Raw genomic sequence first — 216,637 nt, 5'->3', positions numbered from 1 at the left:
AAAGTAATATTTTTTTATTATCTTAATGTGCAATTTTTAGGATGCACGGAAGTATGACATTTCTTCTTTAATTAATGTATTTCCAAAATCGAATTCTAACTAAATATTTATGGCAACAATTTTATTATATAAAATTTGGATTTTCAAAATTGTTAATTAACATGATCATGACATGTGTCAATTAATTTATTAAGATTGTGACATGTGTTAAAATATGTTACAATTCTCTTTTATAAGGAGTTAAAAAGATTTGCTCAAAAAAAAGGAGTTAAAAAGATTAAGAAAAATAAATTTATTATTACATTTTTCAGACACTAGAAAAGGAAAATTATTACAAAAAATAGTTTATTGTTATTTTTAGGAGTTTAGAAAAGGAAAATTACTATTACATAACCTTTTACAATTATATTTTTATGGTTCTTTTATAGTCTTTTAAAAATATTTGATAGTAAATTTAATTTTTGAAAATTCTATAAACAAAGAATAATTGTAAAAAGCTTTGAAAGTAATTTTTTTCTTTTTAAAATATTTTTATATTTTTCATCTTTAAAGATACTAAAGAAATATATTATAAGAAAAAATATTAATTTTTTAAAAACAAAATCTTAAATAAAAACGAATTATAAAATCCTACAAGTACAAAAAAATTATTTAATAAAAACCAAATAGAAAAACTAACTATAAAATAAGTGATATTCCTTTTTTAAAACCTAAGAAAATAAAAATGTAAAAGGACTCTTATTATTTTCATATAAATAACTAAATTTCCTTTTTAACAGATAAATGTATACAAAAATATAAACCAAAATAAATATTATTTTCACATATGTATTTAGGTTTAAGTTTCCACATATTATTTTCACAAAAAATAGCATTTACAAGAAAAATAGTATCTAAGTATTTTCTGTTAATTTCTGTAAACAACTCAATTTTTTATCATCCTTATTACATTTTATGATGCTAACACAATTTTTTTTTAATTATGATGTTTTTGTCGTATATACGTATGTGTGAATATGAGGAATATATATGTTTGTATGTATAAGACACAATATATAATTGACTAAACATAATTTTTTTATTGAAAATATATTAGTTGTATAAAAATCTTAAACAAAAACAAATTATAGTTAGAATTATTTTTTTTTAAAAAAAGTTAAAAGTAACGTATTTCTTATAAATAATTAAATTTTCTTTTTAATAGATAATTTTATGTTAAACAATTATAAACCAAAAATAACTTCAAATATTTCACGATATGATTGTCACATTTGTACAAAACAAAATGTGTATGTATTAATAAAAATCTATCATTATGTGAAAATAACTTTTTTTTCTTAAAATCTTAAATAAAAGAAATTTTAAAATAACTTTTTCCTCTTTTAATCTTAACCAAATAAGATTGTTTCATTTTAAATCCTGACCAAATTGAATTGTAAAAGTAATTTTTACTTTTAAAATTTAATGATAAATGTGATGCTGAAAATATTTAATTAAAAATATTAGTGATATTGAGAAAACTAATTTTGAAAAGAAAAACTTTTTTAAATAGTTAATATTTGCTGGAAATAATGATTTGATAGTGTTTTTATTTTCTAAATCCTAGAAAAAAAATTATAAAAAATTATGTAATTTTAATTTTCTTTTCCAACACCCTTAAACTGTAAAAAATATTTGATAGTTCTTTTCCTTAAAAAGAAAATCCTAAAGAAAAGAGATTTGTATCATATTTTTTAATTCCTAACCAAAAGAAAATTGTAAGAAGTTATTTGATAGTATATTTTAAGAGAAAATTTGATGATGAACATGATACCAAATTTATTTAATTAAAAATGAAGTGTAAAAAAGTATTGATATGAACTGTAAAAATCATAATTTTAAAATTATTGAATAGTAACTAGAAATAATTATTTTATAGCAATAAGATTTTTTTGAATGATGACCAAAAAAATATTTTTCTGAAATTCTAAACATAAGATAATTGTAAAAGTTTATATGATAATACTTTTCCTTTTCTAAAATCGTAAACAATAATATAAAAAAAAATTTCATAGTTTTTCTTTTTTTTTAATTGTAAATATAAATGAGATTTGCAAAATATATTTGTTTCCTTTTTAAAAAAATCCTAACAATAGTAAACATACCTATTTAATAGTATTTAAAAAAAAACAAATTTATGACAAGTAAATTTCTAAAGCTATTAAATTAACAAAAATCAAAACTTAGGATATTGGCGTGATTGGTATTTATGTGTTTGGTTATACGAAAATTAAACACACTTTTGATATATATATATATATATATATATTCTCATGTTTGCTCATAAAAATTTACTATTATTATTGTCACCGTACATATGTTTAGTCAAAAACAAATAAAGCTCATATTTTTATTTTTTTACTATGTAGTAGTTTATAATTCATTTTAATTAAAATGTTATTATGAAAATATATCATTAATAAGTAATGAATCAAGAAAATTATTTAACAACAGATTAGTTTAATAAAACATTAAATTATTACATAATAAAGTGTATAATGTTGTCATTGCTTCTTGGCCTTATTTAACTTCCAGATTCCTTTTTATTTCATTATAATTATTATTTCGGATTGGATCCGGTTTAAATTTTTACATTTGAATGTTTTTTCTAGCTCTAACAAATATTAACTGAAACTTATGTGTGAATAAGGGTTTTTAACTATAAAATAAATTTGACATAACATATGCAAAACAATTTTAAAACAATAATAAAATGATTTTTTAATATTTTTTATTAAATTAAAATATCAATTAAATTCCGTTGCAACGCACGGGTCCAAATCTAGTAATTAATAAACCTAGGTTTTTGTATTCTTTGTCTTTTCCTATTTATTTTATATATGTGTCTTTGGAAATAATTAATTTCATGTATAAATTTCATAATTAAATACATACATTATATGGTAACTATTTTACTAATTTCACATAATATATAGTATAAACAACAATTTTACTATTAATTATCATAAAATTTTAATCCATAAATAGTACATACAAAAAAAATTATTATATATTATCATAAAATTTTGATCCATAAGAAAAATAAAAAATACATTTGTTCCGGTATACATGTCATATTCTAAAAACGTTGATCATACAATTGATGGTTTACAGGATAAAATAAAATTACTCAATATAAACAAGAAAAACATTGTGTTTAAAAATGTCATATTTAATATTTATATGAACAGGTAAATTTTAAACTATATATCATAACTAATACAAATAAAAATTTATTTATAAAAAATAAAAATAAACATCCGCACGGACGCACGGGTAAAGCTCTAGTTTGACTTTAAAACTATATCACTGATCTTTCAATATCTCATTAATATTTTTGAACTTGGTATAATTTGAGATGGCACTGAAACTATGTATTATCATTATTTTATATGTATACTAATAAGATATAATAGCGTTCCAAAAAAAAGTAATAAGATATATTAAGAGATGTTAATGCAAACATTTAGAATAAAAAGACAAACATAAAATGAAACATAACCATCTTGTAATAAGAGATATATATGTAAGCTTTGTTGATAGAAGGAAAACATCAGCAAAGCTTTTCAGAATTCAAGTTCATTAATTTCATCATCTCGCCAATGCTTAGACCAGGGCAATCCCCGTTGCTCTTTGCAGAAGCTGCAACCTTGAGTACATGTGATAAATTTATCAAGCTTCTGAGACGCTGCTTGTACATAATTGTCAATAGGCAACGGGTCACCATACTAAGCCAAGTCTTTGCAATATGACAGATTAAGGGTCCGAGGTTTTGGAGGCCTGTGATTAGCAATAGTACTCCTGCAGTTTTGACGAAAGAGCATCACAAACTCAACCTCTTCAGATTCTTGAACTCACGATTAATTCCACTCACATACTCTATCCAACCCTAAAAGTATCTAAGTTTATATTAGTAAAGTTAGAAATTTTGGGCTAAATCCTTATGGGAATAAAGTTTGTTTGGGACTCGTTGGATCAGGTTTGGGCTAACCTAAAAACTAAAATAAACATTTTATCTAAATAGAGTTTTGTTTAAAGTTTTAAAATTTGAAATATTATTTATTCATTCTTTATTTATCAGATTTTAATAATATTGTATTTGTATTTTCGTTTGTAACAAATATTTTGACGATAAATATTCAAGTGTTAAATGAAAATTAAATTTTGTCGAAAATATAATCATGTGTTTTAAAAGTATAGATGGTTTTTAAGCAAAAAAAAAAATTGAATCTGCGTTGATTATTGCACTATGCTTTTAGGTTTAGGGTACATATAGTATTTTTATATTAGAGGAAAAAAATTTAGAAAAGGAAGTGCGAAATGAGATTCATGGTTTTTTTAATATCAGGAGGTTTGGGGCCGAAGTTCATATCCCTCTCTAACCCTTAAATCACAGCATGTTGTGCATGTTATATTAATTTCATCCCAGCGGTCATTCGAACTCGGAACCTCTGGCACAATGGTCATCGTAAGTTGGAACTGGGAACTGGAAAGTTGAGCTAATGACCTCTGGTAATGAAATTCATGTTATTAAAAGAACTACTTCAAAGCCTGTTCACATTGGAACGGGAAAGTCTTATACACAGTCTAACGGATAAAAATCAGAGACTCGTCCTTTTGTATCTTGTGCAATATGTTTTTCCAGATCACACCGTACAACATATAGAGAAAACGGAATGTTCATCGTCACATTAAGGAACGCAACCACTTTTGGTAGACTCGTCCAAAATATAGACAAAAAAGGGGCAAAACCAAAAATGAGGAAGACTTTCTGATACGTCATCTATTCTTCAAATACTCCATTTCAATCACGGCTAACTTTGGATTTCTTTCCAAATGTGTGATTAAAAAGTAAGTATACTTTGATGACATATGTAATCAAATCAATTTTTGTAAATCTTCCAACATATATAAAAATCACGATGCCACCGTTTCTTGCAAGAAAGTGAATCCCTTTGTTTAGATTTTACGGACAGTTCTCATCGAAATCAAAGGAGCAGTGAAAAAAGCGCAGTAACCACTATGTGTATGTAATCATCATATTATGCACTCGCATAAACAAACCTACATAGTACTATTGGTGGAAGTTTAGATCTTAAGAGCAGCTCAATTCTTATAAGTCAAGCAAACTCATGTGAGACGACCGTTCTTTTAGGATCTTTACCTTAAAGCATGGATCAAATTGACTCTTTAGTTTAAATCTAAGTACATGAATGCATTCACTCGCTCTTGTATACGCGTCTGCATTTATGTGGAGATATAATATATGGTTTTTTTCCATCTTGAACTTTCCTCCCTCGATTCATTTAACCCAATCAAGAAAAGAGGGCACAGAGTTGACCTTTCTTTAATATATATTCCAATTTATGACTGTACGAAGAGTATTTCTTTTATAAACTTAAATTTGTTATCTCTTTTTTATCTTTTAGTTAATCATACGTTGAGGTACACCATATCCTATTTATACATATGGTCAAATATGTTAAGGCAGACCATACCCTATCAACTTATAAGACAAATTTGCATTATTATATATTATATACAGTAAAGTCGGTTCTGATTTTGTTCTAGGTGAGAAACATTTAAGAAATTTCCAAGAAACACTGTCCACCCTTACATGAAATCTAAGTTGGTCTTTCCATAATAACTTTAACTTCTCGACAACCTATACATGCATGTGCGTATAATATTATAATGTTATATATAGTTTCCAGACCCTTTATCGAAACTGAAGTTATAAATGGTTGATTCTTTTTTAAGTCTTGTTCATTTGATTTTTAAGCAGAATAACAATCGTTTTCATAAGTTTTCATCAAATCCAAGAAAATAAGATCGGAGATCTCATGATGATGAGCAATCTAAAACTCGGGGTAGACGTGATCGGAGCACACAATCTCTTCCCAAAAGACGGTCAAGGAACCGCAAACGCTTTCGTTGAACTATACTTCGACGGTCAGAAGCACCGAACAACCATCAAAGATCGAGACTTAAACCCGGTTTGGAACGAGAGTTTTTTCTTCAACATCTCAGATCCTTCTCGACTACACTATCTCACTCTTGAAGCTCAAGCTTATAGCCACAACAGACCTACTAATGGACGCTTCTTCCTTGGTAAGGTATCTCTCCCAGGGACCTCTTTTGTCCCTCATTCTGATGCTGTTGTTCTTCACTTTCCCATGGAGAAACGTGGGATTTTCTCTCGTGTGAGAGGTGAGCTTGGTTTGAAAGTGTACATAACCGACGAAGCATCTTTGAAATCCTCTGCAACCACTCATCCAGATAACCTAGATCCGTCGCAACCAACAAGTACGTATTTACCTCCTTTTTTTTCTTTTTAAACATAGCTCTAATGATTTTTTTACTTTAAATATCTTAGCTTATTTGGGATTCTAAACCGAGTCAAAACCTAACAAAATTTATATAAAACTCGGTTCGTTTTTGTTTTGTTCTTTGATTACAGAAAAATGAAACTTCAAGTAATAATCAAACTTATAGTATTAGTTAACAAAATCAGATCTATTTATAATTTACATATTCATTAGGTTAATTTAGTTCAGTTGAGTTAAACAGATTTTTTTTTGTTTATTTAGATCCAGTTAAGTATATATAATAAATTCTGGTTTTTGTTTGATTTTGATCCGGTTAATTCGATCATACAGATACTTAAAACAATGATTGTTTGAGGAGTCCAAAGAAATAGTCTATTTTACTCATTTTTTTCTCTCTAATGTGTCAAGCATTTGCACCCTTTTGTCCTGTTTGAGTTATATATACTGACTTCTACGTATTATGATACTATTATCAATGTTTAGAACAACGGCTTTATTTACTTGGAAATTTTCTTTTATGACAGTTTCAGCATTGAAGGTAGAACATAGATCTGATAGACGTCATGTCTTTTACAATCTCCCAAATAACGCTCAAGAACATCAACAGCAACAACATCCACAAGGACCTAATCAACCTTCTTCTTCAGCCGCTGAACCGGATAATCACAATGAGCATCATCAGCATTACGTTCCAAAGCATCAAGCAGACGAGATGAGACCGGAACCAGCACCACCTTCAAAGCTAATCCATGCACATTCAATTGCTTCGGCTCAGCCTGCGGATTTTGCGTTAAAGGAAACAAGCCCGAATCTTGGTGGTGGAAGAGTCGTTGGTGGACGTGTAATACACAAAGACAAAACCGCTAGGAGTACTTATGATCTTGTCGAGAGAATGTATTTCCTCTATGTCCGCGTCGTCAAAGCTCGTGAGCTTCCTATAATGGATATAACAGGGAGTGTTGATCCTTTCGTCGAGGTAATTAATTTTGATACAAAAGTGTTTCCTATTAAAGTGTCAAAAAATACATTTGATACAAAAGTGTTTCCTGTTAAGTTTGAAATTAAAACCAACTGATTATAAGTAGATTGATCCCAAGTCTCTTATATATAAACTCCCATGTGGGAGAGTACATTCTCATATTTTCTTAAAATATTTTGTTTTCTAGGTGAAAGTAGGGAACTACAAAGGAATCACACGACATTTTGAGAAGAGACAGCATCCAGAATGGAACCAAGTATTTGCATTCGCGAAAGAGCGAATGCAAGCCTCGGTGTTGGAAGTGGTAGTTAAGGACAAAGATCTTTTGAAAGACGATTATGTCGGCTTTGTTCGGTTTGACATTAACGATATTCCTCTACGGGTGCCTCCGGACAGCCCTCTTGCTCCACAATGGTATAGGTTAGAGGACAAGAAAGGAGAAAAAATCAAAGGTGAGCTAATGCTCGCTGTTTGGATCGGTACACAAGCGGATGAAGCTTTCTCTGATGCTTGGCATTCAGATGCTGCAATGCCTGTTGATTGTTCTCCAGCTATCTCAGCAGTTCTACGTTCAAAGGTAACCTCAAAATTTTACTTTTGTTATGTTATAGTGTTTGTTTTTCATACGTTGATATGTATTAGCATGCAAAGGCAAATAAAATTTTTAGAAGTCCGTGGCTAAATATTAACTGAAGGCAATGTCAATGTACGCTCTATTTTCTCTGTTTTTACCAGTTTCTCCTAGTCAAGTCATAGACTTCAGGGTTAGTCTTATTTTTTATTCTTTTTGCATGCAATAAATTTGAAATTTTAACAAAATATATAATTTTACACTATTTTATGAATTTTGAAGAAATGTTTTGATTATTTTTGCTATCGTTTTGATTACGTATAGGTCTATCACGCACCTCGTCTATGGTACGTGCGTGTGAATGTAGTCGAGGCACAAGACTTAGTCCCGACAGAGAAACATAGGTTCCCGGATGTTTATGTCAAAGCGCAGCTAGGAAACCAAGTCATGAAGACAAGACCATGCCAAGCTCGAACCCTTGGTGCGGTATGGAATGAAGACTTTCTATTTGTTGCAGCAGAGCCGTTCGAAGACCATTTGGTTCTCACCGTGGAGGACCGGGTGGCTCCAGGAAAGGACGAGATACTAGGACGTACTTACATTCCTTTGAACACGGTAGAGAAGCGAGCTGATGACCATATGATACATTCGCGCTGGTAATGTTTCTAATGATTGATTACTCTCAAAATGAATATAATTAAGAAGGCATGATGATTTTATTGAAATGTGTGTTTCGTAGGTATAATCTGGAGAGACCGGTTATTGTAGATGTTGATCAGCTCAAGAGAGAAAAATTCTCTATGAGGATTCATCTCCGAGTTTGTCTTGAAGGAGGATACCATGTTTTGGACGAGTCTACACATTACAGCAGCGATCTACGCCCATCCGCAAGACCACTTTGGAGACAACCCATTGGAGTTCTCGAGCTCGGGATCTTAAACGCTGTTGGACTCCACCCAATGAAAACCAGAGAAGGCAGAGGAACTTCTGACACTTTCTGCGTTGCAAAATACGGACAAAAGTGGGTTAGAACAAGGACAATGGTGGATAACTTGTGTCCCAAGTATAATGAACAGTACACATGGGAGGTATTTGATCCAGCCACGGTTCTGACGGTTGGTGTATTCGATAACGGACAGCTCAGTGAAAAGGGAAACAGAGATGTGAAGATTGGGAAGATCCGTATTAGGTTGTCTACATTAGAGACTGGTCGGATCTACACACATTCTTATCCACTGCTCGTTCTTCACCCTAGTGGGGTTAAGAAGATGGGCGAGCTGCATATGGCCGTGAGGTTCACATGCGTCTCGTTCGCAAACATGCTTTATCAATACTCTAAACCGCTTCTGCCCAAAATGCATTACGTTAGGCCGTTCTCGGTTATGCAGCAAGACATGCTCAGGCACCAAGCGGTCAATATAGTGGCGGCCCGGCTAGGCAGAGCAGAGCCGCCACTACGAAAAGAGATCATTGAGTTTATGTCCGACACGGATTCTCATTTGTGGAGTATGCGTAAGAGCAAAGCTAACTTCTTCCGGATGATGACCGTTTTCTCCGGCGTTATAGCCGTCGGGAAATGGTTCTCCGATATTTGCTCGTGGAGAAACCCTATCACGACCGTTCTCGTCCATGTTCTGTTTCTGATGCTTGTGTGTCTCCCGGAGCTGATCCTCCCGACGATGTTTCTCTACATGTTTCTGATAGGACTCTGGAACTACCGGTTCAGACCGCGTTATCCACCGCACATGAACACGAAAATCTCTCAGGCCGAAGCGGTTCATGCAGACGAGCTCGATGAAGAGTTTGATACGTTCCCAACCACCAGAAACCCTGCCTTGGTGCGGTTAAGGTACGACCGTCTTAGAAGTGTTGCAGGGAGGATTCAGACCGTGATCGGAGATCTTGCAACGCAAGGAGAGCGTTTTCAAGCTCTTTTAAGCTGGAGAGATCCACGTGCGACCGCGATATATGTTATATTCTGCTTTCTTGCGGCAATGGTTTTCTTCATAACACCGATTCAGATTGTTGTTGCGTTGGCTGGTTTCTACATGATGAGGCATCCAAGGTTCCGGCACCGTCTTCCTTCTGTTCCAGTTAACTTCTTCCGTCGTTTGCCTGCTCGAACGGACAGTATGCTTTAAGCCTTTTAATTTCGTTTGATGTAATTTATGTTACTGTTGGACGATAATTTTATAAGTTTCTTATTGAAATACAATGTTTTTGTTCATTTGAGAAGCTTATAAACATTTGGATTTCAACTTATGGTTACGAGGGACTGACTTAAACGTAATAGAAACGTCTAAACTTTTTTTCATTATTTTATTATTTATATGAAACATATTATCCAAACTTTTTTTTATTTATGAATTTTATTTTGGTTTGAACATGCAGACTTTTGTATGTATGCTATTCACAAGCGTGTTTTCTTTTCCGCAGTAGCTACAATCATGAAGGGTATCGATGGTTCATTATTCCCAGTTTTGTTCTATACTAGAAGACAAAATGAATAGTCAAACGTTTATCTTATTGTTAAAGAGGTTGAGAATTTGTTTTTGTCTATGAACTTCTAGATTCCTCGAACAAACCATTCACTCTTGCAGACAGGTAACAAAAAACTATAAAATATATAATTTATACAATTCAGATTAAAAAGTAATACATATCCATTCTAAGGCCAATTGGTTGAGCTTTATGCCAAAATTTACTGTAAAATTTAATATATAAATTTTGATATAGGTATATCTAATTTAGATGTACAAGTTAAATGAAAAATAGAATTAAAAAGATATTTATATATATCGATATGTTTTGATTTTATTTTTCAAAATTATATAAAACATAATTGATAGTTTATATGATTGTAGATAGAAATTAAAGCTAAAGACATTTGTTAAACTCTAACTAATTATTTCCTATTCCTTTAATAGTAGATAGTAAATCATATTCTCTTTTGTTAATAAGTTTAAATAAATAAAAACTTGAACAAGTTTCAAAAAATTCATTTAAACTTTTATTGATAAAAGATAAAAATATTAAGCTTATATTAAAATAGATAGATAAAACTAAGGGCAATTGTCAATAATAGCACCTTTTGAAGTTTATGTCTCAAAAATAGCACTAGAAGGAGAAAATCACAAAAATGACATTCATTAAAGGGTAAAATATCCATAATACCCTTGGTTTAAAATTAAATAAACAAACAAAAATAAATAAAAATAAATAAAATAAAAATAAAAAAATGAAAAAAAGAAATTTTTTTTATAGTTTCAGATTATATATTTTCAGATTCGAAATTTTTATATTTTTTCTTTGAATTTTTTTTTTCAGAATTTTTTTTTTCAGAATTTTTTTTTTCAAATTTTCTTTTTATAATTTAAAAATACATTTTGAAACTGTTTTTAAAATTTTTATTTTTTACTTTAGTATTTATTTTTTATAAAATTTTAAACCCTAATTCCAAAACCCCACCCCTTAACTCTAAACCCTAAGGTTTGGATTAATTAACCCAAAGGGTATAAGTGTATATTTACCTCTTTAATGAAACCTATTTTTGTGACTTTGAGCCTTGAGTGCTACTTTGGAAACAAAAACTTGGTTTGGTGCTATCCTAGTCTTTTTCTCTAAAACTAACTTCATTACAATGTTTTAAACATGAATATCTAAGAAAAATAGTTCTCGGCCGACGATGGTGGGCTCCTTTAGCCACGTCGTCGGTCGGGTTTCTTCCTTTTTATTTCAGTTCTGTTTATCTTGTTTAGTTTCCGGTCCGGCATGCGGTATCGTTGGTTCTTCGGTACTGTATGTTTGGTTTTTCTGTTCCAGTATCGCACCGATCGTTTGGTGGATGACTGGCTTTGTTTCTGGGGCCGTGCCGTTTCTTCTTCGGTGGTGGTTGCCGGCTATCGAATCCTCGGAAGTGATCGAGCTGTATAACGTTTTTCGTTTTAGTGATTGGGTGGTCTGGGTTTGGATGAGATTTTGAGTTTATTTGATTGATGCTATACAAAGCTTAGGCGTATGTGTGGAAAGATGCTGAATCCGTAAAACTTCCAACACAGTCGTTGGATGTGGTTTTCGGTGGTTGTGGTCGTGTTCCCGGTTGACTCCGGAGTTAAAGTGATCTGTTTGTTCCGATAACGACTTTTAAGTTGGTGAAATCGATGGTGGCTCGCGTTTCCGGTGTGATTCCGGTGGTTTCCGGTGGCTTTTGGTTCAGTTGCAGCGACGATTCGCAGGTGGAAGAAGACGGTGATATTGTCTTTGCACGTGTCCCTCTTTTCTCTTGAGTTGAACACGTTGTTTTGCGTCATCTGTTTGTTAGTGGATATGGGTCTGTGTTTGGTTTTCTAGTGTTGTAGTTGGGTCTTGTTGGTAGGTCAGGATCCCTTTTCTTTTTGGGCTTTTGTTTGTAAAAAACCTTTGTTATATAAAATATCAGATTTCAGAGAAAAAAAAAAGTATCTAAGAAATAATTAACTATTATTATAAAATAAAAACAAATGAAAAAGTTAAAATAATAATATTTTTAATTAGAATTTATCTTTAGATAACTATGCTGACATGTTTGAAAATTATAGTATTGACGGCACAATGTGTACAATAATATTCCCTAATGCGTTGAAGTTAGAAAAAAATATCTCGTTAGCGTTCACACACAACTGATATGACGTAAGCACATACTCATTGGCTCCTACGTGTACCACCCATCCACCAACCACTGACATGGAGAAAGAAGCTGCTGAATAACAAATAAAAATAAATATATAATTTTATGTGAAAAGAATGTGCTGCTAGCTTAGCTATATAACAATCAATCATCGATCGATATCTCTGATCTCATTGAAACTCGATTCCTTTTCAGCTCTCATCAACGAATCCAATTCCTTCGCTTCCATTAACTAAAATTTCGAGATGGCTGCTGCTACTTCCTCCTCCCCAAAATCCGTCCATGATTTCACAGTCAAGGTTCAAAATCTCTCTCCCTACGGATTGATTGAAACTTGTTTTTCTGAATCAGAGTTTTGAAAGCTAAAAAAATATATATAATTTCTGTTTTGGGGATTTTTTCAGGACGCGAAGGGAAACGAAGTGGATCTAAGCATCTACAAGGGGAAGGTTCTGTTGATTGTCAACGTTGCTTCTCAGTGGTATTATGTTTTCCTAATTTTCATTTCTTTTGCAATTTTTTTTTTATATTATAATTTTAAATCTGAGTCAATTTCGATCAATGGTAATTAAGTAGTTTCTTTGGATCCTTTGTCTTTGGTGCAGTGGCTTGACCAATTCGAACTATACTGAGCTTGCGCAGCTCTATCAAAAGTACAAAGATCATGGTATACTTTCTTTGTGTGTTTTACTTGTTTCTTCACTGAACCATATTTGTATAAATGACAATTTGTGTGTTATAATGGTTTTTAGGGTTTGAGATCCTTGCGTTCCCTTGTAACCAGTTTGGGAATCAAGAACCTGGTTCTAACGAAGAGATTGTTCAGTTTGCTTGTACCCGTTTCAAGGCTGAGTACCCCATTTTCGACAAGGTATCAACCTTTTCTTTGTTCTTTGGGGTATTAACTCCTGGTTTTAGTTTGGATCAGTAAACTGAGTTATTGGTTTCAGTGTGTCAAAACGAGAGATCACTTACTCTGTCAAAATATTTAAGACAAGTTCTTCTTATGGTCTTTTTATTCTATGATTTATGTGTTTAGTGAACCATTTTCAGATCATATACTTGTTTGTTTCTTTTTAGATTTGTTTGTTCTCTTCTTGGACTTGACTTCTAGCTTCACACTATGTAATGCGCAGGTTGATGTGAACGGTGACAAGGCTGCTCCAATCTACAAGTTTCTGAAATCAAGCAAAGGCGGGCTTTTTGGGAGCGGCATCAAGTGGAACTTCTCCAAGTTCTTGGTTGACAAAGATGGAAATGTCGTGGACCGGTACGCTCCAACCACTTCTCCTCTCAGCATCGAGGTAAATGTCTCACATATAATAGTCTGTCCTGTACCTCTTGTTTGATTTGTAGAGACCCTAAAGTTTCTCTAATCGTTGTTCATTTGCCAATCCACAATTGCAGAAGGACCTGAAGAAACTGTTGGGAGTTACTGCTTAGGAACAACGAAGATGGCATTACTCATTTGTAGTCAAATAAAAAGTTCATCCTCTATATATTAATTGAGAAACATTTGAAAAGATGTAATTTTAATTTTATAATAATTAAAAAAGATCTTTTGTTTATATGTCAATCAATTAAGTAGTTAATTAGTTTTACGCGTCAGTTTTACATTAAAATTAAAAAATATGTTGGTCCAACTCGTTTTTTATATTTCACTAGAAACATTTAATACCAATTATATGATATTGACTAAAGCAAGGTGGTTATTTATTATATATTATTTTTTTAAATAAAACATACGAAATTACCTAAGGTGATTATAATATATATATATTAATTAGTGATTTTAAATAATAAAGATTCTATCATTTTTGTTTATTTTTTTTACTATTAAATAAATTAAACAATTACATTAATTATATATTAAAAATTTAGATTTTTTTTTGTATATGTAATATTTTGAATTTTTCAAAACGAGTATAATTGCTAAAACTGTTAAAAATTTTACATAAACTTTTATGATCAATTTTTATTTTTTTTCTAGAATAAGATACAATGATAAGAAAATTATATAAATAAATAATTTTATTTTAATAGGTGTTTATGTTAATATATATATATATATGTTTCATATTATTTAAATTTAATTATATATCATATACGATAGAGGAGATTGATTGTTTTGATTTATTTATTCTAAAATGATTGCGAATAAACGAGAACGGCCATTTGATTTATACGTGCAAGACAATTTATTACATAATAGTAACTGTTTTCTTAGTTATCTAATATATACTAATTATTTTATTATTTCATAATATCCAGAAAAATATAAAGTAAGTATTTATTCTGCACAAGGCGCATATCTTAATCTAAGTATGTATCTCTTTAATAATTTTGAATCTTTGCCGAAAATTGGATCAGTATATTAGCTTAAAGGTTGTTAGCTTAAAGGATACCTATTGTGTATGGTTTTGGCTACATTTGGTCAAGGTAATAACACTGAGTATTGTCTTTGAGGTTTTATAGCAATATGTACAGTTCGGTTTTGTTAGTTTTTACTTTATTAGTGTGAGGATTCTTTTGCAATGGTATAACTTAAGTGTTACAGAAAGCTATTATTTAATAAAATACTAAAGTTTGATCTACGCACCTGTCAATATTTGTTTAATAAAATAAATATATAAAAAATTTAATAACACAACATATAATGGTTGCACAAACATGCACTCATACGGGTATTTGTTCGTTTTTAATAAATATAATATTTATAATAGAACGATGGTTTTTAACTGTTTATAATCTATTGGTTACTTATATTATGGTTAAATATTAAACCAATCAAAATGATATATTATACAAGATATTCACCAACTAATATTTAACTACATTAACCATTTTCTGATGTATTTACCAATTAGTATGTTTGCCTATATTAATAAATTTATTTTAGAACTTTAAATATTTTGTATCAAGAAAAATGTACTTCTATTTTAATATGATAGACTAGAAATTGATCCGCGCACCTAGGAGTGTCAAAATGGGTCATGACCCATGGGTTGACCCAACCCAATTTGACCATTTAACCCAAATAAACTGTTTATTTTGGATCTAATGGGTTAATGAGTTAACAGGTTAATGGGTTAACAAGTTAATGGGTTTATTGGGTTGGGTCAACTCATGACCCATTTTGTTTTCAATTAAAAAAAACCATGAGTAAACTCAATTCTAAGGTTTGATAAAATTGGAAAATCATTTTTCCGCCAAAACTGCAAAAACGCATTTTTCCGCCAAAACCGCAAAAACCCATTTTCCCGCCAAAACCGCAAAAACGCATTTTCTCGCCAAAACCACAAAAACGTATTTTCCCGCCAAAACCGCAAAAACCCATTTTCCCGCCAAAATCGCAAGACGCATTTTCCCGCCAAAACCGCAAAAACATATTTTTCCGCCAAAACCGCAAAAACGCATTTTCCCGCCAAACCGTAAAAAACGTGTTTTCCCGCCAAAACCGCAAAAACACATTTTCCCGCCAAAACCACAAAAAACGCATTTTCCCGCCAAAACCGCAAAAACGCATTTTCCCGCCAAAACCGCAAAAACATATTTTCCCGCCAAAACCGCAAAAACGCATTTTCCCGCCAAACCGCAAAAAACGTGTTTTCCCGCCAAAACCGCAAAAACACAATTTTCCGCCAAAACCGCAAAAACACGTTTTTCACGCCAAAACTGGAAAAATTCACTTTCCCGCAAAAATACTATTTTTCGCCTAAATCACAAAAAACATTTTGTCATTTTGATCAACTTGGTCTTAACTTAAAAATAATTCATTATAAAAATATTAGGTTGATGGATCAACCATTAACCCATCTAACCTATTTAATTTAATGGGTCATGGGTCAATCCAACTCATTTATTAAATGGTTTGAGTTGACCCATGACCCATTAACAGTAAACCCATTTGGGTTTTGGATTGGGTTGGCCCATTTGACCCATTTTGACACCCCTACGCGCACCCGTACGAGTATTGGTTCTTTCATTTTTATACATTGATATTTATATTTCATAATTAATGTTATGTATTTTAGATTGGTCATAATCTAACTAATTTTATTCAAAATAAGTGGACCGAATAGGATAATATAATTATTTAGATATTTTTAGGTTCATATGCATCAGAACCGAACTCATCGAGACTCAGAAGGACTCAACTCAAAACTCACAGGTAAATTTATAATATTCAAGCATAGCTAATTTTTTTAAAAAAAGCAATACCCGAAGACAATAACTCGTACCTAAATAGATAGTCAATATTCATGCATAACTGATTTTATAAACTAATAAAAATAAATATTTCTATGTGTTTGGCTAAATTAAATGAAATAGAAATATTTTTTTCGTAAAATAATTATTTGCAGTGAAAATTAAGTGGCAATAAATGTAATTTTAAACTAAAATAAATTTTTTTAGTAAAACTAAAATGCAGTTATTTTACATTTTTGATTTTATAATTGGCACAAAGTTAATGTTGATTAACTAATAAATAAAAATCTTTATTATTATTATTTTGGTAATATAATTAATGATGTGATGTATTGGTAATATAATATAATAAATAAAATTGTTAAACTGATTGAAACATTGAAAGACAATTAATGTAATTATATTAATGAAATCACTAAAATGACCTTATATTTTTTTATACTGCTATTCATGTTTCTAAACAATTTATATTTATACTGTTATAAATGTTTTTAAACATTTATTATTTGTACTTCAGTTTAAATAATAGCGATATATATATTTTAAAACTTTTATATGAAAATTAACTTTCAATTCGATGTTATTTCATTCACATAGTCACAGTACTTCTTATCAATTTCTTTTGTTTATATCATTAAAGTAAGGGAAAATTTTATGTTTATCACTTTCAATGTACCACTTTTCTTATTTACCATCACCAAAGGGACATTTTCAAAAATATTTTTTTCATTAAGTGTCAAAAGACTCTTATATCCTTGTTATCTATACTGGGTGATTTTCCCGTGCTCATGCACGGGTATAAATATTTCTAAAGTAAATATATAATAATAATTTATTGACACTTACTTTTAATTTTAAATTAATTTATAATTTATATGCATCATTTATATTAATAATATTATATTGCTTTAATTATACATATGATTATATGTATGTTATATCTAATCGGTTTTGTTGTTTTTTAGTCAATTTAGTTATCATTTGGGTAAATTAGATTGCATATATGAATTCAACAGTAATATTTTTTATTCTACATATTAAAATTTTGATTATTTTTTATTTGCACTTAGGTGGTTGTTATCTTAGATATATAACTATATTTTATGAAGATTATGTATAACTTAAGATATATTGTGCTTAGAATGAAATAAAAATAAATAAACTAAAGTGTCTGATTCCAAATTACATAAATTAATATAACGAAACGATAATATTCTGAAGTCTCATGCATATATATAAATTTTACAAAAGAACTAAATGGTAACAGTTGGTTAATATTTTATTTTTATTTTTAATATGTTTTGAGTTGAGTTACATATATTCTTTCATATTCAAAATGAAGTATAATTATTTTTTATTATAATTAAGTCAAATGTGCATGTATTTTCATAATATTTATCAACTTATATGTTGATGTTTTTAAAAAAATATTAGAAAATAAAGCGATGATCAATATGAAGTTACATGCGTAAGTAGCTGATACATTTTTGAAAGCTTGTACACACATATCAATATTTAAAATAATTAAAAAAATTTAAAAATTCTAAATAACTTTATGCCTTTGATTTATTGAATGGAAACTAAAATTTATTTTAAATAATCTTTAAAATGAGAATTCAGATTTGCTGTGGTATTTTGATTATGGTACTATTAAGTTCCACAAACATAAAAATATAAAATTTAAAAGCATATTTAATATTAAGAAAAAATAACTTTAATAATGATAAAATATAATATATCTACCTCATTAAACTATTTTGTAACTGTTTGATCAAACAATGTTTATTTTAAAATTTTATTTTTAATTTTTTTAATATCTCTGAAAAATAAGCAGTAAAAATTATGATATTTAAAAATAATATTATATAAGTAAAATATAATTTATCGATATTTTTTTGATGTAATTGAAAGATATTATAGTCAACTAAATTTATGAAACTCTTAAAAATAAGCAGTAAAAAAATTGTGATTGTATTAAAAAATAGTATTATATAAGTAAAATATAATTTATTGATTTTTTTGCTGTAATTGAAAGATATTATAGTCAACTAAATTTATGAAAAATAAATAAAATATTTCAATATTACTAATTAGAAAATATTTTAGACAATTAAACATATATCAGTTTATCTTACTTAATTATTTTATGTAATTGTCTAAGAAAAAATATTGGTATATAAAAAAAAATTATTACTTTGATTTTTTTTGTATTGTGTAAATTATATTTTAAAAGAAATAATATTTGTGTTTCTAATATCAAGATTATCTGTGTAAATTGTATTCAATGAAATCACATTATATAGAAATTTATAATTTTATCTAAAAAAATATAGATATAAAGAGAGTATTTTATTAGTTGAAAGTTATATTTTATGTTATTTAAAAATATTTTTAAATGTAATATTACTATTTTGTGAACTTTCCTTTTTTTTAATAAATCATATTATATATACATATATTTTCCTTTTTCAATTCTTTTTTTTAACTTCATAAAAAATTTTCCTTTTTATTATATGTGTATATTTTTTGGAATTTTTTTAAAAGGAAGCTAAATAAAATAATAAATAATAGTATTTTAAATGTAAGTTAATTCATTAAGGGTATCAGTGTAATCAACCACCATGAGAACTAACGTGAGAGCGATACATAGAAAACTGACTTCTCAAATAATATTATAGAGATATATAATAAATCATTATTTAAATAAATAAAAAATAAATAAATAAAATAAATAAAAACTTAGATTTTTTTTTATGTTTTCGAATTATATTTTTTCAAATTCGAACTTTTTGAATTTTTTTTTTTGAAATTTTCTTTTTCGATTTTTTTTATATTTTTTGAAATTTATTTTTGAAAATCGAAAATTATGTTTGAAACTATTTTTTAAAATTTTTTTTATATTTTTAAGTATTTATTTATATATTTATTAGAATATTAAATTTCACATTCCAAAAACTCTACCCCACCCCTCAAATCTAAACCCTAAGTCTAGATTAGTTAACCCTAGGGTATAAGTGTCTTTTATCCTTCATTAAAAATGATGTTAAAAGTGTTTAGTGTAAATGAAATATGGTACTATGAATATGCTATTTGTGGTAATTTCCCTTAAAGTAACGGATCAGAATGGTTTGGCTTCTTTCCTAATTTATTAGCTCTGTTTACTGATAGAAAAATAATTCGTTTTCTTTAAACTACTCTTCCTACCCAAAACACCAAATAGATTATTTATTTTTAAACTACTCTTCCTACACAAAACACCAAAAAAGTAGCACCCCATCTGAACCCTATTACAGAAGCAATAGATTTTAGATAGAAGTATAGAACAACTACTTTAGGGAAAGTTCCTCTCTCTTAAAAACCTCTTCCTTCTCTCTAAACTTCCTTCTACCATCTTCTTCTGATTACCGACTCCGGCGCTATGGTAGTGCCGGAGTCGGGATTTTAATCTCTCATTTTCCTTAAGCGTTTACTCTGTGTTGTTGCATGTCGATTTCAGAAGTGATAATTGGTAGATCCAGTTCTGTTCAAGATCGGATCGGGTTTAAGCTTGCTTCGTGATGAAGGCTCGGGATCCGGGTTTTTCAACGGTGTGATGGTCAGTCTCCAACTCTGCATGTTCCTTCTCCTCATCGATGGTCTCTTTGGCTTCATGCTGTTTCGATCCTTCTTCTGTCTTGCTTCTCAAGACTGACTTTGGATGGTGTGAAGCGATCTGCTCCATGTCTTCAACATAGAGGTCTGATCGAGGCCTTGTCCTTAACTTGCTTCTCCTTGACGTAACCTTGTCGCATGTTTGACTTCTTCGGTTCCTTGTCGCATGTTGACTTAGTCAATGTCGGGTGAATTTTATAGAACTTCTGTTCTGTTCGCTGATTGAAGCTTTGGTTTCTTGCTTAAATCTGCTTGCGCTATTCACTATGGGAGGTATCAGTTTCAAGTTCTCTTCATCAAAGAGTCGATTGGAGTTTGGGTGTCTTGTTGCTTAGGAGCTTTCATCACTGCTTTCATCTATGTTTGCTAGCTTTTATCTATAGGTTTTTGCTCTTAATCGACATGTATTATGTTTCCAGGGATTGATCTTTATCCGCTGGCTTAAGACTCCGAGAGTTTGTTTAACTCGTCGGCTTTGGTTATCAGTTGTTGGCTTGACCTTCAGTTTGTTCTTATGTAAAAGATTCCAGTTAATGAATATAATCTTCCAGTGTTAAAAAAAAGAAGTATAGAACAACTACCCGGTGCTAGCCCCTAGTCATCATAACTATACTCTATTAAGAGAAATCATTACGGGGCTACGCGGCTACGCCCCTAGTCATTATAACTATGTGTGGGCGTTTGGGTACCTATTCAGGTTCGGTTCTGGTCTATTCGGGTTTCGGGTTTTCGGGATCAAAGATTTCAGCTCCACTCGGATATTTCTAAGCTTCGATTCGGGTTCGGTTCGGATCTTTGCGGGTTCGGTTCGAGTTTGGATAACTCATTTAAATTATTTTTAAAATGTTTGAATTCATTATATACTTTAAATTTCTTAAAATCTATAAACAAAATAATATATTTCATATAAATTTGAATAACATATGTCAAAATACATAAACTTAGCATATAAGTTGGTTTGGTTTGAATATATGGATAGAGAATCAATAGATGTTTCAAGTGTTTTTGGTGTTTTGAGTATATTATAGATATTTACTTTTGACTATTTGTATATATTTTCAAGTATTTTGGAAAATTTTAGAGTAGTTTATATATTTTGGATGTTTTTAATATACATTAAATCTAAAAATAATTCACATATTTAAGTATATTAATATATTTCTGATATATGCGGGTACCTAAAATATTTCAGTTCGGGTCGGGTTCGGTTTCGGTTCTCCAGATACCAAAATTTTGAACCCGTTCAAATATTTAGTTAATTTTGGTTTAGGTTTGATACTACTTTTTCGGATCGGACTCGGTTTGGTTCTTCGGATTCGGGTTTTTTGCTCAGACTTAATTATAACTATACTCTATTAAGAGAAATCATTAAAACTGTTAAGAGATGTTGTATGATAAAACAATCAAATATCAAAATTACACATTTTTGATGTAATAATAACTTTTATTGACTAGATATTACAATTTTAAGTAATTAAAGTTATATTGCAATTCCCAGTAAGTTTACTCCCAGCACTAATTTATGCGAAGACATACAAAGATCGATTTTCTATAAGAAATTGAGTTTTTTTTTTTTGCTTGCCAAATAATTAGTTAAATTTGATATTTTTTAGTGGAAATGGAAAGCAGTACAGAAAATGAAATTTTTTTGTTTTCCCAATTCAATTAATAAACGATCATAAAACTTACAAGAAGATCCCACAAACCCCATAAAAGCTCTCTGCCCTCTGCTCTCTATATACTAGGGTGTAGTATTAGATAGGCCTGCAAACCTGTATATAAGTTGACGTGTTTGGGTGAGAGCGTCTAACTATAGATGTAATAATCAGTTCTTCTTTTCTTTTAATGTACAGTGTTGTTATTTTCGTGATATGAGAAAATCCTAGTTTATGGGTTTTATTTAGAGTACTCTTTTGTTAATGGTGACATTGAAGTATTGAACAAAGATTTTTGATCTCATAAAAGTATAGTTCGTGGATTTTTCAGAAACATAATTTCGAACAACGCATTTAATACGGTACTTAAACTGAATTCAATTTGTAAACCAATTTTATTCGGTAACAGATTTCTATTTATTTATAATCCATTTTAATTTGGTTGTGAATAACTATTATTGGGTATACAGTATTATTTTTTGTTAGATACATGTAAAGATGGATTTATAATCATCTATCTATACTATTATTTGCGAAGTAAAATTTTGCAAATGAGCTCTCACGTTAAAAGTTAGAGCGGTTAATATCGTTTATATCCTTAATGAATAATTATATAAATTAGTCAAAAAATAAAAATAAATTTCAAATCTATCTGATTAAAAAAATGATTAATATTAATAATAAATCGCTCTCACGTTAAAAGTTAGAGCAGTTAAAATCGTTTATATCCTTAATGAATAATTATATAAATTAGTCAAAAAATAAAAACAAATTTCAAATCTATCTGATTAAAAAAATGATTAATATTAATAATAAATCTTTTATACCCTTAATGAATATATTATATAAATTAGTTGAAAATAAAAACAAATTTAAAATATATCTAATTAAATAAGTGATTAAAATTAATGATACTAAGAATTATCTAAAATATAAATAATTAAAAATAAATTTCTATTAATACTATTATATTTATATATTATATTAGATAATTGACTATAAATAAATATTTTGCAAAGGAGCTTTCACGTTAAAAGTTAGAGCGGTTAATATCGTTTATATCCTTAATGAATAATTATATAAATTAGTCAAACAATAAAAACAAATTTCAAATTGATGTTAGGAGTTTTCAAGGCTCCTAAGACAAATGTTGTAGTATAAAAGATTGTCGAACCAGTTCTGAGGGATATCAAAGCACCGAGAATACAAGTACTCACTTAATCTAAGTGCAACCAATGATTTAGATGGGTTTTAAGCTATGACTAAAACTAAAAAGCAATAACAGAATGATACTTTCTTAACTAAGGGAAAAGAGAACTCATGGGCATAGGGATTAGACCTTGGGTGATCAAGTATCGAACTAAGGATGGCAAATGATCAATCAAACTATCAACCTTAAGCCTAGACACAATTCTAAGCAAGCTCTATGTCTAGATGAATGCTCATTTGCTAACATATCTCAAACATCAAATGTCTTTGGTTGAATAATATGAAAGCAATCATTAATAACAAGTCTATTAGCTATCTTAGCATCTTTAACAACAAATGTCTTTGGCAAAGTATACTAAAAGCCTAGGAGAGTTGTCTCGGGCATTTCATCGAACACCTTTCGGGTGAGAAATGCCTAAGGATCAACAACTGAGTGGCCAACTCAGAAGATGCATTATGATTACTCTACTAGCAAGGAAATATGAATGATCTACACTAAAACATCCTAGCTCTAACCTAATCACCCTTAATCTCCCTAACCCATGAATTCAAAAGGTGATTACTCACTAATCTCCATGATTCCTCTTAAACCCATGTTGGATTTCAGATTAATCATGTAGAGAAATAGATAAGAAATCAACAAGAACACAAGAACATAACAATCAAAATCCAAGAGATGAACTTCTCCAGAGAGTTCTTGTGTATTTCTCAATAGATCAAAAGATAATCTGCCTTGGTGGCTACAAAAGATGTTTAAAACATAGGTTTTCCAAGTGCAAAACGTCCAAAATAAATTGCAAAAAGGTCCCTGAGAAATCATGATTTTCGGCAGCAAAATAACGCGGAGCGACTTGCAGGTGTCGCTCCGGGAAGTCGCTCCAGGGCCGATTTTTGGTGTCTCCGGGCGAGAGGTCGCGAGCGACTCTGGTGTGTCGCTCCAACGGGTCGCTCTGGATCGGGAGCGACCTTGGTAGGTCGCTCTGAGAGGTCGCTCCAGGGTCAACTAAGACTGTTCGGAGTAATTAGAACGCGAGCGACTTCATGGCGTCGCTTTAGGAAGGTCGCTCTGAGAAGTGGGACACAGCGACTTCGTGATGTCGCTCCGGGAGGTCGCTCCCATGCTCGGTTCGTCCAATGGTCACCTTTTCACCTCTTTTGAGCTCCAAATAACCTCATGTGGTACTCCAGTACCTAATATAGACTCATGTATGCAAAATGCAACCTAAACATGTCTAAATCATAATCTATATGATGAAAATGCTTATGAATGAATGGATAAAACAATGCAAATATGCAAGATATCAACTCCCCCAAACTTGTTCCTTTACTTGTCCACAAGTGAACTTTCTAGAACTCATAGGGAGAGAGGTTGAAGGTGGGAGCACATAGCCAAAAGAAACACAACTAGCACACTCTCTTATTACACTCTAGCTTCTCTAGGCCTATCTTAACTCTTTTTGTTCTTACACTCATCATCAAGCATCCACACATTCAAATCAACCAACTCTCACATTCATTAAGCACAAAACATTAGGTGAATTCTTGCAAATGGTCAGTTGGTCCAAGTAATTTGGTTGGGTAAGGGAAGGCTTTTATTCAAGTGATTCAAGAGATTCAAAACATATGATCTTTAAGGTGGTTTACTCTCGAAACAAGTAGCCTTGACATTGCACATAATATATCTAAGAAAGGGATCAACTCATGCATACAATGCTTAATCTCCATTGTTCTACCCTTTTCCCAAACATACAATTACACAATCATTCTCAAATGTCAAACCCAACTCACATCTCTCACCAAAAGATCCTAAGAACTTTAACTCATTCTCTTTGAAATCTACAAGGGATTTTTCAGAACCTCAAAATATTTCTTAGCTCCTAACAACTTTGCTAGCCCCTTTTTCTCTTTTTTTTTTCTTTTTCTTTTCTCTTTTTTTCGTTTTTTTTTTTTTTTTTTTTTTTTAGGTTGGGGGCCAAGACTTTCAAAACTTGAGCTAGAGGATTCTCTACTTATCCCAACAAAACAATTCACTTAAGCACAAAGAGTCTATTCTTTTTCTTTTTCATTTCTCCCAAATCATAATCACAACACTCACCCCCCACCTATAGCTAGACAATAGAGTGCCCAATCTAGCAAGAATGAAGATCAAGCATTGTCGTTCCCGATACTCTCAACATTATGCACATGTAAGACTTTCCGAAAAAGGCCTCACTCATCAAACAATGAAAGCTTAAAAGGAGGAAAAGGTTTTGGGAGTGGTCTACCACTAGAGTTTGTCAAAAAAGATCGGCATAAAAGATGTGACAACTCAAGTGTGTATAGCCATGACTCAGTACACAAGGGACCATGAGCAAGAAACATTAAGTTCGTTCAGTTCAAATAAGATTGTAGTTGGCTTCAAAGACTGAGTTTCAGCAATCAACAAGTTTCAGGAAGAGTTTTCAAGGCTCGAAACATACAAGTCTTTTTGAGAGGTGCAAAAGCTACTCAGGTGCAACGTAGTGTTCTTTACAAGGCATTTAAAATCATTGCTCCCAATGCAAGTGAATGCAACCTATATGCTCTAGACTCTCCTAGAAATGCAAATGATGCAAACTAAATGATTGTTTTTTTTTTTTTTAATATGCAAATAGGTATGCAATGCATGACTCAATGAAACAACATCAAAGCAAACATGATCAAATACTTGGTACCTCCCCCAAACTTGAGTTACACAGTCTCTGTGTTGTCAAGTAGAGAGAGATACCGAAAAGAAGACTAATATGCAAAAATGAAATGGTATATACAAGGGAGTGTGGTGGTTTACCTTCTATAGGGAATGAGTAGAGGGAGATGCTCCCTCCTCGTCGTCCTCAGGTGGTAACTCTTCAAGATGCTCATCAGTAGGAGTGGCCATCTCTTCAATGTAGAAGGCTTGCCCGAACACAGTTGGTTTCCTCATTTTCTCCTTGATGTCAAAGTGGAGGATGTTCTCTTTACCCAAATGGAGATCAATCGTGCCTTCCTTCACATTAACAATAGCTCCTGCTGTAGCTAAGAATGGTCTTCCTAGAATCAATGGGTCTTGAGCCTCCTCACCCATCTCAAGCACCACAAAATCTGTAGGTATCTCATACCTTCCAATCTTCACAGGGAGGTCCTCTAAGATGCCCACAGGATACTTCACTGAACGATCAGCTAACACCAGAGAGAGTCTACACTTCTTGTACTGAGTGAATCCAAGTTTCTTTGCAACAGACAAAGGCATCAAGCTGACACTAGCTCCCAAATCGCAGAGACTTTTCTCAAATACCATAGGTCCAAGAGCACAAGGTAGTGTGAAGCATCCTGGATCCTCTAATTTCTCTGGAACATCAAGCCTCTGGATGATGGCATTGCACTCATGGGTAAGAGTCATCATGCCGTCCATCTCCTTCTTCTTTGCAGCTACAACATCTTTCAGGAAATTGTTGTATTGAGGAATCAACATGAAAGCATCGATGATGGGCATTGCAACCTGAGCTTCACTCATTTGCTTCTCAAACAGAGCCTTGTACTTCTCTAGCAGCTGCTTCTTGAATCTACCAGGGAATGGAAGTTTGGGTTCATAGGGAGGAGGAACAAAAGAACTTTCACTTGCTGGAGTTACAACTTCACCATCTTTTACTGTCTTCTTCTCTTCCCCAACCTTTCCTTTACCTTTGGCTTCCACTATCTTCTCCAAGATCTCGTCATTGATCTTCTCATCAACAATCACCACTTCATCATCTATGTTGATGGCAACCCCCTCACCTAGTTTCTCAGCATCCTTGGTGAGGGTTCTAGGAGGTAACTGTTTACCACTCCTAAGGGTGATAGCTTTGGCCTCCTTGGGGTTTTGGTCAGACTTTCCAGGTAGAGATCCTTGCTGGCGATTCTGGTGAGTGTTCATGGAAGCAAACTGATTCTCTAAATTCCTGACTGTAGAAGCAAGGTGTGAGAATTTGTTGTTGAGCTCATTGTAGCTCCCATCAATCTTGGTATGAAGGTTCTTCAACTCATAACCAACATGCTTCTCACTTCTAGTCTGAGACTCCAAGATTTTTTTCAGTAAGGTATCAGTGCTGCTCTCTTGAGGAGCAGAGGAACCAGACGAGGGATTTTGCTGAGGCTGATAGCTGCCTTGCTGATTGTTCCGAGGCGATAACCACTCTGCTGGTTGTTGGAATAGGACTTCTGTTGGTAGTTGTTGTACTGAAAGTTGGGTTCTTTCTTGTACCAGCTACCATTGTTGTTGATGAAACACAGCTCTTCCTGACCTTCCAAACCCTCAACTTCATGGACAACAGCTGGTGTCTCTTGGCTTGGGTTGCCAACAAAGTGCAGCTGCTCTTGGGTAGCTTTATCAGCAAGGAGGATGTCTATCTTATCCTGTAGAGCTTTCAACTCCTTCCTCGTTTGCTTATCCTCAGTTCTACTGCTTCTGTCGTGGTCTCCACTGTAGACTGCATCACTCTTAACCATGTTGTCAACCAGCTCCTCTGCATCCTCCTCAGTTCTCCCCAAGAAGAACCCATTACTAGCTGTATCCAGTCTGGCTCTGTACTTAGGGAGAGCACCACGGTAGAATGTGCTCAGCAAGCTCTCCTTAGAGAAACCATGGTGTGGGCATTGAGCTTGGTAGCCCTTGAATCTCTCCCAGGCTTCACTGAAACCTTCCAAGCTTCTGTTGAAAGCTGGAGAATCTCGTTTCTCAGCTTAGCAGTTCTTGAAGTAGAGAAGAACTTCTCCAAGAATGCTTTCTTGCAGTCATCCCAAGTGATAATGGAGTCGCTGGGTAGAGACTTCTCCCACTGACGTGCCTTATCCCCCAAAGAGAAAGGGAATAGCTTGAGCTTTAAGGCATCTTCGGACACACCATTGGTTTTTGACAACCCACAGTAGCTGTCGAACCTGTCCAAGTGATCAAATGGATCCTCTAGAGCCAAGCCATGATACTTGTTGTTCTCGATCACGTTGAGGAGTCCTGATTGATCTCAAAGTTGTTGGCTGCCACAGCGGGTGCTCGGATTCCCAATCTATGACCATGAATGTTGGGGCGGTCGTAAGTGCCAATGGGTCGAGCTGCTCGCTGTTGGTTTGGTGGAACGTTGTTAGCTCCATTGGCGGCAGCATCATCCTGAGGTATGTCTCCCATATCAATATCCAATCTCTGCAAGTGAGCCTGTTGCTCTTCTTCTCTTCTCTTTCTAGCACACTCTCTCTCTAAAGCTCTAATGTCTGCAGCTCTTGGAACTAGGTTTGATGGACCCTGCTCCTCAAGTTCATACACCTGTAGATTAAAGGGAGGTGAAGAAAGAGAATCAGTAACAAAAGAAAATAAAAATGACTTAGTCTCAAGCAAGTGACTAAATCTCAATGTTTAAATCTACTCAGAATTTGGCAACGGCGCCAATTTGATGTTAGGAGTTTTCAAGGCTCCTAAGACAAATGTTGTAGTATAAAAGATTGTCGAACCAGTTCTGAGGGATATCAAAGCACCGAGAATACAAGTACTCACTTAATCTAAGTGCAACCAATGATTTAGATGGGTTTTAAGCTATGACTAAAACTAAAAAGCAATAACAGAATGATACTTTCTTACTAAGGGAAAAGAGAACTCATGGGCATAGGGATTAGACCTTGGGTGATCAAGTATCGAACTAAGGATGGCAAATGATCAATCAAACTATCAACCTTAAGCCTAGACACAATTCTAAGCAAGCTCTATGTCTAGATGAATGCTCATTTGCTAACATATCTCAAACATCAAATGTCTTTGGTTGAATAATATGAAAGCAATCATTACTAACAAGTCTATTAGCTATCTTAGCATCTTTAACAACAAATGTCTTTGGCAAAGTATACTAAAAGCCTAGGAGAGTTGTCTCGGGCATTTCATCGAACACCTTTCGGGTGAGAAATGCCTAAGGATCAACAACTGAGTGGCCAACTCAGAAGATGCATTATGATTACTCTACTAGCAAGGAAATATGAATGATCTACACTAAAACATCCTAGCTCTAACCTAATCACCCTTAATCTCCCTAACCCATGAATTCAAAAGGTGATTACTCACTAATCTCCATGATTCCTCTTAAACCCATATTGGATTTCAGATTAATCATGTAGAGAAATAGATAAGAAATCAACAAGAACACAAGAACATAACAATCAAAATCCAAGAGATGAACTTCTCCAGAGAGTTCTTGTGTATTTCTCAATAGATCAAAAGATAATCTGCCTTGGTGGCTACAAAAGATGTTTAAAACATAGGTTTTCCAAGTGCAAAACGTCCAAAATAAATTGCAAAAAGGTCCCTGAGAAATCATGATTTTCGGCAGCAAAATAACGCGGAGCGACTTGCAGGTGTCGCTCCGGGAAGTCGCTCCAGGGCCGATTTTTGGTGTCTCCGGGCGAGAGGTCGCGAGCGACTCTGGTGTGTCGCTCCAACGGGTCGCTCTGGATCGGGAGCGACCTTGGTAGGTCGCTCTGAGAGGTCGCTCCAGGGTCAACTAAGACTGTTCGGAGTAATTAGAACGCGAGCGACTTCATGGCGTCGCTTTAGGAAGGTCGCTCTGAGAAGTGGGACACAGCGACTTCGTGATGTCGCTCCGGGAGGTCGCTCCCATGCTCGGTTCGTCCAATGGTCACCTTTTCACCTCTTTTGAGCTCCAAATAACCTCATGTGGTACTCCAGTACCTAATATAGACTCATGTATGCAAAATGCAACCTAAACATGTCTAAATCATAATCTATATGATGAAAATGCTTATGAATGAATGGATAAAACAATGCAAATATGCAAGATATCACAAATCTATCTGATTAAAAAATGATTAATATTAATAATAAATCGCTCTCACGTTAAAAGTTAGAGCAGTTAATATCGTTTATATCCTTAATGAATAATTATATAAATTAGTCAAAAAATAAAAACGAATTTCAAATCTATCTGATTAAAAAATTGATTAATATTAATAATAAATCGTTTATACCCTTAATGAATACATTATATAAATTAGTTGAAAATAAAAATGAATTTAAAATATATCTAATTAAATAAGTGATTAAAATTAATGATACTAAGAATTATCTAAAATATAAATAATTAAAAACAAATTTCTATTAATACTATTATATTTATATATTATATTAGATAATTGACTATAAATAAATATAATAAAATTTTCAAAAATAAAACATGTTTTAAAACATAAGATAATTCTTAGATATATTTTGTTGTTATCTGAAAATAATATTTTAATATAAAATTTATAATTATATATAAAACAATTTATAATTAAATGCTAATCAAACAAATAAATATATTTTCTAAAATATATGTGAATGTTTTAAAATTTAACTCAACAATAGGAATATATATTTTTTGATAAACACTAATGAATATATTAATAATATTTTATTTATATGTTATATTTGTTAATTGACTGTAAGTAATAAAATTCTCAAAAATAAAATATATTTTTAAAACATAAGATAATTCTTAAATATGTTGTGTTTTTATCTGAAATAATATTTTTATCATAAAATATAATGTTTAATGTTTGATTTATCTTTTTAAAAACATAATTAATAATTTATTATGTTGGTTTTGATTTAATAGTTACTAGAGCTTGACCCGCGCATCCGCGCAGGTGTTAGTTTTTTGATAAATGAATATTTATTTGTATAAGTGATAATATATATTTTAAAATTTACCCGTTTAATTTTTTTTAATATGACATTTATAAACACAATAATTTTATAGTTTATATTGAGTAGTTTTATTTTATCATGTAAACCCTTAATTATATCATCCATTTATTTAAAATACGACCTGTAAAATCACACAAATGTATTTTTATTTTTTATGGATCAAAATTTTATGATTATATATAATAAAATTATTGTATAAACTGTTTTTATGGATCAAAATTTTATGATTATGTATAATGAAATTGTTGTATACTATTTATTATGTATATGTGGAATTAGTAAAATAATTACCGTATAATGTATGTAATTATGAAATGTATATATGGAATTAATTATTTTCAAATACACATATGTATAATAAAAAGGAAAAGACAAAAAATATTAAAAGTTAGGTTTATTAATTATTGTTGCCATGATTTTTTAGTTAGAATTTGATTTTGGAAATATATTAATTGAAGAGAAAAGACAAAAATCCTAAAAGATAGGTTAATTAATAACTTCAGTGGCATGCCATTGTAAATATAGTGGAAAACTAAGGGATAATCTAATTTTGTACTCCTATTTTAATAGATTAGATAAACAGATAAATATCTATACATATATTATGCCCGCATGTGCGGGTAGAACACCTTGTTTTGCATCCGATTTAATTTTTAATATCCAATTAAGACTCACACATACATATTACGTTATCCAAAATCTAAATCTTAACCCTAAATCTTAACCCAAAATCCAAACTTTAAATCCTAAACCCAAATTCTAAACTCAAATCCTAGACCTTAAATTTAAATTCTAAACCCAAACCTCATAACTTAAGTACGTTCTTTATTTTTATTAGAATACGGAGAGATGGAAAGGGAGAGCGAGATGTGATATATATATAGATAGCTACGTAGAATAGGGGTTTTTGTAGCATAGGGAAGTCATATTTGGAGAATCTATCTTATAGGTTGCTTTCGGGATATAAGGAAAGTGACCGATCACCTAAATAATCTTTCTATCCTGTAAATCAAATGCAATTGCCCTTCAATTATTCAACGATCATAAAACTTACTAGAAGATCCCACAAACCCCATAAAAGCTCTCTGCTCTCTCTCTCTTCTCACTCACTCTTCTTACACCGGGAAGAACAAAGTTGGTGAAGTCTCCGGCAGGGATAACTCAGCTTCACCGATGATCACATACATGCAAGATAATCCATCGATGTTTAGGCTTCGAGCTTCCAAGTTTCTACTACTCTCTGTTCTCATCTTGAGCCAGTTTCTATCTACTCAACTCCTTGCTCAAAGATCTAAATCTCCATGGCAGACACTCACTGGTACGTAAACTCCTCTATCTCTTCATCTCCTTCACTTTCTCAAAACAGAACCAAACGAAGTGAAAGTGGCTTTACTTGTCTCCCTTGTTGATTTTTTTTGGTTTGGGTAGGAGAGGCTCCTCTTGTCATTGCACGTGGTGGGTTTTCTGGGTTGTTTCCAGATTCAAGCGTAACTGCTTACAGTTTTGTGTCGGCTACAAGTGTTCCCGATGCTGTCTTGTGGTGTGATGTGCAACTTACAAAGGATGGAGTTGGGATTTGCTTCCCTGATGTGACCATGTACAAAGATTCTAACGTCCAAGATGCTTACCCTAAACGGAAAAACTCTTACCTTCTTAACGGAGTCCCTACTCAGGACTGGTTCACCATTGACTTCACCTCCAAGGATCTCAAAAGCGTGTTCTGTAAGTTTGGTGCATTGAAGGAACAAAATTTTCTTTGTATTTATTCTTATTACAAATCTATTTTTCAAACTGTGGCAGTGATCCGAGGGATATTATCACGTTCACCTGCATTCGATGACAACAGAAACGTTATTTCAACAGTTGAGAACATAGCTACACAGTTCAAACCTGCGGGGTTTTGGTTAAATGTTCAGGTAATTTTTATGACAGTATGCTGGTTGGCTTTTTGTTGTTGTTGTAATGAAATATATCTCAGATCACTCTAACACGGCTGCTTTTTTTTTCTCACTCAGCACGACGCGTTCTATGCGCAACACAATCTAAGCATGAGCGGATTTCTGCTATCAGTTTCCAAAACTGTGACCATCGACTACCTCTCTTCCCCTGAATTGAAGTTCTTCCGGGACATCGGTAGCCGGTTTGGTAAAACCGGGCCAAAGTTTGTGTTCAGGTTCCTTGAGAAAGATGACGTTGAGGTGTCAACTAATCAAACCTATGGATCTCTGATGACAAACTTAACATTCATCAAGACGTTTGCTTCAGGCGTTCTTGTTCCCAAGTCTTACATATGGCCGGTGGACAAAGACCAGTACTTGCTTCCCCATACAACATTTGTTCAAGATGCTCATAAAGCAGGGTTACAAGTATATGCCTCAGGCTTTGCAAATGATTTTGATTTGGCATATAACTATAGTTATGATCCATTGGCTGAGTACTTAGCTTTCATGGACAACGGAAACTTCTCTGTGGATGGTGTTGTATCTGATTTTCCATTAACCGCATCCTCGGCTGTTGGTAAGCAAAATGTCTTCTCCTATGTCACATCATCTACAAAGTGAAACCATTTATTTCTTTTTGGACTTTTTCTTATTCCTCAGACTGTTTCTCCCATCTTGGAAGTAACGCTTCTTCAACGCAAGGGGATTTTTTTGTTATATCGAAAAATGGAGCAAGTGGAGACTACCCTGGATGCTCTGACTTGGCCTATTCAAAGGCTATCGAAGACGGTGCTGATATCATAGATTGTGCGATTCAAATGTCATCAGACGGGATTCCTTTTTGCTTAAACTCAAGCAATCTTCTAGAGGGCACCAACGTTTTCCAAAGTCCTTTCATAAACCGCTCATCAACTGTTCCTGAGATCGCCCCACATGCTGGAATATACAGCTTTAGTCTGAGATGGAGTGAGATTAAGACACTGAGACGTATATAACTTACTTACCAAGTCTTGATTCTTGTTTTTTTTGTTTTGTTTTGTTTTGTTTCTTACATCATCTGTTTGCAGTTGCAATGACCCACCCCTACAGCTTGGGATTTAACTTGTTTAGGAACCCGAGAGAGAAAAGTTCAGAGAAGATTGTCCCACTCTATGACTTCCTGATCTTGGCGAATAAATCTAGCTCACTAGTTGGTGTGTTGATCAGCGTGGAGGTAGTATCACTTTAAAATTAATCTAACATTAGCAATGAATGTGATGTTCTTCTTAAGGACTATATATGTTTTGGTTTCATTCAGAATGTAGCATACCTAAGAGGGAAGCAAGGGATAGACGTTGTTAAAGAAGTTTTATACGCATTCAAAGAAGCCTGTTGCATCGACGCGACCAAACGGGTTATGATTCAGTCATCTAACAGCCCAGTCTTGGTTGACTTCAAGAAACAGAGCCCGTACGAGATAGTCTACCAAGTGGAAGAAAATGTTGGCGACATCGTCGACTCTGCGATCGAAGAGATCAAGAAGTTCGCTGACGCTGTTGTTGTCAGCAGACGATCGGTCTACTCGACCAGTAACTTCTTCCTCTCCGGACAGACTCATCTAGTGGAGAAGCTGCACAAGTTTAATCTTCCGGTTTACGTTAAAACGTTCCGGAACGAGTTTGTTTCTCAGCCTTGGGATTTCTTCTCTGATGCGACCGTTGAAATAAACACGTATGTTGCTGGAGCTGGTGTCAATGGAACCATCACTGAGTGCGAGATACAAAAGTAAGTTTGAAAATTTGAAAGAATGTCTGAAAACTCTGATATGATGTTTCAAAGTTTCTTTCTCAGGGAACCGGTGCTTGACCCGCAAAGACCACCCTCCTTACATGCCTCTGGTTAAGCCAGCTGGCCTCTTAGGATTCGTGAATCATGATTCTCCACACCCGGCTTTCACAGCTGATGATGTCACTGAACCACCACTACCTCCAGTCACATTTAGAACTCCACCCAACATCCCTGGACCCTTATCAACCGATGAAAAAGCTCCTAACAGTAAAACCAGGCTCACTCCACCTCTTCTTCTTCCTGCACTCGCTATGGCTCTCGCCTCTCTTCTACTTCTTTCATCACTATCGATCTTGTAATCCAACTTAAATCTCCATTTACCATTTATATATGAAAAGTCTTTTTAATATTTCTACCTTATCTACTGAAATACAAGTCAGCAATTGGCATAAAAATACATAATACGTTGAAATTTGCATAAAAGCAAGAATAGACAAGTAGTGCCAAAGCCCAATCCAATAACAGCATAGAATGATATCGACATCGTTGCCCCTATTGATCTGATCGCACAAGTTAAGAGTGGGAAGTTTATGAGGTGACTGACATAAATGTAACGATGATTTTATTCAATTTTCTTTACTTTCTATTTCTCCATCGTATTCATCCCTTTTTTATATCTTTCTTATTATGTGCTTCTTTTTCATTTATTCTACCATCGTCATGAGATCCATCATACATAATCAGTAGATAATAATATCTTTAACACTATAATTTCCGGTTTGTCTTACTGCCTCATTGAGATCCGCATCATCATGCAAGGATAATATGATAATTAACCAGTTAACATAAAAGTTTAATAACTAAATATTAGATTCTTAACATCTTACCCAAAACAAAACTAATATTAGACTAACCAGTATTTTATTTAATAACTATGTTTAAGAAATAAAATTAGTGAAAATTGTAGATGTGACCAGAGAACTGATATAGTACGTGAGAGAGACGTTTTATAGTATTATTTAATTTAGTGATATGAGTGTTAAATTATATGTATTGTAGCATAGCTATACTTTCACGTATCTGAATCATTTATAAGTTAATATCATTATTCATTGATTATTTCCATACTTTATCTGTTAGCTGATATTTAATTTTATATTTATCGACTATTTGATCAGCTGTTATTTTTTCATCGAAACAAAACTTAAATTATATTTATGTATGATAACATTTGTGACTAAAGAAATTATATATGGTGTATGAATTGCTGAACGTAACAATTTATGTGCTCGGCTAAACATAAAACTAAATTTAAGGTTTCAGTCCTACCTTGCTCTCGGAGGACCATCGTGATCACATTCTCAATGAGGCTCCGTTCGTAGGATCTTAAACCTTTCTTTAAGGCTGACTTTATGTTAGTTTCACATTTGTTATTGTTTCTATTTATTAGCAGGCTTGGACTTAATTATATAAACCCAAAAAATTGGGTTCTTTGGATTTAGTCCATCTGGAGTTTAATTGTTCTGAGCTTAAGCTTGTTTGGGTTTGGAACGGTCGAAAAACCCAAAATCTATACCTCAATTTATTTAAGAGAAATTGCATCTCATGTACAAAGATATCTGCATAATTTGTAGTTATGGAATTGAACCTTTTTTGCTGATGTGTTCTTTCATAATGGCCATCTTATCCATATAGTTCCTATAACACAACCTACACTGTTCAAAACCCCTGCACCTTTTACTACACGTGCGATTAAACTTATGAGGCGAGAGAGAGAGAGAGTTACTTCTTTATTCAATATTATCTCTATGGTTTCTCTCGTACCATTTCATCGCTCATTGTTCCAAAATTACTTCGTCTTCTCCGTCATAACCTTAGTTTCAAATTGTTTAAAGGCTCTAGTGATTCCGTATATATGTTTTTTCATGCCACTTTTATTCCGTTTATTTATTGCTTCTTCTTTCTAAAATCATTTGTTTTCTATCTATTGCTGCGTCTGAATGTAATTCATCGCCGTCAAGCTTATCCATTCATGGTGGTGCTTCACCTTCCACCTCTGTTTACGTCGAATTTGAGACCGTCGCGAGATTTACACATTTTACTCCTTCGTCGACCGATCTTTAGTCGCCTTGCTCTACCGACGTCGTCATGTTCAGAATCAAGCCTTTCCGTCGTGCTCATCCTTGTGGTCTCCATCAAGCTCCAGATCCGCCGAAGAGAAAGGTTGATCTATCCAATGGTGACTTTCTATGTTTTTGCAAGACATGTCCTTGACGTTCTGGTTATTTTCAATATGACCCCAAACATTTTATATTTATAGAAACATCCTCGCAAATCAACCCGGATTTTTTCAATCGTGCGATCTAGCCAAGTGGGTCATTCGATAGTTACATATTTGTTAGTACAAGCTATATGAGCACCAAATATAATAGACGGTTAGATATTATATTAGATGGGATGGATAACGTTGTTAGCAAGCTATGTGAACAGATAACAAATAATAATAATAGTAAATATTAGTGTATTATTGTTTTCGAGAATTTTCCAGTTTGTACTATTTTTAAAACGACATCTAATAAAAGTGTTTGTTGTACTTAAAAACCTTTATCCAGCCAAAAGTTATTTAAATCATAGGTAATATTAATTTTAGCTGAATATATGAAGGCTTGTACATCCAATAATCCATACACCTAACATTAATGTTAATTTCTTCTTTTTAAATGCACATTCTCTATAACAGTATTGTTGTACATACAGAATGGTTGTAACCAAACCCTTCATACTGAATCTACACCCGTCGCCCAATAAACATTTCATATGTTCCATAGAAAAGATTGCATTTCACATGTTAGATTGACCAACTAATATGAAAATATTATTCTAAAAATTTCTCATAAAAAATTTACACATAAATATCAAAATAGCTAATAAAAATTTACTATAAACAATCCTACAAAATTGTATCACACCCTGTTGACAACTAATATTGTTGTTAGCTGAAAATAGAATGTTTCATCTGGCCAAATTTTCTGAGTTATGAGTGTATATCTGATGGAAGTTTTTTACAAACATATTTAGGATCAAGTGTTTAGATGATTTGAGAGATTTTAGCCTATCTTTTCTACAACAAACATTTTAGAAGCCGGATAATAGGTTTGTTAGCAGAAAATATTATTATTATATGACTATTCTATATTTATCCTTGACAATATTTATTTTAAGTAATATTAGTTATATATAGTGTTTTGTATATTATTAAGCATCTATTTTAGTCATTTATGTTTTTAAATCTTTCATTTAGTTGTCATTGGGAGTTGCATATATACATTTTGCATACACATAGGTTTGGAGTACGTAACCAGAAGTTTTGGCTTTTGGGCAAAACAAAATGAGGAGATATCTTCACTATTGTAATGTAGGGGTCAAAACCGAAAATATGCAAAAGAGCAGAGACCAGTTTGCAAAAAAAGACAGAAATGGATCCTCAGCTGCGATAGCGAAAAGGTATATCGTACTCGTGTAATAGACTAATAGCCATAAGGTATCGTTGTTTAATGCTACTGTATTGGTCAGCCTTGGATGGATATAGTTAGACCAGCTCAGGCTACATGGATGTTTACACTTTTTGTATATATATATTAATTAATGATTACATGTAATAATTAGAAAACTCTCGCTCTATATATTCTTACGTGAAAAAAACAAGGAGTAGGGGCACCGTGGTGTTTCCGCAGTGTCTGGAGATAGACCTGATGTATGGGCTTTCGTTTTTTCCATCTCCGCAAAATATCAAATCTTTATGTAATTTCTGTGCAATTCGCTCTTTATTAAATTATTTAGCATTGTTGCTCATGTCTTGAACAAATATAAAATTGATGTTCATGTCTTAAACAAATGATAAGTACAGTGGTGTCAAAGTCTATTTAGTATTAGCGCACATGTCTTAAACAAATATTGAAGTCTTCTCCTAACAAGACATGTTGAAACACTAATTTGTAGACACATACTTGGTTAGAATGATTTACGATCTAGGTAATTCATTAATACTTATAAAACTTTTATTTTCTATTAATATTTATGTCAAAAATTTGATGTTTTATATTTTATATGTAGTTTTTGATTATGATAAGAATGTCGGGTCATGAAAAATATTCTGATCTTAATCCTACATTTTTTGTTGATTAGAGTTGAATTTTTTTTCTATTTGTTATTACTGTTTATTTGGTTTATTATGTAAAATTTATTTTAATTTTGGAAAACGCATGGAAGATTATTTAATTTTGGAATTAAATTTATTTCCCTTTTAAATTTTAATTTACTTATTTTTTTAAAGTTCAAAAAGCCTACAGTTTTAAGGCCGGATCGGGCTTTGAAATATTGGCTGATAAATTACGCGGCCCAGGCACCGGACTTAAATAACAATGGCTTTGTCAGTTTTGGGTCAGGCCGGACCGGCCCGGACTTTGTTTTTTAAGCAAAGCTGATACGTTTTGTTTAGACGTTAAAAAAAGGAACTAATCTGAACAAACAAAATTACTGACCAAAAGTCTTTTAGTAATCATTTTTTTTTTGGTAAAATTGTTTTAGTAATCATAGTTCTGTTTACATTACTCTTTGAGAAACTTTTGAAGAAACTGCTTCAACGGAGGTATTGAATCGGGCCCCCCTCTGCATCTGTCGCTCTTCAAGCATCTTTTTCTGGATTCAGCGGTGGGAAATCTCGGATCACAATCTTTACCTAGATAATGAATAGACTTTGGTTTCGCATCAATGCTGCTTATAAACACGCAGAGTACAATCAAACTTGTCAGGAACAGTAACTCTTTTTTCATCACGATTTTACTACTTTGGATTTTTATTTTTTGTTTGTTACGTTGTAGAAAGATTAGAAAAGCCAATTCATATATATAGAGCGAGATATCAGTTATTTTTTCATCTATATTATTAAAAGAGAAGTATCCATTAAAAAATACCCTAAGTTTTCTAACTTATTTACACTTCTATGCCACTGAGAATTAAATTAAACCATCTATTTTAATGCTTGTCTTTTCCAGTTAAATTAATGAATTTTCCTTAATCAAATTTAAACTTAATGTTTTAAAATGAATATACATATTTTAATATTTATCTTTTTCAGTTAAATTAATGAGTTTTCCTTAAGAGAAAAACTTGGGTTCACCAACCAATCAAAAAATCTTATATATTAAAACAGAAGTCACAACATTGATTCATGTGTGATTTTTAAAAAACTGGACCTAATGGACCTATTCATAGAAATTCATACTACATTATAATTCAGACTAATAATAAATAGAATTTTTAAAATATTTTAATCATAATATTTTTTTATATCTTTTCATTTTAAATATAAATATATTTATTTTAAAATCTAACAAATCTGTTTAAAAAGATTTTTACAAGATCTTCATTATCAAAATTATATTTAAATATTTTCACTAATTTCGAAATTAGTTTAAAATATTATTATACATTAATATATTCAGTTATTAAAATGAAAAATAAAAAATCTATAATATTTTATTTATTATATAATCATAATCAATCATATTAAAATAAAATTATTATATCGAGCTAAATATAATAAAATTGTATTATATTGATATATTTTACATTCGTAATTATAAAACATTTATGTTCAAAAATAAAATCTAATATGTTGGTAAGATGGGTTAACATTATAAAACTATATAATACTTGTATAAAAATTAACATGTATTTCTTTAAATTTAATAATATAAAATCTTTGTAACTACTTTAATCATAATATATTTTCATTTTAAATATAATATATATTATATATTATATTTTAAAATTTCTAATAAATCTTTGTAAAAATATTTAAACGATAACTTAATGTATTTTAAGTTATCGTTTAGAAATGAAAATAAATAAATTATATCCTATTTTTGTCTACTTTTATAGTCATGATCATGTTAAAATATAATTATTATACTAAAATAAATATGATAAAATTATATTCAATTGATAAATTTATAAATTTTATTTTCATAAATATAAATTATTTATTTAAAATATAATATGATGATAGAATGGTTTAAAATTAACAAACTATATAATACATGTGTAAAAATTAACATATCTTACACTTTTATATATACAATAATAAATTATTTAAAATGAATAAGCATAAAAATATTGGTAAAAAGAAATCAAGTTTTGAAATACGGGTCAGAATTTAGCATAAATTAAATACAAAATATTTTTTAAATATATTTTCTCATGAATATATTAATTTGCTTAATAAATAAATGCAAATACAATAAGATAAATATATAATAAGAAGTGGTAAATACATAAGGTTTAAGAAATTAATTAATTATAACATGTAAATTATAAAATTATTGTATTTGAAATAGTTATATAAATATTTAAGTATATGATTAACATTAAAAATATATACCACTTATGTTCTAAAACAATAATTTATGTATAGAAAAGTGAAAACAAACACCCGTGCGGATGCACGGGTCAAAATCTAGTAGTATATTAAATGCAAACATTTTCATAAATGGAAACAAAATATTTTGAATTTACTGCTTAAAATAAATAGATAAAAACAAATAAAAATATTAGTAGCTGCAAAAAAAATATTTCTTTTCTAAAAATTGTTAATGCCGTCCACCCCAAACCCTAAATCATAAACACTAAATCTAAACCCTAAACTCATAGGTCAATCTTAAACCCTTATCTAAATCATAAATCCTTATGTAAATCATAAATACTAAACCCTAAATTCATAACCCTAAACACTAAACCCTAAGCTTTTGGATAAACCCTAAATTTTTGGATACATTCTAAACCTTTGGGTAAACAACTTTTATTTTCTAAATTTTTACATTCTAAATTTTTGGATACATTCTGAATTTAGGGTTTATTTTCTAAAAGTTGTTTACCCAAAGGTTTAGAATGTATCCAAAAATTTAGGGTTTATCCAAAAGCTTAGGGTTTAGTGTTTAGGGTTATGAATTTAGGGTTTAGTATTTATGATTTACATAAGGATTTATGATTTAGATAAGGGTTTAGGGTTGACCTAAGAGTTTAGGGTTTAGATTTAGTGTTTATGATTTAGGGTTTGGGGTGGACGGCATTAACAATTTTGAGAAAAGAAATATTTTTTTTTTTGCAGCTACTAATATTTTATTTATTTTTATCTATTTATTGTAAGTAGTAAATTTAAAATATTTTGTTTTCTTTTATGAAAAAGACTGCATTTAATATATTATTTTTTGATTGGTTGGTGAACCCAAGTTTTTATCTTAAGGAAAACTCATTAATTTAACTGAAAAAGATAAACATTAAAATATGTATATTCATTTAAAAACATTAAGTCTAAATTTGATTAAGGAAAACTCATTAATTTAACTGGAAAAGACAAGCATTAAAATATGTAGTTTAATTTAATTCTCAGTGGTAGGGAAGTGTAAATAAGTTCGAAAATTTAGGGGTATTTTTTAAAGGGTACTTCTCTTTTAATAATATAGAGTTAGCTTTAAATATAAAGTCCAATTTTGGTTTTTGGTTGTCTATTATTAACTTCAGTTTTTATTTATTTAATAGAAAGCTAAATATTTATTTTGTAACGGAAAGCTAAATATTTATTTTTTAACAGAAACCTAAATTTTCGTGTTATGGTTTATGTTTTCTTAACATATGTTACGGTTTATGTTTCAGTTCAGTTTTTTTTCAGTATCAATTCAGTTTTTTTTTTTTTTGGTCAAAATCAATTCAGTTTTCTTTCTTTCAAAATATGCATTATGTTTGAAAAAAAATATCTGTGATTTGACAGTTCGTGGCTTTAAATTTTAGCTGGTTTTTAATACTAACTAGATCTCGACCCGCATAACCGTGCGGATTTCTTATTTCTATACTAAAATACTTTAGTTTATATAACAATATTTATTAATAACTTAATGTAATTTAGTGTTATATATTATGTAATTCTATAATAGCTGTTTACGTGGTTTATATATTATTACTATAAATTTTGTTTTTTTGTAACAAAAGTTATTTTGGAAACTTTATTATGTAACAATATTACTTTACATACTTTTTATTTAAAATTTAAAATTTAAAATTTAAAATATAAAATTTACATGAAAGCAAATTAAATTTATACATTAAGTTATTGTTTAAATATTACACAGATTTATTTGAATTTTTAAAATACAATATATAAATATATATTATATTTAAAATGAAAATATGTTATGATTAAAGTAGTTACAAAGATTTTATATTATTAACTTTAAAGAAATACATATTAATTTTTATATATGTATTATATAGGTTGATAATGTTAACCCATCTTACCAACATATTAGATTTTATTTTTGAACATAAATATTTTATAATTACGAAAATAAAATATATAAATATATAAATTTAATACAATTTTATTATATTTAGCTCAATATAATAATTTTAATTTAATATGATTGATTATGATTATATAATAGATAAAATATTATAAATTTTTTTATTTTTCATTTTATATAACTGAATATATTAATGTATAATAATATTTTAAACTAATTTCGAAATTAGTAAAAATATTTAAATATAATTTCAAAAATGAAGATCTTGTAAAAATCTTTTTAAACAGATTTGTTAGAATTTTAAAATAAATATATTTATATTTAAAATGAAAAGATATCAAAAGATACTATGATTAAAATATTTTAAAAATTATACTCCCTCTGTTGACTTTTCACATATATTAAGAAAACTCATTAAATATGCATTGTTTTTTGTGAATAACAATTTTCCATAACTTTAAACCAATAGCAATTCAATAAACACCATTAATTTTTTTGAAACTTACAATTTTTCATAAAATCATACATTGAAAAAGTAAAAAATGTATCTTTTTGAAACAACTTTTTTTTCCAGAACATACATCTTTTAGGAACGGAGGGAGTATTTATTATTAGTCTGAATTAAAATATAGTATGAGTTTCTATGAATAGGTCCATTAGGTCCATTTTTAAAAAAATCACACATGAATCAAGGTTGTGTCTTCTGTTTTAATATATAAGAAGTTATACTTTTGTTACGACCAATTTAGCCAGATTATCTCAAAGCAGTTTTAGTTTTTCTTTTCGCTAAACCTGAAAAGAAAACTAGTTGTGAAAAATAAATAAAAGTAATATGTAAGGTATAACATAGTAGTGTATAGTATTGCTTCAGTTTAGCAAATAAGAAAATATGTTAAATTTAGCATATATCCAGAAAACTTTTTAAATCAATATTTCTTTTTAAATCCAACCAAAATTTTGACAACATTCCCTTTATTAACAAATAATTTCGTGCAATACATAATATAATCTACAAATGACATAAATTTCAAAAACAATAGAGAGAATTCATAAGAATAGAAATGAGAAAAAAATATTTACACAATTTCTCATGTTTCATCCAAATCAGATCGACAAAACAAAAATAATGAATTTAACTATTTTTACCTTTTTAACCATCTTACACCATAAAGAATTATGAATTTTTTTTTAAAAAAAAATTAAGACCAAAGCCTATGATTAATACATTATAAAAATAAAAATTAAATATCAGTTTGGAAAAAAAAACATACAAGATATAAAGTATAAAATAAAAATGTAGTAAAATATATAAATTAGAGAAATTAGAGCACATGCACATACACAAATGAAATTAAGTGTATATAGACACATAAAAAAATTAAGCTAGAGTATTTTATATATTTGATGTAATATTACATTTCTTACCCCTAAGCATATCTCATCCATTTGATATTCCTCTTTCCTTTTGTTTTCTTCATCTTTTTTTTCTCTTTTTTTTTTCTTTCTTCTCCCTTTCTCAATCTTATTTGATATATATCTTTTGGATCAAATATAATTCAACTAAAAAATTATGTGAGTAAAAATGCACATATCTTTTTAATTTCATGCTTTATGTTGCAAATAGAAACACAAAGATCACCATTGATTGTGTCAAACATGATAGAACCCTGAGATGAAGTTTATAGTACACAAAGTCTATTCTTGGAAGTAATAATATTTTTGAGGTATATATTATAATTTTTACATTTATAATGACTTATAAAATAATGTTACTCTCTCTGTTTCTTAAAAAAATAGATGTTTTGGTGTTTTCACACATATTAAGAAAACACATTAATTTTGCATCTTTTTTTTGAAATTATCAAATTCCAATGCTTTTTAACCAATAGTGTTTCAATAAATCCAATTAATTTTATTGAAATTTATAATTTTTGTATAGAAAACATAAAAAATCTATCTTTGTGAAACAAATTTGCTTTCTAAAACTTCTATCTTAATGAAACATAGGGAGTATAATACTTAGTCACTTCATGTTTTGTGTTTTAGGTAGTTGTCTCAGTGTGAGATTATTTTATCTTTGGGTTGCTTATGGATTCTTCGTTTAGTATGTGTTTCTTGCTTCGGTATATCCATTGATGTTCCTTAATAAGAAAAGAAATGGGGAAAGTTTGTTAATTTGGTGAATATCTTGTAGTTTAAGGGCTAACTGCAACTAGATCTCTGTATATTTACTCTTGCAGTTGCATTTAACATGATTTTAGGACCTTTGGTGATTTGTAAAAGAGCATGCTTTTTGATATTCTAAAACAGTGTGTGAATAGGATGCTTTGGGACCGTATGTGAGTTGAAGAACACTAGAAGTGCATTGAGAAAACACGTCGAAGCTATGTGGATAATCAAAATAAACCTTTGATAATGTATACCATATAATTCAAGCACTATTTTTTAGCTTCTTTTGTAAGTGAATTATTCTTTCTGAGGGGTTTCATGAACTAGAATTTGTTTTGTGATTGCAGTTTATATGTTCTTTTAGATTCTCTTGAGAAGTCTATAAATGCACTCGTAAATGGTACTTTACGCTGGTTTGTGCTCAGATTGGCTTGCACTAGTAGAAAGTGCTTACCTGTTAACCATTTAAATGATAACAGTGATAATAGAATTATAATTATTTCACCTTACGGTCGTACAAAGTGTTGTGTTTGAAACTTTGAATGCAATGAAAAATTATATCTAAACCTAAATATACATCATAAACTAAATATTAAAATTTAAAGCTGATCATAACTTCACTCTCACTCTATAAATACTAATCAATAAACTCTAATCACTAAATCTTAAACCAAAAATTAGACCATAAACCCGAATATAAATCATAAACCCAAATATTAAAATCTAAAGCTGATCATAACTTCACTCTCACTCTCTAAATACTAAATCATAAACTCTAATTACTAAACCATAAACCAAAAATTAAACCCTAAAATCAAAAGTAAACCCTAAACCCAAATATCAAAATTTAATGTTGATCCTAATTTCATTTCTACCTTCTAAATACTAAACCCTAAATCCTAATCACTAAACCTTAAATCTAAATATAAATCCTAAACCCAAATAGAATGAAACAAAATAAATATTGTTAGATTCATGTTTATTATGGGCTTCCAATTTAAAATGAATTGGTAATTAATGTACTGCCCCTAACTCTTTATATATTACTTAATGTCCCTTAGAATTCCCTATGTGGGATATAAATCCCTAATACCCATCCTCGAGATGATAGCTTTTATCGGCCAGAAATCTCGGAACTTTAGGACATTTATACTCGGTCGAGCGAGTTTAACACAACCTTTATACCCGGTTGGAAGGATTAATCACGACCTGTATACCCGGTCGGAAGGATTAATTTTAATTTTTAACTAGAGCTTGACCCGCGCATCCGCGTAGGTGTTAGTTTTTTTTATAAATAAATATTTATTTGTATAAGTGATAATATATATTTTAAAATTGACCCGTTTAATTTTTTTTAATATGACATTTCTAAACACAATAATTTTATAGTTTATATTGAGTAGTTTTATTTTATCATGTAAACCCTTAATTGTATCATCCATTTATTTAGAATATGACATGTAAAGTCACACAAATGTATTTTTATTTTTATGGATCAAAATTTTATGATTATATATATAATAAAATTGTTGTATAAACTGTTTTTATGGATCAAAATTTTATGATTATGTATAATAAAATTGTTGTATACTATTTATTATGTATATGTGGAATTAGTAAAATAATTACCGTATAATGTATGTAATCACGAAATGCATATATGGAATTAATTATTTTCAAACATACATATGTATAATAAAAAAGGAAAAAGACAAATAATATTAAAAGTTAGGTTTATTAATTATTATTGCCATGAATTTTTAGTTATAAATTGATTTTGGAAATACATTAATTGAAGAGAAAAGACAAAAATCCTAAAAGATAGGTTAATTAATAACTTCAGTGGCATGACATTGTAAATATAGTGAAAAACTAAAGGATAATCTAATTTTGTACTCCTCTTTTAATAGATTAGATTTTAATTATGAGTTTAGGGTATTTAAGATCTGGGCTCTGATACCAAGTTAGATTCAAGTTTATTATGGGCTTCCAACTTAAAACCAATTGGTAATTAGTAGATTAGTCTTAATCCTTTATATATTACTTAATGTCCCTTAGAATTCTCGATGTAGGATATATATCCCTAATAAATATCATAGTACACATTTGTGAAATTATAAAATATCTATGATTTACAAATTTTTATTGATTATCATTTTAATAATGAACGCACAAGTACATCTTTAAAGTAAACAAGTCCATACACCACTAAAACAATGTCAATAAAAATTTGTCAAGTCTTATTTTGTTTATGAAAAAGTAAAAACAAATTAAAATTAATTGCCCAAGAAAGGAAAAAAAAAACATGACACTGATAACACAATTAGCAAACCCCTAAACATTGTTAGCAAAATTGTAAACCTTAAGGTGCAAACCCTAAACTCTGTGAACTTTAAATCCCAAACTCTAAACTCTAAATTTTAAGGGGTGAAACCTAGGGTTTAAGGTATATAATTTAGGGTTTACGGTTTAGCAAACGGTATTTAACAACATTATTTTTTTTCTTTTTTGACAATTAATATTATTTTTATTAATTTTTCAAAAATAGAAAATAACTTAACAAATTTTTATTAATTATTGTTTTAATAGTGAATGCACATGTTCATACATTTTTATTCTAAGAAGTGAGCAGTTTTAAAAGTTTTTTATGAATAGTATGTGCGGTCTGATAAAAATGAAAGTGAATTTTAAAAAAAAATCAGGATACAGAGAGATGGAGAGGGAGAGATGGAGAGGGAGAGCTAGATGTGATATATATGAGAGCTACGTAGGATAGGGGTTTTGTAGCATAGGAAAGTCATATTTGGACAATTTATGTTATAGGGTTACTTTCAGGATATAAGGAAAGTGACCGATCACCTAAATAATCTTTCTATCGTCAATTGCCCTTCAATTAATCAACGATCATAAAACTCACAAGAAGATCCCACAAACCCCATAAAAGCTCTCTGCTCTCTCTCTCTCTCGTCTCACTCTTCTCACACCGGGAAGAACAAAGTTGGTGAAGTCTCCGGCAGGGATAACTCAGCTTCACCGATGATCACATGCATGCAAGATAATCCATCGATGTTTAGACTTCGAGCTTCCAAGTTTCTACTACTCTCTGTTCTCATCTTGAGCCAGTTTCTATCTACTCAACTCCTTGCTCAAAGATCTAAATCTCCATGGCAGACACTCACTGGTACGTAAACCCCTTTATCTCTTCATCTCCTTCACTTTCTCAAAACAGAACCAAACGAAGTGAAAGTGGCTTTACTTATCTCCCTTGTTGATTTTTTGGTTTGGGTAGGAGAGGCTCCTCTTGTCATTGCACGTGGAGGGTTTTCTGGGTTGTTTCCAGATTCAAGCGTAACGGCTTACAGTTTTGTGTCGGCTACAAGTGTTCCCGATGCTGTCTTGTGGTGTGATGTGCAACTTACAAAGGATGGAGTTGGGATTTGCTTCCCTGATGTGACCATGTCTAAAGATTCTAACATCGAGTGTGCTTACCCTAAACGAAAAAACTCTTACCATCTTAACGGAGTCCCTACTCAGGACTGGTTCACCATTTGATTTCACCTCCAAGGATCTCAAAAGAGTGTCATGTAAGTTTGGTGCATTGAAGGAACAAAATTTTCTTTGTATTTATTCTTACAAATCTATTTTTCAAACTGTGGCAGTGATCCGAGGGATATTATCACGGTCACCGGCATTCAATGACAACAGAAACGTTATTTCAACAGTTGAGAACATAGCTACGCAGTTCAAACCTGCGGGGTTTTGGCTAAATGTTCAGGTAATTTTTATTACAGTATGCTTCTTGTTGTAATGAAATATATATCTCAGATCACTCTAACACAGGCTGCTTTTTTTTTCTCACTCAGCACGACGCGTTCTATGCGCAACACAATCTAAGCATGAGCGGATTTCTGCTATCAGTTTCCAAAACTGTGACCATCGACTACCTCTCTTCCTCTGAATTGAAGTTCTTCCGGGACATCGGTAGCCGGTTTGGTAAAACCGGGCCAAAGTTTGTGTTCAGGTTCCTTGAGAAAGATGACGTTGAGGTGTTCTTGGTTGAATTCAAGACGTTTGCTTCAGGCGTTCTTGGTTGACTTCAAGACGTTTGCTTCAGGCGTTCTTGGTTGACTTCAAGAAACAGAGCCCATACGAGACAGTATACCAAGTGGAAGAAACACTCGGCGACATCTTCGACTCTGCGATCGAAGACATTAAGAAGTTGGCTGACGCTGTTGTTGTCAGTAGACTATCGGTCTACTTGGTCAGCGCTAGCTTCTTCCTCACCGGACAGGCTAAACTTCTGCAGCTTCTCCACTAGATTAGTCTGTCCGGTGATGAAGAAGCTAGCGCTGACCGAGTAGACCGATAGTCTGCTGACAACAACAGCCAACTTCTTAATGTCTTCGATTGCAGAGTCGAAGATGTAGTCGAGTGTTTCTTTCACTTGGTATACTGTCTCGTATGGGCTCTGTTTCTTGAAGTCAACCAAGATCAGCCTCCGTGTTTTTAAATGCAAGGACGGAGTAGCTTAGATACTCAAATCACTCATATCTATTCTTGTTGGAACTATTTTTTGAGCATTATGAAAAATGTATTCATATGCTAAAAATAGAGTTAGTGTGAATGAGAAATAGAAGTTTATAGTGGGTTGATTATAAATTTTAAAATGACATTTGTAAGAATGTCTCACATTGAAAATACAAGGAGAAAATCCTTTATATTTAAAATGGAGAAATCACAACAAAGCTCAAAGCTTTAATATACTTAGTGTAACACCCCAAAACTAGCCCAATTAAATTATTTTTTTTTAAAAAGCTAATGGGTTCTCTACAGCCCAACTAGAAAACCCTAGGGTTTTCCCTTTCCTCACCTTATAAAAGCAAGCCTCCACCCCTTAGTCTCCCATCAGAAATTTAGAAGCGAAGCCCTGCAGAGAATTCCCGGAGATCAGAAGCCCTAGCCGTCGACTCCCTCTCTCTTCCCCGCGCCGCCTCTCTCCTCCTTCTCTCTCTTCGCCGCATCTCTTCTCTCTCTCTCTCTCTCTCTCTCTCTCTCTCTCTCTCTCTCTCTCTCTCTCTCTCTCGCCGCGCCTCCTTCTCTCTCTCTCGGCCGCGTCTCTCTCTCCTCGCCGTGAACAGCCGCGAGTGGTGGTGGTGGCCGCGTGGTGTCATAGATCTCAGATCCCGTTTCTCTTACCCCTATTCTCAGATCCAGATCCAGATTTAGGCTAAGGTGAGGTGTTCTATCCAGATCTGTTCTATGTTCTTTTATATTGTTGAATGGGTTGCTAGGATTGATTAGATCCTGTTTGTTGTTAGGATGATAGATCATATTGCATCAGGACTCTCATACTGATTAAGAACTTTACACGAACTGGTTTAATGATGATTGTGGATTGAGTGATTGGTTGATTGAAGATCTGTTGTTTGTGATTGAGAGCTAGGATGTTAGAAAGAAATGAACGTAAGGTCTTAAGAGAACTGTTAACCGGCCTGGTTAGATGAATGATAGGATATCCATGACTGATTGTTAAATGAATTGAGTGTGACACCGAGAACGGGTGGCGTCTAAAACGGAAAGTAAGAAAGAGTCTAAGGGTTAAGGAAAAAGGAAATGAAAGGAAAAAGGAAAGTTAAATGATTGAAATACGAACCACCGAGGAACTGGTGGGGAGTATGGGAAATGAATAGAAATGGAATACGAACCACCAAGGGACTGGTGGGGAGTATGGGAAACGCGGCGGCCGTAGCGTTCAAAAACGGCAGGTTAAGAATAGAGGCGCCAGTAAGATTGAGTCACGCCGAGTCTTGGCGGGAAGGGGCCGTAATACACTGCAAAGGGTATAGACTACATCCAAGGGAACCGGATGCCGAGTGTACCAGGGCAGGCGGCTCCACAGGAACGCAGCAAGAAAAGGGGAGGGTTGGTCCGCTTGAGCTGTGTAGGTCCTAGAGTTATAGGATGAATGGAGTCTTAAATATTAAACCGAAATGTGTGAATTGAGCGATGACTGAGTTCATTGCATTGCTTGTTTCGTGAAATAAAACTTTAATAGTTAGTTAAGAAATGGGTGTTGTGACTAGTCGGTTCTCGTTTCGCATTGAGCGGTATAAAAGCTCATGGGGGAGACTGGTCTAGAATCACTTCACTGAGTATTCATACTCACCCCTCTTTTTCCCTCTCACTTTTGCAGAACTGTATGTGGAAATGTCGATGGTAAGAAAAGAAACGCACCTGAAACTCATGGGACCAGAAACGGGACACACGGAGATGTCGGGAAGGTAGACATGTGTGTCCTAAACCCCGCACCCAGGAACCCCGGTTGGAAATGGGGAAGGGGCGGGTGTTTCACTTAGTATATTGTGAAGAGGAGATGTCCGTATCGAACCTAAGGCTTTGAACTTCGGATTTGGTAAATTGCCCAGTTGATCAAAGAGTTATTTTTGGATTCACCCCCTAGGTAGGTTCACCAACTAATAAAATTTAGTTATTTTAAATTCGATATCTTTTAAAAAAAGAAACAAAACATTATCAAATTAGATTTACACAAGGTGAGGTGGATAAGGAGATGGGAAGAGATACAGCGAAGAAGAAAACTGCGTGAGAATAGAAGGGATAATGAAAATTAGGTTTACACAGGTGAACAAATGTGTTTTTTAAGTTCGGTTAACCGTTCGTTTTATTAAACCGAACCGAAATAACCGAGAACCAAATGCAATTAAATTTGCCAATCGGTTTTGTATCTTTAACTTAATTCAAACCAAAATACTTAAATGTCGGTTCGGTTTATAATCCCAGGCCTATGCACAATCAAAAGAATTATTATGATAATAATTCAGTCTCCATGTTATGGTTGTACGTTAGAAAACGTATGGATTATGGGCTATATAAGAAAGCCATAATCATCTCATTTCATACACAACAATACCAAAAGAAAAATCATATCCTCTTACATTGAAATTGAATAGTCATGTTAGTATTTTTTTTTTGAGTCTAAGAATACAACACAAAATTAGGTTTGATAGATTTTGTTTTTCGGTGATAGTAGACAGAAAAAATGTTACAGTTATATCCTGGGAATCTGAACGATATGAAACCGTCACACTGCATGGCATTTAAAAATTTTAAAAAAAAAGATTAACCATCTCAACTCTGCAGTTCTTCTTTATTCTTATATTTCGGTATTGTAATTTTAATTCATATTCTTATTATTTTGTACAAGACTTATTCTTGGGTTCACCCCCTAGGTGAATCTGTAGGTTCACCAACCAATAGGATTGTGTCATTTTAGATTTAATATATTTAAAAAAGGAAACAAAATATTATCGAATCATATTATATTTTTAAAATAAAAATTGTATTAATCACAATAAGAAGATTTTTTAATCGCAAAAAAAAAAAGAATTTGTTTTTCAAAAATATTTTTAACGCTGCCAACAAATATTAAACCATAAACCCTACACTTTTAGGTAAACCCAAACTCTTGAATAAATCATAAATCTTAAAGTTTAAGATTTGATCCAAGAGTTTCGGATTTATCCAAGGGTTTAGGGTTTATACCCAAGAGTTTAGGGTTTACCCAAGGGTTTAGGGTTTAGGATTAGGATTTAGGGTTTAGTGTTTTGTTGATTGTGTTAAAAATATTTTCTTTTTAAATTCAAGAATTTAAAATTTATCAAAGGGTTTAGGGTTTACCAAAGGGTTTAGGGTTTAGATTTAGAGTTTAGTGTTTTGTTTATGGTATTAATTTTTTTTTTGAAAACTTTTTTTTGCAACTATTATTATTTTTATTTATTTATACTTTTTTTAATTTTAAAAACGTAATATAATTTGACAATATTTTGTTTCTTTTTTAAAAAAATATTAGATTTGAAATAACTAAATCTTATTGGTTGGTGAATCTATAGGTTCACCCTAGGGAGTGAACCCAAGAATAACTCTTTTTACAAAGACTTATTCTTAGGTCCACCCCCTAGGGTGAACCTCTAGGTTCACCAACCAATAGGATTGTTTTATTTTATATTCAATATCTTTTAAAAAAGGAAACAAAATATTGTCAAATTATATTATGTTTTTAAAATTAAAAGATAAAAAAATAGTAATAATTACAAAAAAAATATTTTACGTCGTCAGCATAACATTAAACCCTAAACCCTAAATTCTAATCCCTAAACTCTTAATCCTAAACCCTAAACTCTAGGATAAATCCTAAACTCTAGGATAAATCCTAAACTCTAAATCAAAATCACTATACACTAAAACATTCAAGCGTATAGGGTTTAGGGTTTTAGGATTTTAGAGTTTTAGTGTTTTTTATTTAGAGTTTAGGATTTATCCAAGGGTTTAGGGTTTACCCAAGGGTTTAGGGTTTACCCAAGGGTTTAGGGTTTAGGATTTAGGGTTTAGGGATTAAGATTTAGGGTTTAGTGTTTTGTTGAGAACATTAAAAATATATTTTTTTTTAATTTTTTTTTCTGTAACTATTATCTTTTTTTACTTTTTTTATTTTGAAAACATAATATAATTTGAGAATATTTTGTTTCCTTTTTTAAAAGATATCAAATTTGAAATAATGAAATCCTATTGGTTGGTGAACCTAGAGGTTCACCCTAGGGGGTGAACCCAAGAATGACTCAAGAATGACTCTTTACAAAGACTTATTCTTAGGTCCACCCCCTAGGGTGAACCTCTAGGTTCACCAACCAATAGGATTGTTTTATTTTATATTCAATATCTTTTAAAAAATGAAACAAAATATTGTCAAATTATATTATGTTTTTAAAATTAAAAGATAAAAAAATAGTAATAATTACAAAAAAAATATTTTACGTCGTCAGCATAACATTAAACCCTAAACCCTAAATTCTAATCCCTAAACTCTTAATCCTAAACCCTAAACTCTAGGATAAATCCTAAACTCTAGGATAAATCCTAAACTCTAAATCAAAATCACTATACACTAAAACATTCAAGCGTTTAGGGTTTAGGGTTTTAGGATTTTAGAGTTTTAGTGTTTTTTATTTAGAGTTTAGGATTTATCCAAGGGTTTAGGGTTTACCTAAGGGTTTAGGGTTTACCCAAGGGTTTAGGGTTTAGGATTTAGGGTTTAGGGATTAAGATTTAGGGTTTAGTGTTTTGTTGAGAACATTAAAAATATATTTTTTTTTAATTTTTTTTTCTGTAACTATTATCTTTTTTTACATTTTTTATTTTGAAAACATAATATAATTTGAGAATATTTTGTTTCCTTTTTTAAAAGATATCAAATTTGAAATAATGAAATCTTATTGGTTGGTGAACCCAAGAATGACTCTTTACAAAGACTTATTCTTAGGTCCACCCCCTAGGGTGAACCTCTAGGTTCACCAACCAATAGGATTGTTTTATTTTATATTCAATATCTTTTAAAAAAGGAAACAAAATATTGTCAAATTATATTATGTTTTTAAAATTAAAAGATAAAAAAATAGTAATAATTACAAAAAAAATATTTTACGTCGTCAGCATAACATTAAACCCTAAACCCTAAATTCTAATCCCTAAACTCTTAATCCTAAACCCTAAACTCTAGGATAAATCCTAAACTCTAGGATAAATCCTAAACTCTAAATCAAAATCACTATACACTAAAACATTCAAGCGTATAGGGTTTAGGGTTTTAGGATTTTAGAGTTTTAGTGTTTTTTATTTAGAGTTTAGGATTTATCCAAGGGTTTAGGGTTTACCCAAGGGTTTAGGGTTTACCCAAGGGTTTAGGGTTTAGGATTTAGGGTTTAGGGATTAAGATTTAGGGTTTAGTGTTTTGTTGAGAACATTAAAAATATATTTTTTTTTAATTTTTTTTTCTGTAACTATTATCTTTTTTTACTTTTTTTATTTTGAAAACATAATATAATTTGAGAATATTTTGTTTCCTTTTTTAAAAGATATCAAATTTGAAATAATGAAATCCTATTGGTTGGTGAACCTAGAGGTTCACCCTAGGGGGTGAACCCAAGAATGACTCAAGAATGACTCTTTACAAAGACTTATTCTTAGGTCCACCCCCTAGGGTGAACCTCTAGGTTCACCAACCAATAGGATTGTTTTATTTTATATTCAATATCTTTTAAAAAATGAAACAAAATATTGTCAAATTATATTATGTTTTTAAAATTAAAAGATAAAAAAATAGTAATAATTACAAAAAAAATATTTTACGTCGTCAGCATAACATTAAACCCTAAACCCTAAATTCTAATCCCTAAACTCTTAATCCTAAACCCTAAACTCTAGGATAAATCCTAAACTCTAGGATAAATCCTAAACTCTAAATCAAAATCACTATACACTAAAACATTCAAGCGTTTAGGGTTTAGGGTTTTAGGATTTTAGAGTTTTAGTGTTTTTTATTTAGAGTTTAGGATTTATCCAAGGGTTTAGGGTTTACCTAAGGGTTTAGGGTTTACCCAAGGGTTTAGGGTTTAGGATTTAGGGTTTAGGGATTAAGATTTAGGGTTTAGTGTTTTGTTGAGAACATTAAAAATATATTTTTTTTTAATTTTTTTTTCTGTAACTATTATCTTTTTTTACATTTTTTATTTTGAAAACATAATATAATTTGAGAATATTTTGTTTCCTTTTTTAAAAGATATCAAATTTGAAATAATGAAATCTTATTGGTTGGTGAACCCAAGAATGACTCTTTACAAAGACTTATTCTTAGGTCCACCCCCTAGGGTGAACCTCTAGGTTCACCAACCAATAGGATTGTTTTATTTTATATTCAATATCTTTTAAAAAAGGAAACAAAATATTGTCAAATTATATTATGTTTTTAAAATTAAAAGATAAAAAAATAGTAATAATTACAAAAAAAATATTTTACGTCGTCAGCATAACATTAAACCCTAAACCCTAAATTCTAATCCCTAAACTCTTAATCCTAAACCCTAAACTCTAGGATAAATCCTAAACTCTAGGATAAATCCTAAACTCTAAATCAAAATCACTATACACTAAAACATTCAAGCGTTTAGGGTTTAGGGTTTTAGGATTTTAGAGTTTTAGTGTTTTTTATTTAGAGTTTAGGATTTATCCAAGGGTTTAGGGTTTACCCAAGGGTTTAGGGTTTACCCAAGGGTTTAGGGTTTAGGATTTAGGGTTTAGGGATTAAGATTTAGGGTTTAGTGTTTTGTTGAGAACATTAAAAATATATTTTTTTTTAATTTTTTTTTCTGTAACTATTATCTTTTTTTACTTTTTTTATTTTGAAAACATAATATAATTTGAGAATATTTTGTTTCCCTTTTTAAAAGATATCAAATTTGAAATAATGAAATCCTATTGGTTGGTGAACCTAGAGGTTCACCCTAGGGGGTGAACCCAAGAATGACTCTTTTACAAATATCAGTTAATAGGATAGTAAAATAAGGTTCCTACGATTCCAATCCTTATCGGCCATTATCCGATTGGATATTCTGAAATGTTCCCAACGTCCTATTATCTAGTATCTACTTTAGACCACAAATAAACATGTCTATCCAAATTACAAATTGATTCATATGCTCATGTAGCACAGCACTACTTAAAGCAAATGAGATAATAATACTCTAGAAACGGCGAAAGCTACTACCTGACGTTGAACAAGACCCATAAACAACTTCTCCGAAACAACCCCATTTCTATATTCTTCTACTGTCTTTATAAAGTCTTTTTGGTTCTTACAAGTATCAGATGTCTGACTGGATGTAAACCATAGTTTAAATTCTCGGTAGACTTTATTCTGCAAGAGAAACAAAGTCATCAACGAGAAAATATAAATAATAAGAAATATTGGTCAAACAAGTTAATTACAACCATTCATATTATAAGAATTTATCATGGAAGAAGAAAAATAATGAGAGTTCTAACAAACTTTCGCTGAAACTTCATGTAAATCTTTAACTTAAAATCAACTAATCCCATCAATATTTAATATATATTTCAAAGGAAGAAAAAACATACAAATTAATCAATTTCTCTTCAATTATTATTGTGACACTCAAAGTTGATGAAAGAACATAAAGATCACGTAGTGGTGTCGATCACCTACGGACCATCGTCGGAGGGTTCAGTAACGGCGTCGCCAATCTCTCATCAGGCCCCGTCAGTTCCGACGCCGTCTTCATTGGCATACTCCGTAACGCCATCAGCATCGAGGTTCAGCTCACGGCGAGCGTCGGCTCATGTTTCCGGTTTGGTTCTCCGGTTTATAACTTTAGTTCTATGTTTTGTCGCTGCTCTTTCATTGGCAGTGAATGTTCATCGGCCTTCACAGAGACATCGGTCTCAGAGCTCCTCGAGTTTCGCTTCATATCCTGAACTATTGTAAGAACCTTTTACCAAAAAAAAAAACTATTGTAAGAACCTCATATTCTTTTCAATATTTATTACTATTATTTTATATAGTATGATGTTTTGTATTTTACTTCCATGTAAGTTTCCAGACTTTTATCTATTAAAAAAAAATTATATTATATTTATTAACTGTTATTTCACATTCAGTACTACTAATTAACTGGCAATTTTATTTATTATTTTTAGTATATGCGTTGAATAGTTTAAATATATATGAAGTGAATGCAAATTGATTGTTAGTATCTATAAGTATATGAAGCTAAATATTATCCGATAATATGTTATAAATGTTTTTGGTACATAATATGTAATAAACTTTGACGAGTCGGATAATTTGGATGTATGACATGAAAATGGTTTAAAGATAGACTAATTGCAGTAAATAAAAATAACCATACCTTAGCCTATTTGCAAAAGATGACGATGGCATTTTATAAGCTATACTTGTCTAGTTTATCACTGTATTTTTTTATTAAAAACATGATTTTTAGTGTACTTTTAATAAAAAAATTATATAATCTTTTTGGTTTTAAAATATTATTACATATTTTACACTTCTCTGCGTGATTTTGTTTTGTACCTAATTTATAAAGTAGTAAAAAGTTGTAATAAAAGAAACAATATATATATATGTATATATATAGGTATTGCTTTGGCGTAGCAGTGACAGGACTCGTGTATACATCTCTACAAACATTCAAAGGAGTGTGTGATATTACTCACAGAGGAATTCTAATCTCTGAGCCTCTCTCGGATTACATCAGTTTCATTCTTGATCAGGTACTCTTTTCAGTATTATTGGCTAGTTAGATCCATATATATAAAAGTGCTACATATAAAAGAATTGTATGTATATAGAGACTCAATAGTAAACACTTTAAAAAATTGGGATAATTTTTTTTTGTGAAACTTAATCAGGTTATATGTTACCTACTAGTATCATCTTCTTCCTTGGCAATTGCGTGGATCCAACATGCAAACAGCGATTCGGTCAAAACACTTAGAAATAACTCCATTGTTTCAGCTTCCATGGCCTTCTCTGCTTTTTTGGTTTTGGCACTCTCGAGCCTCTTGTCTGGGTATAAGCTTTGCAAGAGATTTATGTGGTAATTAAGTCTTGTAAAGGATGTTTATATTCAAAATACTGTTTAATCTAAATAAGTAACATAATGACCAATTATTGCAATAGTTACGTGTTAATTTGCACATGCATGACCATTTTAATTTGTCTTCCTCGTACTTTTGTCAAAATTGTCACTAATTGGTAAAGGGTCCTTTAATATGCACAAAAGGGGGTTTTCATAGTGTGGCAAAATCCAAGGCAGCTTCAGCAACTCTTATCTAACAATTGATACCAAGAGCATGTGTATTTGAGTCACCAACAACATCTATCAACATACCCACCCTAAGTCGATCATCATACCAGGACAAAGTCGAAAAATATTACATTATATACTTGAAAACTGTAATAGATTAGTAAACTGCAAACCCCCCTACTTATATCATGTTTATATGTCCAAAAAAATGTGCTTGAACAACATAGTAGTGTACCTACGAAACTCTCATTAGTGAACGGGAAGAAGAGAAAGAACACAAAATCTAGCTATGAACATATGTTTTTAACAAATCACACATTCTACAGATCCCCAAAGTCTGTCCATCATTCTTCAATGTACAAAGCACACTCCAGACCCAAAAAAAGAAGCATCCAAAAGCAGTTAAATCGATCCTCCACTGTCTACGAGGCATAATGAAAAGGTGTACATGTTTTGGCAATGGAAAACTTAAGTTAAAATTTTTTAACTTAAAATGATTACACGAAGCAGATTGCGCTGTTGATAAAGATTCAAAGAAATCAACTTTAGTATTTGTGACTAACGTTGCAGGGAGAACTCTTTCCTGTCAATCAAAGTTACAAAATTGTGTTAGTCTTATCCACAACTGAAGTAGAGTACATCACAGCTACCAAAGCATGCAAGATGTTATGGAAGAACTTCTTGCTCGAGTTAGGAGTAAAGCAAGACAAGTATATTATGCTATGTGATAATTAGAGCCTTTCACTTAGCAAATGACTCAAACTTGCACTCTCGCTCAAAGCACATAGATATCTGAAATCATTGAATCTGAAGAGTTCTTGAAGATAAGCTCTTATGTCTCAACAATGTATACAATGAAGAAAACTGGTCTAACATTATGACAAAGTAGTACCAACCAAGAAGTTTGAAGATTGTTGTCGAGGCACCGGAATGGTGAGAGTTTTGGGCTAAGTCGGGAAAAGGGAGATTTGTTGAAGAATCCCTCATTAGCCCAACAACAAATATATGCATAATCAAGTCTTAATCTAAAAGTCCAAGAAGAAAAAAATATCTAGATAATCTTGTGAATAAGGATGAGAAAGTATTCTACAACTAGCTTATAGTTGCTTTTCACTAGTAAAAATAGGGGTGTTTGTAACTCTTGTAATCATCAATCAAAAACAAAAAAAAAAGGAAAAAGAAAAAGAAAAAGAAAAATTCATTAAGAAAGAGTTCTAAAAAATTTTAATGAGAGTCTCTCCGAATACAAAGTTTTTGTAGAGAATCTATTTTCTAATATATGAAAAGTATCTTAAACATTAGTTGTCTACTTCTCATCTTAGGTGCACAAATAAATATTATTAGGTAGATTTCCCAACAATGACTTGGAGACGAGTTTTGGGAGAACCAATATTTATCAATTCTATGTTCAAGGGTTAAGAGAGGGTCACTTAATTGACATTGTGAACATCTTGACTCACCTTTAGCCTTTAATCTTTCTAGTTTCATTTTTGTTTAGCTGGTGTGTTTTTAGTATTCGACTGTTGTTTCATTTATTATTTATCTGTTATATCTTGCTTAACATGAATAGACATTCTATATGAATCCAAAAATCTGAACTAAAATTGGTTTAATTGTCCAAAAATATTTGAACCCAATCCTGACCAAAATTTTAAGATATATATAAGTGTTTAGATGGATTTAAATCTCTAAAATCTAAGAAATTGGATCCAATGATAACAGACAAGAATTCGAGCCAAATATTGAACGTCCATGTTTGATTAGTGAAAAAGTTTAGTTGAATGCGGTATTTATTGGGACATTTGCTAAAACCAACCCAAATATTCAAGTCAAATATAAAAGTGTACCTCACTTTCAGTCAAATGCAAAACCAACCTAAAGGGGTAGTGAAAGTACTATTTAACCCTTATGACCAAACAAAAAACAGAAATGTATTTTACGTTTTTATCCTTTGGAAGTCTACACGTAAAAAACGAAGTCTACAAATGTTTAGACTTTCTAAGAAGTCTACCTTATAGACTTAGTTTGTAGTCTACACTCTAATTTGATCTAAAATTTTAATTTTGAAAATGTATAAAAATAATTATAGTGATATTTTTAACTAATCATCAATATAATGGATAATATGAACTAAATAAATTAAAATTTCATATAATTGAACAATTTTCAAGAATATATACTAATTTGGTTATCATGTGTTAGACAATGTTTATAGTTTACAAACAAAAGGTTATAACATGTTATGTCTTTTAGTGGTTGATTTCATAGGGTTAGATTTTAGATTTTGTTTTTTTTTTTGTTTTATTAACTTAAATCTGCATATTAATGTTTAGTAGTTTATATTTTGTATAATTGGGACTTTTTGATTATCAAGCAAAACATTTAGGGTTTGATATTTGGGGTTTAGGGTTTCGTAGACCTACAAAAAAAGTCTATTTAGCTGGAGACGTCCTTTTCAGTCTATTTTATTGGTGTTTACATAAAATCTTTTTATTTTAAATTAAATTTACATATTTATGAATAAGAATGTTAAATCATATATTAATAAATATTTAAAATAAATAAAAAAATTTAGTAAGTTATCTTTTTAATTTTCGCAAATAATAAAGGGAAAGAAAAAAATCGTTGTAGACTTACAAAGAAGTCCACACATCAAATTTAACCTAACCGGATTTAACCAATATAATATTAACCAAATCGAATTTAAACCAAACCTCTTTTAACCTAACCAGAAAAGTTACCCAGAATATAAATACGATTTGTTAAGCTTTTTGGGGTAAAAAAAACCCTAATCCCCGCCGTTCTCTCTCTCATGCGATTTTCAGGGAGATTTCTGGCGAACTCTAGCCACACCGTTTCCGCCGCTTAAACTAGTCGTTGTCCACTCCGTCGCTCTGGTAAGTTAAATGTCTTCGGCTTGTCTTCGGCTTCGTCCGCTCCGTTGCTAGAAGTAACCACCTTTACCTTTTTCTTTTTCAGATCTGAGCCGGCGACTTCCAAATCTCTGCTTCCTGTCAGTCTCACGGCTTCTACTCTAGCGAGCGAACAAACTGTGTTTCATCTTTCCAGGGAACGAACGGTACTTCATCTCTCTATGTCTTCTCTCGTTTAACTAATAACCTAACTAGTTGACTTATATTCCTGTAACCTCTCTCTTAGTTTGTTAACTAACCTATTAGTTTCTTCTCTAATCCATTTTCTGCTTCCGGTCAGTCTACTTTAAGGTACACATCATTGTTGATATGTAGACATATTTTTTGAATTGTTGTACACTGTTTTTGGCTTCCGTCGAAGGATGACAAATTTAGTTTGGTTAGATGGTTTCATATTCTCGATTTATGATAGAGTTTGGGTTATTAATTTAGTTTGAATGGTTAATTCTCGTGTAGACTTCATTTTGATTTGTAGACTTCTCGGATAGACTTCATCTTGTATTGTAGACTTCTCGGGTAGACTTCATCTTGCATTGTAGACTTCTCGTGTAGACTTCATTCTGAATTGTAGACTTCTCGCATAGAATTCATTTTGAATTGTAGACTTCTTTTATTCGTTTGTAAACTTCTCTTGTGTAATTTTTTGTTTGTGCTTTTTTGCTGCAGGTTTCAAAATGGATAAACTTGATTTCCCACAAAGGCTGTATAGTGTAGGCCAGGAACCTTTTCCGAATAAAAGCATTGCCTACTACAGCAATGACAGCAAGCTCTTCCCTGCTCTTAAAGAAGCACTCGAGGCAGATGAATGGGAGGAGCTCAAGAACTCGAGAGTAGGAGTGTTCTTAAGTTCCACGAAATGAAGTTTGGATGGGCTTCAAGGCTGGTGCACTATATACTGTGTTTTCAGCTTGACTGCAAGAAGAAGTTTGAGTTGTGGAGTCTCGTAGGTGTTGAACCATTGAGGTTTTCTCTGCATGAATTTGAAGAGATAACTGGCCTGAACTGCGAGTATGTGAAGAATCTCGAGAATCCGTTGGTTGAGGTAACGGCTGACATGAAAGCATTTTGGGCGCAGATGGGAGTGAATTTCGACCGGGGGCCAAGTATTGATGAATTAACTGCAGCGTGTCAGATGTGCAGAACATGTCTCGAGATGATCGGCTGCGTTTAGGGTATCTAGCCATCTACGCTGGCTTCATCGAAGCAAGAAGAACCTCGTCACCCACACGGGCTAGCCTGGCTAGGTTAGTGATGGATCTAGATGCTTTTGAAGATTATCCGTGGGGAAGAGTAGCCTTTAAATTCTTGATGGAGTCGGTGAAGGGTGTAGACTTGACAAAGACGTATGCTATTGAAGGCTTTGTTCAGGTTCTTCAAGTCTGGGTCTACTGCTGTCTCCCTGAATTCGGAGCTGGGTATGGTCTCCCTATAGAAGGTTCTCCGACCCCACCTCTACTTGCCTTCTTAGGTGCCAAAGGCCAGAGAAGACTCCAGGAGAATATCTTGAAACAGGTATGCTTCTTATGTTTATATATGCATTAATTTGATATAAAGTGGTTTTATACTAACTTAATAGTTTTATCTTCTGCAGACTAGACTAAGAACTTTGCTATGAAGGATTACTCTGAAATGTTCCCTCGCTGGGATGGTGAGCTGGAAGATGAGAAGGCTGATAACATAGTGAAGGCAATGTTTTCTTCAGGCTGGGCGTGGGAACAAAGTCACTGGCCTCTTGTCGGAACAAAACTGTGGACAAATGTGAAGGTGGAGATCCATCCGATGAAGACAGAAGCTGGTCAGATGATGCGAAGCTTGAAGACAGTGTCCCCTTCTCGCACAGAGTCTGATGCAGAATCACGCAAAAAGGCTCGTGAGTCCCCTGGCCTGGATGTGGAGACCATGAAAGGAGAAATAGTTCGTTGGCTAACTGGCCTGACTTCTAATATGGTTGAGGGGCTGAGCAGATGCGAGAACACTCTGAAGACACAATCCCACATGATTGAGGGCCTTACAACTCAAGTGGGAGCTGTTGAGAAGATGGTGCGTGAAGGTTGGAAAGAAGACCACACCAAAGCTGGTTCATCTACTGATGTACCTGAGGCAAACAAATCTGATGGAGACAAAGCTAAGAAGGACAGCGCTGAAGGAAGCAAAGGTGATGAAAGCAAAGGTGAGGAAAGCAGAGCCGAGGAAAGTAGAGCCGAGGAAAGCAAAGCTGCGGAAACAGCTCCCAAAGGAATGACAACAAGAGCCAAAGCTAGAGACACCCAAGCCACTGTGGTTAGTACCAAAACATCTCCCAAACCACTCAATCCGAAAAGAGGAAAAAAATCAGTGAAAAAGAAGTAACTTGTTTGCATTTGCATTTGGATTTGGAACGGTGGAACCTTTTTCATGTTGTGCGGAACCTTGGAATATTAGCCCTTTTTCATGTTGTTTTGGAACCTTGGAATATTAGCTTGTTTGGTTTGAAAAACGTGTGCATTTGTATGTTCTCTTTTGGTTTGTATAAAATTTGTGGCTGTTATTAATGTGTTATTTCTACTGAAAACAAATGCAGAGTGAGAGCGAAAATGAGAATGGAGGCATAAGTGTGGTTGTAGTAGATAAAGAACAATCACACATTGATTATGGTTCTGTGAAAAAACTGAAACAAGTTGGTAAACTGAGAGCTGCTCGCATTGTGGCCCGTGCTAAGAGTGAGCGGCAACGTAGGCTTGCTGCAACTCAGCAGTCTCCTTTTGATGGAAACAGCACGGCAAAGGTTATTATACCTAACCAGCCGAAGCAAGGCCAGGGATATAACCCATTTGCTAATCCTGATCGCCAAAAGCTCTCTGCTCTTCTTAATTGGGTGAAACTTGACCCGTAAGTCATCTATTTCCTAAATTAATTGCTCTTTATATAAAGACTTTGTAGTGTTTTATTTATTTAATTTGATTATTCACAGCAAATGGCGACAGAAGGTCAAAGGTTCATCAAGTGATTGGTTCTACATACTACTAACTCCTAAAAAATGGTTGATTGACACGGTATGTAGACTTCTCTCTCATGTAGACTTCTCTCGCATGTAGATGTCTCTGATGTAGAAGTCTCTAATGTTGTAACTGCAGCACATGGATGCTGGCATTAATCTTTTAAGGCTCCGATACACAAAGCACCCTGAATGGTTTAGGTCGGACAGAATTTGCATGTTGGATGCTGTATTTACTCAAATGTGGACAGCAAAGTACTCAGAGTTTCTGGCCTCTCCTGCCAATCCTGACGGCTCAGGTAAACTACTCCCTCCTGGCGCCTTAGACTACTACACAGGCGAGGAACCAGCGTATAGCAGATCAAATAAGACATGGGCACTGGAGATTCATGATATATATGCACCATTATTGGTCAAGAACGATCATTGGGTAGCTTGCTGGATATCAATCCCGAGGAGACGCATAGTCATTTGGGATAGTGATCTTGCTTACGCTACGGATGCAGAAATTGCTAAGGCCGTGAAGCCTATTGCACACATGCTGCCGTACATGCTGCGTATGTTATCTACCGGTGCGGAGAGGGAGTTGTACACGGTTGATTTCACACATGAGCGTGAATCCGGGGTGCCACAAAACAAACAAAGTGGTGACTGTGGAGTGTATTGCTTGAAGTATATAGAATGTCATGCACTTGGCATGCCATTCCCACCTCATGAGCTGTGTGATAAGAAGATCAAGACAATCAGGTCTCAGATGGCGAGTGAGATATTTGATGAGACCAGGATAAACAGCACAGAGAAACGTGATTACAAGCATCTCGGTGTCTATGAATAAGGTTAATCCACTTCTTTGGGTATAATTGAGGGAATGTATGAAGTTTTTTGGTGACTTTCCTCATCGGATATATGTAGGTTGATGTAGTAGTCTTTTGTACCAGACTATTGTATTGTGCTGTGAGTAACATGCTGATGTAGCACACTTTTGTTTGTAACAAACTTATGTAATTTGCTTGCAGCAGACTTACGTATTAGTCTTCTTTTACAGAAGACTTTTACAGAAGTCTGCTACTTGACTACTATCTAGACATCGTCTTTTTATCAGTATATTAGTCTTTCTTAGCTCATATTCGACGAAAAATACAAATTCGAGACAACTCAGAGACTTACGTATTAGTCTTCTTTTCAAAAAGACTATAAAAGAAGTCTGCGGTAAGTAAAAGAAGACTATAAAAGAAGTCTGCGTTCTGTAAAAGAAGACTACAAAAGAAGTCTGCGTTCTGTAACAGAAGACTAACACATTAAGACATAAGACATAAGACAACATCCAAAGCAATAAGACAACTGATAAGTTTCACACATCACATAAGACATAAGACAACATCCAAATCAATAAGACAACATCCAAAGCAACAATACAACTAATAAGTTACACACAAGACATAAGACAACATCTAAAGCAATAAGACAGACAACACCAGTTTAACCTGGACAGTTATGACGAGTGTGACCCGGTTGTTTGCACTGGGAGCAAGTATAATCCTTGTGCAGTTTTCGCGGTTGGTTTCCCCTCATCCTGGAAATTTCTAGCCAAGACTGCCACCTCGACTTCTTTTGCCTACCCCTTCCACGCTTGACCTCTGGAGGAAGACATTTACGTGCCTTATCAGCTCCTTCTTCATTAGCAGGTGTTGTGTCATCAGTGTTAGGAGCTTCTTCTTCATTGGCAGGTGATGTGTCATCAGTGTTGGGAGCTTCCAAAACGTCACTTTTGGGATATATATTTGCCGCGTATGCTGCATAAAGATAATTCTTTGAATAGGATGGGCATACAAGCGTAGAGACATGAATATTTGCATCTTTTGCAGCTGCAATGGCATGTGAACAAGGTATCTTCTCAATATCAAACACACCACATTGACACCTCCGAAGTTCCAAGTCAACAACACAATCTCGATGTCCTCCTCTCACAACAAATCGCCAACCATCAATACGCTCCACATTCATCATATCTGCATACTCTTCACGAATAGCCAACAAGTTTTCGACTCCCCGACTATGATGTGAAGTGAGACTCAAAGCATCTTCTCTCCTTTTAAAGAACCACCTTCCTAGCTTCTCGCGGATAAATTCAAGAAGGAATGAGATTGGGAATCCTTTGGCTGGCTTAAGTGCAGAGTTGATGGATTCTGCGATGTTGCTAGTCTTTATGTTGTATCTGTCACCTTGAAAGTGAACTTGTGACCATAAAGAGACGTCAGCATTCTCCAAATATGTTGCAAGGCTTGGGTTTATACTCCGTATCTCATCCATGTAGCGGTTAAAATCGAAAAGCGTATGTGCATAAGCAGCGCCTTTGACCAAGTACAACATGTGCTTTCCCTTGAACTTTTGGACTATGTTCTGTTGTAGATGATAATAGCATATTCCTCGCCCTGCCCAAGGAAAAACCTTCTCACACGCCTTCTTAATGGAACCGTGCCTGTCAGAAACTATCACCAAAGCATACTGATCTGAAACACATCTCCGCAATTGGGTAAAAAACCATTCCCATGACTCATCATTCTCCGCATCTACAATCGCAAAAGCTAACGGAAAAATCTGAAAATTACCATCTTGGACAGCAGCAAGTAGCATAACTCCTTCATACTTTCCACATAGATGAGTCTCATCCACCACAATAACCCTCCTAAGATAGTTAAAACCAGCTATCGAAGTTGCAAAAGATAGGAATAGATACTTAAATCTGTTTTCACCATCTTTCACAAGACATGTGACAGTTCCCGGATTCGATATCTCGATCTGACGCAAATAAGAAGGCAGATTCTCATATCTATCTTCTGTTGTTCCTCTCACCAAATCTTGCGCAGATAACAAAGCTCTATACGAAGTGTTGTAATCAAGCTTCATACCAAACATGTTCCTCATCGCGTCTTTGATATGCTTTGGTGTAAGCCCATCTATGATCCCAACCCGTTCTATAAATAGTCTTGCAACATATTTCGGAGTAAAATGTTTTCGTTGAGCCATTCGATCCGCCACTGAACATGTATGAGTTTTTGAATATTTTGTCACCCAAAATGTCTTTGGCCCATGCTTCACACTCGCTCTAAGCTTCCAACCACATCCTTGAACACGACACTTAGCCACATACAGAGTTTTCGTTGTCTTATATGCTGAGAATGTAAATTTATATTCCACAGCCACCGACTTCAGCTTTGAAACAAGCTCATCCTTACTAGCAAAACTCTGACCGACATATATATTGTCCTTTAAGGACAACGATCTTCCTTCCCCACCAGAGAACTGTGCTTTATAACCATCATAAAGCGTTTCATTTGCATCCTCGTCAGAATCCTCATCTTTCACTTTCCCGTAATCATTGTAGTTTACACCATCGTCAACATCAACAGCAACAGTTGCTTGAACATCATCAGCAGTTGCTTGAACATCATCAGCATCATTACTATCTTCATCCCACTCTGAATCAGTATCTTGACTAGTATCTTCATCAGCAAAATTACTATCATCACCATCAGACACATCCGCATCATCATCAACTCCAGCTTCTACTTGGCTCTGGCTTGATACACAAAGGCGTACAAAGTGTGTCTTGGCCAACTCGATCAAGTTCCGCACTTGTCTATCATTCGTGACATGCATAGGAGGAGTATCCGGAGCCATTTGCTATAGAATGACGTCTGGTAAGGAATATGTTAGCTCCACCTTCTCGATTTTCTTGTCCAGACCATAATCTTCTTGTGCCATTTCATGAAGTTCACCATGTGTACAACCATCTGGCACAAGAAACATTCTCCCTCCTTTCCGATTATTGACCACAAACTCCCACAAAGAGCCTTTCACCATCCATTCTCCATATACAACATGTATCTGAGCCATATCCTGCAAAAAAAAAATACAGGTTTACATAATCAGCAAAGAAATATTTCATGTTTCATAAAACTATAAACGAAGACTTACAAATACGTCTACAATTATTAGCTAACAACATTGTCAAATCAAATGAATTGTACCTTCATAATTATAAAAAAAATTCTTTTCAAAATCACCCAAACCCATTAGGATTAACTAACACACTGTTTCAAACAAAAAAAACTAGAAAAAACTTAATGAATAATACACAAATTTGCATTTTTATAGATTTTTCTACGCAGACTTAATATTCCGTCTCTGACAATTTAGACGTTCGTTTCAGTTTACAGACGTAGACTGTGAAATAGGTCTACGATTTGGGTTGGTTTTTGCAATTGACCATTTCACGGGTTGCTTTCTATAGTTGAAAAAAAAGTTGTGATTTTGTTCATGTAGACTTTCATTTCAGTCTACAATTTAAAAAGGTTAGTTTTTGCAATTGACCAGAATTCATCCAAAATTTGACTTTTAGAACTAGAATTCATATGCAGTCTACATGTTTGAATTTTTTTGAAAGAGGTTAGTTTTGCAATTGACCAAGTTTGACTTCCAATCACTAGATCGAAATGAATGTCTACGTGTGTGTAGACTTTTTTGAAGTCTACTTTCAAATCCGACGGGTTGGTTTTGCATTTGACCAAAATAAAAAGATAGACTTTATACGCAGTCTACGATTTTTTTTCTAAGATAAGAAGACTACATATGAAGTCTACAATTTAATAAATTTTTTACTGCTTTTTAAACTTTTTGGTCAAACACAAAACTAACCTATTCCACGAAGTCAAAGTTTTGGTCAAATGCAAAACTGACATTTTATAGACTTTGTTGGCAGTCTACACGTTATAGACTTCCGTTGAAGTCTATTTTGAAAAGTCAAAAGTTCAGTCAAATGAAAAACTAACCTCTTTTAAGTAGACGTCTGAGTAAGTCTACCGAAAGTTTTATTTTTGTTGTCAAAGGTAAAGACAGAGACTACTGGGGAAGTCTGCGTTAGAAAAAAAATTTGTCTGGTCAATTGCAAAACTAACTCGTGTGTTGACAAATAGACTGCATCGTAAGTCTCCACGGAGGCGTAGACATACAAAACAGTCTACCGTCGCGACACAGATCTGAAAAAGAACGAAAACCATGTAAATAGTTACCTTTTTCCTGTGTAAAGCTCGTTTCCAACCTTTTCACCCGTCCAAACTCCAAGTATGAGTAAAAAGAAGCATCTTTAACGATTCACTAATGAAGAAACTCGAAAATATGAAGTTTGTGGTTTTGAAAATGAGAGTTATGAGAGTTTTTTAGATGGAAATGTTGAAGAGATGAGAGGAAATGAAGTTTTTTGGGTTAGAATGAGAAAAAAAGTGGTTGAAAATTGAATTCTAGAGCTTTAGAGCTCAAAAATGGTGGTTCATGGTGGTTGAAAAAATTGATGATGATGGCATTTTTGTAAATAAGAAGAAATGGTTAGGATGTATTTGGTTTTTTGCTAATTTCGAAATTAATAAAAAAATAAATAAAAATGGCAATTTTGTGAATAATTCAAAAACATAAGGATAGTATGGAAATTTTATTGATGAATAGTATGGACAAAAAAAAGGGTTGGTTTTGGATTTGACTTGAAAATATGGGTTGGTTTTGAAAAACACCCGTATTTATTACTCACTTGGACGTGTCAGTTCTGCATTTCCACATGTCGAGGTCAAACAAACTCATATCGAATGAATATAGAGGGATGTAATCATTTCATTTTAAAAATAGAATAAAAAGTTAACATCCCTATATATTCTTTTTTTGTTTTTTATCAACATTTTAATTTTATTAAGAAAGCCAAGAGATTACATATTGTTGTGAATTATGTCTAGCATTCTTGGCTAATACATTAACACTACTGATTAAAGATCGGTTGGCAATATCACCCAACACGATCGCACACGGTCACAATTCACCCAACACGATCAGTAGGGTCGGGATATCTCCGGCGCGCATATGAACCAACTCAACAAAAAAGGAAATGATACCCGGGGAGGCATCTGAGAATGGCTCGTGTCTTTTGGGGATGTGATTGGGAAAAAAGCCATTGGGGCGAAGCCTGCTTGACCAACGGGAGAAGCCAACTCCGTCCCCGTTGGGTTTTCCAACGAAACAAAGCATTATCATTCGGAAAGCCGTTGCTCGCTCCCGCCAAGTGTTGAACAGAGCTAGCTACGATAAAACATGTTCTTCCAAGATTCCTTTGCATTTTTCGTGGACGAACTACTAGTTATGGCCTTTACTTGATAGGACTCCTTTCCCGTCCGTCTTGACCGGGAAAAAGGGATTAAAAACCTTGCTAACTTTGTTCACAACTCTCTCCACCTCTTAGCTGTGCTTCAGTTTTTCGAGTCAAAGTTCTACTCCAACTACTGCTTTTTCTACTGCAGCTAATTAAATGAACATTGTACGAGGGAATTTATACAAACAGTCAAAATTGATATCAAACCAATCCTTAACCGGGAGAAGCCAATTCTGCTCCTCCAACTTCGCTGAAGAAGCTAGTCCGGTCAGAACCACACGTGCAGGTTTTCATGCATGTAGTTCGTCTGTGATAACTTCTTCGAATTTGTGTGAACTAGTAGTCCGATCACTAAGTGGGGATGCTCCCTCCAGCATGAGCGAACATTTTCTCCACCATGATGGGAGTATTAATAATTTTCCTTTCTGGTCTCTGAATTCAAAAATGGAATTATAGAATTATCTCTTAAAATTGCACGGACCTTTTATACACTATCTCCCTGTGGCTTTTTTGTCTAATACAATTACGAATAAATCAAACTAAACTCTGTAATAGAGTTATTATATTTTAAAATAAAATATAGAAGAAAAATATTGTTTGATTAGAGATGTTCTTATTTTGAAGCCTAAATCCATTTCAAAAATTATTTTCGATGCCTAATATAGATGCCCCAAATTAAATTAAATAACTATTTCAACTAAACAAGTCGGTTCAACATTTCAACTAAAAAATTAAAAACATATATAAATGGTTAGAAACAAAATTAAATGTTAGCTGCTAGAACTAAAAGTGTTTGTATTTTCATCAATATTACATTCTAGTATTTATTCATACATTATTTTCTGTAACTAGAAGTTAAACAAAAGGTTGCCACAAAAAAAAGGTTAAATGTTTATGGTGATAATTACAAGGAAATTCGCTAGTTAATATGTTGTCGTACCAATTTTTGGCAAATATTTATTTTCTTTCTAAAGTTTGAACTTGAAATTTGAACATATAATCATATTTTTACGTTATTCACATGGATCAAGATCTTTCGATTTAGTTCACTGAGTCAGAATGAGTTTGTATAAGTTAAAGACAAAAAAAATCACATCTTTATACAAAACACCATACTAGTGCTAAATCTAAGGTTTTATTTATTTATTCAATAAAATTTATTCGAATTTATATAGAATTCCAGCATTTAAAATATTCTGAACGACATCTGATTAAGTAAAATATTTGCATCTAAAAATATTAAAATAGCAACATAATTTACAGACGACCAATAACACATGACTTTATCTAATTAAAAATCAGTTATTCAATATAATAATAAATACTTGAATTTAATATTGATGAAAATACAAACACTTTTAATTTACAAGAGACGTGAAAAAATTCTCAACCTATTGTAGACTTTTGAATCATTCATTTTTTCTCTTGGCCTTATATCACTTTTCTTGTAAGAATATATAAAATACCAATACTATAGAGAAACTTAAAGAGAACATATATAATCATTCATTCATTTTTTCTCTTGGCCTTAGTTTGCATGATAGAAAATGGAGTTCTTTGTTCATGTAACATCACAAAAAAAAAGACAAGAGAGTCAAATAAGGATATTAAACTCGACTCCGAAACTTATTCCACTAACATTAACTATAGAATATGTTATCACTTTAGCAGTATCGTATTTAACGTTTCGTGGAATGAAAAGGTCATAAAGAAAATTGAAGAAACTTCTGGAAAGAGAGAGAGAGGAGGCCACATACGCTCTTTCTTCTCGCACATTCCTATACTCTTTCTTTCTTGTGGACCCCCTTCACTACGTTAATTACTATACTACCCTTTTCTTCCTCCATCTCATTTCTATTTTTTAATTTTTTTTTCTTTCTTTCCTTCTGGAACTTCCGATCTGTTGTCTCGCTCTCATATCTCTCTCTCTCTCTTTCTTATCAATCCGTATATATGCCCGAACCTTCTAGAACTTATAAAGACAAGAACTCTCCGCAATCTCTCTCTCTCTCTCACATGTTTGAGATTCGTCACGGACTCTGTCTGGATTGTATCAATCTCCTTGTTGGTTGGTGAAAATAGATTTGTCTTTCTTTCCCAGAGTGTTTAATGTGTCTGAATCTATTTCATTTGTTCACAATCTAATCTTCAATTTGCGCATTGGGAGAGGTCTGAACCGAGGAAAAAGTTCAGCTTCTGTGCGGATCTAAAACTCATGCCGGGCGAACAAACCGGAGAAACTCCAACGGCTGCCGGAGTTGGCGGCGGAGGAGGTGGTTGTAGCGCCGGGAACAGCGGCGGAAGCAGTGGATGTGGCCCTGTCGGTGGAGGAGATTCACAGAGGTCTATTCCGACGCCGTTTCTAACTAAAACGTACCAGCTCGTTGACGATCCGGTTTACGACGATCTGATCTCGTGGAACGACGACGGATCAACGTTCATCGTGTGGAGACCAGCTGAGTTCGCCAGAGATCTTCTTCCTAAATACTTCAAACACAACAACTTCTCCAGTTTTGTCCGTCAGCTCAACACTTACGTGAGTTACTATTTTCTTACCATTTTTTGTTTTGTTTTGTCTGAATCTTGCTATCGGTTTAGATAGTGATTCTGTTTTTTTTGGTTTAATTCGGTTTAGGGGTTTCGAAAAGTAGTTCCGGATCGTTGGGAGTTTTCTAACGATTGTTTCCGGAGAGGCGAGAAGATCCTCCTACGTGATATCCAACGCCGGAAAATCTCTCAGCCTGCCATGGCCGCCGCTGCTGCAGCAGCTGCCGCGGCAGCTATTACCGTTCCTGCCGCTGTTCCGGCCGTACCCCACGCTGTCTCTCCGTCCAACTCTGGAGAAGAACAGGTGATTTCGTCTAACTCATCACCTGCTGCTGCAGCGGCTGCTTCAGGAGGAGGAGGACAGGTTGGTGTCGTTCTTCAGAGGACGACGAGCTGCACCACCGCGCCGGAGCTGGTTGAAGAGAACGAAAGGCTGAGGAAGGAGAATGTACAGTTGAGTCAAGAGCTGACGAAGCTCAAAGGGTTGTACTCGAACATCTACACGCTCATGTCGAACTTCACGTCCGGTCAAACTGATTGTGCACCAGAAGGGAGAGCTTTGGATCTAATGCCTGAGAGGATGGGTGAAGATATGGCAACGGCTTCCGGAGTAGAGACAGGGATTGGTCTGAAGCTAGATGAGGATCTGACGCCGAGGCTGTTCGGGGTTTCAATTGGGTCAAAGCGAGCTAGGAGAGACGAGGTGGAGGAAGAGGATGATGAGAGACGAGAAGGGAGTAACCAAGAGGGAGGAGAGCAAGGCTCTGATGTTAAGTCAGAGCCTATGGAGGAGGATAACTCTGATGAGCATAATGGGCCATGGCTTGAACTCGGTAACTGAAAGAAAGTTTCCATTGAATAGACAAAGCTATTGAGCTGACACGAGCAGAAAACGGAAGCAGTGTGAACAAAGACTGAATGTTTCACAGTTTATGAGAAGAAAGATTCATTTGTTTTAGGTACAAAAAACGCAGATCCTACTACCATCCTGAGTTGTTCCTGATCTCTGATGTTGCGTCTTGAATCTTCTTCTTGAAGGAACTGAAACTACTCTGGCTCGTCTGGCTCCAGCGGGTGGATGTGCTTCTCACGATTTCAGACAAGACAGGGAGATTCGATGTTGGATCTTCATACTCTGCACAAAACCAGTGTTTCTTTTTAGTTTAATGTCAATGTTTGTTGTAGAATCATTACGTTCTTTTAGATCAGAACAACTGTAGTCTACTTGTATGATGATGATGATGAAAATTGTTATTTATAAATGCTAATAAAAGATGGTTCAAGTCATGTCCTGTTTCACGGTCTTTACCTGATGACATAGGAAACTCGTATTGTCGCTTTAAAAATTTGGAGGCGGTTCGGTCTTTCTTGTGGCAAAGAACTCTGACTAGTGTCTGTGCGTCCTCCAAGCGCCGTTGCTCTGAACTCACTCCCATGTCAATCAGCTCGCTCGCAGTCATTAGCATCTGTATCAGCATTTCACTCTGCCACCGAAAGATGTTAGTAGGGAAAATAACTAACTAACTAGTTCTGAAAGTGAAAGAAAGATATATATACCTCTAAAGAGTACAAGTCGAGGATCTCTTTAGCCTGCTTTGCTTCTTGTTCAACTAGGGAACGAGGAAGACCTTCTCCATCAGCGATGAAGAACTCCTACCAGAATGCATGGCAAAGGTCAGTGAACTTCCCATATTCATGAATAGATAGATACCTAATTCCAGCATAATAGTACAGAACTTCAAAAAATAGGAATGCACACTACTAACCTTCAAAATACTGAGATCTTCTTCCATCAAAGGGATATCTGAATCCGAAAATGCACGTGTTGGACCTCCATCAAGTAGTACTCGAACATAAGCTTCCTGTGTAAGAGAAGCATATGGTCTTAGTAAGTTGGAAGTTTTCTTACTTGTACAAATATGTGAAAAGGTTCAAGAAGTGTTGTTACCAACGCGGATCTGCAGATGCTTAAAACCACCATGTCTCGTGAGTCTTCGTAACTCAAGCTGCATACGTTGTCAAGCACCTGTGCAAATGCATTTGTCAATGTAAGTTCATGCTTAGTAGAAAGGGGTGAACCAGAGAAAGAGATGAATTTTTTGTTTACGGTATCAATGTGAGGGAGTAATCTTTCCAAGCGGGCGCCTTCGACCGTGCCATTGTACAACTGTACTAGGAACATATCTCTCAGATCCCAGAATATCACTCTTGCCCCTATTAACAGAGTACCAATCAATTCAGAAAGCAAGCAAGATAAACTGAGTTCTTTGTCCTCTTTAACGCAAACTCTTAAAGTGATAAGATCCACTAAACATCACTGTCATCTTCAGGTGATACCAGTAAAGAAGAAATGTGTACGTATGGCTCATTCATGTGTATCTTAGATAATGGCAGATAAGTTTCTAACACATCTTATTTGTACGTCTGCAAGATAGTATAAAAATGTTATTCTATCGTCTTTGTGAGTAAGAAGATTATTCAATCAGACAATTAGAATTCTGACGCTCAAGGTTGCAGGGAACTGGTTCAGTTTGGACACTTTTTCAGTTTATCTCAAAATCCAAAGTCCTGCAGATGAACATGATGAGACTTTCTATAAGCTTACCAATTAGGTCACGGGTTTTAGTTATGCAATTGGCATTGGTTTCCCTGAGGCTGTCATAGGTGGTAGCAAAGAGTTCATCAACAGCTTCACTATGCGTCAATGAATTCTCCTCTTCTGCTTCGTCAGTCTCGATCTCTATCATACAAATCAAATGGATCCACCAATGCACATTTCAACACCCGGCAACAACCAAAAAGAAGACAAAAAGTTCCAGTCCCTGACGGATGAGCTTACTTGATCTCTTGACAAGAGAGGATCGGACAAGTGTCAAAGATTTCCTTATGCCATCTTCTGTTGCACTGATTTGTTTCTGAATATACTGGTTTCATCAACACAGAACAGACAAAGAAAAAGTCGTTTTGTTTAGTTTCACAGAGAAAAAAAAAATACAAAGGTTTTAGCTTGTAAAGAGAAACTTACGCAGAGTGTATTCAATCTTATGCAGAGTTTCGGTATTGTCAGTTCATCCAATTTCGTAACCATTTTATTATCTGGCTCTGCAAACTCGAGCGACTTTCTCTTCATTGCCGGCATAACACCCTCTGTGAATCGAGTCAAAGGAGGGGCTGCCGGATATAGAAGCTTCTTGTCAACTGCAGACACACGCTTACTGTTACTATTGAAACCGTTAGGCTGTTATATGTATATATACTCAAATGTTAGGCTCAAGCAATCCCCAAAACAAAGAAACACCACATAAATATTCTACATGTTGCAAGTACTACCAGACACATAAAAGCCTGGTCAAGCATGTGTCTCTGGATTCTGACATCACTTAAAAGAGTTTTACAATAAAAATTCCATGGTACAAGACTCGGTAACAACTCTATGAAGATGTGGAGTTGGTCAGTACCTAGTTGATCGTAAATTCTCTGAAGATAAGTATCCAAGCTATGGTAAATTATCGAGAGAAGAGCTTGAAGATGTGTGATATCAACGGGCAGATGTAAACCAAACAGCTGAGACACAGTCTGCAAAGAAAGTGAAATGAGAAACTAAAAATTGAAAATAAATAATGCAGTGCTAACAATAAATGTAGACAGAATCATACTACCAGTAAAGCAAGTACTTAAACAAAACCAACATGTAATTCCAGAGGCAACGCAAACTCGTTTTATATGTATGAGGCTGCTCTTAAGCTACTACAGTTAGCACACTATTCCTCATAATGGATGTCATGAGAATATAAATATACCTCTTCTATGATCCTGAATATTTCAACGATTGATGGAGCATGTCTTTGATGAACTGATACAGGCTCCCACTCCTGCTTATAGAAAAATCATTATAATTTTTCAGCACTGACCAGATGAGGTTTAAGTGATCTATTAAATAAGTTCCCCTATGACCAAACATTAAAGTCTATCAACTGTCAACCGCTTAAACATGTAAATATTATGCGAAGAATATATAACCTCAATTTCAAAAGCTCGCCTAGTCCATTGCAAGATATGATCATGTTGAGATATAAGCCAGTCCAGCATTACTGGTTTGACAGCCTTTTCTATCTGCACACAAACCATAAAACTGAGAACTGATATAGTTATGTTCTGAAACTCAATTCATACAAGAGCTATCTTTTTAGTAACCTCGTAATTCTTCAACTTGTGAAGGTAAGGTTTGTGCAACTTGGATTTTCTATGACAATCGTACAGTTGAGTTAACGCTTCCTCTAACATATAAGCAGCAGGAACTACTTTCCTAACATCACCAGAGAGGGATGAAACGCCTTCTAGAAAAGGCGTCTGTTCCAGTAAAAAAAAGATCAATTATAAATACATATACCAGAGACAAATTATAAACTCTTTAAGTACTGAAATGCTTAGAGACAAACCAGTCTTTCTCCATAAAACCGATGCAGCAGCATGGCCGAGATCATCATACATTCAGGTAACCATTTGGAAAAAACTGGGACAAACTCATTGATCTCTGCCTTTGCAATGACACTCAGTTCATTTGCAAGCAGAGCTAGAGCATGCGTGCGCTCACCATGAGATTTCACATACGCAAAATGTGCAGCCTGGGAGGGGAAAAAATATCGATTTAAGAATATGCATACATGATATAACTGAGTGATAAAACACAATATAGCAATAGGAGATAACCAAGATAAAGGCTCACCCTGGCACATGCACCTTTTATAGAACTCTGAACATAGGACTGTATCTTATCACCAACATCATCACTCAGTGTGTCTAGCTTGATAAGCTGCAAGAGAAATTAATATCGTATCAACAATGATCACTGGAGCATTCCTCCACATCACAAGCCCACACTAGATAATGCATTTATTCTTTCTACACCCAGCTAAAAATGATTTTCATTACAACCTAACACTTAATGCATAAAACGTATAGTTATGCCAAAAAAATGTCTAGACATGGCTAGTTAATTGTACTGCAGAAAAGCACATGAAGTTACGCAAATGTGAATATCAAAATGAAAAAGGTAATTAAAACTGCAAGTAAGGGCCCAGTAAGGAGAATTATGCATGCAGCACTTTTCTAAGACATGTGAGCTTCAACTGGATATAAATAATTTGGAAAAGGCAAAAGAAAAGGTTGTTGAAAAATGGAAATGGATGTAGTAGCAAACAGAAGAAATGCCAACCTCAGTTCTCATACAGTCAGCTGGAGGAAGTCCAACCGTTGATGCCAAGCTGACAAGCATTCCAAAATCACGAGGTTTCTGAGGAGACAGAGAAGATCAAGAAACTTATACAAGAGAGATGGATACAGGTATTTCATTTGAGAAAATAGGAAGTAGCAAAAATAAATCCAGCGATCTTGATTACCAGGAAAAATAGCAACTTACACGCTAACCAGATAATACATATAAGAGTCTTAGCCAGAAAATTTGAAAAGAATAGGCAAAATTATGTACATATTCAGACGTTATAACAGATCGAGAACTGACCTTACCAAAGTGTAGATGGTAGTCCTGAAGTTTGTCATCACACCAAGCACTAGCTGAAGTGAAAATTGCCTTGGAGACACTTAAGTGTATGTCAGCTCCAATGGTTTGCCTCGAACATACCAGACGACTTAAATAAAGATCTTCCTTCGGGTTGCCCTCTTCAGTAACTTTCTGTAACTCCTGAATTGCGCTTCCTAGAAGAGAAGGTTCACCTGTGCTCACAAACTTCACAGAAATGGAGTAAATGTTGTGGCTCCCTTAAACTCTCGTCTGGTATAAATTATAAATGCAACATTCATTTCATGCAACGGCAGCGAGAATCAAACAGCAAAAAGAACCCATCCATATATGTAAAGGCAGATGACTAAACAATAAGTAAACCAATTGACGTAAAGGCATACCTGTTGAAAGAGAACCCATCCATATATTGCATTATGTAGGTTCTCCGTTATGCCCAATGTCGACCAAATTGATTTCATATGGAAAAGCATTGATGAGGCATCCTGATATGCATTTGAAGTGAGCCACAAATTTGCGTGTGACAAATGATAAGATTTAAAAAACAAGAAGAAAATCTACCTCTATAAGTTGACCCTCGTCAAGAACATCAAATACGCCAAACAACAATTTCTCATAGAGTCTAATGTTTAAGTGATATATAGCAGTCCAGTAATAAGTTTCTTCTTCAATTCCACATCGCCCTGGTAGTGATGACAACTTTGATGCCACATGCCTTATAGAAGATAGAACATCAATCCGCAATGAAGAAGACATTACAACGTCCCATTCCTATGCAGCCAAAATAGTTTTAGATTCAAGAAAGATAAGTCTGTTAAGTCATTTCACAAGCTGAGAATTTTCTGGCTATGAAACACATAAACCTCAAATATAGTACTCACCTTTGATTCTCTAATCGTTGCAAGGCATTTTCTCAAAGTTGCTCGTTCATTTTTCTCCAGGCCACGTGATAAACAGAGAGCTTCTTCTAGTAGGTTAGCCTATGTTTACAGTAGAAAAAAACACTTAATTTAATGGCTGAAACAAGCACTCTTTCATTGTCTTTCCAAGATACTGAGTGCACAGAACAGCAGGGTGATGAAGAAGTGAATTCAATATGCAAGGGACACAAAACCACAAAAGCAGCATCTGCCTAGTAAACATGTTACGTTTGAACTTTAACTTAGTCTAACTTTAGGTATTTGTTTCTAAAAGAGCAATAAGAAAAACATTCCATCGCACAGAACCAGGATGAATGACAACTACACTTGCATGATATTATAGTATATCAATATCAAACCCAAAAACAAGAAATATATGTAACATTCAAGCAGTTTCATAGGGAGATATGAAGCTAATGATCACCTGTCTAGTCTTCCACTTGATGTAGAGTTTTTCATTAGGAAAATCTGATTTGAATATACCAACCAAAAGCCCCAATGCTAACTGTGGAAGATCAATTTGTTCACCTGTCTTCAATTGAGCCAATTGTACCAGATTTCTTCGTATGCATGTATCCATCTTTGATGAAATCTATTAAAGCAATAACAAACACTGATTAAAACATGCTCTACAGTAGCACATGTGATCTAAGTATCTAACTTAAGTACATTTGAGAAATGGAGTTGCTAATTCTCAGTTAGATTAAAAAGTTTCTTTGTATAACCAGAAGACGTTCTCTACTACAACTACGTCAGATAACTACTGGTTCCCTAGGACGTATCATTTTTAAATATATTAATTATATAGCTTGCCTGCATCTGGACACGGATCATGTTGATGACCTCTGAGTGAGCATTAGAGGTCTGAGGCTGTAGCTGTGGTTTCTCCTTTCTCTTCAAACTTAACAAAAGCTTTGAGCCTTTTTCAATCTTTCTTCTCTGAGTAGGATATGCATCAGCACTGTTCATGACAAGCCCATAAGAACGTGCAGAAGAAAGAAAAACAACACAGATCGATCCGCAAAATAGATGGAGGTCTAAACCGAATATACATATATGAAGGAATAAAGAAAAGAGAGCAAGTACCTCGAAAGCAACATAGACGCAATCATCAATTCATAAGCAGCTTCTCGCAAATCATCATCCGATAACCCTTCAAAATTCCTAACACCATGTATCAGTTCACTCAAAAGATGGAAACTAACTTAAATCAAGATTCAAAAGGAAACGCTAAGACAGAATGTCAAATGAAATACCTGTTCTCAAGGGTGGCAAGCCGAGTGGGATGATCTTGATAGGCTTCATGGGTTTGATGTCAGGTGTTTCCTCTTTAAATATGTAGTTGTCTATAGGTGAAGGAGTATTAGAAGAATCAATGTGACCATTGTTGCTGGAGTTTTCCATGTTAACCGGTTGGGGAGGTAAACGACGAGGAGGAGAACCTGCTGCATCTGGACTCGATACAAGAAAATAGGAATCTCTAGACTCAGAGTGCATCTGCAAATAATCACTTTAAACGGTTACTACCAACAAAAGGCATTGGTGTTTTACATCAACAGTTTAAGCCACATGAATCATCACAGATCTACCTACAAATAATGATACAATCTATTTGACAGTGTTTACTAGTCAAACTAGGTAGATGTCATTTAGAATGCAGTTTTTATTAGCTCAAAGAGGAATTTAAAGAAACCAAACAAGGAATAATCAAGCTAGTTACCGTAACGGGGTATGAGGACTCAAAATTGTATTTCTTTGTGGCCTTGGAGACATCAACGACACCACCTGTGGAGTGTTTCAGCAACAGGTTATATATATAAATGGATGATTCAGATGGTTGCTGTTAAAAGAAAGCTTTCCTCATTACCCTAACTGCTTAGAACCCATATCAACAAAAAAAGTCCACAAATAAATTATCTATTTCGCTAAAGAACTAAGAACAATACGGGACAAGCTTAACTCATCTAACCATTTTTGAAAACAGACACTAACTATAGATGTGTTATGTCCTCAGTGAAAGAAAAAAAAAATTATATGTTTGAAATTTTCTTCAGAACATGTAAGCTGACCTGATTTCACGCAATCCAAGACGTAATCGGCGCTGAGAGCATCCAAATCAGCTGGAGAGAGAGAAGTAGATGAGGAACCAGAAGGGGAACGGAGCTCCTTTACCAAACCCGAAGACATAAGAAACTCCATGAGCTTGCGTCGATCGTTCCTGTAACGCTCCAGCAGAGAGTTCATCCTCGCACTCAAAAACGAAAACAAATCGGCTCTTAGATCTTGAAATAGATGAAGGGAGGCTTCTTTTAGCGAACTTGGGTGTCCTCCTCTCCCATGGAATGGAAATCAAAGAAGAAAGAGGAGCTTCGGGAGGTTTTGGGGGTGCGGAGGGGAGGCGCGGAAAAGCACGCACGAGTAGTAATGGTCAGAATTGACTAAAACGTCCTTACACAAAGATTCTTTTCATATTTTATTTTTTACCCATCTTTCTGACTTTTGTTTTGGCAACTCCATTAATGCTGCTTTAGAAAAATTCAAATTTAACATAACGACGACACACTTCTTTGACCAACAACGACGTCGTTTAGCTTGCAATTGCAAGTTTTTTGTTTCCATGTTCAGTAACGGCGTGACGCAGCCGTTTGTTTTGTGACCGCTTCCCCATATAAAATTTTGATTTTTTTTTTATTTATTTAATAGAAACCAGAAACACAAAGTTTATGTTTCACACCAAAGTAAAAAACAGGTCCAAGGATGAATTCACATGTTTCTCACTAGTTCAATGTAATACACAATACATTGATCTACAATTCTAACTGCACAAACACTTAAACACGCACCAGAGTTTTTACATTTTACCTGAAAACTTTCTGGTATTGATATCCCACGAATGATCAACTAGACTTCGTTTTCATTCTTCAAGATGTTGAACTTGCAAAGCGGGCAACGAGAGTTTATGTGAAGCCATTTGTCGATGCAAGTGCAATGAAAGTGATGGTTACAAGGTAGCTCTCTTAGTTCAACTCCGTCTTCATATTCACACAAACATATGCAGCATTCCTGCATAAGAATCACAAGAAAGCAACGCCTTCTCAATCTAAACACTTTTTGAGACATTGTTTATATCACAGGAAAATGGCTATTATCAGGAGGAGTACCGCGTCTTCTGAAGTAAGCGAGCGTTCGATAGGTGAATCTGTTCCACACTCCGTCATTATTCCTCGATTTGTAGTTTCGCCAGGGAGCTTTTCATCGTTGCTAATCTTTCTATATCTGAATTTCGGCATTTGATCTATGTCCTTCTTCGATGCTCCCTCCTGTTTTGCACCAGTTCGGAGTTGGGTTTACTGATCTTCTTTGGATGAAAGAACGAGGGATCTAAACTATATGATTGTTATGGGAATGAAAGTAGAAGAGAGATAACCTCGTCGGCAACGGCATATAAGATTGCAATTATACATGGAAGGCAGCAGCAAACAGCCAGACCCACAACACAAGCCAGTGCAACACAGAATACAACAAAGAAAACATCGAAACCAAGAAATATGATACACAGCCTGCAAGTTAAAAAAAAACACACCAGAGTTACAAATTCAAACAAACAATCCCCAAAAGATAAAACTTTCAAAGAAAAAAAAAGACAATACCAATAGAGCTGAGGAGAATCACTAGATAATGTTTGGCCTCCAGCAGATACCCAGTAGAATCCGATTACCCACCAGATGAACGAGAACATTGTGTTGGCTGATTCAAGATGCTTAGCAGAATTACTGCGACCATTAAACATCAACTATCAACAAGGGTCATATAGGAACGAAAGGAAACTCAAACTAACAATAAAGAAGGACTAGGCCATCTCTGAGACTCTCTGACACAAGATCAGGCATGGACTTCTAAACATTACAAGAACATAAGCTGATATCATTATTCACCTAAAAGGAAGGTAAACAAAGTTGCATTTTGATTTACAGATACTATAAGCATCAACTAACATTAACCTAGAAGCCAAGATTCCGCATTGATCAAAAAGAGTCGTATGGGAACGAAAGAACACTCAAACTAACAACAAAGAAGGATCAAAATCGCCTAAACTATCTCTGAGACTGACACAAGATCAGTTCCAACCATGTTCTACATCAAGTATGAATTTCTAAACATTACAAGAACATAAGCTGTTATCAATATCTTCTAGCCTAAATGTTGACACGGCACAAGAGAAGTTGCATTTTGATCCACAGATACTATAAGCATCAACTAACGTTAACCTAGAAACCAAGATTCTACACTGATCAATGTACATACAGTTGCTTCCCTGCATATAACCTACAAACGCCGTAACTTCCACATCAAATGAAGCACAAGTCTAACTTAAACGTGGACACAGCACAAGGGAAGCTGCATTTTGATCCACATGTACAATAAGCATCAACTAACATCAACCTAGAAACCAAGATTCCACAATTGCTTTTATATTATATAACCAAGAAACTCTGCTGCTTCAAGATCAAATCTGATCCAAAGCTGTTGAAAGACGAAAATCGTTACCTAGTGCTTCCTGTATCCTCCAATTGAGATAACGAAACGTACTGCTGCGTCGAAGAAGGAGACGAAGAAGCTGACGATCCATGGCGCGTGTCACTCCTCCGCCGACACCTCCTCCTCCTGTACTCAACGCAGACGCACGCCATGTGAAGCCCGCACTGAACACCGTAACCAACCACCCAAACTCTCAACGGCACATTGGGCCGTTCGTCGCGGCTGAGGATCAGAACAGCGACGCCGATCGCCACAAAGGCGAGATTCCAGAGAATGTCGAGGAACACCACGGGCTTCGAATACGCCCAATCGCTCTGCCTCTCTTCCAATTGCTCCGCTGCGGTTTCTCTGACCATCACCGACGGCTCTCGCATCATCCTCCGGCTTCCAGCGTGGCGGAGGAACCTCGCTGCCTCTCTGAGGCCTTGGCGCCTAGCGGATCGTTGAATTCCGTTCTCTCCGTCGACGCTCGCGGCTCTCGAGACGCCGGAAGGGAGTAACGGCGTCGTGTCGATGATTCCGTCAGAATTGGCCCTACCGACGCGAGAAGAAGGCGGAGAGGCCGCAGAATCCGGTCCCGTCGTCGTCGCTGACATTTGAATAGCTTTCTTGATTTCCTCAGTTCGATCGCGATTTGCTCCAAAAGGTTTTGGAGTTTTGGACGTACAAAAATTTCCAGAAAGGTTAGAGAGAGAGAGAGATAAAAGAGAAACAAACAATAACGTGAGGAAAATTCAGAAATATTTTCACATTTAGTCCCTACACTCTCTTCACTTGTTTTGTAGTCCCTGGCTAAACAAAAAAAACTCGAATTCGAAAAAAAAAACGAACCGAATCCAATAAAAGGTAATGTGAAAACTCGAACCAAACTTGGTTAACTCTGAATGAATTTAAAATTTTGGTATTTAGAAAACTAAAACTGAACCCCATCCAATTATTTTATATTTAATATAGAGAAAGATATACAAAAAAAAGTTATATATATAAGATCTTTTGAAATTGTCCAAAATACTTACTTGAAAATATTTATAAATAGCAATGTTTTTAAACCCGATCCGGACACTGAACCGGACAACTTACTGGATTGCTGGGTCACAGGATCGACAGCGGATGAACCGCGGGTTAATAAATGAATTAATTTTATTATATAATAATATATAAGCTATGTAAATAAAAATATAGAAACTAAAGTTTAATATTTTGTACATATTTTTTAAAAACATAAAATAATAGTTTGGATATGTATATATTTTATGTTTAAAAACATTTAGAAAATACTTAACTTTAGTTTTTATATTTTTATTTTCATTTGACATACAAAATATCCAAAAATAGTTTAAACTATTTAAAATTTTCTGTATCAAGGTAAGATGTATGACATCTAAAAAAATGAAGATATAAAATTTATAAATATTTAAATGTCTAATGTGAATAATAAATTAAACTTCAAATCCCCCTATACATTAAAAGAGAAGTCACTTTAGTGATTTTTGCTGAGGTGGCACTCATATAGAGCTTCGCAGGAAAAACGTTATAATTCTATTGGCTGGATTTTTTGAATTTTTCTTTTTCATTTATTTTAATCAATCACTTATGTAGACAAGCCCAAAACTATTGTTGATTTCGTTAAGTCCATATATAGCTAGGGGATAATAATTATCGATTTAGTTTAGCCTTGGGTACCCGTTCGGGTTCGGATCGAGTATTTCGGATTTTCGGGTATTTCGGTATAGAGGTGTAGAACCCGTTCGGGTATTTCTGTACTTCGTGTCGGGTTCGGGTATTTTTAGTTCGGATTCGGTTATTTCGGATCTGGTTCGGATATTTAGATTTTGAAAAAAAAAATTAAAATTTTCATTTCTCAAGTTTCTTATATTTAAAAATATAACTTTCAGTTAACTAATTTTTTATTTTTAATAGATTGAATAGTTAATAGATTTAGACATAACATTTCAAAATTAAAAAGGCATTAATTTAATTATTTTTTAAAAATTTCGGACGTAACTTTCAGTTAACTAATTTTTATTTATTTAATTTTGCTCTAAAATTTAAGGTAAGACTAAAATCATTTAACATCACTTGCCGTATAATCTACAGAATAACAATTTATGGAAACTGATTCTCGAAATTATAGAAAGATTAATAATGTTTTATTTATTACTTTTAATATTTATAAACTATAAAATATAATGAACGAAATTTTATATAAGATAATTATAATTGTTTTATACTCTACTTGATGAATTGTATTCGAATATAATTTATTTTAAATATTAAAAAATTCAAACATGTTTATTAATATTATTTTTAAATTATTTATAGTTGTTTAAAGAATAAATTTTAAAATAATTTTAAAATAATTTACAGAATTTTATAAATTATTAATAAAATTAAATTTACTTTATATTGAATATTTGTTGATATTTCATGGCGGAAAGACAATCAACCTTATGGGAAGGAAAAAATTCAGAATCTTCAACAAGCTTTGGAAGATGTACAAACAGATAACAATAGATCCCAAGAGGATATTATTGAGATTTCCAGGAAATTACAGGAGGCCTATAAGGATGAGGAGGAGTATTGGCATCAGAAAAGTCGAAATATGTGGTACTCATCCGGGGATTTGAATACTAAGTTTTATCATGCTTTAACAAAACAACGGCGTATCCGAAATAAAATAGTGGGCCTCTATGATGATGCGGGTAATTGGATCACAGATGAGAACGGTGTTGAGAAGGTGGCGGTAGATTATTTTGATGGTTTGTTTAATTCTACTAATCCTACGGAGTTTGATAGTTTCTTGGAGGAGATAGGACCATCAATTTCTCCTCAGATGAATCAAAGGCTATTGAAGTTAGCAACAGAGGAAGAAGTGAGACAAGCTTTATTTATGATGCATCCGGAGAAAGCGCCAGGTCCGGATGGAATGACAGCTCTTTTTTTTCAGCGTTCCTGGCATGTTATTAAAAAAGATGTGGTCGAGCTGGTGAATAATTTTTTGAGATCAGGTGATTTGGATCCAAGGCTGAATATAACTAATATTTGTATGATACCAAAAGTGGAGAGACCGACAAGGATGACGGAACTGAGACCAATAAGTCTTTGTAATGTGGGCTATAAAATAATTTCGAAGGTTTTGTGTCAAAGGCTGAAAAGTTGTCTTCCCAGACTAATCTCAGAGACACAATCGGCTTTTGTGGCAGGAAGGTTAATTTCAGATAATATTCTTATCGCGCAGGAAATGTTTCATGGTTTGAGAGCCAATAAGTCTTGTCAAAATAAGTTTATGGCAATAAAAACAGATATGAGTAAGGCATATGATCGGATAGAGTGGAATTTTATTGCGGCTCTCCTTCAAAAAATGGGTTTTGATCCTCATTGGATTAAATTAATGCGAGAGTGTGTCTCTTCGGTTCAATATAGGGTGCTTCTCAATGGGCAGCCACGAGGTGTAATTATTCCCCAGCGTGGATTACGTCAAGGAGATCCTTTATCCCCTTACTTATTTATTATGTGTACGGAGGCGTTAATTTCAAATATTAAAAAGGCGGAGCGGATGAAACAATTAACCGGTATGAAAGTGGCAAGAGCTTGCCCTGCAATCTCTCATTTGTTATTCGCAGATGATAGTTTGTTCTTTTGTAAGGCAAACATGGAAGAGTGTCAAACTATACTCAGGATTCTAAAGGAATATGAGACCGTCTCTGGACAACAAATTAATTTCCAGAAATCCTCAATTCAATTTGGACATAAGATTGATGAAGATAGTCGTCAAGAATTGAGGGATATCTTAGGAATTCAGAATTTAGGTGGAATGGGATCTTATTTAGGCCTGCCCGAAAGCCTAGGAGGTTCTAAGGTACAAGTGTTTGGATTCGTACAAGAACGGTTAAATAATAGGGTTAATGGATGGAGTTTTAGATTTTTTACTAAGGGCGGCAAGGAGGTGATTATTAAATCGGTGATTACGGCTCTGCCAAACCATGTGATGTCTGTATATCGGTTACCGAAAACGACTGTGAAGAAGCTAACGGGTGCTGTTGCGCAGTTTTGGTGGAGTCCAGGAGGTAGTACAAGAGGTATGCATTGGAAATCATGGGATAAATTGTGTGTCCATAAAGATAATGGTGGGTTAGGTTTTAAGGACTTGACTGATTTTAATACGGCCATGCTTGGGAAGCAACTGTGGCGGCTGCTCGAGAAGCCAAATTCTCTTTTTTCTCGAGTTTTTAAAGGACGGTATTACAGGAATGCTTCACCCCTGGATCCGATTCGCTCATATTCCCCGTCATATGGCTGGAGGAGTATTACTTCTGCTAGATCTCTGGTTTGTAAAGGACTAATTAAAAGGGTGGGAACAGGATCATCTAGGAATGATCCATGGCTCCCATCCACTCGCCCGAGACCAGCTAACAAAAACCTTCATAATAGTTACCCGGAGCTCACAGTGGATTCTCTCATTAATTCGGAATCCCGCACATGGAATTTACAGGCAATTAGGGATTTGGTGGATCCACACGATGCAAAAATAATCGAAAGTATACCATTGTGTAGAAATCGGATGGAAGATAGGAATGGATGGCATTTCACCAAGAATGGGAAATATACAGTACAATCAGGGTACCAAGTGGAAAGGATTTATCCTGATAAGGAAAAGCCACCAGAATTTTATGGGCCCAATGTTGATATACTTAAAGCTTTCTGCTGGAAAGTGAGGTGTCCTCCAAAGTTTAAGCATTTTTTATGGCAGTTGATATCAGGATGTATGGCGGTAACGAAAAATCTAAGGGCAAGAGGAATACAAGGAGATACGTGCTGTGCACGGTGTGGTGATCCTGAAGAATCAATAAACCATGTGTTTTTTGAATGTCCCCCAGCTCGTCAAGTCTGGGCACTATCTAAAATTCCATCAAATCCGAATATTTTTCCTATTGGCTCTCTTTTTGCTAATATGGACCATCTATTTTGGAGAGTTAATCCAAAGATGGAGGATCATCAGTTTGCATGGATACTATGGTACATTTGGAAGGGTCGAAACAATAAAGTATTCAGTAATCTTGATATTGATCCCAGGGAAACACTTCGATTAGCAGAAGTAGAATCAACACTTTGGGCTGAGGCACAGGTTAGTAACAACAGGTGTGCACAAGAAGTACAAGTTAGGCCTAACGTAGGAACCACAGGAAGATGGTGTTTCACAGATGGTTCTTGGAAAGATAACGACCTATTTTCAGGACAAGGTTGGCTCAGTACATTATCAGGGTTTGATGGTTTACTAGGAGCAAGGAATGTAAGGGCTTGTCTTTCACCGCTTCATTCGGAGATGGAGGCATTAATTTGGGCAATGGAATGCATGAGAAACTTAAGACAGTTTCAGGTTACGTTTGCAACGGATTGTTCTCAATTGGTGAAGATGGTTTCGGAACCAGAAGAATGGCCAGCATTTGAAAGCTACCTGGAAGATATTAAGCTGTTGAGAAGAAGTTTCGTCAACTCAGATATTGTTCATGTACCTAGGACGGAGAATACAAGAGCGGATAGTTTGGCACGTAGTGCTCGGCAACAACCGTCTTTCGTCGTACACATGGATTCAGAGTTACCACTTTGGTTTACAGGGTCTATATGAGTCTGTAATCTTTTTGCTGTCAAAAAAAAAAAAAAGAATATTTGTTTATTGTTAAATATTTTTTAGAATTTCTTTTTGATTTATTTTTTCCATCGACACTACTAAAAAAAAAGCCCTCTAAATACTTACCTTATTTTGTAATTTCGATATATCATTTAATTCATCGATCCCACTATAATAGGAAAGTACCAGTGAATACAAATTGCAAGGAAAAACATAATTTAATGACCAATTAACATCACTTTCCTAATGACTTACATAATATTATTAATAACTATTTATGGTAACTAATTGTCGAAAGTATGGTATATAAATCCATTTTATTAATTAAAATAAATATTTTGGATTCCAAATGACTTACATAATATTATTAATAACTATTTATGGTAATTAATTGTCGAAAGTATGGTATATAAAGTCATTTTATCAATTCAAGTAAATATTTTGGTTTATTATTTTATGTAATCTATAGATATATTAGAATATAAAGTCATTTTATCAAATCAAATAATTTATTTTAATTCATCGATCCCCTGTAAAAGGAAAGTAATATTGAATACTGATTGAAAATGAAAAAATAATTTAATCCCTCTATTAACATTACTTTCACAACAATATTAGTTAATACATGTAATAATTAGTTTACTTATTATAAATGGAAAGAATTCTCTTGATTTTGTTGATTGATTTTTTAGAATTTCTTTTTTGATTTATTTTAATCATCGACACTACTAAAAATGAAATCACTTTAATACTTAACTTTTGTGTTTTCTCGATTCAAAGAACATCTTTTTGCGATCATTTCTCTGTTTAATTCATTAAATACTCACTAAATATTTTAGATGTTAGAGAAACGAAATTAATTGACAAGATATTTTCTCTCCTAAAATCATGCATTTAAAACTTAATATTTATGGTGAGACTTGTCAACCAAAATTCTGGTGCAATCTATTCACGAGATGTTCTCCTTTAGCTTTATTAACAAGATATTCCAAAAATAATATTACCTTATAAGTATAAGTTTTATTGAGAATTTATTAAAGAATATTCTACTTCTTAGCTTATCATGTAAGCTAAATCAATGAGAAACGTCTACCAACTTACAATAAATAAGACATTCACAGTAGAAGAAACGAAATAATTGAACTTTGTATTCTGAACTTTTAATGTTAATAATGTTCTGAACTTTTTTTTCTTCTTATTTTAGAACATTAAGCTTTTATATTTCATGAGAGCTGAATTTTCTTTTGGTTTATATGCAGATACCCTATTATGACGATTTCTCCACTGAAGCTATATATGATTTGATTGTACACCTCTTTGATATATCATTTCGATAACATCTTTGTTCTTCAATCTGGTAAAAACATTTTTACTCAATTTGATAACATCTCTCAGCTAAATCATTTCAATAGCATCTTTTTGTGCTGCGAATATTTTTTTTTTTTTGATTTTTAGATTTATATTATTGTTTAGAATTATAAGCTTATATATACACATATTTGTTTTTTGGTTTGCTGATTGTGGTTTTGTTTTATATTTTTTCAGAGATGATTTGAGAGAAGTTGTCATTTTCCAGACCTCTAAGAGTTCACCATTCCGATCTTGCAAAAGATGTGCACTTAGAATGGTATTTTCTCTACTGTACATCAAAATTGGATAATCAATTATATTTTTAAAATATCTATAGTAGGATGGTATTTTCTCTACTGAAATAATATCTTATTTCCTAATCTCATACTTTAATATTTAAACTTTAAGGACAAGATTTGTTAATTAAATCATTAGTGTAAACTACTCCCGAGATATTATCTTTTTTATATTTAAAATGTAATTTTAGTAACAATATATTCCATAAATCATCCTAACTTATAGGTAGATACATTTTTAAAATTAACTAGATTTTGACCCGCCCTTTTTATGTCCTTTTCAAATTCTATAAATTCTAAAATTTTAAGTTCTGTTATGTCATAGCTAATCTTCTCAACGGCTACACAAAGCCATGCCTAAAAGTCATTCTTCTCATGCCTTATTTTGGGGTCACAAATTTTTAAAAATTATAGTTTAATGGTTTAGACTTTTTGTTGTAAAAAACACTTCGAGGAGAGTTCAACTAATTCACTTTCTGAACTTAACTATTTTATCTATATGATATAAGCATATTTATATTATAAATTTATTTTTAACAGTTTTAGATTTGTGTATTTGGTAAAAATGATATATATATATAAGTTATATATAGTTATAAATAAGTTTATTTTTGAAACTTGCCTTTAAGTCCTAAAATCATTCTCATGGCACTGCGGCTAGGTCTCATGTCTTCCGTAGGAGTGACGGTGAATGTTGCTTCGATCTTCTTGAAGAAGTCCGAGATGTGATTCCAAAATATGCTCATCTTCACTGTTCTTTTCTTAAAATACTTCGGTTCGCGGTTTGGAACCTCAACTCCACTACAATGAAACATATAAATTAATTAACGGTTTTCATCGTTGATCAAGAAACAAAAAAAAATGAAAGTTGGAAGATAGTTAAGGGTCATTTACCTGCAGTAAATGAGAACGAATCATGATTATAGCACTTCCATTCTCTCTTCCTGGTAAATATTTAATTGATTCGTCTTCCGGAGATTCTATGTCAGCACCTCCATTAAAAGAACCGTGTAGCATTGATAGAAAATATATCGAAGATTTTAACACTGCCCTTCTATATGTTTTTGTAAGTACTGTATATGTTTTGTGGGTTTGATTATAATCCTCTATCGATGAATGTGTTTATATAGAGAGAGACTTCAGTGCAATTTTCTTAAAATAATGGTCAATATATTATAGGAATAGAATCATTTAGTTTAGGAAGTCCCTATATTATTGGTGATACAATATATTTTAAAATAGCTAAAAATATAAAACTAATAATTGATACTAATCTCATGAGCAAAATCATAACTACTATATATGGTTTCAAGTTACTATAAAATAGGAACAACGATATTTAATTTAAATATTCCTACAGTATTTAATGGTGTAGTTAATACTTAAATTGTTACCCAAGTTGAAAATCGTGGATTTTAAAACGTCTTGTCTATGATTGGTCGAATATATAATTGTAATATTTAAAATTACATCTAAAAATGGCAGTGGCATTCTATTGTAAATAACTTCAAAAAATAAGGGTAGAATCCTAGGGATTCTACTTTAATAGTATAGATTTGAGAACATTCTATTACATAGCTTATTGTGAAAGCTAAATAGTTTAGTAAAGTCTAGCATTTTATTTATCTTTTGTGTTTTCTCGATTCAAATAACATATTTTTGAGATCATTTCTCTGTTTAATTCATTAAATACTCACTAAATATTTTAGATGTCAGAGAAACGAAATTAATTGACAATATATTTTCTCTCCTAAAATCATGCATTTAAAACTTAATATTTATGGTGAGACTTGTCAACCAAAATTCTGGTGCAATCTATTCACGAGATGTTCTCATTTAGCTTTATTAACAAGATATTCCAAAAATAATATTACCTTATAAGTATAAGTTTTATTGAGAATTTATTAAAGAATATTCTACTTCTTAGTTTATCATGTTTTTATCAAAAGAAAACGTCAGTAGATCAAATTAATTTTTACATGTTCTTTCAGGCTTGAGTTTATCAGAAGATCAAATTAAGAGTTTATCTTTGGCGGAGATTGAATCAATCATGCGTTTGAACGGAAGCTCATTTACATTGTTTAAGTTTTGAAACGTGTTATCAATAGTATACTCTTCTATTGGTTAAGATGTGGCTTTTGTTAGATTTTCTATTAATTAATTTTTTTGTTTTACTTTTGTGGAATTCGTGATATTGTAATGTTGTAAATCAATAATAAAGACATTTTTCTCACTATTAATAGGTGAGAGAGATAGGGAGGGAGAGAGAGGGAGGGAGAGGGAGGGACGGAGATAGAGAGGGAGGGAGAGGGAGGGAGGGAGGAGGGAGGAGGAGAGGGGAGAGAGAGAGAGAGAGAGGGAGAGAGAGGAGAGAGAGAGAGATTAGTGTTTACGGTATATCCAAAAGTTTTGAGTTTATTGTTTATGATTTATCCAGTAAAGCCAAAGGGTTAGAGTATACACAAGGGTTTAAGGTTTACCAAGAGTTTAGAGTTTAAAAATTAATGAATGTAATTTGTATATTTTACAATAAAAAAATAAAAACTAACAGCAAAGTAGATTGCATTATATCTTGAATTAAATAATGTTAAGAAGATTTATAGTTTTCAACCACAAATAATGAATCATAACTATGTGATTATTATACATATAATATATATTATGCATATACATGTCATTGTATGTAAAAATTAACTAACCATGTAAAATTAAACTAATCATAATACTAATATCCGCATATGCGATACAATATCCGCAGTCACTCCATAGAGAGCTGGATATTTAATCGCCGAGTTAATAGTTTTGATAAGCTGACAGAGTCTGATTCGAAAATCACCGACTGCAATTCGTATCTTCTCTCTGCTCAACCCATTTCTAACATTATTTATTCCATCTTTATTACATATTTTGAACTTTTTATTCCATATTTTGAATTTTTTATGTCCTTCATTACATTCTGAAATGGTAAAAGAGAGTTTCAATGGGAATGTAGTGATAATATAAAATATGTTACCTCTGAAACTATACACTATTTATTCCAGATTTTGAAAATAAAATATCTTCTTAAACATATAAATTATTTTGGAACGTTGCAATTATACATACACAATAAATACCTCTTGATACTGAAGTTACTTTGTTCCATCTCGTCCATGTAAAATATTGAGTACCAACATTTTTTTGTACCTGATGCTTTCTCCCAAGGGCGGTGGTATTATGATATAAAATTCGTTACTTATAAAACTATGTACTACTTAGTTAATAATTTGAATATGTTTATGTCCGCACAGGGTGCGGACCGGCCACCTAGTACAAAATAAACCAAAAGTAAAAGATCATTGTAATAAATTGTCAATAACGAAAATAAACTAACACCAAAACACATCAACTAATTTTGGTTCCCTCTACCATCGTTCATTTCATTTTCTTCAGGTGGCATAGTGAAATCTTCATCAAAATCTAAAAATCAAAAATATAAAACTGAAAAGAGAAAACCTAACCTTTTTTTTTAATCACCACCTAATTTCTTAACTGGAAATTTATAATATAAAACATAATCTAAAAACATAATTAAAAACTAAAAAAAAAGATGTTAAAGTTATTTATTGGTTCAACCGATGGTTCGACCGGTATCAGGTTCCGGGTTTTACTGGGTTTTTGCGGGTTTTTGCGGGTTTCTAAATATTGAGTTTTTCACAAAATCCAAACCAGATTTTTTCTGGGTCACCGGGTTTACCAGTTCAACTGCGGGTCTGGGTCGGGTTTCAAAAAATGTTTAAAATAGCTAGATAACATTTAAAACACTAAAAGTACTTAAAATATCAATTAATTATTTGTCCAAATATTCAAACCAAATCAATTTAGATGTTAAGTTTAGGTATTTTGACATACATTATTCAAATTTATATGTAATATATTATTTTTAGTTTAATTTTTTGAGAAATTTAAAGTATATATACATTTATATTATTTTTTTAAATATAAACGGATTATCCAATCTAAACCAAATATGAAAAAATCCAAAACGAACTTGAACTTAAACCAAAATGAATGAATACCTAAATGAAGCGGAAATCTTTAATTCCCAAACAGTAATACACCCAAACTGAATTCAAATGGGTACGAGAATATAAACCTCTAGCTATTCTCTCCTCCAGATATAAAGATATTGACACCACATTCTCTCAGCTCGCCGCCGCTTCTAAAAAGAAGCTTAGCTCCGGTCTAGTGGTTTTGTCGGTGTCGGAGCCCGGAGGCTCCAATCTTTTTCCTATCTTTTTTTTGTCGAGATGCTCGTTGTTCTATGGCTGACAAAGCGTTATCCGTTTTCGTTTCGACGGAAAAGATCACAACTTTACATGGAGCAATGGCGAGACTCACGGCATGATGACGGTGAAGAGGGTCGGCGTTTAGGACTAAATGGCTTCGTCAGATTCAGTTTTCTTCAGATATGTGAAACTTCTTTTTCGGCGACAGCTCGAGTCACGTGGCAGAGCTCAACATACCGTTACCGACGGCCATGCTTTGGATCCAATTAATGGTTAGAGATCGGCACCCCTGAAGCGTTCTTTCGGTTTTGAGGCTGTAGCCAAAGTCCGCTTGTTTAGCCGGGCATGTTTGTCCGTTTTATGGCTAAGTTTCATGACTTAGAATCTGCTGAGACATGAACATAAGGCCAATCTTTTGGACCTTTATGTTGTGTTTGTGTTGATAATGTTGGTTTTGAAGGCATACTTATCTTTTGGAGATAGATAGACTAATTAGGAAATGGAACTCATTTAGTGAAGGTTGTTGCCGTCTTTTTTTGTCCATGTTCAATTATAGGTCTGATGTCTTTTTGTAGGGAGTATGAAATTTTTATTACCAGTCTTTTTTCTAGGGTAATGTATATAATGGTTGCTTGCCGTTGGTTTGTTTCTCCGAGTGTGATACCGAAGAGGTTCAGTTGGCAAGGTTTCATCTTCTTGGTGTGTTAGGAGAGCTTCTTTGTAAGGAATTGGACGTTTTTGATTACGTCACGTCAGTTTCCAAGGCGCATGGACCGAGTAGCGGTTCTCCTTGTTGAGTTTTGAAGCTTCCGGTTCTTGGTCTTACCGTTCGGCGGGCGAAGAAACAACGATAAGTCATGATTTGGGGGTAGAAGTGGAGGTTACTTAGTGGTGGGCTATGGACAGCAGCGGTAACTCCCGATTATTGGCGTTTGCTTAGTTTTAAAGATTGCTAGTAGTTATGTTATATGCTCATGGGTTTGTTAACTGTTTGTTTGGTTCTAGTAGTGGAATATATTTTATTTTATCCTTAAATCACCCGGTGTGGGTTTAATCGTGTGGGTTCTAGTTGCCCCTTTCTATGGATTTTTGTTTATGTGGATATTTCGTTTTGCTGTCAGTTCTATATAAATATTAGTATTTTAATTATGAATGAATTTTAAAGTGGGGAAGGAAAAAAACTACTCTCTCCTCTTTTTATTAGGGTGCAAGGCATGTACTTGTTTTTTTACGTATACTTGATACTTGGTTTGCCTTGAACAAGTAATGAATTTTTTGTCTTGTATTTGACTTGTCAGAAACGAGTACTTGTTATTTCGAGTAGTTGTCCAAAAATATGTTAATTGCAAGTTACTTGCCTTGTTCGATTATTTACTACTTACAAGTATTTATTTATTACTTGGATATATTTCCAAGTTTCTAAAAATTATTTGTTAGATAATATTTTACGAGAGAAGGTTATGAAAGTTTGTTTTATTTACTCGATTTGGTAAAAATACTAGAATTATTTTAAATAAAATATTTACACCTAATATAGAAAAATAAGATGAAATTCGATAAGAAAGTATTGTTTACTTCTTACAACAAAGAAATATTTGTTAAGTGGTTTAATTATCATTTTTTAGTCGTAAAATAAATAACGAGTAATATCAAACCGACTTGTAACATTTTGTTTTTATTATACTTGTTATTTGCCTTGTACTTGCAAGTAACAAAACTTAATGACTTGATGTTTGACTTGGTAACCACAAGTACTTGGAAAAAGGAGGCGATCGGTGCCCAGGCCTACTTTTTATTGTCAGCAGACTCACCTCAAAAATTCAGAAATGCTCTTTGCTTAATTAACCTCAAAACATGGCTTCCTTTGTCTTCTTCACCTTCTTTCCTGAAAGTTTCTGCGTTTAAACGTATCTCCCATGGCGGTGAAAGCCCAGAAAACACTCATTCTCCTAGCGAATCTAATCAAAGTTCCTCCACTGAAAGCCTTCTCTCTCTTGAACTCATCCAATCTTCACGGAGTTCAACACACACACGAATCATTCTCAGTCCTCCTCCATCTCCTTCTCTCTGGAAACTTACTCCCGCACGCTCAATCTCTCCTACTTCAAGCGATCACCAGAAGAATCCACTCCCAATCCTTCACTCCTTCCTCGCTCTTACGGTACTTAACACAATCAGAAACTTCAAAACCCAACTCTCGACTCTACGAAGTAATCATCAACGCGTACATCCAATCTCAATCCCTAGACTCCGCCCTCTCCTACTTCAACGAGATGATCGATAAGGGTCTTGTCCCCGGATCGAATTGCTTCAACAATCTCTTAACTTTCGTTTCCGGGTCGTCTTCTTTCGACGAGTTCTGGGCTTTCTTCAACGAGAACAAGGGGAGAGTCGTTCTCGATGTGTACAGCTTCGGGATCGCGATCAAAGCATGTTGCGAATCTGGTGAAATCCACAAGAGCTTTCACCTTCTTGGGGAGTTGAGAGCAAATGGGTTTTCACCGAACGTCGTTATCTACACTACATTGATCGACGGGTGTTGCAAGAAAGGAGAGATCGAAAAGGCCAAAGCTTTGTTTTTCGAAATGGAGACGATCGGGTTAGTGGCTAACGAGCGTACTTACACGGTTTTGATTCACGGGTTGTTCAAGAACGGGCTTACGAAACAAGGGTTTGAGACGTACGAGAAGATGAAGGAGGATGGGGTTTTACCCAATCTCTACACTTACAACTGTGTGATGAATCAGCTTTGTAAAGACGGAAGAACCAAAGACGCGTTTAAAGTGTTCGACGAAATGCGTGAGCGAGGGGTTTCGTGTAATGTTGTTACTTACAATACTTTAATAGGTGGGTTGTGTAGAGAGATGAACGCGAGTGAAGCTGGTAGGTTGATGGAACAGATGAAGAGCGATGGGATCAACCCGAACTTGATCACTTACAACACTTTGATTGATGGGTTTTGTAACGCGGGGAAGTTAGGAAAGGCGTTGAGTTTGTGCAGAGATCTGAAGTCCAGAGGTATGTCTATGTCTGTAGTCACGTATAATATTCTAGTTTCTGGGTTTTGTAAGAAGGGAGATACTTCAGGAGCGGCTAAGATTGTTAAGGAGATGGAAGAGAGAGGGATTAAACCTTCGAAAGTTACATATACGATTCTTATCGATACATTTGCTCGGTCTGATAACATGGAGAGAGCGATCCAGCTTCGAACGTCGATGGAGAGTTTAGGATTAGTTCCGGATGTTCATACTTATAGTGTGTTGATTCACGGGTTTTGCATCAAAGGTCAGATGAACGAAGCATCGAGGCTTTTTAGGTCGATGGTCGAGAAGAAGGTAGAACCTAACGAGGTGATCTACAATACGATGATTCTTGGGTATTGTAGGGAAGGTAGTTCTTATAGAGCGTTGAGGTTGCTGACAGAGATGGGAGATAGAGAGTTGGCTCCAAATGTTGCTAGCTATAGTTATTTGGTTGACGTTCTTTGTAAAGAAAAGAAAATGAAAGAAGCTGAGGATTTGGTTGAGAAGATGATTGGTTCAGGGATGGATCCATCTGCTTCAGTATGTAATATGATCTCTAGTGCCAAAAATGGTTCGCTTGTAGCTCAAACAATTGATAAGAGCTGTTTAAATGTGACTTAAATTTACACTTTTCTTTTAGTGCGCTCACTCTAATGAAGTCTGGTCTTCTTTTTTCATTCCGTTTTGTTTGAGGAAATAGTCACTTAACCCCATTCCTTTTTTTTTTAAACACTAGAATTTTATAGAAATATAACCACAGAGTGTTCTACAAGGATCAATTTCAAGCAAAGACATAGAGGAGGATTTTGACTTAAACAAAAAGATTACTAAGCCAACAAGGATGTCTTCTAGCAATATAAGATTGAAGGAGATCCTCCTTAATCACACTTTCAGCAATAAGCATAGCTGCTTTGATGTTGTGACGAGAGTTGAAATGCGCTTTCCACTCAGGGAAATCGTTCAAAAGTGGTAAAATCTTCGAAGAATAGAACTTAAGAGAAGGCCAAGCATGAGGTTTAGAAATAGCTCCAATCAAATCGAGATCTTCACTTGCAAAGATGATAGAGTTGAAATGAAGTATTTTTAGACATTCAATAGCCCTTTGTAACAAAAAAAAAAAGACATTCGATAGCCCACTTCCAACTTTCTAGAGAAGCATCTTGTTTGCTCTGGATGTTGGTGAATAATCTTCTTCCATGGAGAATAACTTTGCCCTCTCTGTTACGAAGAATCCAAGAAATTCCACTTTGCATTCTGATCTTATCCCATGCGCAGCCAATATCACATTTGAGCCATGAGATAGGAGGAGGTTTCCAGCCAAATATGTTCTTCTTTTTCTTTTCCTAAGTCAATGAATTTTTCTTGTTTTTCAATATACTTGATAAGGAACCCGTGATCAACATTTTTGTAGGTACTTTAAACCTGGAACCTCCACTTAACCCCATTCCATAATTTGTTTCAAAATATAATTTAAAATAAAAAATATCTAAGTTTACTCCATTTTCTACACTATAATGAAATAAATATGGATTTATTTTATGGACTAATCACTTTATTTTTAGTTCATTATTCTATTTTCCATTCAATTTATGGAATACGGTTAGAATAAACTCAATTCTATTTTAGAGTGAAAAGTAAAGTTTAAGATCCAAATACTAGATCATTTCCAATGAAAAATATATGTACTAGATCATTTTCAATGAAAAAATCTATTTTTCTCCGAAATAGAATAACTTTTAAAATAATGAACAAAAAAAATGATTGTTATATTTATAGAGTAAACGCTCCATTACGAAGTGGAAAATGTAGTAATATATTAGAATATGTTTTTGTTCAAAATTCCATTTTGAAGTAAATTATGAAGTATTAATAGAGATGCTCTTACAAGATTATTCTTTTTGATAATGATTTTTTTGTTTCTTCTGATTCAACGTTATTGCAATGGTTTAGTTTGGTTTACTTATAAACCAACTCCAACTCTACCAATACAGAAATTAGAAAACCAAATCAACCGTTGGAAAAATATTAAGAGAAGAAAACATAGCAGTTTCTCAAAACAAACCACCATTTCTTCTCCTTTAGCGTGTCCGATTAAGAAAGAGAGATGGATCACGCGATGTTAATGGCTCTTATAATCGCCGCAGCTTTCCTCGTTGTATTCAACAAAGTGGACGGAGTCCAGATCTTGTCTAAATCAAAGCTAGAAAAGTGTGAGAAGACAAACGATTCGGGAAACCTCAACTGCTCAACTAAAATCGTCTTGAATCTCGCTGTCCCCAGTGGATCCGTAAGCCTTGTTATATTTGTGCGCTATATCATATGATTTTTTTGCTCATCACATTTTTTTTTTTCGTGACGACTAAAAAGAGCGGAGGAGAGGCTTCGATTGTAGCCGAGATCGTCGAAGTGGAAGATAATTCGAATAGCAACATGAAAACCGTACGTATCCCACCGGTTATCACAGTGAACAAATCAGCAGCATATGCTCTCTATGACCTAACTTACATTAGGGTACGTATGAAGTTATGTTTTTACTGTCTTAAATGGGTTTGGTTTAAAGTTGATTAATATCATCATGAATCAGTCTCTAATCTTGGTTCAGGATGTGCCTTATAAACCTCAAGAGTTTCACGTTACCACTCGAAAGTGTGAGCCAGATGCTGGACCAGATATCGTTGGAATATGCGAGAGGCAAATATCTTTCCTTTACTATATGTTTCTCTTTCTTGTTTAGCTTTAACGGTAAATACTTATCGGAACAGGTTGCGTGATGACAAAGGTAACGTTCTGGTGCAGACTCAGCCTGTCTGTTGTCCATGTGGACCACAAACAAGAGTTCCTTCATCTTGTGGAGACATATGTACGTGTTTCTTTGTCTTAACATTTTCAATCTCTTTGGTTTAACATTCAATCTCCAGAGATTGTATGCAGGGGCGCGCAGTTAATAAAATTTGGGTACTATAAACATTTTAGTATACATTTTTATTTTATTTTTTTACTATTTTTGGAACCATAAAACGTATGATATTAGTTGTTTAAAATTTGTGTGCTAGTGTTAATGGTTCACTGGATTTAAGCTTAGAGGAAGCGTGTTATTTGTATGTTGTGAAGAATAATTTACAACTCTCATTTTCTTCACTTGACTTTTATCAGTTGAGAAGTTGATAAAAGGGAAAGCAAACACTGCGCATTGCCTTCGTTTCCCTGGTGACTGGTACAGATCCTCACTAAATGTGGATTTACTCTAAAGGTTGTTTTCAGGATTCTTGAAGTTTGTCCATTTGTTTGATCTCTCTCTCTCCTGTAGGTACCACGTTTTCAGCATTGGACAACGGTCTCTAGGGTTTAGCGTGCGTATTGAGTTGAAGACAGGAACTAGAGTTTCAGTATGTCTACTTCATTATTGCTTCAAGCTTAGCTTTGTTCCGGAGTTTTTCTGTCTTTTATGATTCTTCTTTAATTGACAGGAAGTGATCATTGGTCCTGAAAATAGAACAGCTACTGCAAATGATAACTTCCTCAAGGTTAATCTCATAGGAGACTTTGCTGGTTACACAAATATTCCTTCTTTTGAGAACTTCTATCTTGTAATCCCAAGAGAGGTATGAATAACTCTATATCCATTTGAAATCTCTTAACTTGAATGAGCCGTATTACAAAAATGCTAGAAGAATATTTTGAATAGGTGGCGGCAGAAGGACAGCCAGGGAACTTAGGTGGAAACTACTCAATGTGGATGCTGCTTGAGAGAGTGAGATTTACATTGGATGGCATAGAGTGTGACAAGATCGGTGTTGGCTATGAAGCTTATAACAACCAACCAAACTTCTGTTATGCACCATATTGGAGTTGCTTGCATAATCAACTATGGAACTTCCACGAGGTCAGTACTTAATAAACAAGACCAAACATAGTCCAATGAAACATTGTCACTGCGCTAATATACATAAATCATATGATTGTTAAATTATCAAACTATTAAGATTTACACTAAAATGTTTATATCCTCTTAAATCTCAGGACCGGTCCTATTAATAAGTTATAGTTTTATGTAATACCTTATTTGGTCGTTGTTGTGCCGATAACAAGTTTGTTTCAGGCAGATGTGAACCGGATAAGCCGCCACCAATTTCCTTTGTATGGACTGGAAGGAAGATTTGAGAGGATCAATCAACATCCTGTTTAGTTTTCAGCTTTTCATAGTTTCTAAATTAATAATAAAATTTGTTGTTGGCTTATCAAAAGCTTATGTACATGATGATACAGAACGCAGGGCCTCAGTCGTTCTCCATAGGAGTCACGGAAACGCTCAACACAAATCTAATGATCGAGCTAAGAGCTGATGATATTGAATATGTTTTCCAAAAGTAATATTATAAAAAGTATTCAGCTTTTTTTTCTTATAATCTGATTATAAAGTATAAAGTAAAGTAACGTTTGTGTGGTCGTAGGAGCCCTGGTAAGATCATAAATATCGCAATACCGACTTTCGAGACACTAAAACAATTTGGAGTTGCTGCAGTCACAACCAAGAACACCGGTGAAGTAGAAGCATCTTATAGCTTAACGGTACCACGTGTAAATCTAACCTTATCTTCTACTTGGATACTGTGAATTTTTTCTTGATAGTTGCATCCTGTGCAGTTTGATTGCTCCAAAGGTGTGGCTTTCGTTGAGGTAACTACCTTTCACTTAATATTATAAATCACTGTTAAAAGGAATGATACAAACTTGTTTCAGGAGCAATTCTTCATTATAAAACCAAATGATGTTACAACTCGATCTTTTAAGCTGTACCCTACCAAAGATCAGGCTGCAAAATATATATGCACAGGTTATTTGACTAATCTCTCTTCTATTACACTTCCTTGATTGCTTGTGTTAATAGTTATCTGTTTTCTCTCTTTGTATGGTGTAGCTATACTAAAGGATTCTCAGTTCAACGAAGTAGACAGAGCCGAGTGTCAATTCAGCACGACAGCTACCATACTTGACAATGGAACTCAGGTTTGTTTCTCTAAATTTGTTCAGTTCTTGATTAATGTCAGTGTAAGATCCTTGAGTGACAAGTTTACTATAAACGTGCAGGTTACTAATCCGTTTCAAATTCCAGAGACTCTCCCTAAAGGTTTATTTGAATCAATTAGGCTAATATGGACCAAACTAGTGAATGGTTTAGTCGATTTCATCACCGGAGAATCTTGCAGGTTAACTTTGCACACTTTTCTTAAAATTATTCTCTTGATGACTTTCTTTGAGAATGCGATAACTTGAAAAAAGGAATCAACAATGTGTTCAGAAGCAAATGCTCGAGTTTCTTCGACTTCAGCTGCCACATTCAATACGTTTGCTTGAGCTGGATGGTTATGTTCGGCCTCCTCCTCACTCTCTTCCCTACCAGTAAGCGTTTTCAAACCACAACAATCGCTGTCATATATAATTATAACTTAAACTAACTTGTGGTTTTGTTTTTATATAAAAACCTCACAGCTTGTGTCCTTCTCTGGCTCTTGCACCAAAAGGGACTCTTTGATCCTTTATACGACTGGTACGAAGATCATTTTGATTCAGATCATCATCATAGGTTATTATTACAACAGACCAGAGAAAACGCCTTAAACCACCGCCATCATCATCGTCGTCCTCATCATCACCAGCATCGCCATGGTGTCAAAACGCATAGTCACCACCATCGTCGTAGAGTAAACCACAGACACAAACACCATAATCATGGGCATGATGATGACGACGATGTTTCGCAGAAGATTCTTGAACGTGACCACAATGACTCTCACTATTACCAAAATCTTCGCCGAGTCCACAAAGATGGTGGCAAGCAGAAGCAGCGTAGGCGAGGAGAGAAGCACGGGATCGTCGTGCCATCTGATGTGGACGTGGACAGACGGAGGAAAGTGAGGCAAAGGGAGGAGAGTTAAAACGCAGGAAAATATCGTCAATCCTCTAAACATTATGGCTTTGATTCATGACATGTGGTATTATTGATTTAGTTTGAATTAAGTATAATTTACTGATAATTTGAAAATGCTACCAAACATGCATTAAGTTTGTTTTGTTTGATTTTAGGTTTGACTTATCATGTATTATAGTTGTGCTACAATATTGAGTTAAATCTTTTATAAAATTATTAACTCAAAATTTAATGCAAGCAAAACTCTATGTTTTGGAAGTTGAGTTAAAGGTTTAATTGAGTTTTCTTTCTGATATCACTTTCAAGGCTTAGCGGCTTAAGGGTTGTTTTCTTTTTTTCCTTCTTTTTTTTTACTTGTGAAAATAAATAAGCTTAAAGTCTGTTTTCATTTACTTTATCATTGATAATAGAGTAAATATAATTATTAGTGATTATGATTCTTTAGAAAATAATGTATTACAAACTGAAATTTTTTATTATTATGAAATATAAATTATTTTGTTATTGTTTTTTTAATATTTTATATATTTATATATTTTTAGTTATTTTATTTAAAAATCATACTACAACTTATACATCAAAAAGTAACCAATCATAAATTTTAATAAAATGATAATTTTTATTTTTACTGCAAATGTTCTCCATAAATTTATAGTTTCTATCACATCTTTTTTAATACAAGTTATATCGAATTACAAAAGATACTACAAATCAAACTTAATTTGAATGGTTGTAAATTTTTTAATATTTGATTATTTAATTAAGGGCTAGAAAGAAAAACTAATCCTAGAACAATTTGAAATATGTTATCAAACAAATTTTAATTATAAACAATTTAACCTAAATTAAATATATAAAAACTAAGCTATCGTAAATAAAATCACAAAATATACATATAAATGCCGAAATATTTCATAAAATTTTAAAAATTATTTGAAATAAAACCTTACTAATAATTAAGACGATAAATCATAGATTACATCTAAGTAATTATATAAATAATACTACATATTAATTTTGTCTACTATATATATTCTAAATCAGTGTCAATGGAATCTCTCACAATTGAATATTTATTTATTTTTAATTATGTTGATAATATGACAGATTTATTTTTTTACCATAATGATTGAAATTTTTTGCGTCAACATCTTATTTTGTTTGGTTGAAAAAACAATCTACAGATGAATGTTTTTACTGTTTTTACTTTTAGTGAATGTAAAATTTTGTTCGGAAAAATCCAGTTCTACTTATAAATAAAATATATTATAATTTTAATATATCTATAAATACAAATTATATTATAGAAACAAGGGTAAATATAGCTCTATTAAAAATCAAGTTAATGATGAAAGTTTTACTGTAATTCAAAACTAGATAATGGTCCGCACCTTGTGTGGAATAATGTAAACCCAACCAATTTTAAATTTATTATTAATTTTTTATTTCAGTATTAATTATTAAATTATATAAATTTTAACTTTGTATTATAAATCATCTAATTTTAATCCAACAATAGATGTATTAATTCCATCTTTTTATTAAGGTGTGTATTTTTTAGATTAAATTCTTATATGTAATAATAACCAAACTATCTTTAAATAACTTAGATTTAAAATCAAACATTTCTTATAGTTGTACATTATTCATTTGAAATGTTTGCGTAAAGATTTTAAATATTTGGAAACAAAAAATTGATACGGTGAATTGAAGTATTTTTATTTTTTGAAGGGATGTTATTCAGTCAAAACTATTTTTACAGAATAAGTCATATTATAAAATTCTATACATACAGATTATATTATATAAATAATTATAGTAAACATCTTAAATATATATCTATTTATAACTATAAAATTTTATGACGAAAATATATATTTTATATTATATTTATTTTTCTAGTTAACATAAACCTAATAATATGTCTTATAATCGCCAAATGTATATATCTTTTAAATGTGTGTCAATTGGACGCACCACAATTTACTATAAATTTAAAATTATTTATTTATTTTAAATGTAAATGTTGATATTATGACTCATTTATCCATTTCCATAATGATTAAGATGTTTCTCCCAAACTTTAAATATTTTGAAATAAAAAGTTCAATGTTGAATGAAGTATTTTCATTTTTGAATGATTTTAACATTTTTCAATAAAAGTGATTTTTATAGTAAATTTTGATTGGTAATAAATGATGAAAACAAAACATTTTATGCTCATTTCTCCCTCCACTGGCTCATTATCTAACCAATGTTCTAAGGAAATAGCTCATTTTGTTCTCCATCCCGATTCTTCTCTTGCATGCAAATAAAATCTAACTATTTTCTTTGTTTTTGTGGCACACCAAAATCTGGTTCCCTCTAAAAACTTTTATCAAAGAGTCATGTCAAAACAAAACAATTTTTTTTTTGTCAACAAACTTTCCAAAACAAAAAAAATTAACATTCACAACATTATATATCATATAATCTTAATCAGTTTGTATAAAATTGAAATAAAACATATATTGACTAGTTTTAAAATAGTCATAATTATCATATTAGAAGTAAGAAAATGTTTCAAATAAATCAGTTGTTAAATTTGATTTATTGAAATACATAACAAAAGATAATATTTAGCCTATAAAAATACTTAAAAGGAAAAAAATTGATAAGAAACAATAAAATATTGTATTTTATTCAAAAAAATTCCTTTTTAAATATTTATATGCCACAAAATTGCTAAGCTAAAGCAACTGTGAGCTTACAACTCTTTATACCTCCAGTAAAACTTCCTCTAGAATCGAACTACTAATACAATTATGACTAAGGATCATGGTATGCATTCAGAATTATTATACAATTAATAAATTTAAAAGATATATATAGATATATATATATATATATATATATATATATATATATGGTTTATTTGTTTTCCTACAGAGATTTAAGATAACACAGCTCAGAGATCTCACGGTTGATTATGTTTGTTAAATTCTAAGACATCAAAACTCCTAGGGGATTATTCTTGTTATACATCAATTTTATAAAACCATTTTCCTTGGGAGACCATTTATATTATAAGATTTTACGAAACACACAAAACATATATTACTAAATATATATTTTATGAGTATTTTAAATTAGCAATGGAGTTAAAGCAAATGTGTGTGTTTTATTAAATTTTTTGATTGGTGTATCAAAAACTAAAGAGGTGGGAAGTGGAATTTAATCAAAATGTGTCTCAATGGTATACATTTTTATAAACTGTTTTATATTAAATTTGTGTGTTTTATTCTTTCAACATTTATTTGATTTGATAATTTTTATTCTAATGATGAATTTGATCTAACATTTCATGATGATAATGGAAAGTGAAATCACTAAAAGAGACAAGTGCAAAGATGATGATAATAAATTGATATTTTGATGAAGATCCATGGTATTCAAAAAGATGTGTCAATTGTATACATTACAATTTAGTATACAGTTTAAAAATTGTTATATTATTTTCAGTAAAATTTTAGGGAAATTGCCACTAATACCACTTTCATAATACCACTTTTCAACTTTACACTTTTCAACTTTACCACTAAAATTTTAATGACTAAAGTACCATTATACCCTTATTTAATCAAACATAAACATATGCCTTCTTCAAAGTCAAATTTTCCAAATCTCAGATTCTTCACGTTGACCAATTCCGGCGAGATCTGACGATGCTGACGAGTTTCCGGCAAGATCTGACGACGTTGACGAGTTTCCGGCGAGATTTGACAGAATCTACAAGCTCAGACGAACGAGACGATATCTCTCAGAATCTGGTGAAGATCCGACGGCTCCGAGAGCTCGTAATGTGTCGAGCAGCTTAAGCCTTTGGTGATCAAACGCCTCCTCTTACGAGTCCGCCGCCGTATATTGACATCTTCGATTCGCCTCAGCTCATGTCTTCGCCTGCTCAGGTGAACTCATCCCTTCCAATTCCAATCCCTAGATGATGGATTCCTAGACTATTTAAAGGATCATCAAGTATTAAGCTTTAACTTCGTTATGTTCTTGAGTTTGGAAGTTTAACGGTGATGTATTCAAAATTGACTTGAGCAATACTATGATTTATTGAGTTTGATAGTTGACACATCAATTGATTCATTGTTTCAGAGCTAATGTATCTTCAGTGGCTGGATCCCAAGGAGCCTGTATACATTTACATCAACTCCACAGGGACTACTCGTGACTATGGCGAGACTGTTAGTTTTTTAACTCTTTGTGAATGATTTAAGATCTTTTTTCTCAGTATTTGTACTATCTTTTTTCTCAGTATTTGTACTATTCTCAAATGTTTGAAACGATATGTTGCAGCAATGATCCAGCAGCCTCGTGTGCCTTCTTCTGGGTTGATGGCTGCCAGTGATGTCCTGATTCGTGCCAAAAACGTTTGTTACTCCCTCTGTACACATTGTATTCTGGAAATCTAATTTCAACTGAGATATGTTCATGATGTGCTTATAAGTTCATACCTATGCTTCTCACTTGAGCATTTGGCTAGGAATTTCAAACTTGAGGTGAAGAAAAATTTAATTTCAGTACATATCTCACGTTCCTGGTTGCAATTACAGGTTATAACAAACAGGGATATACTTGTGGGACTACTATCAAAGCACACTGGGAACCTTTATAAGCTCTTATAAAATTTATTAATGGTTCATAAATGGTTTTATAAACCTTTAGAAATAGTTATATAAATATTTATATGGTTTTATAAACCTTTATAATTTTTATAAACCCTATATAAACTCTTCAAAACCTATTAAAACCTTTTATAAACCCTTACAAATCTTATATAAACCCGTTATAAACCCTTATAATTTCTATATAAATCTTTACAAACACCTGTAAGTGATTTTGTAAACCCTTTTATAAATTCTTATAAATCATTATAAACATTTTAAACATTTTGTGATGACTTGAAAACAAAACTTATGGGAGCTACAAAGCAGTTTCAAGATGTTCTTACTGTGAGATCAGGTTATTTGAATTGCTTGTCAATGGTCTTCCAGCTCGAGCTGAGATCACATATGCTGCAAATGGCAGAAGTTCAAAAATATTTCACCAAAAGTTATAAGCATTATCCTGCTAAACCTGGAAGACCATTGACAAGAGCTTTCAAAATCTGTGAAATCAAATGAGCAACCAGCTGGCCCTGTTTCTTCTTCTTCTTCTTCTACAACAGCAACAACCACCAATTATGAAAGCTCTTTGTCCACTCCTATGATCAGTGAAAAGCTTAAGATGTATTCTCACCTCAAGCAGTTTACTTTCCTTGATCTCAATTTGGTTACTAGAAATTTCAGACCCGAAAGTCTTCTCGGAGAAGGTGGCTTTGGTTGTGTCTTTAAAGGATGGGTGGGGGAGAACGGAACTGCTCCTGTTAAGCCTAGCACTGGCGTTACTGTTGCTGTCAAAACCTTGAATCTTGATGGCCTTCAGGTCATAAAGAGTGGCTTGTATGATCCTTTATAAACACTTCTAAATTGATTTATAAACACTTCTAAATTGATTTATACTCTTATAAATTGTGTTATGAATATTATTAAATTCTTATAATCCTTGGAATAAACCCTGATAAATAGATTTATAACCTCTTATAAATAGATTTATAAACCTTGTAAATTAATTTATAAACAGTTACAAATAAATGTATAAACTCTTATAAATAGCTTATAAGTTCTTGTAAATAGTTTTATAAACCTTTTAAATAGTTTTATAAACCTTTATAAATAGATATATAAATATTTATATGTGTTTTATAAATTTTATAGATGGTTGATACAAAGTTTTATAAGCTCTTATAAAATTTATAAATGGTTCATAAATGGTAACCTTTATAAATAGTTATATAAATACTTATATGTGTTTTATAAACTTTATAGATGGTCGATTATGATCCAGCTACTTTTGATCTGACGGAGCACGGTAGTCCACCGACAAAGATGATGTAGTCCACCCATGGAGGCAGTTTAAAACTCGTCGACGAGATCTCGTCTCTCACCATGAATAGAAATAGATTAGAGGATATAATTGTCTTTTGTTTCCTTACAGTTTAGGTGCTTTTAAAAATGGACATCTTAATAGTGTAAACATGAACAAGTGTACTTCAGATGTGCTAGTTTGCAATTTTCCCTCTTATAAATGAATTATACTTTAAACGATATTTAGAAAGCCTTATAAATTGAACCTAATAAATGGTTTTATAACTCCTTGTATCTGAGTTATGTGTCCCTAATTGTAAGCATCAGTTCAAAGTAGAAATGGTTGATTTTAAGTAAAATAGAGTATAGAAGGATTTGGGTAATTTAAATTAAAAAGAAACCATAAAATAATTTATAAAGACTTATAAATCATTTATCAGGCATGATTCATAAACTAATTTGTAAGGGTTTATAACTTATTTTATAAAGATTTATATATTAGCTATAAAAATTTATAAAGGCTTTTAAATTATTTATAATAGTTCATAAATATTTGTTAATAATTTAAAAGATTTTACGACTCAGCTATAGATATTTATACATTATTTTGTAACGATTTAGAAATCAATTATAAAGATTTAAAAAGACTCTTATAAATAATTTATAAGCCTTTAAAAAGTTATAATGATCTAGTAGGGTCCTATAAATCATATACAGGTGCTCATAGATAATTTTATAAACGTTTATAAATAATATTATAAGAGTTGATAAATGGTTATAGAGTTTATAAGTTATTTTTATAAGGGTTTATTAATATTTTTAAATACTTCTAAATCATTTATAAGAGAGTTCATAAATATTTATAAATCATTTATAAGAGTTTAGAGTTCAGTTATAATAATTTATAGATCATTTTATAAAGGTCTATAAATTAGTTATAAAAATTTAGAAAGTAAGGGTTCTTCTGGCTTTCCTTCGACTCTATATAAATATTAAGACATAAGGGTTCTTAAGTAAGTGATGTTACAAAGTATGTACCCAAAGCAATCAAAAGAGGTTTGGTGTTAAGCCAATTTACACTATATTATATACCCTGAAAATGAAACACGCTCTCCTGGTTTAGCTCCAGCAGGTGGTGGCAATGGTTCCACCACTAAGTGGTCTTCATTTGAAGCACAAAGAACCTGTAGCAAAAAAACCATTAACAAAAAAGAAGCGCCAGTGTGAAAAGCTTACAATATTTTGATCGTTGATTAACTGGATTGATGCAGATAGAAGAAAGTCTTACCATCCTCCTGACATAACATCTCGTAGCTATTCAGGTTTGACATATGTGATGAGCGTAACAAGCCGGTTCTTCGTCATCATAACAAATCAACCAAGGAACAACAGATAAGTAAGCTTTTAAGTTTCAAGAACCTGACCATTATATCGATTGATAAACCCAAACTATACGCATACAGCCAAAGATTCTTTTATTTATTAGTAAATTAAGACATCACTATACCATACTATACTCAAACAGTACCTACCAAAACATACAAGTAAAGCAACGTATCCATAAGCACTTCAAATTCACAAAGCTTTATACAAAGAAGAGTATACACAAACATATACATACCAATATATGACCATTCTTTTGTTGGCTTTTGTATTGAATCTGAACGAGAACATGTATACAATTAAACACAAATAAATAAAAGCATCACCAATCTTAAGAGAATGAGTAATAGAGTACCTCTCTTGGGCCATAAACAGCTGCAATTACTTTTGAATTATCCATCTAGAAAACAGCAGAATTAGACAAGAACAACAACAAAAGTTGAGTTTTTAATTCATGCAAGTGCCAAATTAGAACTGAGATGAAAGATAGGAATAAGATCGGTGTTTACCAAAATTGTTTGTGAGATTGGGGCTGATCTCAATCAAAGCTTCTAGTAACAAAATGAATACTCTTCTAGTCTTCTTCCATCGATGGCTATGGCGGAAGGGGAACAGTGGTAACAGCCTTCAATAGCTTTAAGAACCAAAGTTTCTGGATTCGATGAGGATCATATCGCTCATGGAAGCTTCGGTTTTGATTGATAATCACTTCTTTGAGCTGTTAAGTTTAACTTGGTATTGAATCTCGTAAATGAGTCGATATTTTAGAGGTTTGGAATTGAGATTCTCTGCAATCTCTTTCGTCGCCGCTGCGTGAGACAAAGAGACGGCGGATCTCGGTGACTCCGAGAGAAGAGAGAAGAATCGATGATTGAGGAGAAGATAAGATAATGGTAGTATTGTCTTTTGGTCATTAATGAAAGTGGTATTTGTGAAAATGTCCTTTGATTGATGGTAAAATTGAATTGTGGTATCAAACAAAGTGTATAAGTAAAATTTCCCCAAAATATATTTATATTAAAACAAATTTTTTTTTATAAATGTTTGCATTAATATTTTAAACATATGAAAACAAAAAAATAATAAGATAAATTGAAATATTTTTACCTTTCGGAATAATGTAAATTTATTCAGTCAAAACGATTTTTACTGAATATATGATATTATATAACTTATAATATAGGAATAAATACATATGATATTATTTAAAAAAGTATAGGAAAACATATCTCTTTTAATAACTATGTATTATAGATGTTAATTTCCTAATTAACATAAACCTAATAATATGTCTTAAATTCGTCTAATGTATATCTTTGTGTTAATTGGATACACCACAACTGAATATACAATTTTCAAATTTATTTTAGATATTTTTAATGATTTTTAAAAAATTTGTGACTGATTTATCAATGCACCATAACTATTAAGATGTTTGAACCAAAACTTTAAAAAACAAAAAATATATTGAATAAGTAAAGTATATTTTTCTAATAATTACCAAAGTATTTCATTTTTGAATGTATCTTGTTTTAGTAAAAGGCTATTTTTACATCTGACAATTGCATTTGTTTGAATGAAAAATAAAACAATAAAAGAATAAGAGTTTGAAATGAAAATACCAAAGTATTTTATTCCTTTCAAAATTGGGTTTGTTGTACACATAAACTTAATCAATTTGTATAAAATTGAAATAAAACATACATTAACTAATTTTATTATAGTTACTGATAAAATATAATAAATGTTAATAGTCATACGTATTTTTTAGAAATAAAAAATGTTTCAATTAAATAATTATACTATTTTTTTATAGAAATATAATACCAAAAGTCATATTTATTTTTTATTTAAATTTAAAATAAAATTTGACAAAAAAATATATTATATTGCTTTAAATTGTTTTACAAAATATTTATATTCCGTAAAATCTCAGTAGCCATATTTATTTTATGTAACTAGAATTGATAAGATTTAATAAAACATATTTACAAATATAAAATAATAAATCAAACTAAATGAAATTAACAAAATTAATCAAAAATCTAACCTATTTAAAACGACAATGAAAAGTAAATGCAACACATATATTCAATGATAACCAAACCAATTAAATAATCTACATAAAATTACATATTTAACTAAAAATATACTTTATACGTATAAATTAAAAAAATTAAATGTAAATAAATATTAATTAATTATCATAATTTATTTATCTTATAAATATTTATATCAGTGCAAAAGCATAAATACTAAATCATATTTAATCCTAAAATCTCGTAACAATGATGATAATACTATGTTGATCAAAAATGGATTATCAGTTTTTATTACATATACTATAATTTGAGAAGTGATTTTGATTATTTGTTACATTTTCTATAATTTTATGAATAATCAATAATTTTAAAAAGTGATTTCTATTACATATACTAAAATCTTGTGACAATGATGATATTACTAAAGGCAAAATTCGTAGTAAATATTAAGCAAAGTGCATAATAATAATTAATAAACTTTAGTTACAAGTTTTTTTTTCAAATATTTTGCAACTTTCAATCCATTAATATTAATTATAAGATATCAAATATCATGCTTATTTACTTTGTTTCCAATTCTATACCACTGTTTTATAGATAGTCATAACTCAAGTCTCAAGAACATAATTTAGGGGAGGCTGACATACTTTTGCCAACTATGTTATATGTTATTTAGTATTTTTTATTTTCAGAAACTAAAGAAAAAACAAATTATGGCAACGTACACTATGTAATGTTTCAAGCTAAAAATATTAGTTTTGTAAAAAATATCCAGACATGTACATGTTTTTGTAAAGATATGATTTGAACATTTATTATGAAATATGACTTAGGTCTCAAATATCGAATACCTTTCATAATTATTAAAAGCCTAATCCAATAATTTATTCAATTTGGTTTTGGTCCGGTCCATTAATAACAAAAGTTGTGTTTTAATTACCAACTATTGCAAAGTTTTTGATTTCCTAAGTGATTAGATATTTTCTGATACATGTCAAATATGCATATAATTGTTTTATATACTCTTCATTATATTATAATGTTCATAATTTTTCACCCTAAGGTTACAATAACACAAAAAGCAGAGTTACGTAATTCACTAATTGATTGGGCTGAGCTTTAACTGCTGCGACAGGGATGTGAATTTTTTTAAAAATTTAACCAAACAAAATCGAAATAAAAATGTGGTCAGTATAAGATAAATTTATTCACAATATCGACTTCGAAATTGACTTACTCTTGTGTTTGTTATCTTTTCCTTATTAAAAGAAATAATTAAATAATATTAACTTAAAATTTTATGATTAAATATAAAATATAAGTGCCTTGATACACAATTCGACAATATGTAATTAAGAAAAAATCCATAGAATTTAAAATACAAATACGTTGTCACCAAGGCAAGAATTTGTATATTTATTTGGGAATTAAAAAAATTTATAATAAGTGCAATTCGTAGTAGTTAATAGGGATATAAACGACCTTAACATAATATCTAATTCTTTATAAACGATTTGTATCGGCCATTATGATACCATCATACTTCCATCTTTATAAATGATTTGGATCTGTGAATTTTAATTGACTATATGAAGAAATAGAAATATACATTGTCTTTACCTAAATAATACAATCAACAACATAATAATAGTTGAATAAAAAATTTAATATCACATATAAATATGGTTAAACTTGGTAATTTCGGTTGATTAAAAAACAATAAATATATTTGTCAACTATGGGAAAAAAAACAAACCTAAAAAAACTTGCTAAATGTATATTTTTTATTTTCAAATTTGTAAATTAATTCCGCACAAGATGCATATCTTTTAAATATTATTATCCCGCGATATCTCGGAAGTCGTTAAAATATGTTAAACAATAATGATTCCTTAAACTTATCGTTAGCGTAGAAGTTAGAAGAATAGAGAAACTTCAAGAGAGTTTACAACTTCACTTTATTCTCCAAAAATGATCCCAACAAAATAGCAAAAAGCCCAAAGCAAAAAAGACCAAAAAAGTTAAAACGACGAGTTTCGCCGATCCAAAGCCCCCATTCACAATCTCTTCGTCTTCTTCTTCTTTTTCTTTTCCCCTTGCTTACTCCAACAAACTATTCCCAGCAGCTTGCGAAACAACGATTCCTCTCTTCTTCGTCTCTCATGGCGTCGCCGAATCAGGAAGCAATCGCCACTTTCATCAGCATCACCGGCGCTTCTGACGCCGTCGCCGCTCAGAAGCTCCAGGTTATTCCGATTCGAAATTACTCATCTCGATTCATGTTTCTCGATTGGTTTACATATGATTTACGAAAGGTTTGATTATCTCGGATGCCTTTAGCTTGATCGGTTAGGGTTGTAATCGAAGATTGTCTAATTGAATTTCTCTTCTTACATTGCCGATTAGCTCTACTGAATCCTCGCGTTTGTTCGTCGATTGATTATATGATTTTCGCCAGTGTTCAGTTTAATTCTAATTTGAGAGCTGACTGGTTCATGCTTAACCTTCTTCTTTTGTTATTCCAGGAGCATCGTGGCGATCTTAATCAAGCTATTAATGCGTATTTCATCGAGGGAGATCGAAATGCGTATGCCATCCATCTCACCCTTGATTTTATCATCTGAAAATTTATCATTATTTTGTGTTTTTCTTTTTTTGTTATGATCTTTGCGCAGAGTACGTGAAGCGCCAGTGAATGTCCCTGAAGACGATGCAATGGACATAGATGATGATGATGATGTGATTCCTCCGGCTGCACAATCTCTTCTCAATGCAGCGGGTGGTCCCTTCTCGCTTCTCGATTCAGACTTCGCTAGAAGTATTTTTGATAGGGATCCGCTCATGCCACGCCCGCCTTCCTTCGTTAGTCATCCCAGGGAGGTTAGGCAGATACCCATAGAGGTTAAGGATAGCACTGGGCCATCAGAACCATCTCCTGACGCTCCTACTATTGAGGATGTTACGGAAACAGCACATGTTATCGCCCCTGCTGCCCAAGGGACGGTTATTATTGATGAAGAGAGCGATGATGATGTTCCTTTTGCACCAACTAGGAGAACTAGGCATGTTGTACCTGCACCCAATAATATTCAAGATTACCGTGAGGTGGAAGAAGAGATGATCCGAGCTGCCATTGAGGCCTCAAAGATGGAGGCTGAGGTTAGCTTTTCTTAAGAGGATGGGCATTTTTTTTGGTTTTTTGTTCTTGGCTTATCAATCTTTTCGAAATTTCAATTGTTTTACAGGGGTTAAATCATCCTTTGCCTGAAGAGAGGCCTTCTCACATGGGAGATGATGATGACATAGCAAAAGCCGTCACAATGTCACTGAAGGTCTGTGGTTGTCTCGTCTCTCTTCTTCTTTTTTTCCATCTTCTTTGATCTCTTCTAATATAAGTGTGAATGCAGTCAGCGGAGGAAGAAACTTTACGCAATCAAGTGTTTAAGGCCTCAACCTCAGAAATAGGAACTTCTGAAACTGCTGCTGCTCAAGGATCAGAAAGTACCCAAGCCCTGAACGGAAGGTTTGTTGGTTCTTCCTGTAACGCTTTGTGTTATCTCTGAGCTTAATATCTCCAGTTGCAAAAACTTCTGCGGTTTATCTGCTGTTGTTTGTCAAAAACGAGGCCTGAAAAATTGTGTGTGTTTAATATTGTCTAGATTGGCTGCACCTAGCGCACCATTTGAGGATGACTCTGATGACGTTGATGATGAGCCTCTTTATAGACACAGGCCTAGACGTGTGGCATCTGGAACTCCGGCCCCACCTAGCCCTGACCGTTCCCGGAGTAGGAGTCCTGAAGGAGATAATCCAGTGGACAGTGGCAATAGGTTTCCTTCCGAGGTATCAATAATATCTGTTTTGTTTCTTACACAGTGGCCAGACTAGCGTACCTGTATTACTTTACAGTTGAGAATCCTAGAGTAGCTTATACAGTCCATTACTGATACACTCTTTGTATATAATACTCAAGTGGGGAGGCATTTCGTCTGAGGAACATGATGAAGCTGTGATGCTCGAAGCAGCCATGTTTGGTGGCATTCCTGAAACTGGATATAATCATCGCCCATTCTTACCTCCTCAGCAGTGGGCACCACCACGTCCACCCTCGCCTTCATTGACAGCTCAGAGGTTGATACGTGAACAGCAGGTACTGGCTGCTTGACTAACAAAACCCTTTGTGTTTTATCGAGGGTTATATTGGTGATAATAAAACTTGAGTGAGCTGCTACATGGTGCAGGATGATGAGTATCTTGCGTCCCTGCAAGCTGACCGAGATAGAGAACTGCAGTCCATTAGAGATGCTGAGGCACGTCAGTTACAGGAAGAAGCTGCTAGAAAGGCTTTTCTGGAGGAAGAAAAGAAAAAAGAGGAAGAAGCTCAGAGAAAACATGAGGAGGAACAGGTGCGTCTTTCCAAGACTACCGCGTTAAAACAAGTTTAGCTAAACCACGTGCGCATTGATCTCAGTGAAGGCGGTTCTTTTGTTATTGATTAGTTTCCACTGGACTGTTGTTGCAGGAGCTAGAGAGGCAACTAAAAGCAAAAGAAGCTTCTCTGCCAAAGGAACCGCAAGCAGACGAAGAGAATGCTATTACTCTTCTAGTCAGGATGCCTGATGGAACTCGACATGGCCGCCGATTCCTTAGATCCGATAAACTCCAAGTTAGTTCCCCCAAAATTTATTTTCGCTTTGCTATTGCAATCTTCTCAAAGTTTATACTAAAAATTACCATCCATGCCACTTTTTGCAGTCTCTTTTCGATTTCATAGACATTGCAAGAGTGGTGAAACCCAGGACTTACCGACTGGTATAAACTTGTGCATTTATATCAATAAAATCCCTCATAAAGATATTTGTTAACTGACATAGTGCTTGACCGGATCTGCACTTGATGGTGTTATTTGAAACAGGTGAGGCCTTACCCTCGGCATGCGTTTGGGGATGGAGAAAGTGAGTCTACTCTGAATGATCTTGGATTGAGCAGCAAGCAAGAAGCATTGTTTCTTGAGCTTATCTGAGCAAACTGTTTAATCGCTTAAAATATATGTCAGACTTTCTGCTTAGAACCTCTGTTTAATTTTTAAGTTATGTGGTTTATATTTCTTTCTATACAAGAACAAAATATATTTGTTGGGAGGGATTATAAGTTTTCAAACAATACATCGTTTCAGTTGTATATGCCATACATTGTCTGCAGAAAGAACATGGCAAAGCAGAGTAACCTGCAAGAGAGATGCATAGCAAACATTAACGGTGAGAAAACGCCACCTCTCTTGTCCGCTTCACCTTTCAAACCCACAAAACTTCAATCATTCCCCCTTAATTAACCAACTTTAACACACCGTTCATACAAACCGTTTGGTAATTTATGAAATTCATCCAAACCATTCAGGATCTTCCCTTGGAGTCGAACCATTTAAGCACTCCAGATCTAGCAAGTTATCTACCACACAAGAAGGAATAAAGCCACCTCAACTCAAACCCAACTCCTGCTCTACCACACTTTTATCAGCCCCAAATACTTCTTTTTGCCCAAGGCTAAGCTTTTTAATATGTTTTTCTTTGTTGATATATCCTATCAGCTAATCCGGTCGGGACTTAATCCGTAGAAACCCACTTAGTGCTTTTTAATATGTTTTTTTTTTAATATGTTACTCTTGCTGACTATTTCCGCATTAGCATATGCTCTTGGGTTTTAGGATCGAAAACCTCTGAGTACATAACCAGGATAGGTACACAAATTAATATTTGATGTATTCACCAATCACGTAGATATTAGAACCAAGTGAAATATGAGACCACACAAACGAGGGAGAAAATTTTTGTGTTCGGAATGAGACCATAAGATTGTCACTAGACTTCTTCTCAACGATTTTATATGGTCTAAAACAGGGAGTGAACCATCTTAAGTTACGCTTAGGCTTGTTGCTATTGGTCTTGTTCACTATAGGAAGCCACTGCAAAAGAAATTAGTAAAATCGACACAACATATGAAAAATGCAGTTTATGATATTGTTGATACAATGAACTTATACTTTTTTTAATCAAAAAACACTAAAAACAGTTTTCGTTTCGAAACCTTAAAACAATTTTTCAGAAACTTTAATCTTGAAAAGCTCCTCTCTGTTGAGGCTACCATCACAAGTGTAGTTAAAAAAACATCTAATAAGCAAGAAACATTTGATGTCAAAAAAAAAAAAACAAGAAACATTTTGATAACAATCCACACTTTCAACAAATTCAAGAACTTCACTATGTTATATATAGGGAAAATTGTTTTTTTAGAGCAAAAAAATGGTAATTATGTCCCTTTATACTAATCTATACTACTTTATGTCCCATTAGACTAATTTTTTTCAAAATGGCAGTAATGCCCTTAAAATTGCAATTTTTTATTCATTTTTCGTTTTTTTTTTTTATTTTTTGTTCCTTTTTCGTTTTTTTTATTTTTTTTTTTAAAATCGATTTTTTTTTTCAAAATATAAAAGTGAATATTCCCAAATATTTTGTTTCCATATTTTTAGGAACTGATTTCTTATCCGTAGAATACAACTAATATGTAGAAATCGGTTTCTATAGTTTTTTAGAATTATAGTAATGTTTAGATTTTGATTTCTACATGTTTTAGATTTATAGTAAATCTGTAGAAGTAGGTTTCTACGTGTTTTAGATTTATATTAATGTGTAGATTTTGATTTCTAAAGATTTTAGAATGATAGGTTAAGCGCGGAATGTGTATTCTAAATATTTTTAGAATACTCCTATTTACGTAGATCACGTATTCTAAACATTGTAGATTTAATGAAAAAAGTGGATTTCGTTTTCTACTTCGTAGAATGTCATTTCTACTTTATTTAGAACATAATATGAAATTTATAATTTTCACTTTTTTATAACTGGAAAAAATATCACTAAGTTCATATAGGTATTTTATCAAAAGTTACTATTTTTCCAAAAAAATTTTGTTTGTAAAACTATTTATTAAATTTATTTTCAAAAATATTAAAGGGTGTTATAGGAAAATATGACACAAAATATAGATTAGTCTAAAGGGACATAGTTACCATTTTTTTGCTCTAAAAAAACAGTTTTCCCTATATATATACATCAGTAAAACTCGTTTGCATCATTCTCAATTCAGAATAAAAATCATTCAAATTAAAATCAGAAGAATTACCAAGAGAAAAAGTATGGTAAAATTTAGTGCAATGAGTTTGAAGTTCACTTTTATATAATTCTTTTAATTTTAAAGAATCAAATAAAAATTCAAAAATACTTTTAAAATTTATTATTTAACCAAATCTATTATTTACCAAACTTATTGCCATGTCTACCACAACAAAAGAAAAAAAGTTAACTCTAAAAGAATCAACTATTTTACTGAATTTTATAGCATGAACCAACGTAGCTTATGTTCATTATAAAAGTGAAACCTTTTTTTTTTTTGAAAAAATTATAAAAGTGAAACTTACGCACATATAAAGATAGAAACAAGCTAGAACAGAGTAAGAAGCATCAGACAGAGAAAAAAAAGAAACGCCATATGTATTCATATGCATTATATTTTTAAGCAGTATAAAAAAAATCCATCATCTTCTTCAAAAACCAAATGAAACAAGCGACTAATATGATTTTTATTCATCAGACCGTAACAGCAAAAAACTCCAATAAACAACATGACTTGGGGACAGTAAGCACAACTTCACACCACTCAATCTTCCCATAAATCTCTTGTCCGCTGCGCCTTTCAACCGCAATCACAGCACACCAAATCATCTTCTTCTCCCTAGAGGAAACACCACCACTCTTCTCCCACAAAACCGCAATCTTTCCACCATAGTTTACCAACCTGAGACGACTAAAACTCTTTGGTAGTTTAGGAAGTTTATCCAAACCCTTCAAATATCTCCACAATCTCCCCTCGGAGTCGTACCATTTAAGCACTCTGGATAGTTTAGAACTGTAGACTACGTTGTTTATCACACAAGAAAGTCTAAAGCTAGCCCAAACCAAACCAGTCTCGTACTCTACGACATCCCATTTATTTTCCTTGGGCTTGTAAACCATACATTTATCCCCATACAGGTAAAACCCCCCGTCTATGGCGAAGCTGATTAAACTAGACCTCGTGCCTAGTATCTCTGCTATAGGGCATCTCACATAATCCCATAATTGGGTTTTTGGATCGAAAATCTCAATCGAATTCGAGGGAAAACCGTTCAGTACATACAGTTTACCATCCAGAACACGAATGAGTGGGCTGCTTCTGATCATCCACATGATTGGAGCTTCGTGCCAGGTGTGAGACCGACAGTCCAAGTAAAATACCCTATCAAACGATAATTCACCATGTACGTATTCGACAATGGTGTAGATATTAGAGCCAATTGCACCATATGGCCAATACACAGCAGAGAAATTACTAGTTGGGACTGGGACCATAAGATTGTTGCTCAACCTCTTCGTCAGGATTCTACGTAGTCCAAAGCATGGAGTGAACCATCCTAAGTTAGGGTTAGGGCTAGGGTTTCGAGTTGGTCTTTTGCATAGAGTGAACCAACGTGGGTCTAACTTAGAATCGTTACTGAAACCTAAGTACACATAAAGACAACTCTCGCTGTGGCCTAAGAGTGTTCGGGTCTGGTAAAGCTCAAGCGATGCAATGAGAGAGCGAAATTTCTTGGAAACTAAGGAGAGGATCGGGTAATACAATCTTGAAACTCGAGCTAAGCAATTCAACAGTAAATCGTCAGGAAGATGTGTGATCATATTGACCGGTGATTGCGGTGAACATTCTTCGCCGTTCTTCATTAGCAGATAACGTTTTGAGAGTAATCAAACTCGTGAGCCCCCTTATTAACTAGTTTATATAGCACTAGGATATATTATATTACTTGGTAATTTTCATGCAAGAATATAAATATATATATATATATATATAGAGAATTATTAAGATTTTAATTTTTAGTTTTATTATTTTGTAGTAATATTGATTTTTTATTAGACATGTAATTGGAATATATAATATTTAGTCAATTTATTTGGGGCAATTGTCCAAAAGAACACCTTTCAAGTTTATGTCACAAAAATGACACCAGGAAATGAAAGTCACAAAAATGACATTCATTAAAGGGTAAAATGTCACTACTACCCTTGTGTTATAAGAATAAAAAAAAACAAACAATTCATTTCCTTCACTCGCCACTCTTCGAACCGTGTCGTCTCCGGCTCGGGAATCTTCAAACCCTCACCGGCATTGTCGTCTCCGGCTCGCGAATCATCGTCTCCGGCTCGGGAATCATCGTCTCCGGCTCGGGAATCATCTTCTCCGGCTCGCTAATCATCTTCTCCGGCTCGCTAGTCATCTTATTCGGCTCGCTAATCGTCTTCTCCGGCTCGCTAATCATCTTCTCCGGCTATCTAATCATCTTCTCCGGCTATCTAATCATCAGCGTCACACTCTCTACTCTCAAAATCGGACACAAATCACTATGTAACTTTTTAAAATTAGGGTTTTTGAATTAAAATTTGTGAAGCTTGCGTTTTGATTTTGATTTGTTTGTTACTCTTTCTTATTAACCAGCGAAGCAAATGAAAGACTTTTGAATTGTGGGAACACAAAGTTGTTGGAGCATAATTCATCTCTTTGAGGTATGTTGCAGATTCAACCTTCTGTGTGTTTGTAAAAATTTATAAAATAAAAGTTTGTTGTCTCTTGCTGCATCTATTGAATGTTTTTAGAAGATTTCCAGAAAGCATTTGTTGCTGCATCTATTGAATGTTGAATATTGAAACTCGGATGGTAACACATTTTGAAACTTTTTTGCTTGGAGTCTTGTTTTGATTAGGAATGTTGATATTTTTGATAGGGTCTTGAATTTGCTTATGAGTCTTTTGTTGCTTGTGAAACTGTCTAGTGTTTATAAGAATTTCAGGAAGCATTTGTTGTGTTATTTCAGGAAAGCCTTCCAGAAAAGTTTGAAATTTTTTTTTCCTTGTTTACGCAGGATAGAAACAAGATGGGAGATTCAGTACCTCTAAAACTAGCACTGCCAGAGCTGAAGTATCCTATTGGTTCACAACCAAAGGAAAAGTCAGCAATCAACCAATATTCCGGCTCAGAGTATATCTCCATTGTTGACAGCATCCTAAAACCAGATGAGATGATAAGAGTCCGAGGATCATTTCTGGGACCTATAATGAAGCTCAGTGAGAGAGGATTGAAGTTATCAGCAAAGATAGTCTACGCCATTCTCAGTAGAAGCATCATTTATGTCAAGGAGAATGAAGCCTGGTTCCATTTCGGTATGCAGCCAATGAGGTTCTCTATAAGAGAATTTCATATGATGACAGGCTTGAAATGTAGTGGTGCATTAGAAGGACCACGAAGGGAAACCAAGAGATTTAATTGGGAATTGCTAAAGGGGCGTAGTCATAAGTTAAGTGACGTGGTGGACCAGCTCAGAAACACAAGAGAAGATGCTTCTGAGGAGAGAGTATGCCTCGCAATGCTCATCCTAGTAGAGAGCATATTATTGCGGAAGAGCAAAGGAGGGAGTTTCCCTTTGGAATATGCGAAAAATGCACAGGATATGACATATCCATGGGGAAAAGAGGCTTACATTGTGTTCCTGAAGTCAATTCAAAACGCTGTCGCGAATCATTTGGAGAATAAATCCAAATTTGAGTTGCAAGGTTATCCTCTAGTATTCCTTCTTTGGATACTAGAGTCGATTCCTTTGCTAAGGAATAAGTTCAGTAAGTGTGTACCAACAGTTGAGGTTCCTGGGCCGACTTACTTGTGTGAAAAATACACTGAGGTAGAGAATCCATCACTTGATAGGGTTTTACAGGTTGAAGCTGATACAAAGGTAAGCTTTTCCAAGTATATGTTTCTCAGTTTATTTGGCTTCTCCTTTTTAATATGTTTCTCATTGGTCTTTTTTTAAATACTCACAGCTGAAGGTCCATTGCATACTACCTTCTATTCCTCATGATCCAGAAGATAAAATCTCCATTGAAGACAAATATAGTGACGAGCTGGAAACAGTGAAAGATGTAACAAAGAAAGGGTACAAGTTTACAGCCGATGACTGGGAAAATAGGTGTGTAGACACATTTGATACATTGGATGCTCTTATTCAAATGATGGCAAATAAGAAGACTGGCCAAGCTTCTACTCCGATTGATGAGGATTCAGTAAATGAAAAAGTGAACAGGATCATCGAGGTAATGGAGGAGAATCTGAAGAGCATGAAGGATCGAATGTCATTACTGGAAGAAGAAAACATGCATCTTAGAGCCCGTGTGTCAGAGTTGGAAGGAAACAACAATGTTTTTCCCACTAACGTGACACAACAGGTAAATTCTCAAAACATCTTCTTTTACATTTGCATTTTCAAGTATTTTTTGGAAGATCTTGTACATATTCTTGAATGTCTTCCTAATATTTGACAAACAGCGATCCAGTGGGACACCTTTATCTCCAATGTCTCACACGCAACCATCGAGTGAGACACCTTTATCTCCAATGTCTCAACAGCCTAATTTGACACATGAGGTATGTAACCAATAAATATTGTTGACTTTTGAAGTAATATTTGGAAGCTTTTGTACTTCTTGAATGCATTCCTGATTTTTGCAGGAGACAATGATTGAATCAACTGCATCTCCAAAGTCTCAACAAAATGAGGTATATGCTCAAAATGTTTTAAGAAAATATTTGGAAATTCTTGTACAAAATCCTGAACGCCTTCCTGATTTTTGCAGGATTACACGCAACCATCGAGTGAGACGCCTTTATCTCCAATGTCTCAACAGCCTAATTTGACACATGAGGTATGTAACCAATAAATATTGTTGAGTTTTGAAGTAATATTTGGAAGCTTTGGTACATATTCTTGAATGCATTCTTGATTTTTGCAGGAGACAATGAATGAATCAGATGATGACACTCTTGTCCTTGATACTCAAGTATTCTCTCCTAATCTGACAAAAGAGGTATATGCTCAATGATATTGTTTTCACAGTTGGAGTTTACAAATTAGTTTTGGGTAATTTTGTTTTTACATATAAAAGCTTTTCTGATTTTTAACAGAAAGAAACAGAAACGTCTACCGATGAGAGGCCATCCAATCCTAATTAAGATGGAAAACCAGATGATGAGGTAATATTTATTCTAGAAATTATAGTTGAATGTATTCATGATGGCCTTTCCTGATATTTTTTTGTAGATTGTGAGAGAGAAATTAACAAGTGAGTCACCTGCTGCTCAGAGTCAAGTTTTGCAGAAAGAAACAGTGGAAATGAATGAGACACCTTCTTCTCCAATAGCTCCCAAGAGTATTGAAACTCCCGTTTATACTCCAAGTCAGACTCAGCAGGTACATGGTCAAAAAAAAATCTTGGATTTTTAAGTTAATGTTTGGAAGCTTTAGAACGTACTCTGGATTGCCTTCGTGATAATTTTTACAGATTGAGAGAGAGCCATCGGATGACACGCCTGCCCTTGATACTCAAGTTTTCACTCCTAATCTGACAAAAGAGGTATATGCTCAATGACAGTTGGAGTTTACAATTAGTTTTGGGTGATTTACATATATAGACCTTTTTTAATTTTTGGCAGAGGGAAACACAAACCTCTACTGATGAGACGCCACCCAAAACTAATCAAGAAGAAGGAAGAACAAATGATGAGGTAATATTTACTCTAGAAATTATAATTGAATGTATTCATGATGGCCTTTCCTGATATTTTTTGCAGATTGTGATTGAGTCACCTGCTGCTCAGACTCAAGTTTTGCAAAAAGAAACACTGGAAATGAATGAGACACCTTCTTCTCCAATATCTCCAAAGAGTATTGAGGCTCAAGTTTTTACTCCAATTCAGAAACAGCAGGTAAATGCTCAAAAAATCTTGGAGATTTCAAGTAATGTTTGGAAGCTTTTGTACGTGTTTTTGATCCCCTTCCTGACTTTTTTTGTTTTTTTTTGCAGATGGTAACAAAGGGAACGTATGAGGCTACACAACCATTGACTGAGATCATTTCAGCAAACAATAAAAAGGTAAGCATAAAAATGTCTTTCATAAGTACAACTTGAATTTTAAATTGTAGAAACTTCTTCATAACTACCTCTTTTATTTTATTGTTATTACAGGAGGATACACATGCTGTGCATCACACACCTTCCTCTCCATTGTCTTCACTAATTGCACTAGTTATTGAAGAAAATAAGAATGCTTTGGTAAGAAGAAATATTTAAAATGTTTATGGAATATTTTTCTATTCAACTAACTCTTACCATTTACTTTTGTCTTATAGAGTGAGACAGAAACTGCGACCCAATATTTTTCTCTAAGTGAGGGAGAGGAGACACAATCAAGCAGAAATAATCAAGCAGAAGAAAATCTCAAGGATACTACAAAACATACAACTGAGCTAGTTTCCACAGATGTTTCGAAGACACAGCCTCTTACACAGCCTCTTACTCAGCAAACACAGCATCTTCAGACAAGTGAGGGAGAGCAATCCGGTGAGACACCATCAGAGCAGAATCAAGCAGAAGAATATCTCAAGGATACTAGAGAACCTAATACTGAGCTAGTTTCCACAGATGTTTCGAAGACACAGCCTCTCACTCAGCAAACACAGCACCTTCAGACAAGTGAGGGAGAGCAATCCGATGAGACACCATCAGAGCAGAATCAAGCAGAAGAAAATCTCAAGGATACTACATAACCTACTACTGAGCTAGTTTCCACAGATGTTTCGAAGATACCGCCTATTACTCAGCAAACAGAGCATCTTCAGACAAGTGCTATAAATTTTTCAGAAACAAACGAGGTATGCATCGAGTATATTTGATCTTTAATTATTATTCTAACAATTTGAAACCGCTGATGTTACTGAATCTTCATTTTTCATAGGTTGAAGTAAGCAGGCTTCTAGCTCACTTTCAAATAGGCGCAGAGGTTGAGATTTTGTCTACTGATGACGAAATATGGTATCCAGGAAAGGTTGTTGATCTTAAACTGTGTGAAGGACTAGAGGAGCTGACAGTTGAGTACACGACACTCTTCGCAGACCAACATAGACTTCAGAAACTTCAGGATACTATCACGGCTGACAAAATACGTCCTGCAACACCAACTAGTGACCAAAAATCCTTTGAGATGATGGATAAGGTAGAAGTCTTTTACAACAATGGCTGGAGCAGCGGGCAAATTAGCATGGTACTTGGTGATAACACATACTCGGTGTGTCTCTATACTTCTATGGAAACTATTCTATTCAAACATTCAGATTTGCGAATTCATAGAGAATGGAAAGATGGAGTCTGGAAGATGGCAGATAAGGTAAATCATAACTTGAATTATACTTCACGTGAATTGTTTGATATACATACATTTTAGTTTCAGGAATGGTTTCCAGAAATTCCGATTGCAACAAATTTGATAATATTTTGCTTGGTGTCTATTGTTTGATTAAAGGTGAAGCCTGATTAAGAAAAGGAAAGCTGCTGCCTCATCACAAAATTCAGGAATGGATAATGTTTTCCTAAGAAGGAGCGAGAGGGTGCCTAAACGATCTAGAGACACAAAAACTCTATTCAAGTCTGACAGAAATCCGGCTTTAACTGTAATACCTGAGATTATACCTGCAGTTGATCCGTTTTCAACTCCTGCGGAACATAAGCTTTCAAGGCTTCAAAATTGGATGACATTAAAGCCCGGCATGCATGAAACGTAAGCATATTTCTGTCCTTGTCTATATATTCTTATATTTATGTATAAGAGGTTTAGTAATTCCTTTGAATCTTTAATCGACTGCTGGTCCCTATCAATCAATGATAATAAGATAAGGAAATCTTTCTTTCAAAGCATGGAAAATGCAAAAAAAGGACCTTAAGAAATAGGTAATTTGTTTACATATGTTCTTGCCTTGAGCTTTTTTTTAAAAAAAATTCAGGAAGGATTTGTTTAGTTTCAGGAATTATATAGTAACAAATTAGATAATGTTTGCCTTTTTTTTTGCAGCACATTGATGGAGCCTTTGCAATGCTAAATTGCAGAAGAAATGAGAATGCTGCTTGGTTCCACAACTACAAGATTTCAAAGGCGTGCTTCCTACCTATGGAGTTCTTGTATTTCTTGCTCTCTCATGATTTGGCTTACAAGAAAGAAAAGGTCAAAGGTAAAAAGATTTTCAACGATTTATTTAAAGATATTGTGAGAGGGAAGGTATATCCAGAGAAGACATGGGGAGAAGATGTTGATGTTGTGTATGGGATTACTCTTGGAAACAAAAGCAATGTCTGAATTGGGATGGAAATTCATTTGAAGAAGAAAAGAATCACAGTATATGATTATTTTCAAAAGGAAAGCAACAACATTGATATTCCTCAAGTGAAAAAGTTGGCAGGTATGTATAAACAATTTGTATTTGATGTATTCAACTGTTTCTTGGTTTGAAATATTCAACTGATTCTATTTTGATATTGATTTTTAAATATGACACTGTTGATTTCTGATCTGCTGGTGGAATCTTCTGGTGATGAGGTAGATAAAGTGAAGATGATTCCATTTGAGGTTGAGCAGGCACAAGGTTTACCCAAGACAAAACATCCTTTCAACTGTGGGGATATTTCTTGTCAAGATTCTGGAGTGCCAGTCATTGAAGATAGGAGACATGACAAAGATTAATGATGACAATGCATTGGAGCTAAGGAGAACCTTGTCTTGTGAGATCTTCAACCAATTTGTGGATGAGAGCTTTGTGAAATGAGAATGATGCATGAAAACATTTTTTGTTTTAGTTAAGACTCGGTTTTAGTTATGACTGTTTATTTTGTTATGTTGTTGGCGTCTGGTTACATAAGAAAGATTGGAAGGATATCAAGTATTTTTTTGGGTATCATATATCTTGGAAGGTTAAATAATGTTTCTGGATGGGTTTCCAGAAAAAATTGTTAGAGTGTTTCAAATGTAAAAAAGAATGAAATGAGATTATATACTAAGGATTGGACATGTATATGGTAAGCTTAAAATTGTGATGTTTACAGACAAAAAAAAAAGGTTTAGATCCACAAAGGATCGAACCCAGAGGGAGAGAGTTTGCGTATTTGGATAGTGTGGGAGTTTAGCCACTAGGCCAAGAAGAATCATTTGTTAATGGATTACATTTAATTGTATTTAACTCCAAACTGTAACACAAAAAAAAATTAAAATTGATTTTGAATTCACCACTTATCGAACCCGGGGATAGAGAGACTTTTGTGTTATGAAATGCCTCGGTTTAACCGCTGGTCTGAGGAGAATCATCTGTTAAAGAATATTACATAAGCATACTTAAACCAATTAATATAGGATAGGTTTCCAAAACAATACATTTCGATTGAAAAAAGACAAAACTCTTGCCGTCTCAACACTCTCGCCGTTTCAAACTTCTCGAATCTCACTCGTCTCTGCCTCTCGAATCTCTCTCTCATCTCCATATCTCTCGATCTCCGACGAAAACCCATCTCCAGAACTCTCTCTCTCTCTCGATCTTTTACGTGAGCTCTCTCTATTCTCCGAGAAAAACCATTTCTAGAGCTCTATCTCTTTAAGGTATGTTGCAGATTCAACCTTATGTGTGTTTTCTTTCTGAGAGATTGGTCTCCTGGTTTTTGCGTGTGTATAGACTTGCTCGTTTTAACCTAATATGATTGGTAGAATTCTAGTTCATGTGAAAGCATGTGTATAGACTTCAGGAAGGATTTGTATTGTTTCAGGAAACCCTTCCTGAAAATTGGATATTAATTAATTTAGACAATAAAATTTTTCTTGTTTACGCAGGATAGAAACAAGATGGGAGATCCATTACCATTAAGACTAGCACTGCCTGAGCTGAGGTATCCGATTGGCTCAGAGCCAGAGAAGACGATATCGATAAACCAACACTCGATAATTGCTTATATCAAAACTGTTAAGGAAATTCTAGGAAATGATGAGTTCAACAGAATAAGAGGGACGTTTTTGGGACCGGTGATCAAGCTTGGAGAGAGGTCTTTGAAATTATCAGCTAAGATAGTGCACGCAGTTCTCACCAAAAGCATCAAGACAGTGAAGAGACACGAAGCCTGGTTCCATTTTGGTGCTCAGCCAATGAGGTTCTCTATAAGAGAATTCCACATGGTGACTGGTTTGAAATGTAGTGGTGAAGCAAGAGAACCACGAGAGGAAACCGAGAGATTTAAGTGGGACTTCCTAAAAGGGCGTACTCATACAGTAAAGGACGTGGAGAAGCAGCTCAGAAACACAAGAGAAGATGCTTCTGATGAGAGATTCTGCCTTGCAATGCTCCTCCTGATTGAGAGCATACTACTACAGAAGAGCCTTCTCGACGGTGGCACAACTTTTACTTTGGATTATGTGAAAATAGCGCAGGATATGGATGTCTTGATGACATACCCATGGGGGAGAACAGCTTATAATTTGCTGTTAAAATCACTTCAGAGAGCTGTCGACAAAAGCCTCGACAAAAACAATTATGATTTGCAAGGATTCCCTATGGCATTTCTTATATGGATACTTGAGTCAGTACCTTTGCTACAGTATGCATTCAGTCAAGTGGTTCCTATTCTGAGCGTTCAACCGTCTACCCCAATATTTTTGTGTGAGAAGTACCTTCAAATAGCTTCTCCACAGCTGATAGATGTTCTCCTAATTGAAATCAAAGATCATGTAAGTTTTTATATTATTTTTTTCTTGTTTCTGTTTTGCCTTATGATTCTCCATTTAAAAGCTAATTATTTTTATGGTTTCAGCTTAAGGTCACATGCATCCTACCTCCTATTCCTAATGATCCAGAAGCTGATGTTTGCATGGAAGACGAAGCTAATAAAGATCTGGATGACATGGCCGATTTATCCAAGAGAGGTTATAAGTTTAAAATTAGAGACTGGGGAAACATGTCAGTAGACCTATACGGTGCTAATGAACAAAGAAGAAGAGCATCTTTACTGTTTGGGAATGGAGGGATGAGTCAAGCTTCTTCTTCGTATCAGGAGGAGTCTTTGGAATCAAAGATCAACAGAATCAGCGAGATGGTGGGAGATAATTTAAGGATCATGAACGATCGTTTGTGTTTGATTGAAAAAGACAGGAAACAGATTAAAGAACGTGTGACAAAACTAGAGAAACTACAAAGAGTTACTTCATATGAAACTCTAAACAATGAGGTAACTTTTTTTTCGGAAATTAAAATTAATGTTTATTTAGTTCTTGATTCAGTTTTTTTTTGAGTTGTCAAGTAATTTTGGAAGATGTTATACATATTTAGGATTGCCTTCCTAATTTTTGTTGTACTTGCACAGACTGACACAGCTCCATTTCATGAGACGGCTTCCAGACAAGGTGAACCCAATACAGATCAAGCAGATGAACAACTTAACAATGAAGCAAGTATAATTTTGAAAACTGTTGGTATTTATAAAATTATGAATTTGGTTGTACTTCAATTAATTTTTGGAAGTTCTTGTACGTGTTCATAATCCCATTCCTGACTTCAGGATACACGAGAGCCTATGAATGAGATCACGAAAGAGACACCTGGTTCTCCAATAGCTCAACAGAATATTGAGACTCCAGTCCTTACTCCAATTCAGACGCAGCAGGTACATTCTTTAAAAAATTGGATTTTTCAAGTAATTTTGGAAGCCCTTGTACGTGTTCATGAAACCATTCCTGAATTCAGGAGACTCACGAGCTTATGAATGAGAACATTTCACCAAACATTTCCGACACACAGCCAAATACCCGAGCTCGCAGAAATCTTTTAACAGAGCAAAATAAGGTATTACTTTTATTTTAAAACCTTTAATAAATATACAGCAACTATCAAAATGACTAGATATCCTTGAATCTAAACCATCACAGGATGTAGAAAGCAGAGTTCAAAATCCCTTTGAGATCGGAGCAAATGTGGAGATTTCATCACAAGATGACAATACTTGTCATAAATGGTATCCAGGAAATGTGTTGGCAACATATTTGGTTTGTGGGGTTGAGATGGTGAAAGTTGAGTACTCCGCCCCATCTCTGGACGAAAAGAAGAGGAAAAGGAGTGTTCAGACACGTGTATCAATTGACAGAATACGTCCTCAACCACCACCTGAGAGACCTGGAGCGAAGAAAAGTTATGAGCTAATGGATGACGTGGAGGCGTTCGACAATGGTGCCTGGTGCGCTGGAAAAGTTAAAGTCATTTTGTTTGATGGCACGTGTTTTGTCTCTTTGAACAATTCTACTGAACAAATTTACTTCAACCATTCTGAGATGCGAAAACCAAGAAAATGGATAGTTGGTGTTTGGAAGATGACAGAAAAGGTAAAACAAATGCCTTGGATCACTTGAATTGAAAAAAAATGTCATTTGTTTAATATCTCGGTATTGTTTTTCAGATGGAAGAAGAGCAAACGCAGAGTGTGAATCCAAGTGAAGGAGATGGTGATAAAAAGGTATGAAATATTTATACATCATACTAGGAATTAAGACATAAATGTATCTGAATTTTTTTCATTCAAAAAGGGGAAGGCGAAGGCTGTCGCTTGTAAGAAAAAAGAAGCAGCTGGTCCATCAGAAGATGGTGTTGGGAAAATGGCAAAAGAGGTAATACAAATGAATAAGATCCACTTGAATTGAAGTTCAGGTCAATAGTTTGATATATCGGTTTTGTTTCACAGATGGAAGTAAAGCAGGGTAAGAGTGTGAAACCAAGTCAAGACGATCATGCAAAAAAGGTATAAAAATATTTTTACTTTATATTAGGAAGGCATTCAAGTATAAAGATAAAAATGATCCTGAATTTTTGTTTTTATTTTTAATTAAAGGGGAAGCCTGATATTGGTAAGAAGAAGAAAGCAAATGCTCAGCCAGTAGATTTGCTTCCTTTTCTACAGCGAGAAGAGAATAGGCCAATAAGACCTAGAAACCCTCCTATGCATGTAACACCTGAGGTAATCCTTCCAATTGATCCATTTGTGACACCTGAATTTCCTCGGTTTTCAAGGCTTGCACACTGCATGGATCTACGGGGCATATATCGTGTGTAAGCAACTTTTTGTCCTTGCATAAATATTCCTAGTTTATTTTGTAAAAGTTTCTATTGATACTAGTTAATTTTATCAACTACAGACCGTTTTATATCAACGGAAGAGAAATTGAAAAAGAGTTCTTTCAAAAAATGGACGATGCAGAAAACAATCTCAACAAAGAGGTAATCAACACTCTGTTCTGTCTTCTATTTATTTAATGTTAATAATTAATGTGGTTCTGGATGATGCAATGTGATTAGGAAGAGGATATGATTGAGTTTTGTATTTACAAACTCTGTTTCGATTCTTATTGAGTGGTAATAATGCTTTGTGGATATTTGATTGTGTCATACGTTTAGGAAGAGGTTGAGTTGAGCTATGTTAGATGTCCATGTTATAGCAGTTCTATATGAAGTTTCTAACTATATTGTTACATTGGCAGCACATAAATGTTGCATTTGAAATGCTAAATTGTAAGAGGGTTGAGCAAGGTGCTTGGTTCCGCAACAACAATCTTCCAGCAGCATGCTTTGTACCAGTCAGATTCTTAGAAGTGGTTGGGTACGCTTATGAATCTGTCAGGAAGCCACATAAGAAAAAACAAACATTATTGGAGGGCTGTGTAGGCGAACTTGTGAAAGGTTTAATACATCCAAAGAAGGTATGGCTGGAAGATGTTGATGTTATATATGGTGTCATTGAAGATATGTTGAGCTATCACTATATTGGGGTGGAGATACAATTGATGGACAACACAATCACACTCTTCCATTGTGGTCTTCCAAAAGCAAATATCAAACGTGCTCTTAATCAAATCCAAGAACTGGCAGGTAAAATCTCTTTGTGATTTATTAATTTTATCATTCAGTGTAGAAAAATCAGTTTTATTTATATTGTTACATTGATAATGGATAGGATTGTAAAAGTATGCGTATCCTGAAAAAAGAATTTTAGCTAATTTAGAAAATAAAAGTTTGTCTCTTGTTGCTTGTGCTTGTGATGCATTTTTACATATTCATTTTGTTGTCTGTTGGTGATTGATTTATTGTATAATTTTGGGTATTTATGACAGTGTTGATTAGTGCCATAAAGATGGAACTTCTTGGTGAAGAGGTTAATTTCGAAGATATCAGTCCATTTCAAGTTAAGTTTGCAGAAGGGCTTCCAAAGACAAAATTTCCATACAACTGTGGTATTTTTGTTGTGAAGATGCTCGAATGAGGTCACTGGGATTGAAGAGCATGGCTAATATAAATGATGAAACTGCGATGGACTTACGAAGCAAGCTATGTTGTGAGATCTTCGACCAGTTTATGGATAAAGATTTCCAGGAAGGTCAAAGGAAGTGAAAATGTCATATTTGTTCTGTTTTCTACTCTGTTTTTCTACTCTGTTTTTCTACTTTGATGTTAATTATCCTTAACGTTCAAGTTTAAGTTTGTAATGAATTATCCCTAACGTTTTTTTCATTTAGATTGTTATTGAAAATTTTTTAGGATGTCTTGATGAATTGTCAAATGCTTATGGTACTTTTAGGATGGGTTTCCAGAAAAAGAGTGAGAAAGCAAAATGCACCATAGCCTAGGAAATTCCTTTAAAGTTTACAAAAAAATGAAAAAGAATGTGATCCGATATGGATTGAACTCGTGAACTCTCGAAAGATGAATCAAAGTGTGCAGCTGTTGTGCCAAGGGTGTTATACTTGCCAAAAGCTATAATAAAACGAATATAACTCATGAATATTTAATTAAAAACAGAAAAAAATGTGAGTATACACAACGGGGATCGAACACGGCTTACTGTGTGATAAGGGTACACTAAGAGTAGAAAGGCTTGCCACTAGGCTATGGTGGATATTCGATAACAGCGTAAATGTGAACTTATTTATTCACAGACGATAGATTTATATAATCTGGATATCATTTTAGGTATTCATGAAAGCTTTCCAAAAACAAATTCCTTTAAAATTTACAAAAAAAATGAAAAAGAATGTGATCCGATATGGATTGAACTCGTGAACTCTCGAAAGATGAATCAAAGTGTGCAGCCGTTGTGCCAAGGGTGTTATACTTGCCAAAAGCTATAATAAAACGAATATAACTTTTGAATATTTAATTAAAAACAGAAAAAATGTGAGTATACACAACGGGGATCGAACACGGCTTATTGTGTGATAAGGGTACACTAAGAGTAGAAGGGCTTGCCACTAGGCTATGGTGGATATTCGATAACAGAGTAAATGTGAACTTATTTATTCACAGACGATAGATTTATATAATCTGGATATCATTTTAGGTATTCAGGATAGCTTTCCAAAAACAAATTCCTTTAAAGTTTACAAAAAAAAAATGAAAAAGAATGTGATCCGATATGGATTGAACTCGTGAACTCTCGAAAGATGAATCAAAGTGTGCAGCCGTTGTGCCAAGGGTGTTATACTTGCCAAAAGCTATAATAAAACAAATATAACTTTTGAATATTTAATTAAAAACAGAAAAAATGTGAGTATACATAACGGGGATTCAACACGGCTTATTGTGTGATAAGGTTACACTAAGAGTAGAAGGGCTTGCCACTAGGCTATGGTGGATATTCGATAACAGAGTAAATGTGAACTTATTTATTCACAGACGATAGATTTATATAATATGAATATCATTTTAGGTATTCAGGATAGCTTTCCAAAAACAAATTCTTTTAAAGTTTACAAAAAAAATGAAAAAGAATGTGATCCGATATGGATTGAACTCGTGAACTCTCAAAAGATGAATCAAAGTGTGCAGCCGTTGTGCCAAGGGTGTTATACTTGCCAAAAGCTATAATAAAACGAATATAACTTATGAATATTTAACTAAAAACAGAAAAAAATGTGAGTTTACACAACGGGGATCGAACACGGCTTATTGTGTGATAAGGATACACTAAGAGTAGAAGGGCTTGCCACTAGGCTATGGTGGATATTCGATAACAGAGTAAATGTGAACTTATTTATTCACAGACGATAGATTTATGTAATCTGGATATCATTTTAGGTGTTCAGGATAGCTTTCCAAAAACAAATTCCTTTAAAGTTTACAAAAAAAATGAAAAAGAATGTGATCCGATATGGATTGAACTCGTGAACTCTCGAAAGATGAATCAAAGTGTGCAGCTGTTGTGCCAAGGGTGTTATACTTGCCAAAAGCTATAATAAAACGAATATAACTTTTGAATATTTAATTAAAACAGAAAAAAATGTGAGTATACACAACGGAGATCGAACTCGGCTTATTGTGTGATAAGCGTACACTAAGAGTAGAAAGGCTTGCCACTAGGCTATGGTGGATATTCGATAACAGAGTAAATGTGAACTTATTTATTCACAGACGATAGATTTATATAATCTGGATATCATTTTAGGTATTCAGGATAGCTTTCCAAAAACAAATTCCTTTAAAGTTTACAAAGAAAATGAAAAAGAATGTGATCCGATATGGATTGAACTCGTGAACTCTCGAAAGATGAATCAAAGTGTGCAGCCGTTGTGCCAAGGTTGTTATACTTGCCAAAAGCTATAATAAAAAGAATATAACTTTTGAATATTTAATTAAAAACAGAAAAAAATGTGAGTATACACAACGGGGATCGAACACGGCTTACTGTGTGATAAGGGTACACTAAGAGTAGAAAGGCTTGCCACTAGGCTATGGTGGATATTCGATAACAGAGTAAATGTGAACTTATTTATTCACAGACGATAGATTTATATAATCTGGATATCATTTTAGGTATTCATGATAGCTTTCCAAAAACAAATTCCTTTAAAGTTTACAAAAAAAATGAAAAAGAATGTGATCTGATATGGATTGAACTCGTGAACTCTCGAAAGATGAATCAAAGTGTGCAGCCGTTGTGCCAAGGGTGTTATACTTGCCAAAAGCTATAATAAAAAGAATATAACTTTTGAATATTTAATTAAAAACAGAAAAAATGTGAGTATACACAACGGGGATCGAACACGGCTTATTGTGTGATAAGGGTACACTAAGAGTAGAAGGGCTTGCCACTAGGCTATGGTGGATATTCTATAACAGAGTAAATGTGAACTTATTTATTCACAGACGATAGATTTATATAATCTGGATATGATTTTAGGTATTCAGGATAGCTTTCCAAAAACAAATTCCTTTAAAGTTTACAAAAAAAAATGAAAAAGAATTTGATCCGATATGGATTGAACTCGTGAACTCTCGAAAGATGAATCAAAGTGTGCAGCCGTTGTGCCAAGGGTGTTATACTTGCCAAAAGCTATAATAAAGCGAATATAACCTTTGAATATTTAATTAAAAACAGAAAAAATGTGAGTATACACAACGGGGATCGAACACGGCTTATTGTGTGATAAGGTTACACTAAGAGTAGAAGGGCTTGCCACTAGGCTATGGTGGATATTCGATAACAGAGTAAATGTGAACTTATTTATTCACAGACGATAGATTTATATAATCTGGATATCATTTTAGGTATTCAGGATAGCTTTCCAAAAACAAATTCTTTTAAAGTTTACAAAAAAAAATGAAAAAGAATGTGATCCGATATGGATTGAACTCGTGAACTCTCAAAAGATGAATCAAAGTGTGCAGCCGTTGTGCCAAGGGTGTTATACTTGCCAAAAGCTATAATAAAACGAATATAACTTATGAATATTTAATTAAAAACAGAAACAAATGTGAGTATACACAACGGGGATCGAACACGGCTTATTGTGTGATAAGGATACACTAAGAGTAGAAGGGCTTGCCACTAGGCTATGGTGGATATTCGATAACAGAGTAAATGTGAACTTATTTATTCACAGACGATAGATTTATATAATCTGGATATCATTTTAGGTGTTCAGGATAGCTTTCCAAAAACAAATTCCTTTAAAGTTTACAAAAAAAAATGAAAAAGAATGAGATCCGATATGGATTGAACTCGTGAACTCTCGAAAGATGAATCAAAGTGTGCAGCCGTTGTGCCAAGGGTGTTATACTTGCCAAAAGCTATAATAAAACGAATATAACTTTTGAATATTTAATTAAAACAGAAAAAAATGTGAGTATACACAACGGGGATCGAACACGGCTTATTGTGTGATAAGCGTACACTAAGAGTAGAAGGGCTTGCCACTAGGCTATGGTGGATATTCGATAACAGAGTAAATGTGAACTTATTTATTCACAGACGATAGATTTATATAATCTGGATATCATTTTAGGTATTCAGGATAGCTTTCCAAAAACAAATTCCTTTAAAGTTTACAAAAAAATGAAAAAGAATGTGATCCGATATGGATTGAACTCGTGAACTCTCGAAAGATGAATCAAAGTGTGCAGCCGTTGTGCCAAGGTTGTTATACTTGCCAAAAGCTATAATAAAAAAGAATATAACTTTTGAATATTTAATTAAAAACAGAAAAAATGTGAGTATACACAACGGGGATCGAACACGGCTTATTGTGTGATAAGGGTACACTAAGAGTAGAAGGGCTTGCCACTAGGCTATGGTGGATATTCGATAACAGAGTAAATGTGAACTTATTTATTCACAGACGATAGATTTATATAATCTGGATATCATTTTAGGTATTCAGGATAGCTTTCCAAAAACAAATAAGCGAATCAGATAACCCAGATACAAGAACACTAGGCCAAACCCTTACAAAATAGTGAAAAACATTGAAGAAGTTTTTTATTTAGGTTGTTAATTGAAGAAACAACACAAGAGAAATAAAAGTACTTACTCATTTAAAATAAAAACTGAAAATCAAACATAATGTGGTCCTTAAAAACATAAAAAGAGAAGATGATAACATGAAATTACTCATGACACAGCCAACTTTCGCCAAGTTTATCCCAATCAGGGACTTTGACCTTCACATCAGCAAGCATTCCTTCCGCTTCCGAGTGCTCTTCTTTGAGTTTCTCCAACTCAGCAGTTAAATCAAATTTTCCATCAGCTTTGATAATATCTTCAAGCAACTCGATTTGGACAGCAATTGAATTTGCTTTGCTGGATGCCAGATTCCAATCATTCTCAGATAGCCTGTATTCATTGGACAAACGAAGAAGAGCCCTGTAATGTTCCACAGTTTCCTTCTTTCCCTTATTGAAACCTTCGGCGGCATCACATCCGTAAACCTCCTCTATGGGACGCTTCATCATCTTCTTTGAACTTCCTTCCATTGAAACTTTGTCCTGCAACAAAATCGAAACTAAGATGTTACGATAAAATAGAAATAGAAAAAAGTTCATGAATTGAATGGAAAATGAGAAAAATCGAAAACTAACTTATATTGCAAAAGGATAAATCAGAAGAAATGAAGTGAGTGAATAAAAGGTCTGATATCGTCCCTTATATTTATAGAACTAAAAGGAACTCTTCGATTATTGAAGTCAGTTAAAATAAACTCTTCGGTTACTGAGATAACCAATCATATAACAGCCAATCTTGACGAAAAGAAACTCTTCGGTTACTGAGTTACATGATGTCGTTTGGAAGAGACTCTTCGATTCCTGGGATATATGCTTGAACAAAAAAAAGAAAATCAACCATTACACGTAGGAGAGTCGAACCCGGGTCGAACAAATGTTTCGGTATCATAGGTTTGGTGGTTTAGCCGCTAGGCTGAGGAGAATCATCTGTTAGTTGCTTCCACATAATTGAATTTAGCCATACAATTTATAGTATAATACATTGGAAAGATCTTTGATAGTTCAGGATGGGCTTCCAGAGTATGCATGAATAATATACATGAATATTAGTGTGCTTCTTTCTTAAACTAGAAAAAAATGAAATGAGATCAAAACTATGGATTAATATCTACACATTTAGAAAATTTGATAATGTGATTTGCAAATTTTGGAGGAAAAAAAAATATATACACATCTCCTAGGATTCGAACCTGAAGATGACTAGGAGGAAAGAGGGAATTAAGGTGTAGTAGCCACTAGGCCAAGTTGATTTCAGTCATTACATGTTGTAAGTAAAGTAATATATTACTTTTATTTGTATTCAACTTAAATTTTTTTTTAAAACTCTGATTAGTAGGGGCATCGAACCCGGGTCGAGTCAAGCGTTACAATTTCGACAGATAGGTGTTTTAGCCGCTAGACCGAGGAGAATCATCTGTTACACTTTTCCACATAAATATTCTTAACAGAAAATGTTGTATTATAAACCTTGGAAAGGAACTCGGGATTTCTGGATGGGATTCCAGAATAGTTGAATATTACTGTGTTTTTTTCTAGCAAAGAAGTTTAAACTAAGAATTAAAATGAGATCAAAAGATAATGTTGTATATTACAAAAGTTGGAAGAAATCATACTTATTCAGGATAGGGTTCCAAAAAAAAAAATGTATATGGTCTGGTGCATATCATGTAACCATCAAATAGCCAACATCCAAATAATAATCAATAAAAATGTAAAAATGTAGAACTTCATCCTATAGGCCTCTGGCATGTGCTCTTGTTGTGCTCTCATGTGCCACATCTGCTGCACTTGTGGGACTGAGATTTAGATCCAGGAACCCCAAATTCGCCAACGGATCTCTTTCTCTTTGTAGGAGGGCGTCCACTTTTATTTTTGGTAGCTGGAGGTGGGCAAGACAGTTCATCAATATTCTCTGGATAGGTGCACGTTGACAACTCTCCACCAGGATGTATGCTTTCAGCATAAGCTTTAGCCCACGTTTCTGTCAAGTGAGAAGCATCAACAAAACGGTTTTCATCTCTCTTGATATGCTTAGCAGCAGCGATGGCATGGATGCAGGGGATGTTGTCAATGTCGAAAACATTACATGTGCAATGCCGCTTCTCCAAGTCAACAACAAACTTCATTGTTTCATTCTTCACCTCAAACTCGCTTCAATCAACTTGATACACATTCAACAACATTGCGGCCCCTAACCTAGATACCAACTTCTGCACAACTTTTGGAGTAACCAGGTGCTTATGTTTCGCAGCCGCTTCGCGTCGCTCAAAAAACCAAGTGGTCATCGTCAATCTGATAGTTTCAAGGAGAGAGATAATGGGCAACTCACGAGGCATCCTCAACATAGAATTGAGAGACTCTTCAATGTTGGTAGTCATGATATTATACCTGTTCGCAGGCGCATAGCTTCGTGCCCACTTCCTAAAATCAGACTCTTCCAGATACTTAGCCAATTCAGGACATTTATCCTTTATGTCCTTGAAGATTACCCAGAACTCGTGACACGTATAGGCATCAGCAGCGCTTTCCACCAGAGGTAGCAACTCAGTCTTCGCATATGTAGGAGTGATGTTGCGGAGCAGATGGATCCTGCAAATTCCATGGTGAGATAAGGGATATACATCCTCCAACGCTGAAAAAATGGAGTTAGCCCTGTCTGATACAAAAACAAGATCCGAAGCATCCGGGATCTTCTGGCTCAAACCTCTAAAGAACCATTTCCAAGAGGCGCCATTTTCTGCGTCAACCACTGCAAAGGCGAGAGGATATAGATGATAATTCCCATCTTGAGCACAAGCTGCCAATAAAGTCCCATTGAATTTTCTCTTCTGAAATGTACCATCTACTGCAATAACTCTCCTCATCAATGAGAATCCCCTTATCGATGGACCAAAAGCCACAAATGCATACTTGAACTTTCCTGCAGCATCCACATGTTGATAAGTCAAGGAACCAGGGTTTGTTTCTGTGATTTTATACAACCACCTAGACAAATTGTAATAGCTGTCTTCAGGAGTCCCTCTAACCAAAATCTGAGCTTCTTCTCTCACTCTCCAAGCTTGTTTGTAATTGATGTGAACACCATGCAGCATCCTGACCTGTTCAATGATCTGTTTCGGTTTGAGACCTTCCTTTTTTTCTCCATAATTGCTGCAAATCAAAGAACCCAACAACTTTGCAGATGCTTGTCTGTGGTTGGCTTTCCTGTGTGTTGTATCGCATGTATGCTCATGAACATACTTTTTAACAACGAAAAAATCTGAAAGAGGTAGCTTGATAGCACGCATCCTCCACGTGCAATTTTCATCAACACAACTCAAAAGCACTCTTGACTGGTTAGAAGAGACAGTCTTGTACTCAAACTTCCACTCTAAAGCCCATTTCTTCATCCTCAACATCAAATCTCTCTTTGTCTTAAAATAGCTATTCACCTTAATATCGCCAGCTCCTCTCGTGGTTGGTGAAAGTCCAATATGGACAGGGCTAAAATCCGGAAGAGCATTCAGAGGAACTGTAGAAACACTTTCATATAGAAGACTCTACAAAAGTCAAGTAGTTCTATAAGGCATAATACTTGATTATGAAGCATATCATGCAAACACAAACAGAAAAAGGGAATTAGGGACAGTGTACCTGTTTTTCACTCTGCACAGTAGAAAGAATCACTGGATTGGCATTCAATGGAATAGTAGAAGCAAATGTATCAGAAGCTTGAGTGTTACAGCTAGCTGGATCAGTACTAACCTGCAAAAGTCAAGTAGTTCTGTATGGCATAATACTTGATTATGAAGCATATCATGCAAACACAAACAGAAAAAGGGAATTAGGGACAATGTACCTGTTTTTCACTCTGCACAGTAGAAAGAATCACTGGATTGGCATTCAATGGAACAGTAGAAGCAAATGTATCAGAAGCTTGAGTGTTACAGCTAGCTGGATCAGTACTAACCTGCAAAAGTCAAGTAGTTCTGTAAGGCATAATACTTGATTATGAAGCATATCATGCAAACACAAACAGAAAAAGGGAATTAGGAACAATGTACCTGTTTTTCTCTCTGCACAGTAGAAAGAATCACTGGATTGGCATTCAATGGAACAGTAGAAGCAAATGTATCAGAAGCTTGAGTGTTACAGCTAGCTGGATCAGTACTAACCTGCAAAAGTCAAGTAGTTTTGTAAGGCATAATACTTGATTAGGAAGCATATCCTGAAAAGTCTAAGGAAGAAAAAAATCATACAAACCTTAACACACAAACGACAGGTTCCATCAAATGCTCTAGTCTTGGAAATGAAAGTTCTGAGCTGACGAGTATTACCTATCGAGAGTGGGGGAAAACTTTCAATAATACATTTCATATCCAATGAAATACCATAACTCAAACTGATTTCTTCCTCTTTAACACTAAAATCTTCAGAGACAATCTTCATCAAATCTTCATACGGTAGATCTTCTTCTATGAAAATGATTGATGCATTCCTCTTCAAATCAACAAGAAACTCCCACTGGAGAGATTCTTTTGAGATCCATTGTCCACAGATGCACAAAACTTCCATTGTTCTACAAAATCAACTTCAATTCATCAACAAATGAATAATATATAACAAAACCTAGATAATGTATAACAAAATGAAATGATTCAAACCTTAATCAAATCAGACACACGAGAGAGAGAATGAGATGAATAGACGTAGAAACGACAGATCAATTGAGAAACGACGACGACGACGATAAATAAACGGAGAGACGACGACGACGGATCAACAGAGAGGCGAAGACGACGACGACGGAGAGACGACGACGACGACGGAGAGATGACGACGACGACGACGAAAGACAGCGATGAGGAGAAGAAGAAGCGATGAAACGAGGACGGCGACAATTGATTTCAAATTTTTTTTTAATTACTTAAAGAAGAGGGCATAAGGGTAAATTACCCCTTTAGTGAAACCTAATTTTGTGACTTCTGATCCTGAGTGCTAGTTTGGGGAGGAAAACTTTGTTTGGTGTTCTTTGTGTCATTTGCTCATTTATTTGTTACTTAGGTATATTAAATTGTGTTTCTCCAATTTTAACCATAGTATATTTTGTGTTGAAATAGATTTATTTTTTATTTTCTTTTTTTGCATTTAGACTTTTGATTTTGGGCATAAAAACTTATATTGTTTAAGTAATTCATTTTGTGGATTATATTGAGTTACATATATTTCTTCACATTGAAGCATAAAAATACTTTTGAATCTAGCATAAAAATACTTCTTCAAATGGAGGCATAAAAATGCTTTTGAATCTAGTTAAACTAAATTTGATTAGTTTTATTTATTGCATTAGTTCAGTTCTTCATCTAAAATATGTATATATACTTTCGTATAGTAGTGATATTTGCGGATTTGTAAAATAGTATACAAAACTGAAATAATGATAAGTACGAAATTTTAAAAATTAATATCCGATAAAATTTATAAAACTTATGAACGAATATCAATATATTTTTTGTAAATTATAAGTAACTTCATATTTTAGATGAATGAAATATAAATTAAAAATATTTTAAATAAACTTAACCATAAAAATCATATTGGTTTAGTTATCTTATTATAAGTATATTATGTTGTACAAATATATGAAAAATAAAAAATAAAAATATTAAGCCTTAAAGAATTTTGGTGGTATAGTAGGTTTGATAAAAGTTTGTAGATTTTATTTATTTATGTAGCTTGATAAAAATTATATAAAGTTTGAATCAAAACTAAAAAGTTAACAAAAAGAAATTATGAAAAAATGAATAAATATCTCAATAGTAGCAGTTTTAAAATATTTTTAGTTCATCAATGATATTTTAATATATGTTATTCAAATTATTTTTTGTAATAATATTGATATAAATAAAATACATGTATAAATTTTAAAATATATATATCATGTTGTTTAATACTATGTTTTAAATAGATGATTCTTTTTTTAACGCCAAAACTACTTTTTGTGAAATTTCCATTTTATGAAATCATATTATATATAAAATATTTTTCATTAAATATGTTTTCTTTCCTTTAAAAAATATAAGTTTCATATTTTATTATATGAATATTTCATTTTTATTATATATGTTATTTGAAAAATATAGAAAAAGAAACTAAAATTTATTTGGTATAAATTATTAAATATATTTTAATAATGGCTATTGGATATAATACTTTAATTCATTATGGGTTCCCCTGTAATTAACTAACATAAAAAAAACTGGTTTCTCAAATAATATTATAGAGATGAGAAATATTTAAAGGACGAATCAAGCAGATAATAAGCTTTATAGAGATTAAATTGATCTGCAAAATCTTTGGATCGTATTTGAGTTTATCAAGATAATGTATATTTTTCTTTTTTACTTTTTAGTTTGATATGGATATATTTTTCTAAATTTTGTAAATTTTAATTTATTGGATGTTTGTTGTGTGGAGGTGTGAACATATAAAGTGCGGATAAAGATCTTTTTTTGTCTAGAGAAATATGGATAAAAGAGTTGTGAACATGTGAATTGTGTAGAAGCTCATATTATAAATGTGGATAGGAGAGTTGTGTACATGAAATATAAGCAATAAAAAAAATTTCAAAAAAAAATAAAATATAAGCAATAAAACTCGGGTTTGAAGATAGCATTTTGTGGATCAATGCCATGAATGAATTTTTGGGAGTAGAGTTAAGTGGACCATCCATGCTCTATAGTGTAATCATCATTGTCCATATGACCCTAATTTTTAATCAAACTTTAACCATAAAAGATCACATAAAGTTAAAAATCAAATCAATTAGAAAATTAACACATAAAGAGTAAGAGTGAGTTTTGAATCTGTTGTATTTCTATATGTGCAATCAAATCACTTATTTAGGTGGTTCTATTTTTCTAACTAAAAACATTTAAAAACATGTTTGACATATCCTAGAAAATTCACGTTGAAACAAACGAGATTATTTTGACCAAAAAAAAGAACAAACGAGACTATGATTAAAAAGGTAGATTGGAAATTTCGGCATGAGAAAGTGATTTTGAAGCACAAAGTGGTTTATCTTGTAACCGGAGTAGTAAATTGACTATGAGTGTAATTATTTCCTTTATAAATCCAAAATTAGGAGTCTAAATCTATATGTTTTTTGAAAAACATGACCTTAGAGCAACATTATTGGTGGGATGAAGAGAGAGAATGAGAGAGTCCCTTGTTTTGTTTTTTTTTTTAGTAAGGGATAGCCCTTAACTAAGGGATTTTCCCTTCTCTTTCTTCCTTGGTCTCCACCCACTTCCCCTAAGGAATGCCTTAAGGGACTCCCAATAATGTTGCCCTTAGTTTCTTAAAGAAAACTAGTGAAAAAAATAAAGGACATAGTGCAAAAGCACTGCCAGCACATATGTAAAGTTGGTATTAATACCTAGCTAAAGTAATAAGTTAAAAGCAATAAGGTGTATACAAAAACGTGAAAGAAAGTTATGGACATGTTTTTATACATACACTACACATTGTATGCAGAACAAAAGTAAACTGTGTTTAAAAAAAACAGAGAAATATAAGATAGGGAAACACATCTTAGACCATGTTTACACATGGTTACAACTGGGTTTCTTAATGCAAGGGCCCCACCAAAACCTTTAAAACCGATCACAAAAGTAAGCAAATAAGGATCACTCTTTCTCTGATTTTCACTGTTCGCAGGCCCCACTGACATGTGGCGGTCTGCGATTGGTTCGGCTTTTAATTAATTTTTTTTCAAACCAAAAAAGAAAACCAAAAACTAAAAAAGTTACCTATGGTTCTGTGCTTGCGTTGAACATGCTCTTAAGCATTAAAAAGATCCATCACTGTATAGAAAACGAAATGACATTAGTGTGTGTGACTAAATTCATCAAATCGTAACAGCAATAGATTCCAATACACAGTATGACTTGGGGACTGTAAGCACAACATCACACCACTCAATCTTCCCATAAATCTCTTGTCCGCTGCGCCTTTCAACCGCAATCACAGCACACCAAATCATCTTCTTCTCCATAGAGGAAACACCACCACTCTTCTCCCACAAAACCGCAATCTTTCCATCATAGTTTACCAACCTGAGACGACTAAAACTCTTTGGTAGTTTAGGAAGTCCTTCCAAACCCTTCAAGTCTCTCCACATTCTCCCACCAGAATCGTACCATAATTAGGTTGTTGGTGCGCTTGGCGTTCTTCGAACCCAAGACCTCACCCTTTAATAACACTTCCACAAGACGAGTTATCACCAGTTGATGGTGAATTGTAACATTCCGGCTTGTGATATATAGAAAAGACTTAAGATAATTAATTTGGCTACCTATGTCACCAAAGTTGACTTACCTTTTCTGGAGCACATCCAGAAAGAACTCCAGAGTGGAAAGATGGGTGACCTATCGGGAAGTGATTCGTGATAGCGTGTGTGTGAGGCCAAAGCACAAAGTAGGGGTTAAAATACTTTATGGATTTATAAATCAATCAAAATATATAAACCAATAACACCTCCGAAGAAAGGTCGGGTGGTGATTGTCGGGTCAGTAAACAATGATTTCGAGGCTCTGGAAAAACTAACGGACCGATCGTTGGAACGGAATGGGGTCCACGAGTCGAGAAAGCAGGCGTGGATGACCTATTAACCGTGGACGGTCGGGGCGTTATAAAAACATTTGGTTTGCATATCAGTTTGTTCTTGAATAAGTTGAAGCCAAAAAAATGTGTCCAACATTTTCTCTGCTGAACAACTAGCTGATGCCTTAACCACTTTAAATTCGATGACTGTTTCTCCACTTTAAATTCCAAGATTGGACTTTGTAACGGACGTCTAACTTAACTTAAAGAGGTATATTGGTATAAATAATAAGATATTCGTATTAGTAATTATCTAAGTTATGAAGGTATTCTTGTACTATCTAGTATCGATTTATCCTTATCTTCATAACAACTCTTGTATGTTATACATCAATAAATATCATCAGTTCATAACTTCTACACATAATTCCATACACTTTTCTAAACAGCTGTCACGCGCAATATGTTCTTGTACTTCTAAGAGCACCATTAACGCCATCTCTTAGCGGCGTGTCTTAGGGTAAATAATGATAAAAAAAAAAAGGAAAAACACATTAAACCGAAAGCACGTCTCCTAATTTGGAGCTAGAAGGGACGGTTCCAACGTGTGACGTGGCACAACGCTATTGGCTAGAGGAAAGCTGGAGGAGAATTATTTTCTTTCTTTCTCTCCGTTCTCTTTTCTTTTTGTTTCCTCTGGCGATAAAAATGGTGATTTCTTTGGTCGACGTCTCTATGGGTATCTCTGGTCGACGATGAAAAACGGCGAGCTCTCAACCGGTGGTGATCCTCGACGAAGGAAACGGCAATTTTTCTCCCGTGGTGGCTATCTCAGACGAGGGAGAGTCGGCGATTGTTTCTCAAGGGAATCGAAAGGTAAAGCGTGTCTTTGATTCTCTCCTCTATGCATGCCTTTGATTGATTCAACTGTGCATGTCTTTGATTTTGCCGGTTCTTGTTCGTGAACCGTTAAAAATTGAAAAACTAAATTTTTTTTTTGTTTCTGTCTTTGTGTGAGCATGATCGTGGATCGTATCAAGGTACAACAAAGGCATACGACTGTTCAGACAGGTAAAACTTTCATCTTTACTCTGATCCTGTTGAATAAAGCGTTGTCTGTATTCATTGGTTGTTTGCGGTTGATTATGTTGTTATTGATTCTTGTTTGTATTCGTTGGTGGTATTGAATCGTTGGTAATATGGATGGTGTAGTGTGATGATTGCGTTCAGTTAAGCTAATACTTTGTCAACAATGGTTTTATAGATATGGATTGTTTGAATAAAACCTTTTTATTTCCTATGTTTGAATAAAAACTCTGTTTGCGTTAGGTAATGGTTTTGTTAAGATAATAAATAGAAGTTATGGTTTGATAGATATTAAATTGTGTTAATAAATTGTGTTAGGTTATGGTTGTGTTTAATGTGTTAGATATATGTCCACTCAGATAGAAAGCAAAGGTTGGTTTGTGATCAATGCATTGCTACCTTCTTCAGTGTATAAAAAAAATGTTTCCTTCTCATCTGTCCTCTATCCGTGTTCTTCTCTTCTCACTTCTTTATCATTGTGCTTTTCTTTTCTCTCTTGTTTGAGCATCCTGTCGAGATGGATTCTAATCCATTTATACAGAGTTCAAACTTTGTTGAGCTACTTAGCCAACAAAGTATTTCATTTGCTAACTATGAAGATAGTACACCATCTTCATCTCGAGTTCCTCCTCTACGCACTGATGATGTCGGGAACGTAGGGAACGATGTTGGCGAACGTCGGGAACGAAGGAAGTGGACGGCGACTGATGATGTTGTGTTGATCAGCTCGTGGCTTAACACGAGTAAGGATCCAATGGTGGGTAACGAGCAAAAATCAGGCGCCTTCTGGAAGAGAATCGCACGAGTATGATCTATGGATATGGCATGCGTTTTTTGGACCTCCAGGTACCTTAAATGATATCAATGTTCTTGATCGCTCACCTGTTTTTGATGACATAATTAATGGTCATGCTCCGCAAGTCACCTACACTGTGAATGAAAGAGAATATCATATGGCTTACTATCTCACCGATGGTATTTATCCGAGATGGGCAACTTTTATCCAATCCATTCCAATACCACAAGGTCCGAAAGCGGTTTTATTTGCTCAACATCAAGAAGCTGCCCGAAAAGATGTCGAGCGGGCTTTTGGAGTCTTGCAAGCTCGCTTTGCCATTATTAAAAATCCCGCACTTTTTTGGGATAAAGTCAAAATTGGAAAGATTATGCGAGCATGTATCATACTCCATAATATGATAGTGGAAGATGAGCGAGATGGATACACTCATTTTGATGTTACAGAGTTCAAACAAGCCGAGGACAACGGAAGTTCACATGTGGATCTCGCGTATTCTACAGATATCCCTACAAATATCGCCAATATGATGGGTGTTCGAACTAGAATTCGTGATAGACAAATGCATCAACAACTCAAACATGATTTGGTTGAACATATATGGCGAAAATTTGGAGACAACAACTGAGCTCAAATGTTTCGTTAAATTATCCTACTTTATTTTTAATCTATGTTTTAATGTTTTTATTTTTAAATATATGTTTAAAATGTAATATTTTACTATATTTTATGTAATAAATTTTTTTAAATAAAATAAAACAATGTTTAATAATTTTTTTTTAAGAACCCGTACTTAAGAGACTACCATTGTAACCCAAAAAAGAGGGTGCCTTTTAACAATGTCTCTTAGCTAACAATTAATATTAAAAAAATCATTAAGAGACCTTACGTGGGTATATGGGTTAATGTTGCTCTAAGGATCTATTAAATTGGTAATGCCACCATATATATTTATTGAAGTGTAAACCAGGTTTTGGTTAAGCTGAATTAGTTTCTTTTCGCTGGTTCAGTTTTCGGTTTAGTACATATGTAATGTATATAAATAGCTTAGTTTGTAAACTGTAAAGTTAACCAATCAATATAGAACTTTCTAAGAGCAAGTCCATTGAAGGTTCAAAGGGGGGTCATGGGCTGAGTTTCATAGGATTTTTAATCCAAAAGAAAATGAAAAATGGGTCTTTATCTCTGAACCGGGCCGTTGGAGAGAGCCCGCATGAAACGAGTTCAAGCCACGTGGAGAAGAGTTATTGGCTGTTGAGATGCGCGTTGTCGACGAGGAATGGAGAAGAAACGCGTGAATCTCCTCATTTCCTCCTCTCTCCAAAAAAGCTAGGGTTTGCGACTCGAGAGGCGATTGTTGTAGCGACGCCGACGATTCTTGTAGCGACGCCGATCCAGAGCAAAATTGTCCATCAAATCGACGCGTAGTGAGATCTCATCGACCTGAGGTAGGTTTTCGAGATGGTGGCTTCGTCTGATTGTATCGATTTAGGGTTTTCTTTGTTAGGGTTGAATAGAGTCTGCGATCCGAAAAAGATTTGGGGGTTTATTTGTTAGGGTTTTCTTTCTTAGGGTTCAATACGGTGTGCGATCTTAAATCGATTAGGGGGTTTCTTTGTTAGGGTTTTCTTTCATAGGGTTCGATCCAATGTGTGATCTTAAATCGATTTGGGGGTTTCTTTGTTAGGGTTTTCTTTCTTACGGTTCAATAGAGTGCGATATGAAATCGTTTTGGGGGTTTCTTTGATAGGGTAGTAAAGCGTGTTTCTGGTTTGATATAGGGGTCGTTTGTATCATTCTGGTTTGATATAGGGGTCGTCTTACTTAATTGTTTTATCTTCCTCTTGCAGATGGATCCCGCAGAAGAAAGACGACATTCAAAGAAGCAAAAGGATCACTGCGACATGTTAGGGTTTGTCGCGGATTCACAGTACGGGGTTCCAAGAAAGTGTGCTTGCGGCGGGAGAATCATTGACGAGGTTCGGGGGAAGGAAGACTACGAAAGTCTTCCTGGAAAGTGTTTCTTCACATGCGTAAACTATGAGGTTAGTGTCTCTGCAATCATGTTCTTATAATATATGTAACTTGAAGTCTCTCTAATATTTCTTTTCTGTTGTGAACAAGGATGATGGGTTGCATTACCGTCATCCTTGGGTGGTTGCTGTCCAGGAAGAGATCAAAACGCTGAGCACGCGTCTGGATGAGGCAGAGGAGGTTGTGAAGGGGGTGTGGAAACTCAATAAACGGATTAAGGACCTAGAGGTAAGTGTATCTCCTTGCTGTAGTTATTTGTTACATTGTACTTGTTGAGTCAGTAAGTTAAAACACAGCATCATTGTTGTTTCCATGTCCAGGAACAGGTTTCAACCCTGTCCGAGCAGGTTGATGATCTCACTGTCGAGGTGGGTACCTTGAGAAGGTGTGTTTCGACTGATAATCAGAGGTACGTATGAATATTTGCGTGAATTAATAAGTATAAGTAGTTAAAAGTTTGCGTGAATTAATATGTAGACTTGCTAAATGTTTGCGTGAATTACTAAGTAGAACTAGTTAGATGTTTGCGTGAAATATAAAGTAGAACTAGCTAGATGTTTGCCTGAAATATAAAGTAGAACTCGGTAAATGTTTGCGTGAATTAACTAGTAGTCTGGGTTGGTTGGTTCATCTGAATGTATGAATTTATTGTTCAACTAAACTGAACTGAACTAGTAGTCTGAGTTGGTTGGTTACTGTGATTGTATTAATAAGTTAGAACGAAAAGTACAGTGTAATTTACTCTGTGTTGGTTGGTTGGTTGCTCTAATTGTGATGAGTAGTTGATTGTATTAAGTGGTTGATTTGATGTGTAATGACTGCTCTCTGTGAAGTAGTTGTTCTATACTCGCTTTTATATTGAATGTTTTGCAGCTAGAGTTTAATTTTTCTCTCTTGTGGTAGCTTAAACTAGTTTAAATAGAGTACCCAAACCCCATTAACCTAAACCATCAACCTAAACCATAACAAAAATGGATCCCTTTACCATAAACTCTCCCGGGTTTACTTCGCTCCTAGCTTCGCAGAGCAGTCCAGTGGGTGGCTGAACACGAGCAAGGATGCTATTGTCGGTAACGAGCAGAAGGGAGGATCCTTTTGGAAGAGAATTGAGCTCTACTTCAATTCAAGCCCTCAGCTCACTGGCTCAGTTCCTAGAGAGTGGAGTCAGTGTAAGCAGAGGTGGGGAAGGGTGAACGAGCAGGTGTGCAAGTTTGTGGGGAGTTATGAGGCGGCTTTGAAGGAGCAATCTAGTGGTCAAAATGAGAATGATGTCATGAAGGCTGCCCATGACATCTTCTTTAATGATTACCATGCGAAGTTCGCCATGGAACACTGTTGGAGGGAACTGAGATATGATCAGAAATGGAAGTCATACTCCAAGTCCAGAGATGCCGGGAAGGAGAAAAGGAAGGAGAACGAAGAGGTGATGCCTGAGGAGGAGGTTAGACCGGCGGGTGTAAAGGCTGCGAAAGCAAGCAAGCGCAAGCGGCACGGGAATGAGGCTGCTTTCGATCAAATAGAGAGCATCCTGGCTGCGAGAAAGAAAATATCCCAGCAGAAACTCCTTGATCGTCTCCTAGCCAAAAATGAGACTGATCTATCTCCAAATGAAATCAGTCTCAAAAACAAACTCGTTTCTGAACTGCTAGATTGAATTGGTTAACTACTGTTTTTTTTAAACTTTGTTGGTTAGTAGAATCTCTGTTTTACATTATTTACTTGCCTCAATATGATTGAATTGGTTAACTTTGTTGCTTAGTAGAATCTCTGTTTTACATTATTTACTTGGTAGAATCTCCAAGAGTTTTAAACTTTGTAGTTTGGTTTTTTTTTTGCAGGTCACGGGATCATCATGTCTGGATCACGGGTTGCTTTGTCTGATGTTGCTTGGCTGTTGTTTCTTTTTCTCTACGGATGCAGTGTACTATTTTGTTAGTTTGTACACTGCTACTATGTTATGAATTCACGGGTTGTACTTTGTTTCTACACTACTCTCATGTCACGGGTTTTATGTAACAAACAAGCATATATTAATATGCTCTCTTCACGTATGTTTCTATATGAGAACTCAACTTCTTCTCATTGTTTCTCTGTATGAAAAGAAAAATTTCATTGCTAAACTTAAACAGTTCCTATAGTATTTGATTCGCACTTGATCTACTACCAACGAAGAACACAAGAGCACTTGAACATTTCCTCTTCTATCTCATTTCGAAAGAGTAATCGGGTATATTTCACTACTTGTACATTACTTATTGGCACGTTTGTATTGAAAAAATATTTATCTTTTTGTAGTCAAACATTGGCAATAAGTTTAAAATTGCCATTTTAAAAATTGTAAAAATTTCATGAGTTTAAAATTTCACTAAGCTATAGTTTAAAAATAAAAATTTCATGAGTTTAAAACTGACATGAGTTTAAAACTGACATTTTAAAAATTGTAAAAATTTCATGAGTTTAAAATTTCACTAAGCTATAGTTTAAAAATAAAAATTTCATGAGTTTAAAACTGACATGAGTTTAAAACTGACATTTTAAAAATTGTAAAAATTTCATGAGTTTAAAATTTCACTAAGCTATAGTTTAAAAATAAAAATTTCATGAGTTTAAAACTGACATGAGTTTAAAACTGACATTTTAAAAATTGTAAAAATTTCATGAGTTTAAAATTTCATGAGTTTAAAATTTCATGAGTTTAAAATTTCATGAGTTTAAAATTGTAAAAATTTAACCCATAGTTTACTTTAAAAATTGTCAAATTTAACCTATAGTTTATTTTAAAAATCCATAAGTTTTTGGATTTTGTAAGTAGAGTATGGTATTGTTTAAAACTCTATATAGTTTTTCGATTTTGTAAGTAGAGTATGGTATTGTTTAAAACTCTTAACATTTTAAAAATTAGGGAAAAATGTCAAGCTCCTCAAATGATGAAGTATATGAGGTATTTGAAGAAATGGTCGACGAACAAATTGATGATTTCATGGACTCCGTTATTGCCAACAACCCGAAGAGACGAGGGTATATCGAAAGAGATCGGGAACAAGGACACAATCAACTATGGCACGACTATTTTAGCGAAAATCCAACATACCCACCGGAAATGTTTAGGCGGCGTTTTCGAATGAACAAACCTTTGTTCCTTCGCATTGTCGAACGCCTAAATAATGAAGTTCCATACTTTCAGCAACGAAGAAATGGTCACGGAAGGTGCGGCCTATCTGCACTTCAAAAATGCACTTCAGCGATACGAATGTTGGCATATGGTAAAGCCGGAGATGCGAATGACGAATATCTCCTACTTGCGGCAAGTACTGCACTTTTATGTTTGGAAAATTTCACGGATGCGATAATACTATTGTTTGGAGGTGAGTATCTAAGAAGACCTACACCAGAAGATCTTCAAAGACTACTTGACGCTGGAGAGGCACGCGGGTTTCCGGGTATGATAGGCAGCATCGATTGTATGCATTGGGAGTGGAAAAACTGCCCAACGGCTTGGAAAGGTCAGTACACACGTGGTTCAGGAAAGCCGACAATTGTCTTAGAAGCTGTGGCATCACAAGATCTTTGGATATGGCACTCATTTTTTGGATTACCAGGTACCCTCAACGATGTCAATGTTCTTGATCGGTCACCAGTTTTTGATGACATTTTACAAGGTCGAGCCCCTAAAGTTAAGTTCAAGGTCAACAACCACACTTATCGTATGGCCTACTATCTTACCGACGGAATTTATCCTAATTGGGCAACATTTATCCAATCCATCAAACTCCCTCAAGGTCCAAAAGCAGAGTTATTTGCTGAACGTCAAGAATCCACCAGAAAAGATGTCGAACGGGCTTTTGGAGTATTGCAATCGAGGTTTGCAATTGTTAAAAACCCAGCTCTACTATGGGACAAGGAGAAGATAGGAAAGATAATGAGAACTTGTGTCATATTGCACAATATGATAGTGGAGGACGAGCGACACGGATACATTCAAATTGATACATCTGAGTTCGAGTCTGGAGAGTCTACTCGAAGTTCGAAGGTGAAAAGTAGAGAAAGTGTCAATGTCCCTATGCTTACCATTCGCAATCAAATTCGAGATCCACATTTACATGAGCGTTTGAAAGCTGATTTAGTTGAAAATGTTTGGGAAAAATATGGTAATCATGATGAATAATCTTTGTATGTTCATGAATTCTCAATGTATTGAATAAAAACTTTTAAGAAATATTATAAAATTTTTATGAATTGAATAAAACCAAACTTTATTCCATTATATTGAATATTCACTTTTCAAAATTTAAAAACCAAATTTATTTCCATTTGATTGAATACAATTCTCATTATATTAAATATTCACTTTTCAAACAAAAAAAGATTAACCTTTTTTCTCAAATCAAAAATATTATTTTATTCTTATAAACTCACTTTCACGTTCATTGATGGAGAAGCAGTATTGATCCGGGTTCATCACTATTCAGGCCCCACCATTAAATTAATAAACAATACTTATGAACCCCAAGAGGGGGTTCATTGATGGACTTGCTCTACCAAACTTCATCTTCTCCAAATCGCTCTCTTCCATCCATCGTGCTCACAACACGTAAATCAAGTCTTTTAACGAATAATTTCATCAAGCACTACTCTGAAATAATAATATTTTCCTATTTTTAGTTGCTGTGACATTCAAAAATATGTTTTTAATTGGTTTTAAATTCTTGTATATTATTAGTCACAAAGTCTACTCACTAAATACAAAACTGATTATGAACAAATCAGAATTTTTTGTAGTTTCGATGTAATAGTTGGAATCTGGTAATAGAGATCTGGAAATTACACTAATAAGTACATATTAAAAACATAAAACTGTTGTAAATCTAATAGAAAAGTGTGTTGAGGAAAGGACGTAGAGGAGCCGTGCACACACACACGTGAGAGGCAAACACTGTAGTTTAGCCGCAAGAATCTCGTCCCCTGTTTTATTACAAGGTCAACTTCTGGTCTCTCTCTCTATTCACTTCTAAATTTTACTTATTAATCATTCAATTAGATATTAATCTACTTATTTAGTAGATTCTGATTTCAAATCTAAACCAATAATTAATTCAACAAACGTAACTTCAAATTTTCAAAACATTAATTATAAAAAAATGAAAACCCTCGGTTTGATGATTACACACCTCACATAGAAGCTTCTTTCTTATTCTTCACTTATAAATCTTAGTTAAACTCATCACTTAAACTCACGACTAGCAATGGCGTCGATCATCTGTTCCTCCGATCAACGTCTCTTAACAAGCAAGAGACGTTTAAAGCCGTTGATGTTAAGAGACTACTTACTCGATGATCTCAGCTCTTGTTCATCCAACGGATTCAAATCATTCCCACGTCGTCAACCTCCTCCTTCCTCTTCATCTGCCACCGTTCGTCGTCTCCTTGACGCCGAGATGAAACGGTCAGGATTGATCCAGAAGCCGCGTCTCACTAGAAGAAGCCGTACGACTTGCGGAACGGCGATCAGTAACGCCGTCCATAAAGCTTCTACGGCGTTTCTTAACGCCGTTAAACTTATACCGTTCCATGCAACGGCTACGTCGTTAGGGAAGGGAGATGAGAAACAACAAGGCGGTTTCTCTGGAAGCTTCTCTAAACGATGCTTCTGGAGAAAACCGGTAAGTCAATCTCGCCGCGAAGTAACCGTCATTGACGTCGGAGATGGAGAGATCCAATGGTGGCGATCCGCCGCGTTTTTCCCGGACGAAGAGAGTTTAGGACAACCGTCCGATCTGTTTTCTCAAATCTCCACCGTCGCCGACGAAGCGACATTCTCAGTCTCTGAAGCTTCGGCGATCACCACCACTGTGAACATTGTCACCGGTGATGACTCGTTGAGTTCCGGTAGCGAGTTTTTCACGAACTCGTCGTCGTCGGAGATTGTACAGTCATCTTCTTCGTTGTTCTCTTCGACGTCGAACGAAAACGACGCCGTGGAAGACGGTGATGAGATCGGAGAGAGTTTAAACGCACGTGACTGTGACGGATCATCTGTCAACTGCGACAGCCTGTGCAACAGAAAGGTTAGTTCGTTAAAAGATCGTTTTCCTTCTTCACTGTACAACTGTACAGTGTGAATGCACTTGAATTTGTTGTCTTAATAAATTAAAATAAATAAAATAGTTCAGATATTTGAAACTTGTCGGGGAACGCGTGCGAGTCACGTGTGGTGTAGGATTTAGATTAGCGATGAAGTCGAGGGCTGAGATTCTTCATACGTAGCTTCTAATGCGGATTATACGGCACATGATCCCGCGAGAGTTTTTTTTTTGTTTCATGGTACAAACTTCATAAGATACGCATATCTTCATACATTTATATTGTAGTACTTGCCATATTTAAGTATGAAGATTTTAATTATCAGTTTCTCACCCATGTTCATGAAATTTACCAGCTAATACATAAAATCTTTAATTATTGGATTTGATACTTTATAAAATGATTTTTAAATACCAAACATAAAATCTCAATCAAAAGAAGTTAGGATACGATCATAATTAATTTATCGATCGGGGGCATTGACAGATAGATAGAGAGAAACATGATGTGGTCATGGGATGGGTTGACTCTTGTCAATTTATTTTTTTCCACTATGATTTCTCTCATATATCATTATTATTATTATTATTATTATTATTATTATTATTATTATTATTATTATTATTATTATTATTATTATTATTATTATTATTATTATTTTGTTGAGACAATTCTTTGTTTAGTTATTTTTTGTAGTGTTGTGTGATTACATGCGAGCCAGAGTTTATTAAGTTTGAAATTTCTTTAGGAATTTGTGAATGAAGAAAAAGAACAACTCAGTCCAGTATCAATCTTGGAATGCCCTTTTGAAGATGATGATGAAGAGGATGAAATAACTGGTCTTATCTCCCACCAAAATGGTAACGTTATCAAAAGACTAGTCATCCATATTTAACAAATCTTTATATACTACAAGAGAAATATAATTTTGTAACTGACTTTACAAGCTCACATCAGCAGATACATATGAGAAAAATGCAAGAAAAAGCAGGAGAGTAAATGGTTTGGTACGGCTTGAGCCACTAGAATTGGAGAAACGCATAGAGAAGTATGTCGAGCGAGAAGAAGAAGAGTATTCATATCACGTGGTAGAAACCGAAGAAGACGAATCAGAAAACCGAGCAAACCGCTTGTTTGCTCTTGTGAAGTCAAGAATCGGCGAAACAAACAACATACTAGCTTTTAATGTAGCAGATAATCTATTGTTAGATTATCTTCAAGAAGATAGCATTGGGGCAAAAGAAGAGACATTAATGGTGAAGAAAGTAGAAGATTGGGTGATGGATAGACAAGAACAGATGTTTATGAGTTGGGAAGTGAGGGAGAAGAGAGAGGTTTATGTGAAGGAAATGAAATGGGGTTGCATTAATGGAGATGAGAAAGAGAATGTAGTTGAAGAGTTGGCTAATGGTTTCTTCACTTTCTTGGTGGATGAATTCATCTTCGACTTAGTTTTGTGATGACGAGTAAAGTTTTTTTTAGGGGGGGGGAGAGAGAAATTGAGATTTTAATTTTAAAAAGATTAGATGTCATAATGTATTAGATATATGTTATCTCGGAATAAAAAAAAACGTAGTTTGGCATAAGGGGAATGACTTCACAGTGTATTAGAAATAAAACTATTTGTAGTTTGGCATAAGAAGAATGATTCGTATAAAACGCTTGTAGTTCATGTTCGTTTTCTAATTTTTTGTGTCTAGCCTCTAGAGTGAGTGTTAAATCCAGAGTCATGTGTTGTTTTGTTTTTCTAACTTTTAATATGATCTCTCAATCTGCACTTTTCAAATGTCGAAATAAATTCCACAACACTTTTACAGTTAAAGAGTTTGAACAATACATTCACTCTACAACTTATGGTGCAGATCAGCAGTTAACTTAAAAAAAAACTGGAAAGTCCCAACTCCATAATTTTATTCAAAAACAAATTGAAACATAACTTAAAAAAAACTGAGTAAAACATATTTAAAATGTTTAATAATCAAGTTGGAATGACAAAGAAATGGGCACTTGGTACTTGTATTCTTACACCACCCATTGTTCACGTTTATGTTACTATGTGCATCCGGTCTTGTTATCTGGCATTCTGTCTTTTATGTTTTGTTAAAAAAAATATTCATGAGTTCAGTTTGCGACTTGATGATCATAGGCTCAACTTGCTGCTTAGTGATATTAGAAGGGAATTGCTGAAGGGAACGTATGTTTTTGAAGGAGAGAATGTTTATTGCGAAAAGTTGGAACACATGTATACTGTGAGACGAGTCCAATGATGTCTATAGCTCTCACATGCACCACTCTCCTTATTTGAGTACAATGAATAGTTTGATAGGATTCTGTCATTCACCTAATATGGAAGCATTTATGATTTGCTTTCAAAAATTTGATGTGTTTACAAATTCTTCGACAAAATATATTAAATTCATAAAGACCATATTACAAGTTTGTTGATATAGAAATATATAAACTATGTTTTCGTATTCTTTTGGTTCCATCATCTATTTTCCAAAATAAGATTCTACAGTAGTTTCCTAATATATTTTTTTCATTAAATATAGTTACATAATTTCTTGTCAAAACATGTTTTTTCTGTCAGAAAAATAATTGGGAAATCTGTTTTTTTAGAGCAAAAAAAAATAACTATGTCCCTTTAGACTAATCTGTACTACTTTATGTCCTATTAGACTAATTTTTTCGAAAATGGCAGTAATGCCCTTAAAATTGTAATTTTTTTAAAAAGATAAATAATGAATTCGACAAGCGGGATCGATCGATCCAGATTTACAAGTTACAGTGGATCGATCGATCCCGATAATTATTCAGAACAAAAAAAACGCGAAATATATACTGATCGACCTGGTCCATTTCACTCGATCGGCGAAGGTCGATTCCTTACAGATCGACCGATCCACTAAGAATAGATCGATCGATCCCGTGCCCAGGAAAGAATCCCAAATCGATTTTTTTGGTTTTGTATGATTATATCCGGGTTGATTCCCACTTGATTTGAACCGACCAAGCATGATTTTAACTTCTTAAGCTCGATTTCTCTGGGACAAAACCCTTAATTTCCCATTCACGAACAAAGGGAGAGAAAATCAAATTCTCACCCAAAGTTCATTAACCCTAACTCACTCAATTCTCTGATTTGGACGATTATTTGGCCTAACTCATACGATTTCGTGAGCTTTTTACGAATCTATCACTCTTTAGTTCGTTCTGCAAAGGTATGAAACTCTATCTCCACTTCTTTTTAGAGTTTGAAAATAGAAAGGTAAAAGGTAATTTTTTTGAGTTAGTTAAGATATTTAGACTTCAATCATGTGTTAAGGTGATGATTAGAGAAGATTTTGTACACAATCATGGTTTAAATCATATTTTTGGGATAGATTTAGGAATTTTAGGTTTTTGTTATTAATAGATATATGTTGTTTTCGGCGAGGTTGGTACACTCTTTCTTGTGTAAGGAGTTGATGACAAGCAAGAGACATGAGAAGTGGTTCACTTTCGCTAGGAGACCTCTGCGTTTTGGATTGCAAGAGTATCATGCTGTCACTGGTCTGAAAGTGAAGCGAGAGAATAACAGTGGGCTAGTGACATGGAAAGACGATAATGGTTTTTGGAGCAAGCAGATAAAGACAAATGGAAAAATAAATTTGCAGATCATAAAAAAGAAGCATTTGGAAGAGAGCAATACCTGGACTTGGGTTGATAGGGTGAGACTGATATATCTTTGCGTTATTATGGGTGTGGTGATGGGAAAGGATGAGAAGGTGAATATCCCGCATCTGTACATGAAGTTGGCGATGGATTTGGAGAAGCTTCGGAATTACCCATGGGGTCTGTATTCGTTTGATTTCCTTCTGAAGCAAATTGATAAAACAAGGCATAAATTAGAGCAGAAAGAGGGGTATCTGATGGAAGGATTCTTGTTTGGTTTCCAAATTTGGATAATGGAAGCTGTTCCTGCTTTAGGAGAGATTTGTGGCACAAAAGTCAGTAAAAATTTTACAGGTCCACTGTGTGGTAATTGGAGAGGATGTGCAAAATGTTCTTATGAAGATATCATTGGCGTTGAGAACTTATTCCCAGAAAACGTATGCAAATTTTTTTTCAAATTAAAATATTTATTGTCTTGTTCACTTTACTAATGATTTGATTTTTGTAGGGGATTTTGCATTCATTCATGGAATCCCACATAGATGGAGTGGTCCTTTTGGCAACTGATTTTGTACAGAAGGATGAGAAGAAAGATGAAAGAGTAGATCGTATTTTAGATATGATCAATAGTAAACATGATTGGAACAATCATGTTTGGGGAGTAAAAGAAGCTACGAACTCTGAATTTGAGGAATCTGGCGAAGAGAAAGGAGAGGATCAAACAGCTGATACTGAGAGAGGTGAAAATAGTCATGTTGCAGGGAATGTTGATGGCACAGCTGATGTTTCGGGAAGAAACAAGAGAAAGCATGCAGACCGAGGAGCAGAGTCAAGGAAAAAGAATGTTTTGTGCCACCTAGCTGCTTCATCAAAAGGAAATATTGACACAGATATGAAAAATTTCTTGGAGGATCTGGTACAAGCTTCTTTTACTGCTTTTGGGGAGAAATTCTGTCAGCAGTTCTCGGACAGGTTGGGTAAGATTGAGACTGAGGTTACACAACTCAGGACAGCTTCAGAGAGAACTGAGCAATTTGAGACCGTTGTAACCGACAGATTGGGGAAAATTGAGGCTGAGGTTACACAGCTCAGGACAAGTTTAGTGGTGACTGAATTGGTGGGAAAGAGTGATCAAGCAAGCGGTCCTAGCTTGACCAAAATCAACAGTGGTCCTAGCACCAGCAAAAAAGGCACTGCTCCATCAAAGAAAAAGGTAACTACTAAGAGAAAGAGTTAAAAGTTGTTGAAAGCTTGGAACTAGGCGATGGAATGTAGGTCTTTGAAGCTAGGTTGTTAGAACTTGGAATGAGGCGGTAATATGTATTTGAAACTTGTCGTTTATGTAATCACTATATTTAATGTAATATGTATTTGGAAGTTTGTATGTTTATTATGGATTTCGAACTTGGCGTTTATGTCTATTCTCTATTTTGAACATGAAACTTGTATGTGTAATTTGTAATTGTACGTGTTTGTCAACAGGCTGTAAAAAACCAAGAGTTAAAGACTGCTGATTCGTGTGTCAATTTACCTCGTGCAAAAGTTACTCAATCATCAGCTAGTGATCTTCGTATGGGTACACAAGAGTTTTTGGAAAGTTGCATGAAGAACCTTCCATTAGACACATTTGTGAAAGGTTTGAATCCTTCTCAAGCTAAAGTCGAAGATTCATTGGATTGGTTGGAACTTCCAAAATCATTGAAGAAGCCAACAGATTCATTGGAACTTCAAAAATCATTGAAGAAGCCAGCGGTCCGATTAGATGACCGAGATATAGAGCTAGACGGCGAAAATTTCCCTGATCGCTGCTTGGTGTTTGTGCATCCTACAGATTTTAAGAAGATGCAGGACTGGCAAGATACACGAACGTATGTTATTCCTTTGTATATATCATTCGGTTGATTTTCTTAATAATTGACATCTCTACCATTGTATTTTGTTTACAGAGCTATACAGATTGGTCCTTCTATGTTAGACGGTGATCTAGCCGGACGTATTATGTCTGCCAGCAGTTGGCTTAAAAACTACGTAAGCATTCGACTGGTTATTTCTATAAAATGTTACCTATTATATTACTGTATACATTACAGATTTGTCTTCGTTTTTGTAGGAAATTGATGCTATAATGTATGTTTTCCGGGAAAGAACAACATTGATACGATGGAACGTAGATCGTGTTGCTTTCATGACATGCGTCTTCAGCGACCTCATTGCTAAGGATTACCAGAATTTCTGTAAGGGTATTAAGAAATACACTATGGATCCATTACTACTGCAATACGGTAAAGGTGAACTGCCTTCCCATGAAAGAACACAAATGTTGTGGAATGTCGATGTGGATCGGATGTACGTTCCTGTCTGGGTCAATTACAACCATTGGATTGCTTTATGCATCAGTTTTGTGACTAGGAATATCCAGGTGTTTGACTGCGGGGGTAAAAAAAAAATCAAGGAAGTGGAAGCTTTCGCGCAGCTTATTCCTCGGATTGTCAAGGCCGTGCAGTCATTGACAATACATAAGCATCTCCACATCACTCCGTACAATGTTTCCTATGTACCTATGAGTGGTCTTAACCGACTTCAATGTCATTGTGGTGTGTACACTATAAAACACATCGAATGCCACGTGCTTGGGTTGGACATATTTATGGTGAATGATGAGAACATCTGGGGAGCTCGGATAAAGACTGTGGGATCTATGGGAAGCAGCTAATGATCTAGAACTGATTGAGAGAATGTCAAAGTATGAACCTATTAAGTGTAGTAAGCCTGCCGAGTATGTTGAGATTGATGATTTATGATTTATTGTTGGTTATGCTTTTTTAAACTTATTTTGTAATGATTTTAGGAGTTTGTGTTTTAATGGTTTTTTCCTATATACAGTACTTGATCTTACAAAATGAAAGACAACATTAACAATTGCGAACCCGGTAAATCTAAGTAGATCGATCGATCTACAGATGCTGGTCGATCCAAAAAGCTCGATCTATATAGAGCAGAACAAACAAAAAACGCGCAGCAACTTTTGATCGACCTGTTCCATTACGCTCGTTCGGCAAAGCTCGATCACTTTCAGATCGATCGATCTGTCTGTCGGATCGATCGATCCCGCACCCTGAGCATTATGCAGAACAAACAAAAAACGCGCAGCAACTTTTGATCGACCTGTTCCAGTACGCTCGTTCGGCAAAGCTCGATCACTTTCGGATCGATCGATCTGCCTGTCGGATCGATCGATCCCGCACCCCATTATGCAGAACAAACAGAAAAACGCGCAGCAACTTTTGATCGACCTGTTCCAGTACGCTCGTTCGGCAAAGCTTGATCGCTTTCAGATCGATCGATCTGTCTTTCGGATCGATCGATCCCGCACCCTGATAAGTCTATTTTGGGGTTTTCATCGGTTAAATCCGGTTTAATACCCACTTAAATTGAACCGGAATAACACGATTTTACTCATAAAATCGTGATTGTGAGATCAAAACCTCACTTTTATCTTCTTCCCCAATTTTTCTTGAGAGAATGGAATCAAAACCCCCTTCATAAATCCTATCTCTCTCGATTTAACTCCGATTTGGACGATTCTTGAGCCTAACCCACACGATTTCGTGAGATAATTCCTAATCTACCACTCTTTCGGTCGATCTGTGAAGGTATGAAACTCTATCTCCACTTTTATAGTTCGAAATTTAAATAGCAAAAAGTGAAATTTTAGTGTTATTAAGTCGTTTTGGCTTAAATCGTGTGTTAGGGTGATGATTAGTGACGATTTTCCATATAGCTCTTGCCTTAATTCGTAGTTTTAAGTTTGATTTAAGAATTTAGGGTTACTTATTTTATAAAAAAATTCCGAAAATTTGGAATTAATAGAGTGAGATTACTGATGCTGTAATGTTAGTTGTTGAGTTGCATAGGTGTTGAATCATTGTCCATGTCAATTTACTCAGTTTTACATTTGAGAACTCATTTGTTAAGGTTTGTGTGCAGAAAATGGTGAAAAAAGGAATACCGAAAAAGACCAAGGAAACAGCTGCTTCGACCTCAGCGCAGCCCGAAAGTGATGAGCCTCGGGAAGCAGCCCCTTGGCCTCGTGACCCATTGACTCCATTCTCTAAACTCCCTACAATTCATAACCGACAAATCTCAAGTAAGAAGGAGCTGAGAGAACTTGCATCCTACGCACACCGCGATTACTATGCTGGTTGGAGTGATTACCACTGCATTCTCTACAATGGTTTGCAGCGGATGAGATTTAAACCAACAAAGTTCATCTGCGATTACACTACAAAGGAGTTGGGAATTGTGCGGGATGTCAAAAAGATGTGGAAAAACATGGGACTTGGGACTCTTGGCTACAATCCACAACCATTATATCCAGACTTGGTTATACAGTTTCTCTCTTCAGTTGAGTTGCACTACAAGTCCGAGGTAAACAAAGTTGCTAGCGAAGGTAAACTTACATTCCTATGTAGAGGACTGCTTTATGAGATGTCTATACACGAGCTGTGTATACTATTCGGATTTGAGACCCGACATGAGGCATGCTCTTTGCCCAAGTTCCCTTGTGCTTACTTGTTGTGGAGCCAGATTGCAGACAGTTCTTATGTATCTCGGGAAGCTAAACTTGCAATGCTCAGAAACCCGGTCTTGCGAGTGGTAGCAAAATATCTGGGTCATCTTCTACTAGGAAAATCAGAAGCAGGATCAGTTACTGAAGATGAAGCGCAGCTTATTCACTACGGGCTGCCATTAGCTCTCAGGCCGACGTATGGTGTTGCAGATGAACCTCCAGCAGAGCTTTCGGTAAACATGGGAGCATTGTTTGCTCAGATGTTGTTTGAAAGGAAGTTTAGGGGTCTTCGTCCTCTTGACAGGAAGCCTTTGGATGAGTCTATTGGCAGTCTACTTACTCGGATCTTCATGCACCATGATATTGATCTTTCGGATACTCCTTGTGTGGATACGGTTGACAGATTTGATGCCCAGTTCTTCCTAAACACCAAGATCTTTCATTCTGGTACAATTTACCATTTTACCATGCCTGATGGGACAATCCTTCACTGCAAGCTTCCACAACCCGCTATCACATCTCTGACGTCTGTGGAGAACATGGAGTTCAAGCCTCCTGCTGAAGTTCTTTACACGCCTCCTCCACCAGCTTCAAAACGTCGTCGTGGTTCTTCTTCTTCTGGTCCTGCGCAGACACAATGTGAGGATGACACCATCCCGGATATCTCAGTCGATCATACTCCAAACCCTTCTATGGAGTATTCGTTACCACCATATACTGGTCAGTTTGATTCTGGAGCACCACCATTAGATGGTACACAGCAGCAGCAGTTCGCATGGACTGCCGATACATTAATCAAGCTCTCGACGATGATGCAGACTGTGTGGGGTGCACTCGTAAAGATTAGATGTCCACCTACTCCTTCCTGCTGCCGCGCTCCAAAGACTTCAGAGGCAGCTGATATGACTAGAGACGACGCAGAAAATGAACCATCTGATGAAGCAACCGATGAAGAGCGAGGTTCACGCCTCCATAGGAGCAGACGAGCACCAGGACAGAGTAGGAGCTGCAGTCCTGACGACCACCAATGATCAGTATCAGTTATATCTTTCCATTGTATTCCACCGGTTTTTTAAATTTTCTGCGCATTTCGAATTCGGATCTCGATTGTTTGCATGTTTTATTAGTCCAGTTTGGATTATAACTTTTATTAATTATATAACCTATGGTAAGTTATCATTCTATTAAGTATAGTCATGTAGGAGAAGATAAATGGAGGTTTTTTATCATATTTTCTCTATTTTGCTGAGTTTAATTCGGTTCAAATAAGATGTATCAGAGTATGGGATCGATCGTTCCAAACGGGCAACCGATCGATCCATATTGCCGATCGATCGATCCATATTTTCGATCGATCGGTCGGGACGAGATCGAGCTTTGCCGATCGAGAGAACTATACCAGGTCGATCAAAAGATTGTCCGTGTTTTTGTTTGTTTTGCATATTGATCAGGATCGACCGATGGATCGACCGTTCAATATACAGATCGATCGATCCACACTTAGTGGACATCACAGTTTGTTTAAGGGATTGATTGAATCAGATCTTCTAACCAAGTTAATACGGCATGAAGATTAAACAAAGTTCTCCCAAACTGAAACAAAGTTACTAATATTCAAGCAAATATAATCTGAAAAACTGAAACAAAGTTGTCACAAACAGAAACAAAGTTACTAGAAATCAAGCAAAAGAAGTTTGGAAAAGTTTCACTAAATTGTGAAGAACACAGCAAACAAATCCACTATATTGGCATCTTGCAAGTTGCTCTATTATGACCACCAAGACCACATCTACTGCACTTACGAGACTGACCCCCCTGTGATCCTTGTGATGATCGGATTTTGTCTTCAACAGTTTCATATCTGCGTTTTCTATTTCTTCCAAGAGATCTTCTTGTCTCAGGCGGTAGCACTTCAGAATTTTCCACAACTTGTGGGACAGACCAACCATCTTCAGGAACTGAAATGGGATTTATGCTTTCTTGATAAGCTTCTCTCCAAGCTCCCGTGGTATACAAAAAATCAGTCAATGTATATGGTTCTCTACCAACAAAGAAACCAGCTTTTATTGCGTGTCTACAAGGGATTTTCGAGAGGTCGTACTTCCCACAAGAACAAGTCTGTTTGTCCAAATCAACAAAGGAGTCAATTGTATCGCCTTTAACAAGCAGCTGGCTATCGGTTACAGGGTAAACTCCGAAAGTTTTCCCCTTTCCAATTCTCCTATCAATCTTTTCCTCCACATCTATGGTCAAACGGTGGGTGTGCTTTGAAATCAACTTCTTACGCTTAAAAAACCAACGTGTCAGCATTTCTCTAATACTGTCCAACAAAGGAATTACGGGAAACTCTCTCGGCGAACGCAACGCAGAATTTATCGACTCTGCAGGATTGTTTGTCCTAATGTCATACCTGTATCCATGAAATTGACATCTAGCCCACTTTTTGACATCTGCTTCCATAAGATACGTTCCAATTGCTGGACTGATATTGCAAACATGAGCAAACGTCTTCTTGAAATCAACCACTCTATAAGCCTTTGAAGCCTTAGAAATCAACCCAGCTAATCCCTTCCCCTTGAAATATGATATCACATTATTCAACAAATGATGAATACAGATACCATGTCTCGCTAGCGGATACACTTTCTCCAGTGCCTTCGCTATTGACACTTGTCTATCCGAAATAAAAGCCAAACCATTATCATCAGCAACAACAACTTTTAATTCTCTCATAAACCATTCCCAAGACTGCTCATTCTCAGAGTCTACTATCCCAAATGCAATAGGATATAAATTTGAATTTCCATCTATAGCAGTTGCAACCAGTAGCACCCCTTTGAATTTACTCTTCAAGAATGTTCCATCGACAACAATGACACGCCTCATGACTGTGTTAAAGCCTCTGATCGATTGACCAAACGCTATAAACAGATATCGAAATCTACCATCGACGTCAGTCTTGTAAGAGGAATGTGTACCCGGATTGGCCTCTCGCAGCATGTGCAAATATTTTGGTATTTTCCCATAACTTTCCTCTGGAATACCTCTAACAGCGTTGACTGCATATTCACGGGAATCCCATGCTAAAGAATCAGAGATCTCACATCCATAATCATTGCGCATAATCTGAACAATATCTTTCGCTTTAGGCCCTTCCTTGATACCTTCATATTTATGCATTATCAGATTGCCTATCGTTTTCGCTGAAGCTGTCCTTCCGGCACTGGTTTTGTTTGAAGGTGCGCAGGAATGTACACCGACATACTTCTTAATAATAAAATATGTGGAGCCCTTCAAACACTCAGCTCGAGCACCCCAAAAGCACACCTTATCAGCGCATCTAATACACCAAACTGATTTATTGGAGTTGGTAACTGTGTAGTGAAAGTTATGCTTCATTGCACATAACTCAAACCTCGCTTTCAAAACTGTTTTGTTGAGGAAAAGATCTCCCGTCTTAACCAATTCGACCACCTGACTCTTTGCCAATTTTTCTCTGTTTTCTTTTTCAGAATTGATCTTCTCAGCATCATCATCATCTCCTTCAACCTCGTCTTGCTTCATTTTTCCTTTCTTCTTCTCGTTATGCTTGTCAGCATCATAATCATCTCCATCAACTTCACTTTGCTTCATCTTCCCTTTCTTCTTCTCGTTATGCTTAGCCCCCTTAACAATATTTGAAGCGGTCCCAATGTCACAAGGATTTCGCTTGTTCTCTTCACTAGTACTTGCATCAGTTGGCATCTTATTAAGATCAATGTCGATCTTATTTGGATTTCCTTGCTTTGCTTTATAGCTGACACACAATTGAGTTGACTGATGCTTCTTACAAAACCCTAGAAAATTTTGAACTTGCCTTGAGTTTCCAATGATCACTGGTGGACAATTTGATGAATTGATCAATCCAATAGGAAGGTAACTCAACTCCAAATCAGCATCTGTTTCTTCAAAACCAAAATCCTCTATAACAATTTTCTGTAACTCTTCCAGAGAAGACTTCAATTCCAAAGCAAGTAACCTTCCCCCTTTCTTTTTATCAACATTAAAACTCCAACCTGAAGATACAACCAATTCCCAAACACCACATGAAGCATAGACATGAATCATGGTAGAAATAATGTGAAAATTTTGTGAAAATTTTGTGAACAATCAATGGAATATAGAAGACGGCTAAGAAGGTTGCCAAGGTTTTTTTTGTCGTTTTTTTTTTGTTCTTTTTCGTTTTTTTTTTTTAAAAATCGATTTTTAAAAAAAATTTAAAAGTGAATATTCTCAAATATTTTTTTTCCATATTTTTAGGAACTGATTTCTTATCCGTAGAATACAAATAATATGTAGAAATCAATTTCTACAGTTTTTTAGAATTATAGTAATGTTTAGAATTTGATTTCTACATGTTTTAGATTTATAGTAAATCTGTAGAAGTCGGTTTCTACATGTTTTAGAATTAGATTAATGTGTAGATCTTGATTTCTAAGAATTTTAGAATGGTAGGTTAAGCGCGGAATGTGTATTCTACATATTTGTAGAATACTCCTATTTACGTAGATCACGTATTCTAAACATTGTAGATTCAATGAAAAAAGTGGATTTCGTTTTCTACTTCGTAGAATGTCATTTCTACTTTTTTTAGAACATAATCTGAAATTTATAATTATAACTTTTTTATAACTGGAAAATATACCATTAAGTTCATATAGGAATTTTAACAAATGTTACTATTTTTCCAAATTTTTTTTGTTTGTAAAACTATTTATTAAAATTATTTTCATAAATATTAAAGGGTATTATAGGAAAATATGACACAAAATATAGATTAGTCTAAAGGGACATAGTTACTATTTTTTTGCTCTAAAAAAACAGTTTTCCCATAATAATTCTATAACACTTTTTCCAAATGTGAATACGTAGCTCGTTCTCTGATGTTTTCTACCAAAACACTACTGAAATAACCGGGGTTTCTAGCTCAGGTGGTAAAGGGGTCACGGCTGTGAGTTCTGCCACCTGGGTTTGAAAACCGATCACTGTGGAATTTACATGCGGACACTCCAGCGTCCGAGATCGAAAATCATTAACGGTGAACTACATGGTGACGCCCTGGCAGCATCTTTGCTCGCTTTGATTTCTAATCTGGACCACCACGGCAGAGCCAAGACTCTCAGTTATCAAAAAAAAAAAAAAACTGCTGAAATATCCATCAAAATTTATTTGTATGTCCTGAAAGTATATTTTCCAGCGAAATATAATTATCTGTTAATGTGTTATATAATAAAAGAGTTTTTCTTTGGCTCACCTCCTAGGATAAATTTATAGATTCACCAACCAGTAATAACCAAACAGTAATATTGTTATCAACTATTCTGTTTTTTGTTCAGCGATAAAGTTTACTCTATCTAAAACAGGTGGAAAATATCACTGGATATAATAGGCCCAACCACATTTTCTTTTACTTTTTGTTTCCACCATTTTGCGCCAGAAATTTACCAATCAGAGCTATTGGAGATCGATAGGTACATAAGATGGTAGGGGTGGGCGTTCGGGTACCCGTTCGGATTCGGATCGGGTATTTCGGATTTTCGGGTATTTCGGTATAGAGGTGTAGAACCCGTTCGGGTATTTTTGTACTTCGGGTCGGGTTCGGGTATTTTTAGTTCGGATTCGGTTATTTCGAATCGGGTTCGGATATTTAGATTTTGAAAAAAAAAAATTCATTTCTCAAGTTTCTTGTATTTAATAATATAATTTTTAGTTAACTAATTTTTTTATTTTTAATAGATTGAATGGTTAATAGATTTAGACATAACATTTTAAAACTAAAAAAACATTAATTTAGTTATTTTAAAAAAAAATTTAGATGTACCTTTTTGTTAATTTTTGAAATAAAAAACTTGACATGCATTTTAAGTGAATAGCAAATTATTTTTTCCGTAATTGTATGTATATCATATGAACTTAAAGTATGTATAGTATCAATATAAGTATTTTATATAAAATGAGAGATGTAAACTAGAAATATAAGGTTAATTATACATATGTTCGGTTATCTTCGGATATCTATTCGGGTTCGGGTATTATCCGTTCGGGTTCGGGTATCCAATCTCTCCTTATTCAATACCCGTTCGGGTATTTTGCTACTTCGGTTCGGATTTCGGTTCGGGTTTTTCGGATCGGGTTCGGGTGCCACTTCGGATATCGGGTAAAGTGCCCATCCCTATAAGATGGTATGTCAAAACGTATTATGCTGAGGGCATCTCCAATCCATAACACTATTTTAGTGTCAAAATTATACTATTTTAGTGCAGTTTTAGCACTAAATGTTTTTGGCTCTCCAACGACAACACCAAATCTTACACTAAAAAGAATATTCTCTATTATTAAATTATTAAAAAGATTCTTTGTTTTTAATTTTTAGTAGAATATTTAATATTTTATGACTAACATATATTAACTTATATTAAAATTGTAACTGAAAATAATATTTCAAATATAAATATATGACAAAATTATATTAAACTATTATTATGGAAACAAACTCTTACATTAAAAAATTAAAAACACATAACAAAAGTCAAATTACATTATACTAAATTTAAGAATTCGAATATTCAGACCACAAATGTTCAATCAATGCATCTCGAAGTTCGAAATGAGCTTCCCGATCTCTGATTTTCTTATGACGAGCTAAAAATTCTTGGAATTGAACATCATCAGCACCTGTCATCTCAACTTCTGCACTTGGAACTTCAACATATTCTTCAATTGTTGCATTTATATCACGTTCATCTTCTATAATCATATTGTGCATTATGATACAACTTGTCATTATATCATGTAACACTTTCTTATTCCATAATCGCGATGGTCCGTCTACAATTGCAAATCTTGATTGCAATACTCCAAAAACCCACTCCACGTCTTTTTGGCATGATTCTTGCTTCATTGCAAATAATTTTTTTTGGGACCACGTGGATCGTGAATTGTTTGGACAAGAGTATACCATTTTGGATATATACCGTCAGGTAGGTAATAACCCATATTATAACTTTTTCCATTTATAACATAATTTGCAGGTGGAGCAGTACCTTCGGCTAGATCAGAGAAAAGATGAGATGCCTCTAGCACATTAATATCGTTATTAGATCCTAGTAGACCAAAATAATCATGCCAAATCCAAAGATCATAATCAGCTACAGCCTCTAGAATAATGGTAGGAGAACCACTATGACCAGCATATTGCCCCCCCCCCCAAGCAGTTGGGCAGTTTTTTCATTTCCAATGCATACAATCTAAACTACCCAACATACCTGGAAATCCTCGGCATTTACCAATATGAAGTAGTCGTGCAACATCATTAGCGTCAGGTGACCGAAGATAACGACCTCCAAATACCTCCACAATAGCACGCCAAAATCGTTTTAAACTTTCCAACGCGGTTGACTCTCCTATTTTGATATACTCATCGGTGGAATCCGCTGGTACACCATACGCCAACATTCGAAACACGGCAGTTACTTTTTGCAAACCGGACAACCCAAGCCTTCCAATTCCATCTCTTCGTTGGACAAAATAATTGTCATGTCTTTGTATAGCTTCATAAATACGAAGAAACAAAGTACGACTCATCCGAAATCTTCGTCGAAACATCGTCTCCGGAAACAAAGGATTCTCAGCAAAGTAATCATTGAAGAGATTACGTGAAGCATTCTCCCGATCACGGTTGATAACTATATGACCAGGAATAGATCCTCCATGGGATCCTTCGTTAAAAAGATTTTAAGTGATTAAAAAATTATTGTTTGCAGTAATTTGACAAACTACTTGCTTTTCAAGATCTTCATAATAATCATTTTCTGAAGATGAAGAAGAAGAAGAAGAAGAAATGTGAGATGAGCTACCAAAGGTAAAATTCATCATTTAGTAGAAGAAATTTTAGATGATGATCTTCTTGTCCACCCATGATAGACATTTTATAGGCACTTTGTGTCTTAGCTCCATAACAACACTATTAGAAAAAGACAAATCAATCTAAGCCATTAATTTTTTTTTTGACAAAGATCTAACCATTGCATTCATTTGTCATTTCATCTCTTATCTCAATGAATACATTAATAAATAAAAATATAAATATTATCAAAGTAATTTATGTTTTTGACAAAGATCGAGCCATTACATTGACTTGTCATTTCATCTCCTATCTCCATAAATATATTAAAAAATAAAAAACAAAATATAATCAAAACTATTTATGTTTTTGACAAAGATCTAGCCATTGCATTCACTTGTCATTTCATCTCCTATCTCCATAAATATATTAATAAATAAAAAACAAAATATGATCAAAACAATTTATGTTTTTGACAAAGATCTAGCCATTGCATTCACTTGTCATTTCATCTCCTATCTCCATAAATATATTAATAAATAAAAAACAAAATATAATCAAAACAATTTATGTTTTTGACAAAGATCTAGCCATTGCATTCACTTGTTATTCATAGCATTTTGGGTGTTCACAGCAAACTTTGCCGACAGATTTAAACCTGAAATTGCAAAATTTTGCAAATCTATGGCTATTGAATGAAAGAGAGTGTGATTGTGTTGGTCAAACAAAAGGAAAATACACACACCAAATTAGTTCAAGCCATTGATTTTTTTTTCCCAAGATCTAACCATTGTCATTCATTAGTTATTTCATCTCTCATCTCCATGTCCAAATTATTACAAAAAGACAAATTAATCTAAGCCATTGATTTTTCTCTTTACCTCTCTATATAAATGTATACTAATCTTGAATAATCTACACATCTTCAACTCATTTTCTTACAAGTAATACTTTTTCCTAAAATGACTTCAAGTCGATCTTTGTCATATTCCATTGAAGAAGATATGCACTTATGTCATGTCTATCTTGATGTTTCTCAAAATCCAATCATAGGAAAACCAATCAAAAGATCAGTTTTGGGCAAGAGTTGAAAATGAATATGAGAAGTCAAAAATTTCCAGTCATCAATCAAGACCAAGAAGATCATTACAAACTCGAATGACAACAATTTTGTCTGCTGTCTCCAAGCTAAGGGGATGTGTTAATCAAATTGAAAATAAGAATCCAAGCGGTGCTTCAGAACAAGACATTGTAAGTATATACTTTTTTTTTTGGTTTTTAAATTTTATATATTAATAAATTTATTGTATCTACTTGATTATTTAATTTTTTTTGTTAATTTTTTATCAGTTGAACCAAGCAAAGATGTTGCTCATGCAAGATGTCAAATACAGTAGAGGATTCAAATTCGACCATGTATGGCCCATCCTTAAAGGCATAGAAAAATTTGCAAATAACAACACCAATGCATCAAGAACATTCCAAGAAGAAGGTCGTAATGCTACATCATCTCCATCATTTTCAATTGATCTTGAGTCATCTCCATCTCCTGGTATGAATTCATTTGATTTAAATATGAATTCCGAAGAAACCACTTCTAGTTTATCTCCAAGACCGATGGGTATGAAAAAAGCTAAGAAAAAACTACAATCTGAGGAGCAGTTTAAACAAATGATGGAGCAAAATGATAAGCTTATTAAAGCTATTACTAAAGGCACATCTGAAAGAAATGAAATTCAGAGACAAAAGGTCAAGGTAGCAAAAATGAAAGAAGAGAATAAAATATTATTCACATATTTAAGCTCTATAACTGATCCAGCTTGTCGTATGTATATTGAAAACGAGAGAAAAAGAATTTTGAAGAAAAGAACACAAACAAACCAACCTGAAGAACATGGAGAAGGCTCTCAATACCAAAATCATGGATCTCAATATCAAGCATCTCAAGTTCAAAGAGAACAAGTTACCGGAGAAGATCAAATATCACCAAATGATTTAGAAGTTTCTACTCCTTATTCTAATTATTTTAATGGGATGAATAATAATTTCCCTAATTATTAGAAATTTATCTAGGCCTATGTTTTAAAAGTTCTTTTGTTGTATGCAATTTTTATTTTTTAGTTTTAATATTGCAATTTAAATTTCTTGTGTTTGAATTAAACTTTGTTATGTATTTTTAATCTAGTTTTTAATTTGTTTTCATATAAATTAATATTTTATATTAAATCAATGTTAAAGATAACAAAAGAAATATGGTATATTTATTTTAATTAAAATATCAGATCTAATTAAAACATAATGCTGTAACAAAAATATAGTCAAATATAATTAAACAATATTTTTTGGTCAAACAATATTAAAATAAACAGTTTTACAAAAAAAAAAAGAAGGGTTTTGCCGTTGCTACAGTGTTACACCAAATATAGTGTGACACTGTAGCAAGGAAGGGAATCACACAAAAATAGCGTTGCTTTTGTATTGTGATTGGAGAGAGAAAGGGGTGGGCGTTCGGGTACCCGTTCGGGTTCGGATCGGGTATTTCGGATTTTCGGGTATTTCGGTATAGAGGTGTAGGACCCGTTCGGGTATTTCTATACTTCGGGTCGGGTTCGGGTATTTTTAGTTCGGTTTCGGTTATTTCGGATCAGGTTCGGATATTTAGATTTTGAAAAAAAAAATTAAATTTTTCATTTCTTAAATTTCTTGTATTTAAGAATATAAATTTTACTTAACTTTTTTTTAATAGATTAAATGGTTAATAGATTTGGATATAACATTTTAAAACTAAAAATGCATTAATTTAGTTATTGTTTTAAAATTTTGGATGTAACTTTTTGTTAATTTTTGAAATAAAAAACTTGACATGCTTTTTAAGTGAGTATCAAATCTTTTTTTCCGTAATTGCATGTATATCATATGAACTTAAAGTATGTGTAGTATTAATATAAATATTTTATATAAAATAAGAGATGTAAACTAGAAATATAAGGTTAATTATACATATGTTCGGTTATCTTCGGATATCCATTCGGGTTCGGATATTATCCATTCGGGTTCGGATATCCAATCTCTCATAATTCAATATTCGTTCGGGTATTTTGCTACTTCGATTCGGATTTCGGTTCGGATTTTTCGGATCGGGTTCGGGTGCCACTTCGGATATCGGATAAAGTGTCCACGCCTAAGAGAAATCATCAAATACATCACTATTTTGGCGTTTTACAGTCCCGTTGAACTTGGCCTGAGTAATCAGTCATATTGTTTTTAGACACTTATATAGATAGAGACGTTTACTTACGAAGTGGCGTATTTGCATATCCGAAAAAAGTATATCCATGAACTACACTTGTTTTTAAAGATTAGAGTCTGAATTCGTCCTCTATATTTCGAGGTTAAAGAAAAAAAAAAGACCACATATCACGATTTGATCGATAAGTGTGTTTCAGACAAATCCATGTCGGATTAGTCCTATATAGTTTAGCAAATATGGCATGAAATCATCCTTTAATGTTTTTTAGTGGTATATTTTTCCACTATATAATTATTATTTTTTTAAACGAAGCACATAATAAAAAGAGAATCTTTCTCTTATTCTCTTTTACTTTTTTTTTTATTTTGTTTTTGAAGAAAGGCAGAATAATAAACCCTAAATAAAAGTTCGTCCTTAAAGCAGCAGCTGCCTCCTCCTTTTGGGTTTCTCCGATTCTCATTTCGCCGCCGCGACTGACTGAATCAATCAATCATGAGGGGACTCAAACGCGCCGCTGTTTCCGAATCGTTTTCCGAAACCAACCAATCGCCCGTGAGTTTTTTCCTCGATTGAATCTCGTTAAGATCCTCCAGTATTGAGTGGATTCCCCTGTTTCTGGGTTTAGGATATGAAAAATCGAAACTTTCCTTGATGATTAGTTCTATTTTCGATGATGATGAATAAAGTCGGCACCTTTTAGTCGTGGGGGGTCATTCTACTTTTACTTCTTCAAAGCAGCTGCTTACCTGCTTTGTTTTGCTTTACTTGAGAGCTAATTTTGAAAGAGAATCTGCAGTTTAAGAATGCAAAACCAGTGGAAGGGTCCTTGTTTGGTACCCAGAGTTCGTTATCGCCGGCTGCATCATTGGATAAACAGAGGGCTGAGCTAGCTAGGAAGCATGTGAGAGCTCTTAATAACCAATTTGTAAGGTGAACATTTGTGTGCTTGAGATACTCTTTACTTTCTCTACTTTTTTTGAAGCATGCTTATCTATTTTGTTTGCTTCGTTGTGAAAACAGTTGGGTGCAAATACAGCTGAAGAATCATCCTGATGAACTTTGGGAAGATGGGATGAATGACTACATCAGCCATGCTTCCAGCATTCTGGTAATATTCTGCTATGTCTTTCTGTTTCCATGTCCATTAGGATACATTGGCTTACTCTTTTAGTTACTTGCTTTTTTTCTTTGTGGTATTTACTTCTTCATGTTTCTACTCCATGCCCATCTCTCTCTTACAGGAAAAGTTCAAAGATGTTGTCAACTGGCTAAAAGAAAATAAAGGAAAGGGTGAGAATGCATCCCCTGAATCTCGTGGACCTGAGAAGAAACCTATGGCTGAAGTCAAGAATAGCGACGTCAAACCAGTTTCAAATACCAGCTTGTTTACTTCAAACAATCAACCGGGGCTCTTCTCAACCAATCAATCTTCCAGTTTTTCCACTAGTCATCAGTCTGGTTCGTTTTCAACCCAGCCTGGAGTATTCTCCAGCACTCCATTTGGTTTAGCATCCAATAGCCAAACTGGATCTTTTAGCAGTGGCCAGTTTGGTTTAGCCAAGAGCAGCCCACCTAGCCTATTTTCCAGCAGTCAAGCAGGAGGGATCTCTAATACCCAACCTTCTTTCTCATTTTCTAATAACCAAAACCCTTTTTCATCTGGAGGTATCTACTTTCCATTACCAAAATGCATTTTTTTGGACTTGTCATTACTTTGATATCAGTGACCTAACCTCTACTTTCTTTAGTTACTCCAGTGTCCATACCTGCAAAGCGAGATTCTCCAGATGATGCAGAGGCTGGTAAGTTTTTTGACCACTGCAATACTGATTTAAAACCAATATTTAAATATCTATTGTTAAAAAAACCAAAGGCGTAATGGGCGTGTAAAGATTGGATTCTTTTGACTCTGCAGAAGATGAACCACCTCAACCGAGCAGCCCATCTGTCAAAAAAACCGAAGAGAAGGGAGTTACTGTGGTTCATGAAGTTAAATGCAAACTCTATGTCAAGGTATGTGTTATCTGAAACTTGGATGTTATCTTTCCCCTTTCTCAATATACTGTTCCAAATACTTCGCTGTTGTTCATAAATGTATATAGTCAACACGAATGAAACCATTAAGGTTGTTAGAGATGGAAATGTTTTTTTTTTCCTAATTACTATTCTTACTCGAAGTCTTATTAGGTGTTATAGTGGTTGTGAAGTAGTTTCATGTCTCTCTATTTTGCTTACATTGATGTTCTAGTCTTGCTGATGGCGGTAGTAACTTGTTGTAACTTTGTGTATTATGTAGTCAAATGACCCAACAGATAAAGGTGCATGGAAAGATAAAGGAACGGGGAATCTCTGCATAAAATGCAAAGAAGGCGTCGACAAGGGGACAAAAGAATCTAAGCCTACAATTCTTGTCAGAAACGATGTATGATTCTGTTACACACAAACACTTCACATACAACTTGGTTTACAGATTCTAAACCTTTTCATTTTGCCAGGTTGGGAAACTGCTTCTGAATGCTCTACTATACACTGGAATCAAGACTAGCACACAGAAGAACGCACTTGTTGCAATATTCCATTCATCGGTAAACAAATTAAAAGCTTTTTTTTCAGTGCTTTCATGGTGGTTTTGTAGTGTCGTTGATTTTATCTACCTGCAACAGGAGGATTCCAACGAGAATGTAACACCTAGAACCTTTCTGATAAGGACAAAGACAGCAGAGGCTAGGGATAAGTTAGCAACAGCCATCCAAGAATACGCACCTTCTTCATAAAAATGCCCAAACACAGGACCTTGTTATCTCTTATTGAGCCATCCACTCTCTTTTTTTGTCTCCATTGTTCTGTAATATTAGGAAGGCTCTTGAAAGGCTTAATTAAAGTCATACTCATTGTTGTATGATTGAGAGAGAGGAGTGCCAAACTTATTCTGTAGCGTAATAGAGATTGTCTTTGTAACTTAAAAACTCAAAAACAATAAATCATATTCCTTTATATATATTGGCCAACTGATTTTACTATGCAACGCAAACAAGAAGCAGAGCGACTACTACATACATTACAATACTAAATTTATACAAAATGGTAGGGAAACAATAGTCAAGGATCAGTGGAATATTGATCCAGACCAGTGGAGTATTGATCCATACCTAACACTCTCCGTTTTGATTCTGTGATCTATAAATAACGAAATGATCCACAACTTTCACGGCAGCAACAGGGTCTTGTTGCGCTGATGATGCACACCATTTGCTTGGAAACTTTCTCTTATGGCTCATCACCCCACTCTGTTTCGGCTCTGCATCCCAATCTTTGTCCAGCGTCCAGTCTTTTGGCACCTACACTCATATCATATATACAATCAAAGTTCCATAAAGATTCATTTAACTACTGCTCAATCAACAACAAGCAATGACAAGATCCATAAAGATTGGTTCATGATAAACATTTTAGTATCAGCACTACCAGTTTTGTAGCAACTGTAGAGTATTCTTTTCTTACCTTATCAACGGCTAGAGTGAACACTTCAATGTCTTTATTCTTTTTGATGTGGAAACGAGTGAAAGATTTGTAATTAGCAATGCGGAGTGAAGAGAAAGCTTCATCGAAGTGAATGTGGAGCCAGTTGATGCAGATATACAAGTAGCTTCCAAACACCAAAGACACCACAGGTGTTGAAAAGACCCAGAAGTAAAGGAAGACAGAAGCATAATAAATAACAGCTCCGCTTCGAGAGAGAGATTCCATTCCTTCTTTACAAATGTTGTTCCGGGTAACCGCCATCACCTGATGTGAACCCACTCAGGTCAGTCGTTTTATCGAAATAGACACAAAAACACGGCACAGTAATTACCTCAGGAACATCAAATGCTGACATAAGATACTTGATGCATGCGGGATAAAGGCCAAACGTCCATTGTTCGATACGGACTCGAAGGCCAGTAGGGTCCGGGAAATGCTCGCTTTCTACTGATTTGTACCACTGATACAATGTATGATACCCTGTGGGAACAAAAGTGTCAAAAAATAAATCAACGGCTGAATCACAGACAAATTCACTGAGTCACTTATTATCCATTGGCCTCGTTTGACATTGTAATTATATGGAAACTGACCAGAATTCGCAAGGAGGTTGTGCTGAACACAGATTTCTATGCCTAGTTCCAACATCAACATGAGAATCAGAGCTGCCATCAGGTGAGCAGCAACATGAAGAACTCCAATCATCACCCTTCGCTTCCGAGATAATTTTGAAGGGACGAATATGATTGCAGAGATCAGCAAAACCAGTACACCCGTAAAAGACACGTAAGACTGTTCCATCACATACACAAAGGCGCTCCAAACTGTGCCTAAGAAACTCTCCAGGTGACCAGAAAACGAATCACCTCGTAAGATGTGGGCTAGCTTACACTGTAACCAAAAGATAAACGAGAAGGAATGAGAATAACAATTATCTATGCAATAACAAACATCTATACCATATAAAACACCAGCTCAGCTTCCCTATCTATGATATTGTGCACTGTATAAATAGGACAATCAAAGCTTAAAACGCACCTGAGGGAACAATGAAAAGACCAAGATGAAGTATATAATGCCACCAATGATATCAAACTGCCAGTTCTTTTTCCTGAACTTCAAAATATTTCCCAAAGCTATCTGCAAGTAGCAGAAACCACCATATAACATTGGAACGCATAGACAGGAAGGTAAGTTAGCGATAAGAGACTGGAGAAAGAAACTTTTACCTTGCTTGAATCATGAAAAGAAGGGTAGGCAGCCTTGCTGACATACGAAGACCCATAGAACTTGGAAAATTTGCTGAAAACATGGGTGGGATGCAGAAAAGCTCCTCCACAGCCATTTACAAGAAGATGTTGGACGTGGGCAGGTCCATCTGACTGAGCACATGAATGTCGCATATAGTGATGCAAGTCCCCTGCCATTCTAAGTTTACACCTGTGTTTCAAAACGTCGCAGATCAGATGCCTCACGTTCTTCCCTGTATCGCTGCTCCAATACCAATCAAGAAGCCAGCTGGGTTCATGCGTTATAATGATCACTGCATCATCCTCCTTAACCTGAATGAGAAAATATTTATTCTACTTAAGAAACATAATGAAAATTGTGTAATATGAAAACACTACGCCACTAGAATATAAGCATAAACCACTTTTAAAGATTACTTTAGAAACTAAAGAGTAGAACTAGAGTAGGAACGAAAATAATAACATAGTGTCAACAAATCTATAAAGCGTAGGGTTACCTTCTCCTTGGCCAATTCAGAGAAAAATTTAAACTGGTCGACATCAATATCACCATGAAGAGCAAGATCCAAACCAAACACCCACCATCCCTCAGGTAGCTGCAGGGCAAAATAGCTTTTCTTCTGGGGCATAAACCAGCCACCTAACCAACTCTTATGGCAGATATACCTCATGAACGTATTGAGTCCGTCAAACCAGTCTGTGATACAATAAACAACAACTCTATGGTCAGAGGCAGTGGCAGAAGAAACAAAAGTATGTGAAACAACTTATTTCAAAGGTAAAATGATGGTGAGACCTAGAACTCACCGTGGTTTCCAGGGATGAGAAAACATTGAGGACCATCATAATCCTTTAGTTCTTTCACTCCCTCAGGTAATTCAGGTTTGTCAACAGCAATAGAGTCATTTTTATACCAATGGGGAGGCTGGAGCGCATACTCAAAAGGACAAAAGAGACGCTTCTCATATGTAAACGCTGATGGGTTGGGGTATCTGGGGCATATCATTGAAAGACATCCACGGTTACAATCGGAACTGACAAAAGCTAGAGAATATGTAAAGACTACAGACAATATGTAAATCACTTACGCAAGATCTCCTCCAATAAGCAGTACATCACCCCGAGGTAAAGGTCGATATTCATCATCCACTACAACTTCGAGGTTAGGCTGAGCAAGAAGTTTGGCAACAGCATATGATGAATTCCCACCATCACCAGTATCCGCCATGAAATCAAACCAAAAGTCTTCCTTGTTAGCAAGGTGGTCATATAAAAGTTCTTCCCTCTTGGTTTCATCACAAGATTTGGTCATTGCAGCCTAAAGATTTTTCAAAAAGGAAATAAGAAAAAACATAAAATGCAATTACCATATGTCTGGCTGCAGAAAGATGATCATATCATAAACGAACAAAAACTATACCTGCAGCATCCGCATGTCAAAGCGGCCAACAAATACCGTCACTGATACGAGGAGGTCAAACACTGTTTTAAACAAATCAGCCGATGTTCTGAAATATATAACTAGAGAAGTCAGCACCTGGTCAATTGTCTTGCTTTCACCGTTTAAATAACAACAATGGTAAGCAGAAAAGGGAAATGCTCGTTTGGCATTGACTTACCCTGAATACCAAGGAACCATATCTAAGAAATTTGGTTTCATTTGTTCCTTCTTCAACTTCTCACATTTCTCGACTGAAAGAGGGTGTGTCAGAGCCCACCTGAAACAGCGTGACAAAAGTTTTAGATTAAACATGCCAATTGAATGAAAGACCAAATCTGTTCATATAGAGAGCTGCAACTTACCCTGTTGATCTCTCCACTACATAATTGGCAATGTAAAGACCAATAAATGTGGCCCACAACGAGTATATGGGAGAAATTTCGCTAGATGAATCAGGACAAGATCCATTACACGCAATCTGAAAGTATCAAGATAGGAACAAGACAAAAAAATCAAAGGGTGGACAAATAAAACATAATCACAGGTCACTGAAGAGTTTCAAAAAGAGATACCTCTCCGTAAATGAACCATTTGGACAACAGTGGATAATCACTAGCGGATCCAACTGGCGCAAACCATGACGAGCACACTTGGTCTTTCAGCTCATTCATACGAATGAATTGTGCAATCCAGGTATTGTTCCGATGTTCTCTTTTCCAGAAGGAAAACAAGCTAGAATGATGCTGTCTTCCAGGAGTTTTGTCCCTAAGAATAGCTCGGTTACCACAATGGCTGTAAAAGATACAGCAAGCCATGCTAAGAACCTGCACAGATGAAAGAAATGAAGATAGCAAACTTTTATGTATTTTAAGCTAGCCAAATAAGTGGGCTTAATGCGTAAGACTCCCCCATGGTGGACTACTTACGGTGCAGTTTTGAAGAATGGTTAAGATCTCTGGGCGTCTACCAGCCACGCGAGAAACAAGACCAACATACCAGAGGGCAAGAAAAATGATGTGGAAGACAACAAGGAAGACTATTGATGATATATAAATCGTCAAAAATAAGGACAAATTCATCCTCAAATCCAAGCCCATTGACTGAAAATTAGGAAGGTGATACAAAGCTGCAACTAAAATCCAGGCAATGTACCTAAAAGAAAAAAAGAATGAAGAACTTTATAAAGACTGATATGAATGAAAAGAAGAGATGCTGACCATCGACTGAAGTTTGAATAGTTTGGTCTGATAGTCTTGCCAATAAAAGGAGAAGAAAAGAAGTAGAAGAATCCGAGCAAGCAGGCATACATTAACCACCACTTGACTGAAAACTTTTCAATGAGGGTGTGCATGTTATCCGAGGAAATAAAGAATAAACAACCGAGAAAGACAGCAATGATAGCATGACGTGAATGCTCATGGGGGTAAGGGTAAGTGTGGGTTAGAATCGTCCTGACCCTCTCCATTTTGAGGGTGTTCAACAAACGAGCAGAATGCTTCTCAGACCCCATAGCATATGGTTCCTTTGGGCTTCCGGTATCTAGTTCAGCGTACAAAACCTTGAGAGCCTAATGAAACAAAAAGAAAATAGTTCACTGATACTAGAAGCACATCTGTAAATCCACCCATCAAACAGAAGCAAACTAAGCTAACATCATCATAAAGCAATAAAAAAATAAATGTTAAGCCAGAGATGTAATCAACCTGAAGCTGTTTAATTTCCTCAGTTTATCGTATTAATAGTATGAAGCAAACTCACATATATGATAAGTAAGTAAGCCAAAGAACAAACTTACTAGAATAAGCAACCTGTGACTCTTATGGCCAAAATGGCAAAAACATAAATAAATAAATAAAAACATTAACAAACATCATTAGATTAGATGATCTTTAAATTCAATAGATAAACAGAAGAAACATTTGCAATAGATTTGCTACAATCCATTCACCAAAGTCTGTAAAGCTAGAATGGAGAGAAACCAACCATACCTACGAATCAAAAGGTGAATCTGGGTGTCGTTTCGTTTCGTTTCGTTTCGGGAGAAGAATCAAATAAGCGAATGATCCGATTAGATTAGATTAGATTCAGGTCAAAATCAAATGCGGTGGTGGTGGTGCTTCTTAGAGCTGCTGCTTACCCCAAATAACCCCTAATTAAAAGAAAGGAATGATCTGTGATGATGAGTCAAACGTAGAACGAATCACGTGGCTTTTATACTCTGCAGAATTTGTTTTCCCTTTCTTTTTCTTTTTCTCAGAAGAGAGAGAGAGAGAGAGAAGAGGCGGTTATCCAATGATCGCCACTTTCGTCTCAGCTTTTTTCACTTTAATAAATAAAATAAATCATACAAAAAGGATTTTGGAGAGGGAATCAACGAATCATTCCATTTCCTGCTACCTTATTTTCCCTTCGCATTCTCCGAATCTTTTCTCTGAAATTTTCTTAGTCTTAACCGCCTTTAGATTTCCATATAACTCTCGTGTTTTTGTTTCTTTCTAATTTTGTGGCTAATATTGTTCAACATTGTATAAATCTTCCCTTTAAATTTTGTTTTAGAGAATCTTTTAGTCATTTCTAGACGACCGTGGCCATCTACTGCTTTCAAATTTGTTAACCGGATACAATGTCGAATTATATAGAAATTTTTCACTTTAATAAATAGATAAAGATTTTGATTCTTTTTGCTAACCATGTACAAATATTGCTTTGAAATTTTTGATCACTTCAATAACCCCTAGTCGAAGTAATGTAGATCTTCAAAGCAATTTCTCTAACAGTTTGTTATTTAAATATTAGAAGGTTGCACAAACAAGTAATTCTTCAAAGAAATTTCTCTAATATTTTGTTATTTGAAATTTGAAAAGGGGTTATTGAATCTTTATGGTTAACAAACTTAATAATGTATACATAAAAATGTCAAAATAGGTTAAATTTTATACAAAAGTGTGTAAGTAATTAAAGGAAGGTGAATACTCCCTCAGTTTTATATTAGTTGTCGTTTTGGAGTTAAAATTTTCTTTCATATTTTAAGTGTCGTTTTATGTTTTCAATGCAAAAATTCATTAACAATATTATCCATTTTATTTTTTTTATTGGTTGAAATATGGTTTTTATTTTGGAAATATGCAAAATTAAATGTTTTCTTAATCTGTGTGCATAAACCTAAAACGACAACTAAAGTGAAACGGAAGGGGTATAATTTAAGGAAAGCTAAAAACATAAGCGAATTAAATAAGGAAATTTATCTATTGTGTTTTTTTTATTGGAATTTGAAAAAGGATATGTTGAATATTTATGGTTAGCTAACTTATTTATGTATAAATAATAATGTTAAAATAGGTCAAAATTTATAGGGAAATTGCCACAAATAGCACATTCATATTACCACTTTTCATGTTTATACTAATCACTTTTACTCTCATTTTTAATGAAGAGTAAAAGACAATTATACATTTAGGGTTAACTAATCTAGACTTAGGTTTAGAGTTGAGGGGTGGAGTAGGTTTTTGGAATGTAAAATTTAGGATTCTAATAAATATATAAATAAATGCTTAAAAATATATAAAAAATTTAAAAAAAATTGTTTCAAACATAATTTTCGTTTTTCAAAAAGAAATTTGGAAAAAAAAAATAAAAAAAATCTCGAAAATAAAAAATTTCTAAAAAAGAAATTTATAAAGAAGTTCTAATTTGAAAAAGTATAATTCGAAAACATAAAAAAAATTTTCTTTTTCTTTATTTTTTTAATTTTTAATTTTTTTAATTTTTTTAATTTTTTAAATTTTTTAAATTTTTTAAATTTTTTTAATTTTTTAAATTTTTTAAATTTTTTTAATTTTTTAATTTTTTTATTTAAATAATGATTTATTATATATATAATAACAAGGACATAAGAGTCTTTTGTCACTTAATGAAGAAAATATTTTTGAAAATGTCTCTTTACTGGTGGTAAAAATGAAAAGTGATACAATGAAAGTGGTAAAAATGTAATTTTTCCATTTATACAAAAGTGTGTAAGTAACTAAGATCATCTCCAACCCATCTCTATAATATAGATATCTAAAATAGAGAAAAAAATAGAGCTAGTGTTTTTGCTCCAATGTGTTCCTTTATAATAGAAGAATTCTATATTTGCCTCTTAAAGAGAGAAAAAAATAGCATTCCTCTATTTATAGAGGCTAATATAGAATTCTTCTATTATAAAGGAACACATTGAAGCAAAAACACTAGCTCTATTTTTTTTTCTATTTTAGAGATCTCTATTATAGAGATGAGTTGGAAATGCTCTAAAATAGATGGGTTGAAGATGCTCTAAGGGAAGTATACAATCTAAAATTTGAAGTGAAACACATTAAAATGATTTACTGTTATTAACATTGTTATTTTAGAATTATTTGAAAACCTAATGATTTGAAGATACTTTGGTGGAACCTTTTAGTAAAAAATATAAAATTCTAAATCTCAGGAATAAAATGTTCTATTTATAATCATAGTAGCAAATTTCCTAAATCACTTAATCATCTAATAAGTCATTAAAAATCAAATTCATCCAAATGATCTAAAAGACTCAAACTGAATACGCAATCCTAAATTAATTTAGCGTTTAATGTGACGGTGTGAATTTTTTTTTGTCAACATGTGACGGTGTGAATAAACGCAAAAATTTGACGAACTCAAAATCAATAAATGCAAAAAATTGACGAACTCAAAGCCACATGTATGGTCTTTGAAGCTCACCCCAACCACATACATGTTTTCTCTTCTATCCTTTTGGATGTTCTGTTATTCTCATTTTGTATTGTCTTTTCATTACCTTTGTTCACTTCACAAGAGACCTTTGTTTCTTTTCATTCATTTTATTTTATTTTGTTTTATTTTGAAGCCACCAACCAATATGTATATTCAAAATCACCTTATTTCAAAACGATGCTAGCATTTTGAGTTACAACAATGTTTAACAGTTGAATCCATGTTCTTCTGAAGAAGTGAACAAAGGTCTTACGACGTTTAAAGTCATATATGAAGCCAGGCTTGCAAATTAACTAACAAACAAAATCAAACCAAAATCAAACCAAAACCGAACCGATGTTTACAAATATTCAAACATCTATAACACATGATGTTTGCAGAACCGAAAAATAAATAGTAACGCTATAACATCTCACATAGTTTGTATCGTTTTGTCACTGTGTTACTTCTACAAATAAACTACTGACATGATTCACATGACATCTACTGATCTGTACATAAATTGTTAGCACTTGTGTATGGGAAAAATCAAAACATGAATCTCTATCTTGTTACACTTTTTTCAGGCTTTGTAAAACTTAATAATACTGTACTCAACAAAATCTTTTTTTTTTCCCAGTCCCAAAGAGGACATTAATAAAAAATACCAAAACATGAATCTCTAATCTATATCCAAATATCTACCTCAATTTTATAAAAACACAGAGCTCACCAGAGCCACTATTTATTATATTTTCCTCATTGTTTTTTTTTTCTTTCTCCAGTAAATCATATTTGGATTCTTGGTGAAAATAGGGTTAAAGAGAAAGTCCCGAAGTTTCAGCGTTACGTAGGATTTTCAGCAACATATAAAATCTGGAATATTTGTTCTCTCTCTTTGTTCCTGTCTCTATCATCTGAGCTTTTCATATTCAAATTTTGAGGTACATTTATTCAAAACAAAAACTTTTGAGGTACATTACTGTCTCTGTTTATCTTTCTTTCTCTCCTATAAAGAAAAGAGAGAGGAGGAGTTTAAATGTTTTTCTTCAATATTATGATTTTTGGAATTAGAAATTGTTAAATTTATACTAATTCCTGAATTTAGACATGGTATACAAAACAGCGAGAGAAAACCAGGCGTTTCGCCTTCTTTAATTTGCATTTTTTTGTGAGATTATTTTTAACTTATGTTAAAAAGAAATTTCAAGCTGGGGCATTCAATTTTGTTATATACTATTTTGAAATATGTGTCATCATCACGTGTATCGGATGTTGGATATTTGGAGTTATATCATAGCCGTTTTGCAAAAGTTCAATTTCTGTTAGCTGTATATATATATATATATATATTCACTAAAAATTCTAATTTGATAGTTAAGAACTTATAATTCAATAATCTCTCTCTGTGTTTCTTGATTCATCAAAACGGTACGGAGAAGAACGAGAAGGGTGACAAGAGGTAGTACATACATCTTCTTAAATCTTAAACTGTTTAGTTGTTAGCTTAGTGGAAGAAATTTAAGAAGATCAACTTAAAATAACTTTTATTGAAAATTTAGCTAGCATCTGCATAATTCGGTGATACACAATTTGTAAGCAAAGATGCTTTGTAGATACTTGTACAACAAGTCAATTCTAATGTAATTAATCTTAATTTTGTTGTAGAAAATGGTCGCATTCGGGAAGAAGCTCAAGGAAAGAAGCATTGAAGAATGGCAAGAGTATGTTTCTATATTCAAGATCTGGTTGGTATAATGTTTAAAGCAATGTGATTCATGTACTTCCTTTTTTGTTCTATTTCTATATAGATATTACATCAATTACAAATTGATGAAGAAGAAAGTGAAGCAATATGGTCGACAAATCGAAGTAGGAAGTCTAGATCGTCGCCATGTTCTTAAAGATTTCTCAAGGATGTTGGATCATCAGGTTTTTCTCTTTTTTCTTCACAAATTTTCACTTGTTTAATCATATGCATCAAACTTTATAATAAAAAAAACATGTTTCCAAAATGCATGCAGATAGAGAAAATCTCTCTTTTCATGCTGGAGCAACAAGGTTTGCTTTCAAGTAGGTTGCAGAAGCTAAGGGAATGTCATGATGCACTCCAAGATGAGCCTGACATATCTCAGATATCTAATCTAAGAGAAGCTTATAGATCTGTGGGACAAGATCTTCTCCAGCTTCTGGTTTTCATCGATACGAATGCGATTGGTATCCGTAAGATACTGAAGAAATTTGATAAAAGATTTGGCTATAGATTCACAAACTATTATGTCAAGACTCGTGCTGATCATCCTTACTCTCAACTCCAGCAAGTGTTCAAACATGTGGTAAGGTCTTACAATCTCACGCAGCTTAATCTTTCACTATAATAGAAGCTTATATAAGCTTTTGACTATATTGAATGCTTTATAGGGTCTTGGAGCTGTTGTTGGAGCCATATCTCGAAACCTTCACGAGCTTCAAAACAATCAAGGAAGCTTCTTATCAATTTATGATCAGCCTGTTGTTCCTCTTCAGGTTCTTTTTGTGCGATATATGTATACATACCGAGTTTTTCTAAAATGGTTATGTTTCATCGATATTTTGTGTTTCTTTCTTGTAGGATCCTGTGGTGGATTCAATCAAGAATGCAGTGGACAGGCTAACACGTTCAACAAACTTCCTTAATTTCATGGCTCAACATGCTCTAATCATGCAAGACGAAGATTTGCTGATTCATGAAGATCAAGCGGATCAAGAAGAAGGGAGATATCACTTCATGTCGCTCTTGTTAAACTTGGCAAACACGTTTCTCTATATGGTCAATACATATATCATTGTTCCTACAGCAGATGATTACTCCATGAGCCTTGGAGCTGCCGCAACGGTTTGTGGAGTTGTGATTGGTGCAATGGCTGTGGCTCAGCTCTTCTCTTCGGTTTACTTCAGCGCCTGGTCCAACAAATCATACTTCAAACCACTTATTTTCAGCAGTATTGTTCTTTTTGTTGGGAACCTAGTTTACGCTTTGGCTTATGACTTCAATTCATTAGCTCTTCTATTGATTGGCCGGCTATTCTGTGGGTAAGTCCCCCTTTAGCTTTGTGTTATATATACATTAGGTTTCATGAGACCTTACTTGTTTTTTTTTTTTAAAACGCTGGATAATTATGTTATTACGAGACTGTACTTGATTGTTATGTATATTCATTTGTAGATTTGGTTCAGCAAGAGCAGTGAACCGGAGATACATAAGCGATTGTGTGCCTTTGAAGATCCGGATGCAGGCTTCAGCCGGTTTTGTTAGTGCAAGTGCTTTAGGAATGGCTTGTGGTCCTGCTCTTGCCGGTTTACTGCAAACCAATTTCAAGATCTACAATCTTACCTTTAACCAGGATACACTACCCGGTTGGGTTATGGCTGTTGCTTGGCTTATGTACTTGGTCTGGTTAGCTATTTCTTTCGTGGAACCAGCACGTGACCCTGAAGAGGTTCATACTTCACAAGAATCTAACTCCGGTATGGAACTAAAGAGAATTAGGTTTGTTATATTTTGCATATTCTTATCTAATTTTAAGAATCTTTAATGTTCGATGAAGCTGATCAAGATGGAAACATGGAGAAGGGGATTACAAAACAGCTATTACTTGCACAAGAAGAAACAGAACATGATGATGAAGATGACTGCGATGGAAGTGAAGAGTCTGCTGAAGATTCACGTAAACCTGCTAACTCCTTTGTAGCTGCATACAAACTACTCACTCCTTCAGTGAAGGTAAAGAAACATCAATAACTTTTCAAGATTGTCATATTTTTTTCACAAGAGTGGTGAAACATGACAATTTTCTTCTTTTTTTTTTTAATTTCCTTTAGGTTCAATTGTTAATATACTTCATGCTCAAGTATGCAATGGAGATTCTTTTATCAGAATCAAGTGTGGTTACCACATACTACTTTGGTTGGTCCATGAGTTCGGTTTCAATCTTCTTGTTCTGTCTTGGTCTAACTGTTTTACCGGTTAACCTCGTTGTTGGAAGCTATATCAGCAACATGTTTGAAGATCGGTAAAAATACATGCATACGTTATTTTCTTGTTTTTTCGGTTTATTTGAAAATGTGAATTTTCTTATCACAGGCAAATTCTGTTGGCGTCAGAGATTATGGTCTGTGTTGGAATACTTCTCAGCTTCCATGTAGTAGTCCCTTACACCGTGCCTCAATACGTTATCTCTGGATTCATCATGTTTGTTTCTGCTGAAGTTCTTGAAGGTAAAAGATTGATTCAAGATCTCAATATTTTCACTGAATCTGTCAGCTTTCTTGAAGTATTTTTTTTGTCGGTAGGTGTGAACTTATCGTTACTATCGAGAGTGATGTCATCGAGGCTATCACGTGGGACGTACAATGGAGGGTTACTGTCAACTGAGGCGGGCACCATCGCTCGTGTGATTGCTGATGCGACTATCACCGTTGCTGGGTTCTTGGGGCAGAGTATGCTTTTGAATGTTACTCTGCTTCCTTCTCTTATTATATGTGTTGGGTCTATTGTAGCTACTTGTTTTACTTTCAACTCCCTGTATTAGTGTTTCTTTCACAACTTTTTCTGCATAGAACTCCAGATTTCAGAGCTTTGTACCAGCATTGCAAGCACGGTTTGTAGTATTGTGGTTATGGACATGCTTATCTTTGTGTACTTTAGTGTTTGGTCATATAGATTGTACTTCAGACCGTTTCATATTTACTTATCTAGTAACATTTCTTTGTCTACTATTTGTTTGTGACTTCAATTCTATACTGCTTCTTTTGACTATTCTGCTTTTATGTGGGTAAGTCCTTTTAGACTTGTGATGTGATATGGCTGTTAGTAGGCCTGCGGTTATTAACCCAGCCGCACCTGCCGAGAACTAAGAGGTTCAGTTCCATTCGGCAATTTTAAAAAAAAAATCGGTAGACGGGTTAGGAGGTTTTCTAAAAAAAAACAATTAACCAAACTATACCAAAATTCTGAACTAAAATAACCAAACTTGTCCGATTTTTTTTGAATTTTTAACCAATAAAACTATAATTTAACCGAATTTGAAAACTTTAGTTAACTTTGGTAGAAACTTTTGAAACCTAACTATCCAAAAACCAAGCTGAACTTTTTTTGTTCAATTTTGCAAGATTTTGACCGAACAGAAGTTACAGAGCTAACCAAGTTCTGAACTACCCGAACTAACCGAACCGTGTGCCAAGTTTTTACATTTGTGAAATTATCTAAACTCTATTTTAGCTTTAAATATTTAAGTGCATTTAGGTGGTGTGTTATAAAAACGTTCTAGAGCAAATCAATAGTAAATAAATAAGAAACAGAGCATACAAACTTTGTCCCTAGATCAAAGTAAAAACAAACTTTATAAAAAAAACGTTTTAAATATAGGAAGTAACATAAAAGTGATGAGTAGAGACCATCTTCTAGAGTAGTTTAAGCTTCTTTGCCTTTCAGTGTCCATTGGCTATGGATCCATCGTCTCCTTTCTTGCCATAGAATCTCCGGTACAGTGAATCAACCTCTTTCAGATAATAAGTCCCCGGAGCCAAAAGGTCTATGATACCTTCTTTGCTCGTCACAAACTCCTTTGCTCCGTACCTATGTTCCATCAGCTTCATTGTCTCCACAAACTTCTCAGGTGCATACTGCAAACAACACAAAGCCAAGATGAGAACAATGATATTAAGTAGAAACATGGTTTCACTTAGGGATGTTCAACCTCATGTCTAGCCTTCAGTTTACCGCCGATGTCCATCACTGATGCAATGTTTGAGAGGCTGAAAGGAGACTGGTTTTCGCAGAGACGCAACGAAAACATTGTTGCGGTTGAACCACTTCCATATGAGAACATAACCACCCTCTTCTCTGCCTATAGAAAAACACAAATGAAACCAAAATGTAAATAATGTATACAAGAAAGTGAGAAGAAAAAGTTTGTTTGTTATTTTTATAGTTTACCAAATCGCTGTGTTTGTTGTGGATGAGAGAAGCAAAAGCTGCGTAGAGAGAAGCAGTGTACATGTTACCGACTTCTTTTGGTACTAAAGTCGTTGGTTGCACTTTAGCATCATAAAACGTTTTTGCAACTTGTTGTGACACCTGCAAAAGACAACAAAGCTATAATAACTCTGGTTTTGCTTTTTCCAAGTATCAAAAAAAAAAAAAAAGATGAAAAACCTTTTCAAGATCACGGCTTTGGTAACTCTCGTCGAGTGACAAAGACGAATAAGGAGTGAACTTCTCTTTGGCAGCCTCATCAATGGAGCTGAAATAGAGGAAACAGATATGTTTAACTCAATTAATATAAACAAGTTTAGGAAACTTTCAATCCAGAGCAAGAACCTTGCGTTTCTCAAGAAGTCGTTGTACAAGAGACGAGCAAAGCTTTTCTGTACAAGCTGCAACAGCAAAGAAGAGATGACTGGTCAGAGACGGTTCAGGCAAAGAACAAAACTGTTGTTGTTGGGAGGGTTAAGAGATTACTTTGTTGTATGGAGAATGGAATACAAAGTAGTCTGCATCATTGATGGAGAACTCTTTCCCCTCCAGTTTCTCAAACCTAGTAAGTGTAATGAGCCAACACAGAAAATCAGAAGAGGTAGAAAGAAAGGTACAGAGATTTCAATTCATAAGCACAATGTACTTACTTGTTGCACATATGTTTATAGCAGGAGTCAAGTGCCATAAGGTAGCAAGTCTGTGAAAGCTTACCATCAACAACCTACAAGAACACGAGAAAACGATTAACCAAACAAGTAGGACCGGTCTTGGGCAAAGCCGAATGAAACATTGACCTCTGGCCCCCAATTTTTTTTGGAAAAAGTTACATAGACATAGACCCCCAAATTTGTAAGAAAAAAAAAACTATTTTACTATTGAAATATTTAGTAAATCGCCTACAACCCCCTCCAAAATCTGAGGGCCGGCCACGGCCACGCAAACAAGAATTTGAACCACTTGAGGTTATGCACTGAAGATTTACCGGGTACTCGCTAGCAAGATTTGGCTTGTAAAAGTCATAGACATGAGCCATGTGGCTTCCTCTCAGTTTGCTTTCGAAAACAATAGGAGCATTAGGTCCTATCAACATAGCAATGGCTGCTGCTCCTCCTGTGGGCCTTGCAGGTCCTTCTGCATAAACCTGAAGTCATCCAAAAAAATGTATAAAGCTTTGTGCAAAAGACTCTTAGCCATGAAAGATTACATTTTCTAAGTGTCAGATGTTATACCGCACTGTCAGTGCAGATGACAAGTCCATAGCGACCATCCCAGGAGTTACTCTCAACCCAATTGACACAGTTTAGCAAAGCAGCAGTTCCACCATAACAAGCATTGGTCGAGTCAACACCTTCCACATCAGTGTTTCCACATTTCTGATCATTCACAAATACAAAACAAAACAAATTTTTAATTGTCTTTTTACACAAAGAAGCTTGAGTAAAGGATAATACCTCAAAGAGTTGCATCAAGAAGGTTTTGATGGACTTGCTTTTGTCAATGACAGTCTCACTTCCTACTTCAAGACGCCCAATTTGCGTGGGGTCAATTTTATACTTGTCTAGAAGAGATGTCACCGCATTAAAACTAAGAAACAAGAACACAGATCAACATATAGAATTGCATGAGAATATACTTAATGCAAACAAAACAAAAAAATAATTAATAATGACCTCATTGAGATGACATCTTCAAGCTCAGTGCAGAAAGCTAAACAATCTTGGCCAAGTCCAATGGTGTATTTGCCTTTGCTAGCTCCATCATGAGCTTCCAAAGCTTCCTAATGTAACAACAAAACATTGATCTAATTCATCAATCATAAACACCATAGTTTCAGACATGAACTCAAGAATTGCAAAAAAAGAGAGAGATTGAACAGAACCAGAGTTGTAAAAATCGATTTTAAGAGTTTTTCAACTGAGACTTAATTAGAAAATCTCAGGATCAAAGGGTAACTTCAATCAACTAAACACTTTTTTAATAAAATCAATCTCAAGTATCATCACCAAATCTCAGACCAAGAAGAAGAGATCTCAAGTCTGAGACTTTTTAATCATAATTCTCCTATTTTAATTAAAAAAAAAAGAAAAATAATTTTTTTTAAAAACTTCATCTAAATACCAAACTCAGCCACATTACAAAACCCAGAGACAAAGAACAAACTCGGTCTAAATCTTCAACTCTATCCGAGACGCTAAAAACAGATTTTCAGACAGAAACAGAGTATCAATGCAATAGCTCTTGTCCATTAAAAAAAGCTTGGAGGGGAATATACCTGTTGAACACATGTGGGAGGAAAATAGATGTCCATAGCCAATATCCCGACGTTCTTCGCCATTGTTGAATGGAAACGAAAGGACTTCTTCTTCTTCTTCTTCTAAAGGTTCGATCTTAGCAGAAGAGAGAAAGAGAGAGAGAGAGAGAGAGAGAGAGATTTGAAGCTCTATAAAAGAAATATATGAATCGGTTGAAAACAGAAACGAAACTCAATTTGTTTTTAATAACAAATCCAGGAGATATATTAGGTGGATTTTTCTCTTTTTATTTTCCTAAAATATTTAATACTTAGTTGTATGTTTTGTTTCGGTCAAACACAATACTCTTGTACACTTGTGTTTTAAAGTCTTTTTTTTTTGTGTGTTCAAAAATTAAAATTCTGGATAATTAATTACTAATATGTCCTTATATATTAATTGATTCAAAACAATTTTTCCTCCGACAATTACACTTCATAAATAATAGCATAGATATCTGAAATATACAATAAAGATTTATCTATAAATATAAAAAAAAAAGATTTATGTGTCGAAAAATAAATGGAAAATAAGATAAAAGTGTGTTTGTATGTGTGCCTGAGAGATGGAGGTTGGGGGCAGGAGGTGTTTCCTCCGGAATCTGGACAACGCAGACCTCGTGACTTAGCTCCCTCCCTCCCTCCCTCGTGCTTCTCTTTTTTATTTCATTATTTATCCCTTTCCATTTTCTTTAATTTATAGTTATAGCAATGCCAAAGTTACACCAGTGCGGATACTTATTTCCATTTTTATATACATTAATATTATTTAAATGTTTACTTTATATTTTAAAATATTTATAAACATAATAATTAAATATATTACATACTGTAAAAAATATTGATTCGTGCGTTATACTAAATTTTCGACAAATATTGACCCATTAATATGATTGAATAATTTTTTTTTAACACAATATTTTTTCCAATAAATAATATTTTAAATATTTTGATTAAATATAAGTTGTATGGCGAGATTTAGATACATTAAAAATTAATATTGTTTTTTTGTCATCATTAAAAAAAATAGTAGCTGATATTGATATTGTTAGTAACATTAAATATTATTTTACAAGTAATTCAATGATAAATATTATTGTTGAAAATAATTAATAGTAACTGAAAAGTTTAAAAATATATTTTAGAAATATTTGATATATATATTAAGCGAGATTTAGAGAGATTAAAAATTGAATATTTGGTTATAAACAATCCATATTATTTTACAAATAGTGCAAAAATATTTAATCTTAGCATAGATATTTTTTATTGGTGAAAAATAATTAATGTTAACCATAATAGTTAAACATATATTTTTGGAATGTTCAAAATGCATATATTTTAGGCCTTATAAGCTAAATGTGTGGAGACTATATGATACTTGAAAAATATTAGATAATATGATTAAAAATCTTTTCCAAACTTGAATTTTCTTACAATTTAGCTAAATCATTTTATGAAATATCTTTAATACAAAAATTTAGCTAAATATGATTTAGAAAATAATTTAATAAATTAAGAAAAACAATGATTACTTAAGTTATGGTTATTTAATATTTTAATGATAAGAATGTAAATATTGGAGAAAAAGTAGGATCAATTCAATTTTGTACGCCTGCTTCGTATGATAGAGTAGCGTTACGGTTTTCCGAGAGATTCTTATACGGTATTGTTGAACTGATTTGATTTGTGCAGCCCAATCAGGGTATGTCCTGAAATTTAATACAATTACTAAATATATTTGTGAATCATTTGAAATCGAATGATATATTGTTACATACATATTAACCATTAATGTCTAGAAGTTATAAATAGTCATATAAAAAAGTTATAAATAGATGAATGTTTTATTTTGCTATGATGAAGGACCGGTTCGCTCAATTCATATAATAGACGTGGATTGAAGGGGATGTTTGACCAAGTTCAACGTAACTGGATCAGCCTTGAAGCACATAAGATATCTATATTATTAAAAGAAAAATACCCATTAAAAAATACCCCTAAGTTTTTTAATTTATTTATACTTCCATGTCACTGAAAATTAAATTAAACTACCTATTTTAATGTTTGTATTTTTCAGTTAAATTAATAAGTTTTCCTTAATCAAATTTAAACTTAATGTCATTAAATGAGTCTACATATTTTAATGCTTGTCCTTTTCAGTTAAATTAATAAATTTTCCTTAATCAAATTTAAATTTGATGTCATTAAATGAACCTAAAAATATATCATATTTAACGTAGGTTATTACGGACGAATACAACCCAATAATAAACTTGAATTTTATTTTTACGAAAAAGTGAATCACTTGATATATGTAATATTTAAAATATATTAACTACAATATAACAAATGCATATAACATTCCTATACTTTAGTTTGAAATGATCATGCTAAAGTTTTATATAGTCAACTTACATCATGCATCGATCGATGTACAATATTCAAACCACCTATAGTTTTCGTTTTCCTTATAGGATGTATCAACCAACCAATCATCCCATTGATTGCCTAAGATTTATAAAAAAACAAATCAATAAATACAAACTCAAAATCCAATATTTTCTATTAATCAAAACATAATATCTACAATGTCGTATCTTTAATGTATCTATTAAATATATAAATTGTAATCATAATTACACTAATTATAAGAATAGATTTGATTACAACTAATTGATCTATTACTTCGGTAATTGATTTGCTTGCAGAAGAGGAAACAATAAATTTAAAATTTGTAAGAATATAAAGATATAGAGATTCCAACCAATTTCATATATTTGCGTATGATTTTCTCATAATAAGCTTCAAATTAAACATTGAAAGAGATAGATAGATTTATTTTATTCTTTTACCGACACAGAACTTAAACAAAATGAAGAGTTAAATGTAATTTTTTTGTTACACTTCCCGGAAAAAAATGTATGTTACACAGAACTTAAACAAACTGATTAAGCGTTTACACACGTACTAATTAACATGTTATGCAAGCAATACCACAATCAAATTGTATGTTATAATGGTACTATAGGATCGAATCCACAGAAAAATAAAGACCTATTGACATTAATAATACACAAACTAATCTAAGCAAAACAGAAAAAAGTTTTGATCGACATTACCAAAATAAAAAGTCAATCAAAAGTCAAACTTATAAAAATACAAGAAATGCAAGGTTTTGGTAAGTAATTGAAATTGACTAGAGATGATAAATTTAAGACTTAGGATGCCAGACATAATCAACTAGCAAGTTTTATAGGTATATATCACATTCAAATAGACTAATTCACTTTTGTGACAATAACTCATATGTTAGTCATGCATCAAACATCAACTTTTGTTAGCCTAATACATTCAAGAATGAATAAAATCACAAATCTACTAACACTAAGCATCAATTACCATTGAGTAAACATCTAAGTTACTTCAAATATTCATCAAACACTTTTCTAGCATGAAATTATTTAAGCTCTAAATCAACTAAGGTTGATCTAGCATTAAGAACATGTAACAAGCAACGAACAATCTTAATCTAGATCTAGGCATCTCAAATCATCCATCTTTCACTATAATATACCAAACTCAAAAACTCTAAAAATTATACTCACTAACATTCATTAAATCACACAAACTCATGATAAATAAATGCATAATAAAGAGTTCAGAGAGATGTAAACAAGATAAACAAAAGAAATTCTTAAACAAAAGCAAGATTCACAAGTTTAAGGTTTAATATTAAGACAAAACTAAGGAGCAACTATGCTCAGGTAACTTAGGGTTTATTTCCCCCTAAAATGCTCTTCTATAGGCCTTAAAATAAATCCGGTCAACCCAACAAGCTTGAGTCAACCCAAAAGAAAATAGATAAAAAACTACTATTGATGTAGACCACAAACGGGCTTCGTCTGCGGTGAGATACTTCTCCAAAAGTCGTCCTGCCTTGATTTCATGGATGGGTTCGGTCTGTGATTTCTGTCTGCGGTCATTCATTCTTTGCAGCATAAATTCAGTAATTTGGCCACATCTCTTAGAATATAGCTTCAATTGATTGAGACCACTTCCATCTGAAAGATGAGTCAATTTTATATATTGTGGCTAAATATAAGCTTCGAAATATATCTTTAAGACCTTCAGCCAAGCTGTTTGTTGAACTTTTATGGCTTAATCCTCTCCAAAATCGACAGAACCGCTTCAAACTGCATATGGTCTCTCAAAAACCTGAAATAACATAAATTCATATGAAAATGCAATATAGACTCTTAAATACAATCTAAATGAACACAAATATAATGAAAATGATTGTTAAAAAAGGTAAAAATACAATAAATCAATTACAAGAAAAGACATTGGAATCATAAAAAACTTAATGAATTCGACAAGAACAAGAAAAGGTGAAAATCTAGTTCTTGCGCCGGAAAGCAGTGTTTGTGAATGTCTTTTCTTGGTCTAAGGTCTCCTCCTTCTTGCTTTTTTTTTTCCCAAGTCGACCTATACATATTCCCTCTTCAAATCAATTAGGCTGAGTTCTATTTACTCGATAGGCCTTCTACGAGAGATGTAATTCATCTTTATCAGTGAAGCAAAAAAAATGGAATAAATGGTAACTATTTATAGCACATGTTATTATTTATTATTTATTTACTTTGTAATATTTTGTCACTTAGTTAGAAGGAATATAGGCTAATCAATCTTAAAAAGTATCTTACAAGTATAATTTGTATTTTAATGGGTTTTAAGATGAATTTGAATTTGAAGAATTCAAAGTGATTGATTTTTAATGAGTTTTAAGATGATTTTAGATAAAATTGAAATTTTAGTATGAGTTTAAAAATGCTTTGGAATCTCATATGAAATTATATGATTTGATTATTTTTAACAATGAATATCCACCAAAACATTCTAGAAACACCAAAAACACTTGAAAATCTACAATTAAAAAAAATTCAATAATATTGGATTTACAAATACTTTGTGGCTTCCCTGAATGAAGAGCAGTCCGCGTGAGAGTTGGTTCAACCTCAATGAAAAACATCATTTCTAGTATGTTCAATCAACATTGAAGTTAAATGGTATTTTAAAGTTCATATTGGAATAATAGCAAATCATCTTAAATTTTGACTTGAATACACTTTGTTAGTGTAATTGACATGATAAAATGTGTTTAGGTATAAATTTCTATTTTTTAACAATTTTATATTTTTGTCAACTTTAACAACAATACTTAATTTGTTTCAATAAAAAACATTACTTTAAACTTAAAGTTAACCATGCGTCTGTGGTCGGATGGTCAAGATGTTCCGTGAATCTTTAAAATATCCGAATTCGAATCTGCATCACACCAGATTTCCACACGCGTGAACACCGTAGCTTTTCATGGAGAATGATATACCATTAACAATACTACTTAAATTTCAAAAAGAAACAGACAAGTTTGTTTTTTTTAATTGATAATTAGGTGTTTTACCAGATCAGACAGAGCATGGTGGGATTCCAATGACTTCTTGAAGTAAGTGAAACAATGTCCTTTTCTGAAAGGTAACGATCTCCCTTGACATTGGAATCTCCGTCACCGTCCGATTACGATTTGTCATACCTCTATCGTCAGATTTAGTTACCAGAAATTGCTGTAACATTATTAAGAATGTACTATCTACCAATTAGAGACCGTCGGATTACATTTCGATTTTGTGGGACCCAACTTAAATAAAACGATCGATAGTACACAAGACTTGTGGTTTATACACGTGATGAAAGTAGGTAGGTTCGATACTGTGTACGTCATCACAATCTGTAGTTTTTGTATAAAGAACTTGATGATATTTACAGAAGATGGGGGGATACAAACACTACCTATTCAATATAGTTTTAGAAAATTTTGCACAAATTAAAATTTTAATTTTCGAAGCAATAATGAATAATACTAAATGGATAGAAACAATTTGAATCAAATTGTAAATCCTCCTGTTCTTATATGATATTTTAATGATCTTTGAATTATTAGTGTATATTCACATGTTTAACTAACACATCATATAAAATGAAATGAATATAATAGTTTAGTTTAAAAATTATTAGGGAGAATACGAAAATGTATATCCAAAATGTTAGACAAGCTAACGAGATTAGATGGACTAGCACAGAAATCCAAAATGCACACTATGATCAACTGTAATGAAGAATTTTACATCTCGTAATTTTTTTTAAAAAGCACAATTAAACCCTAAAGTCACACTTTCATTCAGATCCCACTCAGAGAGAGGTTTCTTGAAGTGGAAGAAATAAAAAGAAACAAATGTTGATACTACAAGGCAAGCTTCAGTTTTTCATATAGTGAGGTTTTCTTGGAGAGCAAGGAACGAGCCTATGATCTTGCCACCGAGATCAGGGAACGTCTCACATCCAGGGAGAGAACTTACTTTCCCTGTTCTATCCACTTGAACTGGATACTTAAGAAGATGACCTTGCATCTCAGTCACCTCTTCTGCTGCGTACTGTCTCCAATTCAGCTCACTTAATTGCCTAACTCGTCTCACACATTCCATATTCTCTGGTTCTTCAAAACCTTGCTCTAGAAACCCTAGATGTTCTGCCCACAACGACATTCTATATCCAAAGATCTGCAAAAGAAATTGCAACAAAACCAAATGTTTCAGACATAGCTTTTAGGACATACATAGCTTTTGAGTTTGGTCTTTTACCTGACCACGAGGACGAGAACCTTTCTTAGCCCATGAATGGTGTGGTTGGTATCCACCCATGGCGATTTCAGTGTCTCTAGTTCCTTCCAAGGATCTCTGGTTGATATTCGCGGAACCGATCAAGACAAACTCATCATCCACTACCATACCTTTGGAATGAACATATATCATAAACCTCCTACTCTTCAAAGCTTGCACCTGCATTTGGTTTGTTGTTTCAGTTAAACCGAAACCAAATATTTTCTACGGGAGTCATCCATTTATGATAGATAGACATACCTGTATAGCATTTGCATTTGCGTTTGACTTAGGTGGAGTCCGAGGACTATTATATACACTAACTGTTCCATCAGCAACCTCTCTGGTTCCAAGACAGAAGAAGTTGAGAAAGTCTTGGGGCTCATACTGTCCATCAAGTCCAACTTCCACAAGTGCCTTGTGGATGGTCTGATACATCATTTGCATGGTTTTGTGCTGCAAAATATGATGAAAAGATGTCAGTACTAATCGAGATTAGATCATTTAGCAGATAATGGACAGGGTATTTTTACCTGCCAGTATAGAATCCTCTGAATAGGGTTACTCGTTGGAGCACCTTCTGGCCACATTGGAATGACAATGTAAGCAGCAAATTTCTCCCTTGCTCTAATTTTGTTAGCAATCTTTAGTGCGATTTCAATAGGGATCAGATTGTTAGCACCTGCAATACCAAAACTCCTTTGTTAGTACAGCAACTATTGAGTAACTGAACTTGCCTTTAAAAGCTCACAGTTACTTACCCAAGTCCTTGTTAGAATCCCAGTTGAATGATGATCCAAGAAAATATTGGTTCTCAATGTAGATGAAGTGCTGTGCAGATCTTATGGCCTTAACATAAGCCGCGTGTATGCTCATGTCAATGAGTATGTTCTTCCCACACAGTAGATTCTGTGACCACAAGTATATATAATCAGTAGAGAGTAGAAACATGTTGGTGATTAAAGAAGACTTAAGTTACAAAATGTTCAGAGTTGTGCTTACTCTTCCAGTAGCTTCCTTTGGGTCCTTTGGAAACCCTTTGACTGAACTTGAATCAATTGAACGGAAAACCTGAGCATGCCAAGTCTCTGGATCATTCTCATTAACAGAAGAAGCTTCTGATAGTCCTACGATGTCTTGAATCCTCTCTATGGAAAGCAACGAATCATCAGAAGCTGATCTTAACTTCCCCAATCCGCGAGATTTTGAAGCCTTTCTCCAGCGTTCTTCAAAATTAGCAAGTACATCGTACGCAGCTGGACCATCAATCTTGCTGTGCAGATCATGCCATGGCTCTCTTGGTCCATCATCCGCAGTAGTCTATTACCAAAAAAAAAAAAAAAAAGTTTCCATCAATTGAATCTAAACTAACATTGCAACCAAACATGTTTTTTTCTTGAAATGGTTACCAAAAAGTTAGGGTTGTGGAAGTCATCTTTATGGAGTGTCTTCAGTGTCCTGAAGAGAGGATGCTTGGGAGTATCAAAACGTCCGTTGCACACGTCTAGACCTCCAACAAAAGCTACGATCTTTCTTCGGTTCTGACCTGCATCAGCATCTACAATCACAGTTTTCTGATGATGTGTGTAGATAGTTCCAACTTCCTGTTCATCAAAATAACACCCAAGATTCAGCTTATACATAAGGGAGATTAAGCAGTAATGCAGTAACTATTGAGAATCTTACAGATTTCTTTACGAAGCTGTGACCTTTCCCTCCAGATCTTGGACAAAGAAGAACTTGCACTGAAGAATGCTTGAAGAACCGGCGAGTCTCTTCATCGCTTGTGTTCATAACTCCTTGCTACATAGCAACAAAACACCATCTTTCATTAAACAAATAAATGAATTGTTGCTTCAGTTAGTACTAAAAACATGTCAACAATGCTATAGTTACTATAACAACTAGCTAAAAGGATATAACATATAGTTACTATAACATGTTCTCGTTGTCAGGGAGATTCTTACAGTTTTGAACCCAAGAAGGCTCCTTGAAGTAGGATCATCCCACACCAAAACCAACACTCTAACACCTTCCTGAGACTTGGCCTTAAGCAAGTCCCCTAATGTACCATCTGTTGGATCATTATTCCGCCGAACCAGCCTAACCGGATGGTAAACCGACCAACCAGTAATATAAACCAACCTCCTCGCCTGCCTAATCGCATCAGCCATATCCTCCCAGCACTTCCCATGTCTATACTGCACACCACCGTCAAGATACACACTCGGAAGCGTACCATCATCAACATGAGCATCCTGGTACAGAGTAACCCTACCTCCTTTCCTCAAAGGGAAGTACGTACCGGGAACTCCAACACACTCGTTACCAAAACCAACACCCATCTGGTAAAGCCTCATCCTTTCAATCGGAGTGTATTGAACTGACAAACTCAACACGGCTCCCTGTTTGCAAGGCTTCCCACTACTGTTCAGTATCGGAAAAAACCCTTCGATTCTGTTCCCTGAAGACAGCTGCTCCGTTGGGATTCCGACAGCTCCCATGATCTGTGACCCGATGATGTCGCTGTCTTTCACCACAAAGTGAACTTCAGCAGCGCTGTGAGCCACGGGGACGTCGAAGTGCTGCATCCACACAGGGTTCTCGCTGTTGCTGATCACGAAGGTTCTGCCGATGACAGCGCCTGAGATGGAGACGGTCACGTAAGGGTCGCTCGTGATCTTGGAGGGCTTCTCATCTTTGCTAGTGTTCCTCCTGGTTAGACCGGACAGCATCCCACCGAGACGGTTGTGGAAGCCGTCCATGTTGGGAAGGTGTTTGGCTTCTTTAACCCAAATGTCTAAGTTACCGTGCAGCAGCTCTACACGCAAAGATCCGCTGCTGGTGGCAAAGGGCACGGGTTGCTGCCCGAAACCGTGGCTTGACCCTCCTCCCATTGAGAGAGTCTCTGTGTAAATTGGATGATGCGCCATCACTAAAGGTTGAGACTTTCAGTAGTAAGATCGAAAACCCAGAACACAAAAAGATCAAACACTTGGCGGGTAATCAAGATTGAGATCTAAAACGTTGTGAACTTTGGAGAGAAGAAGGAGAGAGGAAAGGAAGGGGAGCGTTGACTAGAAACGGAAGAATCGGAAAAAGTGAGCTGTGAATCTTAAGATCTTTCTTTGGCTGCCGTTGATGACCCGTTCTTTGCTTCTAATTTATTAATTTAGGCTTCTATTTGTATTTACTATTAACAAGTCGTTACAAGACATACTTAAAAAAATAGTTAATATAACATATTTGATTATTTACATTAATAATAAAAAATAATTTGAAAAATATTCTATTAATAATTCACAATTTGATATCTACACTTTTTTTTTTGATATTAATCACTGTACACCCACTAAAAAAAATTTTGGATTCGTCTCTGTATAAATATATCAATGAATATCTTATACAAACATATTCATTCTTGCTACAGGTCTCTATCAATTAAGTTTTAAATGACTACTCAGATTTGTTATGATGAGTTAAAAAAATCAAATTATACTTAAGAACATTAATGAACAGTTGACAAATCTGTGATGAATGAGAGGAAGAGGAAAATCTAGCCTAAAAAAAAAGAGAAAATGCTTTATAAAACTAAAGAATAAAAAATCACGGATAAGAGTACACACTACACTTTTCTTTTTCTTCGATAAAAATTTAAAATATATTTTTTAAAGATATTCTTTAGATAATATTCTTGTTGAACCTGTTAATTTAAATACTACATAAATTATAGGTGATAAAAAAAATTTGACAACAATATTAATTATTCAGATAGGATCATTTACTAAATTTACATATACAAAACTGTATTTTACCAAAAACAATTAAGTAATGGTGTAGTTTTCAAATTTAAATCTCATATAAATGTATTTCTCCAAATTTTCCTAATAATAAACCAACTATAAATTTGAATTTTATTATAATTATAACAAAATATGTTGAGAAAGAATCTTACAAAATTTTATCATAAAAATAAAAATGTTTTTATAAAAATTTATTATATAAATCAATGTTAACTAAAATTTTATTATAAAACAAGAAAATACAAATTTTATACTATTTTTATAAATTCTGTAATTAAATTATGTATTATATAAAAAAATAGCAGCACTATATGAATTAAATATGAAAATATACTAAAATAGGTAAACTAAAAAATTTTATATATGTTTTTTATTTAAATAAATTATCACTCATCATTAAACTGGATTAAAATTAAACTATATAATATTAAAAATAAATGAATTAACATAGGTTAATCTTTTATATCTGTTGACAAAAAAAATCTTTTATATCTACAATTATATATTTTCTTTTTTTTATTTTGTAACTCTCAACAATATATGGTGTACAATATGTTTTTATACCAAATATAATAGTATATAATAACTTTTAGTTCATATACTATTTAAAAAATAACATATTAGAAAACTATGAAATTTTAGTAATTCAGTTAAAATATTAATGACAAATCAAATTTTAATTATAAATTTATTTTTATTTTAATAATAACAAAATATGTTGGGAATTGTTTTAAAATATTGCCAAAAGTTTTAATAATTTTTTAAAAATAAGATATAAATGTAGTAACCAAAAAAAATTCAAAATTTATTTAATGTTCCAAACTCAAAAATAATTTTGTAATTTTCCAAAGTTTTCTGACAAATTATAAAATTTTGAAAATACATATTCAAAGTCAAAATGATAATATTTCAAATTTTACAAAAGATAAAACTATAGATAATTAAAAAAAATAACTTTTTGAAATGAACTACGAAACAAATTAACTATATATTGTAAAAATTAAAGCAATCTGATATTTTGAAGTCTTAATTTAAAAATAATAAAACTTAATATCATAACATCCCAAATATACTATATCAATAAATTTTAGTAAAATAATATGATAGATACGACTATATATAAAATTTATTAAAACAATAAGGCTATCAAAACAATGTTTTTACTTATAAATTCTGTAAAATAATAAAATGGCTATATGTTAAAGTATATTTCTTAAACACGAAATATAGATTATCAATTCGTTTTTAACCGAAGACCTGAATGGATTAGATCGTTTCCACCAACGAAATGAACGTGTAGCCCGTTCCGAATGCTTCTTCGATCCGGAAGTTCTCGCGAAGAGAATAAGATGGTGCTACCCCTCTTATCTTAAGCATATTTCTTTTCTATAATATAAATAAATAAAATTTAAAAATATAGTATATGCAAAATGTATAAATTAAAAAAACATATTTTGAAAGAGGTTCTCTATTTAATTATTTCATATTGTTATTTTATTGTACCTAACTCGAAAATATATTAGTAAGTAATAAAAATTAATAACAAAGCAAAATGTATCAAACAAATCACTATATATTAATAATGCCGAATAAAAAATATAAACAATAATATTATAGAATTACACAATATATAACACCAAAATAGAAATTATATATTTAAAACATTTGTAATAATTTAGTTAAAATCTAGTTAGCCATTAAAGACTACTTCACACTACTCTTAATTAAAAAAATAATAATTTAACTTAATTAATTGACGAGTGAGTGACGACGAAGAAGACTTCAACTTTGGTTCGGCTGCTTATGATGATAGTTGTCTTTTAATTACTACACCATTATCTAAGTTACAATCATATAAGGAGAGTGATTACAAATTTTGAGGTTTTCTATTAGTGGGAAAGAAAGTTTCATCGTTGATAATTTTATTTAATTAAGAACCATAGTTTTCAAACAGCTCTACAGATGGTATATATTTATACTATTAAATCATGATTTTATTGTCTTTTTTACCTTGGCTTGTCCTTATCTTTATTAACATTGCATGTATTATTAAAGGCAATCCAGTAATATTAATAACACATCTATATTGAATCATTTTTTCGGATCCAGCCCACATCAAATCTCTCTTGGGCCATTTGAGCCGATTAAGAAATCAGATCCAATTCTCACATTTTTTTCCTTTGGGCCATTGAGTCCAAGTTCAAATATTTTTTTTTTCAACTATTCTTAATTATTATTTTTTTATTTTCTTAATATAATTTAAGCATAAAAAAATTGAATTTTTCATTGAAAAGTATAAATCTTTATTAAAAGTATTTAATTTTTTTTACAAAATATTAACCACATAATAAAATTAATTTATCAAAGTTATACCAACTTAATTCATTAAAGAAATAAAGTTTAATTTTTAAACATAAATAGTCATTTAAAATGAAATACGATAAATAAAGATAAAAAGTTTAAGTCTTTTATAAAATAAAACACAAATATATGAAAATATGACATTTACTAAATATTTGTCAATTGAAAAAAAAAATAATAAACCCGCGTTTTGAAAGCGCGAGTCAAAATCTAGTAATGAATTCAATTTAAATCACTTGTGGTCCGAGCAAATATCATACGGAAATAAAAGAAATATGACTTTATTAAGAACTAAAAGTTACATCAAAACGGATGTACTTTGAAATTGAATAGAGGTTTGGAAAATATCAAATACCGTGTTGAAAAAGTACATAGCCAGCAGTATGTAAACACAAAACTAAATTTTTTAACAACTTCATTGGAATGAAAATGAAACAATAGTCCATACAAAAGATATAGCTCAAGCTAAAAAGAAACAACACAGTCCAAATACTCAACCTATACAAGGTCTACGAGCAGTTTGAAGAGGCTTCTCTCAAGATTCTCTGATGTAGTCAGGCTGGACCTCCTAAAGCCAGATACGAATTGAACCGGCCATCACGAAGGACACTCCTAGCAATCTCCCTTCCTATCTGATTCGATAAGATAGATTCTGTTTCAAAAACCACTGATTGAAACATCAAGCATAACTCTTGTATCTCTCGAAGAAAAATGTGAAACCGAGGCCAATCATTCGGTCGCTTAACAGCCTCACCAACATCTTTAAAATCTGAACCACTCACTATTTCTGTATACCCCAAGTCTTTCATACTACGTAGTGTCCAGATCAGACATCTGAGCTCCAACGTGAGCTTATTAGGTGAAGAGGTGATGGCGTCTCTAGCATGATGAAGAACGTTACCTTGGTGATCTCTGATAATATAAGCCACACCACAATGAAGCTTATCATTACGCCAATTCGAGTGTAAATTACACTTGACCACACCAATTAAGGGCGCTTCCCATCTCTTCTTCTCTCCATTCAGACCAAGATTGTCTACAGGTTCCTGTCTCAAGTTTACCTCATTCCAAAGACGGGCTTCTTCAATAGCTTGTTGAATGTGGAAGATTAGTGATTCTTGTATATCAGCATTCAGAAACATATTTCTGTTCTTCCATATAGCCCAAAGAATCCATGGGATAGATCTTCTATGTCTTTCAGGAATAGAGTCAGAAGACATCATGCGCAAATACACAGACATAAGCTCTACCAAAGACATAGAATTGAAGTTAGATAGAGGTTGGAAACCAGCTATAGCCCAAGCTTCCTGTGCCACATCACACTTGAACAAGACGTGTTCAATGGATTCACCATCTTTCAAACACACTTACACCGAGAATCCAAATGCATACCTCTAGTGTGCAATCTTTCTGCAACTGCTAAGGCTCCCGAGGTCGCTCGCCACAAGAAGTTACATATTTTTGGAACTGTTGGGACTTTCCAAATGCTTCGTTTCAGTTCTAGAGCTTCAGGCTGCGTTGATGCATCTTGTAATGCCATCGTTTCCCTCACTTTAGAAGCGAGCTCATATCCACTCTTCACAGTATAAGCTCCATTTTTTTGAAAAAGCCCAAATCTCACGATCAACAGCATTACCTACTTGCATCTTTAGAATGCCCTGCATTTCGTTCTCAGGGAATAGATGGCTCAAAATGTTGCGATCCTAGTGACCATACCCATCCATTAGAGCTGAGACTTTGAGGTTGACTGCAATATCTTGCTGTTTGTTGATAGGCCTGCGCTGTGCGTCCTCCATCATCCAGTTCTGTGACTAGACAAATGTTGTTTTGCCGTTTCCAATAGACTTGATTAAACCCTGTTTCAACAAGTCCCTCCCAAAGATGATGCTACGCCAAGCATACGATGGTCTGTACCCTTTGCCACATTCTAATATGTCTGACTTTGCAAAATATCTCCCTTTATATATTCTGGCCAGCAGACTTGTGGGTTCATTCAGTAATCTCCAAGCTTGTTTGGCGAGTAGAGCTTGCTTAGCTCTGCTTGGTTCATTTTGTGAACTAACGCTTCTGCACACATGATGAAGAGAAAATGCGAAAGTGGATCACCTTGTCTAATGCCTCTTCTTGGAGTAATGTGACCATAAGACTGCCCATTGAGTAACACAGAATATGATACTGATCTAACACAACCCATAATCCAAACAATCCATTGCGAGTGAAAGCTCATCTTGTGAAAAAGAGCTTCCAAGAAGTCCCATTCAACTCTGTCATACGCCTTAGATATGTCAGTTTTGATGGCAATGAACTCTGATTTACAGGTAGGATTTGTTTTCAATCCATGGACCATTTCATGGGCAATCAGAAGGTTATCTGAGATGAGCCTACCCTCTACAAACGCCCCTTGCGTAGGTGAGACAATACACGGTAAAACCACCTTCAGCCGATCACAAAGAATCTTGGAAACAATTTTGTAAACCACTGAGCACAGACTGGTGGGCCTTAAGTCCTTCATCTGGTTTGGGTTCGGGACTTTAGGTAGTAGACACAGCTCTGTAAAGTTCCAGTCCACAGGGAGTTGACCTGACTCAAAAAACCCTCGAACCTCCTGGATGACTCTAGTCCTCACAATGCTCCAGAAATTCTTAAAGAAATAACCACTCATGCCATCCACTCCAGGGGTACTATCACTCTTCAACGCTTTGACTGCTTTTGTAATTTCAGTATCCGAGATCGGTCTGCTAAGATCTCTATTCATACGATCAGTTTTTCTTGGAGCCATACCTTGCAGAAGTTCTGTCACATCTACACTCCCAGACGACTGATAGAGATCATTAAAATAAGCGACCGCCACTGCTCTCATCTCTTCTTCATCAAAACGTTAACACCTGCTCCATCTAGTAAGGAATGGACTTTATTCTTCATTCTTCTGGATTCCACCCAGCCATGGAATATCTTAAACACAAAACTATTATTAAATATACATAAATAAACTGAAAAACTTCGGTGTTTAGTGATAAATGTTGCACCGTTACATTATTGATATGCTATTCGATAGATAAATAATCTAAAATTTTCATCATCCGTTGAAAAAACACAAAATCATCTTAAAACAAAACAATAGTTAAACAACAATACTTATAAACCACCATCATCGGGCGCAATTTGTTGGCGGTTGAATATCAAAATATCAAGACAGAGAGTCTTATTTAGTGTTGGCCATCTAGTGTCGGCTAGAGAGAGTAAAAACGGTAAAAAGCCCAACAAAACGCGAGGAGCAGAAAGAAGACATAACTAGAAGAGGGGTTCAAGACATGAAAACTCTTATTTAAGAACGAATCGCACACTCCGGTTTTAGTCGCAAAACGTTGCTGTTTTAGGAAGTAAGATGGTTGGCGTGTCTAGCATTGTTTCATGATAGCTGTAAGACCACGGAGAGATTGTCACGAGAAATCAGTGTTTCATGCACTTTTGACGAAGCTAAATGTCAGACTTTGAAGCTTAACCCTTATTGGCCTTCTTCTTCTTCTTCTTCTTTTTTTTTTAAGTAACAAGCAAAGAAAATACAAAAAATAAGGATGCGTTTGCGATGAATGAAAACATATATGAAATGACATATCCTTTTTTGTTCTTTTTGAGCTATCGCGAAACTAAGAAGAAAACACATAAAATAACAATTTGTTTTTTTTTTGGTTTAAAACGATGGAGGAATGGCAGATGGTACGAAATAAAATTTGAGTTATCTTTATGTTTTTAAACAAAAAATAACTGAGAGAGAAAAAAAATGCTGGATAGATCTCGATGATCCTTGATTCGGAAGAATAACCGTCTGTCGAAGATTTTTAATAATCGTTATTCATGAAGAATGCCGATAACAAGGTGAAAAATATAAAGTTTTTGTTACAACAAAGTAGTTCGGATCAAAAACAAAACATGCTCTAATAGCAATTCATAGGTCTCAGTTATAGGATCATCTATTGTTGATCTAGAAACAGATGATTTAGTACCAATTAAAGTCTCTTCAAAACAAAGAGAATTTGTCAAAAACACAAACTAAGAATACACTTTTCTTTGGAGTGGTTATGACTATCTCTTTAGGTGAATGGATTTGATGAACCCGAGCATTTTGGTTACCACCACTATTGTCACTCTTATAGTTTTTTTTTGCTATCGTTCCTGGTAGCCTAAATCTTTGTATTAGAATTTTTATCATCATATTTTCTCTCTGTTCGATTAACATTTTAGCTAATGTGATTTTAATGCTTAGGGATCTCTAACCCCACTCTATTTTTCACTCTAAATAGAGTTTAGAGTAAAAAATGTTCCAATGGTACTATATTTCTCACTCTATAATAGAGTAAAAAATAGATTTACTCCAAATATTTAAAATAATTTTTTTATCACTATATTTTCTACTCTAAAATGGAATACCATTAGAACAAACTCAAATTATATTTTAGAATTACTCTATTTTAGAGTAAAAATAGAATAAACCATTCAAGATGGTCTTATTTTGTAATAAAAAATGCTTTGGAATTTGTTGTTTGTTTATGGATAGACTAGCTGGAAATTGGTTCGCTCGTAAAAGTGAAAGAGCCTTCGTGAATCTTTAATTAACACCAAATGCATATCAACTCAGAAAAGTTCTCCTATCTAATGAATGTAGTGAACTTGAGATCGTTTTACGCTAAAGAAAATCTACGTATGAGATGTTTGTGTTCCAAAACCATCTCTATTGAAAAATATAAGTGTTTATAATCAAGTCTCTTAATCTCATCACAAAGACATTACGAGGTTCTTCTTTTCAGCCAACTGATGTCGTTTATTTTGCAAGCATTACCAAATTTTTTTTTTTAAACGCTAGATAATTATGCTAAAATAATTTACATAAAAAGATGGACAAGATACATCATTGTTAAGTTTTAAAACCTTTTCTTAGTGCTTAATTGAAATTAGTATGAAAACTCTTTCTTTTTATTCACTATCAATGAGTAACCTTACAAGAACAAAAATAGAAATCACAAGTTTTTCTTAAGAACCAAAACCTTAACTATTGATTCTCTTGATCAACAGCCTAGATCACCTCTCTATATATAACACTCACCATGTTCAATATCTCTCCCAACACTATCCAACCAAACGTATTTGTTACGTCAAACACCTGTAATTCAATTTGTTTCAACAAGTGAGATCTCTACTACCAGCTATCGAGCTACGATTCACCATTTCACCACCCCCTAATACTACGGCCAGGTTCCAGATCAGAAATGCGTACATGAATATTCGGGTTTAAGTTCTCATAATCACCGATTTGCTTCGCGAAGCCTTTTCTGATCATCGTCGCTAATTGTGATCAATTTTTGTCTTCATCATCTTGAATCTCGCCTGCGTTCGCTTATCCATCTCAACTTGAGCTGTAATCGTTGTCATCAATGTTTTCGACAATGAATCCAACGTCCGCGATCGTCGCTTGTTTTTGGCTCGCCATTTTTGTCTCTCGAGTTTATGATTGTTCGATCTCAGCACCTTACCGCACCAATTTGATAAGAATAACACTCCGTATTATTCAGTATCGAAGGAATTACAAAGCTCCAAGCGTCTCAGCTTCCAAAATCCCTAACTGTTTTTCTCAGTAGAGTAAACCAGCAATTACAATTTTCCTAATCTTCTTTATAGTCATTTCTCTTATTTATACTATGGCCCAATTACAATCGCTTGCAAGTTGCAACTAACTTCCACGTCACTTTGAATGTACACTCTAAATGGTGTGTCACACGACTCACACCGACATCATCCACACAGACGAGCTAACTGACGATATTTAATCGCTTATCTTGTATTTTCGGAAAAAAAGTGTCAATTTCGATCCCAACAATATAGGTCGTGCTAAATACAACCCGAACAATTGATCAGTGCCAAATACGACCTCAACTCAATTATAATTCGAAAAAACTACCCAAACTTCTTAAAATATGCTGAAATCTACATTGACTCTAAAATATGTTAGTCAATCGTTAACAAGATAAAACGACGTCATTTTGATATACGAGGAATGATGTCAATTTCGACCCCAACACTCTCAGTCGTGCCAAATAAGATTCAAACAAATGGTCACTGCCAAAACCGACCTCAACTTAATTATAATTTAAGAAAAACTACCTGAACTTTTTAAAACGTGCATAATCTACATTGACTCTAACAGAAGTTAGTCAACCGTTAACAAGATAAGACGACATCGTTTTGATATAAATATAAATATATATATATATATATATATATATATT

General features: G+C 34.0%; 29 protein-coding genes, 4 long non-coding RNA genes, 3 other non-coding genes and 2 pseudogenes across 50 annotated transcripts; 23 read left to right on the top strand and 15 right to left on the bottom strand.

The window, feature by feature from the left end:
* The first annotated feature begins 644 nt into the window (after positions 1–644).
* On the top strand, positions 645–10,180 carry LOC103833855 (FT-interacting protein 7). Its single transcript, XM_009109910.2, has 5 exons — positions 645–6,345; positions 6,893–7,344; positions 7,535–7,924; positions 8,243–8,574; positions 8,658–10,180. The coding sequence occupies exons 1-5, from the start codon at positions 5,883–5,885 to the stop codon at positions 10,057–10,059; spliced, it is 3,039 nt and encodes a 1,012-aa protein (XP_009108158.1). The 5' UTR covers positions 645–5,882; the 3' UTR covers positions 10,060–10,180.
* A 2,444-nt stretch (positions 10,181–12,624) lies between these two features.
* Positions 12,625–14,179, top strand: LOC103833854 (probable phospholipid hydroperoxide glutathione peroxidase 6, mitochondrial). Its single transcript, XM_009109909.2, has 6 exons — positions 12,625–12,883; positions 12,989–13,065; positions 13,190–13,251; positions 13,337–13,455; positions 13,721–13,888; positions 13,992–14,179. The coding sequence occupies exons 1-6, from the start codon at positions 12,830–12,832 to the stop codon at positions 14,025–14,027; spliced, it is 516 nt and encodes a 171-aa protein (XP_009108157.1). The 5' UTR covers positions 12,625–12,829; the 3' UTR covers positions 14,028–14,179.
* A 13,741-nt stretch (positions 14,180–27,920) lies between these two features.
* Positions 27,921–28,026, top strand: LOC117128650. The gene has a single exon (XR_004452045.1). It is a non-coding gene; the product is annotated as a small nucleolar RNA R71 (small nucleolar RNA).
* A 3,511-nt stretch (positions 28,027–31,537) lies between these two features.
* On the top strand, positions 31,538–37,253 carry LOC103833850 (annotated as a pseudogene).
* Positions 37,254–46,881: 9,628 nt separating this feature from the next.
* On the top strand, positions 46,882–49,392 carry LOC108869266 (glycerophosphodiester phosphodiesterase GDPDL4). 2 transcript variants are annotated; one of them, XR_004450905.1, is made up of 3 exons: positions 46,882–48,439; positions 48,548–49,033; positions 49,122–49,392. XR_004450905.1 is itself a non-coding variant. In XM_033278957.1 (2 exons), exons 1-2 carry the CDS (start codon positions 48,295–48,297, stop codon positions 48,808–48,810), a joined length of 408 nt encoding a protein of 135 aa, XP_033134848.1. In that variant the 5' UTR covers positions 46,882–48,294; the 3' UTR covers positions 48,811–49,392. The 2 variants fall into 2 exon arrangements, 1 of the variants encoding a protein (XP_033134848.1); XM_033278957.1 differs by having other exon boundaries at positions 48,548–49,392.
* A 37-nt stretch (positions 49,393–49,429) lies between these two features.
* MIR9552A (microRNA MIR9552a) lies at positions 49,430–49,643 on the bottom strand. The gene has a single exon (NR_128607.1). It is a non-coding gene; the product is annotated as a microRNA MIR9552a (primary transcript).
* Positions 49,489–49,737, top strand: MIR9552B (microRNA MIR9552b). The gene has a single exon (NR_128608.1). It is a non-coding gene; the product is annotated as a microRNA MIR9552b (primary transcript).
* Positions 49,738–56,554: 6,817 nt separating this feature from the next.
* LOC103833849 (CASP-like protein 4A4) lies at positions 56,555–58,842 on the top strand. The gene is made up of 3 exons (XM_009109905.3): positions 56,555–57,606; positions 58,281–58,416; positions 58,555–58,842. The coding sequence occupies exons 1-3, from the start codon at positions 57,290–57,292 to the stop codon at positions 58,744–58,746; spliced, it is 645 nt and encodes a 214-aa protein (XP_009108153.1). The 5' UTR covers positions 56,555–57,289; the 3' UTR covers positions 58,747–58,842.
* LOC117127929 lies at positions 57,152–58,297 on the bottom strand. Its single transcript, XR_004450919.1, has 2 exons — positions 57,647–58,297; positions 57,152–57,614 (listed from the first exon to the last, which is right to left on the bottom strand). It is a non-coding gene; the product is annotated as an uncharacterized LOC117127929 (long non-coding RNA).
* Positions 58,843–62,559: 3,717 nt separating the features above from the next.
* Positions 62,560–65,694, top strand: LOC117127724. The gene is made up of 7 exons (XM_033278369.1): positions 62,560–62,715; positions 62,793–62,927; positions 63,026–63,397; positions 63,482–64,165; positions 64,446–64,753; positions 64,836–64,917; positions 64,999–65,694. Exons 1-7 carry the CDS (start codon positions 62,560–62,562, stop codon positions 65,692–65,694), a joined length of 2,433 nt encoding a protein of 810 aa, XP_033134260.1.
* Positions 65,695–66,338: 644 nt separating this feature from the next.
* LOC103868776 lies at positions 66,339–68,540 on the bottom strand. Its single transcript, XM_033278368.1, has 2 exons — positions 68,096–68,540; positions 66,339–67,834 (listed from the first exon to the last, which is right to left on the bottom strand). Exons 1-2 carry the CDS (start codon positions 68,538–68,540, stop codon positions 66,339–66,341), a joined length of 1,941 nt encoding a protein of 646 aa, XP_033134259.1.
* A 4,168-nt stretch (positions 68,541–72,708) lies between these two features.
* Positions 72,709–74,886, top strand: LOC103849821 (heat stress transcription factor B-2b). Its single transcript, XM_009126547.3, has 2 exons — positions 72,709–73,588; positions 73,688–74,886. Exons 1-2 carry the CDS (start codon positions 73,268–73,270, stop codon positions 74,438–74,440), a joined length of 1,074 nt encoding a protein of 357 aa, XP_009124795.1. The 5' UTR covers positions 72,709–73,267; the 3' UTR covers positions 74,441–74,886.
* Positions 74,471–82,561, bottom strand: LOC103849822 (protein unc-13 homolog). 2 transcript variants are annotated; one of them, XM_009126548.3, is made up of 26 exons: positions 82,128–82,561; positions 81,779–81,843; positions 81,315–81,555; positions 81,145–81,211; positions 80,872–81,019; positions 80,483–80,650; positions 80,020–80,118; positions 79,700–79,909; positions 79,522–79,623; positions 79,121–79,345; positions 78,815–78,892; positions 78,326–78,412; positions 78,039–78,224; positions 77,794–77,949; positions 77,620–77,712; positions 77,400–77,471; positions 77,058–77,175; positions 76,625–76,797; positions 76,439–76,523; positions 76,205–76,339; positions 75,707–75,813; positions 75,548–75,625; positions 75,366–75,461; positions 75,157–75,252; positions 74,909–75,083; positions 74,471–74,734 (listed from the first exon to the last, which is right to left on the bottom strand). In XM_009126548.3, exons 1-26 carry the CDS (start codon positions 82,300–82,302, stop codon positions 74,580–74,582), a joined length of 3,390 nt encoding a protein of 1,129 aa, XP_009124796.1. In that variant the 5' UTR covers positions 82,303–82,561; the 3' UTR covers positions 74,471–74,579. The 2 variants fall into 2 exon arrangements, with proteins under 2 accessions (XP_009124796.1, XP_009124797.1); XM_009126549.3 differs by lacking the exons at positions 81,779–81,843; positions 82,128–82,561 and having other exon boundaries at positions 81,145–81,222; positions 81,315–81,544.
* A 164-nt stretch (positions 82,562–82,725) lies between these two features.
* LOC103849820 (E3 ubiquitin-protein ligase At4g11680) lies at positions 82,726–85,305 on the bottom strand. The gene is made up of 5 exons (XM_009126546.3): positions 84,607–85,305; positions 83,709–83,831; positions 83,486–83,618; positions 83,220–83,378; positions 82,726–83,121 (listed from the first exon to the last, which is right to left on the bottom strand). Exons 1-5 carry the CDS (start codon positions 85,191–85,193, stop codon positions 82,960–82,962), a joined length of 1,164 nt encoding a protein of 387 aa, XP_009124794.1. The 5' UTR covers positions 85,194–85,305; the 3' UTR covers positions 82,726–82,959.
* A 1,575-nt stretch (positions 85,306–86,880) lies between these two features.
* LOC117127918 lies at positions 86,881–97,662 on the top strand. Its single transcript, XM_033278929.1, has one exon. The coding sequence runs from the start codon at positions 87,200–87,202 to the stop codon at positions 90,221–90,223; it is 3,024 nt and encodes a 1,007-aa protein (XP_033134820.1). The 5' UTR covers positions 86,881–87,199; the 3' UTR covers positions 90,224–97,662.
* Positions 97,663–97,913: 251 nt separating this feature from the next.
* Positions 97,914–99,973, top strand: LOC103849364 (pentatricopeptide repeat-containing protein At4g11690). Its single transcript, XM_009126138.3, has one exon. It carries the CDS (start codon positions 98,057–98,059, stop codon positions 99,782–99,784), a length of 1,728 nt encoding a protein of 575 aa, XP_009124386.1. The 5' UTR covers positions 97,914–98,056; the 3' UTR covers positions 99,785–99,973.
* A 243-nt stretch (positions 99,974–100,216) lies between these two features.
* LOC103849365 (protein HAPLESS 2) lies at positions 100,217–109,660 on the top strand. Its single transcript, XM_009126139.3, has 17 exons — positions 100,217–101,450; positions 101,531–101,674; positions 101,766–101,854; positions 101,926–102,023; positions 102,317–102,377; positions 102,471–102,549; positions 102,631–102,765; positions 102,849–103,046; positions 103,263–103,343; positions 103,430–103,530; positions 103,615–103,732; positions 103,808–103,840; positions 103,904–103,997; positions 104,082–104,170; positions 104,252–104,370; positions 104,463–104,563; positions 104,654–109,660. The coding sequence occupies exons 1-17, from the start codon at positions 101,268–101,270 to the stop codon at positions 105,097–105,099; spliced, it is 2,169 nt and encodes a 722-aa protein (XP_009124387.1). The 5' UTR covers positions 100,217–101,267; the 3' UTR covers positions 105,100–109,660.
* On the bottom strand, positions 106,427–114,322 carry LOC103849367. Of its 2 annotated transcripts, none has more exons than XR_004450915.1 (6): positions 112,939–114,322; positions 112,785–112,829; positions 112,668–112,706; positions 112,335–112,402; positions 110,379–112,230; positions 106,427–110,298 (listed from the first exon to the last, which is right to left on the bottom strand). It is a non-coding gene; the product is annotated as an uncharacterized LOC103849367 (long non-coding RNA). The 2 variants fall into 2 exon arrangements; XR_629417.2 differs by having other exon boundaries at positions 106,427–110,295.
* Positions 114,323–116,454: 2,132 nt separating this feature from the next.
* Positions 116,455–119,659, top strand: LOC103849368 (plant UBX domain-containing protein 8). The gene is made up of 11 exons (XM_009126140.3): positions 116,455–116,717; positions 116,997–117,058; positions 117,147–117,630; positions 117,717–117,803; positions 117,879–117,994; positions 118,131–118,314; positions 118,445–118,621; positions 118,713–118,877; positions 118,994–119,137; positions 119,227–119,283; positions 119,387–119,659. The coding sequence occupies exons 1-11, from the start codon at positions 116,634–116,636 to the stop codon at positions 119,492–119,494; spliced, it is 1,668 nt and encodes a 555-aa protein (XP_009124388.2). The 5' UTR covers positions 116,455–116,633; the 3' UTR covers positions 119,495–119,659.
* A 1,743-nt stretch (positions 119,660–121,402) lies between these two features.
* On the bottom strand, positions 121,403–123,347 carry LOC103849369 (putative F-box/kelch-repeat protein At4g11750). Its single transcript, XM_009126141.3, has one exon. It carries the CDS (start codon positions 123,285–123,287, stop codon positions 122,118–122,120), a length of 1,170 nt encoding a protein of 389 aa, XP_009124389.2. The 5' UTR covers positions 123,288–123,347; the 3' UTR covers positions 121,403–122,117.
* A 1,094-nt stretch (positions 123,348–124,441) lies between these two features.
* On the top strand, positions 124,442–128,648 carry LOC117127919. 3 transcript variants are annotated; one of them, XM_033278938.1, is made up of 4 exons: positions 124,442–125,347; positions 125,436–126,642; positions 127,240–127,721; positions 127,799–128,648. In XM_033278938.1, exons 1-2 carry the CDS (start codon positions 124,496–124,498, stop codon positions 125,928–125,930), a joined length of 1,347 nt encoding a protein of 448 aa, XP_033134829.1. In that variant the 5' UTR covers positions 124,442–124,495; the 3' UTR covers positions 125,931–126,642; positions 127,240–127,721; positions 127,799–128,648. The 3 variants fall into 3 exon arrangements, 2 of the variants coding, with proteins under 2 accessions (XP_033134829.1, XP_033134828.1); XM_033278937.1 differs by having other exon boundaries at positions 127,240–128,648; XR_004450902.1 differs by lacking the exons at positions 124,442–125,347; positions 125,436–126,642 and adding an exon at positions 126,650–127,173 and having other exon boundaries at positions 127,240–128,648.
* Positions 128,649–129,309: 661 nt separating this feature from the next.
* On the top strand, positions 129,310–137,998 carry LOC117127922. 3 transcript variants are annotated; one of them, XR_004450903.1, is made up of 3 exons: positions 129,310–129,392; positions 129,514–133,312; positions 133,396–137,998. XR_004450903.1 is itself a non-coding variant. In XM_033278943.1 (2 exons), exon 2 carries the CDS (start codon positions 131,326–131,328, stop codon positions 132,436–132,438), a length of 1,113 nt encoding a protein of 370 aa, XP_033134834.1. In that variant the 5' UTR covers positions 129,310–129,392; positions 129,514–131,325; the 3' UTR covers positions 132,439–137,998. The 3 variants fall into 3 exon arrangements, 1 of the variants encoding a protein (XP_033134834.1); XR_004450904.1 differs by having other exon boundaries at positions 129,514–134,734; positions 134,995–137,998; XM_033278943.1 differs by having other exon boundaries at positions 129,514–137,998.
* A 347-nt stretch (positions 137,999–138,345) lies between these two features.
* On the bottom strand, positions 138,346–145,008 carry LOC117127921. The gene is made up of 2 exons (XM_033278940.1): positions 144,931–145,008; positions 138,346–144,845 (listed from the first exon to the last, which is right to left on the bottom strand). Exon 2 carries the CDS (start codon positions 143,683–143,685, stop codon positions 142,441–142,443), a length of 1,245 nt encoding a protein of 414 aa, XP_033134831.1. The 5' UTR covers positions 143,686–144,845; positions 144,931–145,008; the 3' UTR covers positions 138,346–142,440.
* On the bottom strand, positions 142,054–142,413 carry LOC117127723. Its single transcript, XM_033278364.1, has one exon. It carries the CDS (start codon positions 142,411–142,413, stop codon positions 142,054–142,056), a length of 360 nt encoding a protein of 119 aa, XP_033134255.1.
* Positions 145,009–149,811: 4,803 nt separating the features above from the next.
* On the top strand, positions 149,812–153,183 carry LOC117127930. The gene is made up of 3 exons (XR_004450920.1): positions 149,812–149,944; positions 152,606–152,800; positions 152,880–153,183. It is a non-coding gene; the product is annotated as an uncharacterized LOC117127930 (long non-coding RNA).
* Positions 153,184–153,603: 420 nt separating this feature from the next.
* Positions 153,604–154,443, top strand: LOC117127722 (glutathione S-transferase T3-like). Its single transcript, XM_033278363.1, has 3 exons — positions 153,604–153,621; positions 153,663–153,688; positions 153,807–154,443. Exons 1-3 carry the CDS (start codon positions 153,604–153,606, stop codon positions 154,441–154,443), a joined length of 681 nt encoding a protein of 226 aa, XP_033134254.1.
* A 1,254-nt stretch (positions 154,444–155,697) lies between these two features.
* On the top strand, positions 155,698–156,954 carry LOC103847900. The gene is made up of 2 exons (XM_033278362.1): positions 155,698–156,292; positions 156,389–156,954. Exons 1-2 carry the CDS (start codon positions 155,698–155,700, stop codon positions 156,952–156,954), a joined length of 1,161 nt encoding a protein of 386 aa, XP_033134253.1.
* A 419-nt stretch (positions 156,955–157,373) lies between these two features.
* Positions 157,374–162,501, top strand: LOC103847898. Of its 3 annotated transcripts, XM_033278935.1 has the most exons (4): positions 157,374–157,766; positions 158,031–158,854; positions 159,619–159,730; positions 159,828–162,501. In XM_033278935.1, the coding sequence occupies exons 2-4, from the start codon at positions 158,033–158,035 to the stop codon at positions 160,328–160,330; spliced, it is 1,437 nt and encodes a 478-aa protein (XP_033134826.1). In that variant the 5' UTR covers positions 157,374–157,766; positions 158,031–158,032; the 3' UTR covers positions 160,331–162,501. The 3 variants fall into 3 exon arrangements, with proteins under 3 accessions (XP_033134826.1, XP_009123169.1, XP_009123168.1); XM_009124921.3 differs by having other exon boundaries at positions 157,374–158,854; positions 159,831–162,501; XM_009124920.3 differs by having other exon boundaries at positions 157,374–158,854.
* LOC103841110 lies at positions 162,338–165,237 on the top strand. The gene is made up of 5 exons (XM_033278361.1): positions 162,338–162,961; positions 163,033–163,737; positions 164,007–164,392; positions 164,471–164,552; positions 164,635–165,237. The coding sequence occupies exons 1-5, from the start codon at positions 162,338–162,340 to the stop codon at positions 165,235–165,237; spliced, it is 2,400 nt and encodes a 799-aa protein (XP_033134252.1).
* A 160-nt stretch (positions 165,238–165,397) lies between these two features.
* LOC117127934 lies at positions 165,398–165,741 on the bottom strand. Its single transcript, XR_004450924.1, has 2 exons — positions 165,559–165,741; positions 165,398–165,478 (listed from the first exon to the last, which is right to left on the bottom strand). It is a non-coding gene; the product is annotated as an uncharacterized LOC117127934 (long non-coding RNA).
* A 3,093-nt stretch (positions 165,742–168,834) lies between these two features.
* Positions 168,835–171,201, bottom strand: LOC117127721. Its single transcript, XM_033278360.1, has one exon. It carries the CDS (start codon positions 171,199–171,201, stop codon positions 168,835–168,837), a length of 2,367 nt encoding a protein of 788 aa, XP_033134251.1.
* Positions 171,202–173,639: 2,438 nt separating this feature from the next.
* LOC103828905 lies at positions 173,640–175,008 on the bottom strand (annotated as a pseudogene).
* Positions 173,672–177,362, top strand: LOC117127925. Its single transcript, XM_033278949.1, has 2 exons — positions 173,672–176,227; positions 176,327–177,362. Exons 1-2 carry the CDS (start codon positions 176,135–176,137, stop codon positions 177,035–177,037), a joined length of 804 nt encoding a protein of 267 aa, XP_033134840.1. The 5' UTR covers positions 173,672–176,134; the 3' UTR covers positions 177,038–177,362.
* A 1,172-nt stretch (positions 177,363–178,534) lies between these two features.
* Positions 178,535–181,224, top strand: LOC103828822 (nuclear pore complex protein Nup50). 2 transcript variants are annotated; one of them, XM_009104469.3, is made up of 9 exons: positions 178,535–178,778; positions 179,023–179,156; positions 179,247–179,334; positions 179,468–179,891; positions 179,984–180,028; positions 180,142–180,239; positions 180,523–180,648; positions 180,722–180,811; positions 180,890–181,224. In XM_009104469.3, exons 1-9 carry the CDS (start codon positions 178,719–178,721, stop codon positions 180,998–181,000), a joined length of 1,176 nt encoding a protein of 391 aa, XP_009102717.2. In that variant the 5' UTR covers positions 178,535–178,718; the 3' UTR covers positions 181,001–181,224. The 2 variants fall into 2 exon arrangements, with proteins under 2 accessions (XP_009102717.2, XP_009102716.2); XM_009104468.3 differs by having other exon boundaries at positions 179,975–180,028.
* On the bottom strand, positions 181,199–186,855 carry LOC103828821. 3 transcript variants are annotated; one of them, XM_033278927.1, is made up of 17 exons: positions 186,837–186,855; positions 186,428–186,588; positions 185,657–186,006; positions 185,366–185,591; positions 185,012–185,263; positions 184,802–184,917; positions 184,618–184,716; positions 184,419–184,506; positions 184,087–184,316; positions 183,806–183,990; positions 183,496–183,695; positions 182,978–183,310; positions 182,787–182,888; positions 182,342–182,639; positions 182,080–182,228; positions 181,728–182,012; positions 181,199–181,564 (listed from the first exon to the last, which is right to left on the bottom strand). In XM_033278927.1, the coding sequence occupies exons 3-17, from the start codon at positions 185,947–185,949 to the stop codon at positions 181,376–181,378; spliced, it is 3,045 nt and encodes a 1,014-aa protein (XP_033134818.1). In that variant the 5' UTR covers positions 185,950–186,006; positions 186,428–186,588; positions 186,837–186,855; the 3' UTR covers positions 181,199–181,375. The 3 variants fall into 3 exon arrangements, with proteins under 3 accessions (XP_033134818.1, XP_033134819.1, XP_009102715.1); XM_033278928.1 differs by lacking the exon at positions 186,837–186,855 and having other exon boundaries at positions 185,657–185,964; positions 186,427–186,806; XM_009104467.3 differs by lacking the exon at positions 186,837–186,855 and having other exon boundaries at positions 186,428–186,805.
* A 1,422-nt stretch (positions 186,856–188,277) lies between these two features.
* On the top strand, positions 188,278–193,922 carry LOC103828820 (SPX domain-containing membrane protein At4g11810). 2 transcript variants are annotated; one of them, XM_009104466.3, is made up of 11 exons: positions 188,279–190,629; positions 190,836–190,891; positions 190,979–191,099; positions 191,192–191,503; positions 191,589–191,693; positions 191,779–192,239; positions 192,373–192,674; positions 192,755–192,930; positions 193,029–193,219; positions 193,291–193,424; positions 193,500–193,922. In XM_009104466.3, the coding sequence occupies exons 2-11, from the start codon at positions 190,839–190,841 to the stop codon at positions 193,736–193,738; spliced, it is 2,094 nt and encodes a 697-aa protein (XP_009102714.1). In that variant the 5' UTR covers positions 188,279–190,629; positions 190,836–190,838; the 3' UTR covers positions 193,739–193,922. The 2 variants fall into 2 exon arrangements, with proteins under 2 accessions (XP_033134821.1, XP_009102714.1); XM_033278930.1 differs by having other exon boundaries at positions 188,278–190,891.
* Positions 193,923–194,466: 544 nt separating this feature from the next.
* Positions 194,467–197,723, bottom strand: LOC103828819 (hydroxymethylglutaryl-CoA synthase). Its single transcript, XM_009104464.3, has 12 exons — positions 197,459–197,723; positions 196,857–196,963; positions 196,638–196,770; positions 196,416–196,559; positions 196,169–196,327; positions 195,834–195,907; positions 195,670–195,745; positions 195,529–195,584; positions 195,364–195,451; positions 195,145–195,285; positions 194,906–195,055; positions 194,467–194,831 (listed from the first exon to the last, which is right to left on the bottom strand). The coding sequence occupies exons 1-12, from the start codon at positions 197,519–197,521 to the stop codon at positions 194,637–194,639; spliced, it is 1,386 nt and encodes a 461-aa protein (XP_009102712.1). The 5' UTR covers positions 197,522–197,723; the 3' UTR covers positions 194,467–194,636.
* A 5,995-nt stretch (positions 197,724–203,718) lies between these two features.
* LOC103828818 (phospholipase D gamma 1) lies at positions 203,719–207,354 on the bottom strand. 2 transcript variants are annotated; one of them, XM_009104463.3, is made up of 9 exons: positions 206,160–207,125; positions 205,879–205,995; positions 205,602–205,796; positions 205,195–205,512; positions 204,954–205,101; positions 204,726–204,874; positions 204,454–204,648; positions 204,175–204,372; positions 203,719–204,093 (listed from the first exon to the last, which is right to left on the bottom strand). In XM_009104463.3, exons 1-9 carry the CDS (start codon positions 207,123–207,125, stop codon positions 203,800–203,802), a joined length of 2,580 nt encoding a protein of 859 aa, XP_009102711.2. In that variant the 3' UTR covers positions 203,719–203,799. The 2 variants fall into 2 exon arrangements, with proteins under 2 accessions (XP_009102711.2, XP_018508775.1); XM_018653259.2 differs by lacking the exons at positions 203,719–204,093; positions 204,175–204,372 and having other exon boundaries at positions 204,587–204,648; positions 204,758–204,874; positions 206,160–207,354.
* Positions 207,355–216,637: the final 9,283 nt, after the last annotated feature.

The sequence above is a fragment of the Brassica rapa genome, chromosome A09 (genome assembly GCF_000309985.2).
Source record: "Brassica rapa cultivar Chiifu-401-42 chromosome A09, CAAS_Brap_v3.01, whole genome shotgun sequence".
In the NCBI taxonomy this organism is placed as follows: domain Eukaryota; kingdom Viridiplantae; phylum Streptophyta; class Magnoliopsida; order Brassicales; family Brassicaceae; genus Brassica; species Brassica rapa.
The sequence above is the reverse complement of the archived record's forward strand: the minus strand, read 5'-3'. Positions and strand labels throughout refer to the sequence as shown.

Coding starts and splice junctions, on each gene's coding strand:
- LOC103833855 (XM_009109910.2), top strand. CDS start 5,883: ATGATGATGAGCAATCTAAAACTCGGGGTAGACGTGATCGGAGCACAC. Junction 7,345..7,534: donor GTGTTGATCCTTTCGTCGAG/GTAATTAATTTT, acceptor TTTGTTTTCTAG/GTGAAAGTAGGGAACTACAA. Junction 7,925..8,242: donor CAGCAGTTCTACGTTCAAAG/GTAACCTCAAAA, acceptor GATTACGTATAG/GTCTATCACGCACCTCGTCT.
- LOC103833854 (XM_009109909.2), top strand. CDS start 12,830: ATGGCTGCTGCTACTTCCTCCTCCCCAAAATCCGTCCATGATTTCACA. Junction 13,456..13,720: donor AGTACCCCATTTTCGACAAG/GTATCAACCTTT, acceptor TGTAATGCGCAG/GTTGATGTGAACGGTGACAA. Junction 13,889..13,991: donor CTTCTCCTCTCAGCATCGAG/GTAAATGTCTCA, acceptor CCACAATTGCAG/AAGGACCTGAAGAAACTGTT.
- LOC108869266 (XM_033278957.1), top strand. CDS start 48,295: ATGATCACATGCATGCAAGATAATCCATCGATGTTTAGACTTCGAGCT. Junction 48,440..48,547: donor TCCATGGCAGACACTCACTG/GTACGTAAACCC, acceptor TGGTTTGGGTAG/GAGAGGCTCCTCTTGTCATT.
- LOC103833849 (XM_009109905.3), top strand. CDS start 57,290: ATGAAAGAACATAAAGATCACGTAGTGGTGTCGATCACCTACGGACCA. Junction 57,607..58,280: donor GCTTCATATCCTGAACTATT/GTAAGAACCTTT, acceptor GTATATATATAG/GTATTGCTTTGGCGTAGCAG. Junction 58,417..58,554: donor TCAGTTTCATTCTTGATCAG/GTACTCTTTTCA, acceptor AAACTTAATCAG/GTTATATGTTACCTACTAGT.
- LOC117127724 (XM_033278369.1), top strand. CDS start 62,560: ATGGATAAACTTGATTTCCCACAAAGGCTGTATAGTGTAGGCCAGGAA. Junction 62,716..62,792: donor AGGAGCTCAAGAACTCGAGA/GTAGGAGTGTTC, acceptor CTGTGTTTTCAG/CTTGACTGCAAGAAGAAGTT. Junction 64,918..64,998: donor AAAAATGGTTGATTGACACG/GTATGTAGACTT, acceptor TTGTAACTGCAG/CACATGGATGCTGGCATTAA.
- LOC103868776 (XM_033278368.1), bottom strand. CDS start 68,540: ATGGCTCCGGATACTCCTCCTATGCATGTCACGAATGATAGACAAGTG. Junction 67,835..68,095: donor TGTCGGTCAGAGTTTTGCTA/GTAAGGATGAGC, acceptor GACTATTTATAG/AACGGGTTGGGATCATAGAT.
- LOC103849821 (XM_009126547.3), top strand. CDS start 73,268: ATGCCGGGCGAACAAACCGGAGAAACTCCAACGGCTGCCGGAGTTGGC. Junction 73,589..73,687: donor TCCGTCAGCTCAACACTTAC/GTGAGTTACTAT, acceptor AATTCGGTTTAG/GGGTTTCGAAAAGTAGTTCC.
- LOC103849822 (XM_009126548.3), bottom strand. CDS start 82,302: ATGAACTCTCTGCTGGAGCGTTACAGGAACGATCGACGCAAGCTCATG. Junction 77,713..77,793: donor ACAAGTTGAAGAATTACGAG/GTTACTAAAAAG, acceptor GTTTGTGTGCAG/ATAGAAAAGGCTGTCAAACC. Junction 75,084..75,156: donor TCGACTTGTACTCTTTAGAG/GTATATATATCT, acceptor TTTCGGTGGCAG/AGTGAAATGCTGATACAGAT.
- LOC103849820 (XM_009126546.3), bottom strand. CDS start 85,193: ATGTCAGCGACGACGACGGGACCGGATTCTGCGGCCTCTCCGCCTTCT. Junction 83,619..83,708: donor GATTCTCCTCAGCTCTATTG/GTATTGTCTTTT, acceptor TTTAACTTGCAG/GCTGTGTATCATATTTCTTG. Junction 83,122..83,219: donor CGCTTACTTCAGAAGACGCG/GTACTCCTCCTG, acceptor ATTCTTATGCAG/GAATGCTGCATATGTTTGTG.
- LOC117127918 (XM_033278929.1), top strand. CDS start 87,200: ATGTGGTACTCATCCGGGGATTTGAATACTAAGTTTTATCATGCTTTA.
- LOC103849364 (XM_009126138.3), top strand. CDS start 98,057: ATGGCGGTGAAAGCCCAGAAAACACTCATTCTCCTAGCGAATCTAATC.
- LOC103849365 (XM_009126139.3), top strand. CDS start 101,268: ATGGATCACGCGATGTTAATGGCTCTTATAATCGCCGCAGCTTTCCTC. Junction 102,024..102,316: donor TTCATCTTGTGGAGACATAT/GTACGTGTTTCT, acceptor GACTTTTATCAG/TTGAGAAGTTGATAAAAGGG. Junction 102,766..102,848: donor ATCTTGTAATCCCAAGAGAG/GTATGAATAACT, acceptor TATTTTGAATAG/GTGGCGGCAGAAGGACAGCC.
- LOC103849368 (XM_009126140.3), top strand. CDS start 116,634: ATGGCGTCGCCGAATCAGGAAGCAATCGCCACTTTCATCAGCATCACC. Junction 117,631..117,716: donor CCTCAAAGATGGAGGCTGAG/GTTAGCTTTTCT, acceptor ATTGTTTTACAG/GGGTTAAATCATCCTTTGCC. Junction 118,622..118,712: donor GGTTGATACGTGAACAGCAG/GTACTGGCTGCT, acceptor TACATGGTGCAG/GATGATGAGTATCTTGCGTC.
- LOC103849369 (XM_009126141.3), bottom strand. CDS start 123,287: ATGAAGAACGGCGAAGAATGTTCACCGCAATCACCGGTCAATATGATC.
- LOC117127919 (XM_033278938.1), top strand. CDS start 124,496: ATGGGAGATTCAGTACCTCTAAAACTAGCACTGCCAGAGCTGAAGTAT. Junction 125,348..125,435: donor AGGTTGAAGCTGATACAAAG/GTAAGCTTTTCC, acceptor AAATACTCACAG/CTGAAGGTCCATTGCATACT.
- LOC117127922 (XM_033278943.1), top strand. CDS start 131,326: ATGGGAGATCCATTACCATTAAGACTAGCACTGCCTGAGCTGAGGTAT.
- LOC117127723 (XM_033278364.1), bottom strand. CDS start 142,413: ATGAAGTTTGTTGTTGACTTGGAGAAGCGGCATTGCACATGTAATGTT.
- LOC117127921 (XM_033278940.1), bottom strand. CDS start 143,685: ATGTTGAGGATGAAGAAATGGGCTTTAGAGTGGAAGTTTGAGTACAAG.
- LOC117127722 (XM_033278363.1), top strand. Junction 153,689..153,806: donor TTTAATTTTTCTCTCTTGTG/GTAGCTTAAACT, acceptor CTTCGCTCCTAG/CTTCGCAGAGCAGTCCAGTG.
- LOC103847900 (XM_033278362.1), top strand. CDS start 155,698: ATGTCAAGCTCCTCAAATGATGAAGTATATGAGGTATTTGAAGAAATG. Junction 156,293..156,388: donor CTGCCCAACGGCTTGGAAAG/GTCAGTACACAC, acceptor TTGGATTACCAG/GTACCCTCAACGATGTCAAT.
- LOC103847898 (XM_033278935.1), top strand. CDS start 158,033: ATGGCGTCGATCATCTGTTCCTCCGATCAACGTCTCTTAACAAGCAAG. Junction 158,855..159,618: donor ACAGCCTGTGCAACAGAAAG/GTTAGTTCGTTA, acceptor AAATTTCTTTAG/GAATTTGTGAATGAAGAAAA. Junction 159,731..159,827: donor TCTTATCTCCCACCAAAATG/GTAACGTTATCA, acceptor AGCTCACATCAG/CAGATACATATGAGAAAAAT.
- LOC103841110 (XM_033278361.1), top strand. CDS start 162,338: ATGACAAGCAAGAGACATGAGAAGTGGTTCACTTTCGCTAGGAGACCT. Junction 162,962..163,032: donor AGAACTTATTCCCAGAAAAC/GTATGCAAATTT, acceptor TGATTTTTGTAG/GGGATTTTGCATTCATTCAT. Junction 164,393..164,470: donor GACTGGCAAGATACACGAAC/GTATGTTATTCC, acceptor TTTTGTTTACAG/AGCTATACAGATTGGTCCTT.
- LOC117127721 (XM_033278360.1), bottom strand. CDS start 171,201: ATGATTCATGTCTATGCTTCATGTGGTGTTTGGGAATTGGTTGTATCT.
- LOC117127925 (XM_033278949.1), top strand. CDS start 176,135: ATGACAACAATTTTGTCTGCTGTCTCCAAGCTAAGGGGATGTGTTAAT. Junction 176,228..176,326: donor GTGCTTCAGAACAAGACATT/GTAAGTATATAC, acceptor ATTTTTTATCAG/TTGAACCAAGCAAAGATGTT.
- LOC103828822 (XM_009104468.3), top strand. CDS start 178,719: ATGAGGGGACTCAAACGCGCCGCTGTTTCCGAATCGTTTTCCGAAACC. Junction 180,029..180,141: donor TCCAGATGATGCAGAGGCTG/GTAAGTTTTTTG, acceptor TTGACTCTGCAG/AAGATGAACCACCTCAACCG. Junction 180,240..180,522: donor AATGCAAACTCTATGTCAAG/GTATGTGTTATC, acceptor TGTATTATGTAG/TCAAATGACCCAACAGATAA.
- LOC103828821 (XM_033278927.1), bottom strand. CDS start 185,949: ATGGGGTCTGAGAAGCATTCTGCTCGTTTGTTGAACACCCTCAAAATG. Junction 183,311..183,495: donor CTGAATTGGCCAAGGAGAAG/GTAACCCTACGC, acceptor TTTCTCATTCAG/GTTAAGGAGGATGATGCAGT. Junction 182,013..182,079: donor CAGCATTTGATGTTCCTGAG/GTAATTACTGTG, acceptor GGTTCACATCAG/GTGATGGCGGTTACCCGGAA.
- LOC103828820 (XM_033278930.1), top strand. CDS start 190,839: ATGGTCGCATTCGGGAAGAAGCTCAAGGAAAGAAGCATTGAAGAATGG. Junction 191,100..191,191: donor CAAGGATGTTGGATCATCAG/GTTTTTCTCTTT, acceptor AAATGCATGCAG/ATAGAGAAAATCTCTCTTTT. Junction 192,675..192,754: donor TTCACAAGAATCTAACTCCG/GTATGGAACTAA, acceptor TGTTCGATGAAG/CTGATCAAGATGGAAACATG.
- LOC103828819 (XM_009104464.3), bottom strand. CDS start 197,521: ATGGCGAAGAACGTCGGGATATTGGCTATGGACATCTATTTTCCTCCC. Junction 196,964..197,458: donor CTCCCACATGTGTTCAACAG/GTATATTCCCCT, acceptor TTGTTACATTAG/GAAGCTTTGGAAGCTCATGA. Junction 196,771..196,856: donor GAAGATGTCATCTCAATGAG/GTCATTATTAAT, acceptor CTTGTTTCTTAG/TTTTAATGCGGTGACATCTC.
- LOC103828818 (XM_009104463.3), bottom strand. CDS start 207,125: ATGGCGCATCATCCAATTTACACAGAGACTCTCTCAATGGGAGGAGGG. Junction 205,797..205,878: donor ACAGCTTCGTAAAGAAATCT/GTAAGATTCTCA, acceptor TTTGATGAACAG/GAAGTTGGAACTATCTACAC. Junction 204,649..204,725: donor AGAGGATTCTATACTGGCAG/GTAAAAATACCC, acceptor CATATTTTGCAG/CACAAAACCATGCAAATGAT.